The sequence below is a fragment of the Sarcophilus harrisii genome, chromosome 5 (genome assembly GCF_902635505.1).
Source record: "Sarcophilus harrisii chromosome 5, mSarHar1.11, whole genome shotgun sequence".
Lineage (NCBI taxonomy): Eukaryota > Metazoa > Chordata > Mammalia > Dasyuromorphia > Dasyuridae > Sarcophilus > Sarcophilus harrisii.
Window position 1 is genome coordinate 64,533,362 of NC_045430.1, and position 288,358 is coordinate 64,821,719.

General features: G+C 37.1%; 5 protein-coding genes and 3 pseudogenes across 12 annotated transcripts; 6 read left to right on the plus strand and 2 right to left on the minus strand.

Annotated features, from left to right (window-relative positions):
• The first annotated feature begins 1,498 nt into the window (after nt 1–1,498).
• Nucleotides 1,499–40,995, plus strand: PEX26 (peroxisomal biogenesis factor 26). 4 transcript variants are annotated; one of them, XR_004229763.1, is made up of 7 exons: nt 1,499–2,528; nt 5,666–5,803; nt 6,177–6,466; nt 11,736–11,882; nt 12,589–12,732; nt 23,033–23,142; nt 40,262–40,995. XR_004229763.1 is itself a non-coding variant. In XM_031939720.1 (6 exons), the coding sequence occupies exons 1-5, from the start codon at nt 2,302–2,304 to the stop codon at nt 12,690–12,692; spliced, it is 906 nt and encodes a 301-aa protein (XP_031795580.1). In that variant the 5' UTR covers nt 1,499–2,301; the 3' UTR covers nt 12,693–12,732; nt 23,033–23,342. The 4 variants fall into 4 exon arrangements, 3 of the variants coding, with proteins under 3 accessions (XP_031795580.1, XP_012406286.2, XP_023360416.2); XM_031939720.1 differs by lacking the exon at nt 40,262–40,995 and having other exon boundaries at nt 23,033–23,342; XM_012550832.3 differs by lacking the exons at nt 23,033–23,142; nt 40,262–40,995 and having other exon boundaries at nt 1,499–1,928; nt 2,243–2,528; nt 12,589–15,657.
• Nucleotides 40,996–44,624: 3,629 nt separating this feature from the next.
• TUBA8 (tubulin alpha 8) lies at nt 44,625–71,392 on the plus strand. Of its 3 annotated transcripts, none has more exons than XM_023504658.2 (5): nt 44,625–44,872; nt 59,508–59,730; nt 62,336–62,484; nt 66,178–66,858; nt 70,654–71,392. In XM_023504658.2, exons 1-5 carry the CDS (start codon nt 44,870–44,872, stop codon nt 70,945–70,947), a joined length of 1,350 nt encoding a protein of 449 aa, XP_023360426.1. In that variant the 5' UTR covers nt 44,625–44,869; the 3' UTR covers nt 70,948–71,392. The 3 variants fall into 3 exon arrangements, with proteins under 3 accessions (XP_023360426.1, XP_031795599.1, XP_031795600.1); XM_031939739.1 differs by lacking the exon at nt 44,625–44,872 and adding an exon at nt 46,158–46,245; XM_031939740.1 differs by lacking the exon at nt 44,625–44,872 and adding an exon at nt 59,095–59,143.
• A 14,381-nt stretch (nt 71,393–85,773) lies between these two features.
• On the plus strand, nt 85,774–123,065 carry USP18 (ubiquitin specific peptidase 18). 2 transcript variants are annotated; one of them, XM_012551794.3, is made up of 11 exons: nt 85,774–85,963; nt 93,893–94,022; nt 94,717–94,813; nt 96,891–97,036; nt 100,000–100,079; nt 100,676–100,822; nt 107,338–107,433; nt 108,079–108,237; nt 109,515–109,637; nt 110,233–110,282; nt 110,930–112,376. In XM_012551794.3, the coding sequence occupies exons 2-11, from the start codon at nt 93,965–93,967 to the stop codon at nt 110,973–110,975; spliced, it is 1,002 nt and encodes a 333-aa protein (XP_012407248.1). In that variant the 5' UTR covers nt 85,774–85,963; nt 93,893–93,964; the 3' UTR covers nt 110,976–112,376. The 2 variants fall into 2 exon arrangements, with proteins under 2 accessions (XP_012407248.1, XP_031795601.1); XM_031939741.1 differs by lacking the exon at nt 110,930–112,376 and adding an exon at nt 122,740–123,065 and having other exon boundaries at nt 85,775–85,963.
• Nucleotides 123,066–130,912: 7,847 nt separating this feature from the next.
• Nucleotides 130,913–161,699, plus strand: LOC100927444 (1,5-anhydro-D-fructose reductase-like). 2 transcript variants are annotated; one of them, XM_031939752.1, is made up of 10 exons: nt 130,915–131,032; nt 135,858–136,025; nt 137,694–137,810; nt 141,930–142,007; nt 143,922–144,044; nt 147,372–147,469; nt 148,028–148,091; nt 150,389–150,472; nt 155,879–155,961; nt 161,263–161,699. In XM_031939752.1, the coding sequence occupies exons 1-10, from the start codon at nt 130,994–130,996 to the stop codon at nt 161,303–161,305; spliced, it is 897 nt and encodes a 298-aa protein (XP_031795612.1). In that variant the 5' UTR covers nt 130,915–130,993; the 3' UTR covers nt 161,306–161,699. The 2 variants fall into 2 exon arrangements, with proteins under 2 accessions (XP_031795614.1, XP_031795612.1); XM_031939754.1 differs by lacking the exon at nt 143,922–144,044 and having other exon boundaries at nt 130,913–131,032.
• Nucleotides 155,007–155,483, minus strand: LOC100927192 (annotated as a pseudogene).
• A 38,156-nt stretch (nt 161,700–199,855) lies between the features above and the next one.
• LOC100927108 (aldo-keto reductase family 1 member C1 homolog) lies at nt 199,856–230,175 on the plus strand. Its single transcript, XM_003772428.4, has 9 exons — nt 199,856–200,059; nt 201,734–201,901; nt 206,724–206,840; nt 209,971–210,048; nt 211,263–211,385; nt 214,593–214,702; nt 216,648–216,813; nt 225,900–225,982; nt 228,630–230,175. Exons 1-9 carry the CDS (start codon nt 199,976–199,978, stop codon nt 228,670–228,672), a joined length of 972 nt encoding a protein of 323 aa, XP_003772476.1. The 5' UTR covers nt 199,856–199,975; the 3' UTR covers nt 228,673–230,175.
• Nucleotides 230,176–242,995: 12,820 nt separating this feature from the next.
• LOC116419506 lies at nt 242,996–248,248 on the plus strand (annotated as a pseudogene).
• A 33,799-nt stretch (nt 248,249–282,047) lies between these two features.
• The window catches only part of LOC116419453, a 9,422-nt pseudogene continuing 3,111 nt past the window's right edge, over nt 282,048–288,358 (minus strand).

Consider the following 288,358-nt stretch of genomic DNA (forward strand, 5'->3'; position numbering starts at 1 on the left):
TTGCCCTTTGAAAAAGAAGACTTTTTTTTTTTTTGCAATCTTTTCCTTTTTTTTTTTACATTTAATTTTAATTTTATTTTTCTCAGTTACATTCTCAATTTTCTCTTTTTTTGCAATCTTTTCCTTTTTTTTTTACATTTAATTTTAATTTTATTTTTCTCAATTACATTCTCAATTTTCTCTTTTTTTTGCAATCTTTTCCTTTTTTTTACATTTAATTTTATTTTTTTCAATTACATTCTCAATTTTCCCTTTTTTTTGCAATCTTTTCCTTTTTTTTTACATTTAATTTTAATTTTATTTTTCTCAATTACATTCTCAATTTTCTCTTTTTTTTGCAATCTTTTCCTTTTTTTTACATTTAATTTTAATTTTATTTTTCTCAATTACATTCTCAATTTTCTCTTTTTTTTTGCAATCTTTTCCTTTTTTTTTACATTTAATTTTAATTTTATTTTTCTCAGTTACATTCTCAATTTTCTCTTTTTTTTGCAATCTTTTCCTTTTTTTTACATTTAATTTTAATTTTATTTTTCTCAATTACATTCTCAATTTTCTCTTTTTTTTGCAATCTTTTCCTTTTTTTTACATTTAATTTTAATTTTATTTTTCTCAATTACATTCTCAATTTTCTCAATAAGCAAACATTTTAAACATTCTTTAAAAAAAAACAAAACCCTCAAGTTCCATATTCTTTCCCTTTCTCTTCTCTTTCCCCCCTCCTTGAGAAGGCAAGTAATTTGATATACATTCTAAATGTGCGGTCATGTAAAACATTTCCATATCAGTCATTTTCCCAAAGGAAACACAATTAATTTCCCCCTAAAACAACAAATATCCCCCCACCAGAAAAAATAAAATAATAAAAAAAAAAAAGTATGCTTTCATTTGGACTCAGATTTCAGTTAGTTCTTTCCCTATGGAATGTTTTTCTTTTTCATTTTCTTAGAACATGTTCCATCACAGATCCTTCAGAACTGTCTCGAATTGCTGAGAATAGCTACGTCATTCACAGCTGACCGCCACACAGTGTTCTCCTGGTACTACTTGCTCACTCTGCATCAGTTCCTACATCTTCCCGGGTTTCTCTGAGAGCATCCCGCTCGTCGTTTCTTTTAGCCAAATAATATCCCATCACAATCATGTACCATGACGTGTGTGTGTGTGGCCATTCCGCGATTAACGGGCATCCCCCCCATTTCCAGCTGCTATCGATATTTTTGCACATATTGATCACTGTGCTTTTTCTCTGATCTCTTTGGGCTACGGGAATAGTAATGATGCTGCGGAGTGAAGCGGCGTGTATGCACGCTTTTACAGAGATATAGATAGATCTCGTGGTCTAGCTGGAAAAACCGGTTTCTGCGCCCGTCAGCAGTCGCTCACACCCCCGGGAGGCTGGAATGCTGGACATTGTAGTGCCCCCTCCCTATGTAGAGCCCTAGATCGGGGAGCGGAGAGGACTACAATTCCCAGAATCCTTTGCTCCTCCCCCCTCGCAGGCCATGTACCTATCAGGAAGAGCGCAGAGATCGGTGGCCAAGATGTCCGCAGAGGGCTAAGTGGCCCCGGCTCTCTGCAGGAGCCGGAGGTGAGCTTTCCACGGTGGTTTTGACTCCCGTGGGTAAAAGTGGCCCAGCTTTGGTTCAGATCTCGCGCCATGTGGGGCGTTGCGGCGGCAGCAAGTCGTTGCTAAGTGCCGGGTGTCACCTTAGGTTGACTCAGGTGAAGGCGGGCGGAGGGGGCCTGGGGGCTCGTGATTCTTCCGAGAAGCGCCCCCCGGCCTCCTCAGCGGAAGCAAAACCTCGCCAAGTTCCAGGCGGACTCGGGGTCAGTCGGGCGGAGGAGCCGGGGGAGTCCTCGAGGACCCCCGCCCCCAGCCTCGGCGGCAGAAGAAGCGGGGCATTGCCAAGTTCAAGGTTGACTCGGTAAATTGGGGCAGAGGTGGCCCGGAGGCCGATGACTGCCCAGCCCCACCCCCCCGGCTGGCAGGACCGTTGGGAGCCTAGCGCTTTCCGTCTGTTCCCGGGAAGAACACTTGCCGGCTTTCCCAGCCCTCGCTCCTAGAGGGGTCCAAACCCTAACACTAGCGCACCTTGGATAAGTCCCTTCTCGCTGGGCCTCAGTTTTCTCATCTGTAAAATGAGGGGCTGGACTGGCTCTCCCAGCGCTCTGACTCCTGAGTCTGTGCTCCCGGCAGGGGGGCAGGGCTCCAGGTAGATGGGCTTTCTCCTGTTCCCAGGCAACCGCAGGTGAGGGAGTAGCAGACGGAGGGCATCCATCCCAAAGGCTCCGGCTGCCATGAAAAACGAAGCGTCCGTGCCCACGGCCCTGGGGCTCAGGGGGGGGCCGCTCCGAAGCAGCGAGCCCGTGGGCCTGGGGCCGCCGCCTTCCGTGCTCCGGAGCCTGCTGGAGGAGGCCGCTGACTACTTAGTGGTGCACCGGGACTTCGGGGCGTGCCTGGAGACGTGCCAGAGGGGCTGCGAGAAACTGGGCTCTCCCGGGCAGGCAGCGGAGGGTGAGGACAGGTAGGTCGGGGCTCTGACGGGACACCGCGCTTCCTTCCTCCGCCTCAGCCGTAAAACGGGAGTAACAGTAACCCCCGGGTGGGAAAACGCTGTGGGAACCTCCGCCAGACAGCGGCACCGCACAAATGCCAGAGGACCAACGGCTGTAATCACCATGGCCCATCTCATTGTGTTTTCTTCTCCCTAAACCCCCTCATGAACTGGCATTTTCCACCCGTCAGCATCATTCTGACTCTTCATTCTCCTGGAAAGGTCCAGGGGATGTCCTTTCGGTTTCTTCTCTATTCTGCCTTCACGTCATCCTCTACACCCCATTCTCCAACCTTCTCCCCTTAATTCCGTATCGCTTCTGGCCTTCTAACTGGTCTCACTGCCCCTTCTCTGTCCATTTACCACACAGCTGCCAAACTGGCATTCTCCGGTCTGATTATGTCACTTCTCTACTCAATAAACTTTAATTTTATTTATGATCATATATTATTATTTAGTGCCTCCCTATTGATTTTAGGATCGCATATTAGTCCATCTTTATCTCATCCTTTTTTATTTTTTATTTCTATTTAAACGTATACATTGTATAAAATTTAATTAAATTATGTTAATTACATTGAACATCATTATTAGTACAACACATATTTACAAATTTACAAATGAGCAACTGTACCCATTAGAGGGTGCTCTGAATTTTTTATTGATAGGGCATGGGATAATTATTTTCATTTTTATTATAATGTTTAATTATAACATTTAAACATAAATTATATATTTAGTTTAAATTATGTTAATTACATTGAACATCATTATTAGTACAACAATATATATTTACAAATGAGCACATATTGAAGGGTACTCAGAATTTTTTATTGATAGGGTGTGGGATAATTATTTAAATTTTCATTTTTGTTATAATGCTTAATTATAACATTTAAACATAAATTGTATAATATTTAGTTAAAATTATGTTAATTACATTGAGCACCATTATTAGTACAACAATATATATTTACAAATGAGCACATGTACATATTGAAGGGTACTCAGAATTTTTTATTGATAGGGTGTGGGATAATTATTTAAATTTTCATTTTTGTTATAATGTTTAATTATAACATTTAAACATAAATTGTATAATATTTAGTTAAAATTATGTTAATTACATTGAGCATCATTATTAGTACAACAATACAAATTTTTTATTGATAGGGTGTGGGATAATTATTTTAAATTCTATTTTTGTTATAATTTTTATAACATTTAAACATATAAATTGTATAATGTTTAATTAAAATTATGTTAATTATCTTGAACATCATTATTAGTATAATAATACATATTTACAAATGAGCAAGTGTACATATTGGAGGGTGCTCAGAATTTTTTATTGACAAGGTGTGGGATTAAAAAAAATTGGAGCAACACTTTTGATGTCTTCTAAGGCCTTTTCTAGATCATAATCTGTGATCAGGGCCCTTTGCTTAATCCGAGGAGCTCAGGTACCTTTTTCTATCAATATTTAAAAAAAAATTTGATAAATTTTGTTTGGATCCATCATATAACTTTTCTACCCATCATACTTGAATCAACAGGGTTGATTAAACAAATATTTCTTAATCACTTAGCATATGCAAGTCACTAGACAGCCTCATTGGAAATACATAGATGAAAAGCAAAATCTTTTCTAAGAAGCTTATGCTGATATAGTTAAAATAGTCCTAAAAGAGCATTTTCAGTAGATAGTACAGGTGATATTTACTGTCAACTATTTATTACAAGAAAGTTATTATAAAAATGTTGTCCCTTTAAAGCTGCCCTAATTTTTTTTTACAGTTACCGTAATTGTTTTTTGGCTGCCCTATCAACAGAGGAAGACTCTCAAGTTTAAGATGGAAATGTAGGCAGGATAGCATTGTGGGGGAAGGGAAAGGAAAAATGTGCCTATCAGGTCACAGGTTACAGTAAGAGACCCTGCCTCACCTCTACCTTCCTTGGCCAGATATCTCTTTTTCCAAGTCTGTAAGGCCTTTTTTGTAGAAACAAAGGAGATGGTGGCAGGGCCCAAGATTTTGTCCATAGCTTCTTTACTGTTTGTTGCTGGAGAAATATCTGATTCTGCCTCACCATTGCCATATGACGTTTCTGGCCATCTAAGAGCAGTGTTATTATTTGTTTTTCCATAAAGCTCAATTAAAAAACTGGAATGTTCAGTTCCTTATTGACATAGCTATTTCTTTCTTAGGAGAGAAGGAAGTAGTTCCAAAAATTGATGTTTAAAAAGATATCTCGATTCTCTACACCATACACACATACAGAAACACATAAATGAGCTTCTGGGCTAGATAAGTAGGTTTTTCTCCCTTCCAGTTACCTTGCAAGTAGTCTTTTTAAGATAGTTTGGTTGGTAAACTCAGTAATCCGTCATCCAGATAGACTTGAGTTTGAAATCTTTCTCAGATACTTACTGCCTGTGTGATCCTGGGTGGGAAGTCACTTAACCTTTATTGCCTCAGTTTCCACATCTGTAAAATGGAGAGAGCAATAACACTTAGCTCAACAGGATTATTGTGAAGATTGAATGAGTTGACATTAAAGTGCTTTGCAAACATGAAGCACTGTATAAATGCTACCTTCTATCATTATTACCATCATTCTCTTCCCCCAAAGCCAGCTATTCACTTTAGTCTGATTATCACCTGTACAAATTTATTGGGTAAGGTGGGGAAGCATACTGTAATTTGCTTCAGGGTTTCTAAATCCTTCAAGAATGTTCAGTAATCTTAAGCTCCTGAGAGGAACATTTCATAAGTGCTGAAACTGGCTAGTGCACTTGGGAACAATGCATCTGTAGGGGTCCTCAAACTATGGCCCGCTGGCCAGATGCGGCAGCTGAGGACAATTATCTCCCTCACCCAGGGATATGAAGTTTTTTATTTAAAGGCCCACAAAGCAAAGTTTTTGTTTTTACTACAGTCCAGCCCTCCAACAGCCTGAGGGACAGTGAACTAGCTCCCTATAAAGTTTGAGGACCCCTGTATGGTGAACTTGGCCAGGAGGAGAGTAGCATCCCAGGTCCAGGAGGGGAGAGGGAGGGGAAGGGACAGAACGAGTGATAGCTTCTGCTTTGAAACTGCTCATCACAGCAAGGACCTGAAGTGCTTCCTGTGTGTGGTGGGGATCCAGGCCCTAGCAGAGATGGATCGATGGCGAGAAGTTCTCTCTTGGCTTCTGCAGTATTATCCGCACCCAGAACATCTGCCCCCCAAAATTCTGGAACTGTGGTAAGTTACCATTGAGAATGCGAAGATGCTCACTAGAAACCCCAACGAGGTTGGGGTCCTCGGTGAGGTTCATTTGCTCACCATGCGCTCCCTATTTCTGATCCCTGAATCTCTGAACCCTGGAACACCATGGGTGTAGGGAGGAGGACGTATGAGAGGGTTATAGCAGGGAAAGAGGCAGAGAACATGGGAAGAAGAGGAAGGTAGGAGGTAGGGTAGGAGGAAGGGAAAGGTCAACCTTCTTAAAGTTGATCCCCCAAATTCCAGAGATTTCCAGTCCTCCCATTTCATATGGAAGGCGGTTGGGAGCTAAGAAGAGTTTGAGTAATGATGAATGCTTGACGTTGTTCTTTGTTGGGGTTGGGGATGGTAGCATTCTTTTGTACAGCAAAGTAAAGGAGCCCCAGGCGATCCTGGAGGTGGCCAGCAGTTGGTTGAGAGAGCCAGCCAATCGAGATCTGCCAGAATACGGGGCCATATTTGAACTGCATCTTTTTCGGGTGCTGTTGCCCTTGCACTGTTGGACAGCTGCAGAAGACATGACTGCGCTCTGTGCCAAGGAGGAGCAGCGACAGGCCGCTTCTCAAGCCATCGCCACAGCAAGGCAGCAACAAGAGGAGAGCCTCCAGAAAACCCAGGAACCACAAAGGGAGAACCAGGGAGGTAGGACATTACCGCGGGGAAGTTAACCCCTCGTAATAGTGCATTGCACGGAGATCCATGAAAAAAAACTTGAGAAGAATGCTAGCAGTGAGGGTTGTCTGGACAAAAAGCCTTGGTGGATAGCACCTGCAGGCCTCAAAGGGATATAGAAATGCTATTGTTCTTTCTGTTGTCATCTTGGCTAACTGATGGAAGAAGGATTAGATTTGTTCAGCCCACTCTTGAAGGCAGAATTAGGAGGAATTGGTGGAAGCTGCAAAGTAGCAGAATTGCCTAAATAGAAGAAGAAAAAGCTTTTCCAAAATTAGGCTTGTTTGAAGCATTGGCTATTTTGGAAGAATCGAGGGTTCGTTTTCACCAGAGGTTTCAGGTAAAGTCTAGGTACCATCAGGTACTTTGTAAAGGGGATTCTTGCTCATGTCTGGGTTGGCCTCTGAACTTTCTTCTAATTCAGAGATTCTGGCATTTGGAAGTTGGACAAGGGCTAGAATACCAGCCTAAGAACTTTGTACTTTATTTGGTAGACAATTAAAAATTATTATAAAGAACATAATAAGTTTTGTGCACAAAGAAAGACTAGTTACAAGTATAGTTACAAGAATGGTAGATTAGAGAAAGGTTGACTTATTAAGAAGCATGGCTCAAATAAGAATAATTAAAAAAAATATACTGAAATTTATAATAGGTTTACAGATTAATTTTCTGTTTATTTTTAAAATTATTTTTCATTATTTCATGAAATAAATACTAATTATCTGTAAAAATAATTTAACAATTGTTTTGAAAAATTTTGAGTTCCAAATTCTTTTCTTTCCTCTTCTCCCCACTTCTTGAAAAGGCAAGCAACTTAGTTTTGCTTATACATAGTGAGGTGATGCAGAACATTTGGATATTAGCCATATTGCAAAAGAAAAATCCAAACAAAATAAAACATTTTCTCATTTGATTCTACAACGGCCTGGAGGATTAAAGGAATTAAATCTTTTCTCCTTGATCCCACAAAGAAGAACTAGGATTCATGGTTGGAACTTGTAGTTGGGCAGTTTTTTTATTCTACTTAAGCAAAAGCTTCTTAACAATTAGAACTCTGCCAAAGTGGAATGGACTACCTTGGGAAGTAGTGAGGTTTTTTCAAGCTAAGATTGCATAAATACTTTTTGATCTTTTTTTTATTTAGGTATGAGTTGAAGTAAGTAATTTTGTAGAACCCTTCCAACCTTGCAATTTTGTGATTTGGTGAATTAACTGTTTCTGAAAGATCCAAACATGGTATTAGAGAGAAGCCCTTTAACTGATTCTTCTTCAGTTCACCTTAGATTTAGTCTGGTTTTCATCTTTTTAGCTTCAAAACTTGATTTTTCTAGCTGATTGAGAGTAGGACATTCACTGCAATATCAGATGTTTATTAAGCTTTCACTGTGTGCAGAACACAGTGGGAACATTTAGATAAGATAGTCCTTGATTTCCAGAAACTTAAACAAAAAACTGATTTGTAAACTAGAATCACATCTTCAATATTTCATACTGGGAGTTATATCTGAAAGGATAACTGTCCTGATGACTTAGGGTGCTTTCTCCTAGTGGTTGGTTTACCTAACAGATCAAAATATAGAAGAATATATTGCAAAAGAATCAGAGAATAGAAAAGTTAAATGTTCATAAAAGGTTCATAAGGTTTTATTCTGTTAAATCAGTCAGCTTTAAAGTTACTTCAGTGTTAATTTAGTCCAGATAATTGGGTCCACTGGTTGAGCCCAGTGATGGGTTATGTATGTTGTCTGAGAACTAGCCTAGCTAAATTAGGGGAGACTTTTTACAACATATTGACATGTTTTTAGCTATAGAAACTCTTGAAAACGATCTGCTGATAGGGGTGGAGCCAAGATCATGAGAAATTTTTCTAAACAAATCTAGAACATGCAACCAGACTGATTCCTGATGGAGAAAGCCAGAAAGATTCATGATGATTTATTTGTCCAGCATAGGTCAGCACAGAGAGATAAAACAGGAACATCTTCAGACACAGGGGACGGGATCTGATTAGGAGCGTGCAGCAGGTAGAGCTCTCCATGGAGAAGCTATGAATTGGGGTAAGAGGAGGACCCAGACTAGAACCAAGGCATCCCAGACTCATAGGGGACACTGCAGTGGACAGGAGACAGGTGGCAGCGGTAGCCCTCTAGGCCTGGATTACAGGTTTAGAGATGGCTGAGGAGGAGACCTTTGCTGGGGAGTGGTACTCCCAGGGAGGGGGTTCCAGGCTGTACATGAAGAAAAGAGGAAGTTTAGAAACTACAAGCAGCAGCAGATGGCTTAGACCCCAAAATCAGAGAGGGTTGTGCTTCTAGAATCTAACCTAACATGCAGAAGAATAACCAGGTGGGATCTCAGACCAAAGGCAGAACCTATAGTTCTCTCACTCTGCACCAATAGAGCTTTCCAGCTGACTGGAAGGGTAGAATCTCTTAAGCAGCAGTCTGCTCCTGCCCAGACCCTAATACAGGTCAGGTATTTGCATACCAGGAGGGCAGCAATCCGACTTTGCCTTAAATCAGTCTAGTTGGGAGACTTGGGAGCATATGAAAATGTTCAGGTACCCATCCCGTTCCTGAGATCCTGCAGGAACACAACTTTCAAAAGGCTAAGAAAGTGTCCACAGGACTAGCCCAGACCTTCTCTCTGAAACTCTGGCAGAGCACAGTTCTAGCATCAAGTACAAAATCAGGAAGTAGTCTGGAAGAATGGACAAACAATAAAAAGAATACCACCATAAGGAAGCATTATGGTGGCAGAGATGTTCAAACATAAATCTCCAAGCAAAGCCTCAGAGAAAACACAGCTTGGGTACAAACTCAACTAGAATTTCTGGGAAAGAAGAAACAAGAGTTAAAAAAAAGTTTATTAAAGTAATAAGAACATTTAAGGGGGAAAAATATGAAAATAAAAGAGATCTGTGGAAGAAAGAATTAGAAAGGGAATTCACAACTTGGCACAAGTGGTACAAAACCTTACCTAAGTAACAAACTTCCTAATATTCAGATGGATTAAATTGAAGCCAATGATTTCATGAGTCAACAGAAATTAAAAATAAAAAGGCTGACAAAATAGAAGAAAATATAAGCTATTTCATATCAAAAACAACTGACTAGAAGTAAATCAGGGAGAAACAATTTAAAAATCATTGGACTATCTGGATACCAAGGCCAAAAAAAAAGAAAATACACTCAACCCCCCATAGATATCTTAAGACCTCTTAAAAGAAAATTGTGCAGATCTCTTAGAACCAGAGGACAAAGCGGAAGCCCAAATTTCATCATAGTCAAAATCTGGAGCTTTCAGGTCAATGGAAAAATACTACAAGCAGCTGGGGAAAAAAAAAAAAAAGATTCAGATACCAAGAAGGCACAGTCAGGATGCCATGTGATTTAGCCACATTATAAAGAAGCAGAGAATTTGGAAAATGATATTTTAGCAGGCAGAGGATCTGAGTTTACAGCCAAGAACTTGCCCAGCAAAACTGGGTGTTGATATAAGGGATCTTTAATGAAATGGAGGATATCCAAGTATCTCAGATAAAAACACCAGAGTTGTGGAGAAATTTTGAAGTTCAAACATAAGAATATCGAGAAATATAGAAAAGTAATAATGAACAATGCTAAAGGACTAAATAAGGATAAATTACTTACATTGAAATGTGCAGAGATGATACATCTTTGCCTTAAATCCTATCATCGTCAAAGTTTAGAGGAAGACCTAGTAGACATGATCTTAAGAAAATAATGGAAAGAGAGAGGAAAAGGAAAAGAAAGGAAGCTTAGGAAAAGCATCTTATGTTCAAGGTACACAAGTAGACATAATTATATAAAAAAGGAAGAGGGGTGGAAGAGAGTGTCCGACACTAGAACTTCATTCATTTGACCTGGTTAAAAGAAAAAATACATGAACACACAGACATTTCACTCAACAGGGAGAAAGGAAAGGGAAGAGAAAATTAGAGGGAAAATAAATGGGGGAAGGGATTAGTCCTAAGCAAAACAAATTCTAAGGATGTATAAAAATATGTCGAGCTCTTTTTGAGGTAGTAAAGGATGGCATTTAAATGTGGTATGATACTACTGTACTCTTTGATAAGAGTAATGGGCTATCATATTTTCAGAAGAATATTGATAAAATACGCTACCCACCTCCTGATAGAGAGGAGAAGGACTCAGTATTGAATGAGAGATAATTTTTTTTAGGATATGGCTAAAGTAAATATTTGTTTTGATTGACTATCCATGTTTATTTAAGTTCTTGTGCTCTTAATGGGGATATGTGGAATGAAATGGGAGAGTGAAAAGCAAGATTTTAGCTGATTAAAACAAAGTATTTTTTTTTAAAAAGAAAGAAAAAATTAAAGAATTCTTATCAACACAATGACCAAAATGCCTAAGGACTCATGATGAAAAATGATGCTTAATTTCTAACAGAGAGGTGATGGACTTACAGTACAGATTTAGACATAGGGACAATGTATCATTTTATTTTGTCTTTTTATTTTTATTTTTATTTTTATCCATGTATATAACAGAGGTTTTATTTCCTTGATTTCTTGGTCAAGGAAGGGAAGAGAGAAAGCAAGAAGACTGGTCAGCTATCTGCTTAGTTGTAAATGATTGTGGGACTTCTTACTAGGATTATTGCAACAGTCCCTAATTGGTAGCCCCATTTCCAGTTTGTCATTTCTCTGATTTATCCTCCACACAAAATGTGATAAAGGACTATTATGTTTGCCTTGCCAACCCAAATATAAATTATTTTTATATTTATCAGTTGTTTTCACCCTTCTCTTTGAACTTGGGTCTTCTCAGCTCCCAAATCCAGCTCTCTTTCCATCATAGTGCTGTTTCATTTGCCCCTTACAGTACCCCTGTGAGGTAGGCAGGACATAATTTGCCTTAGGAGTCAGCTAGTGGCAAGATATAGTGGCAAGAGAACTGGATCTAGAATCAAGAGACTTAAGATACTCACAGATTGTGTAGTTTAACCTCTCTGGGCCTCATATGTATATAGTGATTATCACTGAGAAAAACTTCTTCTAACCCAGGGTGTTATAGAAACATGAATTTAGTGACATCTTAAGATATCAGTGCTGAAAATATGGGGTTCTGGGTTTTTTTTTCTTCCCCTGAACCACACTTTGGGGATTGTCGTCAGAGCCAGTTTAAGAGCTTCACAAGAGACATTCCTCATTACTTTGGACTTATGAGTGCCTGTCCTCCTCTCCCAGGTACCTTCTGCCGAAAGCTGCTGGCTCTGTGGAAGTTGCTACGTTGGTTGCTAGAGTCTGTGGTGGACCATGTCCTTTCTCTGCCCTTAAAGAAGACCATCTTGATTGCTTTGATCCTGTGCCTCTTGATGGTGAGATTTGATCCAGGTGAGTGATGAAATATGATTGGTTTCCTTCTTCACCTGAAGACACATGAGCACATGTTTGAACTTTTCAGGAAAAGAAACACTGACTAGACTGATAGAGGTTTATAGATGTTCCACTATTTCCCTTTTAATTTAATTTTCATTGTTTCCTCTGTTATTCTTTTGCATTTCATTTTAAAATAATTTTACTTTAAGAAAGCTACTTATTTTCAAAAAGTCTTACTTTCCCTCCCTATTCTTTCTAGTTCCTTTATCTGTTTCCTTTTTCTGTTTTTAGTATTTCATAACTCCTTTTTAACTCTTCAGTGCATTTTCCCATTCCTTTAAGAAATATTCACTAACTAATTTTCGGAAAAGCTAAGAATAATTTTTTATTCATTCCTGCCAATTCTTTGCCTTCTTGCTTTATTTTTTGCCTCTGAATTCTGTTTTTTTTCTGCCTTTATTTCTCTCTAATCCTTGAGGTCCTAGTTCTCAAATAGGGAAGGTATAGATAGTTTTATACTGTATCTCCTAAGGCTTTGACATGTACTCCAAAGTTTCCTAGGTCAGTGGTTATTTTATAGGCAGAAGGAAAAATTCTAATTGGGTAGATCATAGTGGAGAAGATGAATGAGTGGGTGAAATTTTAAAGGGGGATAGGAGATGAGGATATAGGAGATAAGAAGGGGAAGAGCCATTCACAGAAGTCTCTTTGTGTCCCACAGCTTGTCCTTCTTCACTGCCTTTCTTCTACAAGTTGGCTCACATCTTCTATCGCATTCGAGGGACCATCTTTTCTCCATGCTACCTGTCGTCTTATAATTCGTGATGGAGTGAGCTTTGGAACCTACTCAACTGTTCCATTCTTGGTACTGACACTGGAAGAACGTCTTACTGACTTCTACAATCTTGCAGCTCAATGTCTCGGGTCTCTTATTTTAGGGCTAATGATAATCTGGGAAAGCTAAGTCTGGTCACGTGGAATACTGCAAAAAACCCAGCTGAGGGAGGGTGGGCAGATTCGGACTAGGATCTTGCTCTCAGCTTCTCTGGGTTCAGTGCCATCATTCCAAGTGATAGGGAAGTGGCTGGTGCCAATGCAGGCCTGTCCGTCTCTCTTCCTTAGAATAGCTCACTCCCAAGAGTCCTTTGCAAATGGGCTTGTCTTGGAGTCATGACCAGGAGCTATGGAATATTTTTTTATCTGTCCAGAGGCAGGATCACTGAGAGGTAGGCTTGGTGACTAGAGGCTAAGTCATGGGAAGGGAAGGAAAGGGTGATTTTTACAAGTTGGGGAATTTGAACCTAATTTGAACCTAATTGAACTATCTCATGAAAGTTCCTTGGAAATTAATTCTATTAATTAGTTTGAATGATACTTGATGGGGGAAAACTTTTGTTTGTCAAGAGATGATAACAAATTTGAATCTCTGTGTGGATTGCAGAACTCTCAGCAAATTGGGGACAACTAGGTGGCAACTTGGATACAGTGCTGGGCCTGTATATCTAAGTTCCCATCTGGCCTCAGACTTATTGGCTGTGTCATCCTGGGCAAGTCATGTAAAAATTATTTGCCTCAGTTTCCTGATCTGTAAAATAGGGCTCCTACCTCCTCTGGTCTGTTGAGAGAATCAAACTGGATATTTGTAAGGTGCTTAGTACAGTGCCTGGCACATAGTAAATGCTATGTAAGTGTTAGCTCTCGTTAGCCAACCATTATTCTAGGTCAGATCTCAATCTGACTGGACAGATCAAGGATTATAAGCTAGAAAGTGACCTTGTGCCAGATTGGTGAACTCCAGGCAACTCCACTGAAAAGAGAATACTTGTCTGTCTCACTTTTTGTCAGAATGACTCTGTGACTTTCTGATTAATTATCCAGGTTTTTGGGCAATTGTTTAAGTCCCAATCCCTGACACATAGCACTGTTTTCATGCCCTAGTGTTTCTGATCTTTGACTGAGGACTGTTCCTGTGCTTCTCTTTATCCTTCCCTGTTGGGGTGGGATTATTGGTTGTATTTCAGGGACAGCAGCTGGTTCATCCCTTTGCACGTCCTCTCATTCCTGATAACCTCCTTCCAACCCCTGCTTTAAAATTTTCCTTTTTAGTTGGCTAATGCATGTTTGTTTTTTGTTTTGTTTTGTTTTTTTCCCTACTTGTGGCCTTGAGAAGTAGGGCAGCAGCAGGGACTGATGGCTAAAAATGGAATTAGTAATTATGTGGGATGGAGAAGGTAGACTTCAGGCTTGAAAGAACTGTACAATAAAAAATTTTTTGTGCAAAGTATTATGGATCACCTTTAAGTACACTGAATGTTGAATTGAATCAAACTTGAGATGCTTCTGTATTTTCCGTTATTTGCCTTTTGCTTATTTACCTTTATATGTCAGTGTAAATTTTTGTGATGAAACACCAATCCACTAACATGTTATGAGATCCAAGGAGACACATGTTCTTTCCATGCAGCAGATCAAGCCCCTGGCAGAGATCATCCCTAGTATTTCAGATCTTCAGAAGAGCCACAGTTTCCTCCTCATGGATGCACCATTGGTTATGTAAATCATATTTCCTCCTCGCCTTGGGAGGCAGCCTTCATCAGTTGTGGTCAGAAAACTCCATCATTATGTGGCCATTCTCTGCAAGGCCGATTGTTGGATGCCAAACCAGAGTTTGTCGCGGAGCCCCTCGGAGCCTTACTGGCTCACTGAAACTGGCGGGAGGCGGTGCCCCAGCGCCTTCCCTTTCTAGTGGCCAGAGTCCGGTGTTAATGCCGGGAGCAATGGGAGCCGGACTTGGAGGGGATGGCTGGTAGCAGGTGTCCGTTTGGTTTTTAGGAGCTGCGTTGTGGCTTCTCTCCTCCCTAGAGAAGGCTGGGCCAGGCTGCCAGGCCGGAGGCCCGGATGTCGGGAGTTCTTCATTTCAGTGCATGCCCCGGGCTCCGGGCTTTGCACCTCTTGGAAGCTGCCTGTGGGTGCGCTAGAAAAGCAGCTAGCTCGGGCTTGGGCAAGTCCTGGGCCGCATCACCTGCGGAGGCGGAGGAGCCGGGCTGCGGCCTCCCTCTGATCCCAGCTATGAGGCGGAGGACAGACCATTTTCCGTGACCCTCTGCTTTCTCCCCCATAAAAGCGGTTATACCTGTAGTACTTACCTCCCCGCGGGGTTGGAAGGCCGTCATAGCGGAGCCAAAGGCTCGGCTCTGCTAGTTAGTAGAACTAGCCCTCCTGTTTGGGGCCCACTGTGGAGTAGACCAAAGGAAAACCAGCCTGGGACCTTGGTGTGTCTGCAAGAGAGCTGGGGCCCGCGCTCTGTGTTGCCTGTGCCGTGCATTTGTCCGCGAAGAGACCAGCTACAGTGAACTAAAGGCAAGCGGCTGCAGGGCTTCGGGCGCAGCCTGCGCCAAAGTGGGGGCTGCTGGCCACATCCTCCCTCCGGAAAGTAGGGTTTCAGAAATGCAAGCGGGACTTACTCAGCACAGAGCACCGGGGAACGCCATGGCCCGAGTCCTGGAGCAACCGTGAAAGGCCCGAACATGAGCGTTTGTCTGGTCCGTCTGTCCGTATGCACACACACACTCACTAGGTATATGTGTGTACGTAATATTTTTATGACATTTCTACCTCCCTAAGTAATGCTCAGGATATTTTTCTTCATTCTTTCTTTAGGAAAGGTTAGAGTGTAATAACTACATGTCTGAAGTTAGCTTGGAACTCAAGATTTCAGGAAACATGATGTCCACCTCCGCATGGAGAACTGATGTAGATGGAAGCATATTTCTCTTAAAAAAAAAAAAAAGCAAAACACCTGGTTAATATGGACATTTATTTCGCATGATTACACACTTGTAATTGGTTTTGTTTTTCTTGCCTTCTCATTGGGTGGGGGGATGGGTAGATATGGGAGAAAATTTGGAATGAAAAATAAAATTTTTGTGCTTAAAAAGAAGAAAAAAAATTTATTTTAAGTGATGGTTCTCTGGGAGGGGAAGAGGAATGATTACTACAGAGGAAATTAATTATAGAGAAAAATTTGATATAAAAGAAAAATACCAATCAAAATATATATATTTTTAAATTATTTAGGAATTATGAAGTGATACTTTGGGTCAGGTAGACAGATTGTTTTGGGACTTATGGTCTGAAAATTCCAGCTTAAGTTCCTACCTCCAAAGAGGGATTGAGGAAAATGTGAGCCTGCTCCTGTTCCTTTATGAGTGTGACCTTGTATAGATCAAGGATTCTTACCTTTTTTTGGTGTATCATAGAACCTTTTGGCAGTCTGGTGAATCCTATAGACTTTTTCTCAGAATAATATTTTTTAAGAACTTAAAACACAGGATCACAAATGAAGTCAATTATATTGAAATATGTTTATAAAACTATTTTTAAAAGTTTGTGGAATTCAGATTAAAAACTTCTATAGTTGGGCACTTACATGGTGATATTTCATGAAAATTTTAGAATTGGAAGTGACGAAGATGAATTAGTCTGATACTTTGCAGATGAGGACACTAAAATGCAGAGAATTGATGTTTAGCTTATTCAAGATCTTTTAACTAGCTAGTGGCAGAACTGAAACTAGGCCTTAGATCTCATGATTACCAGAGATGCTTTTTATCCAATTTGCAGCATTTGGCACCTCTTCCATTTCTTGAAAAAAAAAAAAAAAATCCCACCTCTTAGTCCTGAAATTCCCATTAAGAGTCAAGCAGTAAAGGATATTGTTGTCAAACAAGGGAATGTATAGCCATAGGGCTAATTTAAATGCAATTTTTTTTTAAACTTCCAAAGCTAATTTCTAAGATATTAACTGAAGATTTGTATGTGTGTTCAATTGTTTGCAGCTATTTCTGACTCTTTGTGACCCCATTTGGGGTTTTCACCAGCTCATTTTATAATGAAAAACTGCATTTGGGGTTAAGTGACTTGCCCAGAATGACACAGCCAGTTATTTGAGTCTGAATTTGACCTCAGGTTCTTTGAACTTTACTTCTTAACACTACCTACTGCACTATCTCTCTGTCCTACTTGAAAGTTTAAGCCATTAAAAATCATGTAATCTGCCTCACATTTATATTCAAAATAGTTTTTTGATATCTTTATTTTGTGTGCAAGTTTTAAAGCTTTTGGAGGTGAGACAGAAGAAGAGGTTAGACAAATAGGCAATTAGAGCCTTTTAATGTTGAAAGATGCACTCCTTTCAACCATTTCTATGACTATGAGCAGGTATCATTTGCTCAAATAATTCAATTTAGCCAACATTGAATTGAATGAATATTGAATGGTAAGAATGAGGACCCAAAAAGATCTTTTATGGGCTGAATGTAGAAAGGTGACATTTAATAATGGCAAAAAGGAAGATCTTTTGACTTATAAAGTTCCAAAAAAAATCAACCTGCAAAAGCAAGATTGACGTAGATAATAGTTAATGTGGAAAAGTTCTGGGGAGTTTTCGATGACTGCCAAGCTTTATAGTTATCAACAGTGAAATGGCAGCCAAAAAAAGCAAATGCTATTGAGGCTGTGTTCACAATGATGTAGGTGAGAGTTCTGTCCTCTGCTCTGGATCAGACCACATCTGGATCTTTGGGTTCAACTATAGGAACCAAATTTGCAGAATAACACTAATAAATTGCAGTATCTATCCAGAGGAAGATGACCAGAATGATGAGAAGACTGGAAATCATGCTGGATAAGAATCATTTGTAGGAACTTGGAGATATTTAAGGCTGAAAAAGAGAAGATTTGGGGGTGGAAGTAGTGGAGACCATTTAATAATTGGCTTAAACTATTTGATTTGGCCCCTGAGAGAAAATCTCAAGAGAATAGGTAAAAATTGCAGAGGCAGATTTCAACTCTCCTGAAGGAAATGCTTCCTAACAATTAGAACTGTCCCAAAGTATGGCTTCCCATTTCTAGAGGTCTTCAGAGGGAAACTGGATGGCCACCTGTCAGGCTTGTAATGGGAATGTTTCAGTGATTGCTTGAACCTTTAAGAGCTGTACAATTTTGAGACTGTAATTCTCTTCATGCACTTGAAAAAGCACATGCTGATGAGGAAGGAAAAGAAATCAGGGAAGAAATGGAGGGAGAGGTATCATGTTACTCTGGCACTTGGTGTTCTTTGTAGTGTTCTGTGAAATGTCAGGGAACAGTTTACTCTGTTATCAGGAGCCAGGGCTCTTGCAAGTTAGTGGATTTTATGATCCATTTCTAATTTTAAAAGATTACCCAAGATGAGGTCTTGTCCTCCAGAAGTCTCTTTTCATTTCCACTCATCATAGTGCATGTTATGAAGGTGGGAGAAATATATGAAGTACAAATAGTATAGCTGCTACTGCGTCTGCAAGTAAAACCAGCTAGGGCTTAGACGGTCTTTCTCCTGGAGTCTATACTTGAAAAGAATGTTTCCTTGTTGAATCTATTGAGGTGAGCAGTGATGCTATATTAAAGCATGATTGTAGACTTGGCTGAAAAGCAAAAGGTTTTTGCAAAAAAGAGTTAATTAAGGGAAAATCCCATTGGTAATTTTTTAAAAGGTAATTTCTTGTGCGTACATCAATTCCAGGCCCTTTTTAAAGTTGAATCAATAGAATACCAGCTATTGTAGGTATTAGAATCCAGAAAAAAGGTAACATAAGTAAAGCATTTAGTTTACAAATACTCAGGAGTCTTTATGATTGTAAATCCTGAATCTTACCAGATATCAAGTCAGAGCAGTTTATATCTTAAAACATTTTTTGATATTAAATGCTATGCCATTATAATGATTAAGCATGATTCTGGAGAAAAGATAAGAAAATGCACCCTCTCCCTTTGCAGAGATGGAAAATGTTGCAAAATACCATGAAAAAAGCTATGGTACAAGAAATAATATACTGTATAACAGAAGAGAGGGTTATATTCAGAAATAAAGGTAATTTCTTCCCCCCTCTTTTATATTAAAGCTTTTTATTTTCAAAAATATATTTTGAAATACATGGATAATTTTCAACATTCACTCTTACAAAATTTTGTGTTCTAAATTTTTTCCCTCACTTCCCTTCACCCCCTCCCCTAGATGATAAGTAATCCAATATATGTTAAATATGTGCAATTCTTCTATATACATTTTTACAAATAAATGAAAAGAATTTCTTATTTATTTTTATTAAAGCTTTTTATTTTTCAAAACATACGCATGGACAATTCTTTAACATTAGGCCTTGCAAAATCTTGTGTTCCAAATTTCCCTCCCTAAGTGAAGGTAATTTCAAAACAAATTATCAACAATAATTTTAAAATAAAAAATTGAAGCCATCATATATATATATTATTCTCCTCAAAATTTGGAGTGGGTCTCTATTCATTAAAAAATAAATTCCAAACTCCTCCATCTGGAATTATTTGATCCCAGTCCTCCTACATGGTATCTAATTTTTCTGCAGTATGAATACTTCCTCCAGTATGAACATTCTGCTAAGTCAGCTATCTTTGACTGGCACTTAATATTGAAACCTTCCCTTGGTAATTACTTCACTTCCCTTTCCTTCCTGCCTTGGCCATTTTATTGAAAGTGCATCCTTTGAGTTTTCAGATAATCTTCCTTTCCCCTCTTCAGAGGCATTGGCAGCACTGATATTTGTTGACCACACATATTCTTTATTTCTTATTTTCACCATTGAGCACTTTTCTGGATTTTCTACCTAATAAACTTTTTCACAACTGACTCTTTTTGCTACAAGGTTCCACCCTCAGAGTTAATTTATTGTGAATGCTTTAAAGTAGAATTTGAGCTAAGGTGACTCAAGGAAGACACTGGAATTTATCTAAAGGGATTCAGTCTCACATGTGTTGTAATTTAGAGGGGGACCACTTCTTCCCCACCGATTGTTCAAAGATGTTTAACTGCTGGATAGGAGGGGTGTTAAGTTCAGTCAGATCAACAGATCTACTGTCCTCCTCTTTCCAAGTAACTTGTCCAATTCAAGTGGGCCTTCTTACCCTGGAAGAGCTTCTATCTCTATTCCTTTTATTATTATTATTGTTGTTTTTTTTCTGGTTATTCATATACATTAATTTTTTAAAATACACATTTCTTTATATATCATGTTGGGAGAGAAAAATCAGAACAAAAGAGAATAACCATAAAAGAAGAAAAAATGAAAAAGTGAACATAGCATGTGTTGATTTACATTCATTCTCCATAGTTCTCTCTCTCTCTGGATGCAGGAAGTGTTTTCTATCCAAAGTTTATTGGAATTGCTTTGGATCCTTGGACCGCTGAGAAGAACCAAGTCTTTCATAGTTGATCATAGCACAAATATTCTTGTTACTGTGTACAATGTATTCCTGGTTCTACTTGTTTTGCTCAGCATCGGTTTGTGTATCTTTTCAGGTTTTTCTAAAATCATGATTGTGCATGATTTTTTTATAGAATAATAATATTCTGTTACTTTCATATACCATAACTTATTTAATCATTCCCCAACTGATGGGCATCTACTTATTTTCCAGTTCTTTGCCACCACAAAAAGAAATGATACAAACATTTTTATAAAAACCTCCAGCTCTATGCTTCCAACTGGTCAGTCCTTCATTTTATTTTATTTTTTGATTTTTAATTTAAAATTTTAATGGCACGTTATTTTTCCAATTCCAAGTAAAGATGGTTTTCAACATTAATTTTTGTAAGATTTTGAGTTCCATTTTTTTTTCTTTCCCTCTCTTACCTCCTTCCTCCCCGAGACAGGAAGCAAACTGTTATGGGTCATACATGTACAATCAGTTTTTAACATTTTCACATGAATTCACAAGAGTTGAGAAAGTAAAATCAGAACAAAAAAGGAAAAACCACAAAAAAACACAACAAAACAACAAAAAGTATGCTTTGAACCACATTTGATTTGTTCTTTGGATGTGGATGGCATTTTTCATCTAAAATCTATTGGAATTATCTTGGATCACTGTGTTGCTGAGAAGAGCTAAAAGGTCTATCACAGTTGATCACATAGTCTTTCTATTACTGTGTCAGTGTTTTCCTGGTTCTACTCACTTTACTCAGCATCATTCATATGAATTTTTCCAAGTCTTTCTGAAATGAGCCTATTAGTCATTTCTTGTAGAACAGTATTCCATTACCTTTGTATACTGTAACTTATTCAACCATTCCCCAATTGATGGGTAGTCCCTCAAATCTAGTTCCTTGCCACCTTTGACCATTTCTCAGTTGGAGAATAATTTGTATTCTTATAAATTTGACTCCATTATCTATATATTTTAGGAATGAAGCCTTTATCAGAAACACTGGCTATAAAAATTGTTTCCTATCTTTCTGCTCCCCATCTAAACTTGGCTGCATTGGTTTTGTTTGTGTAAAACCCTTTTAATTTAATGTAATTAAAATCATCCAGTTTTAGAGAATTAAAGTCTAAACTTTTAACAGTTTCTAGTTTTTCTTTGGTCATAAATTTCTCCCTTCTCCAAAGATCTGATGGATAAATTATCCCTTATTCTCCTAATTTGCTTATAGTATCAAATATCTTTGTCTAAATGATGAGCCCATTTCAATCGTATCTTGGTATAGTTTGTGAGATATTAGTCTCTGTCTAGTTCCTGCCATATTATTTTCCTGTTTTCCCAGTAGTTTTCTTCAAATAGTGAGTTCTTATCCCAGAAGCTGGAATCTGAGTTTATCAAACAGTAGATTTCTATAGTCACTGACTGCTGTGTCTTATGCATCTAACTTGTTCCACTGATCCATTGCTCTGTTTCTTAGTTGGTACCAAATAGTTTTGATGTCAGTCCATTTTATTTTATTTTATTTCTCAGTCTTTCATTTTAAAGAATGGTCTAGGCCAGCCATGTTTAATCCTTCATTTTTCAAATGGAACAGCTCCTGACAATAACTATTAAATATTCCTTTAAAATTTGCAAAGCATTTTACAGATTTTAGCTAATTTGATCTTTATACCAACCTTGTGAGGTAGCCTTGTCACCCTGGAAATTACTTCAGTTCGACCACCTCACCAGTAACTTCCTTCACACCTTGGAAGATCTCTGTCCCATCCCTTCCTCAGACTAGTCTGTCCTTCTGGAACCTCCCCTTTTCAGGGCCTATTAAATCTTGAAATAAATCAAATTCATAAATGGAAGAATAAGGTATCTTTAAATGTGATAACAAGACTTCAAGCCTATGGGGCCTGAGTCTCCCACATCCAATATATGGATGTCCCACTGGGAAACTTAACCAAAAAAAAGGTTTTTATACTTTTAGGAGGAAAGGGGGAGGGAGTCATATTAGGTAGGGAGGCCTGGTCATGAGACTCCAGCAGCCCTTGGCAATCCAGCTAAGGAAACCCACTTTATTCTGTTTGTTTTTTTAATCATTTGTGTCCTAATTCACCATAAATCCCAACTGGGAGGTGGGGGGCAAGGACATTAGCAGGCACTTTGGCAGCTGATCTGGTGGCTTTATTTAACTAACTGAGAGCAAAAGCCTCAACATTACTAGAATTTTGACATTTCTAGATTGTTTAGAGGGAAAGGACTTTCTTACTGAGAATATGGTTTTTTGACAGAAGTTAATATTACACTGGATATTAACGACTTTTCTGTCAGACCCAGCACATGTTCATTCTGTCACTCTGCAGAGTCTGTTCCTTATTCCCAGGATACATATATATATATATTTTGCTGAGGCAATTGGAATTAAGTGACTTGCCTAGGGTCACACAGCTAGGAACTATTAAGTGTCTGAGGTTGGATTTGAACTCAGGTCCTCCTGACTTCAGAGCCAGCATCTGCACCATCTAGATAGCCCAAATTTTCTCTCTCTCTCTCTCTCTTTGTTTGTGTGGCAATTGGGGTTAAATAACTTTCCCAGGGCCCAGGACATCTTTTTTTTTTTTTTTTAAATCTTTCTCTCAAACAGATACTTCCCCCTCCCCACTTCAGCTTCCACTTTTATTTTGCCTTCCTGCTTTAGAATGTAAGCTCCTTTTAGGCAGGGCAAATCTTTGTATTTCTCTTTCAGTCACTCAATTAGTCAAGCATTTATATTGAGCACTGTATTACCTATTGGGGATACAAAGAAAGGCAAAACGATAGTCCCTGTTCCCATAGAGTTCACAGTCTACTGGGAGGGAGAGCATGCACACAATTACATATACAAATACTATTTGTATTTCCAGGACTTTGAAGAGTGAGCTACCCTTAGGCTAAGTATAGATGCCTAGGATTGGGGGAGTAAGCCGGTCAAACTTCAAGCATCATGAATCATCCCTTCTCTGCCATCTACAAGGTGAGTGTACGCTGGAGGTGGGCATAGAGGCTAAGGCTGAGTTCTTTTTCTGGATGACCCTACTTTGTCTTGTTTTTACTAATGCCCTTCTGTCTAAATTTCTCCCTATCCTTTAGATTTATCCCTAACTTTTCTCTATCTAAGGTTCTCTAATTATATCTGTGCTTCAAGTCATCTTTAATCTTGTAGCTATAGCTGTAGGATCTCTCACTTGATCTCTAATTGTATTTCTTTTTATATATCTAATAGTATTTCTCTTTATATTTTCAATTGTATTTCTTTTTGGGAGGATGTACTCTAAATCTTATTTCTAATTTTACACAGCATCTCCATTGGTGTGTTTCCTCCTAACTTCATTCATCTCAGTGTGTACAAAGTTGAATTCTCCTAGCCCCATCATTTCTTTGCCCCCTAGCTTCATTATTTCTTTCCCACCAATTCCAACTGTCAAGAAGTGAGAGGAATGAGTGGGGGAGGACGGGATTGATGTCTGGAAAATCAGAAGCACAGTAGAAAGGGGAATAAGGTTTGTTGGTCCTGGACTCCTCTCTAAAATTGTGGCCCTGGAAGGAACTCACCCTTAAGAAAATAGGATGGCCAAGGTAGATAGACCGTTCCATATAGGGATACTGAAATGGGCCCAATTGCATCTGCTTGTGATGCATAATTTTTTGAAGGAAGAGCTCCCTAAAGTCAGGTTGATCAGTCCAAATTTTATTAGGGGATTTAATTCTAGGTGTCTCTGCAATATCACCTTGCAACCAGACAGCAAGTGGCAGATTTGTCTGTACATTTACTTGGTCTTTAAGCTATTTGTATAGCTTTTGTTGGATTATTTTTTGTTTTGAGTAGGCTTGAGAAGAGGAGTAGGCTGAAATGTTCAAGAAGTGGTCAAATAGCAGGATGGGTGGATGTTCAACCAAGATAAAATTGACAGGGGAAATCATCAGACTAATGTATTTATATATTTCCTATATTCTAAGCACAGTGCCTTGCATATGATAGTCAATCATTAGATAACTAGTAAATCAAACTAAATTTCATATATCAAAAAGGAAAGGAATACAGAAAGTAGGAAAGTGTGAATAACAGGAATGGAGCAGGAGATTTACACTGAATTTTGAAAGCAGTATCATTGCTTAAATTAGTCTTGAAGGAGCCTAGGAGAAAATAGTTTATGTTTATGTAATGTTTTATGCTTACAAAGTGTTTTATAAATGTTAGCTTATTAATAAGATATCTTATCAAAGAGATAATAACTCTGAGGGAAATTTTACAAATGAGAAAATTGGGAAGAAGAAATTTTTTTCAATTAATAAACATTTGCTTTCTCTCTTTCCCATTTCCTCCTATTGAAAAAAAAATAAACATAAAGCTCTTATAAAAATATGCAGAGCCACTCAAAAAATTTTTTTTACATTATTTGTGTCCAAAAATCTTATTTTCATTTTGTATCTTGAGTCTATCATTTCTCTATCAGGAGGTGGGTATTCTGATTCATCATTGGTCCTCTGGAATTATGGTTAGTCATTGTAATCATCTGACTAAATAAATTGTTGGGTTGTTTTTTTATGAAAATTTTTAAAAATTTAATTCTATTTATTTATTTTTGTTACATTTTGAATACTAAACTATCTTCCTTTCTCCTTCCCTCTGTACTAGAGAAGGCCACCATTTGAGACAATTATACATTTATAAATACACACATATACATATATGTATTTGTGTAAGACCTTACTATGCATACTTCTGCTTATCAATTTTTTCCTCTGCAGGTGGATAGAATCTTCCTTCATGGGTCTTTGTAGTTGATTTGAGTGTTTATAATACTAAGCATAACTTAGTGTTTACAGCTATTCTTTAAACAATATTGCTATTACTGTATAGAATATTCTTTTGGTTCTGCTCATTTTAATCTTCATTATTTCATGCAAATCTTTCCATATTTTTCTAAAATCAACTTGTTCATCATTTTCATAACCATAGTATGTCATCACAAAGTTATACCACAACTTGTTAGCCATTCCCCAACAAGTAGGCATTCCCTCAATTTCCAGTTTTTTGCCACTGCAAATAGATTCTTTTCCTTTTTTTCTGATCACCCTTAGGAAACAGACCTAATAGTGGTATTTATGGTTCAAAGGATACACACACAGTTTTATAATTCCTTGGGCATAATTCCAGATTTTTCTTTGAAATGGTTAGATCAGTTCACATTTCTACAAACAATTTGAGTCCTAATTTCTCTATATTCCCTCCAACATCTGTCATTTCTTCCTTCTATCATTTTAACCAATATGATATATGTGGTTTGATGGTGACTCAAAATTGTTTTAATATGCATTTCTCTAATCAGAAATGATTTAGAACATTTTTAAATATGATTATATATAACTTTGATTCTTCTCTCCAAAACTGCCTGTTCATATCCTTTGACCAATTGGGACCCAATTTGACCAATCTGACCCAATTGATCAATTGGGAAATGATTTATTTTGTTAAAAGTTTGACAAAGTTCTCTTTATATTTATGATATAAGACCTTTGAGTAAAAACTATCTATAAAAATTCCCTCCCCCTACCCCCAGCAATTTTCTGCTTTCCTTCTAATCGTAGCTAGAAACCGCAGAGCAGAGAGTATTTTCTGATTGTTTAGGTCTGACTTTATTTGTATGAAAAGTGTTCTGTAATTGTATTCATCCAGTCCCTGAATTTGTCTTGTCAGACTCCCAACTATTTTATAGAGTTTACAGTTATCCTAAATGGAATTTCTCTTTCTATCTCTCGGTAGGTGGACTTTGTTGGTAAAACATAGAAATGCCAGTAATTTATGTGGGTTTATTTTATATCCTGCAGCTTTGCTAAATTTACTATTTTCATTAATTTTCTAGAATTCTCAACTTAAATCATATGATCTGCAGAGAGTGATAGTTTTGTTTCCTCATTTATTGCTAGTATTTCTAATATAATATTGAATATTATTGGTAATAATTGTTTCACTCCCGATCTTATTGGGAAGGCTGCTACCTTATGTCCACTCCATATAATGCTTACTAATGATTTTAGGTAGATGCTGCTTATCATTTTAAGGAAAAATTCATTTACACCTGTTTTCAAGTGTTTTAGTAGGAATGAGTGTTGCATTTTGTCAAAAGCTTTTCTGCATCTATTGATATAATCTTTTGATTTTTGTCACTTTTGTAATTAATATAATCAGTTATGTCAATATTCCTGGTGTAAGTTCCATTTGGTTTCAGTGTATTATATTTGTGATATATTGTTGTAGTCTCTTATCTAGTATTTTATTTAGAACTTTTATATCAATATACATTAGTGAAATATAATTTTTCTGTTTTTGCTCTTTCTGGTTTAGGTATGAGTATCATATTTGTTTCATAAAAGGAGTTTGGTAGCTTTCCTTTGCCTATTATTCCAGATAATTTATTTAATATTGGAATGAGTTGATCTTTAAATGTTTGATAGAAAATTATTTGTAAATCAATCTGGTCCCGTTGCTTTTTTTTTTCCTTAGGAAACTCATTTATGGCCTGTTCAATTTGTTTTTCTAAAATGGGCTTATTTAGATATTTTATTTCTTTTGAGCAGTTTATATTTTTATCAATATTCTTCCATTTCACTTAAATTGTTAAATCTATTGGCATATAACTGGGCAAAATAATTTCTAACAATTGCTTTATTTACATCTTCCTTAATGGTATATTTACCTTTTTCATTTTTGCTCCTAGTAATTTGATTTTTTTTTCCTCCTTTTAAAAAATATATTAAGCAATGTATTTTATTGGTTTTTCAGAAACTAACTCCTAGTTTTATTATTTAATAAATGGCTTTCTTACAATCCATTTTGTTAATCTCCCCTTTGATTTTTTGGAATTTCAATTTGATAGTTAATTGAGGATTTTTAATTTGTTTTTTTTTCACCTAATTTTTTGAATTGCATACCCAATTCATTGATCTGTTCTTTCTTTATGTTTTTGATGAAAACATTTAGAGATATAAATTTCCCCCTGATTATTGCTTTTGCTGCATCCCACAAGCTTTGGTATGTTGTTGCATCATTATAATTTTCTTATATAAAATTATTTATTGTTTCTATGATTTGTTCTTTAACCCACTTATTCTTTAAGATTAGGTTATTTAATTTCTAACTAAATCTTAATTTGTATTTACAAGGTCCTTTATCAAATGTAATTTTCATTACATTTTGATCTGAAAAGGATGCAATCAATATTTTTGCTTTTCTGCATTTAAATTAAAAATTGTTTATGCCCTAAAATGTGGTTAATTTTTGTAAAGTGCCAGATATCATTGAGAAAAGGTTTATTCCTTTTTATTCCCATTCAGTTCTCTCCAGATCTATCTAGCTTATCCAAGATTCTCTTAATCTCCTTGATCTGCCTAATTTAGTTTTTAGTTAAACTTATCTAATTTTAAGAGGAAAAGGTTGAAGTCTACCATTATTATAAATATGCTACCAATTTCCACCCATAATTCATTTACCTCTTCTTTTAAAAATTTGGATGCTATAACATTTAGCAGAAATGTTTAATGTTGCTTTTGCTTCATTATTCATGGTAGCTTTTTAACATATTGTAATTCTTCTGTTTATTTCTTTTAATTAAATTTATTTTAGATTTTATCTTTGTATGAGATAATGATTGTCAACCCTTTTTTTAATATCAGCTGAAGCATAATAAATTTTACTCTAGCCCTTTACTTTTATTCTACATGCGTCTCTCATTTTAAAAAATTAAAAAAAAAATTAACATTGTTGGGTTCTGGTTTTTGATTCATCCTGCTATCCTTTTCCATTTTATGGATGAATTCATACAATTTAAATTCAAAGTTATAATTCTAGTTGCATATTTCCCTTCATTCTATTTTCTCTCACTGTTTATCCTTCTCTCTATTTATCCTTCTATCTATTCTGTCTATTTTCTGTTTGTCCTATTCCTCCTTAGAAATCTAATTTACTTCTGACCATTGCCTCCATAATTTGTTTTCTAATTCTAATTTTAAGGACTTCTAAGAGCCTTTTCTTTATTCTATCTCCTTGCTCACACTACACTGTGTGTATACTATATTACTTTTATATCATACTAGATGTATATATTATTTCCTCTTTAACCCAGTTCCAATGAAAATAAGGTTCCTATGGAATCTGCCTCCTCTTTCCCTCATTCTCATTATAGTAACATTTCTTCCATTCATGCCTCTTTTATATGAGATAATTTGTTTCATTTTACCTTTCCCTAAATAATTTTTTTTAGGATCATCCCATTATAATCAAGTCAACACCACGTCTTCTAGCCATATGTACTCTTTCAAACTACTCTCATAATTATAACTTTCTTAAAAGTTACAAAATATTTTCTCATGTAAGAAGTAAATCATTCACTTATTAAATCCCTTTTAACTAGTCTATCATGTTTACTTTCTTAATCATGTTTGATTCTTAAAAGTCAAATTTTCTGTTCAGTTCTGATCTTTCCTTCAAGAGTGCAAGTCCTTTAACTCATTAAATATCTATTTCTCTCCTTGCAGTATTACACCCAGCTTTGCTTTACTTCAGCTTTGCTATAAGGTTATTCTTAGTTGCAAATCTAACTCCTTTGCTCTTTGGAATATCACATTCCATGCCCTTTGCTCTTTTAATGTAGAAGCTGCTAAATCTTGTGATATCCTGACTGCAACTCCAAAATTTTAAATTGTTTCTTTCTAGTTTCTTGTAATATTTTCTTCTTGACATGGGAACGTTGAAACTTAGCTATAATGTTCTTATTCTTTAATTTGTCTATTTCAGAAGGTGATTAATGAATTTCCTTTTCAATTTCTATTTTACCTGCTAGTTTTTTTTTATTAGTTTTTATTTTCAAAACATATGCATGGACAATTTTTCAACATTCACCCTTCCAAAACCTTGTGTTCCAATTTCCCTCCTCTCCCTGCCCCCCAGATGGCAAGTAATCCAATATATGTTAAACATCTTTAACATGTAAAAATATATGTTAAAACCAATATATGCATATATATTTATAGTTGTCTTGATGAACGAGAAAAATCAAATAAAAAATAAGAAAATAAAATGCAAGCAAACAACAATAAAAGAAGTAAAAATGCTATGTTGTGATCCACACTCAATTCTCACAGTTCTCTCTTTGGATGCAGATGGCTCTCTTCATCATAAGATAATTAATTGGAACTGGCCTGAATCATCTCATTGTTGAAAAGAGTCATGTCTATCAGAGTTGATCATTGTATAATCTTCTTGTTGCCGTGTACAATGATCTCCTGGTTCTACTCACTTCACTTGGCATCAGTTCATGTAAGTCTCTCCAGGCCTCTCTGAAATCATCCTGCTGGTTTTTTCTTATAGAACAATAATATTCCATAACATTCATATACCATAACTTATTCAGTTATTCTCCAGTTTCTTGCCACTACAAAAAAGGATGCCACAAACATTTTTGCACATGTGAGTCTCTCCTTCTTTTAAGATCTCTTTGGGATATAATCCCAGTAGAAATACTGTTGGATCAATACCTTCTAGTTCTAAAACTTCAGGGAAATCTTAATAATTTCTAGACTCTTTTTTAAAATTATGACTTTCATATAGTTCAATAATTCTTGAATTATCTCTCCTTAATCTGTTTTTCTAATGAGACATTTTATATTCTCTTCTATTTTTTCATTCTTTTGATTTTGTTATAGTATTTCTTGATATCTTGTGAAGTCATTACCTTCCCTTTGCCCAATTCTAATTTTAAAGGAGCTATTTTATTCCATAGAATTTTGGATCTCTTTTTCCAAAATTGGTTTATTTTCTTTTCATAATTTTTCTTGCATTTCCTGCATTTTCTCCCCTAATTTTCCTTCCATCTCTTGTCTTTTAAAGTTCTCTTAAAAGTCTTCCAAGAACTTTTTTTTTGGGTTTGTGACCATTTTACATTTTTATTTAAAGCTTTAAGAATAACTGTTTTTATTTCATTGTCTCTTTCTAGAGTTTGAACTCTGATCTTCTTTATAACCATAGTAAGTTGTTTACTCTTTTTTTTTTTTTAAATGACCTATTTCTTGGCTGTTTATATAAGGGTTGGACTCTGCTTTTGAAGTGTGGGGGATAATGTCTCAATCTTTAGTTGTTGAGGTGTGTGTGTATGCCTGCTACTGTTTTCTTAGCTCAGTTTGGGGGTTTTGGCTTTTTGCTTCTTCTAGTGTTCTATAATCCAAAGCCCAACGGGTTTAGCCAGAGTTGGACCATGAGTGATCTTAAGTACTCTTCTTGAGCCCTGTGGCCCAATAATTGCTTCCACCATAAATGTTCCCGGTGGTCCTTCTGGGGGCCCTAAGCATTTGTTCTCTCCTCTGCCCTGGTACTGAAACCAGGGACTCTGATTTCCTATGAGTGACCTTGACCATCAGGGGCTGCTCCTTTGCAGACTCACTCCTCACTCTACAGCCTGGGACCTTGTCTGGTTAGTGGGCCTGGGTCCTTCTATCTTCCTCCATCAGCCACCAAACGAAAGTTCCCAACGTAAAGGCTGCTGCTACTCCAGCTGCTACAAGGCTTGTTATTTGTTGGCTTGGAGGTATGTGCCCAGAGGTATCTCTGATTCAGCCAGACTACCACCCTGAGAGGTCAGATCTTTCCCAATTTCCTCCTAGTCTGTCTTAGGTTGGACAACTACTTTACCCCAACTTTTAATAATTTATGCTGCTCTAAAACTCACTTTGAGGCATCATTTGAAATTATTTGGTGATGATGGAAGTGAGGAATTGGGGAGATTCAGGTAATTTCCTGCCTTATCTCACTATCTAGTGAGATCACTGGCTATACTGATTTCTAGGCATTTCACAGTGCAGTAGATTGGGTGCTATGTCTGGAGTCAAAAAGACCTAAAGGAAAATCCAGCTTCAGATACTATCTGTGTAGTCACAGGTGGTCAAGTCACTTAAATACTTTTTGCCTCAGTTTCTTCAACTCTAAATGGTGATAATTAATAGCATCCATCTCACAGGGATATTGTGAGATCAAATGAGATGATATCTATAAAGTGCACAGTACCTGACACATATTAAGTGCCTTAAAAATCTGCTTTCCTCCTTCCTTTCTCCCTCCCTCCCTCCCTCCCTTCCTTCTTTCCTTCCTTCCTTCCTTGCTTCCTGGCAGTTGGGTTAAGTGACTTGCCCAGGGTCACATGGCTAGTAAGTATTAAGGCCCAACTAAAATCCCACCTCCTACAAAAAAGGTTTTTCTCTATCCCCTTAATGCTAGTGCCTTTCCTCTAAGGTTAGCTTCAACTTATCCAATATATATCTTTGTTTGGGACAAAAAGACCCACCCAATTTGACTACTACAGAGATCACTCATAGAAAGCAGAATTATTTATTAGAATCTCGAGAAGCAGACACCATCCTGGTCTGTGAGCCACATTTCACAACAAGATAGGGCCAGAGCCTTGAAAATACATATAGCTTTTATACATTTCAGACAAAGAACCTCCAAAATCCCACCCTCTATATGTTGTGATTGATTACATAAGTCTACTGTTCCCCTAGTTGGTCAGTGGAATGTAGTAGACAAGGTGATATACAGTTTCTTCAGCCATGTAATCCCTTCTTTGGACAATGGAATATAATCCAGGCCTTATCTAAAAATCATGTGATTCCGGAGAAGCCGAAATTGAGGCCTATAGGCTTGATCTACTTTAGCTAACAGTCTCTGATCAATCTGTGCTTAATCTGTAAGTTCTTCACCTTTTCCCACACATCTTCAATTTATGTCAACAAGTTAACACCTGCTATGTTTTAAGTATTGCACTTAGCACTGGGATACAAACAAAAGACAGTCTCTATGCTGAAGAAAATCACAATTTAATGGGAGAGATAACATGTAAACTACAATGTCCAAACAAGATCTATACAGGACAAATTGTAGATAATCTCAGAGGAAAGGCCCCAACATTAAAAATGACTGGGAAAATTTCTTACAGAAGATATTGCATTATTTGAGATATGATGGAATCCAGGGAAGCTAGAAAGAAAAGACAACAAGGGAGAGAGTTCTGGGAATGGGGGACAGCCTATAAAAATGCTTGGAATCAGAAGATGGAGTGTCCTGTGTAAGAAACATCAAGGAAGCTATTGTCACTGATCCCAGAGCAGAATACATACAAGGGAGTGAGGGGGAGAAAGTTTAGAAAAGCAGGAAAGGGCCAGGTTATAAAGGGATCTAAAAGGCAAACAGAGAATTTTATGTTTGAGCCTGGAAATAATAAGGGAGCCACTGAAGTTTATTGAAGGGAGTAAGGGACGAATGACATGATCAGAGCTGTGATTTAGAAAGAACACTTTGACAAAGGAATGGAGGATGGACTGGAGTGGATCTAGACTTGTGTGTCAGGCAAACCAAACAACAGCCCATTGAAGTAGTCCAGGTGTAAAGTAGTGAGGGTTTTGACCAGTCTGATGGCAGTGCCAGGACTGAGAAGGGAGCAAATTCAAGAAATGTTTTGAAGGTAGAAGTGACAGGACTTGCCTACAGATTGGATATAGGGGGTAAGAGTGAGAAGCTGAGGATGACTCTTGAGGTGACTAGAGAGATACACTTGAGAAACAGAGAAGTTGGAGGGTTTGGATGGAGATGGAGTAATGAGTTTGGTTTTGGACATGTTGAATTTCAGATGGTCATTGGATAGTAAGGTGGCTCAGTGGATAGAATGCTAAGCCTGGTCAGGAAAGCATAATTTCAGATATTTACTGTCAGTGTGATCCTGGGCAGCTCATTTAACCCTGTTTGCCTCAGTTTCTTCATCTGTAAAATGACCTGGAGAAGGAAATGGCAAACCAGTCCAGTATCTTTGCCAAGGAAATCCATAAGGGGTCACAAAGAGTTGGACATGACTGAAATGGTTGCACAAAAACAATAGGATGTCCATATCAAGATATCCAATAGGCCAAGATAAGAACATGGAGTTCAGGAGATAGATTAGGGATGGAAATTGGATCTGAGAATCATCAGAATAGAGATAATAATTGAATCCAAGAGAGAGAATGAAATTGCCAAATAAATGTACAGAGAGTACCTTTTCTGAATGTACTTTATCCTTTTAGCTCTGATCCTGCGATTTTGGGAACATGAATTTGATCTAGTCTCTGAAGGCCCAAACACAATCTGATCCAAATCAGGTATACAGGAAGTGAATCAGAAGAGAGCAAAACTTAGAGGGAACTGTTTAATAAATTGATATGAACATTTGATTTTTGGAGCACATATTTTACAAGGTTCAAAGGATAAGAAATTGTGGGTTAAGATTCTGTAGGACAATCAATCCAAAAGGAATGGGAAACATTCAAAAATGAAATTCTGAAGACACAGGGAAAAAAAGTGGCTGAGGAGGAATAGGACAGTTGCTTCAAGAGACAAATTTGAATGCACAGTGAACTCACTGATCAAAAACTTAAGTTGATATACCCAAAGGCTACAAAGTTGTGTCACATCCTTTGATCCAGCAATGTTATGATTAGGCCTGTATCCCAAAGATCTCATAAAAGAAGGGGAAAGATCCACATGTGCAAAAATGTTTATGGCAGCCCTTTTTGTAATGGCCAGAAACTGGAAACTGAATGAATGCCCATTAATTGGAGAATGGCTGAATAAGTTATGGAATATGAATGTAATAGAATATTATTGTTCTGTAAGAAATGATGAGCAGGCCGATTTCAGAAAAGACTTACATGAACTGATGTTAAGTGAAATGAGCAGAACCAAGAGAACACTGTACACAGTAACAACAAGATTATATGATGATCTACTGTAACAGATGAGGTGATTCAAGGCAATCCCAATAGACTTGGGATAGAAAATACCAATCACATCTAGAGAGAGGACTATGGAGACCGAATGTGGACTGACGCACAGTATTTTCACTTGTTTTTCTCTTTCTCATGATTTTTTTTCTCTTTTGGTCTGATTTCTTGCACAATGTGATGAATATGGAAATATGTTTAAAAGAATTGCATGTATTTAATTTATATCAGATTGCTTACTGCTTTGGGGAGTGGTGAGGTAAAGGAAGGAGGGAGAAAAACTTGGAACATAAAGTCAAAAAAATGAATGTTGTAAACTTTATATGTATATGGGAAAATAAAATACTATTGAAAATGTTTTTTTTTTTTTTTTGTCTTAATTTGTCTTTTTTTTTTTTTTTTTTTTTTGTCTTAATCTTCTCTTAATCCCTTTCCTCATATATGGGGACACATATATACAGACACAAACACACAGAATTCCTTTGATCACTACTTTCTGGTCATAATCTCCTACTTTTCTCAGAAAGAGCAGATATCAGACTAGAATTGTATCAGCTCCTTTAACTATTATTAGACTAGATCCCATGCTTCCATCCAAGGCTTGACTTTTTTTCTTCACCAAAATAAATGTAACAAATAAAAAAGAAACCTATTTATCCAATTTTATAGCTAAATGGAAATTAGAGAAAGTAAACATAGGAAAATATATACCAGACAATAGAAAGTGAAAGAGGTCTCTCATTGGGATGGAGATAACTCTCCTCAACCAAGAGAATCTCAAATTTTACCCAAGAGAAAATTTCCCAAAGTCACTAATGGAGCAAATAGGGATTAGGCCCAATTTTCTAATATCTTCTCAGAGTCTTTCAGAATCTGAAGTGGATTTGGCTTCTTCCAGATTCTTTTTCTTAGCTGGAAGCCAGATGAAGTTTGATGAGTTCCCAAAAGGGACTAGAGAAGGGTCTAACTCTATTAACTTCCCCACGACTACACCCCATCTCTTACATAGGGCAGAACATTTCAATCTCCACCATTAAGGAGAGTGTACCATACCAATGGGCCTTGGGACAAGCCAATGGGATTTGCAACAGGGGTTACATACACTATTTTTCTTTTGCTTGTTGTCCACAAACACACTCTGGCTTCCCCTAACTTTAAATAAAATTTCAGTTGATCCTGCCATCCCAGTTATGTCTTACATGTCACCTTCCTTCTACTACCAAGCTCTAGGAAAGAGCTGTCTAAAATTAAATTCCAAAAAGATATAATATATTATAAAAATATAATATAATATTATATATATGTATATGAAATTTATTTATCAAGTATCTGTATGTGCAAAATACTTTATTGGTCCTCTGCGTAGAAAGGCTAAAATAAAACAGTTCCTCCCCTCAAGAAACTTACCTACTTGCTGCAGTTGCTCCTGTGAGAGCTTTTCAATAATCATTCTCCCTCATTTCCAAGCTCTTTCAACATATATTGTAAATATAAAATAAATATCAATAGGCAGAATTGAACAAAATTCACTTCCTCTTATTTTTTTCAGTCCTTTTCTATCTCACTTCTGATCCCTTTTCTTATACTGATGCTGCCAAAATTACCAATAATCACTTAACTGCTATATTCAGTAGTTTTTCTCACTTTTACTTCTTGACATTTTTGATTACCATACACTGGTAATCACTAGTGTATGGTAATACACTAAAAAGCACCATATTCTCTCTTCTCCTTTGACTTTTTGAGGTACTTTTTCTTTCCTTGGACCAAAATTTAATCCAAGGAGTCCTAATAAGGCTATAGGCCATGATTTTACCTAGACTTTTAGCAAGACATTTGATTATGAACAATCTGGAAAGATGTGGTCTAGAAAATTATATACTTAGATGGGTCTAGAATTGCTTGAATGGCCAGAGACAGAATAGTCATTAAAGGTTCAAACAAACTTGGTTTTTTTTTTTTTTTCAGTTGTATCAGTTTATTTAAATCTTTTCATATTTTCTGAGAGCATGATTGTCATTTTTAAAAAATTTAATAGCCTTTTATTTACAGGTTATATGCATGGGTAACTTTACAGCATTAACAATTGCCAAACCTCTTGTTCCAATTTTTCACCTCTTACTCCCCACCCCCTCCCCTAGATGGCAGGATGACCAGTAGATGTTAAATACATTAAAATATAAATTAGATACACAATAAGTATACATGACCAAAACGTTATTTTGCTGTATAAAAAGAATCAGACTCTGAAATATTGTACAATTAGCTTGTGAAGGAAATAAAAAATGCAGGTGGGCATAAATATAGGGATTGGGAGTTCAATGTAATGGTTTTTAGTCATCTCCCAGAGTTCTTTCTCTGGGCATAGCTGGTTCAGTTCATTACTGCTCCATTGGAAATGATTTGGTTGATCTCGTTGCTGAGGATGGCCAGGTCCATCAGAACTGGTCATCATATAGTATTGTTGTTGAAGTATATAATGATCTCCTGGTCCTGCTCATTTCACTCAGCATCAGTTCGTGTAAGTCTCTCCAGGCCTCTCTGAAATCATCCTGTTGGTCATTTCTTACAGAACAGTAATATTCCATAATATTCATATACCACAATTTATTCAGCCATTCTCCAACTGATGGACATCCATTCAGTTTCCAGTTTCTAGCCACTACAAAAAGGGCTGCCACAAACATTCGTGCACATACAGGTCCCTTTCCCTTCTTTATAATCTCTTTGGGATATAATCCCAGTAGTAACACTGCTGGATCAAAGGGTATGCACAGTTTGATAACTTTTTGAGCATAGTTCCAAACTACTCTCCAAAATGGTTGGATTCGTTCACAACTCTACCAACAATGCATCAATGTCCCAGTTTTCCCGCATCCCCTCCAACAATCATCATTATTTTTTCCTGTCATCTTAGCCAATCTGACAGGTGTGTAGTGGTATCTTAGAGTTGTCTTAATTTGCATTTCTCTGATTAATAATGACTTGGAGCATCTTTTCATATGACTAGAAATAGTTTCAATTTCTTCATCTGAGAATTGTCTGTTCATATCCTTTGACCATTTTTCAATTGGAGAATGGCTTGATTTTTTATAAATTAGAGTTAATTCTCTATATATTTTGGAAATGAGGCCTTTATCAGAACCTTTGACTGTAAAAATATTTTCCCAGTTTATTGCTTCCCTTCTAATCTTGTCTGCATTAGTTTTGTTTGTACAAAAACTTTTCAGTTTGGTATAATCGAAATTTTCTATTTTGTGATCAGTAATGATCTCTAGTTCTGCTTTGGTCATAAAGACCTTCCCCTTCCACAGGTCTGAGAGGTAAACTATCCTATGTTCCTCTAATTTATTAATAATTTCATTCTTTATGCCTAGGTCATGAACCCATTTTGACCTTATCTTGGTGTACGGTGTTAAGTGTGGATCAATGCCTAGTTTCTGCCATATTAGTTTCCAATTTTCCCAGCAATTTTTATCAAACAGTAAGTTCTTATCCCAAAAACTGGGGTCTTTGGGTTTGTCAAAGACTAGGTTGCTATATTTGTTGACTGTTTTATCCCTTGAACCTAACCTATTCCACTGATCAACTAATCTATTCCTTAGCCAATACCAAATGGTTTTGGTAACTGCTGCTCTATTCAAACCAACTTGTAAGGAAATCTCTGTTCTCTGAGATCTGTGATTGGCCCTGTTCTAGTGAACATTGTGATCAGTGGCATGAGGAAAAGCACAAGTAGAATGTTTAATAATTTTTTGGATGACACAAACTTAGGAATGATAGCAAATATAATACATCTACAATGTGGTGTGCTAAGCCCTGGGGATAAAAATACAATGAATGAGCCAATTCCTACTCTCAAGGAGTTTACATTCTAATGGGGGATATAACAAGGATATAAATAAAGGTATACTTCTAAATATATTTACAGATATATGCATATGCAGAATAAAAACACAAAATAGTTAAATTTGAGTGGGATCAGGAAAAGCTTGATGTAGAAGGAAGAGTTTGAGTTGCATCTTGAAAGAAGAAAAAGATAGGGAAAGAAGAAAAAGATAGTGTGAAGGGATTATATTCCAGGAATGGAAGTCAGCCAGTGGAAAGATATAAAGAAAGATGATGGAGTATTATGAGCGAGGAACTATAGATTTCAGAGTATAGGAATGAAGGGAAATGTCCAATTAGGCTAGAAAGATTGGTCAATTGGTGTATGACTTTGAAAGCTAAACAGAAGGAGTTCCTGGAATTAATTGAGTTGGGGAGGGACATAGTCAGATTTGCATTTAAAGAAAATCACTTTTTTTTTTTTTTTTAGCAATAAGGAGGATGGGTTAAAGTGGAGTGAGACTTGAAGAAGTGAGATCAGACTTTGTAATAATCTAGAAAGATGATGAAGACTTGAACCAAGATGGTAGTTTGTGTGAGCTGAAAAAAGTGGTTAAAAGAGATAGATGTCATAGAGATAGAAATGGCAAGATTTGGCAACTGATTAGACATGTGTGTGTGTGGGGGGGGGGGGGGGGTGAAGGAAAGTAAGGAATCAAGATTAATTCCAAGGTTACAAACTTAAGAGAATAGAAGAATGATGGTACCTTTAACATAAATATGCAAGTCTGGAAAAGGATAAGTTTTTTTGGGAAAACATGATGAATTTTTTCTGGACATATTGAGTATAACATCTCTCTGGAAATGTTCAACAGGCAATTGGTTATATGTATTTGAAGCTAAAGGTAGAGAGTGGGTCTGGAGATAAGAGTTATGGGAATCATCATCACAGAGATAAATAATTAAACCTACCAAAGGTGATGAAAAGAGAGAGACAGAGACAGAGAGACACAGAGAGTAGGAAAGGAAGAATAAGAGACTTGTGATAGAATCTTGAGCAACATTTGTAATTAGGTAATTAGGATGATGAACCACCAAAGGAGACTGACAAGGAGTGGTTAGGCAAGTAAGATGACAACCAGGAAAAAACAGTTTCAGGAAAACCCAGTTAGCACCATCAAAGCTATAGGTAGACCAAAGAGAATAAGGCCTGAGAAAAGACATGGGACTTAATAATTGAGATGTCATTGGTTATCTTGGAGAAGGAAGTTTCAGTTGATTGAGGAGGTTAGAAGTCAGGTAGAGACATGAGTGAAAATAGAAGCAGAGGTAGTAAATAGAGATCGTTTTTCCTAGGAGTTTGAGAAGGGAAAGAGATACAAGGTAATACCTTGAGGGAGTGGCAGAGTTTAATGAAAGTTTCTGGTTTTTTGTTTGTTTTTCCAAGGATGGGGTAATTAAGGGGTGTTTGAAGGCAACAGGGAAGAAACTAATAGGAAAATGTTGAAGATTAGAGAGAAATGAAGATGATTGATGTTATAATCTTCTCAAGAAGACAAAGGAGTGAGTTCAAACGGACATATGAGACTTCCATTGTCTTTTGCATTATTTAGCATTTTTCTTCTTCAGGAATCATGGTGTTTCATGGACTTTTGTGGTGGCAATAAGTGTGAGTTCTTTGAAAGTACTATGCAACTTCCCAGTGAAAACCAAACTGATTTTTTTCTATTTGACTTAAGGCTCACCTTATTATCCATATACTTCATTTATTCACAATACACATATACTCAGAAATATTAATGAACTAACTTGATGGGCTTCATTTTCTAGTTGTGTGTTATAGACTGGAAAAGTAGTCATTGCAAATAATGAGGCTGATTATCTTTACATTGCTATAGATTTTATCAAGGAGATTTTGCGTTGAGGCTCATTGAAATTAGTACAATATCTTATCTGAATGGAAACATTTGGAGAATGTTGCCATCAATAGGGAATCCCTTTCTTCTTTGGATTTCATGCAGAACATTTTTCATGATACCACAGAACATCTAATTTGGTAGGAAAAGTGCTGAATATGCTGTCAGAGAATTTGGGTTCAAACTTATTCTGCTCTTTATTACTTGTGTGATATTGGGTTGTCATTTGACCTTTCTAACTTTCAATTTCCTCATCTATAAAATGAAGGGTTTGGAGTAGATGGTTTCTGAGATTCCTTCCAACTCTAAATCTGAAACTTTATGACCTTAGGTAAGCATATATCTTTATCTCTGTAGTCACATTTATTATACAGACATTTAATTTTAATTCCTTCATGGGAGGCACCTTGTCTGAGCACAGCTTTCAAAATTACATTGTTATACCAAGTCAATACTTTTTATAAACCAATAAATATACAACATCCTATTTTTTTTGTTCTTTGTATCTCTCATTCAATTGTATGATCATTTATCTGTGGTATATTGTAGGAAACTGGAAGTCAAGAGACAGTGAGAGAAAAAGTACCTTCAAGGAATATGATCTCTTGTACCAGAGAAGAATGCTTGCTTTGGACTCAAGACAAAGACTTCCAATGGCAAGAAAGGACTTATAATGTCAAGAGTAGCTACTAAGCAAGAAGGGATAACTCAGTGGGTCTTTACAAGGGAAATGACTCATGCTTAATTGCCTTTTTCTTTTCCTGTTTGTGTAGCACAGCAGAGTCACTCAGGCTTCTTTCTGTGAAAGCTAGGAGAAGACAGTTCACCATTTCCCCCATCCTGGTTACCATGTAGTCATCAGCATATGGCAGCAAAAGCTGATATCCCACCTAGGTCAGTCTGAGCTTGGATCTCAGTCTTAGCCACTTCTGTTTTTATGCTCCTTTTCCAAATATAGGTGACTGAAAATTTACCTTAAGATGGTTTAATCTAAGTTTCAAATTGACTATGAATTTGAGAAATCAAGAAGACCTGGTGGAACTGATAGGCAGCAGGGGAAGTTTCTGCATAGTTAAAAATAACTACAGACAAGATAGGAAATGTAGTCCTTAAGATAGCTGACAAAATACAGACTTTTGTGCAAAGCTGAAGTGAAAAGGAAAAGGAGAATAAGCAATGGTTATACATTACCAGATCCTGTTTTATTTTCTGTAGAAATATGCTTGTGTGCTGTGTTTAGTGTTTAGCTATGTTCTCTGTTTAGTTTAAATAGGAAATAAATAGCTATCGCCTACTTTATTCATATTTTCTATTGAGTGGATTTTTACTTTCTTCCTAGAAGAAGAGCCAAACCTAAGCTTTAAATGATTTTCCCTCTGGAGGTAAGGGGGGGGAACATAATTTAAAAATTGAAAGGGAATTGAGTGGCTATTTAGTTGAACTTATACCCAAAAGCTGCTCCTACTATAACATACCCAGAAAGTGGCCATTTAGCTTCTGTTTGAAGACCTGCAGAGACCCTACCACTTCTCTAAGTAGCTGATTCCATTTAGGTCAGCTCCCTGACAGTACAGATATAACATACATACATACATATAGCTTTATTTTGATTTTTATTTACTTCACATAGGGTTGTTCAAATTATAGGCAAAGGCCTTCTAGAGGAAGGTAATTCAAAGATTTGAATAGTTCCAAGAGAAAAAGGGGGAAATGTAATGCCAAAGTTCACTTTTAATGGGGTGACCAGTTCCTACAATTGTCCTATTTTATAATTCTGCCTTAAGGTCATGACTGTCCCCTCTTTATGGTTGAGATAAAGGTTTTATAGACATTCCTTAATGTCATTAGAATATCAGTAACCTCCCTCTATCCCCACCTAGGTCCCTCCATTGTTGTTATTCCATAAAAGGCTTGTGTTGAATTGAATTGAATTCAATTGTATGTCTAAAATCCCCACAGTAAGGTAGCAAATGGAATAAGTAGGATATATCCTTTAGTCCAAATCACAAAACCATTGTTAATGCTGGTACTAGCGCAAACAGTTTCACTATCTGGTGAACAGAGGAAAATAAACCAAACTGGACCTTGTTCTTGGTCCTTACTAGGACCTCCTGAGAAGAAGAGATGAAGTAGGAAACAATGAATGATCTGGGCAATTGCTAGAGTATTGATTGGCTCTTGTCATAGACATAGTTTTGGGATAGTCTTCTAAAATGAAACAATTATTTCTAGGAAGAAAACAAATGAATTTTCTAATGCTTTACCTTTATCTAAAGTCAATTTAAATGCAGTTCTGATGGATAATTCTGGTAAAAGAGTCACAGTGAAATTTGATAGCAACATGAATTCTAGGGCAGTTGGGTATATCAGGTCTGTATTTGGAGAAAGGGGGTTTTGTTGATGAGTCAAATAGAACAAAAGATGAAAAATGAAAGAGGAAGGTGACTATAATAGCAGATAAAATCAGATGTGAGATTGGATGCCTAACCAAGCATTTTTCAGACTTAGGAACAGTACAATTTAGAAGGAAAGAACTTGTGTCCAAAGAAGAACTGGAACTTATAATTGAATACCAGATAGATAATTTTGATTATACTAAGCTAAAAAGTTTTTGTACAAACAAAAATAATGCAGATAAAATTAGAAGGGAAGCAATAAATTGGGAAATCATTTTTACATTTAAGGGTTCTGATAAAGGCCTCATTTCTAAAATATATAGAGAATTGACTCAAATTTATAAGAATTCAAGCCATTACCCAATTGATAAATGGTCAAAGGATATGAACAATTTTCAGATGAAGAAATTAAAACTATTTCTAATCATATGAGAAGGTGCTCTAAATCATTATTAATCAGAGAAATGTAAATTAAGACAACTCTGAGAGACCACTACGTACCTCTCAGATTGGCTAAGATGACAGGAAAAGATAATGACAAATGTTGGAGGGGATGTGGAAAAACTGGGACACTGATACATTGTTGTTGGAGTTGTGAACTGATTTAGCCATTCTGGAGAACAATTTGGAACTAGCTCAAAGAGTTATCAATTTTTGCATACCCTTTGGTCCAGCAGTGTTTCTACTGGGATTATATCCCAAAGAGACCTTAAAGGAGGAAAAGGGACCCACATGTGCGAAAAATGTTTGTGGCAGCCCTTTTTGTAGTGGTTAGAAACTGGAAATTGAAAGGATGCCCATCAATTGGAGAACAGCTGAATAAATTGTGGTATATGAATGTTATGGAATATTATTGTTCTGTAAGAAATGACCAGCAGGATGATTTTAGAAAGGCTTGGAGAGCCTTACATGAACTGATGCTGAGTAAAATGAGCAGGACCAGGAGAGCATTATATACTTCAACAACAATACTATATGATGATCAATTCTGATGGACGCGGCTCTCTTGAACAATGAGATGAACCAAAACAAAAGGTTTTGCAATTATCAATGGTGAAAAATTACCCATGCGTATGTCTTGTAAATAAAAAGGTATAATAAAAAAAATTTTTAAATTGCTTTAATTCAATTCAATTAAAAAAAAAAATGACCAGCAGTATGATTTCAGAGAGGTCTGGAGAGACTTACATGAACTGATGCGAAGTGAAATGAGCAGAACCAGGAGATCATTATAGACAGCAATAACTACAATACAATGATCAATTCTGGTAAATGTGACTTTCCAACAATGAGATGATTCAGGCCAGTTCCAATGATCTTGTGATGAAGAGAGCCATCTGCACCCAGAGAGAGAATCGTGGGAACTGAGTGTGGACCGCAACATAACATTCTCACTCTTTTTGTTGTTGTTCACTTGCATTGAACTGAAGTTAGCAGATTGGGGTAGAAAGGCTTCCATGATTACTTTCTCTCTGTGTCTCTGTCTCTCTTTCTCTTTGTCTCTGTCTCTCTCTCTTCCTCTCTCTCCCTCTCTGTCTGTCTGTCTGTCTCTCTCCCTCCTTCTTCCCCCCCCCCCACCTCTGTTTCTCTCTGTGTCTTTCTCTATCTGTCTGTGTCTCTGTCTCTATCTCTCCCTGTCTCACACATACACATAGAGAATGGGGGTCACATGATACGGTTTTCTCTTTCCTCCTCTTTCCTCCTCTGTTTTGGGCATGTGTAGAATAGAGTAGGAGCCAGGAGTTACTCTGTCATGTTTCAAATATTTGTCTCATAATCGTGAGACATTTTTTTGTTTGTTTTGGAGGAAAATAAATATTACCGTCTAGGGGAGATCTCAGACTTGAGCCATATCTAAAACTTAAAGTGACTATCCTTAGAGTTGTATTACATGAGGTAGATAGTTAGACAAGGAGAAAAAGCAAAACATTGCTAATACATGTTTGCCCCAGCTTTCTTGAACCCAGAACTGGGAGCTCCCAGTGGGAGAATGCTCCAGCACTATGGATCAGTGGGTCTATTATATTGGGAATAGGACTACAGCTTTGGGCGTCAGGACCATAAAGAATGCAAAAAACAGAGTCCTTGTTTCTGAACAAGTTATATAATCTTGTAAGCAAATCATCTAACTTCCCCGAGTTCTTTAAAATGTATATAATATTCCTAGCTGTGTGACCCTGGGCAAGTCACTTAACCCCAATTGCCTCAGCAAAATAAATAAATAAATAAATAAAATTATATAATATATGTACAGATTGCCCAACAAGAATTTTTTTTTTTTTTTTTTATTTAATAGCCTTTTATTTACAGGTTATATGTATGGGTAACTTTACAGCGTTAACAATTGCCAAACCTCTCCAACAAGAATTTTGTGAAGCTCAAATGAGAATCCATGTCAATAGTTTTGCCAGCATAAGCAAGCGTCTTGTAAATATAACCTAGCTCTAGTGCTGGCAGTAACAATGATTCACGAAAATTACCTAAGTGTGTTTCGCCTTCCTTAGCTCGGAAGGCTGGAGCAGGAGAAGGGGATGGGGCTAGAAGTCACTTGGACTCACTCCTCCCTCTTCCTCCTCCCCAGGGGACTGTGAAGCTGGAGGGCAGCCACCGTCTGAGTCCGTCCCTGTCCCTGGCTCCCTCTAGCCTCAGTGTGTCCCGGCAGCGGAGCAGGCACGGGCGGACTTGGTAGCGGAGGGGCAGAGAGGTTGTACCTGCCGAGAGAAGCCCGCGGGACACAAGCGCCGCCGCCGCCGCCGCCAGGATGGTGAGAGATCCCAGACCCGGGAGCCCCGGGAAGCGGGGGGCTGGGAGGAGTGCCAGGACGGGAAGGGCAACTGGCTTCCTTGGGTTGCTGAGGGCACGGGACCCCGCCGGACCCGAGACTATCTGCACCGCGCACTAGCCACGGACGCCTTACCTGAGGGAAAAGTGCAGAAAACGGGATGGGATTGTCCCGGAGCTGGGAAGCAGAGGGGATCAGAGCCCGGGATGGAATCAGGGACAGGGGATCCAGGGGAATAGTCTGGAGAATCGGGGGAACTTCCACTTAATTCAAGGGGGGGAGATCCGGAATGGGTGAAGGTGGTGTGTGTTTGCCATGGATGGGGGAGGCTGGGGGAGAAAGGGAAAGAGTAATTCTAGGGAGACAAGGTGGGGGCTGCTGGCTAAGAGAATAACTTGGGTGTACTGAATTCAAACGATTTGGGGCTGAAAGGGGCTTATTTCGGCCAGATCCAGAGAGGTCAAATAACTTTCTGAGATCACGCTGGTCAAGGAGCAGCCCAAGGACTTCAATCCAGCTATTCCCCAAAGTATGTGGGGCTACAACTCCCAATCTATTGCTTCTTTAACATGACACCGACGCAAGTGGTACAGGGAACATGGCCCCAGGGGTAACTTTGAATAGATGGTCTCAGAATTTAGGAGTGGGAAGTGAGGTAACTCAGGTGCCCTCAGCTCTTACCTGATCCTGCCTCTCTGGTGGGGAGAACAGAAGGCTGGCTTACAGGCTTTCAATTTTCAGGCTAAGGCTGTCTGGCACAAATCTCCACATACCACAGGGAGAGGTTGGATCAAGATCCCAGTGACTGGGGAAGCTGCTTATCTCACTCTGGTGTATCTTAACACCTTTCTCAATTCCCTACCCTTATTCTCCATCTCTCTCCCACCCAGAAAAGTAACAATCCATTTTTTCTGTTCCCCAGCTACACAGGGAGTATTCCAATCTTCAATTAGAGATCCAATTTTCTGGGGATCCCTCAGAGATCTCCTCTTATGTCACGTATCCCTATACCTTCAGGTAGACTACTTTCCCCTATCCCAGGTCCCTGAAATAGGTAGCAAAGTAAGTAAACCCATAAAGACTCCTCAAATTTCAGTCCCTGTACGAGATGGTAATTATAGTACTTCTGGCCTCACTACTACAGGGGAAGGGCAGAGGAAAATGATGGGGGTGGGGAATGGAAAGTAGAATACATGCCCTGCTTAGAATGGTACTGATTCAGAGTGTCTGCTCAGTTCTATCTGTTTATGACCTTCCCTTCTGTCCTCCCCAAGTAGTCCCTTCCTAAACCCTTCCCCTCTTCCCTATTGCTTCTCTTTGATATACGGCTCCAGAGGGCACTGTCTAAACAAGTTGTAAGCCAAATGATAAATTTCTTAAGGGTCCTGGCCTAATAATGGCTAGTTGTGTAATATTCCTAGGGTACTGAGGATGAGGCAGGACTTTTACTCTAGGGAAAACTTACTTTTAGTCCTGGTTTTGCCACTAATTTACTTGTGTAAGTTTAGGCAAACTACTTAATTGGTTTGTGCTTCCTTCTGCAAAAAGGAGCGTGTGATCTTAAAATTCTTTTAAAGCTTTGGTACTGATAATCTCACATTAAGATAGCACTTTATAAAATTTTCTAAGTGATTTTTGTTTACTTCCTCATTTGTTTCTGTATTAAATAATATAGTTTCCATATGGAGTATCTTAACACCTCATGTCATAGTTACTTCAAGTCTAGCCAGCATAGGAAAAAAAAAGTAAGTTTTAAACTTATTGTTATTTATCCAAGTTTTACAGCTATATTTCTGTTAATAAACAGATAAATTCAGGTGGGTTGTGAGACTCAAATAAAGTAATGGATTAAAGTACTTAGCAATATTAAAGCTTTTTATAAATGCCAGTTTATTATTATTATTATTAGGGGTGATGATGCTGATAATAATAGTAGTATTAGTGGTAGGAGGAGTATTGCATAGAACATTTCAGGAGTACATCCAGGACTGTACTTGGAGTCAGCTCTAACCAGGTTGGAGAGACAGTTGTTAAATTTTCAGTATGAACATTGATACTTCATAAATAATCAGTTGCTTAAAATCAGGGCTTGATTTACTGTTTTGACTTTTAAAAGTTAATAATGCAGGTTAAATTTAAAACTGTGTATACTTATTCTTCTACTCCACCCCAGAATAATTGTTAAAAAATTTACCAAAACACCCCTGAAATTGTTCTGTAAATAATGTTTGAGCATAGGAACTGTGCAGTAAAAGGTAGAGGAATGACGTCATCATCAGACTGATAGCCTGTATTTGCAGGGGGTAAGCTTTACCTGGAAGTAGTCTTCAGTAACAGTACTTATTACTTGGAGACTACTACTACTACTACTACTACTACTACTACTACCACTACCCACCATCACCATCACCACTACTACTCCTAAATCAGATTTTCTATGTAGTATATTTTAAATTCACCACGGTAGCTATTTACTTAATAGAAATCTGTGGCTGATTTTTTTTAAAAAGAGGAGTGGGGTAAGTGAAAGAATCTTTTGTGAAAAGAATAATCAAGCAGTCTCTATGTAGTTTCAGGGTTTTTTTTTTTGTATAATGAATTTTCTTAAAGTGAGGCATATCTGTCTTTGGCACCTACTGAGTATATTGATATGCAGTTATTATTAGTAGTATCAATATTATTTTCCACTCTTAACCCTTTCCCTTGATCTACACTGATGAGTTGATGGTGAAAGTTTCAAGACTTTGGAATGTATCCCTTGCTGAAGATAGGTTTCACAAAGATTTATAGTTTTTTTTAAAAAAATATATTTCACTTTAGACTCTTTTAAACAATGAGATGATTAGGGCTAGTTCCAATGATCTAGTGATGAAGAGAGCCATCTATACAAAGAGAGAAGACTGTGAGAACTGTGTATGGATCACAACATGACATTTTCACTCTTTTTGATGTTGTTTGCTTACATTTTGTTTTCTTTTTCATTTTTGTTTTTCTTTTTGATCTGATTTTTCTTGTGCAACAAGATAGTGTATAAATATGTATACATATATTGGATTTAACATATATTTTAACAAGTTTAACATGTATTGGATTACTTGCCATCTAGGGGAGGGAGTGGAGGGAAGAAGGGGAAAATTTGGAGCACAAGGTTTTGCAAGGGTCGATGCTGAAAAATTATCCATGCATATGTTTTGAAAATAAAAAGCTTTAATAAAAAATAATAAAAATATTTCATTTTATAGGAAGTTGTAGTAATTTATTAGATTTAACTGGTTTTAAGTTAGAGGTTTGTTCAGAAAGAGGAAATCTTTTCTGTTATTCTCCAGATTGACTTCATTCAACCTTCTTGGGAATTGATTGAAGTTTAATGATTGAGACTCAGAGGTTCTGACAGTACTCCTCCTAAATGGGCTTCAACAAACCCTTATATAGCCTGATTCAGGCACTCTTCCCCCTTTTTCTTATAGTAAGATGGGGTTATCACTCAATGTAGCAGATGTGTTTTAGAGAGGAAACAGTGATCTCAGGGACAATCTGTTTAGGTTAGAGAGTTGTGACTATAGGATACTTAGTATCCTTATTAAGTGTCCTGTTCCCTTAATAATAAATATAGTAATAATGACTACCAGAAATCCCAACCCATCATTAATGTTGTGAGGGGGAGGCAATGGCAAAATAAAGGAAAGCTACTCAGGGTAAAGTACTTGATGTGATACCTAGGAGGGAAGCCTACAATTAGGCTTAGGGTTAGCCAGTGTGATGAAATCTAAGAAATAGATGGGCATCTTACGCTGAACCCCACTCAAACCAATCTCCTGGTAGTGATGAACGATATTGGAATGAAAGGAGGCACTTGGAGGTTATTCAACAGTCAACAGAAGAAGATAAAAGTAGCCATAACAGGGGAAGGATATTCAACAAGGACTTGCAGTGAGGGAGGACATCAAAGACTGACTCACTTGGGCAAAGGTCTACTGCCCACTATCTTCCAGACAAACATTGGTGGGAGATTGAAGTTCCTTGTGACTTTTTGTGTTCAGATGACCAGGAGTGATATCAACAGCCTAAGGAAGACTTTACTTCCCTGAGACTGTTGAGATTCCAGGATGGTTTTTAATCTTTTTTCCCCCACAGCAGTTGGGACTAGGTGACTTATCCAGGGTCACACAGCTATTAAATGTTAAATATCTGAAGCTGGTTTGGAATTCAGGTTCTCCTGATTTCAGGACTGTTACTTTATCCAATATGCCATCTAACTGCTACAGTTAAAATATCTTATAAGGAAAAATATAGACAATTTGTATAGGGGTAGGGGAGATTAAAATGCTGTTCCTTATGGAAAGACTTACATGAACTTGGAAAATGAAGTAAGTAGAGCCAGGAAAACAATATTCACAATGAATGCTATAGTGTATTTACAAATACATTGGAAAGAGCATTAGCCAAAAAAAAAAAAAAAGTAAATGTTGTGAAGTAATAAAGAACAAATTTGGTGCCAAAGGAGAGATGAGAAGACACCTCATCTGCCTCATTTGTTGTAGTGAATGTGTATATGTAAGGATGGGGCAGGGTTCTACTGGTACGAATGTTGCCTACAATGTCAGATTTTTTTCCCCCAATGAATTGATGTAGTTTTGCTGATTTTTTTTCTCCTTTTCTGCTTTTGAAAATTTCTTTTAAAAATAATGTTACTCAGAAAATTGTATAAATATGTTTGCATATATTGGATTTAACATATATTTCTACCATGTTTAACATATATTAAATTAATTGCCATCTAGGAGAGGGATTAGGGGAAGGAGGAGGGAAATTGAAACACAAGGGTTTTGCAGGAGTTAATGTTGAAAAATAAGCCATGCATGTTTTGAAAATAAAAAGCTTTAATTAAAAACAAAAATAAACAAAATAAATAAATAAAATAATGTTGCTCCCACCCTACCAGGAATGTAGGGCTGCAGACTGGCCCTACTTGGGACCATTATGATGAGCAACTTGACATGAAAGACAGTGGATCATCTGGTGCTATGTTTTCTGGTGCCATAACAAGGTCAATACATATATAGCCAAACAACTCAGAAATAATGATATTAAAATTAATAGCAATGCTTCAGTGCATTTTGTGCTGTTCACTAAAACAGGAAAAATCATATGAAATGAAATGATTGAAGTTAGGAAGGCATTAATTATGTGCCACTACTACATAGCAAAATGGAAAACATTTTCTTTAAAGAAATTTATATTATTTTTTTCCAAGTGTAACTTTTATTTGATATTTCTACTTCCCCAAATACATGTAAAAAAATTTTTCACATTTGTGTTTAAAACTTGGAATTTCTGATTCTTTTTCTTTTTCTCCCTCTCCCTGCATTGAGAAGGTAAATGTGAAATTATGTAAAATATTTCCATAAAAGTCATGTTGCAAAAGAACACATAGATCTCCCTACCAAGAAAACAAAAGACCTTCTGGGTCTTTCTCTGGGTGTGGATAGCGTTTTTTCATCATAACTCCTTCGGGGTAGTCTTGGATCATTGTATTGCTGAGAATAGCAAAGGCATTCACAGCTGATCACCCCCCAACATTGCTATTACTTTGTATACAGTACTTTACTATGCTTGAGTTCATGGAGGACTTTCTAGATTTTTCTGGGAGCATCCTGCTCATTATTTCTTATAGAACAATAATAAGGAAACAGATTTTTAACAGATTTAGGCAATGATTTCCTGTTCTTTTCTTTCTCAAAAATATCCTCACCTCTAAATTACACAACAATATATTCATATCAATGTAGGGCAATTTATGGTAAGTACCATAGGAAGAAAAATAGAGTTATCTAGGAAAATGTCTAAGAAAGGACAGACATCAAATATAACCATGATAGTAATGCCTTGAGAAAACTATTGAAGACCTGTTGAAAAGCACTGGAAAATTTCATCAATATTTACCAGATGAATGCAGCATAAAACTTGAGTTGACTGTTAAAAATGGAATGGAATCTGGAATATAAAAATATATCAAAAATTCTGAATATTCAATCAACAATTGAAAGTGAAAAGCCAAAAGGTTAAAGTGAGAGAAGCCAAAATATTGTAAAGAACCACATAAACAATTAAAGTTAATTTAAAATTATACTACAGAAGTTTGAGAAGTGAGGAAATTAGAGGAGAAAAAGAACCCCTAAAGAAGAAGAATGAGAGAGTATTCTAGTCTTCTATATGATAAAAAATAATTCCAACAACAAACGTGCATTAGATAAAATGTAAAATGAAAGCTTGCATTCCATTAATAGAATGAATGACAAGAATAATTACTTCAAGGGAAGTGACTGAAATTCTAATTCCTCTATAAAATAGGTCTGAGTAAAATCCACAATTGTTGTATATGAATTATAGGGGTAGCTATGTGGTGCAGTGTATGGAATACTAGGACTAGAATCAAGAAGACTGAATTCAAACCCAGTCTTAAGACACTTACTAGCTATGTATTACTTAATCTGTTTGCCTTAATTTCTTCATCTGTAAAAATGATTTGGAGAAGGAAATGGCAGACTGCTCTAGTATACCTGGTAAGAGAACCCCCAATAGAGTCATAAATAGTCAGACATGACTGAAAAGGAACTAAACAACAAAAATATAGAAAAATATGAATTACTGGTTTGGACCACTTTTCCATCTTTCTAGCTCATTTCCTCTCAACTTGTATCCAGATTGACAGATAAGAATGTCCTAAGAGAGAGTGGTTTCTATAAATGCTACTTTCAGGGTTTTAGGGTTAATCCTTGTGGATGGCTATTCATACTATACTATAATTTTCTTTTTTTCTAGATTAATAGAACATTTAATAAAGAATTTAACCTAATTTCAGAGAAAGAAATTGAACAAATCATAATGGATTTTCAAAGAAATATATTTTCTTAATTAATCTTATATACTATATTTTCTAAACCCCATTGGTATATTTTCCCAATAATAAATCATCCAGTTGACAACCAAAAATTTTTACTAAAAAGGCAAAACAAGAATGATAATTATATAATATTCCACTGATAAATATGAAGTGTATTCTCCCACCAGTGCACAGTATCTAATAGGAAAAACTGGGCAGAAATGAAGTACCATGGTAATGAGGAACAAGTGGCCAGAGTAATATGACTCTGGAACTTTGGCTCCAGTGTGCTTTCTCTTTTTTAGAACCTGTCTTTCCAAAGGTCACTTTAATGGATTTGTGTTGGATGAGTGATTCTGTTGCTAAACTGGGCTGTTCCACTTTGTACTGACTAACTCCTAAGAGCATGGAGCCTCATCTGAAAAGGTCAAGGCCCTAAACTACCCTAATGGCTATTCTGCTGCTAGAGTGGCTGTTCTTTTGCTCAACTGGACTTGCTCCTTGGTGACATCTATAGCCTCTGACACTTCAAGCTTCAGGCTCAGATGATGCCCTCAGCTGAGATGTGGTGTTCTTTTAGAAAGCTAGAGATCCTTAACCTGGGATGGGTAGAATCCTTTCTGTTTCTGCTTCTTTACCTGGGATTTAAGGTTCTTATTTTATTTTTGAGATGGCAATGGAGAGATAGGCAGATATTCAGAGAAGAGTCAGAGGAGAAAGAGACAGAGACAGAAAGAGAAGAAAGACAGATAAAGAGACACCCATAGAGAGACAGAAACACCCATAGAGAGACAGAGACACACAGAAAGACAGAGACAGAGAAGAGAGAAGAGATGGAGACAGAAGAGAGACAAAGACAGAGAGAGATAGAGAGAAAAGACAGAAAGAGAGAGAGAGACAGAGACAGAGAGAGAGAGAGACACAGAGAGAAAAAAGAGACAGAGACAGAGAAACAGACAGGAGAGACAAAGAAAGAGACACAAAGAAAGAGATACAGAAGAGAGGCAGACACAGAGAGAGACAGAGAGAAGAAAGAGAAAAGAGAGGAAAGAGAGAGAGGGAGGGAAAGAAACAGAGAGAAAAGAGAGACAGAGATACACAGAGAAGACACAGAGACAAGAGAGACAGAAATGAGAGACAGAGAAAAGATACAAAGAGAAAGAGAGAAAGAGAAAGAGATAGAGAGAGAAAGAGAGGGAGAAAGAAAGAGAGAGAGAGAGAGAGACAGACAGGCAGAGAGAGAGAGAGAGAGAGAGAGAGAGAGAGAGAGAGAGAGACAGAGAAAGACAGGAGAGACAAAGAAAGAGACACAAAGAAATAGACACAGAAGAGAGGCAGACACAGAGAGAGACAGAGAGAAGAAAGAGAAAAGAGAGGAAAGAGAGAGAGGGAAGGAAAGAGAGAGAAAAGAGAGACAGAGACACACAGGAAAGACACAGAGACAAGAGAGACAGAAATGAGAGACAGAGAAAAGAGAGAAAGATAAAGAAAGAGAGAAAGAGAGAGAGAGAAAGAGAGAGAGAGAGAGAGAGAAAGAGAGAATCTTACACAATTTTCTTTGGTCAGTTCTTCCTGATTTAGAAATAACTTATCATTCATGATGAGTAACTAAATGTTTATTTACGCTAGCTAAGCCATAGCAAGGTAATGTATATTTGTTTAATGATCACAAAACAGTTCTGGGATCATGAGTCCCCATTTGTTAATCCAAAGTTCTCCACTTTGTCACATACAAATGGCAGCTGTAACAGAATAATGTCGTAAGCTTTGCACTTGCCAGGTGAATTGTCCTTTCTTTTCTTTTTCTTTTTCTTTTCTTTCTTTTTTTTTTTTTTTTTTTTTTTTTTTTTTAGTATTTTTCACATACAAGTTTTTGTTTTTTCCCCTTTTAAACATCAAATTTGTCAAAGTCTGCCCAAGGGGCAGACCCTTATATTAGAAAAGTACTTTGCCTTCTTCCTCCTTGATGCAAACTTGATCCTATTTTTCTTACCATAGAGGAAGAAAAGGTTAAGAAACGGAGGTGAATTTATGGAAAAGCCAAAGACTTGGACTATAGCCGATTCTCAATCAATATTTGATTAATTAAATTGGCCTGAATAGGACAGAGTAAACTGCATTTTATCTGAGACTGAAAATCACCAAAGTGACCAAATGTCACTTACTATGTGACCTTTTATTATGTCATATAATATCTCTGGGCCTCAGATTCCTTGTCTTTGAAATGAAGGAATTAGATTAGAGATGTTATAGAATCCCTTTCAAGCCCAGATTTATGATCCTATCATCTTCTGCAACTCTGCAATGCTAAAGAAGTTTTTAGCTCACATATCTTTTTTATCGCCCATTGCCAATGCACTTAATAAAAAGCAGCCACTATTTCTAATTTTTATCATAATGAAATTTTTAGGCTTTATAATACTTTAATTTAATATCTGATTCTTTTTTGTGCCACATTTACTCACTGACATGAATCTAGGCCTATTTGTTCATGTTCATCCTTTGATCTCCCCGACCCTTCAATTAAAATATGTCCTAATTAGAATTAATAGGGCAGGAGTCCAAACAATCTTTTGAAGTTCATTAGCTTTTAATTTTCCCTCTGTAATATAAATATCTCATTTCTACTAACTACTCTGACCAACAGTATCATATCCCTAATAACCCTAGCCTAGTAACTAGTAATATTATTTTTTCTAAACAAAAGTTTAGATAGCAAGATTCATTCAACAAATATTCATCTACCTAATACTTACTAAATGCTTCCTAGACAAGGCATAACTCCTGCCTTCATGATGCATATAAGCTAACTGAGCAATAAAGTATGTGTGCAAATAAATGTAAAGCACAATATTTCATGATGAAGGATTCAGGGTTGAAAATATGATTTTGAATTAGTCTCAGGATTTGAGAATAGTTGGCAGTACCTTCCTTAGAATATCCACTTTTCTCAAAGTGCCCTAATACTTTTCAAGTCTTTAAAGACTTCTTTTTAGACAAAATGATGTGACCAGTTATTCTTCAGGTAGAGAGAAATGCATTACAATGGCACCTTGAAATGACCTGTTAAAGTATTTGAAAAGATTTTTTGATAGAGATGTTAGAATTGGACCTTTTGAAGGTATAGTGTTTCCTTCTCTCTTGGTATTTCCAGTTAAGATGGATCGCCCTATCAAGGATAGCTTAGGTTACCTGAAAGTTGGGAATGGATTATGTGACTTTTGGAGAGAATTCTGTACGCATACACACACATACACACACTCAGGGAAACAGACGCCCTTAATAATAACTTGTCTCTTTCAACTGGTAAAACTGAGACCCTAAAACTGACTTTGTAAAAATTCATACGGAGTCTACACAAAAACCCTAAACCAGAAGGCCCTGGAGTGACAAGCTCAGGTTTAATATAGAGCCACACAAATATAGTTAGAAAGAATAAGTGTAAGATCTGGATGGCCAGAAAGGATATTTGAAATATGAGTTTGTAGTAGATCTAGGACTTAAATTTCCTCTGTAGGATCAGCTTACCCCTGGGCTGAGGCATATTGGCCCCTGGCTCTGTTTGGGAGGGATGACCTATTTTCAAGGAAGCTATTTCTATGAGCTATTTTTTACTTTTCTCTGCTTCCTATATGAAGTTTTGGAATCTAGTTGGGGGAAAAATGCTGCTGCTATTCAGCTATAGCTTGATTATTGTCCTGTGTTACCACAGTGTATCACTGAGCTTGGGGATTTCTATGTGTAGAATAGAGAAATTTTAAGATTTCAGGGCCATGGAGCAGCTTATTAGGATGATGATAAAGAAAGCTTTTTCAGTTCTATAAATTAAAGAATGTGAACAGGATACCTACCATATTTTTTTCCCTCCTTTCACTCAAAACAGCCTTTAAAAGAAAAAAGAACCTTTCTCTTCTCTAAGTAACTTATACTGCAGTGAAATGGGGGAATTTTATTGTCTCAGGCAAGAACCTTGACCCTAATGATAAGAATATAATTATGTAGGGATTTTCTGTTTCTTATTCTATTATAACCTCTTTAGGCTTATTCCTCTTTTATTTTCTGTGGTGACTTCCCATTGCCCTTGATTGAAGTAATTTCTCCTGATTTTTTGGCAATTGCAGCCATCTACATATTCCTGGTACCCTGTACCTTATAACCTCTGTAGATGAGGTTGGTGGCTACTTTGAATTCTACAGGTGGGTTGACTGTGAAAGAAGATGGGAATATTGTTGTTTGCTTAATAGTATGGGTTCATAAAGTCATTAAGAAGAAAAATGAAGTGGAGGTCACTAAATTAGTGATTCACCATATATTCAAGTTGGCTAATCCTTGAAGGATTTTGTCATTTCTTAGCCTATCCTCTCCACAGAATCATAGATCATTGGATTTAGGACTAGAGGAGATCTTAGACATATGACCCCTTCATTTTACAAATTAGGAAGCTGATGTTCAAAAGGTAAAGTGATTTGTCCAGTGACACAGTAAGCAGAATTGACCTGGGTCTTATGACTTCAAAATATGTTTTTTAAAAGCAGGTAAAATGTTACCCAATTTAATTTTTCTTTTTTAAAAAAATTTTTTTACGGGCAGCTAGTTGGTAAATGGATAAAGCACCAACCTTGAAGTCAGGAAGACCTGAGTTCAAATCTGGCCTCAGACACTTAATACTTAATAGCTGTGTGACCCTGGGCAAGTCACTTAACCCAAATTGCCTCAGTAAAAAACAACAAAAAAGAATTTTTATTCTTTTTCTTGTTTTAAATGTACCTGGGGGAAAATAAAACACTAAATAGAAATGCAAAATCCTTGAAGGGAAAGACTATCTTATTTATGTATCTATTTTTTTAAAAATTTAAAAATTTTTGAACTTAAAAAACATCAAATTAAGAGAACATTTCCTTATCCATAGTAGTATGGAAAGAGGATTGTACATGAAATTGTGAATTCTTTATTATGCACAACTTTTCTTTTTAAAATATGTAACAAATTTAACATATAGCTTTCTTTCAAAGAAATGCTTCAGCATCCATCTTTTATTGATTCTTTTTGAATTTTTTCTTTACCTTTTTGTTCATCCCTCTTTCTCTCCCTTCTTTTAAAAAAAAAAAAAGAAAGAAAGTCAAAACATTGTGACAAGTATGCATGGTCAAACTAAACAGATTCTCACATTGGCTAGGTCTGAAAATGTATGTCTTGTTCTGCATCTTGAATCAGGAGGTAAGAAGCGTCATTGATCTTCTAGAATCATTGTCGCTCATTGCAATGATAAGAATTCTTACATTTTTCAAAGTTGTTTTCTTTTGTTATTGTATAAATATATGGTACTTAAATAAATGTTGTTATTGTATAAATTATTCTCCTGATTTTTCTCACTTTACGTTATATCAATTTATATGATTCCTGGTAGGTTTCTCTGAAATCTTCCCTTTCATAATTTCTTACAATAGTCCATCCTATTTATATGCCATAATTTGCTTAGCCATTCTCCAAAGAGTACATGATCCTCTAGTTTCCAGGTGTTTGACAAAGCAAAAAAGAGAGGCTATTAATATTTTTGTCTATATGAGTCCTTTTCCTCTTTTTTTGGTTTCTTCGGGACCAACCAGTAGTAACACTGGGCCAAAAGGTATCCATGTTTTAGAAACGTTTTTGCTCTACTTTCTTTTTCCCCTACATCCCCCTATGTCTGGGACAGTTATCTGACTATTGTCCTGGGAGGAAAGGAAGAGGAGAAACAGACTAGAGGCAGAGCTATTCCTTAGATAAGACCAGAGATATGGATGAATTTTACTTGGGAGGTCAGAACCATTCAGTAAGCATTTGCACATATTATGTGCAAGAGTATGGTGCTAGGTGTTGGAATAGATGTAAAATGAGATAAAACAAAGTTGTTCTTCAGTCATTTTTAACTATAAGACATAACCCTACCCTTCTAGAGTTTATAGAGAATGTCTAGAAGTTAGTGCTTGAGATGTCCTAATACTTTATGGTGATGATAGCCTCTAAGAAACCGGAAAGTCACAATCGATGCCAAATGTGTGGGTGTAAACTAGTAAGATAATGAAATAGGTATTTTGAAATAGAGAATCATTATGCTCCCAAAGACCCAGACCATAAAAAGACCTCCGAAGTACAACTGCCTACTCTTATGCCCAAGGGAGTTCTAGCATAGGGGTGGAGTTGAGGGACTGTGGGATGGGAGGGTACCATAGGGGCGAGATGCCTTTGGGGATCTCCAGGCAGAGAGTCAGGATCATTGACTTACAAGTCTTACCTGTTCTTCTTTTAGTAGCTACTTAATAAATGCTAGTTGAATGACTGACTTTGGGGCAGAGAAGTTTAGGTCAGTAAACTTCCCAATAGTCCAGAGAATTTTTGCTTATTTTGTTAGTTAATTATTTTACATTGTGATATAGGAGAAAGGACATTGAACCTAGATTCTAGCCCTGCTTTTACCATTGACTAGCTTCTCTTGAATAAATCTATTGAACTCCTCTTCTTCTACTTTATATGTAAATTAAAGGCATTGGATTGAGTGATTTTTCAGTACCTTTCTAAAGGTAGTTAAGATGTCTCACTGAGTAGATCATTGGGTTTGAAGTGAGGAAGATCCGAGTTCAAACATGGGCTCAGACACCAGCTGTGTGAACTTGGAACAAGTCATAATTTGTTTGCCTTAATCTGTTTGGAGAAAGAAATGGCAAACCATTCCAAGATCTTTGCCAACAAAGCCCCATTTCAATATGGTTCGTAAAGAGTCAGATGTGACTGAACAACAGCAAAGTGCCTTTCTAGTTCCCATTTCTACAAGTCTATAAATTTACCGCCTTATTACATGCTGTTTGGTATTGATTCCTAAATGTTTCCTATTTGTTTGCTAAGTCTTGTTTTCTTAGCTTGTATGCTTCTATGTAGTGTAGAACACACCTTATACTTATTCTGTATCACTCAGGAACTGGTACAGGTCTACATCTGTATTATACCTGTACTGTCTACCTTATGGTTGATTTTCCTTAAATACTTTTAGAATTTATCAAATTTGAAAGCACTTGGTCTTGATGCCCTTTGGGGAATATGAAATAGAAATATTGCTTTGTTCCCTATATCCTGGTTCTGTCCCTAGAGAAACTCACAAAAGCATGGGGGGGACCTTTTATCCAGCAACTGAGTGGAATGATTGGGAAGCTCCACCCCCATTTTGGATAACTCTGAGTTTCAAAATGCCATTCCAGTCTTTGTCAAAACATGGATAAGAATAGAAATAAACAGATGAGTCACATGCTTTTCCCCCTGGGAATATGTTGCAAGTCTTCTGGCTCTGGGCTGGCTGGTGTGTAGTGAACTCTGTCCTAAAGGCTGTGATTGCTTTGGTAGGAGTAGAGAAGGGAAGAGAGAAAAAGGAAAACTTGAGCTTAACTCTTTTTTTTTTTAAATAAAAATTCATGGGAAATAGCTAGACATTCAAACTCCGCTTCTATCCCTAAAACAGTACCATGGCCTCCTGGGAGTGGAGGGGTGAGATAGGTGGGGTGTATAATTTCACACAAAATTCTAGGGAATCATATCCCTGGACCCAAGAAGATGATCTCGGTGGGATGGTTCTAGATATGTGATGGGTGGTGGGTACAGATTGAATTTTTAGTTAGAGATGTTCCAGGGATGAACAAACTCCCCATAAGGCAAAGGAATGACTGGCACTCTATATTCTTTCTCTTCTTCTCTCCCCTCTCATAGCGTGAATGTATATCAGTCCATGTGGGTCAAGCAGGAGTCCAGATTGGCAATGCTTGTTGGGAACTTTTCTGCTTAGAGCATGGCATCCAAGCTGATGGTACTTTTGGCACCCAGGCCAGCAAGATCAACAATGATGATTCCTTCACCACCTTTTTCAGTGAGACTGGCACTGGGAAGCATGTGCCCCGGGCAGTAATGGTTGACCTGGAACCCTCTGTAGTAGGTAAGTGCCTACTCCCTAGGGATTACCTGCCTCCAATTAGACATTGATAAATGCTGGAAAATGCTGATTTTGCATGGAGGTGACCTAACTCCCCTTCTTGGATGTGCTACCAAATAGCCACAAATTTGGAAATTTTTTGTAAAAGTGTCATAGACCTGAGATTTGAAAGGGACCTCAAAAAGTCATCTAATCCAAGCTCCTTATTTCACAGAGGAGGAAATGGAAGGTGAGAGAAGGAAAGGGATTTGCTCAAAGTCCTACAACTTGTTAGCTAAAGAGCCAGGATTCAAATTCAAGTCCTCTGACTCAAGAAGTTCAGAGATGGAATGGATCCCAAAGCCCATCTAGTCCAACTCATACTTGAATAAGAATTTCCTCTAATTCCTTTGTTCTTTGCTTTTTTAAAAAAAGTTTTCTGAAGCTTTTTTTAAATATCATTTTTAACATCATTTTTTTAACAACCTTGTCACTTATGAATGACTACCCCTACCTTAACAGATACCTTTTTTTGTAACAAGTAAGCACATAGTTAAGCAAAATAGATCAATGAATTGGCCATATTTGAACATATGGATCTCATTCTAGACATCTTTGTTGAGAAGTACATGCTTTGCAGTCCTGAAAAAATCCTGATTAATTGTGGTTTTTGCTCTATCATTCTGCTTCTCCCTTTATTCAGCATCTGAAGCAAAGATAGAGGAACTCCATAAAAGCCTGCCACAAGTCTTCCCTACTTCCATCCATTCTCCATTCAGTTCCCAAAGTGAATTTTTTAAAGCTCACTCGTATTCAATGCATTCTAGTGGCTTGCTATCACTTCCAGGTCTGGTATTCAAAGCCCTTCCTAACTTAGCAGCCACGCTACCTCTCTAGTCTTTTCACACCTTAACACATCCCTTCTCCCAAAAACTCTTCAGTCAAATGACATTGGTCTCCTTTCTGTTCCTTGAACAAGATGCTCCATCCCTCTGCTCAGAGCATTTTCACTTAGAATGCTCTTAGAATCCTCATCTCCACATCCCTCCTTGGTCCTTCAAGTTCCAGTTAAAAATCTCACTTTCTCTGGAAAGCCTTTCCCAGGCCCTAGTTCTAATGCCTCCCCTATGTTGATTATTTCCTAGTTATCATTTAAAAAAATTTAGGTTTTTAAAATTTTCAATTCATAAAGTAAAACAAGCATTTCCATAATATAATAAAAAGATGATCATATATGAAACAACTTTCTATTCCTCTTAAATCCATAATAAAGTATCATGTAAATTTATTTTCCCCCCTTATTTTTCTTTCCTTCCCCCAAGATAGTTACCATTAAACACAAATATGTGTATATATTCATATATATACATACACATATTATATATATACATATGTATACACACATATTCATATAAAATCATTCTATACATACTTCTATTTATCAGGTCTTTCTCTGGATATAGATAGCATCTTCCTTCATATGTCTTTTGTAATTAATAGTCAAAATGACTTATTCATTCAAAGTTGACCTTAAAACAATATTCCTGTTACTGTATGTAATGTTCTCTTGATTCTGCTCATTTCACTCTTTATTATTTTGTGCAGGTTTTTCCATGGTTTTTCTTACAGCATCTTTCCATCACAATCATATACCACAAGTTGTTCAACCATTCCCCAATTTATTTTATGCATGGTTTGTTAATAATTGTTTATGTTTTTCCTCTCCCATTAGCATTTGAGCTCTGTGAAGGCAGGGGCTATCTTTTGCCTTTTTCTTTCCCCAGTATTTAGTACATCATGTAGCACACACTAGGTGCTTAATAAATACTTATAGACTGACTGATTAAATGTAAAGAAGTGTGACCTTTCTTTTTAGGAAAGGTCAGAAAGGTGTTTTTAATAGAAAACTTGGTTTCAGTGAGTACTAGAAGAGTGAAAGAATGAAGGAGGGATAAAATGCTATTAGATGAAAAGTAATTGCTTTAAAAAAAAAATTGAGCAGAAATGAAATGAGCAAAACCAGGATATCATTATACAAAGCAATAAGATTATACAATAATCATTTCTGACAGATGTGGTTCTTTTCAACAATGAAATGATTCAGGCCAATTCCAGTGATCTTGTCTGAAATGAGCAGAGAAAGGATTGTGGGCACTGAGTCTAATTCACAACATAGTATTTTCACTTTTTTTTTTTGTTGTTTTTTGCTTGCATTTTATTTTCTTTCTCTTTTTTTCCTGTTTGATTTGATTTTTCTTGTGCAGCAAGATAACTGTATAAATATGTATGCATATGTTGGATTTAACATATATTTCTACCATATTTAACATATATATTGGATTATTTGCCTTCTAGGGAAGGGAAATTGGAACACAAGGTCTTGCAAGGGTTAATGTTAAAAAATCCATACATGTGTTTTGAAAATAAAAAGCTTTAATTAATAAAAAAAAAGAAAAGAAAAAAAATTGAGTAACAAGAGGCTGGGTCTAGGGGAAGGGAAGGGCTGAGATTGACAAATTTATATTGCCTTCAACATGGATTCTTTTCCTCATCCTACACTGATTCCAGGTGTTCAGGTTGGGGAAAGTGTTAGTTCTGGCTTTGGATACTCATGTTTTTCTCTATACAGATGAGGTTCGGGCTGGGACCTATCGACAGCTCTTCCATCCAGAGCAGCTGATCACTGGGAAGGAAGATGCTGCCAACAATTATGCTCGTGGCCACTATACCATTGGCAAGGAGAGCATTGACCTGGTTTTGGATCGAATCAGGAAGCTGGTAAGTAGCTAGGAAGGGTTGGGAACAATGAAGGCATGCTTCTCTCTGAGTTAATAAGGTAAATGTCCCACTATGCTAAGCCATTGGTCCTAGCTTTAAAAGATGAAACTTCTAAAAAGGCTTGTGAGAGAGAGATCCTACAAATGAGCAGAGAGGGAGAAAGTTCTCAGCTGCTTAAAAGGTTGTGGGGAAAAAGGTGAGATATAGTTTCTTAATGCTTTTGGGTGGATAGTGGAGATTAAGAAAGAAGACATCTGTAGACACAATAAAAGCCAGGCAGCAAGATGTTTAGAAATTCTCAAGTAAGGTTTAGAGTTTACAGCTTCTGCTCCAAGGCTGATTCTGTGTTTCTGGCAGCAAGTCCACTGGCAAAGGATCATTATTATATCAAGCAGCTCTGAGCCTCAGAAATCCTTTTAATTGACTGATTGTTTTGTAACCCCATTGTCCTGTTCTCCTGTGAAGAAGGGAAATTTTAACATATAGTATAGTCATTGCAGAATCCATGTTGGCAGGTTCTAGTCCCCGCTCTACCATTGCTTAAATGTTTCAATATAAGCAAGTCATGTGACTTCTCTAGGACTCAGTTTCCTTATTTATAAAATGAAATATAAAGATTGGATTGTCTCAGGTCCCTTCCAACTCTTAAATACCTTTTGCCTATGAATTTCAGACAAAAAGGAGCTCCCACCTGGGAACTGAAGGTATTTGACTCTAAGTAAGGAACATGTTTTTCCAACAGATTATAGAAGAATGTCCAGGGCTCAGAGGTCAGCCAGTCTGACTCCATTTTTTTAGATTAAGAAATTGAGACTCCTCCTACCCCTTTCTCCTTCATCCTCTCATCTCTCTATTTAATCATTCCCAGTAGTTCAGTAATTCAGTATTCAGTCTATTTTTTTGTTGTTGGTCCTGTTCTGTCTGACTTTGTGTCACAACTTCAATAACTAGGATCCTTGTCTTTTTTAATAGTAGTTTTCCCAGTTATAGGTAAAAAAAATTTTTAATACTTTAATTTTTTTTTGAGTTCCAAATTTTCTCTTTCCCGTCTTCCTTCAATTTGATATAGGTTATACCATGTAATCATACAAAATGTATTTCTATATTAGTCATGTTATAAAAGAAAATCCAGACCAAAAAACAAAAACACCCATGGAAAAAAATCTGCATTCAGATTCTATCAGTTCTTTCTCTGAAGGTGGAAAGCATTTTTTATCATGAATCTTTTTGGAATTTTCTTGGATCACTGAATTGCTGAGAATAACTAAATCATTTATAGTTGAACAATATTGCTGTAAGTGTATTGTTCTCCTGGTTCTGCTCACTTAACTCTCTTTTCACTTCATATTAGTCTTTGCAGATTTTCCTATTCATTATTTCTTATAGAACAATAGTATTCTGTTATAATCATATACCACAACTTGTTTAGCTTTTCCTTAGTTGATGGACATCCTAGGATCCTTGTCTTGTTCCATTCAGTCCCTGAGTTCTTCCCGCTATAGCAGCCTGCCTTCCCACCCCATTTCTTTAAGGGACTTTTATTCTGCTCCTTAACGAGGAGGCAGGGTGGGGTGGGGTGCTAATTGAAAGTGGGACAGTGGATCTGAAGTCAAAAGTTCAAGGGAAAAATAGGTATAAGGAGAAATAGTTCTCTAATTAGCAGTATATGGAGCATTTTTTCATATAGGTAACCTGAGGTTTTTCCCTTAATAACTGCCTATTCATAACCTAGAATGATTTTTATTCTTATAAATTTGATTCATTATAAATCTTGGAAATGAGAGCTTTGTCAGAGAAACTTCCAACAAGGATTTTTTTCCCCTGTTAACTGTAATTAATGCAAAATGAAGCATTTCTAAGATTTCTCTTCACAAGTGTCAAAATAGAAAAGAATTCTAAAAGGAAAATGATTCATATATAGAGGCTGTGGGAAAACAAGCACACCAAAGACCTGTTGATGGACCTATGGATGGTACAAGCAATCTAGAAAACAATCTGGAATTATAAACAAAAATTTAATAAATAGTATGTATTTTTGACCCATTTATGTCATTGCTAGGCCTATATTCAAAAGAGTTCAAAGAAAAAAGAAAAGATATTTTATGTATAAAAAATTTATAGCAGTTCTTTTTGTGACAGCAAAATTCTAGAAAATAAGAATATATCCATCAATTAAATTATATTGTGATTAAATTGTGGTATATGAGTGTGACTGTATACTGCATTGTAAGAAATAAGGAAATAGATTATTTAAAAGTTAATGGCAAGATTTATATGAAGTGATGCAGAGTGAAATGAACAGAATCAGAAGAATTATATATATATATATATAATGTGTGTATATATATATATATATATATATATATATAAACACCAATATTATAAAAATGATTGATCGTGAGGATTGTAAATAATCAATCTGAAGAAATCAATTTATACAATAACAACAATACTATTAGAACAAACAACTTTGAAGGCTGTAAGAACTAGGATCAACAATGCAATGATCATTCATGATTTCAGAAAACATGATAAAATATACTTATCCATTACAGAGAGATGATGGATTTAGGGGGCAGAATTACACACATATATTTTTGTAAATAGCCTTTAATGGAATTTTTCCTTTTATCTTACTATACCTATTTGTTACAAGAAATTTGTTTTCTTTTTCCCCCCAATGGGTGGGAAGTAGAAGGGAGAAAAAAACAGATATCTTCCAATTTTTTTTTAAATAGAGAGATGGGGGGAGAAATGTGGAATGCTGCATGCTCTCAGATGAGGTCACTGTATATAAGTTTTATTTAATTGTTTTTATTACAAGAGACCTTTTATAAAGTGAGAATAATCTGTAAATGTTTGTAATTTTATGTTATTTTTGTTGTTGAGGCAATTGGAGTTAAGTGATTTGCCCAGAATCACACAGCTAGAAAGTATTAAGTGTCTGAGGCCAGATTTAAACTCAGGTCCTCTTGACTTCAGGGTTGGTACTCTATCCACTGTGCCACCTAGCTGCCCCAGTGTTTGTAATTTTAAAAGAAAATACATCAGTAAAAAAAATAATAATAATAAAAAAAAGGAGAAAATACATCAGTCAACAAACAAACAAACAAAAAAACCCACCCAAATAAACAAAAAACAGAGAAGCAGAAGATAGTAGTGTCCTAAAAACCCAAAGAAAGTATCCAGGAGGAATTGCCCACTATCAAAACAAGAGATATGTGTGCAGTTAGCACATATATCCCTAAGGCTGAGCATGATGCTTGTGCTAATCTGAGTTTTTGCCAGTCTGAAGCGGCACATAGTCTGATTTGCTTTTGTTCTGTCTATGCTGGCATTGGATCAAAGGGACAATGGCAAATCTGACTATTTGCCTGTTCCCAACCTCTTACAAACTCTTAAAAAAAAAAAAAAGAAAACTCATCTGAATGAAATAGATTTTCTGAAAATCATGAATGGCCATCATTTTGTTACAGCTTTCAAAGTTGTTTGTTCTAATTGATAATGCTGTTATTGTATAAATTGATCTCCTCAAATTGATTATTTGTAATCCTCAAAACTTATAGATATTACAAAAAAAAGATCAGTTTTGAGGATTATTTGTAATCTTCAAAACTGATCATTTTTGTAATATTGACATTATATATATAATATATCCATCTGCATATGTTTTGATTTCTCTTTGTCTCTCAGACAGACTCCTGTTCAGGTCTCCAGGGCTTCCTCATTTTTCACAGCTTTGGCGGGGGCACTGGCTCCGGTTTTACCTCCCTGCTGATGGAACGCCTCTCCCTGGACTATGGCAAGAAGTCCAAGCTGGAGTTCGCCATCTATCCGGCGCCTCAGGTCTCCACCGCGGTGGTGGAGCCTTACAACTCGATCCTGACCACCCATACTACCCTGGAACACTCGGACTGTGCTTTCATGGTGGACAACGAGGCGATCTACGATATCTGCCGCCGCAACCTGGATATCGAGCGGCCCACTTACACCAACCTCAACCGCCTCATTAGCCAGATAGTTTCCTCCATCACCGCGTCCCTTCGCTTTGATGGTGCCCTCAACGTGGACCTCACGGAGTTCCAGACCAACTTGGTGCCTTACCCTCGCATTCACTTTCCCTTGGTCACCTATGCACCTATCATTTCCTCCGAGAAAGCCTACCACGAGCAGCTGTCAGTGGCGGAGATCACCAGCTCCTGCTTTGAGCCCAACAGCCAGATGGTCAAGTGTGACCCGAGGCACGGCAAGTACATGGCTTGCTGTATGCTTTACCGAGGGGATGTTGTCCCCAAGGATGTCAATGTTGCTATTGCTGCTATCAAGACCAAGAGGACCATCCAGTTTGTGGATTGGTGCCCCACAGGTTTCAAGGTAAGAACGTTGATGTAGAGAAAGGAAAGCAAAAGAAAAGGGAAGAAAAGCATGCAGTGGTTCTGAATCCTGGGGACCTCTGAAACCCTTTGAGAGGGTCTACAAAGTCAAAAATAGTTTTTATTTCCAAATGGTAAATGTCTATAAATATAACCCAGGTAAACAAAAACGCTTTGAAGAGATCCTCAATAATTTTTAATAGGACAAAGATACTGAAAACAAAAGTTTGAGAACTACTGAGGGATTTCTGAATCTCTCAGGCATTCACGTAGTGAAATAGAGAATCTGGCGCAGCCCGGTGGCGGGGGCCCTGAAGTCAGGAGGACCTTAGTTCAAATCTGGTCTCAGATATTTAAACACTTCCTAGCTGTGTGATCCTGAGTAAATCACTTGAATTAATCCCAATTGCCTTATCAAATAAAAATGACATAATGAATCCTTCCATATTTGGTTAGCAGATTATTGTAATATTCCATTAATAATTTTAGAAAATATGTTTTGAATCTCTGCCTAGAGATATTAAAACTTAGCCACTATATATATTTTATTTGTAAAGATATAATTATTCTTTTACTATTTTCATATTTTAATAAAGCAAATAATTTAAATTAAGAAAAATTTAAAAATGAGAATCGCATAACTTGGCTCAACACGAGAATTTGAATCCCCCATCAATCTATATAGAAGTTTATGTGTGCTGGGTTTATTTGGTACCTGAGTGATTGTATTCCATTATTTTTATAGGTTGGGGAATTAAATAGCTAATTAAGGAAACAATTTAGAATTCCTTCAGCTACCCACAAAACTTTGGCAATTCTTTCTTGTCATATATAAGCCCAAACTAGATAAGATGGGTGGACTGGAGATAGACTTAGCTGAATCATTCTATTCTAGAAAATGCCAGATCTTTGAGAGTAATAGGCACATGGGACTCTAGGAAAGGTACCTGGAGGCTGACAATCATTTTTAAATAGCATTTTATTTTTCCAAATACATGCAAAGATAATTTTCAACATTCACCTTTGCAAAACCTTGTGTTCCAGGTTTTTCTTCCTTTCTCTTTCCTCCCCTCTCCCAAAGCAGCAAGCAGTCCAATATAGGTTAAACATGTGCAGTTCTTCTAAACATAATTCCATATTCATTAAGTCATGAATTTTAATAGCACCTCCATCTAGGTGTATTAGTGATGAATGGAGACTACCCTCATAATGAAGGGCTTTGCCAATTACCATCAGCATCACTATGTAATAGAAAGAATGCTGACTCTGAAATCATAAGATATAGGATTGAAATCTCCTATCTGCCACTTGCTATCTGTGTAACTTTATTCAAGTCATTTTACATTAGACCTCAGGATCCTTTCTAACTCTAAACAAATTGATCCTAAACATTTAATAAGTTCTCACTATAGACAGCAACATTATCGTTCGCAGAAATAAGTAGGGGGTATGTTTCAGCATAGAGATTCTGTTTTCTGGAAATAGCCAATAGGTTCTAGTTTGACCAGAACCTGAAAAATACGAAAAAGGATAATATAAAACAAGACTGGAAAGATGCTGAAGCAGATTGGAAGGTTTTCAGTTTCAGAGTAAGTATTTTGTATTTTATCCACAAGCATTTGGGAGCTATTGAAGATTTTTGAGTAGAAGAGTGACCTGGTCAGATTGTTCCTTAGGAAAACATTGGTAATAATATGAAGGATAGACTAGAATATCTATGCTATGGACTACAAAATGGAAGCAGAGAGGACATTTAGTAATCTACTGATTCAGAGAGATGATGAAAAAGAGAAGGGAGGAGGATGGGTTTAGATAGCCTTGGGGAATATGTGTGATAGGGGTACATCAGCTTTGAGGAAGGAAGACCAGAAAAGGTTAGGTAGCAGGAAAACTAGGAGAGAAAATAGTAAAACAGTCTATATGAGGAGAGACTATCCAGGAGAAGAGGTGATCACCAGTGGATCATCAGTATCAAAAGTTTTAGAGAAATTAAGTAAGAATTAATAAACAGTCATCAGATTTAGCAGGTAAACAAAATACTTGGTGACCTTGGGGAGTGCAGTTTTGTTTGAGTGAAGGGACTGAAAACCAAATTATAGGGAGTTGAGAAATAAAAATAGGAGGTGAAATGTGAAATTTTTCAAGGATTTTTTTCCTAGTGTCCTTCCCAATCTTGCAAAAAAAAACCAAAAAACCCATTGTGATATGGTACCCTCAGATGTGAGCTCCAAGCTTTTTCTAGTCTCTTGGGATTTCTCTATGCTTAGGGCTGAGGTAGGGGGTTGTATGGGAGCGTTTGCTAGAATAATAGTCTCATTTTCAACTCGTGCTGGGATTCCCCAGAGGAGACATTGTCTATTTGCTATCACTTGATCAGTCAGAAAGTCAGACCTGGCTTGTTTTTCTTAGTCAATTTTCTTGTTTTTCTTTTCAATTGTGCCTCTCTCAGGAGACATGGGCACCTGCTAGCATTAAATCTTGATGACCAGAGAACTTGGAATAGATCCCAATCCTTAAAAGATTACCTTTCCTTAAACTTTTTGGTTATGTCTTCTTCCCTCCCTCTCTCCTTCCTTCCTTCCTTCCTTCCTTCCTTCCTTCCTTCCTTCCTTCCTTCCTTCCTTCCTTCCTTCCTTCCTTCCTTCCTTCCTTCTTTCCTTCCTTCCTTCCTTCCTTCCTTCCTTGTGATTGGGGTTAAGTGACATGCCTGGGGTCACACAGCTAGTAAGTATTAAATATTTAAGGCCACATTTGAACTCAGGTCCTCCTGACTTAAGGGCTGGTACTCTATCCACTTTGCCATATAGCTTTCCTTTTGATTATATTTCTAAAAGAAACTCGCCAGCTGGTAAGAAACTAATTTTTTCACAAAGTTTTAAATCTATAAAATACTATAAAGTATGACCTGATCCCATTTGGGGGGATACATATGTCCTAATCTGGTGTATCTGCCTACACATTTTCCCATTGGTGTATTTTCCCATTAACTTGTTTTGTTTATAAATTTCACTCATTCAACAAATATTTACATAATTATTATTTGGAAGGCACAGTATTAGGAACTGGGAAATATCAAAAAGACTAAGATATGGTCTTGGCCCTCCCTCATTGAGCTTAGGAGGGGAAAAAAAGACATTTCTTTTTACAAATAACCTTATTATAAGGTATAAGAGAAAGTGTGAAAGGAAAATTATAAAATCCTGTGGGAAGATGTGAGAAGTTGTTGAACTCTCAAAGAAACAGTGTGTAAAGAAGAAAGATCAGAGCTTTGAGAGATTTCTAGAGTTAAGGGGAAGCATAAATATTTGGAGAAGTCATCAAAAGTTACTGTAAAGGAAAAGGTAGAAAAAAATCAATTCATGGGAAGAAAGAGTTCTAAGAAGGGGGAGATAACAATGTAAAATTTGTCCTCATCATTCCCCCTCTCCTGGGCTGTCCTCCTGATCTTCCCATGACCCTTTCTCTCTCTAGCCCTTAAAACTTTAGAATTTTCCACATACCTTAATTAACACTCTGCTATTATTTTTTATCCCTTAAGTCACCTCTTCTACTCCTTTTCCTCCATACCCAGGACCTGAACTTCCTCTTTTTACTGTTCTCCTCCACATATATTTATCAACTCACTTCCTTTTACATCTCAACCTACTACTCAACCTACATCTCAGTCTCTTACTACCTGGCTGATCGTTATCATCAAAGCACCTTTAGTACATCTATGTTATGTTCATATTTCCAGCTGACCCAATGACTGCCCAAGAGTTACCTCTGGTTTTTTTCTCCTCCTTTTGTACTTCAGGTGGGTATCAACTATCAGCCCCCGACAGTGGTGCCAGGAGGAGACCTGGCAAAGGTTCACCGGGCTGTCTGCATGCTGAGCAACACCACTGCCATTGCTGAAGCCTGGGCCCGACTGGATCACAAGTTTGACTTGATGTATGCTAAACGGGCCTTTGTGCACTGGTATGTTGGTGAGGGCATGGAAGAAGGCGAGTTTTCAGAAGCCAGAGAAGATCTGGCTGCTCTGGAGAAAGACTATGAAGAGGTGGGGACTGACTCATTCGAAGATGAGAATGAAGGGGATGAGTTTTAATTATATACATTCCCCTTATTTATTGTCTATGTTTGCTCATGTGTATGGCCTCTGCTCGATGAAATCTGATTTTTCCAAAAAAGATACGCCTGACTCACTGGAATGGGTACCTGGAAATAACACTCATAGGTTAGGTAGTTGCTAATAGGTTCAGTAATGAACCCATTTTTCACCCAGTCAACCATGTCCTTCTGAATGTTCAACCAACTTGTGGGTCACTGTCCAAAGGCCTGATTTCAATGCTCCAATTAAATCCAATGTAAACCTGAGTTGGGGTGCAACCAACAGTTTTATTTTGCAGTTCAGATTTGGATCAACAGCTCAAGGCAATAGGGACTGGGTTATGTATTTATTTGTTTGTTTTTAGGGGAAAGAAGCAAGGCCTGGGGATAGGGACAGAGAAAATATTATGAGATCCTGTGAATAAATAAATAGAATTAAAGGAGTACCTGAGTCTTCCTCTATTTGGGAGAAATTAAACAATTGGTCATTTCCTTCAATTTAAAAATGTCCAGAGGATGTTCTGGGTTCAAATGCTGATTTTCCTGTTTACTTTCTACTTAACCTGAAGACATTTTATCTTTCATGTCCTTAGGGTCCTCATCTGGAAAATAACATGCTGGACTCAATTTCCTTTCACCTCTAAATTCAAGGATACCATTATTTCTCTTATCAGCCACTCTTTCTTCATCATACATTTGAGATTTTGTTTTCTTTTCTTTTTTGGGAGGGTCACACAGCTAGGAAATATTAAGTGTCTGAGACCACATTTCAACTCAGCTCCTCCTGACTTCAGGGTCATTATTCTATTCACTGCACCAACTAGCTGCCCCAATTTGATATTTTCTATAACTGATCAAGTCAGTGATTGGTGAGGCTGGGAAGCCTAAGCCTTTTATTCATGAGGGTGAGCACATATTTATTTCCTCTCAGGCTACTTAGCTTCACAATTATGTCCTTGCACCCCTGACATCCAACCAGCTGTCCTTGAAAATTCCATGGAAAATTGATTGCTAGTTTTGGGGAAAAGCAAATAAAAATGTCAGAACAGCTCAATATGGAACAGTGAGTGGAATAGCATTATCCTTTTATGATATGGAATTGGGAGTAGCATTATCCTTTTATATAAAGGACATACATTTTGTTTTTTTTACAATTCAAAAGACTTATCCTGCTAAAGAAGAAAGGGAGGAAATTCTGCTTATTCTGACCTTCAGATACTGAAGTAGGTAGAACTGATTCTACAAAATCTGTTTATTACAGGATCTCATTTGGTCTCCTGCTCACCATCACATGTCTGCTTCACACAGTATGAAAGCTTACAGTCATTGCCTTGCTCTGCATCAGTGGTTGTTAGATTTTCTGCCTGTTAATCATGGTTTGATGATTCCATCTTTGGGATGCCTTCTCCAATTTATCCTCCAGCTTACTAGAATATCCTCTTCTATTGGTCTTTGCCCCCTTTGCACCCAGTCCACCCTGCATCTTGTTTGTCCTTTCTTCTGCAAGGTGACCATGAATTCGGGGGGGGTGATGGTGTTACATGCAAGTGAATTGGATGTAAGTGAGGGAAGGCTGTGCAAGGTCATCTGCCTCACTTTTGCCTCCAGAGCCATCTGGGTCCAGGGGCCAGATATAGATCAGGACACTGGAAATGGCTCTGGGTTCTGCCTTTTTAAGCCAAGGTCTTCCACAGGTCTCAGTTTGACCAAGGAGTTACCCATTCAGTGATAAAGGCTGGGTAGCAATAGAAGCGAAGAATCTCCTATGCCAAAAAAAAATCTAAATTAATAAATCTGGGAAGGGAAGACCCTGAGGTTTCTAGCCAAAGCAGAAATGATTATTATTTATATTCATTTTGAGTCAATCAGGACCCAAAAAATGACAGAATGGGCTTGGCCTAGGATCTATTGGTGGTCAACCAATGAGAATCAGATTGGTTTTGGCTTAAGACATGACCCTTGGATCTTAACTATTTCTCAGAAAGAAAAAAAAAAAAAAAAAAAAAAAAAAAAAAAAAAAGATCAGGGAGCTGATGGCAGTTATTCACTACCACAATAAAAATAGCTCCAACCAAAGTATCAGGAAACTTCAGGCAAAGACACTTTTTTTGATACAGTTCCCATGTCAGAAAATGTAATTAAATGCACTGATAGGTCATCCATAAAAAACTCTCCCATGTCATCCTTTCCAGACTTGTCCTTCTTCCTCATGGAGGCGTTTTTCCTTCTCTAGTGGCAATTATCCAGTCAACACACCATCTTAACATGCTGACCAACACCATAAACATCACTGAGCCTTGGATATAGCTAGATCACACTTGTTCTGACCCAATCTTATCCAACACACATTTAGTTATGGATCTACTGTGTGCAAGAAAGGCAGGTGGAGGCAGTAGGAGGTTCAAGGAGCATGGAGTCAGAAAGACCTGAATTTAGATTCAGCCTTAGATTCTCAGTAGCTGTATGACTTTGAGTAAGCTACTTAACCTCTTTTTACCTTAATTTCTCAACTGTAAAATATAATAAAAATACCTACTTCATTATGAGATAGGGTTGGATCAAGTGAGATCTTTCTTTCTTTCTTTCTTTCTTTCTTAATTTCTTTCTTTCTTTCTTTCTTTCTTTCTTTCTTTCTTTCTTTCTTTCTTTCTTTCTTTCTTTCTTTCTTTCTTCCTTTCTCTTCCTCCCTCCCTCCCTTCTTTTCTTCCTTTCTTTCTCTCTCTCTCCTCCCTCCCTCCCTTCCTTTCTTTCTTTCTTTTCCTGAGATTTATTTGAAAAGAATCATCCCCTCTCCCTTCCCTGAATTATTTCACTGTTTGGTTTTTTAACATTCAGTATGGTGTCATGAGAGAATATTTCTAAAAGCACTTAGCCCAGTGCCTGGCACATAGTAGGAACTATATAAATGCGTATTCCCTCCCTCTTTTTCCTCCTTCCCCTTCTAGGTGTTGATACAAAATGAAAATAAAATGAAAAATAGTCCCTTGCTTCAAGGAGCTTCCATTTTATTGAGAAAATGTAATATGTAAACAGAGAAATGTTTTCTCAGTCATTTTCAATCACATCTGATTCTTTGTGAATGACTTCTGAAGTTTTCTTGGCAGATACTGGAGTTTCCTTCTCCAGCTGATTTTATAGATGAGGAAACTGAAACAAACAAGGTAAGGACTTGTCTATTCACACAGCTAGTGTCTGAGGCTCAGGAACAGGAAACTTCGTGACTCGGGGACCTGGCATTCTATGCACTATGGTAACTCCTAGTAGCAGCAAGTATAAAGTGACCCAAGGAGGCCTTTGGTTCCATTGGTTGAGTGTAGATTCATTGAAAATGCTCACTACTAGTTATCCTCCTGGACCTTCCTTTCCCTCACTCTTAGATCTTTCTTTAACCAAGTTTGGGGAATTGTTTTCTGATCCCACTTCCCCTTCATTTTGGGGAAAACAGTAGTTTTTAAATTTTGATTTCTTTCCTCTTTACCACTTACCTTTCAAGATGTTCCAAGCTTAAATACTAGTTGCAAGAGCATTATATTTGGATTCATGAAACCTGTGTGCTAATCCTGACTCTGACTTAACTATGTAATTTTTGGTAACTCACTGAATTTTTTTCAATCTAGTTTCCTCACCTCCAAAATGGGGTTCATGATACCTGTAGCATGGCTAATTACATCCACATGGGATGTCTAAAAGTACATATAGAGACTTCACAGGAAGTAGACAGTTATAATTCTAATCCAGGACCTTTCTCATTCAGAGAAAAACAGAGTGATAACTTCTGGGTCCATTCTCCTGCTCTATATTGGCTAGTTTAGAGATATGAATTTTAGATTCAAGATACTTTCCTTGACGCTATTTTTTAAAGGAGGAGAGTAATCTAGATTTATACCTTCAAGCTTAACTCCTTCCCCCAAATGCTAGTTTCACAAAAGACGATTACAAGTAGTCAGTAGGGATTAAAACCATTTATCCAAAAAGAAATCAGATTTCTACAAATAGAAATATAACAGAACACAAGTCTTTTAGATAGGAATGAACTGACATCTTGTTTAACCAGGGGACAAGCCCAATCTCATTCAGAGGAAAATTTCTCAAAGCCTCTAGACAGACAAGCTGGAAATCAGGAACATATTGAGAAACTATTTTTTTTGCAAAAGAGTCTTTCTTTTTCTCCTCCCTAGACTTAGTGCTGAATCATTTGGAACTGAATATCTCAATTTTCTCTGCCCAAACCCCAGCACCACAGCTCTTGCTCCAGAGCCTTGGAACTATATCCTGATGAGTTGGATTTTATTATATCTAATTATCTCCAGACTGATTGTCCTTCAGCTAAGCTACTGTGCTTTTCAATCTTGTTCTTCATATAGTAATTGAACCAATGCTACAATGCTACAGGTTCTGGAAAGGAGTCAATTGACTTCCCAGATCAAAACTCCCCCTCCCTGGTCACCACTTCTCCATATGTGTTATCTTCCATAATAATAATAATAATAATAATAATAGTTTATGTAATGTTTTAATGTTTAGAAAATGCTTTACAAATATCTCATTTGATTCTCATAATAACTCTGTGAGATAAATGCTATTATTATCTCCATTTTATAGCAGTGGAAACTGAGGCAGAGAGAGTTTAAGTGACCCGCCCAAGGTCACACAGCTGTAGTATCCAAGACCACATTTAAACTTGGACCTTCCTGACTTTAGGTTCAGTGCTCTAGAATGTAAACTTTTCGAGCTAATAAACTGGTTTTTGATTTGTATTTGTATTCCTAGTACCTGACACATACTAAGCACTTAATAAATGCATTTTTTCTTTATTCTTTCATTTCTTCATTCATTCATTCACCAAGATGCCAAAAGACTATAGGAGGCTAAAGAATTAAAAGGGAATAGGAAAACAAATGAAACCATGATGATGATTTATTTCCTTTCATTTTCTGCCAACTTTAACCTTCCTGCAGTACCCACCGAGAAAAAGAAACTTAAAATATTCTCTTTTTTCTCTCTTACCCTGCCCTTAACACGCTTCAGTTTAGATTATATCTGCCTCTTAAAAGATAGTGTCCAGTAGAAGTAGCATAGAAACAATCCAATCCGTTCACTTTCAAAAGTAAACATTTTTAGCATAATGGGAAAGAAGAACAGAAGAACAAAAAATAATGCATATTGAAAAAAAACAATAAAAATGAGATGGAGAAATTAAACAAGGGGAATCATTCAATAACAGCTTAACACAGCTTTATATGTTTTCATGATTGAAAAAATTTCATGAAGAAATATAAATAGGGACAGCTAGATGGTGTGGTATATAGAATATTGCCCTGAAGTCAAGAAGAGTTCAAATTTGGCCTCAGATACTTACTTCCCAATTGCCTCACCATATATATATATATATATATATATATATATATATATATGAAATTTATGTCATCAGCAATTTTTTTTCTCCAAAGGGACAGATCACATTTTTCTGAGGAAAAGCAATATAGTATAGTGGAAAAGGCACTGAATATCTACTATTAATGCTTATGTTGAGCAAATACAGTAAAAAAAATACAGTTAAAAAATACAGTTTAATATTACCTAACTTAACTTACAGATTTAACATAATGCCAATCACATGTCAATAGGTTATTTCATGAAATAACAGAATCTTAAAAATTCATGTATAAAATTATGAATAAGAATAATAAGAAAAATGAAAAGGAAAGTAGGAATGGAAATACTTTAGGTTGAAGGACCTGAGCTTGAATCCTAACTCTGTTTTTACTATCTGTGTGACCTCTGGGTCTCTTCTGTAAAACAAAGGGATTGGACCAGATAACCTCTATAATATTTTGCTACTTAAAGCCTATAATCTTTACTATATTTATCTTACTAGATAAATATATCTGAGAGCCACATACATGCAGATGATAATTGAATCTATTGGAAAATAAAATTAACATTCTTTTTCACAGAATTCTTGAAAATTTTTATTCACATTAGATTTTCTTCAAGTAACTTTCCTCAAGGTAAGTATTTTTTTAATGGTAAATTTTTACCACTTGAATGGTAAATGGTAAAATAAAGCCATAAAAAAACCAGACTCCATTGAAAGGTTTAAATATACTCCACAGAGAAAACCATGTAAGTTCAATTTAAGTCAGTTCAGCAGATATCTGTGAAGTTCCTGCTAAGATAAAAATGACATTTGTCTTTGTTCTTAAGTGCTTGATAAGCACTTAAGCAGCTTGATAGAGCACGGACACAAAAAAAGTGTGGTACAAAATAAGATATTTTAGAGGCAAAAGAAAGTCAGGCAAATGCCACAAGAAATAACAGAAAGAAGAGATCCTCTTCCCATTGTAATGATGATAGAGTGCCAGAGAAGACCTCAAAAAAGGGGCCTGTATTTCAGTTGAATAATGAAGAAAGGAAAAGTCTTCAATAGATGTAGGTGAGGGATAGCCATTGTAAGCATGGGGCATGAAGGTTTGCTTGAGCAATAGTATGCAGATAGGAAAGGGCAGGAGAAGAGGGAATAGAGTTCCATTTGGCTAAAATTTACAAGACAATGTGAAGGAGGTAGTATGTGCTGATACCCCATTATAAAAGGGAGAAATCATGTTGTGAAAAGCTTTAAAAGCCAAAAACGATTTTTATATTTTGTACTTGGGGGCTTTGGATGGCAGCTGCAGTTTATTGAACTGAACTTTAGGAAGGCTACTTTGAAACATAGACTGGAGTTGGGAGAGAGTTGTGACAGACTAGTCAGCCTACTGCAATATTCCAGAAGTATGGTGGTAAGAGCTTATGCCAAGTGGGTGGCAGTATTATAAGAGAGAAGAGGGAGTGTCCAAGAGATATTGCCAATGTAGAAGTGACAGGACTTGGCAACAGACTGGATATGGCAGGGGCTGGAGGAGGGTAAGAAAGTATGAGACGTTGATGAGAACACTTAGGTTGAGATCCTGGATGACTGGTAGAAGGGTGGTTTACTCAACAGCAATAGGGAAGTTAAGAAGAAGAGAGGAGTCAAGGGAAAGATAATCAGTTTGGTTTGGGGTGTATTCAGTAGATGTCCAAGGACATTCCATTGGGGATATTTGAGGGAGTTAGATAAATATATCTGAGAGCCACATACATGCAGGTGATAGTTGAATCTATGGGAATTAAAGACATAGTCAAGTAAAATAGTATAGAGGAAGAAGAGAAGAGGAGTCAGAACAGATGAAGGACATGTCAAGTTTGTAAACGTAGCCTAGATGAAGGTCCAACAAAGGATTCAGAGAAGAAGCTGTTGTGAGGATTTCACAGAAACCTAGAGAAAAGAAATCAAGAAGAAGACGTGATTGAAATATGTCATAAGCTTCAGAGAATTCAGAGACTAAGGATTGAGAAAAGACCATTAGATTTGGCAATTAAAATATCATTAGTAACTTTGGAGAGAACAATTTTAGTTGAATAATGAAATGAGAAGATGGTAAGACAATCTGCACCCAGACTTCCTTAACTTTAAGGCCAGCTCTCTATGGCTGCCATTCTGCTCCATTTCTACCAATCGCTTCTAATTCTAACTCTATAACTAATTAGAATAATTATAACCCCTTTCTTGCGTATTATTGCTGTTTTTCAATCATTTTTCAGTTGACACCATTTGGGATTTTCTTCACAAAGATACTGGGATGACTTACTATTTCCTTCTCTGGCTCATTCTAAGGCAGACAAGGTTAAATGATTGGCTCAGAGTCACATAACTACTAAATGTCTAAGGCTGGATTTAAATTCAGTAAGATGAGTCTTCAAAACTCCAGACCCAATATTCTAATCATTCCTTTACCTAGCTGCCCTGAAGACTCTTCAAATATATAGAAAATTATATTTCCCATTAATTTTTTTTCTTTTCTAGTATAAACACCATTAATCTTCTTAATTAGTTTTTAATTAGACAAGTTTTTTAGATTCCTTACTATGTTCAAGGTAATCTCTAGTTTGCCAATTTAATGCTTAAAATAAAATGCCTAGAACAGAACTTTGCTCAATGAATAATAAAACATGTAGAAATATCAATTAAGATGTTTGTTGTTTCCTAAATTCTGGAAGTTCTATTGAACATATATGCCCAGGATATATGTTATCTGATCCCTCCCTTATGAAGTGAAAGAAGTATAAATACAGATGTCTCAGGATATTTACTTTGCTTTCTATATAACTGGTCAAAGTCTCAATTCATATAGTGGGTTGGAAATTGAAACTTTGGGGTCCTATATTAAATTGAACTTAGGCTGGTTGGTGGTTTGTCTGTAATGGGTATAAATTCCAGTGTTATACAGGAAATGCTAACTATAGCAATAAGAGAAGAAAAAGAAACTGAAAGAATTAGAATATGCAATGAGGTAACAAAATTATCATTCTTTGCAGATGATATGATGGCATATTTGGAGAATCCTAGAGAATCAACTAAAAAAAAAACTAGTTGAGATAATTAACAACTTTAGAAAAGTTGCAGGATATCAAATAAACTGCATAAATCATTAGCATTTCTATATAATATCAACAAAATTCTACATCATGATATAAAATGAAAAATTCCATTTAAAATAACTATAGACAATATAAAATAGTTGGATCAAATAAGACCAATGTAGTCGAGATCAGAAGGAAAGCAGAAAACTGGGGTGGGGAGCGGGGAGGAAGAAATTTACCATGTTTCTCTGATAAAGGTTTCATTTTGCAAATATATAGAGAACAGGACTAAATTTATAAGAATATAAGTCATTCCCCAATTGAAAAATCATCAAAGAATATTAACAGGCAGTTTTCAGATGAAGAAATCAAAGCTATCTATCGTCATATGAAAAAATGCTCTAAACCACTATCGATTAGAGAAAAATAAGTTAAAATAACTCTGAGGTACCACTTTATATCTATTAAATTGGCTATTATAACAGAAAAAAAAAGGCAAATGTTGGAAGGGATATGGGAAAATTGGGACACTGTTGGTGGAATTGTGAACTGATTCAACTATCCTGGAAAACAATTTTTATCTAAGCTTAAAGGTTTATACAATCGCATATTTTTTCACTCATCAATACTACTGCTAGATCTATATTTCAAAAGATTTTTTTAAAAAGTGGAAAGAATCTATATGTACAAAATATTTATAGCATCTCTCTTGGCTGCTATAAATTTGCAAAGAATCAAAAATTAAGGGGATGTTTATAAATTGGAGGATATAGAATACTATTATCTTATAAGGAATGATGAGCAGGATGCTTTCAGAAAAACCCTGGAAAGACTTACATGAATTGATGCATGAATTTACATACTCTTACAAGAACTTACATGATCTGTTGCAAAATTAAGTGAGCAGAGACAGGAGAACATAGTATACAGTAAAAATAATATCATATATTAATATTTAATAATCAGTACAATATAATTATATAATATAATATATTAATATATAAAACTAATATATATTAACTGTAAATGACAGCTATTTTCGGCAATAGAATGATTCAAGACAATTCCAAACGACTCATGACATAAAATACCATCTTCAGAGAAAGAATTGATGGAGTCTGAGCACAGATTGAAGCATACTTTTAAAACATTCTTTCTTTTTCTTTTTCTTTTTCTTTTGGGGAGAGGGGGAAGAGGTGTCTGGACTAATGGACAATATAACTAATATGGAAATATGTTTTGCATGACTGTATATAAAATTGCTTGCCTTCTCAATGTGTTAAGAATGGAAAGGAAGATGAGAGAAAATTTGTAACTCAAATTAAAAAAAAACAAATGCTAAAAACTATTTTCACATGTAATTAGAAAAAACAGAACATTAAAAAAAATTGCAAATAAGTTGTGCTAGACATGCCATTTAGAATCAAATATAATAGAAGAATGACAATTAACTCCTTATCTCAGGCAATCCCCTTATAATCTTAGGTTCAGCAAATATACAGCAACTGTTAAACTAATAGACAGGCCACTTGATAGGCTTTAGTCACTACACTGCTAGTTTACATGAAGAATATGTTACATTAGCATATACGTAAATAAAAGCATAATAAAACATATACATACATACACATATACATATATCTAAGACAATATCAATATGACTGACACATAATGTAGGTATCTCTCTTGATTGAATCTTTTAAAAGTTTGACTGTATCTTAGACCAACTAACCCTACTTTTGCTTCTAATAAATTCTACTCCTGATTATTGTTATTATGTTTGTGTACATCTCTTATTTCTGATCCCTGGTAACTCTTCTGTTTTACTTCTATCTATTAACTTGCCTTACTATTATTTAATCTCCCTGCTATTTCCTCTCCCTCCTTGGATCCATCCCTTATCTCTTCTCTCTACCCAGTCCCTCTTTCTTTACCTCATCCCTATTAATCTACAAACCTTATCCCACTCCTGTTAATCTAAATAGTATTCCATACCCCACTTTATTCTGTCTCTTTCCCTCCCTCTTTATCCCTTTCCCATTAATCTACATACCTTATCCCACTCTCATTGATTTACACTCCCTTTTATACCTTGCCTTATCCTATTCTCCCTCTCTTCCCCTCCCCCCCCCCCCATTTCTTTATAGATTTTGGAAGGTTCTGTATCCTTCTTGCTGTATGTATGTATATGTATATATACACACACACATCTATATTATATACACACACACATATGTGCATGTATAAAATCTTCCTCTTTAACCTATTCCCAATGTGAATAGGTTTTCAGAACTACCAGTCCTCCATCCCCATCATTCATATAGCAAAATTAATATTTTTAACCTTTTTTCACATTGTTTTGTTTTTTAGAGTCACATCATACTAGCTCTACCCCAATCTTTCTTTTGTACCTATCCAATTACTAATGTCAATCTGAGACATATGGTTTACATTTTTCACATTTCCACATATAAAATATAAACAATTTGTTCTTACTTAGTCCCTTGAAATTATTCTTTATTGTTAGTTCTCCCTATTACATTTTCTATTGAGTTCAAATTTATTTGAGACAAAATCCTGAACATCTGGCAATTCATTGAATGTCCTTTAAAAATTTCTTCATACAATATACTTAATTTTGCTGGATATATATTTTCTGCTACAATCCTAGTTCTTTTGATTTTTGATATATAGTATTTTAGGACCTGTGATCTTTTATTGTAGCCACTGATAAATTCTGTGCAATTCTAATTGTAGCTCCAGTATTTTTTAATTGTTTTCCTCCCTCCCTTCCTCCCTCCCTCCCTCCCTTCCTCCTCCTCCTCCTCCTCCTCCTCCTCCTCCTCCTCCTCCTCCTCCTCCTCCTTCTTCTTCTTCTTCTTCTTCTTCTTCTTCTTCTTCTTCTTCTTCTTCTTCTTCTTCTTCTCTCTCTCTTTCTTTCTATCCTTATTTTTTTTCTTAGAACTGACATTGAGTTTATTGCAGCTCTTTTTTTCTTTCTTTTTTATTAAAGCTTTTTATTTTCAAAACATATACATACATAATTTTCAACATTCACCCTTACAAAACTTTGTAGTTCCAAATTTTATTTCCTCCCTTCACCCCATCCCATCTCCTAGACAGCAAGTAATCCAATATATTAATTATGTGTGCAATTTTGCTATACATATTTCTACAATTATCATGCTGCACAAGAAAAATCAGATCAAAAAGGGAAAAAATGAGAAAGAAAACAAAATTTAAGCAAACAACAACAAAAAGAGTGAAAATATTATGATATTGTGATTCACACTCAGTCTCTACAATCCTCTTTTTGGTTGCAAATGGCTGTCTTCACAAGATCATTGGAACTGGCCTAAATCATCTCACTGTTGAAAAGAACCACGTCCATCAAAATTGCTCATTGTTTATATAATCTTGCTGTTGTCATGTACAATGATCTCCTGGTTCTACTCATTTCACTTAGCATCAGTTCATGTAAGTCTCTCCAAGCCTTTTTGAAATTATCCTGTTGGTCATTTCTTATAGAACAATAATATTCCATAACATTCATATACCCTAAGTTATTCAGCCATTCTCCAACTGATGGGCATCCACTCAGTTTCCAGTTTCTTGCCACTACAAAGAGAGCTGCCACAATGTTTTCTCTTCTTGATCTTTTCTCCAAATCTGTTATTTTTCTTATATTTCACATTCTTTTCTATTTTTTTCATTCTTTCTATTTTGTTTTATTATTTCTTAGTCTCTTATAATTTCACTTTCTTTGCCTAATTTTAATTTTCAAAGAGTCATTTTCTGGATTTTCTTTTCTAGTGGGTTGACTTTCTTATTGTGTTTTTTTGGATTGATTTTTTTTTAAAGTTTTAAAGTTTTTTTTTAAAGTTTTATTTACTGAGGCAATTGGGGTTAAGTGACTTGCCCAGGGTCACACAGCTAGGAAGTGTTAAGTGTCTTAGGTCAGATTTGAACTCTGGTGCTCCTGACTTCAAGGCTAGGGCTCTATCCACTGCGCCACCTAGGTGCCTTTTTTTTTTTTTTTAAATTTTAAAGTTTTCCCTCAACCTCTCTTATTTGCTTTTTAAAGTTTTTTTAAGTTCTTTTATAAATTATTTTTGGTCAGGTAGCCATTTAGCATCACTTTTTTGGGGTAGGGAAAGCATTTTTTATTTCAGTATTCTCCTATAAAGATGAATCCTAGTCTTCCCTGTTCCCATAGTAACACTAATGCAGTGTCGGTGATAGATTTATGAACTGATCCAATCATTCTGGAGAGCAACTTGGAACTATGACCAAAGAACTATCAAACTATAAACATAAAACATGTATATAATATATAAAACATACCCTTTGACCCAGTAATACTGCAAAACCTATATCCCAAAGAGTTTTTTTGAAAGGGAAAATTATATATAATAAAATTATAGCAGCTCTTTTTGTGGTGGCTAAGAATTGGAAATTGAGGAAATGTCTATCAATTGGGGAATGGCTGAACAAATTATGGTATATGTTTATGATGGAATATTATTGTGCTATAAGAGACAAACAGAATCATATCAGAAAAACCTGGCAAGCCTTACATGAACTGATATACAGTAAAGTGAGCAGGACATTGTACACAGTAACAACAATATTGCATGATGAAGAGCTGTGAATGATAGCTATTCTCAGTAATACAATGATCCAATACAACCCTAAAGGACTCATGATAAAAAATACTGTCTGTCTTTGGAGAAAGAACTATTGTCTGAATACAGATTGAAGCGTACTGTTTTTCACTTTTTTTCTTTTTTTCTTTTTCTTGCCTGTTCAAGTCTTCCTATACAATGATTCATATGGAAATATTTCATATGACTGACCATGTAGAAATATATCTGATTGTTTACCCTTTCAGAGAACAGGAAGAAGAAGAAGGGAGGGATAAAATTTGGACCTAAAACTTAAAAAAATCTTTTAAAAATTATTTTAACATGCAATTGAGAAAGAAATAAAATATTATTTAAAGGGGAAAAAAAAGAAAGAATGATAGTGATATGGTGTGTCCCATCCCATTCTCAAATGGTGAGAATTTCTTCTTCTAAGACTCTATATTTTTAAAACTTTTTCATTCCATGTAGCTTGGAGATTATTGGAATTTATACATTTTTATGATTCAAAAAAAATCAAAGTTGTTGAAAGTTCATCTACCCCAACATAGCTCCACTGGTATGCAATAGTGTTAAACATGGAAGAGATGTTAGACATAGATAAGTTCAAGCTCCTTTACAAATGAGATCTCAGAAGTCCAACTAAATAAGTAAAGTGACCTCTTTAAGGTTACACATTTAATTATTTAGAACCCAAGTCTTACAACTCCCTGCCCAGAGTGTTCTTTGCATGAGAACTATGCTTTCCCTTTTCTCCTTTTTCAGACCGTATGTGGCTATATTATCAGTTTTTGAGAACATTCTATCCCTTCTGGGTCCCTAATCAACTCTTATCTTATAAGATAAGATTTCTCATTAATAAGAGTCTATAGTTTTTTCTTTTTTAAAATATTGGACCACTAAGCATCTAATCCTTTACTCTGTTTGCTGGGGAATTATCCTGTTTAACAAAGAGTAAAACAGATGAAGACAGCAGTTCAAACAGTCAATGCAATTGTGTATATGCAATATTACACTCTTATCTTTGTAAAGAAGGGAAGAATGCAAGTTAAGTTTGGTCATTACAATTACACTGCTCACTTCATTTTTATTGTTCATGCCATTTAAATTGTGTATATTGTTTTCCTTACCTTATAGCACATCAGTTCATTTTTGTTTTCTGATGCTTCTGAGTTTTTTGTACTCTTTATTTTTTTAAAGATGAAATGATATTCCATTACATTCTGGAACCACTACTTGTTTAGCCATTTCCAGATCCATGAGTTGCTATCTTGTTTCATGTATGTATATGAGAGAAAGAGAAAGAGAGAGAGAGAGAGACAGAGAGAGAACACAAAGAAAGACAGACAGAAAGGGTTATTATGCATATTCTATATAGACCATGATTTATTTTCTCAGAACTTTTATGTATATGTTATAGACACAGCACATACACACCCACGTGAAAATACTTATGTGCACAATGTACATCAAATTGTAAAATCAAAGTCCTGGCCGAAATAAAACATAGATCTCACAACTCTTCTATCCCGTTCCCATTCTATAAGCTCCGGAGTACGTGGACATGCTCTAGGTTTCGAGACAGAAGTGGAGTGGGTTCCTCAATGATTGGTGCAGACAAACGGCATTTTACCTGACTCTCCTCCCCCTTTCTTTTCTGCTGGAACAATTTCTTCCACACAAGCCTAAGTAGGTTGCGGGACAGCGCCACTGTAGCTTGGTGAGTTTCACTTTCCATTCTAGGAGAAATCAAAACTAAACTGAGCTCACAGTTGCCCTCTGTAGAAAAATCGCAGAACATACGCAAGAAAGGCACAGATGAAAGCAGAACTCTTTCCTGATAGATGTCAGGAAACTCTTCCAGTGCCTCAGAAGAAGAAACTGTTTTGCGGATGCTCCACGCTAGGATTTTACTGCCCGCACTGAGTAAGTGGACTCTCTTCATACTCCTGTACTTGGTTTGTCTCTTGCGGTAGTTCAGGGCTTGAAAAAGATTTTCTCCAAAAAGTCCGAGTAAATTTGACTTCAGGATTTTTCTACACCTGTTTGAATGGGCAACGACTTAATTGTTATGGTGATTTACAAAAAAACTAATCAGTTTTTTTCATGCATTATCTTGACAGTTTAGACTTTAAAAAACGTTTTTGTTTTTTTTTTGTTTTTTTTTTTTTTAATTCTGCTTGGGAAAAATGAAATTCAATTTTTTTTTTTTTTTACAAATATAATAACAGTTCTGAAAGTATGGGCTTTATAGAAAATAGACTACATAAAGAAGTAAAGACAATTTTCCCACTAAAAATTAGATAAAATTTTTGAGGGCTTATTACTGTCTTTTGGCCTTTTTGTGGTATCCCCAGCACTTAGCACTGGCACATAGTGGATGCTTGATGCGTGTATGGATTAACTGATAGAAAAGGAGGATGCTTAGCCAAGTTAGTGAATGTTTTTGCCTCAGGCTCTATTTGACAAAATTTTTAAATTGTACTGTTCTTATAAAATAGAGAAGCTGCTAGCACTGGTTGCAGGAACATTTGGATTCAATTTCTGTCTCTGGCGCAGAGAGAGTAGGGCAGAGAATTCAGGCAACCCCTTTATATGCTGAGACAGTTTTGGGACCCCTAGTTTTTATTAATTGGAATTTCTAGATTAGCTGGGTAATTTGTTGCAAATTACTACATTATTCGCAGTCTTTTAAGAAATGAGAAAGGAAAAATAAAACCTTTCCCCATATTTTTACTAGTTTCTGAGCTGATTTTTTTTTCTGGGAGGTGGAGAAGAAACTCGAGTTTTTGACTTACTAGTTTCCTCAAAATAATTGGATCCCGATATATGTAAGCACATTTACTATTTAAGTTGCTAATTCCATTAGACTTGGGATGGAAAATGACATCCGCATGTAGAGAGAGAACTATGGAGACTGAAAATGGATTGCAGTATTTTCTTGTTGTTTGTTTCTATGTCATGGTTTTTTTTTTTTTTTTCCCTTTTAGTCTGATTTTTCTTGCATTACATGACAAATATGGAAATATGTTTAAAAGAATTATACATATTTAACTTATAGCAGATTGTTTGTTTTGGGGAATGGGAAGATAAGGGAGAGAAAGAGAAAAAAAATCTGAAACACAAAGTCTTACAAAAATGAATGTTGAAAACTATTTTTAAGTATTTAGAAGAAATAAAATATTATTGAAAAGAAAAAAATAAGGATGAAATAAGTTAAAAATGTGTACATATTTAGAAGAATTATAGATGAAGCACATTTGCTCATTATTGGATTTTATTGTCTGCTAAATAAATAAGCAAAAACCAAAAGGGGAAAAAGAAACTAGCTTGCTAATAGCAAACAAGAAAATCATGATAATGAAAAATATGAATATTAATTACAAGAAAAATCCACTGTGGTGCTAGCAATCTTAGTATCTTTTAATTAGGTTGCCATTTAATCATTTGGCTAGAGAAATTTATTCAAGAAATGACCAGAAATAATATGATCACAATAATGATATTTTATATATATGTTAAAATAGATTCCAGAATTTATTAATTAATACTATTAATTAATACTAATTTATTAAGTATTATGCTGAAATGTTGAGATCCTGATCAACTGCTCATATACCAGTCATCTATAAAGACATTTAGACTTCTGGCATCCATACTTTTGCCATCTGAGGAGGTCAGCAGAGTGCACACTATATAATGAGAATAGTTCATCTTTCTGTACTGCTTTAAAGTTTAAAATCACTTTCTTCATAACAATTCTATGAGATAGGAAGTACAAATATCATTCCCGTTTTACAGATCAGGAAGCTGAGGGTCAAAGAGGTGACTACTTTTTCCAATATTTCACAGATAACAAATTATGGAATCTAAATTTTAACCCAGATTTTAAGATTTCATATCCAGTTCTTTTTCATTACACAATATAGTGCCATATATATGAAAAATTTCACAGAATGGTTTGGAAGCATAACTCTTGCTCATGAAAAGCCTCAGATGCAGAGTTGTACTATCAAAGCTATTTTAAAAAAGATTTTCTGTGATCCTATGTTAGAAAATTGGGTGCATAATACTTTTACAAAAGAAATGAAGTTACTGCTTTTGCCCCGCCTAAGAATATCTTGTGCTCAGGATTGTAGCTATGGAAAGGATCTCTAATTTTGTCTTGTGGGAAACTCTTGTGTAATCCTGGATGATTTCATGAATAAATTTTAGGGGTTTCCTGAGGCACAGGGGAATCATAAATCTAATAAATGTTAGAGGTGGGATTTCATCCCAAGCCCAGCATTCTAATATCCTGTTGCTTCTCTAGAGTACAGACATGAGTTTAAAATAGAAAAGATACTTACCTCATAAGCAGGTCTAGCTATTTTTTTCCCTTGAAGCAATTGGGGTTAAGTGACTTGCCCAGGGTCACTAGGGAGTGTTAAATGTCTGAGGTCGGATTTGAACTCAAGTCCTCCTAACTTCAGAGCTATCCATTGCATCAATTAACTGTCCCAGGTCCAGCTATTCTTTAAAAATTTTTAGTGTTTCATTTGTAGGAAGTAGAGTTAGCATCTCTAGATATTTTTTAGGATTTTAGTTGAAGTGACAGAGTGAAAATTAGACTTCACCTAAACCTCAAAGATCCAGGTTTAAATCCAGGTCTGGTCATTTTCTGTGAGATCTGAACTAAGAAAAGAAGACCTTGGCTGATTGATTTATGTAATAGGGTAATTAGAGGAACCTATATTCTGGCCCCTTCTAGTAGTTTACATATTCCTTGTTAAAGAGCAAACATCATGGTCTCCATAACTAGGGATGGGGTTGGAGTGGGGAAACTTGCCAAAAAGAATTACTATCTGATCCAGGAAGCCTTCCCCTTAATCAATTTTAAAAATTGTCTTTTCTGTTTGTCTGTTTTGCCACCAGCACCAGCACCAGCATCACTCCTTGTGGTAATTTCTCTTCCCTTTCTCCATCCAGTGGCAAACATTGCAACTATGGCCACCTTAGAGTAAACACAAGTGTTTCTACATTATACCTGTTCTAATGATCCTAACCCTGGCTACATCTTGTGTTTTGTTTTTCTTCCTAAGCACAGGTAGCCAAAAGCAATGCTGAAGTGGATATTTTTCATCTTGGAGGTTACCTCCTATGTTCTGAAGGGTTACTGTTTTATGTTTTCAGTATTTGCCAGTAAAGTCTTCTGACTCTTGTTATAAACATTTGTTTTATAGAGCTTCCTATACCTGATAATTACTACTTTGTACATTAAATATTTTTTTTGGAAGCAAATTTGTTAATAGTCTCAGGAAATTTTCCTGGGATTCTAGGATGGAGACATAATAAGCCATAAAATGCAAAAAATAAAAAAAAATAAACTTCACTCTTTCTTTTGGGGGTTCAGGCTTGCCCAAGATTGAACCTGGTCCATAGAAATCCAGAGCAAGAGCTCCTTCTTTGTGTGTGTATGTGTGCCTACTGGGCTTCAGGTGACATCCCCTCAACCCTTGTCAGAAGTCCAAGAGGGAGCTTTTGGGAATATAAAACTCTGTTCAAATAAGAAATTCTTCCTGCACAGATGTCAGTCATCTTTGATATAGTCCCCACAGACAGAGACCATGGGGACCAACCAGTAGTATGCCATGCATTCTTTAGGAAGGGGCTTAGACATAAGGCCAACTGAAAGGGATCAAGGTGAAGGATGAGCTTCATGGAAAGTACTCAAATATTTCCTAAGGGATTCCTCTTTTTGATTCAATTTCAATTAGATACGTAGGGAATACCTTGGCAGTGAATGCTTTGGATCATAGAAAAAGCCTCTGCTCAATTCAGTACTCAAATATTTTAAAAAATAAATTTCTATTGATATTTTTGTTTTTTTCCATTGCTTAAGGACCATAGTTTATCACCTCAACCTTTCAGATAGCTATTCCCTCTAACAAAGAACAAAAAAGAGGAACAAGAAAGTTTATTAAAACTAACCAATGATCATGACTAAAGAGTAGTGGTCTTGGTATGGGAATCCTGAGAAACTAAAATATTTACAGCAGTACATTTTGTGGTACTAGAATGCTAGCACATTCTAGCAATGTACTAGAAGCAAAGTAGATGCTCATTGACTGGGGAATGGCTAAACAAATTGTGGTATATGCATGTAATAAAGTATTATCATGGTGTAAGAAATGACAAATATAATAGACACTAGGAATCATGGAAAGGCTTAGATGAGCAGACATAAAATAAAATAAGCAGTACTAAGAAAACAATATGCACAGTGATTGTAGCAATGTTAGTTAATAGGGGAAAAAACTCAATAATAACAAAGCAATAGAAAATGAATGTTGTGAAATTTCAAAAAACAACTTGGTTGAATAGAAGAGATATAAGAAGACACCATCTCCCATTCCTTTGCACAGATGGGGCATGGGAAGAAAAGTGAATGTGGAACATAGCATACTTTTAAAAAATAATTAACCAATTTTACTTCTTTTCTCTTTTTTTTTTTTAAAGAAAAAAAAAAGTAAAAACCTTTGTCATATGGGTTGGCTCCATAGGAGGAGAGAGGAAGGACATGGATAGAAATTTAGAGGATGGAAAACCAAAACATATAAAAACAAATTTATTTTTTAAAAAACCTAACCAACATAAGAAAAAAGTCTGCCAGTCTTCCACATCTACAAAGAAGCAGGGAAAAGTGCCCTCTCATCTCTCTTCTTTGGAGCCAAGTTTCATCATTATAATTTTGCAGAACTTAGTTTTGATCATCTTGCAAGTGTTCTTTTCACTTACATTGTTGTAAGCTATTATGCAGTACTAAAGTATTTAAATGAAGCTGTGATTCTTCGGTGTAATATTCCTGCCATCTATGTAGATCATAATCCATACTTGCCCATCCTGTGTAATGTTTAGTCAAATCTTCCCATACATTCAACATGGGGATTCATCCCGTGTCCTAGAGGTGTCCCTCATGTTTTCTTTTTGGATTTCTTTTTAAAAAAATTAACATTTACTTTTTTTCCAATTGCATATAAAAACAATAAGATTACTTTTTAAAATTTTTGAATTCAAAATTCCCTTCCTCCCCTCTCATTGAAAAGGCAAGCAATTCATGGAAAAACTATTTCCATTTTAGTCATATTGTGAAAGAAAACACAAACCTCTCCCCCCTAAAATACCAAGAAAAATAAAGTAAGTTTAAAAACTGCTTCGATACACACTCAGATTCCATTAATTCTTTTTCTACAGGAGAATAACATTTTACTTCATGAGCCCTTTGGAAATGTTTTAGATCAGTGTTTTTCTGAGAATAGCTAAGTCATTCACAATTGATCATCATACAAAATTACCATTATTGTGCATGATGTTCTCCTGATTCTCCTTACTTCACTTTGTATCAGTTTATGTATTTCCAGATTTTTCTGAAAGCATCCTGCTCATCATTTTTATAGCATAATACATATTTCATATTCTCCAGTTAATGGACATTCCCTCAATTTCTATTTTTTGAGACTATAAAAAAAGCTTTCATAAATATTTCCTTTTCCTATTTTTAAAAATTTCTTTGGGATACAAACATAGTAGTGGTATTGCTGGGTCAAAGGGTATAAAATTTTTATAGCTCTTTGGGTATAGTTCCAAATTATTCCTCAGAATGGTCAAATCAGTTCACAACTCCATCAACATGTATTAGTGTTCCAGTTTTCTCACATTCCCTCCAACATTTGTCATCTGTGATAGGTGTAAGGTGAAACCTCAGAATTGTTTAAATTTGCATTTCTCTAATCAATAGTGATTTAGAACATTTTTATATGATAATAGATAACTTTCATTTCTTCATCTGAAAACTTCCTGTTCATATCCTTTGACTCTTTATCAATTGGGAAGTGGCTTGCATTATAAATTTAATTCTGTCCTCTATATATTTGGGAAATGTTGCCTTTATAAGAATAATTTGCAAAATTTTTTCACAGTTATGATTATTGTTTTTCTCCATCTTATTTTCCCTTGTTTCTCTCTCCTTTTACCTTATCAGTCCTCAAAAGTATTTTGCTTCTGACCTCCACATTCCCCAATTCTCCCCCCTTTCTATCAGTGGCTCCCCCATCCCCCATCCCCTTCTCTTCCTACTTTTCTGTAGAATAAGAAATTTCTATACACAACTGAATATGTATGGCATTCTCTCTTTGACTCAATTCTGATAAGAGTAAGTTTTGTGTTGTATACTCCCCACTCTGCCATCTTCCTCTCTATTATAAAAGTCTGTCTGTCTGAACCCATGTGTTTTCAGTTGTAAAATGGACCTAATCATACTAACAGGTTTGTGTGAAGAAAATGTTTTGTAAATCTTGTATGGAAATATTTTATTATAGAGTTGTTGCTTCTTGGCTTGTTCTACTAGGTGGCACTGTTGCATAGTAAGTAGTTTCTGAATTTCAAAGCAAGTGAATAAAGCTTGTCCAACTTTGTCTTATTTTTTTACATTAGGAAGTTTTTAGAAATTATTTTATATAATAAAATATTACATTTATATACAAATATATGTAATTTACAGATAATGAACATTATTTATATATAAATATTATATTTAATATAAATAGTGTGTTTATGTATTTATTTTTATTTTTAATACATATTATATTATATATACAATTTGTAATATATATTATCTAAATATAATATATAAAATATATGTAATAATATATATATACATATGCTATTCATAAACTATACAGATAGCAGAGTTATTTAGACCTAGAACAATCAATTGACATATATACATATTATATGATATATACAATTTGTAATATATATTATCTAAATATAATATATAAAATATATGTAATAATATATGTATATAATAAGTACATAATATATTATAATGTATAATATATAATTAATACATGATATATGTAAATGTGTATGATCTATATATATAACAAAATATAGACTAAATTATATATAATTTTTATATTATGACTTTGTAAGAATAATTTTGATGATCCTTTTCTCAGTAAATCAGTTTTGAATGCTGGGGAGGAGGGCAGAGATAAGAAGGAAGAAGGAAGGAGCTTGTGAAAATTCCAACATGGACAGAATAAATGAAGTCAAAGAAGTGATTTTAGGTTGTTTCTAGACAAAACTAGGCAAAGCATTTCTGTCCCAAGAAGAAGGGAAAAAACGGAAGCAAGATTACTACTTTTCAGTTGAATTGACAGAAATAAAAGTATTTGGATAGTTTTTTTTCTTTCTAAATAGAAACAGAGTTGAACCTGGCTCCTTTATTACCCAGTTCAGCATATAGATTAAACTTCTCTTATCTCTGACTTATTTCTATTCAACTCTACAACTTATTCCTCTTGGAATACTTCAAAAGAACTTCAAAGAACAATAACTTTGGATTTCCTTTGTCAAACAACATGACCTGTATTTTTATGAGCCCTCTAGGGTTTGGATAAGGTTTATTAGGATTCCCTAATAAAATTGGTTCCCATGTTTAACATATATTGCCTCTGAGGAAGGGGGTGGAGAGAAGGAGGGGAATTTGAACAATAAGATTTTGCAAGGGTCAATGTTGAAAAATTGTCCATGCATATATGTTCTGAAAACAAAAAACTTTTTAAAAAATTGGTTCCATCATTATTAGGTGATCATGACAAAAGACCTTGTTTTAGGACTTGTTTCCTCATTCCTTTCATAGCACTCCTTACACATGGTTTATATTTCACAGAAATAATGACCCAGAGGGCTCCTATGGATCACACTCAGTGGTCAGTGTCTATCTTTGAATTAAAGACAGGCTTGTAGCATTGTGCTTTGGGAGCTTCCATTAGGGATCATAAAGAGCAAGGTATCTTATTTTTTTAATAGAACCTGAGAAACAGAATCAGTGGGATTTCTGGACTTGGAGTTGAATTCTCCTGAGATAAAGGACTAACTACCATGAAGAGAAAAACAGTGCAGTTGAGATATCTTTGCAGTGCTGGAGACAGCCATAAAGGTAACTCTTTGGTTACATAAGAACACAGAAATTGTTGCAATATATCAAGCATGGGCTTTCAATAAATCAAATATAAAAAAGTTTCAATAAAGAGAGAAATCTATGTCAGCCATATTAATATTATTTTAGATACATGTGCATGTATGTAAATGTGTATATGTGCACATATATCTATATGCATATATGTCTCTCTGTGTGCAAGTATGTATACACATATGTATACATAAATATACCCATACTTAAGTGCAACATGCTTAGGGAAGGTGGGACGGAAAGGGGAAAGAAAAGAATAAATAAATGCATAGTAGAGAACAAAAGAAAACTTACAAGGAATCAGAAAAAAAAAAAGATGGACAGTTATAAATATGTCTTCTATAATAGAATATATACACTTTTCTAAATGGAAATGAACTGTTCTTTGTACAATTCATTAAGTTGTTCATCACACATTCCTTGTGATATCTCTCCTGTCTTTGTTACTTAACTTTTCATGTACTTATGATTTTTAACTTCCACTTGACAGCAAAGTTCCCAAAGCCAAGGTGCTTTTTTCCAACTCTGTTACCTCCCTCACAGTGCATAGCAGCACCTTAGGTGCTTTTAGTGCTTCAATAAGTACTTGTGAATTTGAATGAATCCCTTCAAGTTCTGATTTTGTTAATTTTTATTCATTTTGATCTTTGCCATGTTTCAGGTCCTGTTGGTTTGTACAACATTGGACAGACTTGTTGCCTCAACTCTTTGCTCCAGGTGTTCATGATGAACCAGAATTTTGCCAAAATCTTGAAGAGGTGAGACCTTTTCCTGGGTAGTTCATCAGCTTTTGGCTTAGTATGATAAATTATAAATTAGTGTTTTCTTTTTTGCTTATGGGAAAATGTCAATTGTTCATGTAAGCTGGGGACCCTCTGGCTTAGATGATTATTTACTAAGTATCACATGTAAGACTATACTCACCTCCAAGAATACAAACACAAAACAGTGTCTGTCCTCCAGAAGCTTATACTTATTAAACTTTTGTTTGCCTCGGTTCCCTTATCTGTAAAATGGGGATAATAATAGCACCTACTTCCCAAAGTTATTGTGAGGATCAAATGAAATATTATTTGTAAAAGCACTTAGCACAGTGACTGGCACATAGTAGGTGCTACATAAATGCTTATGCTCTGACTTGCTATTCTCAGCAAAATAGTGATCTGAAGACTTTTGATGAAAGATGCTAACCATACCCAGAAAAAGAACTGATTGTGTCTGAATACTTTTTTTTAGCTTTATTTTTCTTGAGGATTTTTTTTTTTGGGGGGGGGGGGACTAGAGGGAGAGATCTATGTTTTCTTTCATAATATGACTTTTATAGAAATGTTTTAGTTAACTTCATATCTGCCTTCTCAATGAGGGGAGTGGGGAAGGAAGGGAGAGAATGTGGAAGTCAAAGTTTTAAAAAAAAATGTAAAAAATTGTTTTACATGTAACTAGGGAAGATAAAAAATATTAAATTATAAAAGCCATTCTTGTCCCTTTCCCTTTCTTCTTCCCATAACCTTCTCTCCCCTACTAGGTATTAGAAATACAAAGATAAAAATGAAACATTCCTAGCCCTTATATTCTACTGGGATAAGCAACATGAATATTGTTAAGAAAATATAAAATAATTTGTAAAAAAATAAAATAAATAAAACACAAAATAAAGTGTAATAAATAAAATATCAGTGTAACACAGGGTCCTTTTCACATTTCACCTCTATCCTAGGATTCTCTGATATGTTCAAGGGTGATTGAGGTTATAGACTCTGCTTATGGCTCCAATACCTGCTATTGGGTTCCCCTCAATTTTAGGGTACTCTCCTATAAGCCATATAATCAGGGTAGGGGTATGATTATGGGGAAATAAATTTGTCTGTCTCCTTTTGAATTCTTTTGAGCTGATTCTTTTTCAGGAAGTCCACAATATGTGACCTTTCTACTTATTTAGGATCATAGTGCCTAGGGAACTGGAGGAGAAGGAAAGTTTTTCATAAGAGTTATTCTTGATAACTATGAATTATTTTTCATTTTATTGATGTACTGGGGCTTACCTTTGTTGTTGTCCAGTCATTTCACTTGTGATACCATTTGGGGTTTTCTTGGCAAAGATACTAAGGTGGTTTGCCATTTCCAAACCAGGTCTTCTTACAGGTGAGGAAACTCGGGTAAACATGGTAAAGTGACTTGCTTAGGGTCACATACTAGTAAATGACTGAGGCCAAATTTGAAGATGATTCTTCCTGAATCTAGGCTTGGTCCACTTACTTGCCCTGGGCTGGCTTTAGTATACCCAGACCTTTTAACAAGGAGGTTCCTTAAGTACCTTAACGCATGAGTGGGGATATCTTCCTTTGACTGTGTAGCTGGAAAGGTTGCTTATTTAAAACTGGACACACTGGGACAGTCTCTTTCCTGAATGCTTTTTCCTTTTATATCCAGAGAGTAAAGATCACCAATTCATCTATTGTGTGGGAGCAATGAACTACTTTCCTGTTTTACCTAAGTTCTGAAAAATGGGTGTGGGGATATTCATTTCTATTATATATTGTTTTTTCCTTAGTTTCTAGGTGCAGTGGGATGATCTTTTAACTCTTGTAGAAAATCTACAATTTATCTTACAGGAACCTAGCAGAGATGTTGGCAATGATTCTAGGCTCTCAGAATGGCATTATGGTCCACTCTTATTCTTTAGATGACTTGTAGTATAATGGCAAGGTAGGGTAGGGGGTGGTAATGATGAGAGAGAGAGAGAGAAAATGTGTCTCTCTCCTTCCTTAGAGGGTATTCTTTTGAATTGATCTGTTCTTGGAACTCTCACAATGTGCCATCCCCTGCTTTTTTCAGTATCACCATGCCTAGGGGATTGGAGGAACGAAAGAGAAGTGTCCCTTACCAACTGCTTCTGCTCTTGGAGAAGATGCAAGACAGCCGGTTGAAAGCAGTATGGCCCATGGAGCTGGTATTCTGCCTGCAAAACTATAATCTTCCATGTAAGGAAGTCCTTTGGCTATGGTTCTATTGTTTATGGTTGGGCTAGAAAGGGTGAAGATGGATGTTTGTATACATGTGTGTAAGGATGCATAAATGAGTCATTCAGAGTAATTTGGTCATCATAATTGCTGTTACATGGTCTTTGGCTCTGCCATGTTGAGAAACATTAAAGCTTAGACTTCCGAGGAGAACTAGTTTTTCACTAGAACAGGGCAGATTTCATTAGTGTAGGGAACTCCCAGTGAAAGAGACTTCATTTACTAATGTATTTTGGCATCTTCTCTGCAACTTACAATAATCTTGGAGAGTTTCCGAAAGAATTGAGTTACTTCCTAGAGTCACACAGCCAGTATTTGTCAGAGGTGGGATGTGACCCAGGATCTTCTTGGTTTCATGGTTAGTTTTCTATCCACTATGCTAGAGAATAAAAATAATGTTAACAGATAACAGACACTCCAAATAAATAATGTGATAGTTTAAGAACACTTATCTATGAATCTAGGAATTCCAGGCATCTTGATCAGATGAACTATATTCCAATTCTTGAAAGAATTGATATTGTGAATGCATTGGTAGCAAGAATTGAAAGGTCATAGGAAAGGAGAGAGAAATCAGAAGATTTGAGAAGAATAAATGTTCTTCAAATATTTTAGTCTCTAAACTATAGGCCAATAAATTTCACTCTGATTCCTGGGAAAACACTACAATGGAAAAACAAACAAACACCTAGAATGAATTTATAAGAACATATCATGTTAGACTAACTTCATTTTCTTTTCTGTCAGAATTATCAAACTAATAGATGAGGAGAATGTTAGAGATTGTCTGGATTTCAGTAAAGCATTTTGATAAAGTACCTCATACTATTTCTTATGGAAAAGATAGAAATAATAATAACTAATATTTATATGGTGCCTATTATGTTCCAGTTGATGACAATATATTTAGATGTATTCAGAATTGGTTGGCTGGCTAGATATAATGAATTATATTAATTAATGGTTTGATGTTAGTATAGCAGGAGATCTTTGATGGAATACTCTGGGGCCCAGGGCTTGGCCCTAGTTTGTTTGATATTTTTATCATTTACTTGAATAAATACATAGGTGACATGCTTATCAAATCAACAGATGAGCACAAAGCTGTGAGGGACAGCTAATATACCACATACCATTTGGATCTGATCTTGACAAGTTAAGGCAGGGAGATGAACAATAATAATAATCGAATAGTATAACAATATAATAATAATAAAATGAGATTCAAGAGGGAAAAATATAAAGTGTTACATTTAGCTTCCAAAAAAATTATCCTCATGCAATAAAAAAGGAAATATGATTAGACAACAGCTGAGCTGAAGAAGATCTAAGGGTTTTGGTGGACTACAAATTCAGCATGATATGTCATGTAGCTGTCAAAATAAAGTTAACATCATCTTAATTTGAATGAAAAGATGCAAAGTTTCCAGGGATAGATAGGATAGTCCCACTGGGCCCTTGTCAGATCTCCTCTGGAGTGTTGTATTCAGTTCTGGGAGCCACAGTTTAAGAAGAGCATTTATAAAGTGGAAAGTGTCCAGACAAGGAGGGGTCAGGAATTCATGTCATATGAGTTTTGGTTGAAAGAAATGAGTAAAACATCTGAGGTTATGACAAACATTTTCAAGTGTATGAAAGGTCATCATGTGAAGGAAGGATCAGACTTAGTATCTTTGGCTGCTGAGGGCAGTCAGGAATAGAACGTTTAAGTTGGAAGGAAGCAGGTTTAGGCTTGATGTCGGGAAAAACTTCCTAACAATTAGGGTGGCTAAAAGTGGAATGGGCCGCTCTGAGAGGACATGGATTGTCCTTTCTTGGAGTTGTTCTGAGGTGGGATGACCACTTGTCAGTCCAGGCCACTAGGTGGTGCTACTGAACTTAAAAGTCCAAGTTTGAATATCTGGGATTCTGTCCAAGTCAAGTCCGGTAACCTCTTTCCACCTGAGTTTCTTCACTTGTAAAATTGGGGTAATAGAACCTTTCTCATAGAATTGTTGTGAGGTTTAAATGAGACAGTCTATGGAAAGTGTTTTTCAAACTTTATAATGCTGTATAAATGGTAGCCCTTGTTTTTATTCTTGTTTTATTATTTATATGTATTCACTCTTATTGTTTATCTTATTCTTTTTTATTTATAATATTTAATTATGTATATTATCATATTAGTATTATTATTTATTTAGAATAGGAATTCCTTTGAGATATGATTTATACTAGATTATAAAAGGTCCCTTGCATGTTTCAAATTCAGTGATTTTATGATTTTTTTGTCTTAGATTATAACTGAAGTACAATCTTTAATTCTGGGTTTCATTTTAGGAATGAGATTGATAAACTAGAGAACTTCCAGAATAAGGGCAACAAAAAGAAATAAGGGATAGAAGAATTCTAATTTGTCCACTAAGCTATGCCGTGAGGTATTATGTCCTACTCTGGGTACCACATTTTAAGAAGGACATTGACAAAATGGAGCATATTTAGAATTGAGTCACCAATATGGTAAACATAATGGATAAGGATTAGTTAAAGGAATAGAAAATATTTAACCTGTAAAAAAAATATGGCAAAATGGCTTCATGTCTAGTTATCTCAAAGGAGAATGGGCTGCCTTTGGGATATTAGTAGGTTCTTCTTCTCTTGAGGTTTTCAAGTAGAGGTTGCCTGATCATCTTCCAGGGATGTTGTAGAGGGCTTTCTACATGGTTTGGATTTTAGAGGTCTTTTCCAATTCTGAGATTCTATGATTGGAAATGGAGAAGGAACTTTAAATTTAGGGTAATGAGTTGCCATTTGTGTGAAGCAGATGTCAGAAAGATGGCCTATGCAAACAGTTTCCCAAATGGAGAGCAGCAGGAGTGAGAAATGAGAAAAGGACAAGAGACAGCTGTCAAATAACTGATAGGCTTTTCTGTTTCCTTTGGCAGTGTTCGTTCAGCACGATGCTGCCCAACTCTTCTTGACCCTTTGGAATTTGATTCAGAACCAAATTACAGACCCAGAGTTGGTAAGGACTTGGAATTTAAAAAAATGTAAAATGTTGCTTAATCTACGAGTCATTCAGTCAATGAATAAATATTTGTTAAACACACACTATATCCCAGGCATCATGATAAGCACTGGAGATGATCCTTGCTCTCCAGGAACTCTCAACCTAGTGGGAGAGATAACATGCAAACGGCTATGTATAAAGAAGCCACATGTAGATAAATTAAAGATAATCAACAGAAGGAAGGCACTAGAGTTAAGGAGGAATTGGAAAGGCTTCCTGTAGAAAGTAAGAGAAAGGAAGAAAAGAAAAGGAAGGAGATGATTTAAAGGCTTAGAGAAGTGTTCTGCTCATTAAAGGTACTCAAAAAAATTTAGTAAATGAATGAATGAAAGGCAATGTGAAAGGAGCCAGTTATAATCATCACAGATTGAAGCAAGGAAAACACAGTCCTTGTTCTTGAGAAACTTACCAATTTAATTGGGATAAGGGAGGAGAAAAAGGAAGGTAAAAATTAAGAGACGTGTTTGGGAAGAAGTAGAGGGTAGAAATAGTAGATAAGCAGTTTTAGTTATTGCTTGAGCCTTTGCTAACATGTCTTTTTCTTTTTGTAGTCAGAGAGGCTGAAGACTTTGTACACGATCACAATGCGGGAGTCCTTGAATTGTTTAGACTGTGGTGTGAAGAATCAAAGGGATAGCTACACATTGATCCTTTCGCTCTCTCTTTTTGATACTGACTCACAACCTCTGAAAACCCTGGTTAGTGTTTCCTCTTAGAGAATTTTCTGTTCCAACTTTGATATGGTCAATATCCTATGTTCTTATTGATTATCCCTGTATTTTTTTTGGGTAATATAATTTAAGAAGAGATTTTAAGATTTTTAGAGAAACCAGAAGAGACTTTTAAGAGACCATCTTATCTTCCCTTCTTCCTTAAGACAGATGACATATAAAGCATCCTAAAGAAATGAGATTCTATCTTAAAAATCTTTTGAAATAACTTTAATTCAACTAGTATTGCCTTTGGTGACTTTCTTAGTATTCAGCTAACTTTACTATCAGGAAGTGCCTTACCTGTGTCGATTGTACATTCCTCACGACTCCTTAAAGCTTTTTTTCTGGGTTGATTCTCATTAGACAATCTATTTGTCTTCTGCTTTGGGACTCTTACTATGTTTTAAGATTTATTCAGAGACCCCTTAAAGCCTTCTCTTCTGCAGGTTCTCTCATTCTAGTTCCATTTCTTCCTTGGATGTCTATCATAATCCTCTTTCCTAGTCTTGTCTCACTTTAGACTTCAGGATTGTGCTTAGGATAAAATTAGCTTCTAATCACAGCATTTCTTTTGAGATACTTTATGTCTCGATAATACTAGATGCAGTTGAGCTTGGAAAATCTGCATTACTCATTTAACCTTTGGCTATCCTTAATAACTACCAGCTTAGATTTATATAGAGAGGTGGCTTTGTATTTCAGTATGGCTCTTTTTCATTTATTTATAGATTTAAACTATTCGGATTCTTCTATTAGATTTGGCTAAACTATTTTCCTTTGAAGTCATTCCTTGATTATTTTTCCTTTTTGTCAGTTTCTTTAATCTCCACCTTTTTTCTTCCCTTCCAATTCCTTTCTTCCCCTGACACAAATCCCTTATTTGTGTTCTTTTATATTCTCTATTTTAAAAATCATGGTTAGTTGATCAACTTTGATAGACTTGGCTCTTCTCAGCATTATAATGATCTAAGGCAATTCTAAAAGACTCATGATAGAAAATACAATACATATCCAGAGAAAGAATTATGGACTCTGAATGCAAATCAAAGTATACTATTTTCATTTTTTTGTTTGTTTAATTTTTCTTTCTTGTGATTTTTTTCCTTTTGGTCTGATTTTTCTTTCATGTAAATATGTTTAATATGATAGCATATGTATATATACACATATATGTATATATATATTTCTTGCTGTCTGGGAGAGTTAGGAGGAGAGGGGAAAATGGAAATCAAAATCTTATAAAAGCAAATATTGAAAATTATCTTTACAGTTAATTGGAAACAAGAAAATACTATTAAGTGGGGGGAAACCATGTTTGGTATTGAAGATATACTCATTGGTATTTAAGAAATGATAATAACCTTAGGTTTATATTGGGCTTTATGGTGATAAAGTACCTTACTGAGGATTGTAGAGTTAGAGCTGGAAAGAACCTCAGAGACCATCTAGTCCAACTCCTTCATTTTATAGATGAGGAACCTGGGTCCCAGAAAGGTTAGGTGACCTGCCTTGTCACACAGGGAATAAGCAAGATAGTGGGGATTTGACCTGTGGTTACTCTAACAAGCACTCTCATAATTTACACTAATTCAATAGTTCTGAGGAAGAGATAAATGTTTCCCTGTCCCCATTTTACAGATGGGGAAACTGAAATTGCAAAATAACTGACTTATTTAAGGTGACACAACCAATAAGTAGAGGAGAAAAGGATCTTTTAATCATGTGTACCATGCTTGAAATCAAAGCATAAGACATAATTCTTGATTATTAAACAAGAGGAACTACACGGTAAGGTAGTTACAGTGCAAGGGTAACCAAGGAGACAAAACAAACACCTGTGAAATGATGAACAAATCCATGAATGAACACTTAGCCACTACATTATATAGTACAGATTGACTTTCTTAGTAAATTCTATTTTTTTGTTGTTGTTGTTGGCTGAAACTTTATAACTCAGAGACTATTTTCTTTTTTGGCAAACCTTTTTTTTTTTTTTTTTTTTGAGATCACAGTGGGATAAGCCAAGTGTCAAGTGAGGACAATGCAACTAGCTCTCTGTTCTTTTCTAGAGTAATTATAAGTCAAGTGTTTTTCTTTTTCCTTGTTTTTAAATTTAGGGGGAAGGGATTGTTCTCCTTGAAATGGTCCTATAGTAGATAGAAAAGTTCTTTTGAGGATCCCCATATTATAGGATGTCTTTATAGTTCAGAGACAACCATCCAAAATATATCTAAGTTCATTAAAAAAAATTATTGACAACTTTTTGGGGTATAATTTAAAGAATTATAAACTTGACAAATAGCAAGAAACATTTACATTTTCATTGTAAATGAAACATAAAAATGGTTGTATGACACTCTATCTTCACAGCTTGTTTTTAATGATATATATTAAATTTAGCACAATAGTACCAGTCAGACATCAAATATTTATTAAGTGTCTACTATGTGCCAGGCACTGTGCTATGTTCTAGGGATACAAAGAAAGTAAAAGGCAGTTCCTGCTGTCAAGGAGCTTATAGTACAATGGAGGAGACAATATGTGAATAGTTATGTACAAACAAGCTACATATAGGATAAATTGGAAGTAATCCATGGAGAAAAGGTACTGGTATTAAGGGGATTGAGGAAAGGCATCTTAGAGAAGGGAGGATTTTGTGTGGAACTTGTAGGCCAGAAGATTAGAAGAGAGAGTATTCCAGGTATAGTGAATAACCTGCAAAAATGCCCTGAGTAGGGAGATGAAGTGTCTTGTGTGAGGAATAGCAAGGAGGCTAGGGCCATTGGATGGCAGAATATATGAAACGGGGGGGAAAGGTGTAAAGGGTAAAAAAAAAACACCTAGAAAGGTGAGGGGGAGGAGAAGTTATGAAGATCTTTGAATGCCAGAGGACTTTACATTTGATCCTAGAAGGAATAGGTGAGGGAAGGGTGACATGGTTAGACCTAACCTTTTAGGAAGATTTTTTGACATCTGGATAGAGGATGGATTGGAAGAAGGAGACACTCGAAGCAGGCAGCCCCACCAGTAGGTTATTGCAGAAAGTACAGGTGTGAGGTGAGAGTGTCAGAGCAGAGAAGGAGGGATATATGAGAAATGTTATGAAGGTAAAATTGACAAGTCTTGGCAGTAGATTGGACATGGGAGTGGGGAGCTAGTGAGAGAGGTGAGGAGTTGAGGATGATACTTAGCATTTGCACCAGTGACTGGCAGGATGGGGGACCCTTAACTATCCTACTTGTTTGTGTCTCTTTGTGAACTTCCTTCTGCTTTCTTTTCATGGATGCTCCTTTGCCTATTTTTTTTTTTTTACATCATTATCATTACCCTCCATTCTGACCTTACAACAATCCTCACTTTCCCACCAATTAAAGCCTCCCATGTAACAAATATAGTCAAGGAATTTGGACTTTGGTCATCACTGAAAATACTTCATCAATTGTCCTTGTGAAGTCATAATTGATCATTGCATTGATTTTTTCCTTATTTTATGCACATTATACATACATATATAAATATATTAAATTGTTCTGGTTCTGTTCACTTTACTCTGTACTAATTCATTGAAGTCTTCTTAGATTTTTTTGGAATATATCATTTTCATCATTTTTGTGGCATAATGTTCAATTTCATTTACATACCATAATTTGTTCAAACATTTCTCAATTGATCGGCATTCATTTTTTTTCAATTATTAATGTTCATTATTATTAGTGTTACTAGTGTTAACTTGTCTCTTGCATTGCATTTCAAAGATTCTACTCTATACTGGTCTATTTTAAAATGAAAATTTATTTATTTTAAACTTAAATAGAGAAAATAGGAAGAAAATAACATTACCATGTGTACAACAGAACATGAAAGAATTCAAAATATTAAGCAATAAAAATATATTTCAAGAAAGCTTATACAATAAATACTACACATTGTGTTCAGAGTTGTCCAAAGTGGACAACTTTATTTCTCTGTAGATTTTCTTTTGTTTTCTGTTGTGTACTTTTTATTTTATTCCTTTTTCCCTCTTCCTGCCTGCCCCCATGTCCCAAGAGGCTACAATTAAGTGCAGATGTACACACACACATACACAAATATATGTACATACATATACACATATATGAGTATAGATCGATCTATAGTCATATATATATATATATATATATATACACACACACACACACACACACACACACACATACATTTATATGCATCTGTGTAAGATTGTACTGTGCTTGTTTGTCCTTTGCTTCTCTTAAGGTGAATAATTTTTTTCTTCATAAGTCCTAGTCTTTCCATATTTTTCTAACTCTACCAACTCAGCATTGCTCACACCATAGGCTATTCTAACTTTATACTGGCTATTTATTTTATTTTATTTTTGAAAGAACATATAATACATTTATTACATGTAATAGTTATATTGTCAAATTTAATTTTCTTTCTTTCTTTTTTTCTCAAGAGTATTTTATTTTTCCAAATTTAAAGATAGTTTTCAACATTGATTTCTGTAAGATTTTATGTTCCATTTTTTTTTCTTCCTCCTTTCCCTCCCTCCTCCTTCTCCAAGACATCAAGGAATCTGATATAGGTTAAACATGTGCAACCCTTTTAAACATGTTTCCATATTTGTCATGTTGTGCAATAAAAATCAGATCAAAAAGGAAAAAAAAACATGAGAAAGAAAAAGCAAATCAACAACCCACCATCTCACCAAAGGTGAAAATACTATGATTCAAACCATATTCAGTCTTTATAGTTCTCTCTCTCTATGGAAATGGCATTTTCCACCTGTTGGAATTGTCTCAAATCACAACATTGTTGAGAAGAGTCAAGTCCATCACAATTGATCATCACATAATCTTCTTGTTACTGTGTATAATGTTCTCTTGGTTCAGCTTGCTTCACTCAGCATCAGTTCATGTAAGTCCAGGCTTTTCTGAAATCAGTACTATTCCATTACATTCATATACCATAACATAGTCAGTCATTCCCCAATTGATGGAAATCTACTCAACTTCCAATTCCTTGCCACTACAAAAAGAACTGCTAATAAACATTTTTGCTCATGTGGATCCTTTCCCCCCTTTTATGATCTCTTTGTGATACAGACCCAGTAATGACACTGATAGATCAAAGGCTATCAATAGTTTTATAACCCTTTGAGCATAGTTCCAAATTGCTCTCTAGAAGGGCTAGATCAGTTCACAACTCCACCAACAATGCATTAGTGTCCCAGTTTTCCCACATCCCCTCCAAAATTTAGCATTATCTTTTCCTGTCATCTTTGGCTAGTTGTCTAAAACAATATTGCTTACTCTGGCTGACGTATAGTGTAGTTTACCTATTTTTCTCTTTTTATTAAATCTATTTTTAGCTTTACCTTTCAGATCAATCATTACTATCCCTGCTTTTTTTCCAAATAAATTCTAGTACTGATCTTTATTATTAGATTTGTTTGTATCTCTTATTTCCCATTTCTCCTGACTCCTCTTCTTCTACCTATTACCAAGCCTTCTGATTATTTTCTCCTCCCTTCAAGGATCCCTCCCTTATCCTCTTCTCTACTTTTTACCTCCCTTTTATCCTATTTTCCTTAACCTACACATGTTATCCCATTGGTGTTAATCTACACACTTTTCTATACCACACTCCATATAATTCCCTTACCCTCTTATTTTTTATAACTTTAGATGACTTTTGTTCCCTTCTAAAAGTATGTTATTCTCTCTAACCCTAATCTGATATGAGTAGGGTTCCCTTAAAAAATCCCTGCCTTATCTTTTCCCCCAGAAGTTATCTTTTATTTTTTAACTTCCTTCACTTCCAAGTGTATGTTCTCTCTCCCCCATTAAATACAAAAGAGGAAAAAAAGTAGTTTAGTAAATTAACCAATGCATCAATCAAGTCTGATCATGTATATGCATTGTTCATACCCATAGTCTTCATCTCTTAAAGAAGGTAGGAAGGTGAATTTTCTTAAGTATTTTTTGGGCCAAGCTTGTTTTTTTTTAAACATTATACAGTATTCAGATTCAATTTTTTATTCTTTCCATTTATATGGTCAACATATATATATATATATATATATATATATATATATATAGTTGCCCCTGATTCTTTTTATTTCATTCTGTAGTTTGTATGCATCTCTGAATTCTTTCTATTTATCAATTCTTATAATGTATTAATATTCTATTATATCCATGTACCTCAGTTTGTTCTCCTTTTTTTCATATGATGCATATCTCCTTTGTTCACCTCAGATTTTTGCTGCTACATAAAGGGGAACCCATACTGTACTAAAGAGAAAGTGTTAGCATTAGGAATGCATTAGTATTCATCTTTCCTTAGCCCCCCAAAGTAAAGCTACTTGGTGAATGCCTCAGATTGGAGTTGAGGGGACTGGGCAGTTGTGAGGAAGAAGAGGAGAAATCTGACAAGATAGAAACCAAAACTATTAAAGTGCTTGTCTGACATGTTTCCCTTTGTGTCTTTTGTGACAGGAGGATTCCATACATTGTTTTTTCCAGCCCACGAAGTTGTCAGGCAAAAACAAATGTTTCTGTGAGAACTGTGGGAAGATGACTTGTTGGGAACAGGTAATTAACTTCGTGTGAGGGCCTGTATCCTTCCTCTAGACATTTTGTTATTCCAAGATTGCCCTTGAAGTTTTATGATGTTCTTGGGCTCAGGTAGAGTTTCTCTATAATCGCTTCAGGTCCTTGAGTTCATTCCATCTTGGATCCCTGGACCTTGGTCTGAGTTTCTGAGCTCATGGTGAGGGCAGGGGGACAATGTCAATATCAAAACTGAAATAGGGATTTTGACCACCAAATGTGGTCAAGTTCATCAGAGCACTTCATTCTTAAAAGAAAAGAGTTTCAAAGGGGGAGAATGGAGAACAATGAGGGACAATCCCTTAAAGGTTAGACTACTTCCATTAGAAATGCTGGACAAATTCCTACTATGACCAGAAAATAACAAATGTTTTTTGAATTAAATTTATTTAGTTGAGTAGAATTTCTAGCATAGTAAGCTGATACTGAACTTTCCTAAAATGCAAAAAGTAGGGGCTAGTTTGTTGACAACTAGGTAGATGTCCCGTTGCTTCAATCTTGAGTCATCTTCCCAAGATAAATCGGTGGAATTAATTCTAATATTCTCATGCTGGGCTGACTTTTCATCCTGCTTCCTTTCTTCACTTTTGATTTTCACACTTTGGTCTTCGTGTTTCTACTTTTCAGACCCAGAAGATAACACATTTGCCCCCAACACTGACATTCCACCTCAGACGGTTCTCCTCCACAAATTTCTCAGAGACTCAGAAGGTCATCCACCCACTGAGTTTTCCCAAAAACCTGATCTTTTCACCAGAACAAGATTGGTGGGACTCTGAAGAACAGGTAGGGGGTACTGAGAACCCAAGTCAGAGAAATGATTCTTTTCTCCTATTCATTGGCTTGGCTTGGAGAACCTTGAAGATCTAGAAGCCTGTTAGAAAAGAATGGATCCACTCTTTCAGAAAGAACATCTTTGAGCACCTGCTTTGGTCTATATTCCCATCCCATTTACTCTTGGGTCAGTAATAATAGTTTCTGTTTAGAGAAAGGGAAGGGAATAAGCATTTATTAAGCAATCTACTATGTGCCAAACACTGTGCTAATTGCTTTACAATTATCTCATTTGATCCTCACAACAACCCTGCAGGTCAGTGCTATTATGATTCCCATTTTATAATTAAAAACACTGAGGCACTTAAGTGACTTGAATTGTGAGTTGGATTTGAATTCAGGTTTTCTTAACTCTAAGCCCAAAGCTCTATGTACTATGGCACCACATAGAAAATTTTTTTTTTATTTGTAGAATTTGTTTATAGAAATTACAACAGGCAAGGGACAAAAAAACCTGTTAATTGTTTGGATTAGTGCATTTGTATCATAAGCTCTTTGGTTACTGTTGGTATATTGTACACAGGAAGAATTTCTCTTTCTTAATTCCATTCCCTCTACTGACTTTAAGAAGATAGTCCCCATTTCTTTGAGGAAGATGATTATAGAAACTCTATCTTAGGACTTATCTTAGTTGTTTATCCAACACTGTTTTATACGTGAGGTGAAGCTGATATCTTCAGAAATTAAGTAACTTGCCCAAACTCATGTAGGTGGTAAGTGGCAGAACCAGGATCTGAGTTATATGACTCCAAACCCAAAATTCTTTCTACTCTAGATATGCTTGGAATTGTGGATGCAATTGGTAACAAAGAAAATTTGTTGTTTTTAAAGGGACTGAAATTTTAAATTACTACAGCTATTTCTTAGTCCCTGGCTTCCTAATTATTAATTTATTGATTATTAATTATTAATTAATGTTCCAACAGAATATTAACAACAACAATAACAACATCAGTGGTAGTTAAACATTTATATAGTGCTTTAAAGTTTGGGTCAGTTGTTTATATGCTTTCCCTATATTATATTATTTATAATGTGCTTTACATATATTCACATCTTATTTTATCCTCACTATTATCCTAGAAGGGAAATGTTATTATTACCTCTTTAAAGAATGTAGTATAAAGTTAATTCTTACAAATGGCATAGCCCTCCTATTATTCCCTTTATACTGTTGTCTAAAAATGTTATAGGGGTTCCACATTGTTCTTTGTTTCCTTCCTTCCCAGAAATATGAACTTTTTGCAGTGGTTGCTCACATGGGGACAGCCAACTATGGACATTACTGTGCCTATATTTGTAATTCTGCTGATGGCAGATGGTTTTGCTTCAATGACTCCAGTGTCTGTTGGGTGAGGAATCTGACTTCCTACATTAGATTAACCACACTTTCAGGACATTCAAAATAATTTTAGTTGGGAGTTAGAGCATACTAATGGAATAGATTCAATATTAGATGGGTTCACAACACCAAAAAATGCTTTGGGGTATGATTTTTGGAATTTGGGGGGGTTCCTTTTATGGTTTGGGAATCTTAAAATTAGGGTCTCTAGACCCTTTTGTTAGGAAGGCCCTTCTGCTGAATTTAACTGTTAGGAATAATTTCCAAAGATTTGAAGATTTAAATTCATTGTCCCTAAACTTTAATATATTTGAAGGAGCATCAGGAGAGACTGTGACAAAGAACTGCATTATATGTATACTAAGTGAAATTAAGAACCACAGACTCAAGTATTATATGATAAAGAAACTAAGCAAACTGGTACTATATGAGCAGAATCAGACGTGGCTTTGCAGAAAGGACATTCTAAAACTGGATTGATTCCAGGGTCTTAGGTTCATTTGTGATGACTGAGGTGGGGATGAGCAAACCTGTGTTGTATAGGACCATGCTTTGAGCATTTAATAAAGTTGGCCATTTGACTTTATCTCTTTGTGTTCTTCTAGGCTACATGGGAAGATATCAAAAGAACTTATGGGAACTATTATTTATATTGGTAAGAGAAATATTTGTTTCATCAATTGTGCAAAAAAAATTTGGCCTTTGCTGTTGACAGTTGTGAATCTGAATTTTTTTGAGCAACAACTGGGCTGGGAACCTTATATTCACTCTTCCATTGCTTTCTTTTTATATATTATAAAAAAATAACCAAAAAAATAACCCCTCAAATAATGAATTGTAGTTATCAGTTTGCTATGTTAAAAAAAATAGTGCAAAGATTTTTACCTTGTATCTCTTCTATTAATTGGCCATATAACTCAAAAGATGATTTATTATATATATTATAAGTTTCTCTTTATACTTTATGTCCTAGAGTAGAAAATATTCTTAATCATTCAGAGACCAGATACATTCTTGATTGCCTATTGTATGGGGTGAATGTGAAAGAATAATTTAACATTTAAGTGAGAGGGCTAACTTTATTACTTTTTGGGAAAGGGATGATTCTGGATTTTTAAGAGTGCCATTTTAGATGTAGGATGTCAAAAGATGCAAATGAACAGGAGAGAAGCAATACTTTAATTGCTGTATTACCAGTGACCATAAGAATAATACCTAGGAGATGGCTTGATTTTTGTTACTATCCCTCCCAAACTTTTGCATTAACTAACTAAAATGTTTTTCTCTATTCCTCTTTTTTAGGGGAGAAATAGCTTATCTTCTGGTTTACATGAAGGTTGAGAGCTAGTTGGCTAGTTCTCCAACTACTTCACAACTGTCAGATAATACCAGTCCTTTTCTAGCTTCAAAATATATTGACTTCCCAATTGCCTCGGCCAAAAAAAATTAAGCAAAAGATAATGACTTTTTTTTTTTTTTGGTTTGGTTTTTGCAAGGCAATCAGGGGTGACTTGCTAGGGTCACACAGCTAGTAAAATCCTCCTGACTTCAGGACCAGTGCTCTATCCACTGAACCACCTAGCTGCCCTAAAATATGTTGACTTTTTATAAAAGGACACTGTGTCTTCACTATTTATATGGCAATCAATTCCATGTATATTTCCAGGAGAACTCAATCTTGGTTTGTGTCTATATAATTATGTTTATTGTCAAGCACAATTATTTATCAAATGTCATTGAACTTGATGTTACATCCTTCTTGCCTTCCTGTTTTCCTTCCTGTATTCTTCAGTACTCCTGCCTTCCACAAATATCCACTGAATACTTACTACACAAGAGATGCTGTACTAGGTATTATGATTAATAAACAAGTTCTTATCCTTAAAAAACTTTAAAAAGATACTGTCAACAGGCAATCACAACTTCTTGAAACATGTGAAAAGTATATTTATTACAACAGGAACGAGCATGTATGTGGAACCCAAAGAATTCACAATCCATACAGAAGTTTGCATTGATAATACAATAAAGGAAGGAGAAGAAAACACATCTCAACCTAAAGGGGCATGGCATGGGAGGGAGGAAAATGAAGTAAATGTGGGAAAAGGACAAAAGGGGAGCTTAACTGAAGGGGAGGAGCAAGGTTATGGCAAAAAACATCTTTCTTTTCTCTTGGGGACCATTAGATCATGAAGATAAGATGGTCTGCTTATCTATAAGATTACTGGCTGCATAAGCACTTTCTCAGTCAGTCAACTGTTGACTATCTCCTGTCTGGATTCCAAAGGATCTACAGGGAATCCAGCTGGGATACAAATAACAAATTATGCCAGCTCAGGGTCTCCTGTATATTCTGGGTCCTGTATGTTTCTGGAAGATATGGCCATTCAAAAAGAAAAGTTCAGGGGACCCCTTAATATTCCTTAACAGTAATATATCCCATCTCATGTTATCCAGTGTGGGAATTTTGCCATTAGTCTTGCCTTCCTTCTCTCTACCAGGAACAACCACATTCTAGACCAAGTGCTTTCAACTGAGGCTGAGCCACCCTGATTATTGAATGTTTAAGTAAAAATTCATTTCAATACTCTATGTGTAGTTAGTTCTTGATCAAGCTTCATATACTGTTCAGCATTCCACCAGAAAATCAGAGTCTGTGCAAGGCCTTGTTCTTGACTTTGGAATAATAAAATTGATATTATTATTGCATCTGAAAAGGGCTTTACAATTTACTTTCATTTAGCTAGACTCAATTTTTTTCTCTTTTTTTTTAATTTGTAAATTCTTTTTTTTTATTTTGAAAAAAAATTTCTTTACAACATTATCCCTTGCATTCACTTTTGTTCCGACTTTTTCCCTCCCTCCCTCCATCCCCTCCCCAACATGGCAAGCAGTCTTATACATGTTAAATATGTCACAGTATATCCTAGATGCAATATATGTGTGCAGAACCGAACAGTTCCCATGTTGCACAGGGAGAATTGGATTCAGAAGATAAAAATAACCCGGGAAGAAAAACAAAAATGAAAACAGTTTACATTCATTTTCCCGTGTTCTTTCTTTGGGTATAGCTGTTTCTGTCCATCATTGATCAATTGAAACTGAGTTAGATCTTCTCTTTGTCAAAGAAATCCACTTCTGTCAGAATACAGTCTCATACAGTATTGTTGTTGAAGTACATAATAATCTCCTGGTTCTGCTCATTTCACTTAGCATCAGTTCATGTAAGGCTCTCCAAGCCTCTCTGTATTCATTCTGCTGGTCATTTCTTACAGAACAATAATATTGCATAATATTCATATACCACAATTTACCCAACCATTCTCCAATTGATGGGCATCCATTCATTTTCCAGTTTCTACATTTGGCTAGACTCAATTAACAAAGCTTAATTGCATGGCTATTACTTGCCTTTTATATGCTGTGTCCCCTGATAGAATGTAAGGTTTTTTTGAGGGCAGAGTTTGTCTCTGTTTGGCATTTGTGTTTCTCTTGGCTAGCACTGTATATGGCACATTAAAAGTGATTAGTAAATGCTTGTTAACTGATGAATATATACAAAAATAAATACAATATAATGAAGTCCATGGAAAATACCATAAGCAAGTTATAAACCCTCTTGAATAGAGAGAGAACATCTAACAACTTTTAAAAATGGACAGACTTTTAACAGGTGGAGATGTTATTCTAGATAGGATGATATTCTATATTGTGGAAATGGTATTAGCAAAGCCACAAAAGTGAAAAGTGACTGGTTCAATCTGGCAAGATTATGAGGTAACTAGATGCAAATGATAGGACTTGAAAAAAAGAGAGATAGAACTGTTTGGACATGTATACATATATTTATTTTATTTAACTTATACTTTAAAATATGTAACATATATTGGTCAACCTGCCATCTGGGGGAAGGAGGGAAAAAGTTGGAACAAAAGGATTTACAACTGTCAATACTAAAAGATTACCCATGCATATAACTTGTAAATAAAAAGCTATAATAAAAAAAAAAAAGAAAGAAAGAGAGATAGGACCCTTTATCCAGTTCAATTACATACAGATATATGTGTGCATATGCATATGCATATATGTAATTATATATACATATCTGGATTGGGAAAGGAGATAGCTTTTTAAGTTTAATTAGAAAATAGTATATGAATGCATCATGCTTGTTTGTGTGGATACATATAGCTATAGATAAATATAGTCATGTATCTCTATCTGCAAACAGTAAGTATGATAAGTAGTGGAATGAGATTTGGGCAAAGGGAAAGTCTGGGAAAAGTGCTTATTTAGTATCCTCTCTAAGTCCACTTTTCCATTTGCACTGGTAGGTTAGTTTCTTAGGTCATTGGGATAACCCTAAGAGGCTATGACTTCTGTTATATTGCTCATAAGCAATAATATGCTTGTGTACTTGCCAATAGCAACCAAGAAGTTGACATCAATTAGCTTTTACAAAAGGAATATTTTTTAAAAAGGTATAGTAGTTCAGAAGCATCTGGGGCTACTCTCCTCTTGTACATATGGGATTCCTGGGGACAGATAATAGGATCAAACTTAAGGCAGATGATACAAAGTATTTCTTCCCAAACCAGAGACACATTGTTGCCCCTAAAAACACAGTTTCTTTGGGGAGTGGATACATGTAGGGAACATATGAGGATTTTGGGTAACCTGTGATTCCTAGTTCTAAGAGTTCTTTTCTTCATGTGAGGAGTCCCCATGGGACGTGATATTGGTAATAAAAGAGTTGCTCCTTCTTCATTCAGTTTTACTTGCTTCTTATACCTGGTGGAAAGGTCAATGACTACTTCAGTTATACAGGTTTCTTGGCTACTGCTGCTATTGATTCCAGTGGACTCCAATACAACTTCAGTTGCTTGCAGAATCTCTGGTAGTTTTCATAAATCTCCTAACCCCCCTGGGCAATCCTCTTTTCAGGATACTCATTCACCAAACAACAGGAAAAAATCAATACAGAAGAAATTAAGGTGAGCATTCATAGAATCATGGAAGGTCACTGGGGTAATATAGCTTGCTGCTCCCCCACCCAGCAGCTAATAGTATTTCTATCAACTTTATCACGAGGAAGTAAAAAGAGCAAAAGGGCTGAGAAAGGGGTTTATTCCATGGAATGTTAATAAAGCTTTTAACAGCTGGTTTTCTGGGGAAAAAAAACCCAGGCATGATAACACTTATTTTTAATCCGTATTATTAGTGTTTTTGCCATCATTTTCTTAAGTCCAAAAAATCAATAACATAAACCAAGCCCTGATTTGTAGTATTTTTGCATTTCAGAGGTATTAATATTCACACTAAAATTTTTTTTATTTTTTTAATTTTTTAATTTTTTAATTTTTTTTAATTTTTTAATTTTTTTTTATTTAATAGCCTTTTATTTACAGGATATATACATGGGTAACTTTACAGCATTAACAATTGCCAAACCTCTTGTTCCAATTTTTCACCTCTTACCCCCCCCACCCCCTCCCCTAGATGGCAGGATGACCAGTAGATGTAAAATATATTAAAATATAACTTAGATACACAATAAGTATACATGACCAAAACATTATTTTGCTGTACAAAAAGAATCAGACTCTGAATTATTGTACAATTAGCTTGTGAAGGAAATCAAAATGCATGTGTGCATAAATATAGGGATTGGGGAATTTAATGTAATGGTTTTAGTCATCTCCCAGAGTTCTTTTTCTGGGCATAGCTGGTTCAGTTCATTACTGCTCCATTAGAAATGATTTGGTTGATCTCGTTGCTGAGGATGGCCTGATCCATCAGAACTGGTCATCATCTAGTATTGTTGTTGAAGTATATAATGATCTCCTGGTCCTGCTCATTTCACTCAGCATCAGTTCGTGAAGTCTCTCAGGCCTTTCTGAAATCATCCTGTTGGTCATTTCTTACAGAACAGTAATATTCCATAATTTTCATATACCACAATTTATTCAGCCATTCTCCAACTGATGGACATCCATTCAGTTTCCAGTTTCTAGCCACTACAAAAAGGGCTGCCACAAACATTCGTGCACATACAGGTCCCTTTCCCTTCTTTATAATCTCTTTGGGATATAATCCCAGTAGTAACACTGCTGGATCAAAGGGTATGCACAGTTTGATAACTTTTTGAGCATAGTTCCAAACTACTCTCCAAAATGGTTGGATTTGTTCACAATTCCACCAACAATGCATCAATGTCCCAGTTTTCCCGCATCCCCTCCAACAATCATCATTATTTTTTCCTGTCATCTTAGCCAATCTGACAGGTGTGTAGTGGTATCTTAGAGTTGTCTTAATTTGCATTTCTCTGATTAATAATGACTTGGAGCATCTTTTCATATGACTAGAAATAGTTTCAATTTCTTCATCTGAGAATTGTCTGTTCATATCCTTTGACACACTAAAAATTTAACAATCAACTCTTAAGAGCTAGTTTGGTCTCCAGCATATTCTTGGACATATTTATCTTTTTGCTTATAACCACAGTTTTAGCTTATCAATCATTCTGACTCCTCATCCAATGAGATGATTCCACTCTTGCGAAGATTGCGTATTTTTAAATCAGCAGGAATCAGGAATTCAGGTTAGGGGAAAATCGTGAATCTTTATTCTCAGTGAAGAAGGATTGGAGGTGGAAGAGAATGGGCAATAGCAATGTGTGTAGCTGAGTCAAGAAGCTAGCTAGACCAGCAGCCACACGACCAGCAGCTAGGAGTATGGAACCCAGGCCCAATCTCTCCCAGCTTCCCTTCCTGTCTCTCTCTGCCTCCACACACCCAAATCGTCATTTCCTATACAACACATCAGGACTTGCACGGAGAGTGGGCAGGGACCATTCTTTATCCAAGCATGTATATTAATAGAGTATAGCCCAATTACTATTTAGCTTCATGTACTTGGGACCTCAGTGCATCAACTCAAACCTCAGCCCATTACACACTCTAAGTAGCAGCCCATAGGTAATATGTGGCCAGAAATAAGCCCATCAAGATTCTCATTCTGGAGAGCAATCTGGAACTATGCCCAAAGGGGCATAAACTGTGCATACCCTTTGACCCAGCAGTACTGGGTCTGTACCCCAAGGAAATCATGAAGGAGGAGAAAGGACCCACATGTGCAAAAATGTTTGTAGCAGCTCTTTTTGTGGTAACAAAGAATTGAAAAAGGAGTGAATGCTCATCAATTGGGGAATGGATGAACAAGCTGTGGTACATGAAGGGGTAATGGAATATTATTGTCCTATAAAAAATGATGAACAATCTGATTATAGAAAGACCTGGAAAAATTTACATGAGCTAATGCTGAGTGAAATGAACAGAACCAGGAATACATTGTACACATTAACAGCAAGACTGTGTGATGATCATGTATGAAAGGCTTAGTTCTTCTTAGCCATTCAGTGATTCAAAGCAACCCCCAATAGTCAATGTACAGAAAATGTCATCTGCAACCAGAAAAAGATTTAAGAAGACTGAATATAAAGCAACACATGCTATGTTCACTTCTTTTTTTCTGTTTTTTAATCTCTCCCAGTGTTTTCTCTTCCAACATGATTCATAAAGCAATGCGTGTTAAAAATAAATAAGCTCCCCCCCTCCAAAAAAAAAAAAAAAGATTCCATGTGTTGGATTGGAACAGGTGGAAAATATTGTGCTTACTCTGTATAAATCACCAAGAGGTGTAAGTTGGAACCTGTTCTAAGGATTAAGCTCTCATTGGTCACTCTCTTTTTACCTAACAGAAAGTTGGAGGAAAGTTTTATTAAATGTGTGTAATTTGAACTGAATCTTGAAGGGAAGAAATGGATTTAAAAGGCAGAGATAGAGAAGAAATGTTCCAGGTATGAGGGACACTATACATTAATGCACAGAAGTAGAAGAGGGAAGATTGAAATTGAAATACATCTAGTTGTACAGTACAGTAGTGTTGGAAATTAGAATCCACAGAGTATGTGAAGGTAGAGACATACAAAATAAGACCAGAAAGGCAGATTGGAACAGTTATGTGTAGGGCCTTAAAATAAAGATGAAAGAATTTATCTTTCAAAAGGGGTGCCAGTGAAGTTTTTAAATAGGGAAGATTAATTCTGCAACTTTATGAAGGGCAGATTTGAGGGGAGGAAAGGGCTATTGTAATCATCTGGGTGAAATGCCTATAGCAAGAGAAAATAAGTAGTTGTGTGTTCTGACCAATCATCCATCTGTTTCCATAGCAGAGGTTTTTAATAGATTTCAACATGCCTTTTATGAGTTCCCTTATGGTCACTCATAATGACCACCACTCTCACTCAGGTCCTTATCAATTCTTACCTGGATTATTATAGTAGTCTCCTAAATGAACACTCTGTCTCATGTCTCCCTACTTCTTTTGGCACACAGTTGCCAAAGTGATTCTCCTCAAATGCATATCTGACCATCTCACCCCATTATTTCCTCAATAAACTTCAGTGACTCCTAATTATCTTTGGTTATTCCACATGATGGGAGATAAGGCACACTCAGAAGATATCCCACATATAGATCATGCCCTTGGCTCTCTGCCAAGCCTTCCAGCCCACATCTGAGTGGCACTACACCTTTGCTTAAGGTCCCTTTTTTTTTTTTTGATTGACTCTCTTGATCCCAGAAAGTACTAATGTGTGGAAATTATAGGGAGTGTATTTTTTTTCACTCAAAAAAATTTCCCTAATTATATGTAAAACCACATTTTTTTTTTAGTTATACATGTACATTCATTTTGTATTTATTTCCATGTGAATAATGTTGGGAGAGAAAAATCAGAACAAAAAGGAAAAAGCCATGAGAGAAAAGAACCAGAAGACCAAAAAAAAAGTGAACATAGCATGTGTTGATTTTTTTATTATAACTTTTTATATACAAAACATATGCATGGGTAATTTTTCAACACTGACCCTTGCAAAAATCTCTGTTTCAATTTTTCCCCTTCTTCCTCCACTCCCTCCCCTAAATGGCAGGCAGTCCCATATATATTAAATATGTTAAAGTATATGTTAAATACAATATGTGTATTCATATTTATATAGTTATCTTGTTGCACAGGAAAGATTGGATTTAGAAAGAAGGTAAAAAATATCCTGAGAAGAAAAAACAAAAATGCAAGCAAACAATAACAGAAAGAGTAGAAATGTTATGTTGTGGTCCATACTCATTTCCCAGTGTTCTTTCTCTGGGTATAGCTGGTTCTAAAGTTCACTGGATCAGTTGGAACTGATTTGGATCCTCTCATTGCTGAAGAGAGCTGCATGTGTTGATTTATATTTGGTCTCCAAAGTCTCTCACTCTGTATTTGGATGGCATTTTACATTCAAAGTTTATTGGGATTGCCTTGGATCACCAAACTGCTGAGAAAAACCAAGTTTATAACAGCTGATCATCAGAAAATCTTGTTATGAACAGTGTTTTCCTGGTTCTGATTGTTTTCCTCAGCATCAGTTCATGTAAATCTTTCCAGATCTTTCTAAAATCAGTCTGTTCATAATTTTTAATAGAACAATAATATTCCATTACTTTCATATTCCGTAACTTATTCAGCCATTCCCCAGTTAATGGGCATTTACCCATTTTCCAATTTTGGCCACCACAAAAACATGTGGATCCTTTTCCCTCTTTTATGATCCTTTTGGGATACAGACTCAGTAGTGAGACTACTGGGTCAAAGGGTATACACAGTTTGATAGTCCTTTGGGCATAGTTCCAAATTGCTCTCCAGAATGGCTGGATCAGTTCACAACTTAAGGACGTGTATTTCAGCTTAATAGAAGGAAAAATTTCTAAAAATTAGAATAGACTGTTTAGAGGAAGAATAGGCTGACTTGGGAGACATGTCCTTGGAGTTCTTTCATTGCAAACTTAACAATTAATCAATCAGTATTTATTATCTTCCTCTCCAGACACTGTGCTAAAAGCTGGACCAGAAGTTGAGTCTCATTTAGAACTTGAAGGGTCCCTTTCTCCCAAATGAGCTTAAGCTCAGCCCTGTCATACATGAGAAAACTGAAATAAAGAGAGATCAGGTGGCTTCAAAAGTGCATCTAATTAATATCAAAGTTTAAAAAGGAAAAAAAAAAAGGAAATAAACTAAAGTATGTAGTACTTGTAGGATTTAACAAAGAAAGATTATAGGGAAAGTTATGGAAAGGAAAGTTTGGAAAAGACAACTATATTCAGGAAATTGAATATAAATAAACTGGAATTCACATCAGGGTTCTTTCTTTGAACCATGTTATGTGGTAGAGGGGATTCTTACTTCAGGCAGGGGTTGGACAAGATGATTTTTGAGTTCTTTTCAAACTCTGTTTGTAGAAAAATTATTTTCTTAAGAAGATTTGATTTCAGATTATAGAAGACATAGGTAATACAGTCAATAGAGCACTAGGCCAGGAATCAGAAAGACTTGAATTCAAATCCAATCTCAGACACTAGCTGTGTGATTCTGGGAAAGTCACTTAAATTCTATTTGCCTTGGTTTGCTCAAATACAAAATAGTGATAATAACAGCATTCACCTCCCAAGATTGTTGTGAGAATCAAGTGAGGTAATACTTGTGAAGCATTTAGTACTGTGCTAGCTCATGGTAAGCATTATATAAACACTTCTTCTCTTCCCTCACCTCACCTCACTTCCTTCCCACAAAAGCAAATTAGCCACTTGACCAACTGACATTTTATTCTGTGTTAGGATTTAGGGATTCTAAATAGCAATTTTTAATCATTAACATTTCTCTCTTCATTTTTCTTTCAACTTTCTCTTCTTTTCTCTTTCCCTGGTCAGACAGTGAAAGAAGGATGCATGCAACATGGTGAAAGTCAATTATTCAATTATGAAGGGCCTATTATTTGCTAGGTCCTACTACACTAAGCATTTGAGATCCAAAAAGAGTCAAAATATAGTTCCTGCCCTAAAGGATAGTAGTATCTAATGGGGGAAACAACATGAAAAATAAAATATATACAGAGCAAGCTATATACAGAAAAATAGGAAATAATTAAAGGAGGGAAGACACTGGAATTAAGAAGTGTTAAGGAAGGTTTCCTGAAGAAGGTGGGATTTTAGTTGGAACTTAAATGAAACCAGGGAGGTCAGAAGTTAGAGCAAAATTGGAAGAGAATTCCAGCCAGAGAAAATGCCCTAGAATCGGGAGAATGATGAACCAAAATTCTAGAAAAAAGATAATATTGTCAAAATATTGACACAGCCTGCTTGCTGGATTTTAGTGTCCAGAACTTGTCCTGAACTTGCTATAACAATAATGCTTTGCACTCAGGATGATGTCACCTTCTGACAAGATGTATTTCTAGCATCAGGTGTTTGCTGAGGAATTTAGCTCCTCCTATTTCCCAGGTACATCCACCATACATTCACAATCCCTGTTTCTTGGCACTGATAGGTCCTGTACTTCTATTCCATTATAGAACTCTGGTTCTGAACCCTACAAGATAGGCACAATCATCAGGACTTGAGACACTATGCTCCCCACAGAACCGTGACAACAGTAACTCAAGATCTAAAAATGATTACATCATAATCCAGTCCACTTGTGGTATATAAGATCTGCTTTTGGGTCAGCATATCAAACCCTCCTTTTGATTGGGAGGAGAAGGAAGGGAATTCCATTTGCAAACACCATTTTCCTTCGTCTGAAATTGATTAAATTTCTGTTTGTGTCCTGATTCTCCTGTTTCTAATCTGTTTTGTGTGGCTCTGGCTTCCCACAGGTTGGAGCCTGATTCTAGTCAGATTGATAGTATGAAGGGAGAATGATTAGCAGAGTCAAAAGCCTGCAGAAAGGTCAAGGAGAAGGAGGACTGAGAAAAGGCCACTGGATTTGGCAATTAGGAGATCAAGAGACACTAAAAGTTTCCTTTCCATAGCTTTCCCTATAATCCCTGACTTTGTTAAATCCTACAAGTACTACATACTTTGATTTATTATTTCCTTTTTTAAACTTTGATATTAGTTAGGTTATCTGTTCAAAGTGCATTTTCCCCATACATTATAATTTGGAAGATGGATGTAACACTATTTTAGCAACTTTTTTTTAATGTTAAATTTTATTTTTTCACTTCTCCAACATTTCCCCCTGCACTGAGAAAGAAATTAAAAACAAAACAAAACCACCGGTTACAAATATGTATAATCAAGCAAAATTACAATTGTTCCATTCTTCATATCCAGAAATAAAATATATTTAATTTGCACTGAGTCCTTTCTGTTAGGAAATAGGTAACACACTTTATCAAGAGTCTCCTGGAATTGAGGTTGGTCACTGCTGATCAGAGTTCTTAAGACTTTCAAAGTTGTTTTTCAGCATAATAATGGTGCTATTGTATAAATTGTTCTGGTTCTGCTCACTTCATTCTGCATTATTTTGCACAAGTCTTCTCAGAAAAACCATCCCCTTCACCATTTCTTTCAGCACAATGGCATTAAATAATATTCACATACCATAACTTGTTCAATCATTTCCCAATTGAAACACACCCTTTTAGTTCCAATACTTTGCCTTTGCAAAATGACATTTATTTTTGAATATCCCTAGAGGGTTGATTATCCCCCCACCTCTCCACTACTTTAGAACCAAGCATCTTTTAATGGACCCTCTCTTTTCTCTCTCTCTTTCTCCACCCCCCCTCCCAATCCTTATACTTATTGCTGTAGGTTATACAGGATAGCTGGAGGGAGTAGCATTATCTTTGATTCTCTTCTTTTCTCTCTCTATACTTCTTCCCTTAGTAATCTTATCAGCTCCTATGAATTTAATTATCATTTCTAGCTGATGATTTTCATCTAAAAATATAGATGTATCTATTCTATCATTCTATGTATTTCTTTTAAAATCCTCCAATTACATGTAAATTTTAACATTAATTTAAAAAGTTTTGAGTTTTAAATTTTCTCTCTCCTTTCTACCTCTACCTCACTCTTTGAGAAGGCAAGCAATTTGAACTGGATTATGCACATGAAATCATATTTCCATAGTAGCCAAGTTGCAAAAGAAAATACAAAGAGAAAAATAAAGAAAACTTTTAAAAATGGGCTTCAATCTGCATTAAAAGTTCATCATTTCTCTTCCAGCAAGTGATTTGTACTGATGATTCTCAATTGTACCTCTCCTGACTCAAACTCTGCTGAGTTATTGATTTCCCATCTCCAAATGCCTTTCAGACAAGGTAAGGTATTACTTCATTGCATTTCTCTCCATTTGGAAACAGCTAAATTTAGAAACATCTAAAATAAACATGGCTTAGTAGCAGGTCACAGGTCACAACCCCATAACCTTTATGACTTTCTCACGAAGATATTAGTAACAACCATTACATAACTTTACCATAATTAAATTATAGGTTTAAACCCTCTATATTTTATTATGCCTTATCCCATACAACGGGGCTTCAAGATGCTATAGCTTTTTATTTACAAGATATATGCATGGGTAATTTTTCAGCATTGACAATTGCAAAACCTTTTGTTCCAACTTTTCCCCTACTTCCCCCACCTCTTCCCCCAGATGGCAGGTTGACCAATACATGTTAAATATGTTAAAGTATACATTAAATACAATATATGTATACATGTCCAAACAGTTATTTCGCTGTACAAAAAGAGTTGGACTTTGAAATAGTGTACAACTAGCCTGTGAAGGAAATCAAAAATGGAGGCGGGCAAAAATAGAGGGATTGGGGATTCTATGTAGTGGAAAAACTCATATACTTTTGTGTGTGTGTGCAGTTGAAGAACTTCCAGCAGCTGCGTGTAGTCAAGATAAGGTGAAGAACTTCCAAGGATGTTTAAATTCCTCTTCTATATTTTAGTTTCTCTAGGTCTCTGTGACCTGCATGAATATGTTGAGTGGTAACCAATATGTACTTAGATTTTAGACATATGTATTTAACCTTGAATGATGACATTTATCGCTATTCAGGTAACCAACATCAGGCCAATTAGTTGCCTGATGTATGGTTCCTCCCGGAACTAAGAATCTGCTGTTTTTGGCACGAATAACATCCAATTAAGGGGTGGTGATGGGGGGGGCACCTATCTCTTAATGTTCTCCAACTCATGATGTAATCCTTTGTATCTAAAACCTATAAAAACTGTATACCTTATCCCCTTCTTTAGCCCTTGTACCATGAGCTCTCTCTCTTTCCCTCCTTGCGGTGGAATTACTCATTCTCATGAGAATTAATTAAATAAACAAGTTTTCTGCTTTTTACTTCTGAGAGGTTTCTGAGTAGTCATTTTTGGATAGGATTTTCTATCCCTCACACTTTCACAACCACACACTAATAAGCATCTTCTTAATTAGCTCATTAGTGCTATGTGTTCTTATTCTTATACTCATAACAAAACTAACCCATACCAGCACCATGGATGCCCAAGAAGTCAAAACTATTTGAACAGTCATACCTCAGTTATCCTTGTGCTAATTGCCTTCCCATCCCTACGCATCTTATACATGATAGACGAAATCTTTGACCCCTACCTCACAGTCAAAGCCATAGGCCATCAATGATACACCGACTACGAACATGCATGAGCCGTTCCCTCTCAAGGACTCAAATCGGATGCTATCCCTGGACGGCTAAACTCGGCCACCCTAACCTCCACTTGCCCTGGGGTTTACTATGGGCAACACTCAGAAGTTTGTGGTTCCAGCCACAGCTTCATGCCCATTGTACTAGAAATATCCACCCTAAAATATTTGGAAAACTTTTGATGCAGATGCAGACATCTTTGAGAAATTACATATTACTTAAATATTAAGAGCTTAATATCTCCTCAAAGCCTATGCTTAGACACATCAACTTGATTCTACATAGCTGGCTTCACCCTATTGAGTGTTTTCTGCTCATTTCAACTCCAAATCATCGGTATCAAAATAATTTATATTTATCCACCAGAAGATATACTCAAACTTCCAGAAATTCTATTCCCCTGAGAGAAAAAATGAACGAAAGTCTATTTGCCCCTTTCATCTGCCCTACTATCATAGGCATTTCCACCCTACCTATTATTATCCTATTTCCATTTCTAGTCTTTACAACGTCTAAGGGCTGACTCCCAAATCGAATCCAAATTCTATAAATTTGACTTATCCACCTCATCACCAAGTGAATCATATTGTGTGTGTGTGTGTGTGTGTGTGTGTGTGTGTGTGTGTGTAATTGAAGAACTTCCAGCAGCAGCTTCCTGCAGTAAAGATAAGTGAAGAATTTCAAAGGATGTATCCAACCTAGAATGATGGCATTTATTGCTGTTCAAACCATTGATGTTTAAACAAATGGTTGCTTGATGTGTGGTTCCTCCCGGAACGAGGAGTCTGCTGTTTTTGGTACGAATAACATCCAATTAAAAAAGGGGGGGCACCTACCTCTTAATGTTCCTCAAACACATGATGTAATCTAAAAGACCCTATAAAGACTGTATACCTTATCCCCTTCTTTAGCCCTTCTACCGTGAGCTCTCTTTTCCTCCTTGCGGTGGAACTGCTCATTCTCATGAGAATTAATTAAATAAACAACTTTTCTGCTTTTTACTTTGAGAGGTCTCTGAGTAATCATTTTTGGATAGGATTTCTATCCCTCACAATATCAATACATAATAATCTTGGTCGATCATGAGCCCTTATACTTATATCCCTAATTCTATTTATTGCAACAACAAACCTTCTTGGTCTCATTCCCTATTCATCTACCCCTACTTCACAACTCTCAATAAATATTAGCACGGCTATTCCCCTTTGAATAGAAACAGTAGTAATAGGCTTTTGCAATAAACCAAAAGTCTCACTTGTTCACTTCCTACCACTTATCATCCAAACAATCACCCTACTTATTCAACCACTAGCCTTAGCGGTATGACAAACAGCTGGCTACTTCCTGATCCACCTAATCGGTTCAGCCCCTTAACACTCTCGTCCATCAGCATCGCACTGTCTTTAATCACATTCATCATCCTCTTCCTTCTCACAGTCCTAGAACTGGCCATAGCTGTGATCCAGGACTATATCTTCTCATTACTAGTAAGCCTGTACTTACATGACAACGGTATAATCCTCTTCATCACCTCAGAAGTCTTCTTTTTCATAGGCTTCTTCTGAGCTTTTTACTATGCAAGCCTTTCTCCTGCCTTAGATTTGGGAGGCTGCTGGCTTCCTGTAGGAATTCACTCACTAAACCCCTCAGAAGTCCCACTGCTAAACCCGGCCATCCTGCTCGCTTGGGGTGTCTCCATCACATGAGTCCACCACAGTCTTATAGAGGGAAACCACAAACAAATGATTCAAGCCCTATCAATCACTATTGCCTTGGGTCTATATTTCACAACCCTTCAAGCCATAGAATATTATAAAACACTATTTACCACCTCAGATGGCATTTTCAGCTCAACATTCTTTGTAGCAACAGGCTTCCACGGCCTTCACATAATCCTGGGATCGCTGTTCCTAATCGTATGTCTACTCCGACAACTCTTTTCCCACTTCACATCCACAAACCACTTTGGCTTTGAAGCTGCTGTCTGATACTGACACTTTGTAGACGTAGTCTGACTATTCCTATATGTGTCTAATTACTGATGAGGCTCGTATTTTTCTAGTATAATTAGTACTACTGATTTCCAATCATTAAGTTCTGGGTAAAACCAGAAAAAAATAATTAACCTAATCCTAACTCTCCTGATCAACTCTGCCCTAGCAACAATCATCGTTGTCATTGCCTTTTGATTACTACAACTCTACCTGTACCTGGAAAAATCTAGCCCCAATGATGCGGGTTTGACCTCCCTAGGCTCTGCCCAACTCCCATTCTCATAAAATTCTTCCTAATTGCTATTACATTTCTCCTATTCGAACTAGAAATTGCCCTCTTTTTACCACTACTCTGAGCCATCCAATTACCAACAACCAACACTATGCTTGCCCTATGGTACTCTCTCATCATCGTTCTCACAGGTGGTCTAGCATATGAGTGGTTCCAAAAAGGTCTTGAATGAACCGAATAGGTTTTTAATTTAATTAAGATAATTGATTTTGACTCAGTCAATCATGGTTCTACCCCATGAATACTTTATGCTTCCTATCAACCTAAACCTAATTGTGGCTTTCCTGCTGGCCCTCATAGGAGTCTTCATCTATCAATCCCATCTAATATCTATCCTCTTATGATAGAGGATATAATGTTGTCCCTGTTCATCCTTATAACCCTCCTGATTACCCACTTCCACATATTCTCAGTATCTATAACCCCTCTAATCCTATTGGTCTTTTCAGCTTGTGAGGCAGCCATTGGTCTTGCGCTACTGGTCAAACTCTGGCACTCACGGTAATGACTACATTCAAAACTTCAATCTGCTGCAATGCTAAAAATCCTTGTATCAACCCTATACTTATCCCACTAACCTGATACTCCAAAAAAACCCTGAGTATGAACCAACACCACAGCCCACAGCTTCCTAATTGGCATCTGAACCCTAACTCTTCTCTACCACAGCTCTGACCTAGGCTACAACTCCTTCTCACTAGATTCTCTATCAGGACCACTCCTAGTCCTATTGTGTTGACTTCTTCCACTAATGATAATTGCAAGCCAAAATCAAAACCTATATGAACGCATCCTAACCCAAGGCCTCCAAATAGTACTTCCACTTATATGCGCCTGATGGTTACTTGCCAGCCTGGCAAATCTAGCCCAACCCCCTACCATTAACCTATTAGGTGAACTAATAGTAATCATAACCTCATTCTCCTGATCTAACTTCTCCTTTATTCTCCTAGGTATTAACACAATAATTACTGCCCTTTATTCACTCCACATACTAATTATTTCACAACGGGGTAAATTTACTCATCACATATACCCAGTGGAACCAACCTTCACTGGAGAACATATGCTAATGGCACTCACCTCCTATCCCTCCTAATTACTTCCATCAACCCCAAATTCATCCTGAGTCCGACATACTCCAAATATAGTTTAACAAAAACATTAGATTATGAGTCTAAACTTAGGAGTTTAAATCTCCTTATATGCCTGAGAAAGTTACAAGAACTACTAACTCTTGAACCCATGCCTAAAACCCATGGCTTTCTTACTTTTAAAGGATAATAAGTCATCCATTGGTCTTAGGAACCAAAATTTTTGGTGCAATTCCAAATAAAAGTAATTAATCATCTATTAAATTCTTCACTCTCACTATCATACTTTTCCTCTAATCCATAACATTATTTTCCCACATAAAACTAACAACTTCCCCACATTATGTAAAAACACAGTTAAACTCACTTTCTTTACCGGCCTTGTCCCACTCACCCTCTTCATCTACTCAGGACAAGAAACCACAGTCACCAATTGACAATGATTCTCAATAAACACCTTTAATCTTATCGTAAGCTTCAAACTAGCCTACTTCTCCATTATCTTCATCCCTATGGCACTGTACGTCACACGATCTATCCTAGAATTCTCAACATGATACATACATGCAGACATAACATCCACTGCTTCTTTAAATACCTAATCACCTTCCTATTCACCATAATCATTCTTGTCTCTGCAAACAACCTATTCCAGCTTTTCATCGGATGAGAAGGCGTAGGAATCATATCATTCATACTCATCGGATGGTGATTTGGTCGAACAGACGCAAACATTGCGGTCCTACAGGCCGTTCTCTATAACTGAATTGACAATATTGGCTTTATACTAACTATAGCATGACTGATAACACAACTCTTGAGACATCCAACATATCTTCATAACAAACGTCAACACCCTGGCATTGCTGGGACTTATTGCTGCAACTGGCGCACCTAGCGTGCCTCCATATTTGTACATACGCTTTCTTTAACGTAATGCTCTTCCTATGCTCAGTCTCTATTATCCACAGCCTCAGTGATGAACAAGACATCCGCAAAATAGGAGGCCTACTTATACTTCTCCCAAAATTCAACCTAATAATACTTCCACAGCCATACAACAAAGATACCCCACTTCAATCCTGACCCACACAATAATTACTTAACGACTCAAACAACTCAACAGCTGTGACAACCTCAACCTCACCCGACATCATATACCAAATTACTTCCATTAACAAAGTAAGCAACAACATACTAAAAGCTACCGAATTCCCCACTCAATTCTCTGGGTATTCTTCACTAGCCATAGCTGCAGTATAACTAAACACCACTAATATTCCTCCTAAGTAGATCAAAAAAACAATTAAGCCTAAAAAAGTATTATTCAAACTTACAACAATTGTACAGCCTAAACCCCCACTAGCTACAAGATTTAAACCTCTGTATATAGGAGAGGGCTTAGAAGCAAAAGCAACAAACCCAAAAATCAATAACAAAGATTACCATCATTTCCATAATAATTTTAGTATGGATTCTAACCACAAACCTATGGCATGAAAAACCATTGTTGTAATTCAACTACAAAAACTAATGATCAACCTATGTAAAACCCACCCACTTATAAAAATCACTAACCACTCATTCATTGATCTCCCTTCACCCTCTAACATTTCTGCCTGATGGAATTTTGAATCCTTATTGGAAGTTTGCCTAGTTATCCAAATCCTGACAGATCTATTTCTCGCTATACACTACACCTCTGACACCCTAACTGCTTTCTCAGTAGTCCACATCTGCCGAGACGTCAACCATGGAGGACTAATCCGCAACCTCCAAGATAACGGAGCCTCAATATTTTTCTTATGCCTGTTCCTGCATGTTGGCTGTGGTATCTACTATGGATCCTACCTCTATAAGAAACATGAAACATCGGAGTAATTCTCCTCCTGTTATAGCCACCGCTTTTTCAGGATATGTACTCCCCTGAGGTGCCACCATAATCACAAACCTTTTGTCAGCCAACCCCTACATCAGGACCACCCTGGCAGAATGAATTTGAGGGTTTTTTCAGCAGACAAAGCCACCCTCATCCGGTTCTTCACATTCCACTCCATCCTCCTATTCATCATTATGGCACTAGCTATCATCCATCTCCTTTTCCTCCACAAAACAGGCTCCAACAACCCTTCAGGCATTAACCCCAACTCAGACAAAACCCCATTCCACCCTTACTACACCATTAAAGATGCCCTGGGCCTAATCCTACTTCTCCTTGTACAGAATTCTTATTCTAGCCCTGTTCTCACCAGATTTATTAGGAGACCCAGACAACTTCTCACCAGCCAACCCCCTAAACACCCCTCCTCACATCAAACCAGAGTATATTTCCATTTGCATACACCATCTTTTGCTCAATCCCCAATAAACTAGGCAGCGTACTGGCCCTGCTAGCCTCAGTCCTAATTCTCCTAATCGCCCCCCCCCCCTTTTCCACACAGTCAACCAACGAAGCACAATGTTCCAACCATTATCCCAAACACTATTTTGGATCCTTACTGCCAACCTGATCACACTCATCTGAATTGACGGGCAACCTGCAGAACAACCATTTATCATCATCGGCCAGCTAGCCTCTATTTTCTACTTCCTACTCATCATTGTCCTCATATCCCTAGCCGGCTTATTTGAGAACTATATATTAAAACCTAAGTGAAGAGTCCAAGTGATTTAACCAAAATACTGGCCTTGTAATGAAGGTACATCTCTTCCTAGGACACATCAGGAAGAAGGCATTACACCCCACCATCAATACCCAAAGCTGATATTCTCCTTAAACTACTTCCTGCACTTCATCAAAAAATTTTTTTGATTAGTTAACTAATTTTAATTTGATACTATCTCAGTATTAATTTTTTTCAAAAGAATTTATTACATAATATTTATGCTATAAGACATACTTATACATAGGACATATAAGCATGTAATTAACATATTATGTATAAACAAATATTTATGTATAGAGAGCATACATTTATATGCATATTAAGTAAACATTACTAAATACATTAATATAAATATTGCTAATAATCATTAAATAATGCATAGCTTTAACTAATATATCCCATATAGTACATAATACATAATATGGATATATTACATAAGACATAATATGTTGGCGTACATAGACATAACATCCATGAAAGACAATCAATAAAGCTATTTTCTCTAGCAGATTATCACCCTTAGGAAAACCTTTATCCTCCCCTCACGAGAGATGAGCAATTCTAGATCAGATTTAGTCACTGCCTATCAGCCAACTCGAAAAACAAAGGACAAAGTAGAAGAATGAATAAATGAATCAAAACCTGAATAGCCTCCAAACAGCCAATCAGAGAGCAGTTAGGGTCGTATTGATTCCAGAGCTGCTCGAAGTGAGTGGCTCAGTGATCACCTGTATGAGCCTGGAACAAAATGGAGAAAATCCCTCTTTTGGGTCTTGGCACCTGGAAGGTAAGGGATATTTCCATTATTCGGAAGGTTAATCTGACTTGGAAGCGGGAGGCTCTCGGCTCTTGCTTCACTTGGTCGGCTGAGATTAACAAGGAGTTCCCTGGTCAGGCATGTTTACCTTCTCTGACAGTTTAACTCTGGTTACCTGTGCAGGCAGCAGATGAATTGTGTTCCAATGTCTCCTCGGTCCCTGCTTCTCTGTAGCTTTATTTATGTGAAGTGTTTTGTAATTGTGTTTATATAGTTCCTGTATGTATTATTTAATCCTGTCCATAGTAATTTAAAATGGAATTTCTCTTTCTATCTCTTCCTGCAGTATTTTGTTATGTATAGAAATCCTGATGATTGATGTGGGTTTATTTATATATACTGAAAATTTGCTGTAGTTGTTAGTTAAATCAATTATTTTTTAGTTGACTTGGGTTCTCTAAGTGAACCAACTTAAAGGTTTTTTTTTTTTTTTTTTTACCTTTGTTTCCTTTTTATTTCCTTCAATTTCTTTTTCTTATCTTATAGTTAATATTAAATAGTTATAGCGAAGTCATTACTTTATCTCAACCTGATCTTGTTGGAAAGATTTCTAGCCTGTTGTTATTACACTTTATATTTTTGCTTTTAGATAGATATTACCTGTCATTTTAAAGAAAGTCCAATTTATTTCTGTGCTTTCTAGTGTTTTTATTAGAAATTTTTTAAAAATGTAAGACACTAGGCAATTCTATAAAGAAATTTTGATATTACTAGACTTTTTATTAGACATTTAATAATTCTACAAATAAAGAAATTTTGACTTTTGTTTCCTAGTGTTTTTAACAATGATATTGTATTTTGTCAAAAAAAAAACCTTGTCTGCATCTATTGCAATAATTATATGATTTTTATTGGTTTGATATTAAATATAGTCAATTATGATTAATAGTTTTCCTAATATCAAACCAGTCTTTCATTCCTGGCATAAAGTGAATCTGGTCATAATAAAATATGATCTTTGTGATATATTGCTCCTTCTTACTATTTTAATTTTTTGTATTAATATTCATCAGGGAAATGAGTCTATAATTTTCTTTCTTTGCTTTGACTCTCCCTGGTTTAGGTATCAAGAACATATTTGTTGCATAAAAGGAATTTAATAGGATTCCTTCTTTACCTATATATATTTTCCCCCCAAACAGTTTATTTAGTATTGGAATTAATTGTTTAAATATTTGGTAGATTTGGAATTGTAAATCCATCTAGTCCTGGGAAATTTTTCCTTTGGAAGTTCATTTGTGACTTGTTCAATTTCTTTTTCTAAGATAGTTATTGCTTTTATTTCATCTTCATTGGTTGTAAATTTGCCTTTTAATTTTTGATAATATTCATTTTTTTAGAAATTAAATTAGCTAATGGCTTATCTATTTTATTAGTTTTTTTCTCCCTCATAAAAACAGCTTCTTGTTTTATTAGTTCAATTTCTTTGAACTTTTAAATTTGTTAATCTCTCTTTTGAGTTTTAGAATTCTAGTCTGATGTCCAATTGGGAGTTTAAATTAGTTGGTTGTCTAGTTTTCTTAATTTGTTGCCCAATTCATCAAACTTCTCTTTCACTCTTTTACTAATATGTTTCCTAAACAATATTTGGCAATATCCCACAAATTTTTGTATGTCATATCATTGTTACCATTACCTATAATAAAATTATTGTTTTCATGATTTGTTCATTGACCCCCTATTCTTAGGATAAATTTATTTAGTTTCTAGTTAATTTTTAATTTATGCTTCAAAGTCCTTTTATTGAATGTAATTTTTGTGGCTGTGCTTCCAAAATTTGTTCTTTGCTTGGTGCAAAGTACACCTAAGTACCCACCTTGTGAAGCCTTGGATCTTTGACCCAGAGACTGGGTAATTAACAAAGCTGCCAGCTCCTATACCCAGTGCTAATTTGAGTATCTTCTGGAATTTCTTTTGGCGTGCTTTTTGTCTTGGCCCCCTTTCTGTTCTCAAGTATTAGAATGTTCTTTCTGCTGTTTCCATAAGTGGTCTCCTGGATGGCCCCCATCCCTGGTGTTCACAAACTCTCTGTGTGGTTTCCCTGTGCTGTCTTGAGCTGGAGAACATGATTCACTGTGACTTTTTCTTGGCTTCCCTGATCAGAATTCAGTCTTTGTGAGCTAGGCAAAAAATGCTTTCTTTCCCTCTGACATCTTGATTGTCTTGAATTATGTTAATAGTACAAAAAGTCTGATGAGGTTCCCTTTGGTATCTCATCTATTCCAACTTTAGACTTGAGAAGTGACTTAGAGGTTCGTGATTTTACTCATGCCCACTCAGAGTGGGGTCACAGATTGTGTGCCAAAGCAGATGGCAACTTTCCAGTTATTATATTTCACCTTAAATGATTTTCCCTTTTTGCTATCATATTATTTCAGTCATTAAATCGATCTGTGAATTCATCAATAGGGATATTTTCTCTAGTGTTTGATTTAGGAAGCCATCCATACTTCCTCACATTATTCATTTCTTTTCCATTTTCACATTCTCCTGTAAATCCTGCTGAAGGCCTTTCCATAGATATCTTGACATTATATTGATGCCAGTGGAGCACATTCACTGTCCATCTTTTCTTGCTCTTGCCCACTTTTTTTTTTCAGAAATCCATCTCTTTGATGATATATTTAATGTTATTCCTGATGTGGAAGTAGCAATATGTTATGTGATCCCATACATCTCTGCTGCCCTTTCAGTGACCAAGTCCTTTAATTCTTTAAAGATTGGAAGAATATTGGCGTTAAGATAAATCTCTCTTTCAAAGAGGAGCTTGGTGATCACTAATAGCTCTGTATAATTTATTAATGAAACCTAGTCTATTTTTCTCCTTCTATTCAATCCTCACTCTAGTTTATTATTCATATACAGGTTCAGTCTAAAATATGTATTGATGTGTCCAGATAAATCTGTGGGATATCTGCCTAACTAAATGTCATAGTCTGACAATAGGCTTTCTTCATTTACTTGATTTTTTTTTCTGGGTGGCCAAATAATATTATTAAATTAAAATGACTTCGAATTTCATTTCATGGCAATTTTCTGTACTTGATGTAATCTGCATAATGCTATCCACAAATATGAACATCTGGAGAGTTTGCCATTTATAGGGAATTTCTTTTTGATTTGATTTGAACTTTGCTAGTCATTCTCCATGTCCCTCCACATCAGGACTGAATGAACTCCATTGTCAAGCCTAAATATCACTATTTCATATCTCAAATTATATTAAAAGCAGAAGGTGCAGCTAGGTAGATAGATGATGTTATAGTGTTATAATGAATGATGTTATCAGTATTCAAATGGGGGGCAGTTAGAAAGCGCAGTGGATAGAGCATTGGTCCCGGAGACAGAAAAACCTGAGTTCAGATCCAGTCTCAGACATTTACTTTAAGATCCTGAGCAAGCCACTTGCCTTGTTTACCTCAGTTTCCTCATCTGTAAAGTGAGCTGGAGAAGGAAATGGCAAACCGCTTGAGTATCTTTGCCACGAATATCCCAAGTAGGATAATGAAGAGTTGGAAAGAACTGAAACAATTGAACAAACACAAAAACAACCATTCAGGAGGGAGAGAGAGAGAATACTTGCTGTTGACTATTGATAATAGAAAGCTTTGAGAAAGAGATGGGTCACAAACTAGGATTGTGAAAAAGGACAGTACTCAAAAAGGCTGAGAGGAGACATCTAGGCCAGAGGTGGAGAACCTTTTTTTTTTTTTTTTTTTTTTTTTGCTAAGGGCCACTTGAATATTTATTGTTTTTTAAATTTTGTTTTGATTTGTTTTTTGAGAGGCAATTGGAGTCTTAGGGTCACACAGCTAGTAAATGTTAAGTGTCTGAAGTTGCATTTGAACTCAGGTCCTCCTGACTCTAGGGCTCATGCTCTATCCACTGCACTTTCTAACTGCCCCCTCCCCCCATTTGAATATTTATAACATCATTCAAGGGCCATACAAAATTATCAACTTGTACAAATTTAGGAGTGGGAGGCTGTTGTATCTGGCTTTCAGCTCATCATTGCTTGGGTTGGTTATGAGCTGGACCTTACATAGCCCACAAGTCAGAGATTCCTCACCCCTCTTCTAGGTTGTGGGAAAAAAGCAAAAGAGTGATGGCAGGAATAAGAAATATGTTTTTCAGTGTAAATCCCCTGCATCCACTGCACAACCTACATGCTCCATTCTTCTGAAAGAATGCCTTAGATTCTGTATGATTCCCCTCTGTAATTTGCACTGCTTTTTATTGTTCGCAATTGGTGTTTCTGATTCTTTCACTAACTAGAATGTAAATTCCTTGAGGTAGGGGCTTCTGACTTTATCTCTGTCTTAGAATCTGTCTTCCTTGAAGATGCAACTCAAGTTCCATCTTTATAGGAAGCCCTTCCTGAATCCCCTCAACTTTGAGTACTCTTCTTCCCAAACTCCCTTCTAGATGTATGCATATATGTTTAACTTTATATTTGTGATATAAGTATTTTCATATTTATATAAGAATAATATAAATATATGATGTATTATAATAATACATAATATAATACAATTATATAAATATGTAAATTTATATTTACTAGAATATAAACCCCTTGGGAGAAGGGATTTTAAACTTGAATCCACAGTACCTATCACAGTACATGGTAATTTTTATCTTTAATTCTTTGTATTTTCCTTAAGTCTTATTGATATACTTATAGAATTGATTTTTCACCTGTTCACTGAATGCTAGGACCAAAGTTAAAAGGGCATAACTAAGGTTGGGATCTCATGAATATAATAGAATTATTTTTATTTTTTTCATGCTGCAGTCTTCTCCACAGGAAGTGACTGAAGCAATAAAGACTGCTATAGACTTGGGTTACCGACACTTTGACACTGCCTTTTTCTACCATAATGAAAAGGAGGTGGGAGAAGGTATCCAGCAAAAGATCAAAGAAGGCACTGTGAAACGGGAGGATCTTTTCATTGTGACCAAGGTATGTCGTTTCTTCTGGGAAAACAACCCTGGGCTCCTAGTTGGTAGAATTGGCAGAAGGATTTTTTAGAGTCCAGAAGGTTATGTTGACTAATTGATCATCTTTGTTGGTCAGGAACTTCTTTTTTATAGTGTGTTCCACTGGTCCAACCCTAGGCAAAGTAACATGACCAAAGACTTAAGGTAAACTTACCTTCTTAGTGTCCCTCACTTCAAATATGGCCTCAGACACTTACTAGCTATGTGACCCTAGGCAAGTCACTTAACCCTGTTTACCTCAGTTTGCTCATCTGTAAAAGGGGTGGAGAAGGAAATGGCAAACCACTCCTGTGGTATCTTTGCCAAGAAATCCCTAAATAGGGTCATGAGCAGTTGGATACAACTCAACAACCACAGCCACCACAACAATACTGTCCCTTATCTATGCTACTTCATTTTGCAACTTCTTCTTTTTGCATTGGTTATCCCTCATCCCTGGAATGTATTCTTTATTCATCTTAGACTCTTGGAAATCATACTCTTCTTGTAAGACTCAACTCAAGAGACATCTTCATGAAGTCTTGCTACTTCCCCACACTGACTTGCATCTATTTCATACACATACACACTTTATAAATATGTATGTATATTAGATATATAGTATGTAAAGATGATGAGATCTGGACATGTTTGTAGGCAGCAAGGAGTAAACCAGTAAGTAAGAGGGAACTAGATGAGATGAGAAAGGGATAATGGAAAGAGAAATGGAGAGAGAAGACAAGAGGAAGGGCAAGGTTAGAATCAAGGACATCTGTAGAGCTGAGGACTTTGTCAAGGAGAAGAGTCATCTCAATTTCAGAGACTGAAGTTAAGGAGAAAATAGTGGAAGATACCTATGAGGCAAAGTCCTCAACTGAGATCATGGGAGAAGGGGGAAATGTAATCAGTTAGAGGAGAGAAGAAAAGGTCTGTAATAACCTCGGTGGAAGTTGGGGAAAAGAACAAAGTAGGGAGGAGGGGAAGGATATCTGTCTTTTCAAGACCCATCTGAATTTTCTTGGCAAAGATATTGAAATGGTTTTGCCATTTCTTTCTATAAAGTATATAAAGTATACTTTATACTCTATAGTATATACTCTAAAGTATATAAAGTGTCTATAGTATATAAATATACACCTAGACATAGATACATATCTATATATAGATATGTGCATAAATGTGTATGTACATATATATCTATATATATTGCATATCTCTATATATTCACATTATCTTCCTTCAGTAGAATCTAAGTTTCTTGTGGGCATGAATTGTTTCATTTTCTTTTGAATTTAGCCTCTAATAGTGACTGTTACAAGGTAGACATTTAATAAATGCTTCTTTGATTGACTGAATCCCTACATTGAACAAGCTAAATTGGATATGTACCTCTTTGTAAAATCAGACTTGTTTAATATGCCTATTTAAAAAAACTCTTTTGTATAAATGTAGATCAGACTAACCTCATCACTATGTTAGGTTTTGAATATTAATTTTAATCTTTATTCCTTTTGTATATTAACTTGTATCAATCTCTTTAGATTATTGATCTTGTTGTCTCAGATAATCTATTTCATCTTTGACTAGGAGAGCCCTTATCCTGATAATTCTAAGCATGTTTATATAATATTTTTATTTTCCCTTTTTATAGCTCTGGAATACCTTCCATGAGAAGGACCTCGTGAAAAGTGCTTGCCAAAATAGCTTGAAGAATCTCCAGTTGGACTACTTGGACCTTTACCTTGTTCATTGTCCTATGGGTTTTAAGGTACATTATAGTAATAAAGTTCATCCTTCAGACTTAGTCCCTATCCTAACTCTAAGCACAGGATGTTACTTAGATATGCAGCCTCAGAATTTGTTTCAGAAGAGGCAATGAAATTTTCCTCCATAAATTACCTTCTACACTTTCTTATTTGTAGAAAGTAAGCCCTTTGATTCTGTGGCATTTTTGTTTTTATAGTCCCAGACTCTAGAATACTATCCTGCACATAGTAGATACTAAACACATATTTATTGATTTGAGCTAAGTTGAGTGGGAATACCTGAAATTTATTCCCAGTTTGGTCACCAATTAGCTGTCATATAAATCTTTTCATTTCTATGGGTCTCAATTCCCTCATATGAGAAAGGGTGGGGTTTAGATTAGATCTCAAGATCCTTCTCACCTTTAACATTCTCTAATTTTCATCCTCTAAAATATTAATTACTATCAAAAGCTTTTCTGAAGCTTAGGCTCTTCTTACAGTTTATATGGTTAGAAACCTATAATAATAGATAGGAGAGTTTGGAAAAGGAAACAAATTATTTGAAGAAAACTTCTTAAAATTAATTTGATGAAAAGGAGAAAGAATACAACTCCTTAAAAAATAGATTTGGCAAAATAGAAAAAAAAAAATAACTCCCTAAAAAACAGAATTGGTGAAATGAAAATTGGAATTGAGCAAGGGGAAATCAGTGAAGTTATAAGAGACTAAGAAATAATAAAACAAAATATAAAGAATGAAAAAGTAGAAGAGAATTGAGACAATTCACGAGAAAAACAACTGCTTTGGAAAACAGATCAAAAAGGGAAACATAAGGCTAATTGGATTACCTGAAAATTGTGTTAAAAAAAAAAAAGAATCTTGATCCAGTAATATAAGAAATAATGAAAGAAATAAAGAAAGTCCTAAAGTGTTAGAACAAGAGGGGAAAATAGAAATAGACAAAATCCACTGATTATCACAAGAAAAAGATCTTATGAGAAAAACTAAGAGAAACATCATGAACAGATTGTATCAAAAAGAAAATATTATAAACAACAATAAAAAAACCAATTCAAATACTGTGGAACCACAATTAGAATCACAGAAGACACAGCAACAGCTACATGTTAGAAGGAATATAGAAGGCACTAGGTTTTAAGATCATAAATTCAAGAAACAGAGTTGGGAGGGACCTCAGAGATTAAACAATCCAATGCTCTCATTTAACAAGTGAGAAAACAAATCAAAGAGATTAAGTTACCTGCCTTGGTTTCTAAGGTAATAAGTATCAGAGGTAGATAAGGATTATGAAATATTAGACAAGAAAATCAAAGCTCTTAAAGCCAAAAAATGATACTTTCATCATTGCTGCTGGGGGAAAATGAGAACTTTATAAAAGATACAATTATGGGAAGTGAACATTTAAATGAGAAGATTGGGGCCTGAGAACAGGATTTGGATTTCTGGCTTGAAGTATAGAAATGATAGGCTCTTGGCCAGCAATAGTGGCCACCTAATAAGGAGTAGAAAAAATTCATTTGCTTTTAGGCTTACAAATTAAATCAAAAGGACTTTTAACAGAAAAGGAAAAATAAAATTGTTTTCATATCTATCTGCTAAGCATAGAAATTAGTTACAATTCAGGAGCAATAGAGATTCCCAAAATTCACAGGAAGTGAAAGCTAAGAAATGAGTCAGCAGTAAAACTTGTGACCTCCAGTGTTCTAATAGAAAATTATGTTGCTATTTATGTCTCATCAAATGGAATTTTGTTTAACTTCCATCCTCCTCCTCTTTCCCCTTTGCTCTTATTTGTTGCTGAATAGATCTGAAGGACATGTTACAACTGAGCTTATTGGGTCATTACAAGTTTATGTTATTTACGCTTATAACCTGTTTACCCCAGTTCCTCAACTGTGAAATGAGCTAGAGAAAGAAATGGCAAAACCATTTCAATATCTTTGCCAAGAAAATTCAGATGGGTCTTGAAAAGCCAGATATCCTTCCCCTCCTCCCTTCTTTGTTCTTTTCCCCAACTTCCACCGAGGTTATTACAGACCTTTTCTTCTCTCCTCTAACTGATTACATTTCCCCCTTCTCCCATGATCTCAGTTGAAGACTTTGCCTCTTCCTTCCACTATTTTCTCCTTAACTTCAGTCTCTGAAATTGAGATGACTCTTCTCCTTGACAAGGTCCTCAGCTCTACAGATGCCCTTGATTCTAACCTTGCCCTTCCTCTTGTCTTCTCTCTCCATTTCTCTTTCCATTATCCCTTTCTCATCTCATCTAGTTCCCTCTTACTGGTTTACTCCTTGCTGCCTACAAACATGTCCAGATCTCATCATCTTTAAAAACATTTGACTAGATCCTGTTAGCAAAGAAGTATTGAATTAGCACAAAAGAAATGCAAGATGTGCAAAATAAAAGAAGCTCCCCCAAATGTTCATATGGACTGTTTGTGTCTGAACTGTGGCAGAGCGTTCTGAGCTCATACTGGTCTGATCAGCCACAATTGGACACACTGTAATTTGATTCTGACATAGTGATATCATTTTGGTCTTCTTCAAAAATGAAGAACAATAACTAGCCTTCATATCTAATTTTTTACAATGTTTTAGTCCTCTTTGCTGGGTTTTCGTAATACAGGGCTCTCTTTGTTTGCCTTCTATTTTTCTGACCACTTCTCAGTCTCCTTTGTTAGATGGCATTTATGCCATATCATTATCTCCTAACTGTGAGTTACATCAAGGCCATCTTTATTTCTTCTGTCTCTATTCTTCTCATTTGGTCACTTCATCAGTTTGTTCTGTGGCTCCACAGGATTACTAGAACAAATATTTGGAAGCTGCAAAAAGAAACATTTTGGACTGATATAAGGAAAAAAACTTCCTAACAACTGGAAATAGGAAAAAGACAGATGCTTGTCTTCCACTTCATTGAAGGTCTTCAAGTAAAGGATGTATGAGACTCCTTGTTAGGGATATTGAAGAAGAGTTTCTTGTTCAGAAAGAGGTTGAGAAAAATGCCTCTGAGGTTTTTTATTTCCCAACTCTGACATGCTGAGCTTGAATATCAAGCTGAGGAATTTGGTCATTTATTTTGGCAGGAAATAAGGTGTCTGAAAAATTGTGCAAAGATAAGCTGATTTATGTACACATTGATACATTTATAATGTGTAAATTTTGTCAATTTGGTTGTTTCCCAAAAGATTCTCTCTATTGTGGGGATTAAAACTGTCCCACCACAATAAAAGAGATTGAGGAAGAGGAAGCAGAGTTCTGACTGAAATAGAGTAGTGATCCAAATGAATTATTTCACACCATGGAATTATTTTGCAGAGGTATCAAAACAAAAAAAATTCATCACACTAGAGCCAACCTGATAATGAGGCTCTATATGTAAGAAAAAATTAATTTGCTAGTGGATTGATTGGAAGATCTTGACTGTACAGCACTGATAATGATACATTTTTCCTGACTTTGTACCACAAAGAATGTGGTGTATATTATCTGATACACAACAATACATCAATGTATTTTTGATGCACAGAAACACAGTTTTTGTGATCTTTTTTTTTCCTGTATGGCTAGTATTCTTTGTGCGGAGAGGATTTTATTGGAGGAATTATCCAGAAGTTATATTGATATATAAAACAAAATATCTATTTTCAAAAAATAATAGATTGAGTCTAAATATGTTTAGAAGAATTGCATATGTTTAACCTATATTGAATTACTGTCTAGGAGAGGGGAAAAAGGAAGGAGGGAGGGAGAAAAATATGGAACACAAGATTTTTCAAAGATGAATGTTGAAAACTTATCTTTTGCTTTTTGAAAGCTTTTTTGAAAAATAAAAAGCTATTATAAAAAATAAAATGATAGATTGGAAGGGCAGAGTAGGAAAGTAGACTACTAAAGGAAAATAGACTGACTAAAAGATATGAAGTAACAAAGTTCTTAATTATAGTGTTAACTGTAGGCATAGAGAGGAAGAAATTACTATGACGATATTATAGAGGGAGAATTTTGGGGTGTTGGGAACTGATTTTATGTGGAAAGTGGAGAAGAGAGAACTCTTGTTTTATTAGCAACATTAAGGAAAGGAGAGTTGTATTAAGCTAGTCTCCTTATCTCTACAGGCAGGAGATGATGAGATACCAACAGATCAGAATGGGATGATTATTGCCAGTGAAACAGACTACTTGGACACATGGGAGGTAAGTCCAGATTCGAAAATTATAGGGTTTTTTTTACCAGTAGTGGTTGCTTTCTACAAAGTGGAGTTGTCAGCTTGAAACAGGTACTTTGCTACATGAATTATAAAGAACATTTAGCTGAAAAATCCAAAATCTTGGAACTATTCTTTATATGCTACTATTTATGAATGAGCCTGAATTCTACTCTAATCTATAGCATTAGCTTTAGGGACAGTAACACCTCCTCCCAACTTGTGCCCTGCTTCCTCCATGCCCTGCCCCCCAATTGCTATGGGCCATCAATTCAAAGAAGGGTAAATTAAAAGATGATTAATTAACTAAGATTTCTTGGTCTTTAGTGTTCTGTTGGATCAACAGTTCTGGCACTTTTTGGTTTCAGGACCCTTACATATTCTAAAAGTTATTGAGGATCTGAGGAGGTATATTTATCAGTATTTGCCATATTAGAAATCAAAATTTAGGGGCAGTTAGATGGTGCGGATAGAGTACCTGTCCTGGAGTCAGGAGAACCTGAGTTCAAATTCAGCCTCAGACACTTAATACTTAGCTGTGTGACTCTGGAAAAATCATTTAACCCCAATTCTCAAAAAAGAAAAGGAATTAAATTTTATGCTAATGCATTAAAAATAAGATGACTAAAACTATTGCATGTTAAATAGCATGTTTTTTAAATGAAAAACAAATATATTTAAAACAAAAACATAAAAAGAATGGCATTGTCTTACTTTTATTTTTTACAAATATCTAATATTTTATTTAATAGAAGATACCTGTATGCTCATGTCTGCTTCTGCATTCAATCTGTTGCATGTTGTTTTGGTTGGAAATATATGAAGAAAATCCAAATTCACAAAGATATGTATTTGGAAATCAGAGGAACACTTTAATTGGCAAGTAATATCTTAGTATTTTTATGAAAATAGTTTTGACCTCTAGATTTCCTAAAACCGGCCTTGGGATCCCCCGAGGGTATGCGTACCACAATGTCAGAATAGCTGCTTTATTCAATAAACCAAGCCTTTTCTGTAGATTTACAGAACATTACATTTCCAAGTAATCTTAATAATGGTATAATTTAAGCTCTTCATTTATAGATGGATAAATTGAAGCCTAGAGATATAAAGCAGTTTGTCCATACCACATAATCTAGATCTTGAACTCAAGAGGGAGTAGGGAGGGAGTTCCTTCCTTTCTTCTTCCCTTCCCTCCCTTCCTTCCTTCCTTCCTTCCTTCCTTCCTTCCTTCCTTCCTTCCTTCCTTCCTTCTTTTCTTCCTTCCCTCCCTCCCTCCCTTCCTTCCTTCCTTCCTCCCTCCCTCCTTCCTCCTTTTCTTCTTCCCTTCCCTCCCTTCCTTCCTCCCTTCCTTCCTCTCTCCCTCCCTTCCTTCTTTTCTTCTTCCCTTCCTTTCTTCCTTCCTTCCTTCCTTCTTTCCTTCTTTTCTTCTTCCTTTCCTTCCTTTCTTCCTCCCTCCCTCCCTTCCTTCTTTTCTTCTTCCCTTCCCTTCCTTCCTTCCTTCCTTCCTTCCTTTCTTCCTTCCTTCTTTTCTTCTTCCCTTCCTTCCCTTCCTTCCTTCCTTCTTCCTTCCTTCCTTCCTTCCTTCCTTCTTTTCTTCTTCCCTTCCCTTCCTTCCTTCCTTCCTTTCTCCCTCCCTCCCTTCCTTCTTTTCTTCTTCCCTTCCTTTCTTCCTTCCTTCCCTCCCTCCCTCCCTCCTTCCTTCCTTCCTTCTTTTCTTCTTCCCTTCCTTCCTCCTTCCTTCTTTTCTTCCTTCCCTTCCTTCCTTCCTTCCTTCCTTCCTTCCTTCCTTCCTTTCCTTCTTCCTTCCTTCCTTCCTTCCTTCCTTCCTTCCTTCCTTCCCTCCTTCCTTCCTTCTTTCTTTCCTTCCTTCATGTTAAATGAACTTCCTGTCATCCTATAGGCCATGGAGGATCTGGTGAATGAGGGACTGGTGAAAACTATAGGGATTTCAAACTTCAACCACAAACAAATTGAGAGACTTTTGAATAAGCCTGGCTTACAGTACAAGCCAACAAACAACCAGGTGAGTTTATAAACGAGTTAGAGAATTTGCCAGTAGATAAAAATGTCTTTTTAGTTTTAATGTTCTACCAGAATTAATGTTTTCTAGTTGCCCATGATAAATTGTTGGTCACACTAACAGCCAAGTAGATAAGATCCTGTTCCCAAGGTTAAACGCTTATCTGAAGTCAGATGAGATTTCTTTCTATATATGTCCTGTGACATCATATTCCCATGGAACAGAAATTCTCTGTTTGGTTGTGCAACTGTGGTTGCAGTTTGTATTTCTATGAGGTGTTACCATATGTGATTATCAATCATAAACAAGTATTTATTACGCATCTATCATGGGCCATGAGTGTGCTGGAGATACAAATACAGAGAGAAATGGCCTTTAATAGCTAGGAATTATATTCTACCCAATCCAGGGATGGGGAAGAGTCAATGAAAAAAATATAAAGATGGGTTCTAGAATGCCATCTGTGAGGATCAGCAAGCAAGTCAGTATGGCTAGAGAGAATACATGGAAAGAAGTAATATGTTAAAAGACTAAAAAGGTGGGAAGGAGTCAGGTTGTGATGAGCCCTAAAGATCAGATGAAGATTTGATCCTAGAGGTAATAGGGAGCTATAGGAGTTTATAGAAGGGTAATATAGTCACATCTGTGCTTTAGAAAATCACTTTGGCAACAAGATGGAAGATAGACTGGAGTGGGATAATGTGAGGCAGGTAGGCTACTTATACACTACAGTGTACTGTAATAATCCATGCAAAAAGTAATGAAGGACTGAACTGGATTTATTGAGGACAAATGGAGAGAAGGGAACATATATGAGAGGTTCTGTGGAGACAGAAAGGATGAAATTTGGCAATGGATTAGATCATGGATAACCAAAGGAGTCTATGACCCTACTTTCCCAGGGCCTGGCTCCTAATACACAATGCCAGTGTACTTAAGGCCTTCATTGTATTCAGTTCTAATTAGAACTGACTCCTGAAAGAATCCCTCCAACTTACTAATGAGTCACAATTATAATTCCCTCTCTCTCCTTTTGAATTGATCTTTTTTTGCTCATTTTTAGAGATCCACTTTTGCTATTGGTCCATGTTAAAACTATTGCCCCACCGGTGATATGACAGCTAGCACAGCTGCTACTTTGAAAATCTATATAAACTAGGCAATTAGCAGCTCTGTCTTCAGTTGTCGTTGATGTATATTTCCCTGCAAGTCTGCATACTGCCATATGTGAAGAAGGCTGCATATAGCTCTATCCCTGCAGAAATTGCTCTTCATCTCTTCATACTATGCTGGGTATGAGTATTAACAAACCTAACCTCCTGGTTATTAATCCTAGTGTTCTACCAGCCATCCACTCAAACTCTGGTATTCTGAAGACATTGAGAGGGGAAAGTAATCCAAGAGAAAAGAGTGATCCACAGTGGCAAAGACTGAAAAAAGGTCAGGAACAATTAGGTTAGAGAAGACACCATTGAATTTGGCAATAGGACAAGGGGGTAAGGAGTTCCAGTGATTTCTGCAATAAGGGTTCAAGATTAGGAAGGGGAAAAAAGTAGTAACACAAGAATGATAGCTCTTAGGGATGGAAGGAATAAAGTTTATGAAGATGATGAATAATTTTAGGAATAAAGCATTGAGAAAACAGAAAGGGAAAAGATTTTGATGTGATAAAGGATAAAGGAAATTCAAGGTTCTTTTACATGGAAGAAAACACTTGTAACTATGACTATCGCTATGCATGGGTAATTAAGGTAGAGTGGAAGAGTAGGTCATAGCAGTTGAGTAGATTGAAGATCTGGAAAGTTGGATTATTTAAAGTTAGGGTATATATATAAATGTATAAATATATTTGCATCAATATTTTCTTGAATTCCCCTGGAATGAAAACAGGAATTGAGGTAGCAAGAAAGACTATGAGTCAAGTACTGAATCACTGAGAAAAGAGAGAGATTATCCTCATTGCTGGAAGATACCAGGTACTAGCAGATAGAACTGTCATAAATTTAAGTTGCACAGACTTCAAAGTAGTGATTGCTGAAGGAGGGTTATAGAAGGAGAGTTGGAAGTGGCTATAGGGAACAAGAAATATTCTGGCTGCTTCTACCAAGACCATGATGGAGTGTGAAACAAAGCATAACCAGCTACTGGAAAGGTTGGCCAGAGATGCAGTTTCATCAGGAAGGAGCCAGGTCTCAGTGAGTGCCATAAGACAGATCTAGAAAGGAAGTGATATGAGATAAGTTTATTAATTCTGCATTAAGCATTTTGGAGACTACAATGGAAGGGGAGAGTGGACCTGGGACTTTGTAAGAGGTAGGATTATAGTGAGTGATAGAAAGGGAAAGGATGGCTAGAGTGAGAGGAGGATTCATTTTTTTGGTTGTCATGAGTTTAGTAACAGCCATTTGAGAATGAGTCCAGGCTTAGTAAACCAAGACAATTTTAAATGGGGTCTTAAAGAAACCAACCGAACAACAACCAGGAAGAGAAAGAGTAAGGTATGCTGATAGAGGCAAGTGACAAGATTCAAAGTTGATTCTTTAAGATCCTGTCACAGTTCTCAACTGCCAGACCTGCTGTCACTGTCCACAGAGGTGTCTGGAACTCCACTTTGAGATAATCATAAGACAAAAGTAGTGTGTTTTCAGTCAGGAAGTACAATTTGTAGTAATCTTGGTATTGTGACCTTCAATTTACCTGAAAATAATTTCCAATTTGTTCTAAAAAAAAAAAATGATGATAATGTCACATGCTATGACCCAGAGATTTTATGTGATAGCAAAGAAGCAGAGAACTAAAATGAGGAATATTAATTGTGGGACTGGGCTAAACTAATCTGATGCATGAATATAATGGAATATTATTTTACCATGAGAAATGAGAAATATAACAAATTGAGAGAAGTTGTTCTGATACATAGTGAATAAGAAGAACTAATAAAATGATATACACAATTGAAACAATGTATACAGAAAAAAATAAACTAGATGCTTTTTAATTAAAGTAAAAAAGCCTTGTCTCCAAGAAAAGGTAAAAGATTTCTCTTCTCATTGCAAAAGTAATTAAGAGATTAAGAGTCTAAAATATTGTATTTATTATCAGACATAGTCAATGTGTTAGCTAGGTTTTTTTTAACCACTTTCTCCCCTACTTTCTTTTGAAGCCTTTTGCAAAGGGTTGGAGAGAGGTATATATATTCAGAAATAAATACAATGTTAAAAACAAAAGTTATGAATAAAAGTAAAATACAATTCCATAAAATTATCAGACCCAATCAAAAAAATTATCCCTGTGGCTCTCTTTTAATATAAATTGTAAATCTGATTCTAGATAGAATGCCACCCATTCCTCACTCAGGAGAAGCTGATCAACTATTGCCATTCAAAAGGTATCTCTGTGACAGCCTATCGTCCACTGGGAGGCACAAGGTAAGTATGCTTTATTAGGGAGCTTTCATTTTATTGAGGGAAATAATATGAAATAATGCAAATTATATATGAAGAAATTTCCATAGAATGGAATACTAGAACTTGATCAAGAATAGCTTTGCATAGGAGGTGATACATGAGCTGAGCTAAAGATTATGCAGAGAAAGTACAGACCAGATTTGGAGGATAACTTGTACAAAAGCAAAATGGTGGGAGATGGAATATTGTGTACATAGGACTAGTAGACCAGTGTGGTTAGAATGTATAGTGTGTGGAGTAGGGTAATGAACAGTAAGCTTAGAAAGGTAGGAGTCAGGTTGTGAAAACTTGAAATATAAAACACCAGAAGTTTGTATCTTGAGACTATTAAAACTTTTTGTGTGGGGGTGTGCCAATGCCAGGCCCTTATTTTAATAATACTAACTTGGCAGCCATTTGGATAGACTGGAGAAGAGAGAATGTGGATGCAGGGAGTCTAGAGGAATGGTGATGAAGGAAGAGAATGGGTAGACTGGTGTTTAGTCTACTGTTTAACTTTCTTATGTTCCCTCTCTCTAGTGATTTCTTCAATGAGCCTATTATTAAGAAGATTGCAGAAAAATATAAGAAATCTGTAGCTCAGGTACTGGGATGGACAGTTCCCCCATATTTGCTGGATAATATTCAGCAAACTTGATAAATGTTTACTGGGTCCCTTCCATGTAAAATATACTCTACTGGACTCTCTGGTAGAGTCAAAAATAAATAAGACCCAATCCCTGCTTTTCAGAAGAAATAAGACATATATGTTAGAATGTACAGCTCTAACATCAGCACTTTCTTCATTCAGGTTTAATTGGGATGAAATGAGTCATTTACAAGGTGTTGAACATTTATGAAAGGAAATTTACTTTGTCCTAAACAACAAGAATATGCAACAAGTGGTACTTAACTACTCTGGACAAGCTTTCTCCTTTTGGAAATGTATATGATTTGTGGGTCATCAGAATAACTTATTGTGGTCTTGAATACCCACCACATCTGAGAGGCTGAGACTCCACAGGAATGGAACTTTTTGTGCCCCTACATAATCAGGAAGCTGGAGGCAATCAGGTTGTGAGGCAGTTTTGTCCTAGGTCTGCCTAGTGTTGATTGAAGGAAGAGGGGTGGGAGGAAAGGAAACTATTTTAAGAAAGGTAAAACTGGTTAAACTTAGGGAATAGATTTATTTTCTTTTAAATAAAACCTTTCCATGTTATAAATGGAAAGAAGTTGCATTAGGGAAATGCTGGCCCTATCATATACTATCCATTAGTTGTGAAGTCTTAAGAATCTTCTAGAGGACCTTCCATCATTTAAAGGCTTATAGGGTTTTTACTAGACAGTCTGGCTAGCATAGACATTACTAAGGGGAAAAGGGAAAAAACAAAATAAAACAAAAGTATGAAGGAGAATAAAAACTAGAAATCCTAAGATTTTTCTTTCCTTTTCTGAAAAACTATATCTCAAGTCTCAGTCTGGTTCATTTGGTGAATGACCGCAAATCATTCATGGGCCTTTCAGTGTCCCAAGAGCCTAAGGAGAAATGATGATGATGATGATGTGGTAGTGGTGGTGGTGGTTTACATGTTTAACAATTCACAATTTAACCTCTTCCCTAAATATTAGAATAAGAACAGGGCTATCTGTAGCATTCCCCAGAAAACTAATTTCTTCAGAATATCTTACAAAAGTGTATTGGAAGACAAAAGTTATTTTTAAAATTCATTTTGTTCTACTGTCATAATTACTAGAGTATGAAGCTCACTGACCTTCCTCATATGACATAGTGACAGAATTTGGCTAATTAATTTAGACTTTGATGATGTTATTGATAAGGTCCTAAATGTTGAGGGCATTTAGCAGAGAGAGAGACTGGAGTATTGATGGAATTGTTCCCTAGGGCAGACAGGGAAAAGGCTCTGATAGAGATCAGTTTAGCTTAGTGGAACCCCACTCCCTGTGGAGGTCCCCCCGGAACATTGCTGTGTCCAGTCAAGAAATTCAAGTTAGGTCAAGCCTCTGAGGTCCGTCTTCTGAGGTTAAATTTTTCCTACAAATTTGCTTATGGCCCACGCCATCGCTACTGCTCTCATATGGGTCAGTCTGCCATTCCACCTTGTCTCAGGATGTCTTTCCCCTTACACCTCCCTCATGTCACATGGTGTTTCTGCTAACTCCACTCCGCTGTATGGTGTCTCTCTTTTCAACCTCATTTCTTGTTTTTGGGATTTAGCCTACCAGCTAAGGACATATTCCAAGCTCACAGGGTGTTCCCTTTCTGCTGGGTAATTGTGAGTTGCACTAAGGAACTTGAATTTTCCATCAATAATTATGAAAACTCCTTTCTTGCTAACTACATGCTCTCTTACTCTATTTCAAGGGTCCTCAAACTTTTTAAATAGGGGACCAGTTCACTGTCCCTCAGACTGTTGGAAGCCCAGACTATAGGAAAAACAAAAACTTTGTTTTGTGGGCCTTTAAATAAAGAAACTTCATAGCCCTGGGTGAGAGGGATAAACGTCCTCAGCTGTTGCATCTGGCCTGTGGGCCATAGTTTGAGGACCCCTACATCTCTTTCATATTTACCATTCCTGGCGTCTTTTATATTCATTTTGTCTGTAATCTCTTCTCCCAAATAAACCTACATTTTGCCAAAGAGAATGGCCATTGTGAATACTTTCATGTAATCAAAACCCAACATTTGGTGCTTTACCTGAAGCACATCAACTGGTGCTACATCTGCCACATCAATATCATTAATAATTACTTATTGGAAGGATTATTTTGGGGGTAGGGAGGTATTAAAGTAATTATACAAAATTTTACTCTTTGTAGAGAAAAAAAAACTATAATTAGCTGACACCAAGCAATCTCTCTATGTTTGGGTTTTTTCTATAGGTTTTGATCCGATTTCATATACAGAGAAATGTGGCGGTAATCCCTAAATCTGTCACACCAAGTCGAATAAAAGAGAACTTTCAGGTAAATATTGCTGACTGGTAGGTGACTGGGCCAACAATTAATTTACTAGTCATCAGGCCAAAAGGTATGAAGGGAATTGTCCTGCAATCTCCTTAGATTTCAGGATCAGGGAGGTAGAGATAGAGATAGACAGAGTGGGACAGGTACTACTAGACCTGTAATCAGAAAATCTGAGTTCAAATCCTAGTTCTGCTATCATTTAACTCCTTCAGGCCTATAAAAATGAAGAGTTTGAACCAGATAATTTCTAAGTTTCCTTCCAATTCAATCTATGATCCTGTGATGGAGTCATAGATTCCATCTTTATGACTTTGTTATAAGAAATTTGGGGTGATTGAAGCCACAATAGAAGAAATGGTCCCCTAGGTGTTGGGGCAGCCTCAGCTAAGTCAGCTCAGGGGAGGGTGGAGTGGGTTATGTCAGGGAAAATGTAGTTTTTCCTTCGATAATAGAAAAAAACCATGGAAGAGCTCCCATCAAACTCTTGGAGTTTACCCTAGGGCAGTGTCTTCACTGAGATGTTGTTGCTACTCTTTTCTCAAACCTTTGTTTTTGGTTCATTCATATTTTCCTCCATTCATTTATGTATTTAAAAATCCCTTCCTGCTGAATTCCTGAATATTAAATTACTTTCTTTTATCCTCTATTCAAAACTTCCTTTCTTTCTGAGTAACAGGACTGTTTAATAACTAGGTATTAAGGATTGAGACATTATATCTGCTTGAAGTAAGGGTGTAAATGATTGATTGGACTAAAAAAATAATTTCTTAAATCAAATGAATATCTAATTGATAGATTGTATATGAAAGATAGAAATTAGTCTGGCTCAAGTGCCTAGAGAGCCAGATTGGAGTAAAAAAAACCCTGGATTTAGTTCTTTTGATACATATTTTATGTGTATGTGTGACACTGGACAAATCACTTAATTTCAGCTCTAAGATAGGAACTCCCAGGCTAGGAATTGCATAAATCAGTGGAAATATGAGCCTGGATGCCTTCCCTTCTCCACCCCATCCAACCAAAAAAGGAGAGAGATTGTTAAGGGGGGTCAGGACAGCTTCCTTTTCCTTCAGGCTGCTCTTTTACCCAAGGAAGGCAGATGAACAGGGTTTAACAATTTCTAGAAGGTATCAACCCCATCTCCTTGGCCAAATCAAAGCTAGTGAAAAGACCAAATGATGAAGTTTATAAAATGCTTATTACTAGGCCTGGACTGTAATAAATATTATATGAATATGCTTATTTCTTTTCCTTTCCCATTTTAAAAAAAATTTCTTTTTTAGTGTGAACTTAATCATCATTTCAAACATATCAAACATTTAAATATGAAGGAGAGAGGGGAAGAGAGAGATAGAGAGAAGAAAGGAGGGAGAGAAAGAGAAAGGGAGGAAAAAGAGAGAGAAAGAGAGAGAGAGAAAGAGAGAGAAAGAGAGAGAGAGAGAGAGAGAGAGAGAGAGAGAGAGAGAGAGAGAGAGAGAGAGAGATATTCAGATACTTATTAATTATGGCCAGGACAAGTACTTAACCTTGTTTACTTCAGTTTCCTCATATAGTAAAATGAGCTGAGGAGGAAAATGGCAAACTACTCCAGTATCTTTGCCAAGAAAACCTCAAATGAGGTCATGAAGGGTTGGAAACAACTAAGCAACAACAAAAACAAGAAATTGAACTTTATATTTTGCTTCTAAAGAAATATATAAAATTTAACAAACTAGTAACAAAACTGCCCCCCACCTTTTTGCCATTTTCTCTTCTGAGCATTGAAAAATGTATTTCTGATGTTTTTTTTTTTTTTTTCTCTCTCATATCTATTGCTTTTCTCTAATCTACCACCTTCATTCCCCCTTCTCCCAATCCAGGGAACATTATAAGAACTCATAAAGTTGAGATGATAATTGTAAACTATTACAGTAATTAGGTCACTTTGTAAGTACTCCAACAGTGAGAATACAGCTTGGGACCTTTGTGGAATTGGCTGAGACTCTTAAATCCTGGACAAAGAATTTCTTAGTCTGCTTTGGTAAACTTTTATTTGCATTTTTTGATATCTTCATATTTGAATGGGAAATTGTATCCAAATACCGGGGATATAAAAATATCCAGGAATTCTTCGATAAGTACTGCTGCCAATCTTATTTGTCAACATGCAGAGACATTTTAATAACTGGTTTATTATATACTCAGAGCAGAGTGTCATGGTATTCAAAAATCAATTTAGAAATAAATAACATTTCTATAAGTGTTATAGAAGACAAATCAGGATGATTATTAGGAATTTTATAGAGGGAAAGTAAAAATTTATACATCAAAGAATGGATAACAAAAAGATCACATCAGGTAAATTAACAAAGTGATTAGCAAATACTTGAGCTAAAGCTAATATCTTAAGCTGGAATTTTGAAAATAGAGAAAGAACTGACCAGACAGTGTCAAGGTTGTAATTTGTGTCTCAGCTTAATTGAATAGGTATAATAAAGCTAAACCAGAAATTCTTCTCTCACTAATCTGAGCCAGAGTTTCATGTCTCAGCTAAATTTTCTAAGTTCCAGCCTGTTATGTGACTTACTTCTCAGGCAAAATAACAGCTATATTAAAATTCTCTTAGGACACTGGTTATATAATGGTGACTTTGGAAAACTACTCTCTAAGTAACAATGCTTGTTTGAATATCAGTCATCAATGTGACATCTCTTGTAAACAGCAAAATGCAAGCTAATTCTTCTTAGCAGTGGAACATTTTTTTCTATCCTATATGAAATAGAACGTCAGATTGGGTCAGGTCAGAGCAGGTCAGAAATCATCATTCTTGTCCAAATTGCTAGAAATAAGAGCAGATTGTTTATTTCAGAACAAATGACATTAAAGTAAGTTTCTAAGTATACAGATATATAATATTCTGGAGTTGATTTTGAAAGCAATCATCTGATCAGGGATGGACTAGTTTCCTGGATTATAATACTTTGAATTGCTATTATTAGTTTGTGTTCATTAAAATTTAACCTCATAAATATTTATAGCCAGTTTTTCATTTCCTGGCTTTAAATCCTCTCTTCACAATGTAATTAAAAAGCTCCTCCCAACTTAGAGTCAAAAGACTTGAATTCAAGTCTTGGTTCTGATGCTTATCACTTACCACTTGAGTCTAGGCCTCATCTCATTTTCTTTTTCTTTTTAAAAATTTCTCTATATGATTAAATTGTTGTTGTCCTTAGTCTTCAGAGAGGAACAAAATGACATCATTATGTTAGGACTGAGTTAAATATATCTGATTGTGGCTGATCAGACCAATATGAGCTTGAAATGCTCTGCCACAGGTTGGATACAAATAGTCTATGTGAACATTTGGGGCAGCTTCTCTAATTTTGGATATTTCGGATTTCCTTTGGGCTAACTCAATTCTGCTTAGCTCATAGAGCCCAGTACCTTCTCTGATGAGGGCACTCCATGCTGGGCAGTCCTGTGCCATGTTGTACAATTGATTCTAAAGTTCTTTTTTAAAAAAGATCTTGAGAGTGTCCTTGTGTCACTTTTTCTGACCATCTTGTGAGCACTTGCCTTGTGAATTCTCCCTAAAATATTGTTTTTTGGGGGGCAAGTGTACATTTGGCATTCTAACAATATGACTAACTTAACAGAATTGTATTTTCTGCAGTAGAGTTGGAATACTTGGCAGTTGCAAATCAAACCATATTAAATTCTAGAATAAATGAAGTTTTTTTTTTTGGAAAGGATTATTAGATTATGCAGTAAACACAGTATAATTAGTTTTCAAGAAAGCATATGACAAAATATCTCAAACTATTTTAGTGGATAAGGTAGAAGGATAGCATGTTGACAACAGTGAAGTTAAGGTGAATTCAGAACTAGTTTTGTAACCAGAGTAGTCATTCTTTAATATAATTCTAATTAATGTAATATATTTAATATTTTACTATCTAATTAATATAATTAATGTTAATATAACATTTAAATTACTATTTATATAATATAAACATTATATAATTATATGATATAAATATATAATTATTTATATAAATATAATGATAATAACATAATTAATATAAATATAAATAATATAAATAAATATCTAATTAATTTAATTCTTTAATATAATTCTCCAGGGAACAATAAGTTTGGCTCTGTGCATTTTGCCATTTGTATTAGTGGCTTGACTAAAGGCATAAATGGCAAATGTGATTGATGGCTAGGACATTTTACTGAATTTAATAAGATGACATTCATTTGGATAAATGGAAAATCTTATTTTGGGATTAAGAAAAATTAATTTCAGAGACTGTAAAAGATGTGGCAATTTTAGCCTCACCTTATTTTCAAAATGAAGAGTCTGAACCATGTGGGAATGGTGATTTTGATGGTGATAATTGCTTTAACACTTTAAGGTTTATAAAATCCCTTGCTTACATGACCTCACTGTATTTTTATAAATAGCTTTTTCCCCCCACAATCCATGATAAATAAACATTTTATTTTTATATATATAAAAGATTTATTTATTTATTTTTTTAAATAGTCATTTATGCCATGAATTCGTGGGGGATTGGTTCCAACAGCTCAGGCTGCTTGCCATTGATTCTCACAAAATGTGCTTCTCTGGGTGGAGCATGCTCATGTTTCAGTTGAACCCAAGTGCCTTTTTGTTTGGCTTCCTTCTTCTTCTGATCATTTTCCTTTACTTGCTTTAGGAAGCTATCTCTGCTCTAGAATGTTTAATATGTTCAATATGGACATTAATTCTCTTGGCTAGAATCTTGCCCTTAACTTGTTTGTTGATAACAATACGGATAGCATGTGGAGTAACATTATAGACCAGTCTTGCCAGGGTCACATTTATGGGGTGTTCCTTGCTGAACTGTGTCCATACCCTCGATATCTACAATATCACCTTTCTTGCATATTTGCATATATGTAGTCAAAGGAACCATTCCAAATTTTCGAAAAGGCCTAGAAAACATGTATCTGTCCCTCTCCTCTTTCCTTTGGTATTCCTCATTTTGGCAACTTATTCAAATGCAGCTGGGCTGCTCCAATAAGGAAATAAGACACCAGGGAACAGGACCATAAGGACCCTTTGAGGAAGGTAGTGTCTGTCATTCATTCAAAGAGAACCAATTAACATTCCAGGTGATATCTTAAGTATGAATTGTATTTAAATGTCACAGAATGGCACAAAATCATCAACTTTACTTATGCTTCCATAATTATAGAAATCCAGTGCAAGGCAACTATTATTTTCCTTATTAAATGGATGAGGATACTGAGACTTAGGGAATGATTTATCTAAGATTACACGGTGTTCCACACTGGGTCTTCCCAACTTCCTCTATACTAGATTATGTCTAGGGTCTTTTTTTCAATAACACATTTTATGATATTCTATGGTTCTAGGTGTTTGATTTTGAACTTGCAAAAGAAGACATGGATTCCCTCCTTAGCCTGAATAGGAATCTTCGATTGGCTACATTTCCTTAGTAAGTTTGGCTTCCCTTCCTTCTGTTTTAAACAGCGAGATGTTCGTCAATGATAATCATTGGACATGATTGCTTATAGCAGGGAGGAGGATTTTATTGGTTTTATTGTCATAACAAAAATCACTTAAATTGAGGATGAGCTTTGAAATGCTTCAAATGTAAAGACAGATGTTGGAATCTTGCATGCTACTGCTTACTCCAACTTCATTTCCATTTTCAGAAAATCAAATTCTAGGGACCAGATGTGGGGCATTGCCTGCCCAAGTTTTTCATTTTGCAGAGACAAAAGCATAACTTGTATTTGTTGCATTTTAATCAATAAGGGGCAGTTTTCTTCTGATCTGTCTAAATAGTTGAACTTTTTGTTACCTTCATCTGTAACATCTGCCCCTCTCTTGTCTCCTTGTCATTGTACAAGCTGCCTCAGATGTCACTTTACTTCATATCACACTCAGCTCAGTAACTTGGAACTCCTAGATTCTTTCAAAAAGTTTTTCCATATTCCCCTGAAGTGTTAATACCCCCTTCCTCAAATGTTAGCATTTTCTCTATGTTGCATATGTACTTCTCTCTGTACATGTTATATCACTCTAATAGAATTATGAGAGTAGAAAGTGCTGTATTTTTCTGGGATAGGGAGAAAGAGGGGAGAAATTCTCTCCCTTTTGTCTTTGTAATCTCAGCATTCCCACAGTGTCTAATGGCTCATCAATACTTAATGAATGACTGTTTATCAGTTTGCCAGAAACCTTCCCACTTATTTTCTAAACATACATCTCAGAAATGTATAAACAGGTGGTATACAAATATACTTTACTTTGCCAATGTAGATATGGCATAGGGTGGGGTTAAACAAGTGTTTATAGTTGTTGAAATACCCATGAGTTATTGTCCATTTGAAAAGTCAGGATATTTTAGAGCAAGTCCAAAGCCATATTCCTTCAGTTTCTACTTCAAGGTTTTGGAACTGTCTTGGAGGATAGAGGCAGTAGGGATAGCATCAAAAAGGCTCTTCTGATAATTTGTAATGCTTGTGGTGATTAAAATTATGCCACTTACAATAAAGGCAGAGCTCTGGGCCAATGGCATTTTATTAAAGAGTCTATATCCCTCTCTTATGACGTGGACCTCAAATCTTCCTCAGAATCTGAAATGCCTCTTCCTTCCAGGGCCCTAGTTTTCTTTTTAAATGTTAGCTTTTTGTTTTCAAAATTCTTGCAAAAGTAGGTTTCAACATTCACTCTCGCAAAAGCTTCTGTTCCAAATTTTTCTCCCTCCTTTTCCCTCACTCCCTCCCTTAGACAACAAGTAATCCAGTATATGTTTACATGTGTAATTCTGGTCTTTTCTTATAGAACAACATGACTTTCATATACCATATCCTATTCAGTCCAACTAATGGGCGTCCATTCATTTTCCAGTTCCTTGCCACTACAAAAAGTGCTGCCACAAATATTTTTGTACAATATGGGTCCTTTTCCCTTTTGTATGATCTCTTTGGAATATAAGCCCAGTAGAGATACTGATGGATCAAAAAGTATGGAAAGTTTGATAGTAGGGTCCTGTTTTTATAGGGCTATATGTCCAGTTGTTCTGGAACAACTATACCAAATACAGAATAATTCCATCCATTGATATGTGATGTATAAACCAAAATAAGCAAAATAATATAGCAGTGGGGTCACAAGTTGGGTGAAGTAAGGAATATCTCCTTAGTTTGGGCAGAAGGAAATGGTACAAGTTTTCAGAATCAGTGACCTAAATAATTATAAGATGACCCCATTCTCCTATTGGACAAATGATTGGTCTGGAGGTACAAAAATATTTTTGAGGAATTTCCATGCAGTTGAATCATCCTGGTCACCATTTCAAGGAAAAACAAGGGTGGAGAGCCTTTAGTTAACTTCCTATAGTTAAGCAAATGATATCTTATTCTGGGTAAACAAAAAGCAGTAGTTATGAGTTTCAGCTGGAGTCAAGAATCATGGGATTAACTCTAACCCAATCCTGAGACAGGATTCAGCAATCATGCTTTAGTGGTGAATGACTGATGGTGGATCAATTAGTACCAGATAGAATGGTAGGTGAAAGTCAAGACTGTTCTGGCCACTTATCCTTTCTCAATGGCAAAATCAAGGCAAGGTAGTAGAGTTGGGATAAATGATCATGTTTGGTCTATGTGAGAATTAGATGGAGGCTGGAATGCTACAATGAGGAACAAGGAAATAAAAATATAAAAAGGAAAAATGTAATCAAGGATGGGGATTCAGCAAATGATTGTAATTAGAAATAGAGAACCATTTCCACAAGGGGAAGAAGGGGCTAATAGGGGAATTAGACTCTTCAGATTGGATAGCCAATAGGGAATCAGGAGAAGGAGTGAACTACATCCAAATGAGGAGACCACTGAGGGAAGAGTGATAATGTAATCAGGGGGTGGAGATTCACTCATGGGGGGGGGGGGTAGGAGCAGGGAGGAGGGAGAATTATTCACGCCTGATAGGTTGTGACCTCTGGTAGTTAGCCAATAAGGCATCAAGGGAAGGGCTTGGGTTTAAGGTATGAAAAAGAACAAGTATTGATTCTAAGCATTACTATTCCATGGAACACCCCTCTCTTCCCCTCTGCAGTATAATTACAAACTTTTAATTTCAGGACTCCGAAGTCCAATTGAGTCATTTCTCACAGTCTAGAACTTAAGGTCCAAGGCAGGAACTTAATTTACATTAGGAACAGAAAGGGAAACCACAGACAAGAATCTGCGTCAATGAAATGCCTGCACAAACTTAGTAGGTATTGAAGATGTAAATCACCTGTAAATTTACTTAGTTCAGTTTGAACACTACAAGGAAGTCATTGACAAACGTCAAAGCTGTTCTGAAAATGATTCTATTTTGTGTATTTTCTGGATTTTTGTGGATTTTCAGTTTAGGCACATCATATACTTGTTTAGATCACACATGATTTCAGAAGAATCCCTGATTTCGTCATTATGGAAGACTCTTGACATGGAAACTTCCTCCACTAAAGAAAAAATTATTAACATATTTTCTTCAGCATTTTCTATTGCCACTTTCCACCAAGGAGTTATCTTATAATCAAAATTTATAAAACTTATTAAAAACAATGTATAGAAAAAGTCTAATATCTGCAGTATTCCGTATCTTAAACCCACCCTTCTGCAAAGAAAAGAGGAAACTATCTTGTCACATATCTTTTTTTGGGACCAGATGTGTTAATTATCATTTCATAATGTTTAGTTTCAGTTATTGTAATATTCTTTGTAGTCATCATTATTATGCCACAGTTCTCTTTTAGTATCCTGACTCAATTTCCCTAATTATCCTGACTCAGTCCTGCCTCAGTTTCCCTGCTTCTCAGTCCTGCCAAACCTCCCCTCCCTCTTTATCAGAAAACTTGATAAGGATAAAAGATCTTATGTTTTAGAATTTAGAATATCAGAATGCTTCTCCCCATTCCAAGCTATTGGAATGTCAGATACCATCTTATCAAGATGCCTCTCCCCATGTTGGGGTGCCTCCCCCTGATTATCTCATCTCATCTCCGGAGGCTCCCCCCACCCTTTCAGAGTCCTGATCCGGCTCTCAGCACCCTGACTCTGCCCCTGCCTCGATCTACCCTCTGCATCTGAGCCATGTGTATATATGTCATTGAGAACTCACATTCTTTGCTGGATTCTTGGAGACGATAGTCTCATTCAGCCCTGGGACCAAACCATGGATCCATTGATTCCAGTAAATCTCTCCCTTTTAAATAAATTATTAAATACTGTCTAATCTCTATCTAGCTCAGTTTCTCCATCATTATAACGTATATTATTTTTCCTTCCAGTCAATTGATATATTAGTTCTCTTTGGTCTCCTGATCTTTGTGGGGGGCCCTGGGTCAGAAAACCCTGAATCTCCTGACAATTCCTCCTTACTCTTTTACTTGGTTTTAGGAAACTCCTAAAATAATCCCCACTTTCAACTGTCTTGGAGATCCTGGCCTCCAGAGTAATCACCACCCAATGCTGATTTAGAGATCACTCCCTCTGTTCACCTGGAGATCATCCCTAGCGTCAGGCCACAGAAAGATAAATAAAATTGAACTCTGTATCCCAAATCGCTGTTACCTTCCTAATCAGGAGCTCACTGAGAACTGCTCTGTCAATAAGCCCTTTTTGCCAAAACCCAACTTGGAGACTGGGACTGCTTGTAAAACCTGCAACACCAGCCTGGGGAATTCCCCAAAATCTTTTAAAGTGGCTAACAATTCATATGGGAACACCCATAATTCATAGCCCTAAATACTATGCATTAATATAACCCTCTTATATTCAGCTGATTCCCAATTTTATAATACCATTAATCTGGAACTAATTCAATAGCATCAGTATTTTGGTCTTTGCAGAACCAACTAATGACAACAGTGAAAATAACAATAAATCTTTCTTAGGTTGGGAGTTAAAAGGTATATACCAAGGGATGTTTTGTTCATGTAACCATGCTTTGCAAACTGTCACATGGAATAGGATCTTATATAATGATTAGGATTGATTAAACTGTTTAAGAAACAGTATGGTGTGCTGGATAGAGAGATGATGTGAAAGCTAACAGGAGTCCTCAAACTACAGCCTGCGGGCCAGATGCAGCAGCTGAGGATGATTATCCCCCTCACCGGGCTATGAAGTTTCTTTATTTAAAGGCCCACAAAACAAAGTTTTTGTTTTTACTATAGTCTGGCCCTCCATCAGTCTGAGGGACAGTGAACTGGTCCCCTATTTAAAAAGTTTGAGGACCCCTGGTAAGAAGATGGGTTCAATCTCTGGCTCTGACAAATGGAGCAAGTCCCTTCACCTTTGAGGAGCTGAGGTGAAGTACAGTGGGGCGTGGAGAGTGGGAGGCAAACTAGGGTTCTGAGCACCAAAACTGTCCTCCCATATATTTTTACTAATAATATTACCAATAATTTACTAAATATACTAAATATAATTTACTAATAATGTTTTTTACATTTTTAAAGTGTTTTTCTTTTTTAAAACAGACAGGGGACCCCTACTCAAAGCAGCTTTCTAAGACTCTAAATTACAGAGAAGGTGGAGGTTTCTTCACCAACGGGTCCCTGTATGAGTGCAAATCATTAGTCTCATCCTTCCCATGTCCAGTCATTAACACCTATGTAAGCTACTAAGGGCTGTTAAGACTAACTTTATACACATTATAGAAACGATGCACATTATTCAGTTCAAATGCTTATTTGTTAAATTCATACCAAGATCTTTTCTTTCTCTTTTTGTAGTGCTAAAAATCACAAAGACTATCCTTTCAACATAGAATACTGAAGATGGTCTCCATTGGCCTTCTTGTTTTGCCCTTCCCAGCAGAATGCAAAGACAACAATCTCAACTTCTAGAAAACTTCCTCCACTGCCCGTACCCCAGAAAGTGATTTGTAGTTTTAAAAAAAATGTATAGAGGAGCAGCTTTGATTGGGAAATATAAAGAATTGGAGGGTGGCCAGACTTTGCATTTTTTTGCAGTTTCTAGTGCTGTCTAAGCAACTGAAGACAGTATATTGAGATATTTTAGAATACTGACCTATAAATCACCAATAATCTGTATGTTATGGTACCTAAATGTACCTTATCCAGTTAATTAGTTAATTCACTGTGGAGAAATACATGATATAAATAAAGTAATGGTAAGTGAAATAAATAAAGATGCAATTTGATCATAATGTGGTTTGGTTTTCTTTTTGACTCAGATGTATGTGGAAATGTTGAGATAAGCCAAAGATTTGGGGGTATTAGGATGTGGATTTCAGTATTATCTCTGAAAGAATCATGCTCAATATTAATAACCAAATTAACAAAAACCATATGATCATCTCAATAGATGCAGAAAAAACATTTGATAAAATCCAACTTCCATTCCTATTAAAAACACTTGAGAGTATAGGAATAAATGGACTTTTCCTTAAAATAATCAGTAGCATCTATTTAAAACCATCAGTAAGCATCATATGTAATGGGGACAAACTGTAACCATTCCCAATAAGATCAGGAGTGAAACAAGGTTGCCCACTATCACCATTACTATTCAATATTGTATTAGAAATGCTAGCTGTGACAATAAGAGTTGAGAAAGAGATTAAAGGAATTAGAGTAGGTAATGAGGAAACCAAATCATTACTCTTTGCTGATGATATGATGGTATACTTAGAGAACCCCAGAGATTCTACTAAAAAGTTATTAGAAATAATCCACACCTTTAGCAAAGTTGCAGCATACAAAATAAACCCATGTAAGTCATCAGCATTCTTATATATCACTGACAAAACCCAGCAGTTAGAGTTACAAAGAGAAATTCCATTTAAAGCAACTACTGATTGTATAAAATTTTTAGGAATCTATCTGTCAAGGGAAAATCAGAAACTTTATGAGCAAAACTACAAAACACTTTCCACACAAATTAAGTCTGATCTAATCAATTGGAAAAATATTAAATGCTCTTGGATACGGTGAGCAAATATAATAAAGATGACAATACTACCTAAAATAATCTATTTATTTAGCGCTATATCAATCAGACTCCCAAAAAACTATTTTAATGACCTAGAAAAAATAACAACAAAGTTCATATGGAAAAACAAAAGGTCAAGAAGAATCATGATCGAACCTACCTCCAAGTCAAGCATGATATTTATTTGGGCATCTACTTGGGGTAAGGGGTGACATACTCTGTGTGCTTCTTCCTTAAGGTAGAAGGACAACACAGCTGAATGAGGAGAGGGTTTATATAGAGTAGGGAATAAGGGGAAAAAATATAACTGGAGAATTGGGTGATCTCCGAGGAGATGTTTGCATACTTTTAAGCAATCTCAGAAAAATTCCTGTGATAGTAAAGAAAGGACCCCTGAAGTGCCCAGGCGAGAGAAAAACAGGGCAGCCAAAATAATGAAGTTTTAAGAGTGTTTATTGCTAGCTAGCGACTGAACCCCAGCACCAACATGGGAGGGGTCAGTAATGAGTGGCCTCATGGTCATATATTTAAGAAAGTAGAGAGAGAAATCAAAAGTTTTTTTGATACATTTGTCATAATAAAGGAATTTCTATTCTAAACAGGAGGCAAAAAAAGTTATCACTCTAAGGGAGTCATTCTCAGGCAGCAGCAAGCAGCATTTCTTATCAGGTTGTCAAGGTGTCAATGATACAAGGGGTTAATCCCACAGTTCATGCAAAATAGAACCTTGCAGGGTCCGTATTAGAGAGTTTACAGTATCTTTGTGTGGGGAAAGGACGACAACTTCCACACAGTGCTTGTTGTACGGGGAGCCCTCCAGATGGCAGCCCTCCAACTTGATGCAACGTGCCCCTCCATTCTTCCTCTTTTCCTCAATTTCTTATCTCTTCTTCCCTCCCTTTTCTCTCAGGCAAATGGAATCATCCAAAAAAAGAAAAAAGCAAATAAATTGTCAATTAACCATCCCACAAAAATCCCAAGAGTGAATTCCTGCACATATCACAGTAGGGTTTCCTAAAAATCATTCAAGCATAACAGCAAGAGTTACACAATTTTAACAATTTCCATTCCAATCTCAACATACAGTAATAAATGACCCATTCAGGATTTAACAGTCATTCATCAACCATTTTCCAATTCTCATATCAGTCTATCAGGGGCAGGGGGTGAAGCATCTCATCCAAAAATTGCTTCATGCTGGTAAGTGGCGAAGACAGTCTGAGATAGAAAGACTGGTCCACAAGGACTGCTGCAAGATGTGAGGAGGCCAAAATAGACCGGCCAGCAGCTACCCATGGAAAGAAACATGCTTGTCCCACAGGACAGCCAAACGCCTGTCAGCTGTAGTCCCAATAAAAACAACAGTTGGGTTTCACAGACCACTGTTAATTGTCCTCTCATCATTTAGAAACCTATAAAAACCTGAATATCTTTGGACATGAATGTCTAGTAACAGATAGATGACCAGGTTAAACACTCATTTGCCTAAGTATTTAGGATACAATGATTACATATGACCAGACTGGAAACAGCAAGGTATGACACAATTGAATTGCATTAACAAATTCTAGTGACCATTGGCTCCTATTAGGCACAGGAGGAGAAAAAAAAATGCAGAAATATGAGTATAACATAATATAAAAACTGATCCTTCAGCACATACAGGACACAGGATAAAGAAACCTTAAGCCAGTCATACCTCAGATTATTGTCCAACTAACCATCAGAGGGTGGAGCTTAAAAAATCCCTATAAATATTAATTATAAGCCCAACAAATTTTACCTCCAATAACAAATTCCATTGAACAAAGTTTCAGGTAGATCCCAAACAGGTATTTACCATAAACTTCTAACTACAAAGATTCAAGATTATGTTTCTCACAGTCCCATTTTGGGGTGCGTTTCCACTTCACCCTGAAACTCTAAAACTCCTTGAAGGAGAAAATCTCCTTCAACTCTGCCCTCAATGAGGGACCCAGCCCTGGAGAAAGCAAACAGTTTCATGCTGTTATCTAGGTGGGGCTGATTTTAGTTCTTAGGAAAAGAATTCCAACTCTATTCAAGAAACTCAATCTATTCAAATTCCAGCTCAAGCTGAAACCCAGCTCATAGAGGAGCCAACTTGGGACTCCACCCACAAGCCCCCTTCAGCTTGTAGCCAAAGCTCCCATTATAAAAAAGCCAAACTAAAATCCTTTCTTTGCAGAGGTTCCAAACATGCCATGCTATGCTATGCCATGCCAAGAAGGTCTCTGCCCACTGGAATAATATTCTTTTCCAGTGTCACCTGCTCTTTACCATCACCTATTTCCCTAATAAGACTTTATGCCTCTGTCAGGATTTCTAACCTTACTTCCCAATCCCTATAATAAACCTCTTTTATGAAGAGGTTTTTGGGTTTGTAAGTTCCTTTACAGAGAATCTCTGTGCCATCAGAAGGGTGTTCCGCAAAACTCCCTACCCTTGCGCTGACTCCCTAGAGGTTGCAGGGGAGCCAAATCCCTCCATTTGGTTCCATGAACCCCAAACCTGCACTAGACCTTATCATTTAACTCCCTGACCACCAGAAACCCAATCTCATTTTGGTTCCCTAAATCTAGACCTCATCATTTGGTTCCCTACTAAAGGGAACCCCAAAACCTAAACCTCATCAATAGGACTGTCATGCTTAGAAAAAGGTAAAAGGCTCTTTTTTTATTCCACGAGGAAGAATAAGTGATAGAATTATTGGGGCTGGGGCCACAGCTAAGACTCCATCATTACAAGAGTTGTTTGCTGGAGAATTTCTCAGCCATGAGATAGTTGGCTCTCCTAGGAGTGTTTTTCCAGTCTGGGGTCCTTAGTCAGAATAGAAGTCAAATTAAGGGAGTAAACCAAATTAAAAAGAAAAGAGACTTATTAGCACTCGAGGAAGGCTGCTGATGATAACAAATCTCAGCTCATCAGGAAATGGTACCTGATTATGTTGCCATACACTTTGGGCACGGTTTAGCAAACATAACCAATGGGATATTTTTCAGTCATTTAAGAAAAACTGATTATCAGATCAGACTGGGTTCCTATAATTGGAAGCTCAATGTGGTTCTTATAGAAGATGGACTGGTAAGCCTTTTCCAAAGAAAAGAAACAAGACTATCTTTTTAGTCCCACTATTGAGGTTGGGAAGGGACCCCAAAACAGTAACACTCTTTAGCAAAGAAATGGGATTTTAACAATTAATTGTTTATCAGGACGAAGAAGCCATTAAAAGGGAGATAAATAAATACAACATTGACTGCTAGACTGAACTTGGAGAAATTAGCAAAGATCTACAGAATGAGCAAATCTCTTATAGGGGAAATATAAGGATGAGGTGGGGATGGGGTTAACATCATAACTTGGCTTTCTGATTGGAAATAGTAAAGATGGGGTTTCTAGAGTGCTCCAACTGAGGTGAGACTACAATCAAAAGTCTATTTGAACAAAAGTCCTACTTAAGACTGATCATGATCCCTCTGTACCTTTCCCTGCTTGCCTCAGGGGCCTCATCACCATGATCCTCATTTTACAGATGGGGAAACTGAGGCAAATAGGGTTAAATGACTTGCCCAGGTCATACTGCTAGTAACTGAGACAGAATTTGAGTTCTGTCTCTGATTCTAGGCCCAGCACGCTTATCTTCTGCCCCATGTAGCTACCCTATGTGGTAGGTAACTACTGCCAAATATATAGTTACTGCTACTCAGAAATTACAGAGGTAAAAACTTAGATTTGGGACAGAGAGGGGTTGTAGTATTCTGGCAAGTTACAACCCAAATTGCCTCCAAAAAACCTTCAAACAACCCTAGGTTTTATTATTTGTTATGTTCTTTTTATTATAATTATTATATTTATTATTATGCTCAAGCATAGAATATATCTAAACAATTATAGGATTCTAAACACACTTCTTATAGGCAAAGTTACATCAGAGTGACAGAGAAATAATTCTTTCACAAATTGCAATTAAGGAGCAAGCCCATGCATCCTTCAATGTCATAAAAGTTGAACAGCCAACTAAATTTATTAGAACCTCATGAAGGCAAATATTTTTTGTTGGCTCTTAGATGGTTGAGATGGGAGTTAGTCAGATCTAACCCTGTTAAGATGAATTCCCATTGCAGCCAGATTCTAATGGGAATCTGTTTGGATGGGAAGGAAGTTCCTAAAAGAAGTAGGTTGTATGCCCCAATCTCTCCTTGCCACATCCCACCTTTAACCTATTTCAGGGGCATTTGGATTCTCCAAATGTTCTTTCTCCAAAGGTTCTGACCATATCTTTGAATGAATCTCCCATTTCCCACAACAATACAAGTGGGGCTTGATCAATCAATGAAATATGAACAGGAGGTTGGAAATATGAGCAAATATTCTGTACAAAAGGCATCCTGGGAATGGTGAGAGGTCACAGTATACCCAGCTTATCTGCCAGGTGGCCTGAGATGGTTGACCATCTCCACTAGAGGAATATTTGGGTATGGCTCTTGAAATTTAGCATTGATAAGAAAGCAATCCAAAGTCCTAGGCTTTAGAGGCCCTTCAGTCCCTCTCAAATCTGAGGTATTCTGTCCCAGATCCATTTGGATCATTTAGAGGAGGCTAATCTATGTAGCTCAGTCCATAAAGGGAAAAGGTATGACGGGCACAGTATCTGTGTGGGCCCTTTCAGCACGTTCAGCTTCTATGCATGTTACTGTGGATAGGAAGGAAAGGAAACCAGCCAATCAAGGGGAACTTGAGCTACTTTTCTAGGGTATATGGAGCTCTTTAAGGGGGCAAGTTCTTTAAGACAAAAGCAAACCTATGCTGGGGAAGGAAGAAGGAAGATGTGGAGAGGGTCAGGCAGAAAAGATAAGGCTGCATGGCTGTTATGTGAGAGAATCTTGAAGGATAGAGCAGAGACCTTCATCAAGGGAGCTGCTATGGCTAAGTGGTTTGGGCCAGTCTTGTTTTCTCCAATTAAACACCAAAATAGAAAAACACAAGAAGCACCTGACAAAATTGAAATTCAGAAAATCACTGAATTAGCAAATAAAATGAGGAAAAGGATTTTAAAAACTTCAAGGTTTTTTTTAAATACAATACATGCAAAGATAATTTTCAACATTCACCTTTGCAAAATCTTGTGTTTTGTAGAGGGCCACAGACAGTGGGGGAACTCTCAGTGAGGCATGAGACCCTTCAGCTCAGAGGGACCCTGTTGACAATGTCTGGTTTGGCTCTCATCTGCCCTTTGGGTGTCTTAGCCTTCCTGAGAAGGGGGAATCTGCAAACTGTGTTCTACTTGAAGCAGAGATACTAGCAGTAAAGAGGTATTTACATGATAAAAGCAAGGTGCTTATAGTAAGCACATGCTCAGTGTGCTGTGGTGATGTAATTGTACTAAGGTATTTAAGATGAGAGAGCTTAAAATAAACGGACTCCATATTTGACCATCCACATGGGTCCCAGCCTCATCACTACTCCTCTAAGACCAAGGACTGGGGCTGGTCCTGAGATCCTCCAGAGAGCTAGTGTGGATGGTACATTTTGGCATCATGACATGGGGTTCCAGAAAGCACACTACAGTGTTCCAAATTTTTCTTCCTCTCCTATCTACTTCCTTCTCCCCAAGAAAGCAAATAATCTGATGCTGGTTAAATCCTTCTAAATATATTTCCATATTCATCATGCTATGCAAAAAAGAAAAATCAGATCAAAAGGGAAAAAAAAGAAAGAAAAAGAAAAAAACACAAGAAAACAACTTACAACAATAAAAAAAGGTAAAATACTATGCTTTGATTCACAGTCAGTCTCCATAAGTCTCAGGATGCAGATGGCTCTCTCCAGACTATAGGAACTTCCCTGAATCACCTGTTGAAAAGAATTGATCATCATATAATCTTGTTGCTGTGTATAATGTTCTCTTGGATCCACTCACTTCACTCAACACCAGCTCATTTAAGTCTCTCTAAAATCATCCTGCTGATTGTTTCTTATAGAACAATAATATTCCATACCATTCATAAACCACAATTTATTCAGCCATTCTCCAACTGATGGGCATCCATTCAGTTTCCATTTTCTTGCCACTACAAAAAGGGCTGCCACAAACATTTCTGCACATGTAGATCCTTTTCCCTCCTTTAAGATCTCTTTGGGATACAGACCCAGTAGAGACACTGCTGGATCAAAGGGGATGCACATTTTTATAACCCTTTAGATATAGTCAGTTCTTACTTCAGTAGTCTTTTATTTGAATATAAGCTCCAGGATGTTAAAAACAAACAAACAAACAAACAAATCCTAAAATGAGGGTTTTAAAAACCTGGGGGAGGAGTAGGAGGCACAAGACAACAAATAGCTTGTGTCACAGTGTTAACACTGGGGTAATCCAAGATTCTTGGGCTTTGAGGTCTCTAATACTGTGTCTCCCCAAAAAAGGGGGGAGAGGGGTAAAGGAGCACCAAAAATGCAGTGCTTTGATCCTCAAAATTCCACTGAATAGGCAAAATAATATGAAAGCAAAATCACAAGTTGGGCGAAACAAGGAATATCTCCAGATAAGATGGACAGGTTTCTCCTTAATTTGGACAGAGGAAATGGTACAAGCTATCATAGTGGTTATAAGATGGTTCTTTGCTCCTATTGGACACATGATTGGTCCAGAGGTAAAAAAAATATATATTTTTGAGGATTTTCCATGAATTGAGTCACTTTGGTCACATGGTCTTGTTCATCATGACAAGGAAAAACAGGGGTGGAAGGCCTTTAGTTAAATTCCTATAGTTAAGCAAGTAAACTTAGAATCTGCAACTCATAGCTTTTTTTTTTTTTTTGACAGGATTTTTTGATATGATTCTATCAAATTGATTAATAATGATTGGAGTAAAGGTCCAAAGTGAATTATTTCTCTCATTGCCTCCCTTCGATTCATAGAAAGATACTAGTTTTTCTATGGATTGTTATAATTTATTTATTTATTTTTACTTGCATTTTTTTTTTTTTATTATTAAAGCTTTTAATTTTTCAAAATATATGCATGGATATCTTCGACATTAACCCTTGCAAAATCTTGTGTTCCAATTTCCCCCCTTTCCCTCACCTCCTACCCAGTATATGTTAAACATGGTAGAAATACAATTAAATTCAATATATGCATACATATTTATATAATTCTCTTGCTGCACAAGAAAAATCAAATCAAACTGGAAAAAAATGAGAAAGAAAAAAAAATGCGAGCAAACAACAACAAAAAGAATGAGAATGTTATGTTGTGGCTCACTCAGTTCCCACACTCCTCTCTCTGGGTGCAGATGGCTCTCTTTATCACAAGATCATTGGAACTGGTCTGAATTATCTTATTGTTGAAGAGAACCACGTTCATCAGAATTGGTTATCATATAATCTTGTTGCTGTGTACAATGATCTCTTGGTTCTGCTTATTTCAGTCAGTTCATGTAAGTCTCTCCAGGGCTCTCTGAATTCATCCTGCTGGTGGTTTCTTACAGAATGGATTGTTATAACTTAAATGTATGGAGGGCAGTCCTCTATGGGCAATGCAAAATCAGAAGGGACCACTTCCCTTACTGTGATACAAAGATGACATTAGAGAAGAGGGAAATGGGCACAATTAATAACACAATAACACAATTAATAACAATAACAATCCCTACTGATTATGTTCCATTTGATTATATATTAACTCATAATAACCTAAGTTTACAATGAATATCTGAGATGACTCATTAATCAATAATCATGAGGGACAGGTACCTCCTGATAAAACATGTCCTACAATTGGGAATCCATAAGGCATTTGATCCAGCACAATAATGCTTTTTCTGTCTTACATATGAGTTCTGGAAATTTTCTGTGATTGTGAAAGATATTTAAGCAATTTTGACAGTTACTCCAGAGACCTCTGATCCAATGCCCTGGTCTTCTTGTCCTTTGGAGATTTCTCCTCTCAAGCACACTGAAATGAATGGGGCTTCTCTACAGCTTCTAGTGCATTTGCTTTTCCAGGTCCCTTCTCTGTTAAAATTTTTGGACAAAAATAGATCTAAATACAATTCTAGGCTGCTATTATAATAACCAAGTCAGGTATTGAGAGCCAACTCTAATCTTAATAGAAGTAATATACACATCACTGGATCAGAGAATTATATTTCAGGATGGCAAATTCAAACAACTGAAAAATTTAAAAAAATTCTCAACCCATTTTTACATTCAGCATATATAACTAGCTAATTCTGTTGTAACTATTTATTAATACAACTGAAAAATTATCACTCTGATTATTTTTCTTTTAACTGCTCATCCCTCCTCTAGGAGGATGAGATTTTGCTAGGGAATTATTAATAGAATACCTTTTTTTAAAAATGCACAACTGAATTCATTTAAAAGTTGTCAGAATAATTTTAGTTGTGGCAAAAAGTTCTGGGAAAGGGTAGATAAAAGCACTGAGTAATCAATTTCAAGACTGTACAAACATGTGCAAAACATTGCCTTTCAAGACACATTCACCTTTAAGGTGGTAATAATAAACTCAAATAATGTAGATTTTGCCCATTTAGAACACAAGATAATCTGTCATTCTCTATATTTAAAACCAAAAAGAAGCATGTTTCTTCTAAATAATTAATAAAACAACAATTTGGTCCTACAAATTCTTCCATCAATACTCAATTATCCTTACATTAATTTTAGGAAGGACTAAAATTTTAGGCTAACAAGCTGAATAAGAAATACCTTCTTATTAGTAAGTTCATTTCAAATCATTTCAAGAACATGACTCTCTCCATGGGAACTTAGCCTTTCTTTAATCCTATGAGACCGGGAATATGCCACATGTGTTTGGTTTCACCTCTACATTCCCAGGAACTAGCCACTCCTTGGGACACAATGGATGCCAGTGAGGGTTGGCCCCCTCCCTGACATCTACATTTATCAAGTCATATCTTGGAAGCCCATCTGGCATTTCCTTCTCCTATGCCTAACTTTCTATATGTAAGCAAGTTAGCTCTGTGCCTTCTTTGTTTTCAAGCACTATAAATTCAGTCCCGTTTTAATCCTCATTGGCCTTCACCCACAGAGATACTATTCTGCCTGGGATAAGACTTTTCCTGATGGAGTTTGAAGGCTGCAACTGGGGCCCCCAGCCACTTTCCAGTGCTCCTTAGATCGGTGATGTATCTTACCTCTCTCTCTCCTATTTTAATCATAGTTTTCCTTATTCTTTGTCTTTTATGCATTATTTACTGTATTGGTTGTTATTGTAGGCAATCTATTCTGTGTATTGTATAAATAAATTTTACTTTCACTTTAATTGAGTTAAAAAAAAGTGCCATTTATAGGAGTGATCCGAACCTATCCTTAAATTAACAGAACAAAAATTGGTATCACGAACAGGATATGCTATATATAAATGCCTTTTTTAAAGAAGAATTGCGATTCCCCCACACCGGTTGAAGTTCCGGGTTGGGAGGACATGCCCTTTTCTTCCTTAGTGAAGATTTGGGCAGAGAACTCGGGAGTGTGTGAGAACTGGAATGGTCGAGTAAGAAATGGCAAGCCGGCTCACTTAGCTGAATGCTTAATTAACATGCCAATAGAGAAAGGGAAGGAAATGAATGGTATCTGTAGGAGAGGATGGGCTTTGTTAACAGCGTTAAGGAAGGTGTGTCAGCAGTTAGATGATAAAGAGGAGGAAAAAATTCAGATGGAAAAAGAAATGTCTGAATTGCAGAGACTAATGTCAATGTTACAATGCCAAAATTTCATTTTGGGAGATCAAGCTCGTAATTACCAGGGCATTGCTGAAAAAGAGGCTGTCCAAGTAGCTCAATATAAGTATAGGAACAGGAGAGGGAAAGTTAACAAAAAGAAAGTGCATGCTATAATTGCCTCTGAAAAAATGGATTGGGATCCTGACAAATGGGATGGAGATATATGGGATGAGGATGATGAAAGAGGGGAAGAAATAGTAGAGGACGAAATTCTTCAGGCAGAGGAAGAGGCTAGACCCATTATTAGATGAAGGGCTGAAAGAGAAGGCAATAATCAACCAAGAGTTACTGAGATAACTGAGGATTTTTCACAGAGGGAAGTTACTGATTTACTTAGCAGGTTTTCTCTGAGAACAGGGGAACCAGCTATCTCATGACTAATTAGATTAAGTGATGGAGGAGCTGGTGGAGTCTGGCTAGATCCTCAGGATTGTTTAAAATTCATCAATTTAACTTCAAACCCTTTTGTACAACAAGCCATTAGAGACCATAGTCAAATTGGGCTTAATCAGAATGATAATAATACCAATCTTTTGGAACTAGTTGCTCTGGGTTTGAGAAATCAGTATCCTGACTCCTCCATGTGGCCTAATGCTGCTCGCCCCTGGTATACTCTGAGAGATGGAATTCAAAGACTGTAAGAGGAAGTCATGAAAACTGCAGTCTTAGTGGGAGATGCTGACTCATACACTGACACCCCAGTGATAGCCTTTTACATAGAGCTCCTATTGTAAAATTAGCTCCTCCTGCCTACAAACAGTTAACTTGACCCCTAGTGGCAGCCCGGGGAATTTGGGACAAAGGATAGGTGTTATCTCAATTGGGGAGATCTGGGAATTTAAAGATGGGTGAATCCTGTCCTAGAGAATGAATAAACCGATTGGGTTTAATTCTAAAGAATAATAGAATAGAGTCTAGAAGGAAATTTTCTGCTGTTAAAGGGAGAAAAAGAGAAGAGATAGATGGCTTACTACTCTGATTGTATCAGCTATATAAAAAAGAAGGTGGGAAATAAAGGACAAAATCGCTTGAATTAACTCCCACTGCACCACCCACCTCCCTTTATCCTTCCCTAGATCATCTAAAAGGGGAATAGGATAAAGGTCAATCCTTATGTGTCCATGCCTTACATACTGATCATAGACCCCATGTGCCTTTAGTAATATTTTGGAAAAATGGATCTACTACTAAAACCCATGTTTTGGTGGACACGGGGGGCAGAAGCCACATTGATTTATGGGAATTCTACTAAATTTAGAAATGGAATTCCAATAACTATTTCGGGGTTGGGTGGATATGAAGTTAGGGCTAGACAAGTGGTGTCTTTGAATATAAAGATAGGAACATTTCCTAAAAAGGAGTATATTGTACCCATTCCTGAGTATATAATAGGAATTGATATATTAAAAGGGATGACCTTACATTTACCTAGGACAATTCAATTTGTATATGACTTTGCAAATAGCTGTAGTGGTAGAAATTATTATGCCCAGTCTCTGTCCCTGTTCCCTCAAGAATTGTTAGTCAAAAGCAATATAGGATACTAGGAGGGACAGAAGAGATTACTCAAACCATAAAGGAATATGTGCAGACTGGAGTGTTAATTCCTACAACTACTGCCTGGAATAATCCAGTTTGGCTCAGAAGAAATCTGACAGATCCTGGAGGAGACAGAGATTATAGACAATTGAATAAGTCATCCTCCCTTAATTGCAGCTGTCCCAAACCATTTCTCTAATAGAAGCTGTGCAGTCATATCCTGGTTCTTGGTATGCAGTAATAGACTTAGCTAATGCATTTTTTACTATTCCTATAGAACCTAAGCAGTGGGACCAATTTGTGTTTACCTGGCAGGCAGACAGTATACCTTTACTAGACTTCCCCAAGGTTATTTACATAGTCCCACTATTTGTCATCGGATAGGGGCTGAACACTTTGGATGAACTTAATTGGTCTGATGTGAAATTAACCCATTATATTGATAATATTATGATACAAGCCACTACTGCTCAGAGTGCTGAACAACGACTAGTATAGCTTATAGAACATATGAAAGGGAAAGGATGGGAAATTAATCCTGATAAAATACAAGGACCGCCCAGAGCATAAAAGTTTTAGGATAATTTAAAAAGGGCACAGGGGAAATATTACCAAAGGCCAGCAGAAAATATTGGACCTTTTCTCTCCAGGATAAGAAAGAAATGCAAAAATTTATAGGCTTATTTGGATTCTGGAGGAATCATATTCCCCATTTAGGCCAGGTCTTGCAACCTTTGTATAAGGTCACCAGAAAGAAATACGAATTTGATTGGGGAGATGAGATACAAGCCTTTGAGGAAGCTAAAGGTGCTATCCAGACTGCCTTAGATTTATGGCCTGTAAAGGAGGGGCCTGTAGAATTACAAGCATCTGTTTTAAATGGATATGCAGACTGGAGTTTGTGGCAAAAACAGCAGGGGAAGAATGTTCCCCTAGGGTTTTGGTCCCCAAAAATTGCCCCCTGCAGGACAAAATTATACTCCTTTTGAACAAAAATTATTAGCAGCATATTGGGCATTGGTGGAAACTAAGCATTTAACTTTAAATCATGAAGTAAATTTAAGGCTAGCTATACCCATAATGAGCTGGATTTTGGGGATACCTGCTTCCCACAAAATTGGACATGCTCAAGAATCTTCTATAATTAAATGGAAGTGGTATTTACAAAATAGAGTAAAAACTGGGTGGCAGGGAGTGTCTGCACTGCATGAGAAGGTTTTAAAACTTCCAAAGCAGCAGAAATGTGTAGAAACACCCAGAATATATGAGCAGTCCCCAGTATCTTGGAGTCAAGGTTATGATTCCTTAACCAGAGAGCAAAAAGACCATGCCTGGTTTACTGACGGTTCAGCCAAGTACATAGTTCTCCAAAAGATAATGGAAAGCAATAGCATATAATCCAGTAAAAAATACTGTTTTGGAGGCTACAGGAGAAGGCCAAAGTAGCCAGTGGGCTGCTTATCAAGCAATACAGACTGAAAAAGGAAATCAGCGTCATTTGTTTACTGACTCATGGGCAGTGGGCAACGGACTAGTGGTCTGGATGCCCATGTGAAAGGAATATGACTGGAAGATAAGAGATAAGGAGTTCTGGGGCAGGAAATTGTGGTTACAAATATGGGATTGGTGTCAGAATACTAATGTGTCTGTGTTTCATGTAGATGCTCATGTAAAGACGGATTCTGTGGAACGTGAGTATAACGCATGAGCAGATGAACTATCCAAAATACAAGGAAAGGCACTGCAAGTGATTCCCACTAAGGATGATGACCTAATGTTAGGAAAAGGATCCACACTGCTGCAGGACATCTTGGTGTACTTACTTCTTACAGGTGGGCATTAGATAGGGGAATCAATATTCCTCTTGATTTATTTAAACAAATATCTCAAGAGAGTTCCCAGTGTCAGCTCTTTAGTCAGTGCCCTTTACCCAGGAGGGTGACTGGGGAGCTGGCTCAGGGTACACAATCTGCTCAAATCTGGCAAATTGATTATATAAGCCCATTGCCTATGAATCAAGGGTGCCAATATGCCTGTACTTGTGTGGATACCTACTCTGGGATACTTATTGCTTGTCCATATAAGAAAGCTACACAAAAGAACACTTGTAAAACTTTAGACATTGTTTCATTATATTATGGCACCCCTATGCAAATCCAGAGTGATAATGGCACTCATTTTAAAGGAAAATAAATTGAACTACATTGTAATTATAATAATATTGAACAGATTTATCATATTCCTTATTATCCTCAAGCAGCAGGACTTATAGAAAGAATAAATGGATTATTGAAGGAAAAATTAAAGAAATTAAGTGATAATAATAATTTGAGAAAATGGAAAGAAAACTTATTTGAAGCTCTAAAACAACTGAATAATGGACCTCTAGCTGATGGAGAAGGTACTCCTTTCTCTAGAATGATGACTCCTAATTTACAAATAAGAAAGCTATCATCTCTTCCCACTATTCAATGGTGGACTCTAAATAAGAATGCTAGGCAACCTTGGCGAGCTTCATTAGGATCATCAGGATATGATTTATATGTAATTCATGATGTGAATATTTCTCTTCAAGGCCAACAATTATGTCATACTGGTATTGGTATTAAATTACCCTCTGGATATTATGGACAATTATTTTCTAGATCTAGCCTAGCTTTAAAGCACCAAGTACATGTTTTAGGTGGTGTTATTGATAATTGTAATGGGCTGAGGTTTGAGTTGATGCATTGAGGTCCCAAGCATGTGAGGCTAAATAGTAATTGGACTATACCCTATTAATATACATGATTGGATAAAGAATGGTCCTTGCCCACTCTCTGTGCAAGTCCTGATGTGTTGTATAGGAAATGATGATTTTGGTGGGTGAAGGCAGAGAGAGACAGGAAGAGAAGCTGGGAGAGATTGAGCCTGGGTTCCATGCTAGCAGCTGCTGGTCGTGTGGCTTCTGGTCTAGCTAGCTTCTTGACTCAGCTACACACATTGCTATTGCCCATTCTCTTCCACCTCCGATCTTTCTTCACTGAAAATAAAGACTGACGATTTTCCCCTAACCTGAATTCCTGACTCTGGCTGATTTTAAAATACACGGTCTTCACATTTGGAGCCCAATGGTGGGAACCAAAGACTGAAGAAGTCTCCAGTGACCAGGAACTTGGGTGAGTATTGTTAATAGACAAACAGGGAACTTATTTTCTTAAAAACTAAACCAGTAATTTTTTTTTTTGGCTGAAATGGGACAAATGCTAGCTAAAGACTCTCCATCCCCGCCCCCAACCCCTTCAACCCCACCCAAGAGTGGTGCTATAGAAAGCATGCTTAAGCTGATAGAAGGACAAGGGCTACTTATAACTTGGGAACAGGTAGCTAGACTTGTGAGTACATTAAATCACATCTCCCCTTGGCTTGTACAGGAGGAGCAGATCTCTCGAGATAACTGGTCCCTGGTTGGACAATAGATGTCTGCATATTACAGTGAAAACAGTCCTCATTCAATTTCCATCGAGGCATTCTATTTATACAATATAATTCACTTAGCACTAAGAAACCCTATTCCTAGAAGAAAGAAAAAATCTGCTCCCAGTAGCCAAATAGGGAAGCCTGATGTTAAGGAGGAAGACAATGAAGAGATTAATGACCATATCCCCACAGGGCATGGAGACTTAAGTGAACAAGGGTGTGGTGACTTTCCACCTCAGGAGGCAGCTTCAACCCCACCTCAGGAGCAAGTGATTGACTCTCCTCCATCAACTACACTCTCTGGGATGGAGGGAGGAGGGGTAGTGGGGAGGGGGGGTAGTGACAGCACCAGCATCTCCCCCTCAGCATCCAACTATTCCTATGAGTAGATTACAACAGGGCTTAATGAAGGCCAAAGAAAAGGGTGTAGATGTGAGGGAACTACAGCCCCATATTTTTTCCTGTAATTTCCCAGTTTAATTCCTCCAGTCAAGAAAGTTGAAGATATGTTCCTTTTAACATAGAAATCCTCAAAGACCTGAAAAAGGCTTGCACTCTTTATGGGGCTACATCAGATGCTATTACAGAATTTAGCTTTTGAAATCTTGACTCCTAATGACTGGAAATCTATAGCAAGAGTATGCCTAGAACCTGGACAAAACTACATGTGGCTTTCTGAATATAGTGAACTCGATAGGATACAAGCCCAACAAAATAGTCAAAATGCAGTTCATGCTGCAATCACCTATGACCTACTAACAGGTATAGGTCCCTATGCAGATGTCACAGTACAGATTAATTATTCAGTAGCAGCATATGAGCAAATTGCTGCTAATGCTATCAAAGCGTGGGCTTTGATTCACAATAAAAATGACAGAGGTGAGGCCTTCACAAAAATAACACAAGGGCCAAATGAACCCTTTGCTGACTTTGTGGGACGTTTGCAGACTGCTATCATAAGAACTAATGGGGAAAATGCATCAACAGATGTTTTAATAAGGCAACTTGCTAAGGAAAATGCTAATGAGGTCTGCAGAAGAATTATACTAGGACTGCACAAGGATGCTCCTTTAGAGGAGTTCATAAGACGCTGTGCCACAGTGGGCACAAATATCTTTTATAGCCAGACTATGATGCAGACTTCCCAAGATCCCAACATGGGAAGACAGGGTCCCTTCTGGCAAGGCGCTTCCAGAGAGACTTGTCAATGCTTTCAGTGGGGTAAAGTAGGGCATCTGAAAGCTCAATGTTGGTATAGAGGCAGAGTGAGAAAACAGGGTGGGAGAATAAGAGACCCAGTACCCCATGTCCAAGATGCAACAGAGGCTTCCATTGAGCCTCAGAATGTAGATAGGTTCAGGGAAACGGAATGAGGGGCCCAGCCGCAAAAAACACTTGGGGCATGATGGCAGCCAATGGTGCACCCAGAAAGTACCTAGAAGTCCAATACCCCAATATGATCAATCAGCCAGGAAGCCATATGATGGGAGAAAAGGATTACACAATCAATCACCCAGGAAGCAGCCTGATGGGAGAAAAGGATTACAATTAGGGAGAATAGAGTTGTATGCAGCTGAGACAACTGAGATACCCCCTGGAGAGGTGACATCTGTTCCTCTCCAGCCTATGGATCCCTTGCCTCCAGGCACAGTAGGCTTGACCATTTTACCTCCTGAGAGTATGTACAAAACAGTGTCCATCCACACACTGATGTGGGAAACTGGGGAATGTGTAGATAATATCCCAGTCACCAATACAGGCAGACAATGTGTGACTTATCACCCAGGAGAAATAGTAGCATCAGGTTTACTCATACAGAATCCTAATAAGCAACCTGGTGATAGTCACCCAGATTCTGATTCCAAATCACAAAATCCAGCAATATACTGGACAGCAGCTGTAACAACTGACCGACCTATGCTCACGATCTATATAAATGGCCTACCATTAGAAGGATTGGTAGACACAGGTGCAGATCGGACAGTCATTAGAGGTGCCAATTGGCCCAGTCACTGGCCAAAGATTAAAGCAGACACCTACATGTCTGGCGTAGGAGGATCAATAGCAGCTGAAGTTAGTGCTGCCCCTATGAGATGGACTTTTGAAGGCAAAACAGGAGTTTTTACTCCTTTTATAGTTGAAAAAACCCATCAATCTGTGGGGAAGAGACGTTTTACAGCAATTAGGGTTAAAAATGAGTACTTCCGTTTTTTAAGCAGGGCTGCTGTTGAAGGCCTGCTAACACTTTCACCTGTTCCTATCCAATGGAAAACTGATACACCAGTGTGGATAGAACAGTAGCCCTTAGGTAACGATAAAATTCAGGCCTTATTAGATATAGTACAGGAGCAGCTTGACCAAGGACACTTAAAACCTTCTCTAAGTCCTTGGAATTCCCCAGTGTTTGTTGTAAAAAAGAAATCTGGAAAATGGAGGATGTTAACAGATTTAAGAAAGGTGAATGAACAGATGGAAACTATGGGAACTCTTCAGCCTGGACTTCCATCTCCTACTCAATTGCCTAGAGAATGGCCTCTTTGGGTCATAGATATTAAGGATTGTTTCTATTCTATCCCTCTGGATAAGGAGGATATGAAAAGATTTGCCTTTTCAGTGCCCAGCGTTAACTTAGCTGAGCCTTATAAAAGATATGAATGGACAGTTTTGCCACAGGGAATGAAAAACAGCCCTACTATGTGTCAAATGTATGTTGCTGCTGCTCTTGCTCCAGTAAGAAAAGCATTCCCAAAAGTTATGCTATTACATTATATGGATGATATATTGGGATGTGCACCTGAGGAACAAATGTTAGAAGCATGTCTACAAAAGACCATAGAAACACTAAGGAATTACAAATTATACATAGCACCAGAAAAAATTCAAAGACATGCTCCTTTTCAATATTTAGGATATGAAGTATACCCTAAGGTGCTTACAGTTCAAAAACTGTCCTTAAGAACAGAGAAGCTAAACACATTGAATGATTTTCAGAAATTGATAGGAGATATCCAATGGATGCGACCAGTGTTAGGTTTGACTACCTATCAGTTACAACTGTTATATGACATTTTAAGGGGAGACAGTGCTTTAAATTCACCACGCCAGCTTACAAAAGAAGCTCAAGAGGCTTTGAGAGAAGTTGAACTGGCTTTATCCAATGTGGTTGAAAGAGTCACTCAAAAACCCTTGGAAATATCAGTTTTTGCCACACAAGAGGCACCCACAGCAGTCCTTCATCAAGGAGACAGTGTGATAGAGTGGGTGAACCTCCCAGCACAACCAGAACAAAGCCTTACTCCCTACCCAGTGCTTGTGGCTAGAATTTTATTAAAGGCCATTAAGTGAGCAGTGCAATTATCTGGGACAAGACCTGACAAGATATACACCTTTTATACCAATACACAAATTAATGTGTGTTGTGAGACCATCCCAGAGTGGCAAATTTTATTAGCCATGGCTCCAAATTTTATACATGGGTCTCCATTAAAGATAACCAGACTATTACATAATTGGCAATGGATTCTTGAAGAAAAAGTTTCTAAAGTTCCTCTTAAAGAACCAACTATCTTCACGGATGCATCCAAACATAATATTTTTGCTGTGTACTCTCATGATCTAACTATAAAGAGAGTAGTCAGAACTCCTTTTCAGTCCACTCAGCAGAATGAATTGTATGCTATCATTCTAGCTCTTACTTATTATCCAGGAGACATAAATATAATATCTGATTCGGCCTATTCAGTAGGTGTGGTACAAAGAATTGCCACAGCCCAAATAAAATTTGCAGCTTCTAATATATATCAGCTCTTTAAGAAACTTCAAGAGCAAGTGAGAAAGCATCCAGGTAAGATCTATATATTACATGTCCACTCTCATAGTGGACTTCCAGGTCCCATTTTTGATGGCAATTCAAAGGCAGATAGCCTTCTAACTATGTTGGTCAATACCCCTTTATTCTAAGAAGCCCAAGCATCTCATTCTAAATATCATCAGGCTGTTTGAGCTTTACGTTTACAATTTGGAATAAACAAGAGAGGAAGCTAGGAGCATAGTAAAAGCCTGTATGGCTTGCCTTCCTTTCCACACTCCTACACTGCCTCTAGGGAAGAACCCTCGTGGTTTGAGACCCAATGAAATCTGACAAATGGATGTGACCCATTATAAATCTTTTGGTCATCTATCTTTTATCCACGTTGTGGTAGACACATTTTCAGGATTCACTTTTGCAATACCAGCAGCAAAAGAGACAGCCCGAGTGGTCACTGAATTCCTCACACAAGCATTTGCCACTATGGGTGTGCCACAAGCAATAAAAACAGACAATGGTCCTGCTTATACTTCAAAACATTTTGCACACTTTTGTGCACAGTATAAGATTTTACACACCACGGGCATACCTTTTAATCCTCAAGGACAGGCAATAATAGAGAGGAGAAACAGAGATATTAAGACACTACTCCAAAAACAAAAGAAAGGGGGAGCCACAGGTCACCCTAGAGAACTTCTAAATCTAGCTCTTTATACTATTAACTTCTTGATTTTTGACAAAGATGCACTGGCTCGCTGACAGGTTTTATAACCCACGAAGTGTCAGTGTCCAGTAAAGTAGCAGCTCCACTATCTTTAGATAATGCCAGGTGATGTGGAGAGACCCAGAAAGTGGTGAATGGAAAGGACCAGATAGGCTAACTGCTTGGGGAGAGGGGTTTGCTTGTATCTCTACAGGTGGAGAAGGAATCAGATGGTGCCAACAAGCCATATTTTCCTTGTCCATTGCAGAGAGATGGAGCAGACCTTTGAAACAAAGGAGGAAGACCCAAGAAAATATCAGGGTGGTTCTGTTGCTGATTGTGCTCTACCATTGAAAGAGCGTGGCAGTTATGGTGTTTGACTCTATGGACATCAAAGATTGTTGGATTCAAAACCCTCAGGAATCACTGATTCTCTTGAGACATAGGACTTGAAACCCTCAGGAATCATTGGATTCTCTGAGATATAGGATCTTGAAAACTCTCAGGAATCATTGATTCTCTGAGAAATGATAAAGACTTACAACACTTCAAAATCTGCTGGAATCATTGGATTCCCTAACACATAAAAAGACTTTTGCAGGACTTCAAAAACTCAGGGGGATCATTGGATTCCTTGACATATGAAGCAATGGACAATAGATTGGTTTTGGACTATCTCTTGGCTGCTGAAGAAGGTGTATGTATGACTGTTGTTTACATACCCTCCTTCTAGGACTTCTGGGGATCTTTTCCAACACCATGTTGATTTATATTATTTGCTATTCCTCTACTTGCGTGTACAGTTCATGTTTGTTACACCACATCGAGCCTGCACTGACTGTGGGGAGAGTCATCCCTAATAGCCTCTGCGTTATTGCTATGTGCTTGTGTAATACCTCCCATGCTGATGGGTTTGTGCATAATAAGACCCTTCAGCAACCTCCACTTCCCTTTGGTGCTTTTCATCTTCCTTCTTGAGATGTCAGGGAGGGCGTGAGCCTCTCCTTTTTAGTGCTTTCACCGCCTTTCCTGAGAAGTCAGGGAGGCTGTGATCACCTCCTTTTCGGTGCTTTCACCTCCTTCCCTGAGAAGTTAGGGAGGGTGTGATCACCTCCCCTTGGGGGCTCTGACTTCCCTGAGGAATCAGGGATGGCATGACCACCTATGTTCTAAAACAAAAGAAAGCGGGAGATGTAATGGGCTGAGGTTTGAGTTGATGCACTGAGGTCCCAAGCATGTGAGGCTAAATAGTAATTGGACTATACCCTATTAATATACATGATTGGATAAAGAATGGTCCCTGCCCACTCTCTGTGCAAGTCCTGATGTGTTGTATAGGAAATGACAATTTTGGTGAGTGGAGGCAGAGAGAGACAGGAAGAGAAGCTGGGAGAGATTGAGCCTGGGTTCCATGCTAGCAGCTGCTGGTCATGTGGCTTCTGGTCTAGCTAGCTTCTTGACTCAGCTACACACATTGCTATTGCCCATTCTCTTCCACCTCCGATCTTTCTTCACTGAAAATAAAGACTGACGATTTCCCCCTAACCTGAATTCCTGACTCTGGCTGATTTTAAAATACACGGTCTTCACAGATAATGATTACAGGGGAGAAATTAAGGTATGTTTGCATAATTCACATGTCAGTGAAACTTACTCTTGTAAAGCAGGAGAAAGAATATGTCAGTTAGTAATATTGCCTTATTTGAAAGGTCAATGGCCTCAAATGAATCAATCCCCTGATGTTACAGACAGAGGGGAACAAGGATTTGGCAGTTTCAATAACATTTATTGGATCCTTGAAAAAATAATACCAGGAACTAAAGTGTGGATGAAAAAATACCCAACTGATAAACTAGACAAGCTGAATTAATTGCCCGAGGGAATACAAATACTGCTACTGTTGTTTATCCAGGAGATGATAAATGGTATCATGTCTTATTAACCCAGATCTTCCTTCGAAATTAAGTATCTCTTAGTGATATCCTGTTGTTACTCCGTGGGATGAACCTGGACTTCAAGATCCTCCATTCGCAAAGTTATCCACGGATGGCGCTGCCTATGGGGAACTCACCATTTGGTTAACCAATGCCACCACGCCAAGAGAACAGAAAACTTCTTGAGGACTGTTCTACTGTTCTGCTAACCAACGTTGCCCTTATATGACCCGGAACTATAGCAGTGATATGTCTGTATGGACTGCACCTGTGCCTGTTCTTTGTGTATTGAAGTTGAAAGACTCTTACACTAATATAACCGTGATCCCATACATTAATGTTACTCTAAATTGTGGGATAAAGCCCATTAATTACTCTACTCCTTCTACCTATAGAGAAGCTCGAGATTCTGTATTAGAAAGTAATAATTGGACTGTAGTCATTAACAAAACTATTTTCTCCCTCAATATGTCAAGACATGATGGTTTATTTTTGATCTGCTTTAATTCTACTCCTATAACTGATGATTTCTGTGTCTTGTGGTATCACCTGTTGAAGTGGGATAAAAAAACCTACAAGGCATCCCCCGTCCATTGTAAGAGTTCCTAAAACTTGTACCAATACTTCCATTTCACAACACAAAATAGTATTATACTATAATGTTACTTTTCCTCCCCTGTCCTTATGTAACAGAAGGAAAAGAGCTTGGTATGACACCTTGCTTGGTGGGGCAGGAACTGGTTTGGGTATAGTTAATTCCATAGATCTTGAGACCCTGGCCAGCAGACTGCGCAGTGCTGGACAGGATGTATCTCAAGCCTTAACTATTAATGCACAATGGCTACCCACGACGATCCTACCACACCAAAATACTTTAAATTACCAAGGCCAATTTCTACATGTATTTGATGATAGTACGGTAGCCAATTTACACTTTGATAACAATGTTACCATTCAGCTGGACTAAATGTTCTCTCCAAAATATGTATACCTTGATCCAAAAGGAGAATGTTCAACGTCTCCTACAAGAAGGAGACACACATATATGGGATTGGATGTTCCCTCAACATGCTGACATGTGGAGAAAGCTTAAACCTGAAAATGCACAGTGCAACCCTTATTGGTGCACGGGAACCATCGTATATTACCAAGTATATGTCTGGACTGTTATGTAACAATTTCATGTTATTCCTTTTGTACTACATGGTTACTTTGTACTGCCTCACATACAAAGTAATTATATAGATCATAATAATGTAACTCATACCTTAGCTGACTGTGTACTAACTAATAAGGGTAGAATATGTGGGATGATGACCCGGCAGATGGAGCCCTGCCTTCTCCCACATTCTTCTAATCTTTGTGATCTAACTCTATATCCTTTAAATAACTTTTCTATGCTATATGAAGTTTCTGCCCAACACATATATGTTGTGTCTAATAATGATACTGATCTAGCCTCTGTTTCTCAGATTCCTCCTTATTCTGGCTGTTTAACTAATGTTTCCTTCTTACACTGGCAGGGTGATGATTTCTATTTTTCCCCTGACATTGATGAGATGGAGAATTTGAATTGGGTACCCAAATTGTTGCCTCTTCCCCATACCTCTTTGTCTTTATAACCTTTAATTAATATTCTGAATCAATCTCATGTCCTGAAGCAATTATTACAGTCTAATCAGTGCACCTTGAATGAACATCGAATTCAGACTCATATAGTGTCAGGACAGCTACTCGAGGCCTCACATTTAGTTACTTCTGATACTAATCATCATTGGTATGATTTTTTATTTAAATCTAAAAGTGCTACCTCATATTTTAACAGTCTAGCTATCCCAATATTATTATTATTTATATTTCTATTATCCTTATGCTTATGTAACTGTTATATGTATTCTAAAATGAAAAGTATTTATTCTAATTTCACCCTCCTAGTCACATCTTCTTATGCTTCTCATGAACTTAAGGCCAAATGAATAAAAAATGCCTTCTTATTAGTAAGTTCATTTCAAATCATTTCAAGAACATGACTCTCTCCATGGGAACTTAGCCTTTCTTTAACCCTATGAGACCGGGAATATGCCACATGTGTTTGGCTTCACCTCTGTAATCCCAAGAACTAGCCACTTCTTGGGACACAATAGATGCCAGGGAGGGTTGGCCCCCTCCCTGACATCTACATTTATCAAGTCATATCTTGGAAGCTCATCTGGGATTTCCTTCTCCTATGCCTAACTTTCTATATGTAAGCAAGTTAGCTCTGTGCCTTCTTTATTTTCAAGCACTATAAATTCAGTACCGTTTTAATCCTCATTGGGCTTCACCCACAGAGATACTATTCTGCCTGGGATAAGACTTTTCCCAATTGGGCTGCAATGGGACCCCCAGCTTTGCTCCTAGATCGGTGATGTATCTTACCTCTCTCTCTCCTATTTTAATCATAGTTTTCCTTATTCTTTGTCTTTTATGCACTATTTACTGTATTGGTCGTTATTGTAGGCAATCTACTCTGTGTATTGTATAAATAAATTTTACTTTCACTTTGAGTTAAAAAAATGCTATTTATAAGAGCGATCCAAATCTATCCTTAAATTAACAGAACATAAGCTCACAGCTTATGCCTGTATCTTTTTGTAATAATTCAGATATGTTCCAGTATAAAGATCACATGTCCTCAATGTGGCAGTCCTCAGACTGCAGGGGCACATGACATTTCCTTTGAATCATGAAGCAGCAGGTTGATGTACTATAAGACACTTATACCTATACTCAAGACTAAAAATAGCAGAAAATTGAAGTCCTAAGAGACTCTTCCTCAAACAGCAAAATTTCACTAATTATAATAGTTTAGGATTAGATAATTGTTGTTTTTCTAATATATTAGCCTCAAAATCTCATCTAGAATTTTTTTTAAACTATCATTCCCTCCCCAAATACTCCCCTCCCCAAATACCACCTCCTCCTGGTCTGCAGATAAAGTCAAAGAGAACATCAGACCAATTCTAAGATAGATTTGGGATAAGACTGAGATGAAATTTATTTTTTTTTATTTTTTTTTTATTTAATAGCCTTTTATTTACAGGTTATATGCATGGATAACTTTACAACATTAACAATTGCCAAACCTCTTGTTCCAATTTTTCACCTCTTACCCCTCACCCCCTCCTCTAGATAGCAGGATGACCAGTAGATGTTAAATACATTAAAATATAAATTAGATACACAATAAGTATACATGACCAAACATTATTTTGCTGTATAAAAAGAATCAGACTCTGAAATATTGTATAATTAGCTTGTGAAGGAAATCAAAAATGCAGGTGGGCATAAATATAGGGATTGGGAATTCAATGTAATGGTTTTTAGTCATCTCCCAGAGTTCTTTTTCTGGGCATAGCTAGTTCAGTTCATTACTGCTCCATTAGAAATGATTTGGTTGATCTCGTTGCTGAGGATGGCCTGATCCATCAGAACTGGTCATCATCTAGTATTGTTGTTGAAGTATATAATGATCTCCTGGTCCTGCTCATTTCACTCAGCATCAGTTTGTGTAAGTCTCTCCAGGCCTTTCTGAAATCATTCTGTTGGTCATTTCTTACAGAACAGTAATATTCCATAATATTCATATACCACAATTTATTCAGCCGTTCTCCAACTGATGGACATGAGATGAAATTTCTTTAACACAGTTCATGTAGACAAGGAGGTCATACCTGTGCACAATTTCGTTGGTGAAGGCTATCGTAATATCAGAGAGAGCTTTGGCTTCAGAAACAGGGATGATTCAACCTTGGTCAAATCAAGTCAAGAAGTGACTTGGGCACAATTAAAATCTTCTTCTATAAATGTCCAAAGGGATACAAACTAGCTGATGACCAATATGACTTGAAAAGCAAATTAGTTAAAGCTGCAGAAAGTTGCCATGTGGGTTACTACTACAGAGGTTGTCTAAAGTCTAAATCAAATCTATTTTACCATCTGTGAGAAAAATAACACTTTTTTATGAATTAAAAAAAATATATCTGGTGATGGAAATTCTGGGAAGGAATGTCTCCTCAATTACCCAGATCCAAGAAACCTGTTTAGTAATGTACTGCTGTTTCTACTTTACTCCAAGTTCATACACTGTGAATAATTGCTTCAATAATGGCATTAAAAAACACATGAGTTTCCAAGGGATCCCAAATGAGACCCACTTTACTATTCAAAAATATCATTTCTCATAAGAATTCATTATTTGACAAAAACTGCTGGGATAACTGGAAATTAGTATGGCAGAAATTAGGCATAGACCCACTTAACATCATATACCAAGATAAGATCAAAATGGGTCCATGATTTAGGCATAAAGAATGAGACTGTAAATAAATTAGAGGAACATAGGATAGTTTATCTCTCAGATCTGTGGAGGAGGAAGAAATTTGTGACCAAAGATGAAGTAGCGACCATTATAGATCACAAAATAGAAAATTTTGATTACATCAAATTAAAAAGCTTTTGTACAAACAAAACTAATGCAAACAAGATTAGAAGGGAAGCAACAAACTGGGAAAACATCTTCACAGTTAAAAGTTCTGATGAAGGCCTCATTTCCAAAATATATAGAGAACTGACTCTAATTTATAAGAAACCAAGCCATTCTCCAGTTGACAAATGGTCAAAGGATATGAACAGACAATTTTCAGACGATGAAATTGAAACTATTACCATTCATATGAAAGAGTGTTCCAAATCATTATAAGTCAGAGAAATGCAAATTAAGACAACTCTGAGATACCACTATACACCTGTCACATTGGCTAAGATGACAGGAAAAAAATAATGATGATTGTTGGAGGGGATGGGGGAAAACTGGGACACTGATACATTGTTGGTGGAGTTGTGAACGAATCCAACCATTCTGGAGAGCAATCTGGAATTATGCCCAAAAAGTTATCAAACTGTGCATACCCTTTGACCCAGCAATGTTTCTACTGGGCTTATACACCAAGGAGATACTAAAGAAGGGAAAGGGACCTGTATGTGCCAAAATGTTTGTGGCAGCCTTGTTTGTAGTGGCAAGAAAATGGAAAATGAATAGATGCCCTTCAATTGGAGAATGGTTGGGTAAATTGTGGTATATGAATATTATGGAATATTATTGTTCTGTAAGAAATGACCAGCAGGAGGAATACAGAGAGGCTTGGAGAGACTTACATGAACTGATGCTAAGTAAAATGAGCAGAACCAGGAGATCATTATATACTTCAACAACAATACCGTATGAGGATGTATTCTGATGGAAGTGGATTTCTTTGACAAAGAGACCTAATTCAGTTTCAATCGATCAATGATGGACAGAAGCAGCTACACTCAAAGAAAGAACACTGGGAAATGAATGTAAACTGTTTGCATCTTTGTTTTTCTTCCCAGGTTATTTTTACCTTCTGAATCCAATTCTTCCTGTGCAACAAGAGAACTGTTTGGTTCTGCAAACATATATTGTATCTAGGATATACTGTGACATATTCAACATATATAGGACTGCTTGCCATCTAGGGGAGGGGGTGGAGGGAGAGAGGGGAAAAATCAGAACAGAAGTGAGTGCAAGGGATGATGTTGTAAAAAATTATCCTGGCATGGGTCTGTCAATAAAAAGTTATTATATATATATATATATATATATATATATATATATGAAGAAATGTTTAAAAAAAATCATTTCTCCACTATGGATGGGAGAGACTTCAGCTCCTCGAATGGCAGTGCTGCAGTTTCACAGTACCCTGTCTATAGGGCTCATCCCAAGGAACTTCACAGACAAAGATGTCCTAAGAGGATTTTACCATACTTTTCTCCCAATTGTAAATAGACTAAAAATAATTCACTCAGTATCCCATTAGCTCATCAAACTACTTTATAAAATCATCCAAATTATAATTTAGAAATGAAAGAAATTTGATTATTCTTTTTTTCCCACAAATTTGGTTTCCAGTTTTCTTTTTTGGTATCTTAGTTTTCAATTAATTTCTGTATCTGTCTTTTCTCTCATCAATTTTCAACATGGCCAGTGTTGAAAACAGAGAAAAAAAGAGAGATTTGTCTTCTTTTAAGCTTTTTGAAAGTTTTTTTATGGCATTTTTTTCAACAATAGCTTTTTATTTTCAAAATATATGCAGAGATAGTTTTCAGCATTCACCTTTGCAAAACCCTATGTTCTAAATTTTTCTCTTCCCCTTCCCCCACTCCCTCCCCTAGACAGCAAACAATCTGATATAGGTTAAACATATGCAATTCTCCTATACATATTTCTATATTTATCATGCTGCACAAGAAAAACCGGATCAAAAAGAGAGAAAAAATAGGAAAGAAAACAAAAATCAAGCAAACAATAACAAAAAAGATGAATTTGTCTTCTTTTAAGCTTTTTTAAAGTTTTCTTATAGCCTATTTTTTTTTCAACAATAGTTATAATCTTGTTGCCATGTACAATGTTCTCTTAGTTCTGCTCACTTCACTTCGCATCAGTTCATGTAAGTCTCTAAGCCTCTCTGAAATCTGTTGGTCGTTTCTTACAAAACAATAATATTCCATAATATTCATATACCACAATTTATTCAGCCATTCTCCTACTGATGGGCATCCACTCAGTTTTCAGTTCCTTGCCACTACAAAAATAGCCTGTTTTTATTTTTGTTTTTGATCATATCAAAAGAAATGGCTTAGGTAAAACACCCATTTAGCTATGGTTTAGTACAAAACACAAAGAATATAGACCAAACAGACACATATTTCCCATTCTCATATTTTCCTGATTGTATAAGGTCCTTTTCTATCTGAAGTAAAGAACCCACCATTCCTAATCATGGTTTCATCATTTACAAAAAAGACACACACAGAACATATGACAAGACACAACATTAAATCAAGCCTGAACTTCTGAGTTTTTCTCCAGAATATTTTGATCAAGATCTTATCTGTCTCCTCTATTAAGTATAAAATTTATGACCTGTCAGACTAGGATAATCCTTCTCTTTCCTAATTTCTTAATTTTCCTGTTGATACTTTTAGAATCTTATAAAAATATAATTTAGTAACAATACAAAATTGCTTTTTTAAAATTTATAATCACAAGAAGAAAAAATGAGAATGATGAAGAATATAGCAATATCAATTGTTCATTTGTTCTAAGCTGATTTTTGGGAGAGCATTCAATAAAATTCCAAAGCTTTCTAAATAGTCAAAAGTTCCATGCTTTGGCCAATACAATCCCCTAAACCCTGTGTTCTCACCAAACTTTACATAGCTTAATAACTCTTTCTTTAGTCATGTCCCAACAATGGGTTTACCCTGTCCTATCCTGTAAGATACATTCATTGATCTCCTTATGCCTGATCCCATCTCTCCTGTGAAAACTTCCCCTGAGAGAATTGGATAATTCCAGAAGACCCTTTCTCTGAGAAGTTCTCAACTGAAGATTACCCCCTTGAATATGAAGCAAGTGGGGCATTTCTTATCTGTTCAAAACCTACCTACATGGACATCTTTCCTACAAGTTAACACTGATTTATTTTGACAAATTCTCCAATACTTTTAATTCATAAGATACCACACTGTAAATCACTGATAGTTCCCCCTCAACCAATTTAATGACAAAAATAATTTAATTACTAATCTTATTAAGAGAATTTTTAAAAAGCCTACTTTAACTGCAGGAAGTTCTTGTGACTAGCTGGCTGAAAATGCAGAACTAGCAATTTCACCAATAAATCTTTCTGGTTTTAACAAAGTGAAACTAAGCAAAATGAAGGGGAAAAAAGTAAATAGCAATCTATGTTTAAAAAAAAATTATGGCCATATAATTTTTACAAAAATAGAGTGCTCCAGAGCTTATAAATTAAGATGAATTAATCATAAATTTAAATAGTCACTCTTAGGCTAATTAGGGATCCTTCTTAGTGAAAATTAATGTAGAATAAACTGAGGCAGACTCAGCAATCTTGAAGAGACTTATTTCAGGCTCAGAGAATTTAGGTGCAGATACTGAGGGGAGTCCAATCTCCCAGAGCTGGTATCCATGCGGAAGCCATGAGTGAAAATGGTCCCTTGAAGGAACCGACCAAAAGAGGCGAAGGTCCATGCATTGCTGTCCCATCTGGGGATCGCCAACCAGGAGGACAATGCAAAAATTCAGGGGATCCAGATTGAGACCAAACAGAATAAAAATCCTTATCCTTATCTACAAGGGCAGCAAGAAGGAAGGCTCTGGCCCTAGTACAAGGCAACCTTTAAGGTACTTAATCTGAAGAGATGACTAAATTAAAGAAAACATTTATAGGTATAACAATTATTATAAACCTAGAAATTTTTAAAAAAGGAATAACAACTACGAGAACCAAATAATAATAATAATAATGGATTTTCCACAAGGACTACATGAATACTTAGGATATATAATGGAATAAAAAAGGAAATAAAATCTCTGAAGGAAGAAAGTGGTAGAAAAATTAGTAGTTTAAAGATGAAGAGGTAAAACTTTTCCAAGAAATGAACAAATAAGATGAAAAACTAGACATTTTCTCCATTTCTCACAAGTCCAAATAATAATTATGCAAAAAAAGGCAAAATAATATCAACTGTCTGCACAGGCTAAGATACCAAGAACCTTAATGAAATAACAATCTGAAATAATTAATAGTGGAAAGAACTAATTCCTAATTAAATCCCTCTTCATTTTAATAGGGAAAGATAAAACATAATGGGGAGATGAAAACTGGGGAGGAGAACAATGAGTTAAGCTGCAAGTAAAGATACTAAACAGGCAGTGAAGATCTTGATGGAAAATTCATGAGAGAAGGAGCTTGAGATAGACAAGGGTAAGAGGTGGAGTTTTCCAAAAAGTGAGTTGAGCTGGGAGTGTAGGCTGGGGTCAGTCACTCAGTCAACAGACTTTATTAAGCTCTTGCTACGTGCGAGGCACTGTATTTAGAGCTGAACACACAAAGAAAGGCAAAAACCAAAAAACAACTCCCCTTAACAAAAAACCCAACCCCCCAAACCACTCTTCTCTCAAGCAACTCACCTTCTAATGGGGAAGATAACATGCAATAAGGTGGTGAGGGCTTGCCCTATGTGATGGCAGTGTCAGAAAGGAGATGGGGGGAATATAGTTAAGAATATACTGTATGTTAAGAAAATAAAATCAATAGTTCTTGGCAACAAATTTTTATAAGGAATGAGAAGAGGAGGAATCAAATTTGACATCTAGTTTGCAAGTCTAGGTAGTTAGGAGAATGATGATACAGAGAGAAACAGGCAAGTTAAGAAGAAGCCACTTTTTTGGGGGAAAGATGATAAATTCAGTTTTGTGGTCTGACTTGACTTGGTGATCCCAGATAGGAGTCAGGAGAGTAGGTCCTAGGGTAGATGGATTTTAGGTTATGCAAATCTGCTGATGGGGAGATGGCCAACTCCAGAGAAAGAACTGAGAGATACAGAGATGCTCTTTTAGACATGGGTACTAGGTATACGGTTTGCAGAACAACATTTAGTTGTTACAAGATTTTTTTTTCTGTTTTTAATTGGGGGAGGGGCAACGGAAGGAAAGTAGTTACCAAAAATGATGTAAAAAAAAAAAAAAGAGCTCTTGTATCAGTTTAAAATGTGCAGAAAAAAAAAAGAGATCAGAAGGAAGCACAGATAAGCAGGGTAATTTTGAAAATACTGTATAGAATTTATTATGTGAATTTTTTAAAAAGTCATATGCTATGGAGATTCATGGCTTCATATATATTCCTTTTTTTTGTTTTCTGCTATGTGAAAGGAAGGAAGAAAAGAAAAATCATTTTTAAGTGCCTACTATATACCAGGCATTGTGCTAAACACTTTTGAAATATTATCTCATTTGATCCTTTTTATAGCACCCCTGAAAAGTAAGTGCAATTATTACCCTTATTTTATAGTTGAGAAAACTGAGATAGAGAGAGGTTTAATTGACTTACCTGTATCTCTCAGCTAGTAAGTCTTTCTAGGATGTATTTAAAAATCTAATCTTCCTTATATTAGACTCAGAGCTTTATCCACTGTTTGGAAATGCTCTTTTGTGTGTGTGTGTGTCTAAGTTTAGAATTTTTTTTAAATCACTCAGTTTGTTTTTAAGGCAGTGAGAAGAAATTTAATCATTAAGAGTGAAAGAGTTTTGTTTTGTTTTGTTTTGGTCTTAATGTCTAAACTAGGGAGAATCAAAACAAAAGAAAATGACAAAACAATAACATTGATTTCAATATAAAACATTAGCTATAATTTCAAATCAAACATTAGCTATAATATATAAACTATGCCCAGATTGGATTAATATTGTGAATGTAAGGATGGTTCATTATTAAGAAAACTAAAGCTAAAATAAACCATATTATTAGCAACAATAATTTAAAAATCACATGATCATATCAATGGATACTGAAAAAAACTTTTGACAAAATTCAACTTTAATTTCTTTTAAAAACCCTGGAAACAAAGTGATAAATAAATCTTTTCTTAATATGGTAAATGTGACATAAATATAATAAAATTTGTAATAAATAATTATATTTATTAGCTATATTATTATTAATTGATTGTGATGATCTTGTAATATTTATTACAAAGTGATTATTTAATGTCATACCAAGCAAACCACCCAAGAATTATTTTAAAGAGCTAGAAAAAATGACAATGACATTCATCTGGAACAGGGATTCTTAATTTTTTTTGTGTGTCATGGATCCCTTTGGCAGTCTGGTAAAACCTGGGACCTTCTCTCAAAATAATATCTTTAACTGCATAAAATAAAATACATAGGATTACAAAAGAAATAAATTATATTCAAATAAACACATAATTTTTCTCATTCAAGTTCTTGGACCACTCTGAAATCTATCTATGAGCATCTATATATGGTTGATATATTGAGTTTTAGAACCTCCTACTCTGAAGGAACAAAAATGAAGAACTTCAAAAAGGAAATAGTAAAGGGGTCTAATAGTAGCAAATCCCAAACTATAGGAACAACTTTAAACTAATATCCACATGAAAAATACTCCAAATCACTAATAATCAGAGAAATGAAAATTAAAGTAACTTTGAAATTCCATTTATTGAAATTCCATCTATTAGAATGACCAGGATAACAAAAAAGGAAGATAATAAATGTTGAGGGGGATGCTTTAGCAGGCTTAAGCCTGACTCTTAGGCACCTAACTGCCTCTTTTGCTTTGTGAATTTTTTTGCTGAACAGGTAACTAAGCTTAGTGACCCTGAGATGAATATTTCCATTCTTGACAGCAAATGTGAATTTGAAAGACCTGGTATTCCAGAATTGCTTAGTCAGAGTTGATTGGCAGAACCCCAAGCTATAACCTAATTTGTTAGGAGATAGGACTTGATAGAATTGTTTAGAGTTGAAATAAAAGGAAATGGAAGTTCAGCAAGTTCTTTTTGTTGTTCTGTGATTGGTCATGTCTGACTTTTCCTGACCCCATTTTGTTTTTTTGCTTTGTTTTGTTTGCAAAGGTACAGAAGTGGTTTGCCATTTCCTTCTTCATCTCATTTTACAGATGAGGAAATGGAGACAAACAGGATTAAGTGGCTTGCTCAGTGTCATACAGCTAATAAATATCTGTGGCCAAATTTTAGCTCAGAATCTCCCCACTCCAGGGCCAGTGCTCTATCCATGCACTACCTATTTTAGTAGTTTAATATTTTAAGTATCAACCTCTCAAGAGAGAAGACTAAGAGTTATGGGTTTGTTTCACCTTTTAGGTTTCTGTCAATGTCTACCTATTGATTCTTTTGTATTTTAAGCTTTTTGTTGTTGTTGAGGAGGAAATCAATAGCTCTTATCTATTTCTTATATTTATATATCTTCTTATCTATTTCTATATTTCTATCAATTTCTTATCTACAATACACATTGATTATCTCTTCAATCCCTTTTTGTAGAGATCCTTGACATGAGCCATATTTAAGCTTCAGATGATTTCCCCAAGTTTTCCAGAATGGAGAGTATAAAGAACTAAAGATAAAAGAAAGAGCCTTTATTTAGAGATTAGCTTTTCTCTGCACCCCTCAGTCCACATGAGAGACCCGGTAGGGAGAGAGAGTGACCCAGCATCCCCTGGTCAAAATCAGTTTCTTATCATATGTTAAAACATGCAGTGTAATATGCACTAATAATGAAACATACAATGAATACTTAAAGAATTAAACAGCTATGCAATATAAAATTATCTGCATATTCCTACAACTGATTATAAAATTAAGCATAACTCAAAGAGGACTATGAGAACTGTGGATAACAACATAGTATTTTCACTCTTTTTGTTGTTGTCTGCTTGCATTTTTTTTCCTCATTTTTTCCCTTTTTGATCTTATTTTTTCTTGTGCAGCATGATATTTGTGGAAATATGTAAAGAAGAATTGCACGTGTTAACATATATTGGATTGCTTGCCCTCTAGGGGAGAAAGTGGGGGGAAGGAAGATAAAAAAATTGAAACACAAAGTTTTGCAAGGGTGAATGTTGAAGATTATCCATGCATATATATATATATATTTAATTTAATAGCCTTTTATTTACAGGTTATATGTATGGGTAACTTTACAGCATTCACAATTGCCAAACCTCTTGTTCCAATTTTTCCTCTCTTACCTCCCACCCCCTCCCCCAGATGGCAGGATGACCAGTAGATGTTAAATATATTAAAATATAAATTAGATACACAATAAGTATACATGACCAAACCGTTATTTTGCTGTACAAATAGAATCAGACTCTGAAATATTGTATAATTAGCTTGTGAAGGAAATCAAAAATGCAGGTGGACAAAAATATAGGGATTGGGAATTCAATGTAATGGTTTTTAGTCATCTCCCAGAGTTCTTTCTCTGGGCGTAGCTGGTTCAGATCATTACTGCTCCATTGGAAATGTTTTGGTTGATCTCGTTGCTGAGGGTGGCCAGGTCCATCAGAACTGGTCATCATATAGTAGTGTTGTTGAAGTATATAATGATCTCTTGGCCCTGCTTGTTTCACTCAGCATCAGCTCGTGTAAGTCTCTCCAGGCCTTTCTGAAATCATCCTGTTGGTCATTTCTAACAGAACAATAATATTCCTGAGGCATATCCTCCCTAGATAAGTTATCTTTCCAGGATGCCAGGACCTTTGATTCAATTAGAAATCCGGGTCAAAAAGCATCCCTTTGACATGTTGTTAATTCCAATAGGAGATCTGGGCTGTCCCAGACCCCACCTGGTCTGACCTGCTCAGGCTGTCCCACCCCCCACCAAGACACTCAATATAATAGCTTCCATCAATGAAGGTCTTCTGCAGATGGCTCTCACTCAGCTCACTCAGCTGCCAGGACTTTCTGTCCACTGTCCACTTTCTGTATTCTTAGTGCAAAACTCCATTTCCCCATACATCTGTCATTATAGAAGTCAGTCTCTGGTTAAACTGATTTCTATCAAGCAATAAACTTTCATTTTGCAACTAATAATTCGGGAATGAGTGAATTCTTTCACTCCTAAAACCTGTGGCCAATTTAAAGGGGATTCTTAACAATTCTTTTATAGCCACTAATTGTAATGGGCTGAGGTTTGAGCTGATGCACTGAGGTCCCAAGTACATGAGGCTAGATAGTAATTGGGATACTCTATTAATATACAAGATTGGATAAAGAATGGTCCCTGCCCACTCTCTGTGCAAGTCCTGATGTGTTGTATAGGAAATGATGATTTTGGTGGGTGGAGGCAGAGAGAGAGGGAGGAAGACAAGCTGGGGGAGATTGGGCTGGGTTCGAGACTCCGAGCTGCTGGTTGTGTGGCTGCTGGTCGAGCTAGCTTCTTGACTCAGCTGCACACATTGCTATTGCCGATTCTCTTCCACCTCCGATCCTTCTTCACTGAGAATAAAGACTGACGATTTTCCCCTAACCTGAATTCCTGACTCCTGTTGATTTAAAAATACACGATCTTCACAACTAATTTAGACCACTCAAACAGCATCAATGGTATTTTCACCTTTTTGTTGTTGCTTGCCCACTTTTTGTTTTCTTTTTCATTTTTCTCTCTTTTAATCTTATTTTTCTTGTGCACTGTGATAAATGTGGAAATGTTTAACATATATTGGAATGTTAACTCTCTAGGGGTAGGGGGAAGGGAGGGAGAAAAACTTGGAACAAAAGGTTTTGCAAGGGTGAATATTGAAAACTATCTGCATATATTTTCATAATAAAAATCTATTATTTAAAATAAAAAATAAAAGACATTTTCAAAAAGAATTTGTAGGCTTGGACATTCTCCAAATCAAAGGGCAAAGATTTTATTATGCTACTGAGAGCATGTTGCAATGCATAATATATAATCTCAGCCTAACATTACTTGTGATATTTTAGTAGCAGTGAAACAGCACTTTTGAAATGCCATTTATAATATGAATCTTGTAAATCAACCTGATAGAGGAAATGCTCATCAGAAACTAAATCAATGTAAAAGAAAACAAATTCAAAACTAGATTAAAAAAATCAATCTGTAATATCAGTGAAACTGTTAAAAAAATACACACATCACTTATATTGTATTTAATTTATACTTTAACATATTTAACATGTATGGTCAACCAGTCATCTGCAAGAGGGGGGTGGGGGAAGGAGGGGAAAAATTGGAACAAAAGGTTTGGCAATTGTCAATGCTGTAAAATTACCCATGCATATAATTTGTAAATAAAAAGCCATAATAAAAAAATACATACATCAAACATTATAAAAGGAAGTAAAGAAAATTATCCAAAAATACTAAGAACTGCTGAGGCAGCTAGGTGTCATAGTGGATAGAGTACTAGCCCTGAAGTCAGGAGAACCTGAATTCCAATCTAGTCTCAGACACTTTAACACTTCCCAGTTGTGTGACCCTGGCCAAGTCACTTAACCCCAATTGCCTCAGCAAAAAGAAAATAAGTAAAAAATAAAAATGCTGAGCGGAAGGCAGCTCAAAATTCAAAAGCATCAAAATTAAAGAAAAAAAATTAAACATTTTCAGTGACAATTTTACTATTATAAAAACACTAGAACAATCTATTTTAAAAACACTAAAAATAGAAAAAAAGTTACTTCCTTTAACCCAGTATCTAACCAAAAGGAGATTCTGGCAAGCAAGGTCTCAATGTCTGCAGATCATGAAGCCATTCTCTTTCCTGGAGAGTTCTTTCCTTTGGGGGAAACTGCTTCCTTTCAGACTCAGTGTGGTGAAAATGGAATGATTAATGACTTTACGAATCACCTTGATTTGCTCGAGCTCCTTTACCTTGCAGAAGACCAGATTGAATTGAGAGTCGGGTAAAATCGAGCATTCTTTGCTAGGCGTATCAGAGGGTTCTTTCAATATTCACGCATGTGTTGCCGTACTGAACCCAGATTTTCCCCTGCTATGCCAGATAAGCAACTCAGATTGATTTATCAACTCTCAGTTCTGGAAAACAACGCAGGGCTTGGAGACCTTGTTTAGACTATTTAAAATTACACACTCCTCCTCGTCCCTTCCCGGCGCCGTGATTCTAGTCTTCCTAACTGCTTCTGCCAGCGCTCATCTTGAGCTCGCTTCTAACTGTGCTTTCATGCGTACATGTCTGCTCACTTAGGAGGAATAAAGTCACGGATACAAGCCAACAGTTTTGTTTAACTGAGACCAAACTCTGGGTGGAAAGATTGACAGTTTGTACCATGGGTGAAAGGAGCAAAAGGCTGTTCAAATCCGCCCTCTGATTTAGCTCCCTTCTCCCTTCCCATCTCTCTCCTTCCAGATAGATGAGCTCTCCCTCCTCATCCACTCCCTTACGGATGATCTCTCCCTCCTCGTCCTCTTCTCCTCTTCTAATCTCCCCCCGCCCCTTTCTGGGTCCTCCAACCCTGACCCCACCATTTTTTTAGGACCCCGATCCCACTATTTTTTAGGAATAACTACAGAAAAGCAATCAAATTTAAGTCAAATGGAGATTTTGTTTACTTTTTTTCCCACAGCTCAAAGCGGCTACGTTTTTGGGGAAGCAATAAGGAGGAAATTCAGTTAGATATTTCCTCCGTCCCCCACCCCACCTCCGACTAACTTAAAAAACCAAGCCACTCCCTCTGAGCTTCATTGGGCAATGGGGTACAAATATAAAGTCAGGTCTTCAGTGAATTGGTCTTTGCTCGGGTGCGGGAGTTTTCTGATTTTGCACTTGATCTACCTGACCGGTGGGCTGAAAAGAAATGGCTCTTTCCAGATTTAGGGTGACAATGAATGATGGGAATACTATCCCAGCGCTCGGACTTGGTACTTATGCACCCAAAAGCGTAAGTACAGGGAGGACTGGTGTTTGTGAGTGAGGAGTTCTACTCGGGGGAGGTGGGGGGTGGGGGTGGTGGATGAAGTACACTATCCTTATTCCGTTCTGGCCCCATAATACCCAGTGTGGCGCTAGAGACTCTTGGCTACAAATACACATTTACATGTCAAATGTGGGATAGTGAATTTCTGTAAAACGTGACTGCGCTAAATGTAGCACATAACTGAATTTGACTACCATGGGCTGGCCACAGACACCCTGGGTGTTGTAGTTCTTCGTAGGCTTGGAAAAGAAAGCTATCATGGGGTTAGCCCTCAGATAGGAGGGAGTAGGGTTTTTCACTAAGTCAAGAGTTTGAAAAAATTCTTGAGAGTGTAAGAGGAGAGGTGAACATCTTGGTCAGACAGTGTCTCCTATATCTGTCTTTCCCATCTTCAAAACTTTCCATTTTCAGGAGAGATGATATTTAAATAGATGAAAGGAGAGATGTGAGGCTATATATTTTGCACGTTAGATCCAGGAGCCTGAGTGCTAAGAAAAAAACATGAGGAACCGGCAGTGTTGATATTCTGCCCCCCCCCCCTTACTTCTGTTTGTGTTTTTTAAAAATAATATTTGCTTAACATTTAATTACATTTATAAATTATTGTATGAATTATATAAGGAATCATTATTATATGACATTTAAATTTAATTATATAATTTTAAATATTTTGCAGCTATGGATGACTTGATACTTAACTCTTTGATTGCAATTTTGCCCAAGACAAGAAGTCCTTTTTGCTCTGATAGCATAAGCATGAATATTTGCTAATTTTTGAAGTAAATCTGTACCACAGAATTACTGGTTGTACTCTATGGACATAGATTACTTAATGAGCCTGTGCACTTTAGAGGGATGTGGGTGTTTGAAAGTGGGTGGATGATTACCCTGACTTCTTGGGAGTAAGTAGAAAGGACCAACAACCACAGCTCTGAACCTGTTCTATCCTTAGATGTCACTGTCCATTTATCAGAAATTCTTTGCCTCTTCCCTTTAGGTTCTGAGGTGAAAAGAAAACTTTTTTTGGAGAGAGTGGAGTTATTATTGCAGAGTGCAGTTATCTAAATAAATTTTTATGATTGTTTATGGTTACATAGTGGGAGGGTCTGTCTGGACTTATTGGTTGAGTAGCTGGGGAAAGCTTTTCTCCTTCTTTAGTCTTTATTATCTTTGCAATGTAAATCAGTATTGCTCAGTTTTCTGGCATAGTACTCTGCTGTCTTCAATAGCCTGAAACTCAGCAAACTTACAACATTCTAAGAAAGGCATGAAATATAGCAGCAGATCTTAAAACTGAAAGTTTAAAAACCAAAGTCTAAGCCAAAGACTTCAGCTGACCTGGGTAGATGTCTATTTGGCAAAATAATCTAATTCTTCTATTGCCCAACAGTCCCACATTTCTAGAATGACCAAATGAAAAATTAAACAAGTGTCTAATGAAAACAAATTGCAAAATGTGGCTAAGTATGGAAGAACTTGAATAATATTTAACCAGGAAAAAGACAAGCAAGAAAGAATGTGGGGATGAGAAAGAGAGTGGAAAGGAGAAGCAATAATTAAAGAGCCATGTTTAAGGAAAGAGGTCCAATGGCTTAGTTTTTATTCAGGTTGAAAAATTCTTTCCCTTTGAATCTCTAGGTTCCCAAACATGAAGCTGAGATGGCTGTAAAGGTGGCTATTGACGTGGGCTTCCGCCATATTGATGGGGCTTTCCTATATGAAAATGAAAAAGAAGTTGGACAGGGAATCCGAACAAAGATTGCAGATGGGACAGTGACCAGAGAAGAGATATTCTACACAGGGAAGGTATTGTTGGGAGGAAATCAGCGATTGAGTTTTGTGGGATTTTTTTTTGAATTGAAAAATAATATGATATATAAATAATAGCTTATGGGGAACAAAAAGATATCCTCTCAACAAAGACAATTTAAAAAGCAAAAAGGAATTATTCTTTAAAAGAGAAAAGAGGTCTAGCTAGTGTTGATGAGAAACTATGGAATTTAACTCCCATCTAATTTTTTTGAAAGTAGAGTGGTCACTTAGCTAATGAGCAAGATATATATTTTCACAAGTATCTTTATTAAAGAAAGAATAGATACTGTTTGATCTTCAAGAGCTTATACTTCTATAAGGTAGTATAAATAATTAGATATTTGATTTTCCCAAATAAATAATTAAGAAATCTCTGCAAGGACAAAGAAAATGAATTACCACTAGGACAATGACCATATTTTCTGAATGAACAGCTGTGAGATTACTTTTATTTTGAAGCACCAAATGTCATTTTTTTGTGTGTGTTTAAAGGACTCACTGTTCTTATCTGTCAGTTGCATAATTGACAATTGTATAATAGCAGTTTAAATTTAGTTTTGAAGACTAAAATATAAATTATTCCTATTTGCAACCAGAATGTAAGTTTCTTGACTAAACCATGAGAAGAATATATGGGATGATCAGTTAGTGGATTTTTTATTTTTTTTTCAGTGGATCAAAAGTAGAGTTTGTGGGAAAATGATATTTTTACTGTGAAATTTAGTGGGGTTGTCTAGATGGTGCAGTACATAGAGTACCAGCATTGGAGTGAAAAGGACCTGAGATCAAATCTGAATACCTGACATGTATTAGTTGTATGACCCTAGGAAAGTCATTCACCTAACATTAAATTTAAAAAAAAAAAGAATTTAATGTTTGACAAACTTGTATTTTCCCTAAATTAGAGACAAAATGTCTAACAGGAAGTTAGATTCCAGATTTAATACAAAGAATAATAAATCATAAACATGTACTTGATTATTAATCATTATTTAAAACTATCTTTTTATTGGGAAAACAGAACAATGCCTTAAAGATGAGACCAAAAAAAAGTAGACTTCTTTTTTTAAAAATTAATTTATTTTTTTATTTACAAAGCATGTTCATGGGTAATTTTTCCAACCCTAGCCCTTGCAAAACCATTTGTTCCAAATTTTCCCCTCCTTCCCCCTATCTCCTCCCTTAGGTGCCAGGTAGTCCAATACATGTTAAATATGTTGAAATGCATGTTAAATCCAACATATCTATACATATTTATGCAGTTATTTTGCTGAACAAGAAAAATCAGATCAAGAAGGAAGAAAAAAACTAAGAAAGAAAACAAAATGCAAGCAAATAACAACAGAGAGAGTGAGAATGCTATGTTGTGGTCCACACCCAGTTCCCATAGTCCTCTCCCTGGGTGTAGATGGCTTTCTTCATCACTGAACAAATGGAACTGGTTTGAATCATCTCATTGTTGAAGAGAGTCATGTCCATCAGAATTGATCATCATATAGTCTTGTTGTTACCATATATAATGATCTCCTGATTCTGCTTATTTCACTTAGAATCAATTCATGTAGGCCTCTTCAAGCCTCTCTGAAATCCTCCTGCTGATTGTTTCTTTTCTTTTTTTTTAATAGCTTTTTATTTATTAGTTATATGTATGGGTAATTTTACAGCATTGACAATTGCCAACCTTTTGTTCCAATTTTTCCCCTCCTTCCCTCCACCCCCTCCCCTAGATGGCAGGTTAACTAATACATGTTAAATATATTAAAGTATAAATTAAATATGCAATAAGTATACATGTCCAAACTGTTATTTGCTGTACAAAAAGAATCAGATTCTGAAATATTGTACAATTAACCTGTGAAGGAAATCAAAAAAATGCAGGTGGGCAAAAATATAGGGATTGGGAATTCAATGTAATGGTTCTTAGTCATCTCCCAGAGTTCTTTTGCTGGGTATAGCTGGTTCAGTTCATTACTGTTTCATTAGAACTGATTTGGTTTATCTCATTGCTGAAGATGGCCAGGTCCATCAGAATTGATCATCATATAGTATTGTTGAAGTATATAATGATCTCCTGGTCCTGCTCATTCTGCTGATCATTTCTTACAGAACAATATTATTCTATAGCATTCATATAACATAATTTATTTAGCCATTCCCCCATTGATGGGCATCCACTCAGTTTCCAGTTTCTTACCACTACAAAAAGGGCTGCCATAAACATTTTTGCACATACAGGTCCCTTTCCCTCTTTAAGAGCTCTTTGGGATATAAGCCCAATAGTAACACCGCTGGATCGAAGGGTACGAACAGTTTGATAACTTTTTGACCATAGTTCCAAATTGCTCTCCAGAATGGTTGGATTCGTTCACAACTCCACCAACAATGAATCAATGTCTCAGTTTTCCCACATCCCCTCCAACATTCCCCATTACCTTTTCCTGTCATTTTAGCCAATCTGAGAGGTATGTAGTGATATCTCAGAGTTGTCTTAATTTGCTTTTCTCTGATCAATAGTGATTTGGAGCAACTTTTAAATTGACTACAAATAGTTTCAATTTCTTCATCTGAAAATTGTCTGTTCATATCCTTTGACCATTTATTAACTGGAGAATGGCTTGAACTATTATAAATTTGAGTCAATTCTGTATATATTTTAGAAATGAGGCCTTTATTAGATTCTTTGGATGTAAAAATGTTTTCCCAGTTTATTGCTTCCCTTCTAACTTTGTCTGCATTAGTTTTGTTTGTACAAAAACTGTTTAACATAATATAATCAAAATTCTCTATTTTGTGATCAATAATGATCTCTAGTTCTTCTTTGGTCAAAAATTCCTTCCTCCTCCACAAACCCTATGTTCTTCTTCTTTTTTTATAGCTTTTTATTTATAAGTTATATGCATGGGTAATTTACAGCATTGACAATTGCCAAACCTTTTGTTCCAATTTTTCCCCTCCTTCCCCACACCCCCTCCCCAGATGGCAGGTTGACCAATACATGGTAAATATGTTAAAGTATAAATTAAATACAATATAAGTATACATGTCCAAATAGTTATTTTGCTGTACAAAAAGAATTGGACTTTGAAATAGTGTACAATTAGCCTGTGAAGGAAATCAAAAATGCAGGCAGACAAAAATAGAGGGATTGGGAATTCTATGTAGTGGTTCCCTACGTTCTTCTAATTTGTTTATAATATCATTCTTTATGCCTATATCATGAACTCAATCAAACCTTATATTGGTATACGGTGTTAGGTGTGGGTTTATGCCTGAAGTAGACTTCTTTTTGAGGAAGGTAACATGGAGTTAACTGCTTCTGAACTGTAGTAATGTGCCCTCAGATTTGGTAGAAATTTAGCAACATACTATTATGTAATTTAATTCAAAAGTCTTATGTGCACTATGAAAGGCTTGGTTCTTCTAAGCAGTTCAGCGATCCAAAGCAATCTAAATAGATTTTGGACAGAAAATGCCATCTGTATCCAGAAAAATATTTAAGGAAACTGAATGTAAATCAACACATACTATGTTCATTTCTGTTTTTTTAATCTCTCCCATGGTTTTTCCCTTTTGCTCTGATTTTTCTCTCCAACATGATTCATAAAGCAATGTGTATTGAAAACAAACAAACTTATAAAACAATCTCATATGCTTAATTTAAAGGTGTTCTCATAGTCTTGTCTTGCCATCCATATATAACTGGATTTAGACAAGAAAGGGATTAAAATAAACTTTCGTCAGTTTTTTTTTCTTCTAGCTCAATTTTCATTCTTTTCCTTTGGTTCTCTATTGTAACTAGTTTCTAGCACTTTGTCCTTGAAACTTGCCAAAGTGTTAGTTATTACATTAATTTATTGGAGGCAGGGATTTATACGAGAACAATCAAAACTTCTTATTCCAATGAAATTGTATGAAAAGTCCTAAAATGAAATAGAAAAGTAAATAATAAAATACTAAAGTAATAGCAACATTTCCTAAAACCTCCTCCCAAACTACAGGCATAGAAAGTTTCAAAACTAGCATATTGTCTGTCCTGTGCTTCTAAATCATTCTAAATCTAAATCTAAATCTAAATTTTGTGTTCCATCATTTTAAGAAACAATGTAAGGTAAATTAGGCACCTACCCAATACATAAGGTAAAAGTGAAGGTGTTGGATTTCAATGCCTACTTCCTTATCTTCTCTTTTTGACATTTGATTCTATAACTATACATAGATGGAAAAAAATCTCAAAAGCTTATCAAAACACAGTTTTATTAAAATTTATTAAAATTCCAGCACTAACATGAGTTGAGAGGATACTTTATTGTTCACTAGTTCAGTAGGTCCAGCCCAGAAAGTTTAGCCGAGGAGAAGCACTTCACTTCATGACTATTTTTTCTCCTTCTCACCTTTCTAGTTCCAGGCTTATCTATTACTTCTTTTAAGCCATATTTCCACTTCCCATCTCCATTCAGAGATGTCTCTATAGTGGATGAACATTCACTCCCAACTTCCTTTAATGGACCATTCAGACCCATGTTTTAGTGGGTAAAATTTCTCCTCAAAGAGGTTCCTTTTGCAATTTTCAAAGGATGTGACATCTTTTTTGAATTTCATAATTACTCTTGGAGGGAATATTTATTATCCTTCGTTTTATAAACAGACATAGAGAGATTAAGTGACAAGGAAAAACTTAAGCTGCTTTAAGATTGTTTTGGTAATTGGCCATTCTGGGAACTCAGCTTGCTGTTCTGGTATTGACATGATTTGTCTGGTCTGTTTGGAATTGCTTTGATAAAGAATACACAACTGAAGACTCCTTGGGTCTCTTTAGCTCTGGAGTACACACCACCACCCTGATTTGGTCAGGCCTGCCCTGGAAGAGACCCTCAAGGCCCTCCAGCTTGATTACATCGACCTCTATATTATCCATTGGCCTGTCTCTCTTAAAGTAAGTATTAGAACCGCTTTGAGGTATGCAAAACTTTTTTCTCATTCAGCCTTAGCATTTTTTAATCCTGTTTCTATAAGAAGAGGAATGTTTTGTCCTTATTCAGGCTTTGTATAGAAAAGGACTTTTTCTACTCACCGCCCCGCAACCCCCCCCACTCTTCCTTGAGAAATTTTTACATGACCCCAAGTATATAAAATAGGTATATAAATCAAATATTTACTGAAAATAAATCATAATTTCATGACCCCCACATTCAGTTACAGACCTAACATGTGGAATTATAGCTATATAAAATAGGTATACAAATAAAACATTTGCTGATAATACATCATAATTTTGCAACCCCCACATTCAGTTATAAGACCCCGTGTGGGGCCACAACTCACAGTTTAAGAAGCTTTGGTCTAGAGGATTGCAGATTAATGTTCTGACAGGAAAAAAAAAAGCCTTTGTTGATAGGAGTGGGCAATGTCCTAATATTTAAACTAGATGCCTAAATATTGCAAGCAAAGAATATCCTTAAGAGATGAGACTGGTCATGGTGATGTATGCTTGTAGTCCCTGAACTGGGGAATTTATTTGAATTCTTGGGAAAGGTATATTTGCCAACAAGATCCAATGACTGTGGGTCAAAGATAAGGAGGAAAAAACTTAGAAATACATTAGTGTGCTAAGGAATCTGCTCTTTCTGGTAGCAAATTCATATTCCTTTAATTTTGTATGAATTTGATTTTTTTAACTTTCAGGATGCTTATAGCCAAATCAGCAGCATTGGAAAGCAAGTTAGGATAGAAAAGAAAAGCATTTCACAGAAAAAGATTGGGGTATTAGTCCAAGGAGAAAAACAAGAGTATTTGAAACATATGTAGCAGAATTTATTATCAGAATTTAAAAAAATGTGCAAGAGCAGGGGATAAGAGGAAAAGAACAAGGTTTTATAATTAGCCTTTGATAATTGTGAAAGCAAATCTTTTAAGAAAAAAAAAACATTGATATGTCTTATTAATGGACAGAAAGAAGTTACGACAATGACATAAATCCATCTTCAAGCTCATACTTTGTCTCTGCATAGAGGTTAGGGACGTTCTAATATTAGCCCACTAGAAGTTTTGGGAATTTCTAATTTCTAATTTTTAGTTTATTAAGATGTCACATAATATTTGTGTTGCCTAATTTTTTTTTCCATACCTGGCCCTGGGGAGGGAGGCTAAGGCAGGTAGATTCTTGAGTCCTGAGCTAATGAAGGGCTGTTTAGTTTTGCCTCGTGCTCCTCAAGGTTCTTTGAAGTTCAGAGAGCTGACATCTCTGACATCGCAGAACAGTGTTTGGATCCCCTAAGCTTTGGCCTTGGCTGTTTTGACTCAAGCAACTTAGTAGTTCTTCCAGTTGTTCCTCCCTAGGGTTTCCAAGGTCTGTACCTCAGGACTTTCTCAGGCAAACTCTCCATTTTTGATGAATCCAGACCAGAGCCCTTCAGGCTACAGATGCCACATCTCTCTGGGAAGCCTTGCCTGGGAGAGAGGGGAAGAGTGTACTTTACTTGTTTTCGGACTGCTAGATGACTTTTTCTGCAGTTCTGGAGTGTAAGATTTCACTTATCGTTTCTCATTAATTTCTTGATCATTATTCAGTGTGACATAAAGTTCGGTTTTGCAAGAGTAAGTAGGTGTAGCTGGGGTACTTTTTTCTACTTTTGGAGGCCATCTTTTTTTTTTTTTTTTTTTTTTTTTGGATTTTTAAATAGCTTTTTATTTTCCAAAACACATGGAAAGATAGTTTTCAACATTCACCCTTGCAAAACCTTGTGTTCCAAATGTTTCTCCCTCCCTCCCCACTTGTCCCCTCCCTTAGACAGCAAGTAATCCAATATAGGTTAAAAACGTGCAATTCTCCTAAACATATTTAGGAAGTTATCTTCAATAGTCTTTGAAATGCAAAGGACAGGGGCAGCTAAATGTTGCAGAGCATTGGCCCTGGAATAAGGAGGACCTGAATTCAAATGTAGCCTCAGACACTTAGTAGTTCTGTTACCCTAGATAAATTGCTTAATCCCAACTGCCTCAAAAAAAAAAATGCAAGGGACAAAAGAAATTTGAGCAATGTTAACAGTCTATATAGCTTAAAAAAACTGGGTGATGTCCCAGTGCTTTCATACTAAAAAGGGAAACCCTGCTTATATTGGTTAGTGAGAAAGAAAGAGAAATTGTATGGGTATTTAAGAGATAACCTATAAAGAGAGTTGGGGGATGAAGGGATTTACGAATCATAACATTATCTCTTCTGGGGAACGGAAGTACAAGAAAAAAAGGATAAAATGAATGGGGACAAAAGGGAAGTGAGAGAGGGAAGAGGAATGAATGTTTTAGGGAAGGGGAGAATTTTTAACGAGAATAACCATTCATAAAAATGAATTGAAGATTTAGCATTTTGATTCTGAGCCAAGGATCACAAAACAGGAATTACTAAAACTATCTAGAAATGAGATAATTCCTTTTGGTATATCCAGAAGCTAGTTTAGGAGCTGCTATATAAATATCACAGGTGCTTAATAAATGCTTTATGAGTAATTGAATGAATGGATATAAATGAATCCAACAATATAAAAAAAAATACTAGGCTATTTAAATTAAAAAAAGGACCCCTCTTTTCTTTTTAAAAATCAGTAGACTACCAAGTTAAAAAGTAGCACATGCTATCAGTCATAGCCATGTTATTAAATTAGGTGGTTTGCTTAATTGTTTGAGGAAATGTGCTTCCTATTAGGGTTTGTTAAGAAATATTTTGTGTCACAAATTATCAATAAAGTTTTAAACAAAGAGAAGGTTTGATTAGATGATTTCTAATATTTTTTTTTCAGATCTACATTTCTTATCTTCTGGAGTTGTAGTGTTATTATTCATGTACTTGATTGATTCCCTACTAGTAGAAGGTAAACACTGATAAAGCAAGAACTATGTCACCATTTTATGTTTTATTTATGGCACTTTATTTATGACGCCTTATACAATAAACACAGTAGGTATTTAATAAATGTTTGTTGCCTTGAATGGACTCATTCACTTGCTTGATGGACTCATTCACTTGCTTGACCATCTCAGAAAGATAAGTTTCTCTTTTCTAATTACAGCCTGGCAAAACTAAGATCCCACAGGATGAAAATCAGAAAATTATATTTGAGTTTGTGGATTTGCGGGACACTTGGGAGGTAGGTGACTTGTGGCAATGGATAACCAAAAACATGTTATGGCTTTGAGGTACAATTAACTCTGCCTAAAAATGATTGTGCCTGGAGAGGGAGACCCTCAGGTAGTTGGAAGTGAATTTTATCAAGGAAAAGACAAAAGACAACTTGTTAAATGGCATAAGTACAGAACTAGAAATCTATACTTAGAATTTTAGCTTTGACACTAATTTGGGGATGTTGTGAATGATCTCAACAATCTGATGAATAAGGACAATTGGACTAAAATATAGACCCTAATGGTTTATTATTCTATATTAATACAAAAATATGTGTGGATTAAATGATTATTGAGAGGCTAACTGGAAAATCCAAGGAATTGTGGACTTCAAGATATTGTTGAAGCAGGTTCTGTTGGTGGTAATGGGATCTTGGCTTCTCTGATTTGTATCATAGAATGGGGAGAACACTCCCAGAATTTCTCCCAAACTCCAAGAAATTTAGACATCTTGTCAGATCAGATAAAAGGAAAAGTCCCAGGTCAAATAGAAAGGGAATAGCAGGGGAGAAAATACCAAAAAGCATGGGGAAACAATAGAAAGTAGATAACTGGGGAATTTGTTTTTCTGGTGCTTATTGCTGTTTCTGTTTCTTGGCAGTATAGATTTTGTTACACATATCAAGGAATGAAAGGCTAATTTGAAATTTCTGAGTATGTTGACTTTGAGTCTTATGATTTTAAATTTCATTCACTGAAATAGCGACATCTTCCAAATTTTCATACTTTTCTTGAAAAAGCATATGGCATTCAATGTCATGTAGAAATAGCGACATCTTCCAAATTTTCATACTTTTCTTGAAAAAGCATATGGGATTCAATGTCAGTAAATATATTTCTTTTAAAACTAGAAAGATACCTAGTGAAGAGCTGTCCTCTGAATCAGCATAGTAATAAAGTCAAAAGACCTGAACTCACATTATGGTTTGGTCTCTTAACTACCTAGATAGAATTTGTCATTAACTTCTCTAGATCCTGATTTCCTTGACTAAGAATAAAGAGGAAATCAGACTAAATTTTATCTAAAGCTCCTTCTAGTTTTAAATTCTATGAGGATTCTTTTTTCAAATCAAAGGAGAGGAAATAAAAAAGACAAAGGCTACATGATGGAGTAGGAGAAGGAATCTACTCATTGTGTCCTCCAATATTTCACAGTGGTTCACAATCTTTCTCTGCTCAGGCTATGGAGAAATGTAAGGATGCAGGCCTTGTAAAGTCCATTGGAGTTTCCAACTTCAACCGCAGGCAATTGGAAATGATCCTGAACAAAACTGGGCTTAAATATAAACCTGTCTGCAACCAGGTAAAAAAATCCCTTTTCTTGTGCAATTATTTTCTTTTCAGCTTTCCTTTCAAATGAAAGGAGAGACTTATTGAAAGTAGGAAAAGAACTTTGGTTTAATGAAAATTGTTTATAATGCTATCTTCATCATGGTGCTCCATCTCATTTTTGGTGCTTGAATCTATTTCTTCTTATTTATATTTTTCAATTTTTTAATAAATAAAATTTATGTCCTTGATCCTTTAGACAATAAAACTTTTAACAGACATGCAAGGTTTCATCCTATATAATCCATGAGGTCATATTTTTATCATATGAACATATCAAATGAATATATTTTTATCACATGGTTGATTTCCTATTAAAATGGCTCAAATAATTACTACCTAAAAACTTTCTCTACACACATTTAAAGAATTTTTATTAAAAATTTTTTTTCTTAAGAGTATTTTATTAGACTCCAGCTTCTGGGATAAGAACTCATTATTTGACAAAAATTTCTAGGAAAATTGGAAAATAGTATGGTAGAAACTAGGCACTGTCCCAAACTCAACACCCCATACCAAAATAAGATCAAAATGCGTTCATGTTTAGACATAAAGAGTGATACTATAAGCAAATTAAAAGATCTGTGGAGAAGGAATTTGTGGCCAAAGAAGAATTAGAGTACATTACAGAATGCAGAATGGATAATTTTGATTATATTAAGTTTAAAAGTTTTTGTGCAAACAAAACCAATGCATCTATGATTAGAAGGGAAGCAGAAAAATGGAGAAAAAATTTTATATTTAAGGGTTCTGATAAAAGGCCTCATTTCTAAAATATATAGAGAACTGACTCCAATTTATAAGAAAAGAACCTATTCTGCAATTGATAAATGGTCAAAGGATATGAACAGACAATTTTCAGATAAAGAAATTAAAACCATTTCTAGTCATATGAAAAGGTGCTCTAATTTACTATTGATCAGAGAAGTATAAGTTAAGATAACTCTGAAGTACCACTACACATTTCTCAAATTGATTAAGATGACAGGAAAAGATAATGATGAGTGTTGGAGGGGATGTGGGAAAACTGGGACACTGATACATTGTTGGTGGAGTTGTGAATGGATCCAACCATTCTGGAGAGCAATCTGGAACTATGCTTAAAGGGTTATCAAACTGTGCATACCCTTTAATACAGCTGTGTCTCTACTGGGCCTATATCCCAAAGAGATCATAAAAAAAGGAAAAAGACCCACAGGGGTAAAAATTATTGTAACAACTCTTTTAGTAGTGGCAAGAAAGTGGAAATTGAATAGATGCCTATTAGCTAGAGAATGGCTGAATAAGATATGAGATATGAATGTTATGGAATATTATTATTCTTTAAGAAATGATCAGTAGGCTGATTTCAAAAAAACCTGGCGAGACTTACATGAACTGATGCTAAGTGAAGTGTAGAATCAAGAAAACATTATACATGGCAACAACAAGAACTACCTAATGCCGTAATGATCACTGGAGATGCCGCGATATGAGGTTAAATAGCACTGTTACCATCACAAATGCCTCGACGAAAAGCATGGTTTAGCTGAAGCAGGAACGAATGGGCCTGAAGTAGCAACCAATAGCCAGTCGTAGGAAAGAAGGTTCATCCACAAGTTATGGGCTTGCTCTGAAGGATGTTGTATCTTCAGATGGCGGGTTGCTGATCTCTCGTGAGTTGGGGATTAAGGTATCCACAATGGTGATGATCTGCTAGAGGAAATAGTCTTACTGGTCTCGGTCCATGGAGTTAATGTCTATGTACGCCAACATTATATGTCTTATGTAATATATACATATTATGTATAATGTACTATTATGAGTTATATTAGTAAGAGATATGAATGTGTTAATTAATTATTAATAATATATTATATTAATGTATTTAGTAATATATGATTATTATGTATATTAATTATATGATAGAGGAATATAAATGTATGCTCTATATACATAAATATATCATATTACATTAATCTGTGTATTAGTATATGAATATATCTACATAAATACGTATTTGCTTAAATTGAATTTTATAAAAAAAATTGTAAAAAAATTTAATACTGGGATAGTATGTGATGATCAATACTGATGGACATGGCTCTTTTCAACAATGAAGTGATTCATTAATAAATAATAAAAGGCTTTACAAATAATTTTTAAAGTATTTTATTTTTTCAAATACATGTAAAAATAGTTTTCAACATTCATTTTTATAATAATTTTTTTAATTTTTCAAAATACATGCAAAGGTAATTTTCAGCATTCACCCTTGCAAAACCTGTATTGCAAATTTTTCTCCCTCCCTGATCTAGACAGCAAGCAATTCAATATAGGCTAAACAAGGGCAATTTTTCTACACATATTTCTACATTTATCATTTTGCACAAGAAGAATCAATTTTTGTCCCTTTCAGCACTAACTGCTCTATGTAAAAATCTGGGCTCAAATACTTAAAATTAATTAACTATGTGATCCTAGGCAAGTCACTTAAATCATTTCAAATATATTTCCAGATTTATCATGTTGTGCAAGAAAAATCAGACTAAAAGGGAAAAAACCAAAAGAAAAAAACAAGCAAAAAGTGAAAATACTGTGCTATGATCCACATTCAGTTTCCATAGTTCTCTCTCTAAATGCAGATAACATTTTTCATCCCAAGTCTTGCATCACTGCATTGCTGAGAGGAGCTAAGTCTTTCATAGTTGATCATCATATAATCTTGCTATTACTATGTGTTATGTTCTCCTGATTTTGCTTACTTCATTCAGCATTATAAACAATTTTCATTAAACCAAAGTTCTTTTCCTACTTTCAAACGTCAAACTATTCACCAGTGGCAGTATCTGAATCTTATAACCTTTATCAGTTGGTTTAAAGTTTTTTTCTTTAGCATAAAACTACTTTTTTGTCCATTTTAGCACTAACTGCTCTATGTAAAAATCTGGGCTCAAATACTTAAAATTAATTAGCTGTGTGATCCTAGGCAAGTCACTTAACCCCAATTGCTTTGCAAAAAAAATTTTTCTTGAAAAGAGGGAGCCTTAAGTGGAAATATATTATGCTAACATTCTGTGATTTGGAGTGTAACCAGCAAATTTTCAAGTCCTTTACTTACTAAAATGCTAAATATTGCCCTTTTTGGGCCATACACAGCTTATTTTTATTAGCTAAAACTTCAGTATTTATTGTACTACAGGTGGAATGTCATCCTTACCTAAACCAGAGCAAATTATTGGAGTTCTGCAAGTCAAATGACATCATATTAGTAGCATACAGTGCTTTGGGATCCAACAGAGAGTCTCCATGGTAAGTAAGAAAAGGGGGGTCTAGAATGGATTTCTTAATCACTCATAAAGTTGATTCCAAATTTTGTATGTTTACAAATTACGCAACGTTGAGTAGTGGAAATAGTATTGACTAAGGGATTATACTTAATGGGATTTAACACTCAACTCTGGCATTTTCCTAGTTGTATGATCTTGAAGAAATAATTTTTTTTATTTTCTGAAACTTACTTTATTCAAATGTCAATTTTTTTATCATTTTAAATAAAAACATTACAAAATATATTACATATACATATATGTGTAGATATAGATAGAGATATAAATATATATCTATAGAAATCCTCATGCCTCTTTGACCAATTAATTCATAACATTGTATCACCTTTTCTTGATTGCCCAGGCAATAATAATAAGTACCAAATTCCCTATATCCTATAAACAAGGTGTATATATATATATATATATATATATATATATATATATATGTAGTATGACTTGAGAGACTATTAGGTGATATATAGAATCATCTTTTGCTGGTCTAAATATCTGATGACTGGCATGCTCTTATTTCTTGTGTCTTTTTGCTAGTTTTTCTTTCAGCTTTCCAGCTGTCATTTGTTACAACTACCAATGTGCCAAGTTTTTCTTTTTCTTTAAATTTTCTATTGTTAATCTGCTAAGGTCTAGGAAAAACAGTTGCTAACTGCTATTATTAGTTATTGTTATTGTTATTATCATAAAGGTTTTGAAGATTTGCAACTTGATTTATAGGATTTTCTCATTTGATCCTTCAGCAATCCCTGAGGGATCCAAGTCTTTTTTTTTTATAGCTTTTTATTGAGAAAATATATGCATGGGTAATTTTTCAACATTGACCCTTGCAAAAACTTCCTTCCCTCCACCCCCTTCCCTAGATGGCAGGCAGTCCCTTACATATTAAACATGTTAACGTATATGTTAAATCCAAATGTATACATCTTGTTGCATAAGAAAAATCGGATTGAGAAAGAAGGTAAAAATAACCTGAGAAGGAAAACAAAAATGCAAACAAACAATAACAGAAAGAGTGAAAATGCTATGTTGTGGACCACACTCATTTCCCAGAGTTCTTTTGCTGGGTGTAGCTGGTTCTGTTCATCACTGATCAATTGGAACTGATTTGGTTCATCTCATTGCTGAAGAGAGCCACATCCATCAGAATTGATCCCAGTGATCTCCTGGTCCTGCTCATTTCACTCAGCATCAGTTCATGTAAGTCTCTTCAGGCCTTTCTGAAATCATCCTGCTGGTCATTTCTTACAGAAAAATAATATTCCATAATATTCATATACCATAAGTTACCCAACCATTCTCCAATTGATGGGCATCCACTCAGTTTCCAGTTTATGGCCACTACAAAGAGGGCTGCCACAAACATTGCACTTACAGGTCCCTTTCCCTTCTTTATGATCTCTTTCGGATATAAGCCAAGTAGTAACACTGCTGGATCAAAGGGTATGAACAGTTTGATAACTTTTTGAGCATAATTCCAGATTGCTCTGCAGAATGGTTGGATTCCTTCACAGTTCCACCAACAATGTATCAGTGTCCCAGTTTTCCCACATCCCCTCCAACATTCGTCATTATTTTTTCCTGTCATCTTATCCAATCTGACAGGTGTGTAGTGGTATCTCAGAGTTGTCTTAATTTGCATTTCTCTGATCAGTAATGATTTGGAGCATCTTTTCATATGAGTAGAAATAGTTTGAAGAAATAATTTAACCTTTCTAAGCCATATTTCATTATATGTAAACAGAATTTAATAACATTTGCTCTGCCCACCTCATGGTAGTATTAGGAGGTCCAAATGAGATGTCTAGAGATGCTTTTTAAAATTTAAAAAACTAGAGTAATATGAAGGGTGATTACTATCAATAGAACTCTGTTCTGACCACAGATTTCAAAACATTTATTTTCTCTTACAGGATAGATGAAAAGTCTCCTGTTCTGCTAGATGACCCAGTCCTAGGAACCATTGCCAAGAAACACAATCGTTCACCAGCCCAGGTTGCTCTTCGATACCAGATTCAGCGAGGAGTGGTAGTCTTGGCAAAGAGCTTCAGTGAAAAGCGGATCAAAGAGAACTTTCAGGTATACAAGCATGCACAAACATTAGTGTTGCTAAATGGAATACTGGAGAAAATGATGAAAAATTGAGAAGTTTAAAAAGCTGTTCATTAGGAAGGTAATTTCTGAAGAGTCTTGTTGGGACCTGAAGTGATCAATCTGATGGCTGGAAGTGTAAATTCACCTTCATTCTCTGCTATTCTCAAGAGATATCCAAGAAATTACTTGTTTGATTCAATTTTCTGAGGATTTCTAATAAGTAAACTCTGTTTCTTCTTCCCACCCTTCCAATCAGTCTCCCCATGCTTCTGGCTGTTTGAGAGTGCTGACATTAAAGAACTCTTTGTTCTTTAAAATTTTTAACTTTTTTGTTTCAATTATTGCTTCAGCTGAAGGATAATGGATTCTGCTCCATACTCTTACCTTTACTCTGTGTATATGTGTGTGTGTGTCTACTTTAAATGTATTTCTTGTAAAGAATATATTGTAAGATTCTGGTTTTTAATACACCTCTATCTGCTTCCATTTTATAGGTGAGGTCATCCTATTCATATTCATAAATTTGATTATTGTATATTTCCCTCCATCCAATTTTCTCCCTGTTTATCCATTTCTCTCTTTTCACCCTGCCCCTCTTCAACAGTGTTTTGCTTCTGACCATTATCTCCCTCAATCCACCCTCCCTTGTATCAATACCCCTGCTTCTTATTTCCCTTCCCTTCTACTTCCTGAAAGTTCTGGAATTTGGCTGTAATATTCCTTGAAATTTTCATTTGGGGTATGTCTTTCAAGAGATTATTGGTGTATTCTTTTAATTTCTATTTTGCTTTCTGGTTCTAGGATATTGAGGCTTGATATTTTCTTGAAATATGATGTCCAGGCTCTTTTTGATCAAAGTTTTAAATAGTTTTAATTGTCTGTCTTAGATCTATTTCCCAGGTTTGTTGTTTTCTGATGAAATGAAAATAATTCCTTAATTATGCAACTTCTACTTGTATAATTCTAATTTTTAAGGAATTATTTTCTTTAGTGAGCTTTTAGACCTTCTTTTTTAAAAAATAATTATAACTTTTTTATTGCTAGAACCCATGCCAGGGTAATTTTTTACATTATCCCTTGCACTCACTTCTATTCCGATTTTTCCCCTCTCTCCCTCCACCCCCTCCCCCAGATGGCAAGCAGTCCTACACATGTTAAATACGTCACAGTATATCCTAGATACAGTATATGTGTGCAGAACTGAACAGTTCTCTTGTTGCTCAGGGAGAATTGGATTTAGAAGGTATAAATAACCCAGGAAGAAAAACAAAAATGCAAATAGTTTACATTCATATACCACAATTTACCCAACCATTCTCCAATTGAAGGGCATCCATTCATTTTCCAGTTTCTAGCCACTACAAACAGGGCTGCCACAAACATTTTGGCACAAACAGGTCCCTTTCCCTTCTTTAGTATCTCTTTGGGGTATAAGCCCAGTAGACGCACTGCTGGATCAAAGGGTATGCACAGTTTGATAACTTTTGGGGCATAGTTCCAGATTGCTCTCCAGAATGGTTGAATTCATTCACAACTCCACCAACAATGTATCAGTGTCCCAGTTTCCCTTCCTACATTCATCATTATCTTTTCCTAGCATTTTAACCAATCTGAGAGGTATGCAGTGGTATCTCAGAGTTGTCTTAATTTGCAATAAATTTCTCTCTTGATTGAATTTTTTTATTGATTTTGAACTCAATGATTACTACCCTGACATTTTTTCCCTAATAAATTGTACTAATCTTTATTATGTTTGTGAATATCTCTTATTTCATATCCCTGCTAAACTCTTCTTTTTTACTTCTACTTGTTAACATGCCTTGCTATTATTTAATCTCTCTGCACCTCCCTCACTGTGGATCTCTCCCTTGTCTTCTCTCCCCACCCTTCCCTTCCCCCACTTTATCCTATTTCTATTAATCTACACACCTCATCATATTCCCATTAATTTTGAGATGCCCTCCTGTACCCCTTCTTATTCTATGTCCCCTTTCCCTCCCTCATTATCCCCTTCCCATTAATCTACATATCTTATCCCACTCTTGTTGCTTTACACACTCTTCTATATCCTACCTTATCCCATTGCCCCCCTTCCCTTATTTCTTTATAGATTTTGGAGGGCGCTATACCCTTCTTGTTGTACATACGTGTGTGTGTGTGTGTGTGTGTGTGTGTGTGTGTGTGTATTATTCCCATTTTAACCCATTCCCAATGTGAGAAGGTTTTCAGAACTACCAACTCTCCTCCCCATCTAATTCCTCTGTGTTGGCTCTTGCTCTTACACTTTAATAGTATAACATAATAACTATTTTTATTTTTTCCTAGCTGGTTTTGCTTTTTAAAGTCACATCATAGTAAGTTCTACCCCAATCTTTCTTTTGGATTACAATTATTATTGCCAATCTTAGATAAATGATTTGCAGTTCCATGTATAAAACATAAACAATTTGTCCTGTGTGAGTCTCTTGAAATTAGTTTTTGATGTTGGATTTTGTTTATTTTTCTATTGAATTCAGGTTTTTTGGAGACAAAATCCTGAAAATTTGACGGTACATTGAATGTCTTTTTTTTTCCCATTCAATATTATACTTAAATTTGCTGGATATATTCTTGGCCACAACCCTACTTCTTTTGATTATGGTTATATAATAGTTCAGGACTTACAGCCTTTTGTTTTAATCACTGATAAATCCTGTGCAATTCATATTGTTGTTCTAGAATATTTGAATTTTTTGTTCTTTTTGTTGCTTGTAAAATTTTTTCCTTTGATCAGTAAGTTTCAAAATTTAGCAATGATATTCCTGTGTTTTCCTTGTAGGATCACTTTGAGGTGGTTGGTGGCTTTTTTTTTTTTTTCTATTTCTACTTTCCCCTCTTGTTCTATCATTTTAGAACAATTTTCTTTCATTATTTTTTGTATTATTAGTCAAAGTTCTTTTTAAAAAATTATATATAGTTTTCAAATAATCCAATTAAATTAATGTTTTTCTTAATCTTTTCTATATCTGTTGTTTTTCTTCTAAGATGTTTCACATTCTTTTCTGTTTTTTCCATTCTTTATATTTTGTTTTATTATTTCTTAATATTTTTTATAACTTCTCTGATTTCCTCTTGCTTAATTCTAATTTTCAGAGTCATTTTCTTCTTGGTTGATTGACTTTCTTTTCATAATTTTGTTATTCTTGGGTTGCTCTTAGTTTTTCCTCAATCTCATTTGATTTTTAAAATCTTTTTTTGAGTTCTTCTATAAATTCTTTCTGAGCAAATAACTCTTTTACATTACTCTTCAGCTGGGTTTGGGGTTCTTTATCAGATGAAGAAGTTCCCTCAGTCTTCCAGGACTCAGGCCCTCTCCACACTGTCCAGGAGGTAAAAGTACTGTGATAATGATTGAGGTTATCTCAGAACTTAGCCAGCCACCAAGGGCTCCCTGCTTGCTGTTTGAACAGAGCTAGCCATTGTCCTAAGAGAACCCCTGTTCTGCCTCCCAAGTCTTATTTGCTTTTTATTGGTCTGTATTTGCCCTGAGGTACAATTTTATTTTGTTTGTGGGGAAAATCTGGAGTGCTTGGAATTTTCTGACCTACTCTACCATCTTCTCAGAATCCTTTCAAGTAGTTTTCTTCATTGAATTGTAATTATTTTCTTTGCTTCCTTTACCAAGCTGTTGACTCATTTTTTTTTCACTCTCATTTCTTTTCCCAGTTTTTCTTCTACCTCTTTTATTAAAATTTTAAATCCTTTTTGAGCTCTTCTGGTTGTTCTTTTTGGGCTTGAGTAAGACCAACTCACAGTTTTTTCTTTGAGAGTTTGCACATGTTTTGACATTATTGTCTTCCTCTGAGTTTGTATTTTAATCTTTTCTGCCATTGTAGTAATTTTCTATGGGCGATTCTTTTTTGTGGTGATTTTCCCAGTCTATTTCATGACTTAAAGTTGGCCTCTATTCCTAAGGTAAAAAGGACACTGTTTCAAGCTTCTTGCATTTCACCACTGGTCTGCTGTGCTGGGGGAGTAGAATCTCTCAGCTGGCCTGATCAGGGACTGAAAGGGTTGGTGTGTTGGGGCTGTTGACTCAGGGCCTTGCTACTGACATGACTGGATGTCATCTGCATTGGCCTGTGCTCCCCTTTTACCTGAGACAGTTTTCCCACTGACTTTCTAAGTTGTCTTAGACTGGAAAATTTTTTCTCCCAGTCCTTTCATTGGTTCATGTTCTAAAATTTATTTTGAAGCATTATTTTATAATTGTTTGGAGGTAAGTTTGGAACAGTTTAGATGAGTTCCTGCCTTACTCTGACATCTTCTGTTTTAATTAGTAGTAAAACTAATTTAAAAATCCTAAATATTTTTGTTTCTTTGCTACATTATTTGTCTCCAGTGAGTACAAAGAAGAGGTATAGGGCTTTGATACTGATATTTGATTAGGAAAAAGATAACTGGGTGGAGAGAGAATATAGAATCTTTTAACCTGATTTTACTAGAGAGCTGGATGGGGACAAATGAGAGGAAATCAATGATTTTTAAAATATTTTATAAATTTTGCAAGTTAGGTGACAACCCACATGAATTAAGTTGTCATGTTCCACCTCCTAAAACCCTCAAAACCAGAAAAACAGAAGTTAAAGCAATAACATTAGGAAAAAGAATAATTATAAGGATGCTTCAGGCACATTTACTTCTTACACTGTGAAAGTGTTCCCAACTGTTTCACCAACCCTTTCCAACAACATGTATGTGTTGTGAATCACCAAATAATTAAGGGCTTTAAATAACAGTGATAAAATTTTGCACGAAAAACTCCAAATGGAAATTTATATTAAGTAATTATAAAGCATAAATATTCTACCTAAAATTATGAAAACTTCAAATAGAAAACTTTAAAATTATAATTCTGAAAATTTTATGTGGGTCATTCACTAAAAATTTTATTTATTTTTATTTTTTTCACTAAGAATTTTAAAGAGTATTGCAGTAAGATTACAATTATCTGCAAGACTTCATTTTTTTTTACATGTTTTTGAACAAGAAAAACAGTGAAATTACTGTGGAATTACATAGTCTTATGCAAACTAAGTTTTTATATTGAGCTCTTTTATTTGAACTGAGTTTTGACTCAACAATCAATAAAACATTTTAAAACTATTTCCACATCAAGTTTATTTCTGTATTTTAGTTTAAAATAAGAATAAAGTGAAAACTTTTGCCCCCTAAAATAATATGGTAGAAAATAGTAGGAGAATTTTACATGTTCTCTTTATTAAAAATAAAAGTTCATTTAAAATTTTTAACCATGTAATTAATTAACAAAATAAATAGCTAGTTAAGATATAAATGTTTAAAAAATAATAGTTTTTTATTTTTCAAAATATTGAAAAGATTTTTTCAACATTCACCCTTGCAAAACCTTGTTCTAAATTTTATTCCTCTCTCTTCCTCTTTCCCCTCTCTTAGACAGCAAGTAATCCAGTATAGCTTAAACGTGCAATTTTTCTAAATATATTTCCACATTTATCATGCTGCACAGAAAAATCAGATCAAAAGGGTGAAATGAGAAACAAAAAAACAAAAAGGCAAACAACAACAACATTGTAAAGGGTAAGGAAAGAGTTCATTTCAGGTTTTGAAACCAAAGGTAACTTGGCTCAGATTCCCTTTCCAATAAATATTTGCTGAGACAGATTTGTTCAATACATTGATAAGAGATTCCTACAACTGAAACAAAATGCCAACTCGACTATATAATAGACCAAAGACATACCTTTGAACTTAGAACAAGAAAAAGCAGTCCACAATGGAGATCAAAGACATTTGTGAGAAATGGAGTGAAGAAATTGGTATGATCATTTTGCTCTGTTGGGTATCACAACTATTTGCAATTCTGTTGAAGTGGCCAAAATCTGGATCTAACCATTTGCATTTCATTGGAGCAGGCTGATTGTTAGGGTGATAACAGGAATATAAAAAAAATGTATTAGGTATTGACTCTATAAACATTAGAAACACACATACACATACAGATAGATAGATAGATAGACTCTCTGATCAATAAACTTGAAGATTACATAAGACAGTCTTCCACTTGGCCCTCAACTGTCATTTCATACCCTTTGTTGTGAAGATCGTGTATTTTAAGATCAGCACGAGACAGGAATTCAGGTTAGGGGAAAATCGTCAGTCTTTATTCTCAGTGAAGAAGGATCGGAGGTGGAAGAGAATCGATAGCAATGTGTGCAGCTGAGTCAAGAAGCTAGCTCGACCAGCAGCCACACAACCAGCAGCTCAGAGTCTCGAACCCAGCCCAATCTCTCCTAGCTTCTCTTCCTGTCTCTCCCTCTGCCTCCACCCACCAAAATCATCATTTCCTATACAACACATCAGGACTTGCACAGAGAGTGGGCAGGGACCATTCTTTATCCAATCCTGTATATTAATAGAGTATAGCCCAATTACTATCTAGCCTCATGTACTTGGGACCTCAGTGCATCAGCTCAAACCTCAGCCCATTACATTTCCCGCTTTCTTTTATTTTAGAACACCGGTGGTCATGCCATCCCTGACTCCTCAGGGAGGTCAGAGCCTCCAAGGGGAGGTGATCACAGCCTCCCTAACTTCTCAGGGAAGGAGGTGAAAGCACCGAAAAGGAGGTGATCACAGCCTCCCTGACTTCTCAGAAAAGGCGGTGAAAGCACTAAAAGGAGATGATCACGCCCTCACCTGACATCTCAGGAAGGGAGATGAAAAGCACCAAAGGAAATGGGGTTGCTAGGGTTTCTGGGCTGAAGGGTCTTATTATGCACAAACCCATCAGCATGGGAGGTATTACACAAGCACATAGCAATAACGCAGAGGCTATTAGGGATGACCCTCCCCTCAGTCAGTGCAGGCTCGATGTGGTGTAACAAACATGAATTGTACACACAAGTAGCGGAATAGCAAACAATATAAATCAACATGGTGTTGGAAAAGATCACCAGAAGTCCTAGAAGGTGGGTATGTAAACAACAGTCACACATACACCTTCTTCAGCAGCCAAGAGATAGTCCAAAACCAATCTATTGTCCATTGTTTCACATGTCAGGGAATCCAATGATCCCCCTGAGTTTTTGAAGTCCTGAAAAAGTCTTTTATGTGTTAGGGAATCCAATGATTCCAGCAGATTTTGAAGTGTTGTAACAGTCTTATCATTTCTCAGAGAATCCAATGATTCCTGAGAGTTTTCAAGTCCTATGTCTCAGAGAATCCAATGATTCCTGAGGGTTTTCAAGTCCTATGGCTCAGAGAATCCAATGATTCCTGAGGGTTTTGAAGTCCAACAATCTTTGATGTCCATGAGTCAAACGCCATAACTGCCACGCTCTTTCAATGGTGAGCACAATCAGTAACAGCACCACCCGATATTTCTTGGGTCTTCTCCTTTGTTTCAAAGGTCTGCTCCGTCTCTCTGCAATGGACAAGGCGAATATGGCTTGTTGGCACCCATCTGATTCCTTCTCCACCTGTAGAGATACAAGCAAACCCTCTCCCCAAGCAGTTAGCCTATCTGGTCCTTTCCATTCACCACTTTCTGGGTCTCTCCACATCACCTGGCGATTATCTAAAGATAGTGGAGCTGCTGGCACTGGACACTGACCTTCCGGTGGGTTATAAAACCTGTCAGCCGGAGCCAGTGCATCTTTGTCAAAAATCAAGAAGTTAATAGTATAAAGAGCTAGATTTAGAAGTTCTCTAGGGTGACCTGTGGCTCCCCCTTTCTTTTGTTTTTGGAGTAGTGTCTTAATATCTGTTTCTCCTCTCCACTATTGCCTGTCCTTGAGGATTAAAAGGTATGCCCGTGGTGTGCAAAATCTTATACTGTGCACAAAAGTGTGCAAAATGTTTCGAAGTATAAGCAGGACCATTGTCTGTTTTTATTGCTTGTGGCACTTTGTCACACATTGGAGCTGGACTTCAACACAACAAAAAAAGTGAAAATACTATGTTGGGGTCCACATTCAGTCCCCACAAACCTCTCTCTGGATGCAGATGACTCCATCACAAGTCTACTGTAATCCTTTGTAGGGTGAGAATCTCTTCAGATAAAACTTCATCCTTTTCTATCATTGGTGGAGTGCCTCAAAGAAACACTGCCAAAACACTCATCAGTGTTGGCAATTAGTTCATTTGAAAATTTCTCAAACTTAAGAATAGTACCAAAAGCAGAGGATATTTCAGTTAGGAAACAGTCTTCATACAGAAATAAAAAGCAATATAAGTTTTGTTGTTGTTGTTGTTGTTGTTTTTTCTGCTGAATGCTTGTGAGAATCTGCAATGGCTTGTAAGTGACTATAGTTTTCAAACAGTCTGATTTTTTTTTTTTTGCACTGCAAGAATGCAAATATCAGCATCTTGATCTCCTGATTATACCACTGATGAGATCTATAAATGTTAACAGAGGTGGATGAAGGAGCTCTTTGACTTGGGTATGTTCATGCATTTGATCACTTCTTGGGAATCTGTACTCAAATATTGGACTTCCATGGCCATGACTGTTTGGAAACAATTTGACAGGTTGAGAAACTTCAAGAATATGTTGTCTAAGTCAGAAGTGATCCCTTTGCTGTTAGCAGCTGTACAGACACAGAAATCATTGTGGGAATGATGGTTTTGAATATTTTTCAGAAACAACTTATATTGCTTTAAACACCCACATCCTTGTTACAGGGGAAAATATATTTGCACCAAATTTTGGGTAATTATGTCCTACTTAAAGCAGAATTAAATTTTTAAAAATATGAACCTATTGGACCATTATGCAGAGTTTTCAAGTGGTTCCCCATGAACAGCTAAGTGAAAACTTCTAGATTAAGGGAAAGCCTACAACCCTAAAAGGAGGATATCAGAAAGGGCGACTCCACCCAAGAAGATGAGGGCTATCTAAGTGGAAGTAAGATAGTTTTCATGTATCCTAAACACCTCCAACACCAGACAGAATTTTAAGTCCCAGGAGAGAATGTGAATGATTCAGTTAGTCAAGTTGCCTGTTCCTTTCTGAGGTGCTACTTACTATAATATTTTCTCTTCCCTGGCAGGTATTCGATTTCCAGTTAACTTCAGAAGACATGAAAGTCATTGATGGCCTTAACAGAAACTTGCGCTATCTGACTCTTGATATGTGAGTGTTTGCTCTTAGCATCTTATTTTCTATCTTAGAAATTTGTGACTGGAGGGACAAAGGACAATGCATTAAAGGAAGAAGTTCTTTCTTCAAGTCCTTAATGGAGAAGTTATAAATCTACGAAGTATAATGTTTTACAATAGTCATAAATTTCTTCCTTTTATATGAAGTAGCATCCTGGACTTCTCCTATGTACTTATTCTGGGTCAGGTCTTTAAAAAGCCATTTTAGAAGCTCAAGGATAAATTGCAATAAGGCATTCACTACTTTGAGTCATTTCTCTGCCCTCAAACATGACTGTTCAGTTCTCCCATACAAAAGGAGATGTATCTTATATCAGAAACTTAAATCCTAATTATGTCTCTGCTTACTAGCTATGAGACAATGAACAAATCCCTTAACCTCTCTGGATCTCAAGTTTCTTAGAAAATCTGGAAAAAGCAGCATTTGGATTAGGTGATCTTTAAAGTTTTCAAATTAGACTTTTAACCTGGGCATAGATTCTGTGAAGATGAACTCTTTAGTTTTAATTAATTTTAAATTTAATTTAAATTAAATTTTTTTTAAAAAATTAGTTTAAATTTAAAAATTGTAAATTAAATTTTAAAATTGTAAATTAATTTAAATTTTAAACATTTTAAATTAATTTATCATGGAAAGGAGTAGTCATAGACATGCAAGGATAGATGAAGAAAACCCATTTCCTATCATCTTTCTTGTACTCCTCTATCATTCCTCAAGAAGCAAAGTTCTGAAAAGCCTTTTTCCATAACTGCTTTTATTCTCATTAGTTGACTGGTCCCATGGTAGGGATGTTGGGAAATTTTATAACCATAATCATTAAAGTAAGCATGGTATATATCCTTGGGTTTTGTCTCTACCTTTGCAACTTTTGTTTTTCATGTCTAAAATTGAATTATCTTTCCTCCATGCACTAGGATAACCTTGCCCTATTATGTCAAGGACACCGATTTCCTTGGAGATCCAAGGATTTCATTTTTACAACATTATGTGAATATACTGCCTTTTATTCTGACTTAGCCACCCCCATAGTGCAGGCCTTTATTACCTTATATCTGAACTATTACATAGACTTTTAGTGAGCCTGGCTGATGTAAATCTCCCCATTTCAGCCCATACTCCATTGAGTCACTGTTACCTAATTTTCATGGCTCCCTCTAATCTCCAGGAGCAAACATAAATTTTTTTGTTTGACATTAAGAGTCCTTCATAACCTACTCCCCCTTCCCTACCTCTCCAGTCTTCTCACATCTCACTCTCTGTCATGTACTCTTGCTTTTTATAAACAAAGAAAAATATTTTCTCTGGCTCTCATCCATTCTCAGAATACTCTTCCCCTCACCTGTCTCACTGGCTTTCTTCAAGTTCCAACTAAAATTTGACCTTCTATAGGAACCTTTTCCAGTCCTTTTTAATTCTAGTGCCTTCCTTCTTTTATTATGTCCTTTTTTTTGTATTACATATATATTTGTTTCCTGTGGTCTCCCTTTTTAGATTGTGTGCTGTTCAAGAGCAGAGAGTGTTTTTTGCTTTTCTTTGCATCCCCATTGCTTACCACAGGACCTCACATGTAGTACACATACTAAATGTTTCTTGACTGATTACTTACTACAGAGTGCAATATTTTCTATGCTTTTGATTGCGCTTGGGTTATTTCTTCCTTCTGATTCTATACAATCAGAACTTAATGGGGTCATGAAGAGAGCCCGGCTAAAGTCCACTACTCTATTCATCCTGCTCTAAATTCCCTCCCTGTTGTGGAGCAAAGGCTGTTTTGTTGATTGATGTTGATTGTATGCCATGGTGTGGGGAGGTAGTGTGAGGTGTATTATGGGATAAATGCTTAATTGGAAATCTTAAATTTTGGCTTTGATTCCTCTCTCAGCCACTACCAGTTTGACTTGATAAGTAACTTCCTTCTGTTGACTTCAATTTTCTAAATCTTTTATCTTTGAAGACAGACCTTTCCAAAAACACCTTGTTATATGACCCTTCTTAATGAAGAGTTGAAATATAGTGATTTATGATCTCAGAGTACTATGTACCTATAGTCTCAGATGAACTTTACAATAACCCTGTAGTATATTATAATAACCTATATAGTCCAAAAGTATTATTACTCATTTTAAAGATGAGAAAATTGAGCTTCTGAGACATTATGGTTATGTCTATAAATCCAGAGTCAATAACTGAGAGCGCCAGAATTTAGACCCAAGTTTTCTGCTTTCAGGACTAGGACCTATTATGTTTACTATTCAGTCAATTTAGCCATGTCTTGACTCTTCATGATACCATCTGGGGTTTTCTTAGCAAAGATACTGGGCTGGTTTGACATTTTCTTCTTCAAGGTTATTAGACCACCCATTTATTTGTCTTGTATCTCAGAAATGCTTTCTTGTTTAGGGAACTGAACAAAACCTGATTGAATCCAAATCAAGAGAGATTTATAGTTGTTTTTAGATACAGGGGCCAAAGAAAACAAACTACTACAAAGATTATAAATTTCTTAATCTGAGAAAGGGTGTATTTGAGGAGGTTGGGTTTGGGGAAAGGGAAGGTGTTTGAGTTAGTACATTGGAGAGATTTCCTTAATACCTAAAATGCATTTGTTTCTCCTTTTTAGATTCCAAGATAATATCAACTATCCTTTTAATGATGATTACTAATAGAGTTCTGACTCAGAAGATTTGTGGTCCCGAGGCATTGCAGATTTCTCAAAGAAATAGCTGACATTCGGTTGATTTTCATGGAAATGAAATCTAGTATTATGATCAAACCACTCTTCTATACTAAGACTTAGTTTAAAGCTTCTATTTCTATTTTTAATTCTATTCTATTCTATTATTATAAGTTCTGCCTTTCCTGCTCCAATAAGATAGATATAATGGTACACATTTATGTAGCATTTCAAAGTTTACCAGTTACTTTTCATGCAGTAGTGCAAATTTTATCTACTATTATTTCCCAAGAAAGGTAACCTTTACTCAGAAGTTGTATGGAATAAGTCAATAGACTCCCAATTTTCCTCTTTCTTTAGATCGTATCATTATAGTAAATACTTCAGCATATATGTTGATATCCTCTTTAATTGTAAGTATTCAATTCCTTAATCTCCTTAATTCTCATGGATCATTTCTTTATTTTGATTTATATAGTACTGCAGATAAACTGTCCTAGGAATGGCAGTCCTCTTCATTTCTTTATAATTTCATTTCAGCTGCTTTCACATTCAACATGAATGTACTAATTTGTATAACTTCTGTAATCTATTGTGATTTGCCACTAATGGGGTACAGAAGTAAGTCATTCATTTGTAAAAAAAAATTAATAATAATAACAATCCTTTTTTAGCTTAAATCCTTCTTGGAGCACAAATCAAGGATTAGCAATTAAGAAAGTAATCATATTCTATGATTACACATAAATAATGAAGAATACTAGTCACCATAAGCTTTAAGACGGACAAATATCTATATCTGAGGTAAACCCTAAGGCAAAAATAAAATCTTTAAATCTGGGATCGATTTAATAAAGAAGATATAATTTAAATACAATTTCAGGTACATTTTCATAATTTTAATAATTAATGACCAAGCAATCTATCAAAAAAATCAATCAAATCTATTAAAAATCATTATTTATTTTATAAATCTTTTAAGCTTTTAGGTCTAACAATAACAATCAGTATGGTGGATTTTTAAATTTATTGCCAGTCAAATATCATCTATTTGGTTAAATCCATGTATAAACCATCTTACATAAAAAAGGTTTCATTTATTAACTACATTCAAAAGAGCAGTATGAAGCAGTTACACTTTTAATTCTTATTCATGAAGTTTCTAAATAAATCACCTTAATGTCAAATATCAATTTTTTTTTCATTAAGGTATGGTCCACTCATAAAGGGTAAAATGTTAGGATTATTACATTTTAAATGAACTACATTATACTTTAGTTTGGATTTACAATCACAAATAATCTCATTCAAAACTTCAATTTCCCAAAGGTGCTGGCAACTCAACTTATAGCACCACGTGCTTTAAATTAGCTCTATTCCAAAGATTCACAATGGTAGTTTCACGTTCTTATCTCCTTAAGATATTTCAGCATTTACAAAAACTTTTAAATTGTAATTTGGAAATTTGCAATAAATATATTACATTTACAAATTTGTTTTCTAATTAATTTATAATAAATTTCTACAAACCAGGAAAAAATGATTTTCTTTCTTTATTTGTCTTTATCTCTGTAACACCAATATGACTAGGGTTGAAATGACAGAGAAAGTCTTTTGAAATTTTTTCTCTTTCTTTAAAAATTTTTTCTCTCCTTTTTTTTTAATTCCTAAAACTTTATCTTGAGTTAAAAGTCTGAAGTGGGAATAAAACTCTGGTTATTAGGAAGGAGAATTTTGCATAAAATTATAGAAATCTGGGAAAACTGTTCATATATGAAACTTCATTAGTCTTTCCCTCCATTCTCCCTCTTGGTAAATTTTCCCCCTGTTTTTATTGCTCAGCTGCGTTTTCTCTTTAGAAATCTTCCAAGGCAGCAAAATCTCCAAATAATACTAGATATGACAGAACACATTTTCCTGAGGACCTTGTAGAGTAGGAAAGGGGTTTCCTACTATTGGGGTACTAGTATTTGGCCCATATATGTCCAATCCTGGTCAAAAGTTTATTTGACTAATGCACATTGAAGCTTATTAGGTAAGCTATTCATCAAGCTCAATCAATTAAAGAGATGTTAGAATATGAGAAGACAACACTGGCCTATAGACAGTGGTTCATGTGGTTCAACTAGTGGCCTTTGCATTTTAGTCCTAGATCAGGGCCATACTCACCAAGACATTAGGGTGACTGCCACCAGACACAGGTTTTTTCTAATGGGCCATAGGTGGATTAAGGGAAATACAATAAAAGGGGAAAAAAGGAAGCAAAGATTGAAACAGAATTTATTAGTTGTCAAATTTAACAGATGGCAGCATTGTTCCTAAGGTCTTTAGGTAAGCCCTCTTTTAAAAAAAAATTTAACATGTTAAAGTAGATCTTAAATAAAATATATGTGTTCATATTTATACCGTTCTCTTGTTGCACAAGAAAAATCAGATTTAGAAAGGTAAAAATAACCTGGGAAGAAAAACAAAAATGCAAACAATAACAGAGAGAGAGTAAATGCTATTTTGTGGTTCACACTCATTTCCCAGTGTTCTTTCACTGGGTGTAGCTGGTTCTGTTCAATACTGATCAATTGGAACTGATTTAGATCCTCTCATTGTTGAAGACGGCCATGTCCATCAGAATTGATCCTCATACTGTTGTTGAAGTATATAATGATCTCCTGGTCCTGCTCATTTCACTCAGCATCAGTTCATGTAAGTCTCTCCAGGCCTTTCTGAAATCATCTTGCTGGTCGTTTCTTACAGAACAATTATATTCTATAACATTGATATACCATAAGTTACCCAACTATTCTCTAGTTGATGGGTGTCCACTCGGTTTCCATTTTCTGGCCACTACAAACAGGGCTGCCACAAACATTTTGGCACATACAGGTCCCTTTCCCTCTTTAAGATCTCTTTGGGGTATAAGCCCAGTAGTAACACTGCTGGATCAAAGGGTATGCACAGTTTGATAACTTTTTGAGCATAGTTCCAAATCATTCTCCAGAATGGCTGGATGTATTCACAATTTCACCAACAATGTATTAGTGTCCCAGTTTTCCCACATCCCCTCCAAAATTTGTCATTATTTTTTCCTGTCATCTTAGCCAATCTGACAGGTGTGTAGTGGTATCTCAGAGTTGTCTTAATTTGCATTTCTCGGATTAATAATGATTTGGAGCATCTTTATTTCAATTTCTTTATCCGAAAATTGTCTGTTCATATCCTTTCACCATTTATCAATTGGAGAATGGCTTGAATTCTTATAAATTAGAGTCAAGTCTCTCTATATTTTGGAAATGAGGCCTTTATCAGATAGGTAAGCACTCTTAAAGGACTAATCATTTATTGATAAGGTGGCTAGGCTAGTTCTAGAATCAAGATGTCACACAGCCTTCCACATTATATAGAGTTCAAACAAAGGAAAAATTATTGCATTCTACTTGGATCTTAAGGTAACAGATTGATCACATCTACTTCAATCCAGCCTTATTTTGAGTTTTTGAAATTGACCGTCAGAGATTCTATTTCTGACACCAACAAAAATTTTTGGCAGAGAAGATACCAAGATTTTAAAAATTTTAGAAGTTTATTAAATTTAGTTGGAAGTTAGGGGGAGAGCTGAAAAAAGGTGGTCTGCTCCTCCAAGTGTCTATTGTTACACATTATTTAGGATTCAAAAAAGGAATAAGGAAACAACATTTGAATTTGATTGGCCTTGCATAGAGACAGTTTCCAGACGTTTCCAATGTGGGTTGATTGAGATGAATAAAAGGATAAAAATCCATACACCAATCTATGGACCTGTCTTCCTGGTCAGTGTAACTTGTAGTCCTGTTTAAACATTAAACCTGCTCTCTAAGCAGCAGTCTGGTCTCTCAGCTATAGAGAGTTATATATATTTTTAAAAATGAAATTAAAATTTTATATATCAGTGTTTTCCTTAGTATGCCAACCTCGTGTTTTTTTTTTTTTTCAGTTTGATTATTCACCTAATTTGACTTTCAGTCCAAGGACATCCTGGTAGGAAAAATATTTACAAGAGTCAAGCCCTTCTTGAGAAAACACACATCCCATTTATAATACACATCTGAACTCTTTTATAAGATTAATCTAGGTTCAGAATTCACATTCAACAGGCAGTTTTTTTAAAAAAAATTATTAGAGCTTTTGATTTCCAAAGCATATACATCCACCCTTGCAAAGCTTGTGTTCCAAATTTTTTCCCTTCTCTTCTCTCTCCTCTATCTCCTAGATGGCAAGCAATCCAATATATGTTAAACATGTGCAATTCTTATATACATATTTCCACAATTATGCTGCACAAGAAAAAATCAGATCAAAAAGGGAAAAAATGAGAAAGAAAACAAAATGCAAGCAAACAACAACAAAAAGAGTGAAAATGCTATATTTTGATCCATATTCAGTCCCCACAGTCCTCTCTTTAGATGTAGATGGCTCTCTCTATCACAAGACCATTGGAACTGGCCTCAATCGTCTCGTTATTGTTCTTTTTTAAAAACTTTTTTAGTTGCATACCCAATTTCTTGATCTTCTCTTTCTCTATTTTATGCAAGTAAGCATCTAGTGATATAAAGTTTCCCCTAAGAACTGCTTTGGCTGTGTCCCACAAATTTTGTTGTCTCATTATGTCATTCTCTTGGATGAAATTATTGTATCTATGATGTTATTTCACCCACTTATTCTTTAGAATCAGATTATTTAGTTTCCAATTAAATTTTGGTCTATTTTTCCCTGGCTCTTTATTACGTGTAATTCTTATTGCGTCATAATCTGAAAAGGAAGCATTTACTATTTCTGCCTTTCTGCATTTAATTGTGAGGTTTTTATGCCCTAATATGTAGTCAATTTTTGTATAGGTTCCATGAACCACTGTAAAAAAAGTATACTCCTTTGTTTCCAAACAATTTTTTCCAAAGATCTATCAACCTAACTTTACAATTCTATTTGCCTCCTTAACTTCTTATTTTATGGTTCAATTAATTTAGTTCTGAAAGAGCAAGGTTAAGATCTCCCATTAGTATGGTGTAGTTATAGTATAGTATAGCAATCATCTTATTGTTGAAAAGAGCACGTCCATCAGAATTTATCAATGTATAATCTTGTTGCTGTGTACAATAGTCTCCTGGTCCTGCTCATTTCACTTAACATCAGTTCATGCAAGTCTCTTCAGGCCTCTCTGAAATTATCCTGCTGATCATTTCTTATAGAACAATAATATTCCATTACTTTCGTATACCACAACTTGTTCAGCCATTCCCCAATTGACGGGCCTCAATTCATTTTCCAATTTTTTGCCACCACAAAGAGGACTGCTACATTTTTGCACATGCAGGCCCTTTTCCCTCCTTTATGATCTCTTTTAGGATCTAAAGAGACACTGATAGATCAAAGGGCATACAAAGTTTGATAGGCCTTTGAATATAGTTCCAAATTGCTCTCCAGAATGATTGTATTCATTCACAATTCCACCAACAATGTATCAGTGTCCCAGTTTTCCCACATCTCTCCAATATTAGTCATTATCTTTTCCTGTCATATTAACCATTCTGAGAGGTGTGTTTAATCTACATTTGATTGCTTGCTGTCTAAGTGAGGGGGGAGGATGGGAAGGAAGGAGAAAAATTTGGAACACAAGGTTTTGCAAAGGTGAATGCTAAAAACTATCTTTGCATGTATTTTGAAAAATAGCTATTTAAAAAAATTTTTTTTCATTTCACCAAATTTATTTTTTAAGGAGTTGCTTTCTTCAGTCAATCTCTGTGCTTCCTTTTCCAAGCTACTAGCTCCCCCCACCCGCACCCCCTTTCATAATTCTCCTTTATAACTCCCATTTATCCCCACTCCATTTTCTTTTCTCTCTTTTAAGATCCTTTTTGAAATCTTCCAAGAGAGCCTTTTGAACTTCAGGTCATTCCTGTGAGGCTTTTTTTTTTGGTAGGCATTTTGTCTTTGCTGTCTTCTTCTGGGTTTCTGAATTTTCCCTGTCTCCATAGTAGCTTTCTATGGTCAGAGCTTTTTTTTGCTTTTTTGCTCATTTTTAAAAGTTAAATTCTGCTCTTAGGGCACAGGGGAGATTGTTTCAAGCTTCTTTTGCCGGGCAGCAGGACTCTCTCATTGATAGTGCTGGGGCTGTTGTAGGCTTTTCCCTGGTTCTAGGTGGTCCTGGCCAAATCCCGACTGTTATGTTGGAGTTTGGAGGCTCACAAATTGCATTCTGTGATTGTGTTGGAGGATGCTGATCACTGACTTTCTGAACAGAGTAGACAAAGCTGCTGTACTTTGGCTAATATTCTCCCTTTCTGACTCCCTAAACAAGGCCTCCCTTCACCATACCCCATTCCTCCAGGCAAATTGAGATAAATCTGTTCTGAAGTCCTTACAAGATATCTTAAGCTGAAAAATCATTACACTCTGTGGATTCTGTCATTCCAAAATTCATTCAGAGACTTGATCTAGTGTTGTTTCTGAAGGAAGCTGGAGAAAGTTCAGGCAATGTTCTAATCTCTGTCATCTTGGTACTGCCCACAATTTCTACTTCTTATGTTTTGTTAATATTAGATAGAAATGCTATTAATTTTTGAGGATTTATTTTATGGTCTGTGACTTTACTAAAGCTGTTGTCTCATTCAGTAGCTTTATTGATTCGATAGGATTTTCAAAGTAACCCATCATTATCAGCAAATATGGATAGTTTAATCTCCTTTTTACCTAGAATTAGTTCTTTAGTTTCTTTCTCATTTTTTTTCCCCATTATGTTATTGCTAACATTTATAGAACTATATCAAATAATAGTGGGAAGACTGGGCATCCTTCCATTTCTGGTAAACCTTTTTTTTTTTTTAACTGTGAACATAACACCAAATAAAATAGGTATTTTCCATGTATGTAGTATAATAGAAAAAGACTATATATGAAACTGCCTGTGTCTATTATTTATAATTTGTTCTTTAAAAAATCAACAAATAATAAATGTAATATGTCACTTTCAAAAACTGTCCTACTTTTCTGTGCTCCCTTTTGTGCTTTGTTCTGTTTCCAGTGCTGGTCACATAATAAATGCTTTAAAAATGTGTAGTTAATGGATTTTTTTTAAAAAGATGACTTAAATGCCCTCTTTCCTTTTCTTTTTACTTGTATGCATGCACAATACGAAGGTACACTAGCAAACACTAGTTAGGGTGATGGAGTGTGAACCTGTAGGTGACAAACATTGGCCTTGTACCTTGGACCCAGCAGAATCTGTTTCCACTGGGAAGGAGGAGCAGATACTTTCTTCTTGCTGCTGCTGTTGCCTCAGTTTTCCAGGACCTGTCCCAGCACAGCTCCTGTTTTCTGGTTCCGGCCCATTCTGGACAGAAACTTGTATGGAATAGAGAGACATAAGGTGAAGAACTTACAGGGATGTATGAATTCTTTTTCTGTATTTTATTTTCATTATTTCTGTGTTTCCCCTATGACCTGTATAATATGTGCAGGCTCATATCTACTTGAGCCTTGGCCAGCTAGAAACATATTTACTTAACCTGAGCTGATGACATTTATTGGTATTTGACATTTATCGATATTTAGTCTATTAGCTAGACCACTGTCTGCTTGATTAAGCCTGAAGGCCTGACTTTCTGTTTCCTTGAAATCAGGAGATTTCGGGGAAACAGAAACCTTCCATTCCAATCTCCCCAAATAGCAACAACCAATTAGATGCCTCCCCCTCCCCTTCTCAATGCTCTCTTACTTGTGATGTAATTTCTTGTATAAAAGCTATGTATCTTTACTACTTCTTTAGCCCTCCTACCCCGAGCTTTCTCTTTCTTATCTCGGGATGGGACAGCTCATCCTCCGGAGGTTTTCAATAAACAACTTTTCTGCCTTCTACTGAGTGATCTCTGAGTAATCATTTTGGGTAAGGGTCTTCTACATCCCTCACAAACTCCACTCATGCTTCCAAGTGCTCCTTTTGCCCTCCTGCCCCATTTTCCACTCCAGGGCTCCAAATTAGCTCATTCCCTCTCACACTCACAACCTCTTTGGAAAAAAGGAAAAAAAAAAAAAAAAAACCCTTGTCACAGATAGTAAGGAAAACAAATCTCTATTTTGGCGATATCCAAAATCATACATCTCAATGGTACTCTGAACCTATTATTTCTCTTTCAAGAGGTGGGTGGCGGGCTTGATCACCAACCTTAGGAAAAGTTCTTATTGCTTTCAGAATGGTTTTGTTTTTTTCTTACAATGTTGTCATTAGTGCATACATTATTCTCCTGATTCTGCTCATCTCATTCTGCATCATCTACATCTTTCAAGATTTCTCTTCATTTCTTATGACATTAGTTATATATGATAATTTGCTTAGCCATATCCCAAAGATAATCACTCCCTTAGTTTCCAGTCCTCTAAGAAAACAAAAAGAACTGCTTATAAATATTTTGTTTTTAAATTAAATTTGTTTCCACTAACAAAAATCCATTTTCTTTCCTTTCCACTTCCTTATCCCTTAAAAAACCCAAAATACAAAACCTTTATAACAAATAATTCATAGTTAAGCAAAATAAACTTCGCCATTGACCATTTTTAAAAGTTGAGCTCAGCTCCTGGGGCACAAAGGGGATTGTCTCAAGCTTCTTTTGCAGGGCAGCAGGACCCTCTCTTTGATAGTGCTGGGGCTGGTCGGTGTGGGAGATCCCGTCCGTTAAAAGCCTAATTCTGCACCCCATCTCTCTGAGGAGGGGGGTATCGTTGGTGGGGTGGTCAGCTGTGATCACGAGTGGGGGAAGGGTCTCTGACACCGCGTTTCTCTATCTGTAGTTTGGAAATCGGCTCCTCAGTCTGTGTAGAAAAGGTGCGGGGACAGGTTTTGGGGGAGGTTTCTGAGATTTTTTTTTCTTCTTTTCTAGTAGGTAGAACGATCGCGTGTTGACCTCGGGGGGCTCTGAAGTCCTCCGTTTTTCTGTGGAGGAAATGGACCTCGGGCCCGCGGGCGATTTGGACCGCGAGCCTTGGCGAGAGCGAGGTTCCCACAAACAGACACACACTCGTTCGCACGCACACCCGTTGCGGGGCGATGGAGCGTGAACCTGTAGGTGATAAACGTTGGCGGAGGAGCGAGCGGAGCCAGTTTCGCTGGAATGACGGTGCGAGGAGGAGCGCTCGACGGCTTCTTGCTGTTGATGCTGCTGCCTCAGCTTCCCAGGAGCTGCCCCAGCTCTGCCCCTGCTTTTCCGGCTCCAGCCGGACCAGCCTCCGGGAGGAGTTTCCATTCATGCCTCCAAGTGCTCCTTTTGCCCTTGTACGCCTTCCCCATCCACTCCGGGCTCCATTTTACTCCTGGTCCCTTCTCCAGAATCTCCAGAATCCGATTCGGGGTTTCCTTTACTCCGGACCGTGAGTCTGATGGTGGTCCGGATCCTGTCTCCTCCACAGCTCCCGGCTCCGATGGGACTTGACTCTAGGCCTTGAATTAGCATCTACGCCCAGCCTAGGCTCAGAGCCAGTTCCTGGCTCAGGTTGCCAGGGGGCCCCATTCCTGGCTCCCCAGTTAAAATCTAGTTCAGATCCCAGCCCCGTTCCTGGGAGGCCTGCAAAGGATCCTTGCTTCACACCCTAACTGTAAGTTCCCCTTCCTTGTCCCAGAGGCCCACTGGGGCCCTCCACCTCTCTTGGGGTCTCCAGCTCACAGCATCCAGGCTGACCTTCAGGCTGTATCAGCCTCCAGGTTGTGTTCTCTGCCAGGTCTAGAAAGTAACCCCTGGACAAGGGAAACCCAACTGGATGCTGACTTATCTTTTGCAGATCAGGGATGGGACTGGATCCTCCAGACCCTGGAGAGAGACCTGCACCTAGTCAATACTCCCATATTGCCCATTTTTTGGCATAGCAATGATGAACAGAGCTCAAAGTCTGAATCTGACAGTTCCAGACAGGCTCCCTTAACCCTGGCATCTATTACTTCAGGACAGCTGCAGGTAGTAGAAGTCCCCAGGAAGTCCAGACCCATCTCCTTTTCTATCAGCAGCAAGGCCTGTATCGGCTTTTTAATTTGGGCTTTTTGGTGTGTATATCTTTAACTCAGCCCCAAAGATGGAGCCTTCTTTGGGATCAGGGCTCACAAAGACCTGAAATTCCACTTGAACCGTGGTCCCTTGGAGTCCCATGGGCTCATCTACCTTGGGTAGTGCTGACCACTCTTATTTCAGCAAGAGGACTTAGAGAATCCTCTCCTGTTCCTCCAATGGACTTTTCAGAAAACTTCAGCTTCCTGGGGCTAGCTTCAAGGCCAACCAGCCATATACTTACAGCAACATACCCCAGAGCCTCCTGCTTCATTCTTTATTCAGTCTTGCCATTCCACCCTGACAGCCATGCAGACTTCATGGAGAAAGCAGAATACCCCACAAGCAACCTGGAGCCAGCCATCTTAAAAGCCTCCCTGGACACGTATGGTTCCAAAGAGCTCAAGTCGACAGTGGGGTGTATCCAGAAGCCCTGTTTCATCAATGAGGTGAGGATCAAGGAAGGCAATCTTGTTTTGTTAGAGCTAGAAGGGAACCACCCCCTTCCCCTGAATACTGCTGTGAAGGTCAACTGCAGCATCCCGATCCATAATGATTCGGGAATGGAACTTGTACCCCATCCCTAATGCAAACACCACTCCAGACTGGAGCAGGAATCAAAAGAAGCACTTTTCCTTCTTCCACATTCCTGAGCTAGTCTTGGCGCAAGCACTGTATCTGGCCAATTTCCCCGTGTCTGTCACCTCTGCTGAGAAGCTGATGAAAACCTCTGCTTTTATGTTTCTTTTGATTTCTGAAAAGGAACTGGTAGCAGTTATTGAGAGGTGGCTCTCAACCAGAGCTGGACTTTGGAGGAGTCAGCTTACTTAGATTCTGAGTTCAGAGACCCTTCTGAGGTGGATTCAGGAATCTGACCCTGTGCATACAGTGTTAACCAAGAACACTCAAGAGGCAACCAGGTCTTTTATTACCACCTGGTGGTTTAGGAGGAGGAGAGGAAATGATTTACTGATCAAAGAATCAATATGACAGTCATCCAGTCCCCCACCTGCCATACATAAGGTTTCCATGCATTGAAAATTGTGAAAATCATTTAATTAAAAACAGATCAAATTTTCTTGTCTGGAAAGCGCACAGGCTGTGGGGTAGCTCCTGTCTACTATCTCTGGTCACATGGGTTACTCAAGAAACAAGAGCCTGTTTGATTGGGTGCATCAAGTTATCACTGGGCCTACCAATCCTTGTCCATCAAGGCTTTTGCTTTTAAGAGTTTTCCAGATCAGTTCTGCTTCATTTCTCTTAAGTTGTCAAATTGGAGGTGTCAATTTTCCACCCCTTGTGGTCACTGCAACACTCACCTTGACAAAGGCATAGCTCTAGTGACCAAATTTGCAGTCCAGTGTAGCAATTTTAGAGACTATAATTTATTTCTCTGTTTAAAAATCATAGCTTTGAATTTCTGGGATGTGAATGATAAAAGTTCTTTGGGGCTATGACATACTTTGGGGCTCAGCCTGTGATGATGACTCTTTGCAATTGTGAGGTCAACCAGTAACTACTTGGTGGTGATAATATGCTTAAGTCTATGATTATCTGGATGCCTTCTCCCAAAATGACCCTGTATGCTGCTAAGAATTCTCCCTTGGACAGAAACATACGAAATACCATGTTGAGTCTCTTGTTACAACCTTACTCAGAATTCATCTGGTGCAGTGCTGACCACTCTTTCAGCAAGAGAACTTTGTTTAAGCAGATTATCTTGTCTATCTAATGGCCTCTGTTTCAAAGGATGTAAAACCTCAATGTACATATGAACTACTGAAATCCAGGAGTGCCTCATCTTTTGCAACTACCTGTCCACTACAACCTGGAAATTAACCAAGTAACAGTGGCCATTGCGGAAATCACCCAGGAAAGTTCTGGCTTGACTTTGGGATTCAGAAGAAGTGGAGACAGTTATATTGCCCCCAAACTTCAAAATGCATGTCAAGAAAGATGAAAAGCAAAATGTCACTGAGGCCTTCTTGGCCAGGAAAGACTTTCAAAATTGTTTTTACTCAATCTGAGAAAATGAAACACCATAGGCTTGGCTAGCAAGAGTCCTATTTTCACTGTTTTATGAGTTAAGAATGATCCTTGATGAGTTTAAGGATGAACCTTTCCTTTGGCTGGGCAAGGAAGAAAACCCTTCTGGGTATTGGTCATTTCCAGATGAGAGAGACCCAAGAAAATGGGGACATCTCTGAAGTCCAACCAGAAGTAGGTGAAGCATTTATCCTTAGGAAGGAAAAACTGGAGTTTTCTTTATTATTTAACCTCACTGTGGGACCTCCTCAAAATGACCACAGGAGTCTTTACTTTTGTGGTAACTGGAGGTGTCACTCCCACACTCCTGATCGCTTCTTTCTTAGAAACCTCTGACGTGCCATGGGTGGCCAGTGAGAGCGCTCTTGGCCGCACCTACCAAGTCTAGGTCCCTTAACTCACCCGCCGCAGTCAGTGTCTCTGGCAGGCTGTAGTGAGAGGCAGCGTCTCCGCCAAGTGGCACATCTCGTGGTTTTGCACTCTACCTATAGCATCTTGAAGGCTAATGACAAACTGGAGAGGATTCAACAGCAGTGGGGAAAGGACTGCGAGGTAGGGGAGAGTAGCAGCTGGAGGCCAGCGCACCGTGTCCTTCCTCTCAGATCAGAACCGACGAATGAGACCGAGCCTAGAGAGCGTGGAGCCACAAGGCCAGGATCAAATACCCGACTGCCCGCCTCGGGCATTGACAGGCGCGTGGACATTATGCAGACCCTGCCCCCAAACCCGTGCAATGTGATCTTCTTTTTCACCTCCTTGGTCCTGGCTTCCTGGGCGATGCACAAAGATGAGAGAGGCCAGTTTTTCCGGGATAACGTGATCACCCATCCCTTCACAGGTCTCCACGATCACATTTGCCACCTGGTCACCACCTACACAGGGAGCGGCCTGGGCTCGGGCACCCGGACCGACATCTCTCTCCAGCTCCGGGGAACAGAGGTGTCCAGTGAGGTGCACTGCCCGAGTCACCCTGACAAAATGCCCTTCTACCGGGAAGCACCGACACTTTCCTACTGACCACAGAGTAGATCTTTGAGCTGGTCGGCAAGGCGCGGCCCCTCAGCAGGAAGGACTACTTCCTCATCCGGCCTCGAACCTGCTCGGCACCAACCACCTCTGGCTGTCCGTCTTTGCCAGCGTGGTCCCGGGGCCCTCCGACCGGCTGCTGCCTGACCGTACTTCTGAGTACGCTCCTCTGTTCTTCAGCAAGGACTAGGAGGGGAGCTCCCGCCCGTGGAGCGGAAACACCTGCGGGGCTTGATGAGGGCCATGGAGAGCGCCCTGATGTGTGGGCCTCGGGAGGCGGCCATTCGTGCGCTCTTCCCCGAGTCACAGAGGAAGGGCTCCGCGCCCTCACCCCTTCGGGAGAGCCGACTTCCCAAAGTGCAAGGAGCGCTTGGAGATGGGGTCCTATCCTGAGACGGGAGGACCGCAGAGTCGGGGCCGCCGAGTCCGCACAAAAAAGCAGGGCCGAAGGCAGCAGCCAATGCCATCCCCAGAAACCAAGGGAAAGCTCCCAGGCCAGAACGCTGCCGTCCCAAAGTCGGGTACTGCAGAGAGGGAGACCCCCAGGACCAGGCCTTCCCAGCCCGGGCTTCGACATCAGCACCCTCAGTCTTGGGAGAACGCATCCCAGAAGTGCGACTTGGTTCCCGTGAACTCCTGGAAAATAGACTTTAACGCGTGGGCTAACGTAGGGGTACCAGAAGCCCGCGGAAGGGCCGCTGGCCTCTGTCCTCCCTGAGCCTGCCGATTTTTGTGATCAGGTGGCCAAGATCTTGTTCTTGTTTGGGCCAAGCAGAGCCAAGTCCTCCGAGATCATTTCTTGGACGACAAGGTACAATGACACCGAGATCAGACTGCGGACCACAAACTTGGATGCTGATGACACCAGAACTCCAGGTCCCCGGCACTAAAATGTACCAACTCTGGATGGAAGATGAAATCGGAATATCCAAAAGGAGGAAGAGGATTTGGAAGATTCCCATCATGTTTGTGAGAAACATCATCTGCCAAGGCTCCCTTGTGCATCCCTTCCTTACTGGGCACTCCTCCCCCAGCTTCCACCATAACCCGACAGTTCGGAGACAGCTGCAGGTGGCATCCTGATGTCCTGTTGAATTAATCCTGGTCTCAGGATTCTTAGCTTGTCGAGAATGCTACAAATGTCTTTTCAAGTCTTATCAGAAAGTCCTGCTTTCATCTACCATGGCTGATGTGTTAATGAAAAAAGACATACTGTCAAAGCCAATACAGGCAGGTGATGAAGATCAGAAAAACACTAGCAACATTTGGACTGCACCCAGTGACTCTTCTGCAAAGAGGAAATCGGCAGCTTTATTCAAGATCTTATTATGGAATTATATTCCTGCTGGTCAGGGAAGAAATAAAATTAAATTTTTTGAATTTAATATTAGCCAACCCACAGGAATAATAGGGTTATTTCCCAAGCTTTGAATGTTCAGGTACTGGGACTGGAATGGGCTGGAGAGCAGGAAGATGACCCCGGGGGCAAACATAGAAGATAAGATGCAAGGTGTCTTCACTGCCTATAAGATCAACCATCAAGGGCCAAGGATCAAGTTTGTTCACTAACATTTATTAACCACCTCTTTGTGCCAGGCTTTGTGCTGATTGCTGAAAAATGAACATTCCCTGATCTCAAGGAGCTTACATTTCTATTAGGGGGAAACAATGTGTATACAGACTAATTCTGCATCTAGAGCAGCATTTCCATTATCAACAGCGGACCGGTGCTTCTGAGTGCCCTGGCTCTGCTCTTGGATCCTGCGGAGCTTGGAGCTGCTTGATGAGTAGGCATTTTCAGATGTGTGTCAGCTTCTGGATCCAGGTCCAGGTCCAACAGGTGGCTTTGGAGGGGAACCTGGTCAACACCTGCACTTGAACCCACAGAAACAGCAATGAGCTGTGTCTCATTGGTGCTGAAGAGGCTTTTAATGTCATCAACAGAGAGAAACTCCTAGGGTATCCCTATTCCCTGAAGCAACCTGATAGTTCTTTTCTCCTGCAACTGGAGATGAAGTGGGGGTCAGAAGTGCTTCCGGGGCTGCCTCAGGTACCTCCCTGACATCACATCTAAACTCTTCATAGGTACTGCGGAAAGGATAGCAAGGTGTCAGAGCTAAGAAGGAGGAATTGGTGGTGTGCCAGCCATGGAGGCCCATGGCAACTATATTTTTGAAGACTGGAAGCACTGGTCATCCTTGAAAAGGAGAAATCCTTAAGCCTGAAAAGTGTGTAACAGTGAATGCTGGCAGATGAAGTCTGTAAGTGGATTTCAGGGCCCATGCAACAAGCTGCTAGATTGCTGTTATTGGCAGGCAGGGTCACTGCCACTGCTCCCCCGAACACTACATGCTCAAGGTGATGCTGCTCTTAGCCTGGGTCAAAGGACACTGATCTCCTATGTGGCCAGGGCCCAGCCAGGGGCCTTCTGGATAAAGCTGGCAAGACTTCTACCCCACATGTTAACTGCCTGAACACAAAATTTCACCAGACAAAGCCCATCCCATATGGCTAACTTCTGCTGCCACTGACTAAAAAACAATTTTTTTTCCTATCATTCAGATGCCATCAGCATATCTATACTGTGTACAGTGCTATACAAAGCCTTAACTAACATCGAGCTAGATCTTTTTTCCTTAAAACGGATGTGTGTGTGTGTGTGTGTTGGATGTATGTACACACACATGAGTTTGTACATGCACAGACACATACATATGCACACACCAATCCCAGTTTTGAAGAACACTGTTTTGTCATTTTTCTTCTTAAGCTTAGGACAGCCAGACCAAAAACAAAACTGGCTCATATGAAATCCATAATCAACTTTGACCTATAGTATGCTTGGGGAGCACTACATGCTGAGTAGTTGCCTTCTTAGTTAGCTTGGCAAGCGTGGACTATTGTATAACTTGAGTATTTTAGCATTGATTGCTGCTGTCTCTGCTTGCACTTCATCGTAAATTTGCCAGGAGAGATGTTCTTTCAGGAGTAAGCCCATCTGAAGCTATGGCATCAGGAAAGGTCCTTTTAAGATGGTTCCACCAAAGGGCATTGATAGAGATTCACTTGCTACTTAAATCTGGTGTATTTCTCTACTTGATCTACTTGATCTAATTGCCCTAAATCTCAAGCGTAGGAAGTCCTCCCTACTTTTCCCTGTGGCTAATAGACCAAATCCTTCTTTTCTAACACTGGACACTGGAGGATTTCAGTTCCTCCCAGAGGACACAGTTGTACTGAAGTGATTTTATTCATCCTTGGGTGCTATATACTAGACCTGGGAGACCAGTGAATTGCCTCCAGCTTAAATTTGCACAAGAGGGAAGCAAATCCCCATGTCTCACTCTTCATGCCCACACCCCCCAATCATGTGCCTCTAAAACAGTTTAGCATCCTTAAGGGAGTACTTGCATTAGGGTGAAGTAGTTGGAGCCTGTGATCATTCAGTACATCATCATCCTTTGTTCTTCCATTTCTTCAAACTCTATCCTCTTTAAGATCCAAGAACATCCCCCCTCCCCACTCCATCTGTTAACATTACTTAAGCTTTCACTTTAGAAGTTAAATGCTTAAAACTTGGTCTGGCAGAGAGCTCATACTGAGGGGAGGGTTATGGTCAAAAGAGTCTCCTGTCCATACTGTGGATCTCCACTTAGTTAACCTCGTTCAAGGATGCTTCCTGATTTGGAAACCCATTTTCTGCTGCAGTGAAAGTGCAACTTCATTACTGACCTAGACTTGACCCAAGGAGTGATGGACCATTATGGGGTGGGTCAGAAATGGAGTTTGTTGTCAAACTGTTAAACTGACAATTTTCCACTTTTCATATCCTATTGCTTTTGCTTATTGGGCTATGTATTAGCACCTTTAGATAATAAAAGAATAAGTTTTTATTTAAAAAAATTCAGAATAGTCAGGAAGACCAGGAAAACCCAGAGTGATGTGGACTAGGGTCCACATGGAAAATGGCTTGAAAGGGAATGAAATCACCTGGGTTCTGGAGTTAAAAGGCAAGCATTTTCTTGGTCATCCTGAGTTGGATATTAAGAAAAATAAGAAAGGGAAACTTTGACTTGAGATCAAAACTAAAGAGACTGAACACATTCTTGGCATAAAAAAGTTCGCTCCCTTTCCCTTGTAGATGATGATGTCCACTACCAGATAACACCAGGACAAACTGCCATACAGCTCAAACTGACTCCGCTCTGAGAAGAGATGGAGACTGAGTGAGTGGACAAGCAAACGTGAGTGGTTGCCACCCAGTGGGAAGACTCCAAATACGACATTCTTGGTTTCAGACCCAGGTGATCTTAGTGAAGTTCTTTTGGGTCATCAGCATCATGGGCCGGCAGTCTGCCCTCGATATCACTGTACCTGCTTGTCCCAAGAAATGTTCTCAAAATACTTGGCTGGGCTTGATTTGATGCTGGAATGTTGGTCTCCTAAATCAGGAATCAAAGTCCAATCCGTGGACTTCTGGCATCAGTACTTTAGGCCATACAGAATAATAAAAAAGGAGCAAATGCTGAGCTGCAGATAGCCAGGAGCCAGGTTCCGCAGGAGCACCCCCAAAGGAGGAAAAAGCGAGGCTTGGCTTTACAGGGCATCACTTTCTTAGGTCTGTCTTGTGGGACTTCACCTGAAAAACGGTGGACTTCTGGAACTCGCTCTCCTAAATTTTAGGGTGTTGAAGTCGAGGCCCCGCCCCCTGACTCTGGGGAAGTTTGCTCCTGGATGTCCCGGGCTTCCCTCGCTGCAGTAACTGACTTAGGGGCAACAGCGTTCTGTTCTGGGACCCCAGAATTGGGGAGCTTGCCCTTTGTTTGTGACGGCGTTGGCCGCCGCCTCCAGAAGCATCACGTTGTTCCTCGGGGCTTGCTTTTTTATGGGGACTTCGCGGCCCCGACTCTGCGTTCGGCCCGTCTCAGGATAGGACCCCATCTCCAGGCGTTCGTTGCAGTTTGGGAAGAAGCCCTCCTGAAGGGGGTGAAGGCGCGGAGCCACGTGCGCCACAGGCACCACTGAGACCTTCCTGTAGGAGTAGGTGAAGAGAGCAGAACCCCACAGATCAGGCCCCCGCTCCAAGGCTGTCATCAAAACCTGCAGGTGCTGCAGCTTCACGGGCAGGGGCTCCTTCTGTTCGTCCCAGATGAAGAAGAGGATGTGCCAGAGGAGTGTGCTCAGGAACATGGTCAGGCAGGCGGAAAGCCGCCGCAGCCAGTTGGAGGGCCCCATGAGCACGCTGACAAACAAGGATAGCCAGAAATGGTTGGTGATGAGCAGGCTAGAGGCTGGAGGAGGAAGTAGTCCTTCCTGCTGAGTGGTCCTTGAGCCAGTGGACTGGCTCCTGCAAGAGCCATGACCTGCGGAGGAAGAGCCAGATGTGCGGGTTAGAGAGTTTTCTACCTTGACCCTGCTGAGGTACCAGCTGGGCCGGCTGCCTTGGGTTTTGTCCCACACCTGGATGGCCCAGATGTTGCCCAGGTCATTTGTGGTGGTCAGTAGGAAGGTGTTTGTGCTGCCCCCGGAGAAGGGGGTAAAGTTGGCGTGACTCAGGCAGTGCACCTCACTGGATGCCTCTGTTCCCCGGAGCTGGAGAAAGATGGCAGCCTGCTGGTGGGTCCAGGCTGTCATGTATTTCCTGCAGAAGCCCATCCCATGTGTAGAAGAGAAGGGCAGCAACTTTGCTGCCACTGACTAAAAGGTACTGCATTCCGTCCAGTACCACAGTGCGCAATACAATCTTTGCTCTCATGGAGGTAGATATTACATACAGATGTGTGTGTGTATGCATAGTTTGTATATGCACAGACACAACACACGAACACATATCCTAGATTTGCAGAACACCGTTTTGTTCTTGTTCTTTTTATGCCTAGGAGGCCAGCCAGAAGAAAAACTGGCCCATGTGAAATCACTAATCAATTTTGGTGTGCTTGTGGAGCACTTCATGCAGACAAGGGAGTGATCACCTTCCTATTAGCTTGCCAAGCCTGAATAGTTGTATTTAAACTAATAATGTGTTTTTTAGCATCAATTGCTACCATTTGTTTGTACTCCAATGTAAATTTGCCAGGAGAGCTTTCTAGTAGCAAAGAACACCTGAAGCCATAGGACCATTTAAAGATCCTTTTAATATGGTTCCCCCAAAGAACATTGATTAGAGACACAGTTGCTACCTGAGCCCTGGTGTATTTCTAATTACTGCCACCTATTGCTCTAAATCTTTTTCTAGTTATACATGTATATTAACTTTTTATATCACATTTATGAATAAAAGGGAAAAAAACATAGAAAAGGAAAAAAAAACAAAAGTGAACATAGCATTCATTCTCCCTACAGATGTTTTAGCATTCAGTCTCTATAGTTCTCTTTCTGGCTACAGATGTTTTAGCATTCAATCTCTCTAGCTCTCTCTGGCTACAGATGTTTTGGCATTCAATCTCTCTAGCTCTCTGGCTACAGATGTTTTAGCATTCAATCTCTATAGTTCTCTTTCTGGATACAGATGTGTTTTCTGTTTTCTATTCAGAGTTTATTGGGATTGTGTGCTGCCCTAAGTCTCAAGGGAAGGTAGATGTGGTGGCAAGTCCTATGTAGTTTTCTCTGTGGCTAATAGATGGAAATCATCTTTCTTAGCACTGGAGATTGTAGAATTTCAGTTCTGAAGGAGGCTACAGTTACACTGAAAGGACTTTATTCTTCTTTGGGTGCTATATACTAGACCTGAGAGAACATGAAGTGTGGGAAATGGGCATCCAACTTAAATCTGCACAGCAAGATGAAGCAAATGCCCATGTACCTGTAAAACCACCTGTATCTCTGGGGGAGTGTACTTATTAGGGTGAGGTAATTGGAGCCTTCAGTCATTCAGTTCATCACCTTTTGCCCACCTATTCCTTCAAATGCCATCCTCATCAAAAAAGATCCAGGAACACACTCCCTTCCCTATCTCATCCAGATCTCTTAGTACTACTTAGACTTTCCCTTTAAAATCTGATCCAGAATTCTTGAATATCATGTCTTATTGTGGGTAATAGATGTCTATTGTGGGTCATAGAAATGAGCTTAAGGATGGAGCAGCTCTTATACAGGCAGTTAAATGCTTAAAAGTTGATCAGGCAAAAAGCTTGTCCAGACTGAATATCTCCACTTAGTCACCTCATTCAAAGCTGCCTCCTGATTTGGAAACCCATTTGCTGCTGCAATTTAAATGGAACTCATCATTACTGACCTGGACTTGGCCCAAGGAATGATGATCCACCCCATAATGATCTATGGGGTGACTCTGTTAGATTTGGACAATTTTCCAGTTATATCCTATTGCTTTTACTTATTGGGCTATGTATCATCACCTTTAGATAATAAAATAGCAAAACAAAAACCAAAAAAAAATTGCTCCTTCAGAATTGTCATGAGATTGAATACATTCCTGACATTTCTGTCCTTTTCCTTGTAGATGATGATGACTGTATTACCAGATGTACTCTGATAAACAAACACCATGGCAGCTCCATACAGATACAGCTCAAGCTGACTCCACCAGAGACTGAATGAGTGGACAGCCATACATGGGCTGATGACCCTCCATAGGGAGATTGAGATAGTACAGAATAAGCTAGTGTCTGAATTAAATGTGACTAGCTCCAAGATCGCAGCCCATGTTCTGTCATTTAGCCAGCAGTTCTCAAAGTTTCTGCGGTTTTATTGCCAAATTACACAGCTGCTGGTCACAGAAGAAATAAACAGTCCCCCATTCCACAGGCATGAGCCAATCCATAATGGGCCTGAATAATGGGTCTTATTCTCAAGCTTTCAGTAAAGTTGACTGGCTTCTTTGGAAATGTCATCTGGGCAGTCCAAAAAAAATGCTACTTTTTCTGATCCACCACTGCCTGGCTATATTGGCTTTGAAAATAGTTGCTGCTTTGAAAATAGTTGCCCCTTTTCATTAACATATCAGTTGTGGTACCAGAGAAGCAGCAGGACTTTGATAGACTTGGTGCTCACTTGTGGCATCCTGGGCAAACCCAGAATCCTGAGCTAGCTGTTAAGACAGAAAAGTTGGATTCTGGCTATTATGGACCAATGGCAACAAGACACCAGGGAGCCACCTGCAGCTGTCATTCAGTTCTCTGATCTTTTCAAGATTCCTGGAGAACTGCCTCGGAACTGCCTGACTATCGGGGAAGCTGTGGGAGTGCCCAATAAGGAAGACAATGAATGCACAACAAGGGAGCGAGAAAGATGAAATGGTTGATGATTCTCACTACGATGGCGTTCTTCTAAATTCTCTTCCTCCTTTTGAATGTTCTGATTTTAGCTTCCAGCAAGAGTTGATATATTCTAGTGTTGTGGATCCGGATGATGTCATAGTACTGTTTATCTTGTATCATAGTACTAAACATGGCATTTGTTTAGACCCATCAGCATCGAAATTCATGTCCTGCAGTTGGATCTTGATGTCATTGTACCTAGTAGTACAAGCGATGTTGCCACAGTACTTAGCTCTGCTTGAATTGTTGCGGGACAAGAACAAGATCTTGGTCACTTGGATCAGAAATATCTACCAGCTTGGGGGAGGGCACGGAGGCGAGCAGCCAGTCCTCCTGATGTCCGCCCGCTAGCCCATACAGGATGATGAAAAAGGAGCAAACACCCAGAGCTGCAGAGGACCAGGAGCCAGGCCACATAGACGCACCACTAGGGGAGGACAAAGCAGGGATTGGCTGCAAAGAGCTTCACTTTCTTAGACCTGTCTTCTGGGAGAAGACAAACTTGTCTGTCCTTATTTGGCCCCAAGTTCTTCTCCTTGGCAGGACGCCGAAGTCGAGGCCCCGCCTCCTGGCTCGGGGAAGGTCTGGTCCTGGGTGTCAGAGGCCTCCCTCACTGCAGTAACTGACTTAAGGGCAGCAGCGTTCTGTTGGGGAGTCCAGAGTTGGGGATATTCCCCTTGCTTTTTGTGATGACATTGGCTGCTGCCTCCGGAAGCATCACGTTGTTCCTCAGGGCCTTTTTTTGTGGGGACGCGGTGGCCCTGAATCTGTGGTCTCAGTATAGGACCATATCTCCAGGCGCTCGTTGCAGTTTGGGAAGTCAGCCCTCCTGAAGGGGTGAAGACGCGGAGCCACATGGGCCACAGGCACGGAGGAGACCTTCCTCTGAGAGTAGGTGAAGAGAGCACGAATGGCCACCTCCAGAGCCCCACAGATCAGGGCGCTCTCCACGGCCCTCATCCGGCCCCGCAGGTGCTTCAGCTCCTTGGGAAGCGGCTCCCCCTCCTTGTCCCAGCTGAAGAGCATATTACAGAGGAGCGAGCTCGGGAGCACGGCCGTAGCGGGTTGGAGGGCCACCTGAATACGCTGGTGAAGACGGACAGCCAGAGGTGATTGGTGCCGAGCAGGTTGGAGGCTGGAGGAGGAAGTAGTCCTTCCTGCTGATAATTTGCGCCTTTTGATCAGCTCAAAAGTCTGCTCCCGTGTCTCCTCTGAGAGCCAGGTCCCGCAGAGGAAGAGCCAGATGTGCGGGTTGGAGAGTTTTCGACCTTGACCCTGCTCAGGTACCAGCTGGGCCGACTGTTGTCTCACACCTGGATGGCCCGAATGTTCGTTCCCCAGGTCATTTGTGGTGGTCAGTAGGAAGGTGTCGGTGCTGTTTCGGTAGAAAGGGGGAAAAGCAACAACAAAAATTCAAATATGCCGGAACAATTAGAATCACAATTAGAATCATAGAAGACCAATCAGCAGCTACAATAAAATACAGGTCTTGGAATATTATAAAGAGAAATTAGAGGCCTGTTAATTATCACATTGGGAATGGATTAAAGAGAGATTATGCTCGCGCACACACACAGAGTATAAAACTCTCCAAAATTTATAAGTGGGAGAGGGAATAAGGGCATATGAGTGTGTAGATGAATGGGTGTGGGATAAAGATGTGTTTAATAGGAATTGGGATAAAGGAGGAAAAATATGGGGAGAAAAAGTAACAGTATGGTAAACTAGAGGTAAAAATAAAGAAGTTAGCAGGGATAGGAAAGGAGATATAAACACTGTAATCGGGAATGGAATTAGGAAGGAAAAAGTCGGGGTAATCTCAAAAGTTAAAGCCTAGAGAGATCTACATTAAGTCAATCATAATTTAGATTATTCAAAACTACTAGATAGTATTACTAAGATTGGAATATTGCTGAAACGTGAATTTAGAAAAAAACTTGGAGCTAGAAAGGATATCCACTTTTAGAGATACAACATACAATCTGTTTTTCATATACATGTGTATACATAAATATTTCCATAAATAATTGTAGCCTGCTTGGGGGAAGTTGTGGGGAAAAGGGGAGGAAAATAATGGGATAAAAAATCTACAGGAAATCAAAGATGGACCATTCTGAATAAAATTTCTTGAAACAAATTACATATTTTGTGTACATAAGGCATTTTGTTTTTCCCCATTTTGTATTTAATACATTAAAAAACTTAGATATAAAAACTATTAAAATGTTAGAAATTGTTTATGGGGAAATTTTAGAAATTATTCATGGGGGAAAGTGGGGGAAAAAAGTATGGGAATTAAATACTTTTTCCTTTCTGGGAATTAAATACTTTTTCCTTTCTAGTAATGACCATCCAGTAGCTTGTTAGGCTTAAAACAGAGCAGCCCAAAGGTTGCAATTCAGATGAAACTGATATTCTAACATGGCAAGTTACTTTAGGGGATTTTTTTTCCCCACAAGTGAAGGTTCACATGGGAAAATAGTGTTGGGTTTGGGGCAAATGGATGAGAATAAAAATTTGTAGCAAAAATTCACTTGCATGAATCCATTGAGAGCTGGATGCCAAGGATAGCATGAAAATGAAATAAAATAGGTGAAAAATTATACTTATTCCATTAAAGAGACCTTTTGACAGATGCTTAAGTGTCTGGATGCTCATTGCCCCAGCTGTTGTTCTTAGATACTGGAATGATGTCCAAGCCCAACAGCTTTGGAAGGGATTAGTCAGCACCTACATCATCTTGCGCATATAGTCAAAAGTGCTTATTGGGTTGCCTCAGTCACACCTAAACCCAACCTATGTGAATGTCAGAACTAAGGTGGTTTGAAGGTGGATTTTAGAGCTGATGTAATAAGCTGTTATTTCCTGGCAGTGTTTTACTGCCGTTGTCCTACATGCTCAAGGTGATGCTCCAAAATGTTTGAGGACTGTGTGGCCAGAGCTTGCAAGATGACTTCTATCCATACCAAACACTTGGGCAGTGGATTCTGTGATGTCATAGGAGTGAGACTGCATGCAATACATATTGCAAAAAAAGATTTCCTGCAGAAGCCCATTCTGTGTGTACTTCGGCGCAGTCCTCTAATCAGATTAGAGCAGCATAGCCACAGTACACTTTTTATACACCTATGAGGCTGACAAGACCAAAAAGCAACTGCCCATCAGTTTTGATTTGCCATTTCTGCTTGCAGTCCAGTGTAAATTTGGCAAGAGACGCTCTTCCAGGAATAGCAAATTGCTATTCAGTTGCTACTAAATTCCAGTGTATTTCTCTTATGTGCTTTGCACCTGCTGCCTTAACGAAGTACTTAATCTTCCCTTCTTTCCTAGCACTCTGGAGAATTTCAGTTTCAGAAACCATGGGTGACTCATAGGACTTTATTCCTCCTTGAGTGCTATATACACTTGAGCTGGGAGACCAGTGCATTATGAAAAATGAGCCTCTACCTTAAATCTAACAACAACAAATCTCCATATTCATTCCCTACCCCCTTTCATCTTGTACCTTTAAAACTTTGCATACCCGAGTACTTCCATCAGGGTGAGGTAGCTGGAGCCTATGATCATTCAATACATTACCCTTCTCCTCCCATCCCCTGCAATTCCTTCAAAATCCATCAAGAGCCAAGGACATGATCCTCACTATATCCCAATCTGTTCACATTAGTAAGGCATTCATTTTAGGTCAGATTTTATTGTTGGGTTATAAAAATACTGGAACAGTTACTTTATATACAGGCAGTTAAATGAGTAAAACTTATCTATATTGGTCACTTCATTCAAGGCTGCCTCCTGGTAGGAAACCCATTTGCTGCTGCAATTAAAGTGAAACTAAGTGAAACTAATCATTACTGACCTGGACTTAGCCACCCCACCATGGTCCATCACTGCTTGGGCCCAGAATTTCAGAGGAATTTCTGCTGCATTTTCCACTTCTCATATCTCATTGCTTTTGGGCTATATTACTTCCTTTAGATAATAAAATAGTAATATTTTATTTTTAAAAATACATTAACATCTTCAGAATAGTCAGAAAACCCAGAGAACAGTAGTGATAGGAAAGACTTGGAACTACATGGGAAATGGAACAAAATGGGGTGAAATCATCCAAGTTCTAGAGGTAAAAGAAAGATTTTCTTAGCCATCCTGAATTGGATGTAAAAAAAGAAAATAGACATTGACTTGAACCCAAAGTTAAGGAAATTTAACACATTGCTGATGTAATTCTTTTCCTTGTAGATAACTGCTGATACACTACAATACCAGATACACTACAATAAATACCATGGCAGCTTCATACAGATACATTCAAGTTGACTCCTCTGAGGAAAAAGGGGAGACTGAACAAATGGACAGCCAAACATGGGTTGATGACCTTCCATGGGGAGACAGATAGTACAGAATAAGCTGATGACTGAATTAAAGGTGGCCAGCTACAGGATCTGGCCAGCTACAGGATCACAGCCGATGTTCTTTCATCGAGCCGCCAGCTATCACAAAGTTCCTGTAGCCCTACTGTAAATTACATAGCTGCTGGTCAGGGAAGAAATAAAAGGGGTACCCCCCCATTCCATAGGCATAAGCCAATCTGTAGGAATAATAGACCCATTCCCCACCCTTTGAATAAAGCTGACTAACTTCTGTCCAAAGAGTTGCTGGGGGCAGTCCAAATGCTGCTAGAGTTTTTCTGATCCTCCATCACACTGGCTTTGACAGTGTATGCCTTTTTTCATTAACATATCAACCATGGTAGATGGAGGACTTTCTAATAGACTTGGTGCTCACTTGTGGCATCCTTGGCAAACCTAGAATCCTGAGCCAGCTGTTAAGACAGAAAAGTTGGATTCTGGCTATTGTGGACCAAGGACGGCAGGACACCAGGGCACCCCCTGTAGGTGTCATTCAGTTCTCTGACCTTTTTGAGGTTCTTGGAGAACTGCCTGGGAACTGCCTGGTTACGTAGAAGTTGTGGGAGTGCCCAATAAGGGAAGGGATGCACAACAAGAGAGCGAAAAAGATGAAATAGTTGATGACGGTCCTCACAATCACGATGGCTTTCTTCTGAATTCTCTTCCTCCTTTTGAATATTCTGGTTTCATCTTCCACCAAGGGTTGGTATATTCTAGTACTGTGGATCCGGATGATGTCATAGTACCATTATCTTGTGTCACCAGCATCCAAGTTCATGCCTCTCGCAGTCTGTTCTCAACATATCGTATCCCGTTGTCCAGATGTGGTCTCAGTTTTTGACTGGGCTTGATTTGATGCTGGACAAAGGCAAGATCCCGACTACCTGGATCATAAATATTGATCTGCTCAAGGAGAACACTCAGGTGAGCAGCCAATCCACGGACTTCCGGTGTCCGTACGTTTTTAGCTCACTGATGAAGAAAAAGGAGCAAACGCTGGAACTGCAGATGACCAGGATCCAGGCCACGTACACATCCCCAGGGGAGGACAAAGCGAGGCTTGGCTTCACAGAGCATGACTTTCTTAAGCCTGTTTTCCGGGAGTTCACCTGAAAAAGGATGGACTTCTGGTTCTTGTTCTTCTAAGCCGGAGGGCGCTGAATTCGAGGCCCCGCCTCCTGGCTCGGGGAAGGTCTGGTCCCGACTGGCCCCGGCCTCCCTCGATGCAGTAGTTGCTTTTGGGGCGGCAGCGGTCTGTTCTGGAAGCCCAGAGTTGGGGAGCTTTCCCCTCGGTTTCTGTTATATAGCATTGGCTGCTGCTTCCGGAAGCATCACATTGTCCCCGAGGCCCGCTTTTTTGTGGGGGCGCCTTGGCCCCGAGTCTCTGGTCCGCCGCAAATTTAGGAGTCAGCCCTCCTAAAGGGCTGAAGGAGGAAGCCCCGTGTGCCACAGGCCCCGCAGAGACCTTCCTCTGGGAGTAGGTGAAGAGAGCACGAATGGCCACCTCCAGAGGCCCACAGGTCCGGGGGCTCCTCATGGCCCCGTCACGCCCCGCAGGTGCTTCAGCCCCTTGGCAAGGAGCTCCCCCTCCTCGTCCCAGCTGAAGAACAGGATGTTTCAGAGCAGCGTGACCAGGAGCACGTTCAGGTGGCACAGAGCCCGACGCAGGCCGTTGGAGGGACCCGTGAGCACGCAGGTGAAGATGGACAACCAGAGGTGACTGGTGCCGAGCAGGTTCGAGGCGGAGGAAGTAGTCCTTCCTGCTGAGGGGCTGCGCCTTGTGGACCGACTCAAAGACAGGCAGTGCACCTCGCTAGACGTTTGTTCCCCGAAGCTGGAGAAAGACACTGGCCCGGGGGCCGAGCTCCGGAGGCTCCCCATGTAGGTGATCGGGAAGCAAAAGTGTTCCAGGGGATCTGGGGCAGGGAGGGTCATCACGTGCTCCCAGAGAAACCGGGCTCTCTCATCTTTGTGCATCGCCCAGAAAACCAGGACCAGGTTGGTGTAAAAGATAAAGATCACAGTGAAGAGGGTCACTGGATTTTGAGGGAGGGTCTGGATAACGTCCATGTGCAGGTCATTGCTGGCGGGCATCACTACCATGCAGGCGGTCAGGTATTTGATCCTGGCTTTGTGGTGCCCTGGCTCTCTAGATTCGGTCTTATTCCTGCGTTCTGACTTCAATGGACAGATGAGGGGCTATTCTCCCCCACCTCACAGCCCTTCCCCCCATGCTGTGGAATGCCACTCATGTTCACCTGTCTTGTGAACATGGAAATCCTTGAAAATTTGTCTTTAAGCTTCTTGACAATATGGGGACAATGCATGAACATGGAGGTGTGCTTCGGGGCGGAGACAGCATGGGAAAAGTGCTTCACTTGAATCATCCCCCACAACTTTATAAGGCTGCTCCAGTCTAGAGTGGTGTTTACATGAGGGATCCAGTAAAAGTTCTGTTCCTGAGTCATGTTATTGGGGATGCTACAATTGACCTTCATAGCAGTATTCAGGATGAGGGGATGACTCCCATCTGAGTTCTAACAAAACAGGATTGCCTTCCTTGATCCTCACCTCATGGATGCAACAGCAGTTCTGGAAACAGGAAGGCTTGAGCACTTTGGAACCATGTATCCGAGGGAGGCTTTTACAATGGCTGGCTCCAGATTGCTTGTGGGGCATTCTGCTTTCTCCATAAAGCCTGCATGGCTGTCAGGGTAGAATGGCAAGAATGAATGAGTAATGACACAGGAGGCACTGGGGTAGTTGCTGTACTTGTCCCGAGGCTGCTCTGTGTAAGCCGGAGATGAAAAGTCCATTGGAGGCCATGGAGAGGTTTGCCTAAAGAGGATGGCCACAAGAAGTAGATGAGCCCATGGGGCCCCAAGGGGCCACCATTGAAGTGGACTTCCTGGTCTTTTGGGGGCCAGGTCCCAAAGGAGGCCACCCTTCTGAGACAGAGATGCACCCTCAGTTGTTCATGATGACTCCCAAGAGAATCCAAAGTGAACAGCCAGGACAAGCCTTATGGCTGACAGAAAAGATGTTTTGGGGCTTTCTGGGGACTGTCTTGGAGTAATAGAAGCCAGAGCCCCAGGAGCCTTTCTGGGCCTGTTTGAAATTCAGTTCTGCCCTTCACTCGGATGCCTAGGGAGGTGCTGATAAGTTACAAGTCTCCTTCCAGGGCCTGACCAATGACTAAGCAGGACCCCCCATTCCCATCTCTGGCCAGAGGTGGTGAGCCAGTGTTCATTTGGTGCCCCCTTGCCCAGAATTATTACTAGAAATGCAGAAGCTGTCACCTCTTAAGATATAAGTATAGATTACTTTTCAGACCTGGCAAATGACACAGCCTAAAGGGGCTAGTACAATCTGAGGATTAGCATAGATCCTGTGGACTGGAGACCCCAGGAGAGGTGGAGGGCCCCAGTGAGCCCCTGGGACAGGGGAGGGGAACTTGTATTGAGGGTATGAAACAAGGCAGCCTCTGCAGGCTTCCCAGGAATGGGACTGGGGCCTGATCTGGATTTTTACTGAGGAGACAGATGAAGGATGCTCTGGCAACCTGAGGCAGGAGCTGGTTTTGAGTCTAATTTGGGTTTAGATGGCAATTCAAGGTTTAGAGCCAGATCTCATTTGGATCCCCGACCTATGGAGGACAGGAAATCAGGGTCACCGTCAGGCTCAAGGGCTCAGGATAAAGGGAAACCCGAAAAGGATTCTGGATAAAGGGCCAGGGATAAATTAGAGCTCTGGCGAGGGTAGCAGTGGGGATGGGTGACAAAAAGAGCCCTTGGAGGCACGAGTAGAGGTTCTGCCTGGAGGCTGGTCGGGCTGGAGCGGGAGGAGCAGGTGAAGCGCTTGGGAAGCTCTTGGGATGCTGGGGCGGCAGTAGCAGTAAGAAGGGAGCGAGCACTCCTTCTAGCACCATCATCCAAGCGGGACTGGCTCCGCTGGGTCCGAACTGCAAGACCAACGTTTGCCACCTGCAGGTTCGAGCTGCGTCACCCAGCAACGTATGTTTGCTAGTGTGCGTGCCTAAGAACCCGCGTCTGTTTATGGGAATGTCGTTTTCCTGAGGCTCGCGGTCCAAATCTCCCACTGACCCACGAGTCTAACGCCCGTTTTATCCGGGGAAAAACGGAAGACTTCAGAGCCCCGCGAGGTCAGCACCCCGCCGTTCTAGAAAAGTAAAAAAAAAAACAACTCAGAAATCCAGAAGTTTATTTTTTCGCGTTTTCTACAAGGAGCCGACTCCCAATCTACAAGATAGACAAATGTAGCCGCAAGAGACTCTTCCCCCACCAGCAAAACCCGATATGTCCCTCCTGATAGACACCGGGTGCAGAATCAGACTTTAGCTGACGGGGTCAATGGGAAATTTATTTTGCTTGACTATGAGTATTTGTTACAAAGGTCTTGGGTTTTGGTTTTCTAAAGGGGCAAGGGATTTGGCAGGAAAGAAAATAGATTTTTGTTAACATTGAATTTAAAGCAAAGGTGTGTGTGTGTGTGTGTGTGTGTGTGTGTGTGTGTGAGCAGAGAACTGGAAACTAAGGGAGTTACCATCAATCGGAATATGGCTAAGGAAATGATGGTATATTATTGTGATGCCATAAGAAATGATAAAGATGATTTCAGAGAATCCTAGGAAGATGTATATGAACTGATGCAGAGTAAGGTGAGCAGGAGAACCATATATACAATGACAACATTGTAAAATAAAATGGAAAACTAGCTAAAAAACCTAATCATTCTGAAAGCAATAAGAACTTTTAATAAATGCAATGGCCATCCATGATTCCAAAAGACAGGTAATGAAGCCTGCCACCCACTTTCTGAGAGAGAAATAATGAAGTCAGCATACCACTGAGATGCTTATTTTTGGACACTGCCAAAGCAGGGATTTGTTTCTTTTACTCTAAGTTCCTAACAAAGGTTTTCTTTTTTTCCCTCCAATGATGTGAAGTGAGTGTGAGGGACAAGAGGAATAGCAAAAAGAAAAAGAAAAAAAGCTGAGTCTTTTTTTTTGATTAAAGCTTTTTATTTTCATAGCATATGCATGGATAATTCTTCAACATTAACCCTTGCAAAACCTTGTGTTCCAATTTTCCCCTTTTCCCCCCATCTCCTCCCCTAGATGGCAAGTAGTCCAATATATGTTAAACATGGTAAATATATGTTAAATCCAATATATGCATACATATTTATAAAATTATCTTGCTGCGCAAGAAAAATCAAATCAAACCAAAAACAATGGGAAAGAAAACACAAGCAAATAATAAAAAGTGAACCACATTCAATTCCCACAGTTCTCTCTCTGGGTGTAGATTGCTCTCCATCATAAAATTATTGGAACTGGCTTGGATCATGTCATTGCTGAAAAGACCATTCCATCAGAATTGATCATCGCATAATCTTGCTGTTGCCATGTACAATGACCTTCTGGTTCTGCTTATTTCACTCAGCATCAGTTCATGTAAGTCTCCCCAGACCTCTCCATAACATTCATATACCACAATTTACTCAGCCATTCTCCAACTGATGGGCATTCACTCAGTTTCCAGTTTATTGAATAGTGGCCTATTGTGCCAAGGAATAAAGAGAGGCCTTCTAATGCACTACCTTTCCCATGCGTTCTGGCTGTTGTTCAGCAGATGGATGAGACTGTCCTGTCCTCTACTCAGGCAAAGGTCCATACCATCTCTTGTTCCTCCCCACCTCCAGGGTCTGAGCTCAGACCATGTTATTTGTCTTCCTTTCTCATGTCTAAACCTTTCCCTTTCAGAGCCCCCCAAGTTCAAATCCTATCTTTACTTCTTCCTACTTATGTGATCTTGGGCCAATCACCCTCCTTCCCCCTGGGTCTCAGCCAGATGACCCTTGAGGTCCTGGGAAGTGGGAAGGAAAGACCACTGTCCTCAGTCCCATTCAGTATGCAGACTGAAACATGTTCTCACTAGGATAACAGTCACCTCCTGAATTGGTCCATCGATATGCCTCCTCTGAGTAAGCTGTCTGGAGAGTCCAAACATGTGGTGTGGCAGTCTAGCTTTGGCCCCAGAAACATGACAAGAGTCCAATTCTTTGCCAGAAAGCTGACAGTCTCACCTGCACATTGGCCAGCTGGAGATGGATCAGCCTCCTCCTCAACCTCTGAAACAAGAAGGACCCAAGGGCATCTTCATACTAGACTTCTGATTGCTGTCACATTTTGTCACTCCTGTTAATTCTTAGACATAATTTTGTCAAAGCCCTCTTTCCCCTCATGTGTCAGGAGAGGAGGATTCCAAACTAAGATCCCCTATCATAACTTTCCCTGGTCACTTATCATGACTGTACAACTCGGCCAAAGCCTGCTCTGGATGCACTGCCCTATACCTTGGGATTGGGACCATCAGAGGCAATCAGTCTAAATAAGCATTAGGCACCTGCTGGGTGTCAGGGTCAGCTGTTCCAGTACCTTATGATAAGGCTTACATTAACTGATACTCAGTGAAATGAGCAGAACCAGGAGATCTTTATATATAGTAACAAGATTATATGATGATCAATTCTGACAGACATGGCTCTCTTCAACAATGAGATGATTGAAGCCAGTTCCAATGATCTTGTGACAAAGAGAGCCATCTGTAGCCAGAGAGAGGACTGTGGGAACTGAATGTGGATCATAACATAGCATTTTTCATTCTTTTTGCCGTTTGCTTACATTTTCATTTTTTTTCCCTTTTTGGTCTGATTTTTCTTGCGCAGCAAGATTATTGTATAAATATATATATATTGTATTTAACATATTTTAACATGTTAACATATATTGGATTACTTATCATCTAGATGAGGGAATGGGAAGGAGGGGAAAATTTGGAACATAAGGTTTTATAAGGGTCAACATTGAAAAATTATCCATGCATGTATTTTGAAAATAAAAAGCTTAAAAAAGTTTTCTGAGAAAACTGAAAAAAAAATGTTTAGTATAATGCATATGGCCTATTTGACCATCTGAATTCTCAAGAAGCCACAGGGACAGCCCCTTCCAGACAAGAACTCCACCCCTTAGTCGAGGGAGCCTGAGGGGGTCCTTTGTTTGGGATCTTTTACAAGACAGTAATAGCACTCTTCCTGACTTATGAGTCACAGGAACAGATGAGAGGGGCCATTGGGAAGCATCTCAAGGTTGAAGCACCAGACAGGGGAAGCAAGAATTGTGTGGACTGGTCAGGATCATTGGAGCAAGAGGGGAAGAGAAAGGAAGGCTACACAGAGCTTAAGGGAAAAATAAAGCTGGCTTGGGGCCAGCAGGAGCTTGGCTGTCCTCGGCAGTCTTCTGTCACCTGAGGGAAGGGGTCCTGCTTACTCCATCCCTACATTCTTGCAATCACCTAGTCAAGGTGGGAGCCAGGGGAGAAATGACAGAAGGCAGATGCTGCCACAGTGGAACTGGAGAGATAGGGAGATGGCGGGACGGGGCTGGGAGGCAGCCTGGCAGGAGCAGGGCCAGTGGGCTGGGGGTGCCTGAGAGCTGGACAGCTGTGAGGGGGAGACAGAGGGGTAGATATGGGGTGGCTGGAGGGCGAGTATGAGATATCAGGAAGGGCCCAGGTTGGGGCTGGAAGGAGACCACTGGGTGTGTGTACACATTACACATGTGAGTGTGACACGGACATTAGCCTGTAGATAACCTACACATTGGTTGTCATTCCACTCTTGTATCCACTCTATGGGAATCCATTTGGGGTTTTCTTGGCAGAGGTTGACCATTTCCTTTTCTGGCTCATTTTCCAGATGAGGAAACTGAGGCAAGCAGGGTGAAATAATTGGCCCAGGGTGAAGTGTCTGACTTCACATTTGAACAAAGGTCCTACTGACTCCAGGCCCAGTGCTGGGCACTATGATGCCCCGTAGCTACCCCTTAGACTCCCCTTATACTCCTTGCTCCCTGCCAAGCTTAGCTTGGAATGGAAAATTCCACTTCCTGCTTCAAATTACTTTGAATGTAAGGATTTTTATTTTCTGTTAGCTTGTAGTTCCCCAGATAGAAAGGAATTGAATGGATTGAATGGAAGGAAGCTCATGGAGGGCAAGGATTGCTTCATTTCTATGCATATTGGATAAGGAAGATAGAATTTCTTTTTCTTAAAGTATTTATTGATGTCTTATATCACCGTACTCCAAAGTATCCCTTCCCTCTGCTCCCAGAGAGCCATCTCATGTCACAAATGGCATTTTTTTTGAATCAGCACAACTAATTAACACATTTAAAAAGTCCAGAAACATCTGCCATGTGTAATTCCTGTGGATTTCCCCCTCCACTCTATCTTGTTGAGTCATCTTTTATTTGTTAAATTTACTTTTGATGTGTGTGGGGGGGTGTTCTTTCCATTTGCACTATACAGACACTGGATAAATTGTTTTCTTGGCTCTGCTGACTTCATTCTGCATCAGTACATGTAGATCTCTGCATGTTTCTTTGCATTTATCACACACATCATTTCTTATTGCATAGTCATTCCATTACATTCATGTGCTTCCATTGTTTAGCCCAATTGATGAGCATTTCCCCCCAGGTCTTCACTATCAGAAAAAGTGCTGCTCTAAATATTTTAGAATACATGAACACTTACATCAATGGCTTCTTTGGGATATAAATCCAGTTAATGGAGTCTCTGGTTTCAAGGGTTTGGGCATTTTAATCACTTTATTTGCCTAATTCCAAGTTGCTTTCCAAAATGCTTGCACCATTTTACAAATGTATTAGTATACCTATCTTTCCCCAAACCCCCCAGCATTGATTGGTGCCACTTCTTTTAATTTTTGTCAATTTGTAGGGTTTGAGGTAAAACCTCCAGGTTGTTTGGATTTTCATGTCTCTTATTAGTGATTTAGAGCATTTTTTTCCACTTGGTTGTAAATACTGTATTTAAGTAAAGTCTGACTCCCCTAGGGATAACAGAGGTCTTAATGGTTAATTTAAAATTTTCTCATATGAATGGTTCAATTTGTTTAGCCCTTTATGATTTATCAGTCATGTTTACCTTTTTGTATTACTTTTGATTCTTGTGTTTTGAATGTCAAAATTTAAATTCCCAGCAATGCTTGAAAGTACTCTATTTCATTAAAATCTATTTCCTCCCCCACCCCAGCCATTATACTCACTTTTGCTGGGTAAATTATTCTTGGTGTTATAATCCTAGCTCCTTTACCTTCTGAAATACCTTATTCCAAGACTTTTAGTTCTTTAAACTGGGATCTGCTAAATCTTGTGTGTTTCTGAGGGTGATGCTATAGTAGTTAAAAGCTTTCTTTCTAGTTTCTTACAGTTTTTCCTCAATGTAAGAAGTCTGGAATTTATCTAGAGTATAAATGAGAATTTTTATTTGGGGATTTTTTTCAATACATGCTTGGAGAACACTTTTAAATTCTGCTTTACCCTCTATGAAATAAAATTCCTTGACATATAATTTCCAAGCTCTTATTTTGGTCATGGCTTTCAGGGAGAACAATAATTTTAAAAATTATCTCTTCTCAATCTATTTTTCACATCAGTTGTTTTTCCCTGTTGAGATATGTTTTCTTCTATTTTTTCAGACTTTTGATTTTGTTTTGTTTCCTGATTTCTCTTGAAGTCATTGGTTTTCATTTGACTAATTCTAACTTTAAAGAATTATTTCTTCAGTTGTGTTGTGTACTTCTTTTACTATTTGGCCAATTTTGATCTTTAAGAAGTGATTTTCTTCATTTTTTGTGTGTGTGTCTCTTTTCTCTGTCTCTTATTTGATACTTAAAATTTTGCTCTTTTAAAATTCTCTTTAGCTTTGCAAGCAATTATTGGTGGGCTTACATCCAATCTGTACTTTTCTTTGAAGCTTTCCTTGTAGATGATTCTAAGTCAAAGTCTGCTTCCTTGTCATCACAATAGTTTATTATGACTTTTTGTTGTTGTTTGCTCATTTTTTCAGCCTACGTTTTACTATGGACATTAGATACTGTTGGGGCTCTCTTTGCTTCAGGAGATAGGTAGGAGTGGGGAATGACTGGCATTTTTCTTTTATGTCCTTCTACTGCTTTCAAAGGTCAGTCTGGGAGTCTGTAAATATATGGTGCTTTCAAAGTAGTGTGATCCAATCTGTTCACTGCCTTTATGGTCTGTACTTTATTTACAGACTCCCAGACTTTATTAGGGAATGATTAAACCATTTTTTTGGTACATAAAATGGAAATGTGATAGAATATTACTGTGATGTAAGAGACAATGGGGGTAGCTACATGGCACAGTGGAGAGAATAATGGCCCCAGAGTAGGGAGGACCAGAGTTCAAATCCAGTCTCAGACACTTACTAGCTGTATGGCCTTGAACAAGTCACTTAACTCTATTTGCTTGATTTCTTCCCTTGTGAAATGAGTGGTACATATTTGTAATACATGCCACTGAAGAGAAGTAGTCTAGTGGATCATTTAAGCTCACAAATTCTGAGGGATAATAGAACTATATTGGTTTTCTGTCCTGTATTGCATCAATATAGTGAACTCTTGGGACCGGGGAGGGCCATCAGGCTGCCTAAAAACCAGGATGAACCAGACTAGGTCACAGCTTAAAGCTTCTAGGCCAATCAACAATATCTTAAATCCACAAGTGGCCCCTGCACTTTCAGACAGGCAAGATAGGGAGACCCAGTCTCAAAATACCAAAAGAAGAAAAAAGAAACAATGAATATGATGAGTACAGAAAAGTATGGAAGAATTATATGAAGTAATACAAAGTGAACAAAATGCCAAGAAAAAAATATACACAGTGTCTGTTACACTGTAAATGGAAATAATAAAACAATAGAAACAGAATGATACAAAAAATATAATGACCAAGCTTGGTCTCAAAGAAGGAAAGTAAGAATATATTACCTTAGTTTGAGAGGCTGGATACTATGAATTTTGAATGCCCAATATAAAGGCAGATTTAGTAAATGCTTTTTTCCCACTCTTTTAGTGATTTGTTTGAAAGAATGACTCTATGGGTATAAAGTAGAGAAATATATTAGGAAATGTAGGTGATTTAAAAAAATAACATTTTTAAAACAAAATAAAATGATATAAATATGTGTAAATGTAAATTGTATTTAAATTCATGACATAATTCTCATAATAATTCAACAAAAAACCACTAACAAATAAAACATAGATCAGAACCATAAAAGTAGACTTATATCTAGCAATGGATGCCATGAGTTACTGGTTTTCTGTTTTAGGCTAGCATTTCATTCCAATGATCTCATCTAAGACCTGCAGCATCCACTGCTGTCCTACATCCTCCAATTACCTCATTGTTTCCTAATCTATGAATAATCAAGATTATGTTTTAATTTTATTTTCAAAGATAAATTTCTACACGCCAAAAAATATGCAAATCATTAGTGAAATTAAAATTTTACTTTAGTAAGTCTAGTTCACTGTACTTTACAATAACTTCTTGTAAAATTTGGGTTAACTATTTAGTCATAGGTTCTGTATTGTCTGCTGTCACTCAAAACTTCCCCAAAATTCCCATTTAATTTCTTATGCCAACCATCAATATATCAAAACCATGATGGAGAAAGTTGCAATATGTACATATTTCATAAATGTATATGCATACATATATGCACATATAAATAATTATGTAAGACACATATAACATAGGTGTTAATTGCTAGGCCAAAATTAGCACAAGCAGCAGAGATTCATATTTTATTGCATCTCAGCTTTCCTTCCACTTTAGTTTTGACTTGTAGCATTTTCAAGTTGAAGAATTTACCATCAATGAATTAATCAGTAGCTGATTTGGATGCCATGTTTGTCCATATTGAAGGTGTTTGACAACCTAGGTGAAAACATCATGCTAAAAAACATGGGAGCAAACACACAGCCTTGTTTCAACTCCAATGGGACTGGAAAATCTCAAGAGTATTGTATATGTATACTGAAAAGAATATAGCTTTTTATGGAAAAAATAAAATAGTCATATAGGGTCAGACCTATCTTATGCAATTTTATTTAACACAATAAAGCATCACAGTAAACAGTAAATTTATATCATCATATAAATGTTGGGAGGAGGAGGAGAAAAGGAAGGCATTTTAAATAAGGGGAATATCATGAACAAAGGTCCAGAGGTACCAGACCTCTTTGGGGACAATAGGGTAGCCAATTTTCTGGAAAAGATATGTTATTATATTGTAAGGGACCTTAAATACTAGGTCAAAAAGTACGTGCTTAATTTGGTATTTGTCTTGATTTTTGAACACATATGATCTGCACAATGCATTAAGGTCAGTTTGGCAGTTTACAGAATGGATTAAATCTATCATCTTCACTACTTATTTTTTTCTTCCTTATCATAAAGGAATTTTGGCTAATATTTCATTTAAAGATAAAAAAAACAAACTCCAATGTAAGTAATTTGTTGTGACATATAACTGCTAGCTAGCTTCTAGCATAATCCTTTTCTTACTAGCAAACTTTGCTTAGATTGATTGTCTTACTTTTTAAAAAAATCTTTAAATGTGTGCATATATGTCTAATAATTCATTTAATCTACTTATAATGAAAAACATTGTGATAATAGAAAATGAGCTTAAAAATCCCGATAACTATAGTTTAAAATCTAAGAATGCAGTTCTGAAAAGTGCTTACACAGGAAGAGATACTTACCTATTATGGTTGTGAGGAAAGCACTTTGTAAACTTTAAAGCACTATAATAACTGTTATTATAGGTAGACAAAAATTGAGAAATAAATATACGCTTGTATTAGAGAAGGAAAAATAATAAGTCAGAATCAAATGGTGTTTTTCTTGTTGCTAAATACTTAAAAAAGAAAAGATTGTTTAATAACGAGGATAAAGAAGCAAGAAGGTGAGAAACTTGGCTGCTTCTGAGTTGATTATTCACATTTATATAATAATCAGTTGCCACTACTGTTTAATAACGAGGATAACGAAGCAAGAAGGTGAGAAACTTGGCTGCTTCTGAGTTGATTATTCACATTTATATAATAATCAGTTGCCACTACATGTCCAGCTTGCTCACTTGGAAATGCAACAAGATTACAACTGAAAACAGTGGACTTTGATAATATCATATTCCTATAATTTAATTAAAAGAAATAAATTCATTCTATGTATGCTGTTTTGAGGTTCTTATAGGAATATGAATCAGGAAGTAAGAAGAGTTATCTTCAAGCAATTAATCCTTTTTGGTTTAAAATAATTCTTCCTGAGAATTCACTAAATATCAAGTATGATGATGAAAAAAAATATGAACATAGTTCCAAAGACAAAACAAAAATAGTAACATGGGAAAGACAGAACTATAGAGCTGAAGTAGACCTTTTATAGATGGCTTCCATTTTAAATAAAATTTAAAATGCATAATTCAATTTTCAGTTTCTTTCACTACTTTTATTCTGCTTCAGAAAAAAGAACGTGTACTTAGTAGAATAATACCAAATATATAGACCAGTGGCATGTTTTATTTTATAAGCAGAAATCTTAGTCTAATGATTAGAAGAATACATACCTGATGAACCTGTGATATCCATTGCCCTGAGATTTCTGCACTTGATGACTGTTAATGTCGTGTGCCCAGCCATCGATATAAAAAAAGGAAAAATATGATTTCACCCAGATCTATGCTTTCCTAGAAGGGAAAACACTATATTATACTTTTTTTCCAAATATATATCAATGTTTGGAACATCAAATGCTAGAAAAAAATAAATTCAATGAATGGAGATTTCTATCCTCATCATTTAAAATTGCTTTAATTAGCAATGTGAGAAGCTTATTCAAATGAATCTGTTCTGCTCAAGGTTAATGAAAGTAAGCAGAAGTAGAAAAGTAGAAAAAATGAAAAAAATTTAATTATATTATCAAGTTCTCATCTCAAAATTGCATACGTTTTCATAATATCTAAAGGTATAACTGTCAACAAAAGAACTCAATAAAAACACACTAATATAGATGCTGTACCCTTCATTTTAAACCAAATTGACTAAAATAAAACTATAATTCATCATCAGTTTTTTGTTATATAATTTTATGATTATATAGAATATAATTATATAATTTAATATAGTTATTCTGAATAATTATATAATATACAAATTATATATTATGTCTAAGGTTTTAAATCATATTTCTGCAACATAGAATCACACTATAACTTTGTTTTTATTATTAATTTAAAACACTATATTATTTAACAATTGTTGTTAACAAAATGAAATTCTTCTCATCCATAAATCTGACAGATAAACTACTCCATGCTCTCTTAATTTGTTTATGGTATCATCATCATGTATAAATCATGTGGCCATTTTGTTCTTGTCATGAGTGAGATGTTGGTCTATACCTAGTTTCTGCCATACTATATATATATTTTCAGTTTTCCCAGCAGTTTTTGTCAGATAATGAATTTTTGTCCTCAAAGCTCAGATCCTTGGGTTTATGATACACTAGATTATTATAATTTATTATAATGTATTATAGTGATTGTTTTGTAGTATTGTAGTCTATTCCACTGATCTACCACTCTATTTCTTAGTCAGTGGTGGATTTTTTATATTTACCACTTTATAATATAGTTTGATACCTAGGCTACCTTCCTTCACACTTTTTTGACCAACTTTTTCTTTAGGATTAGACTACTTAGTTTCCATTTTTAATCTATGTTTCAAAGGCCTCTCACTGAATATTATTTTAATGTATTTTAAGGGAATTTAATATTTTAACTTAATTTTTTCTCAATTACATGTAAAGAAAAGTTAGCATTTGTTTTTCTAAAACTCTGAGTTCCAAATTCTCTCTCCCTCCCTGCATTTCCTCTCCTTCAAAAGTCAAGCTCTTTGACAAAGATTGCACATGTGGTGTCCCACACAACATTTCTACCTTAGTTGTGCTACAAAAGAAAATGCAATCTCCGAAATACCAAGCAAGAATAGGAAAGTTATAAAGTTATAATTCAGTCTACATTCTGATTCCATCAGTTCTTTCTCTGGAGGTAATATACCATTTTTCATAGAAATTTTTTGGGATAGTCTTGAATCACTGTATTGAACAATCAGCGTATAGAAGAGAATAGCTAACTTATTCACAATTGATCATCATATAATATCACTGTTATTATACAATGTATATATTATACAATGTTCTCCAGGTTCTGCTCATTTGCCTCAATTCACATAAATCCTTCCAGTTTCTGAAAGCATTCTTCTCATAATTTCTTATTGCAAAATGGCATTTCATCAAAATCATTCACCACAGTTTATTCAGAAATTACTCAATTATTGGTCATCCCATCAATTTCCAATTCTTTGCTATCAAAAAGGACTGTCATAAATATTTTTGTACATATACAGCATAACTGCAAATACTTCTCCAAAATGGTTGGAATAGCTTATAATTCCACCAATGTGTCTCAATTTTTCCACATCGCCTCCAAAATTCATCATTTTCATTTTCTGTCATATTAGCCAGTCTGACGGGTAAAACCTCAGAGCTTTTAATTTGCATTTCTCTGATTAATATTAGAACATTTTTATATGATTATAGGTAACTTTGGTTTCTTCTTCATTTTATATGATTATAGGTAACAGGAACTGCCTGTTCATGTTTTTTGACCATTCATTAACTAGCTAATTATTGGCAGTTTAGCCCATAGAGAAATAGAAGGAGAAAGGATAAGAGGAAGCTGGGGTAGGATATCATGGCAGTGATCAGAAGCAAAACAGACTTTTAAGGAGGAACAGGATAAACAGAGAAGAAAAGCCAAAAAAATGGGATATAGAGAAAAATATAGTAATCATGACTATGAATGGAATGAGCTTACCCACAAAATAGAAGCAGTTAGCAGGATGGATTAGAAACCAGAATCCAACAATATGTTGTTTACAAGAGACATATTTATAACAGAAAGACATACACAGAATTAAAATGAAACTCTGGAGCAGAATCTAAAATGCTTTAGTCAAACTAAAAAAGGCAGGGATAGCAATCATAATTTCAGACAAAGCAAAAGCAAAAATAGATCTAGTTAAAAGAGATACTTAGAAACTACATTGTGCCATAGGTACTATAGACAATGAAGTAAGGTCAAAAAATTTTAGAGCAAGTTCATCTGATAAATTATGAAATATATATTGAATATATAACCGAGTCAAATGTATAAAATAAGAACCATTCTCCAATTGGAACACTAATACATAGGTGGAGTTGTGAAATGACTCAACCATTTTGGAGAGCAATTTGCAACTATGCCCAAAGGGCTATCAAACTGTGATAACTATCAAACTCTTTGACCCAGCAGTGTTTCTACTGGACTTGAATCCCAAAATGATCATAAAGGATGGAAAGGGACCCACATGTGCAAAAGTATTTGTGGCAGCTCTTCTTGTAGTGGCCAGAAACTGGAAACTGAGTGGATGCCCATCAATTGGAGAATGGCTGAATAAACTGTGGTATATGAATGTTATGGAATATTATTGTTCCGTAAGAAACGATCAGAAGGATGATTTTGAAAGACCTGGAGAGACTTACATGAACTGATGCTAAGTGAAATGAGAAGAACCAGATCATTATACACAGCTACAAGTTTATACAATGATCAGTTCTGGTGGACATAGCTCTTTTCAACAGCGAAGTGATTTAGGCCAGTTCCAATGATCTTGTGATGAAGAGAGCCATCTCACCCAGAGAGAGGACTGTGGGAACTGAGGGTGGATCACAACATAGCATTTTCACTCTTTTTTGCTATTGTTTGCTTGAATTTTGTTTTCTTTCTCATTTTTTTCTTTTTTGATCTGATTTTTCTTGTGCAGCATTATTGTGTAAATATGCATAGAAGAATGGCAGATGTTTAACATGTATTGGACTACCTGCCATCTAAGATAGGGGCTGGGGGTAGGGGGGAAAATTTGGAACATAATGTTTCACAAGGGTCAGTGCTGAAAAATCATCCATGCTTATGTTTTGAAAATAAAAAAAAGCTTTAATAAAAAACAGTCATTCCTCAATTGGAAATGATCAAAGGATATAAACAGGCAGTTTTCAGAAAAAGAAATCAAAGCTATCTATAATCATATGTAAAATTCTCTAAATCACTATTGAGTAGAGAAAAGGTAAATTAAACAGCTCCAAGGTGATATCTCACACTTATCAGAAATGGCAAACACTGAAATGGATGAGGGAAAAAACCTCACTAATAAATGGTTGGTGGAGTACTAGCCCTAGTCCAATCATTCTGAACAACAATTTGGAACTATGCCAAAAAACGATAAAGCCGTGCATATTCTTTGGCCCAGCAATATGACAAAGTCTGTATTCCAACGATATTAAAGGGAAAAGGGAAAGGACTTGTGTGTATAAAGATATTTATAGCAGCTCTTTCTGTGGTGGCAAAGACTTGGAAATTCAATAAATGTCCAACAATTGGAAAACAGGTAAACAAGTTGCAACATAGAATTGTAGTAGAGTACAATTGTGTTTTAAGAAATGATAAGGGCTGGGTGTTCAGAAAAATATGGAGAGCAGAACCAAGAAAACATTTTACACAATCACAAGATTATGTGATGATCAACTGTGATGGACTTGGCTCTTTTCAACAATGAGATGATTAAAGGAAATTTTAATAGACCTGTGATGGAAAATGCCATTTGCTTCCAGAGAGAGAATTTTGGAGCCTGAATGTGCATCAAAGCATAGTATTTTCACTATTTTTTTTTAGTGGTAGTTGTTTGTTTGCTTGCGTCTTTTTTTTTAAACCTTTCTCATATTTTTCCCCTTTTGATCTGATTTTTTTTTTTTTTTTTTTTTTTTTTTTTTTGCTTAGTGTGACAAACATGGAAATATATTTAGAAGAAATGTATGTGTTTAACCTATATCTGATTGCTTGGTGTCTTGGAGAGGGGAGGAAAAGAGAGAAATCTGAAACACAAGGTTTTGCAAAACTGAATATTGAAAATTATCTTTGCATGTTTTGGAAAAAATACTATTAAAAATATGGCAAGACCCATATTAATTAATGTAAAATGAAGTGAGAAAAATCAAGAGATTGGGCACAGCAACAGCAATGTGGTAAAGATGATCAACTGTGAAAAACTATTCTCATCAATGCAGTGGTCCAAAACAATTCTGAAGAACTAATGAAAAATGCTATCTACCTCCAGAGAAAACTGTTCAATTCTGAGTTCAAATTGAATTATAATTTTCTCACTTTGTTCATTTTTCTTTGAAATATAGCTAATATAGAAATGTTTTGCATGACTTCACATGTATAGTTGATATGTTGATTGACTTCTGGTGGGAAAAGTGCTATGAGAGAAGAATAAAATTTGTGACTCAGAATTTAAAAAGAAATGTAAAAAATAAATAATTTAAAATTTTAATGAAAAATTTAAATGGATGGCCTTTTTATCATTGGTTAAAAATTAATTAGGGCCTCTAGATGGCTCAATAGATAGAATGGATAGACCCTAGAATCATGAGTTAAAATGCTGCCTCAGACATTTAATCATTTTTAAAAATCAATAATTTTATGAAAGATAATGACATCAGATGAGGCAACATAACAGTATCTGTGGGAAACAACCAAAGCAGTACTTAAGGGAAAATTATATCCTTAACATTTACATCAATTAAAAACAAAAAAAAAAAGATTAGAACAATGAAGGGCATGAAACCAAAAACAAACAAAAAACTTAGAAAAATGACTAGTTAAAAATATTCATTTGAACACTTAAATATAAATCCAGACAGCAATAGGAGAGAGTAATATAAATTAATAAAAATTGAATTGATAATATAACTAAGAGCAGGTTTTCTTTTCTTTTTTTTATTTAATAGCCTTTTATTTACAGGATATATGCATGGGTAACTTTACAGCATTAACAATTGCCAAACCTCTTGTTCCAATTTTTCACCTCTTTACCCCCCCCACCCCCTCCCCTAGATGGCAGGATGACCAGTAGATGTTAAATATATTAAAATATAAATTAGATACACAATAAGTATACATGACCAAAACGTTATTTTGCTGTACAAAAAGAATCAGACTCTGAAATATTGTACAATTAGCTTGTGAAGGAAATCAAAAATGCAGGTGTGCATAAATATAGGGATTGGGAATTCAATGTAATGGTTTTTAGTCATCTCCCAGAGTTCTTTTTCTGGGTATAGCTAGTTCAGTTCATTACTGCTCCATTAGAAATGATTTGGTTGATCTCGTTGCTGAGGATGGCCTGATCCATCAGAACTGGTCATCATCTAGTATTGTTGTTGAAGTATATAATGATCTCCTGGTCCTGCTCATTTCACTCAGCATCAGTTCGTGTAAGTCTCTCCAGGCCTTTCTGAAATCATCCTGTTGGTCATTTCTTACAGAACAGTAATATTCCATAATTTTCATATACCACAATTTATTCAGCCATTCTCCAACTGATGGACATCCATTCAGTTTCCAGTTTCTAGCCACTACAAAAAGGGCTGCCACAAACATTCGTGCACATACAGGTCCCTTTCCCTTCTTTATAATCTCTTTGGGATATAATCCCAGTAGTAACACTGCTGGATCAAAGGGTATGCACAGTTTGATAACTTTTTGAGCATAGTTCCAAACTACTCTCCAAAATGGTTGGATTCGTTCACAACTCCACCAACAATGCATCAATGTCCCAGTTTTCCCGCATCCCCTCCAACAATCATCATTATTTTTTCCTGTCATCTTAGCCAATCTGACAGGTGTGTAGTGGTATCTTAGAGTTGTCTTAATTTGCATTTCTCTGATTAATAATGACTTGGAGCATCTTTTCATATGACTAGAAATAGTTTCAATTTCTTCATCTGAGAATTGTCTGTTCATATCCTTTGACCATTTTTCAATTGGAGAATGGCTTGATTTTTTATAAATTAGAGTTAATTCTCTATATATTTTGGAAATGAGGCCTTTATCAGAACCTTTGACTGTAAAAATATTTTCCCAGTTTATTGCTTCCCTTCTAATCTTGTCTGCATTAGTTTTGTTTGTACAAAAACTTTTCAGTTTGGTATAATCGAAATTTTCTATTTTGTGATCAGTAATGATCTCTAGTTCTGCTTTGGTCATAAAGACCTTCCCCTTCCACAGGTCTGAGAGGTAAACTATCCTATGTTCCTCTAATTTATTAATAATTTCATTCTTTATGCCTAGGTCATGAACCCATTTTGACCTTATCTTGGTGTACGGCGTTAAGTATGGATCAATGCCTAGTTTCTGCCATATTAGTTTCCAATTTTCCCAGCAATTTTTATCAAACAGTAAGTTCTTATCCCAAAAGCTGGGATCTTTGGGTTTGTCAAAGACTAGGTTGCTATATTTGTTGACTGTTTTATCCCTTGAACCTAATCTATTCCACTGATCAACTAATCTATTCCTTAGCCAATACCAAATAGTTTTGGTAACTGCTGCTCTATAATATAATTTTAGATCTGGTACAGCTAAGCCACCATCATTTGATTTTTTTTTCATTAATTCCCTTGAAATTCTTGACCTTTTGTTTTTCCATATGAACTTTGTTGTTATTTTTTCTAGGTCATTAAAATAGTTTTTTGGGAGTCTGATTGGTATAGCGCTAAATAAATAGATTAGTTTAGGTAATATTGTCATCTTTATTATATTTGCTCGCCCTATCCAAGAGCATTTAATATTTTTCCAATTGGTTAGATCAGACTTAATTTGTGTGAAAAGTGGTCTGTAATTTTGCTCATAAAGTTTCTGATTTTCCCTTGGCAGATAGATTCCTAAATATTTTATATTATCAGTAGTTACTTTAAATGGAATTTCTCTTTGTAACTCTGACTGTTGGATTTTGTTAGTGATATATAAGAATGCTGATGACTTATGTGGGTTTATTTTATAACCAGCAACTTTGCTAAAGTTGTGGATTATTTCTAATAACTTTTTAGCAGAATCTCTGGGGTTCTCTAAGTATACCATCATGTCATCGGCAAAGAGTGATAATTTGGCTTCCTCATTGCCTATTCTTATTCCTTTAATCTCTTTCTCAGCTCTTATTGCTATAGCTAGCGTTTCTAATACAATATTAAATAGTAACGGTGATAGTGGGCAACCTTGTTTCACTCCAGATCTTATTGGGAATGGTTGCAGTTTGTCTCCATTACATATGATGCTTACTGATGGTTTTAAATAGATGCTGCTGATTATTTTAAGGAAAAGTCCATTTATTCCTATACTCTCAAGTGTTTTTAATAGGAATGGATGTTGGATTTTATCAAATGCTTTTTCTGCATCTATTGAGATGATCATATGGTTTTTGTTAATTTGGTTATTAACATGGCCAATTATATTGATAGTTTTCCTAATATTGAACCAGCCCTGCATTCCTGGTATAAATCCTACTTGATCATAGTGTATTATCTTGGAGATGATTTTCTGTAGTCTTTTTGCTAATATCTTATTTAAGATTTTAGCATCAATATTCATTAGGGAGATTGGTCTATAATTTTCTTTCTCTGTTTTCAGCCTACCTGGTTTAGGTATCAGTACCATGTCTGTGTCATAGAAGGAATTTGGTAGGACTCCTTCATTCCCTATTTTATCAAATAATTTATATAGCATTGGGGCCAATTGTTCTTTAAATGTTTGGTAAAATTCACATGTAAATCCATCTGGTCCTGGGGATTTTTTCTTAGGGAGTTGTTTAATTGCCTGTTCTATTTCTTTTTCTGAAATGGGACTATTCAAGCAATTTACTTCCTCCTCTGTTAGTCTGGGAAGTCTATATTTTTGGAGGTAGTCATCCATTTCACTTAGGTTATCAAATTTATTGGCATAAAGTTGAGCAAAATAACTCCTTATTATTTCTCTAATTTCCTCTTCATTGGTGGAAAGTTCTCCCTTTTCATTTTTAAGACTACTAATTTCATTTTCCTCCCTCCTTTTTCTAATCAGATTTACCAAAGGCTTATCTATTTTATTGGCTTTTTCATAGAACCAACTCTTAGTTTTATTAATTAGTTCAATAGTTTTTTTACTTTCAATATTTTTAATTTCTCCTTTTAATTTTAGAATTTCCAATTTAGTATTTGATTGGGGGTTTTTAATTTGGTCTTTTTTTAGTTTTTTTAGTTGCAAGCCCAATTCATTAATCTTTTCTTTCTCTGTTTTATTCAAGTAAGCCTCTAAGGATATAAAATTCCCTTATTACCGCTTTGGCTGCATCCCACAAATTTTGGTATGATGTCTCATCATTGTCATTATCTTGAGTGAAATTATTAATTGTATCTATAATTTGCTGCTTCACCCAATCATTCTTTAAGATGAGATTGTTTAGTTTCCAATTACTTTTTGGTCTATTTCCCCCTAACTTTTTGTTGAATGTAGTTTTTATTGCATCATGATCTGAAAAGAAAGCATTTACTATTTCTGCTTTCTTGCATTTAATTTTGAGGTCTTTATGTCGGTTTTCAAGAAAAAAATCACTAACATAGATAAATCATTGCCTAATTTGATTTTTTAAAAAGAAATTATATATCAAAAAAGGAAGCGGTAAATGAACAACCAATAAAGATGAAATTAAGGCAATTATTTTAAATTTAAATTAACTACAAAGCAACTATTATTAAGAATTAATTTAATTAATTAATGCTAATTAGGTTATTCTAAGGAAATTAAAGTGATCAAAGGAGACATTTTGTGCAATTGTATGTTAATGAAAATGATGATCTACAGGAAATGGATGAATATTTATAAATATATAAATTGCCCAACAAATAGAAAAGGAAATAGAATACTTCAATCACTGTAATCTAGATAAAGAAATTGAAGAATCTATAAATAAGTTCCCTAAGAGAAAAAACAAACAAACTTAGGACCAGATAGATTTACAAATGTATGGCAGGAAAGCAGTTTTCAGACATGACTCCCCTAAAATACCCTTGTGCTGGCTTTAGAATGAGCTTACAATCAAGTGAATTCTACTGAACATTTAAAGAACAATTAATTGTAATACTTTATAAACAGTTTGAAAAAACAGGTGAAGAATTCCTCTTATCACACAAATATGATATTGATAACTAAATCAGGGAGAACAAAAACAGATAAAGAAAGCTATAGGTCAATTTCCCTAATGAATTTTGACACAAAATTTTTAAATAAAACATCAGCAAGGACATTATGGCAATATATTGCAAAGATTATATGATGTATTCTTGGCTGGATTTATATCAGGAATGTAGGACTGATTCAATGTTGACCAAATCAATAATAACAAAAATCGTTTTTTATATCAATAGAAGCAGAAAAGGAAAGCAGAAGGCGGGGCCGATAAATTCTAGTGAAGAATGGGGTGGCCTTGAAGAATGGGGTAAAGGAGGTATCACTGATGAATACTTCTATGGATAAAAAAAGATGTTCTGCAAAGAGTGATGGGAACCTTCCATCAGAGTTGTACCCAGATTTAATGCTTGGAAAAAACTTCATACTGCATGCGAAGTGGGGAGGAAGTTTCTAGGGGCAACTGATGACTAGACAAGTGGGTTTGAACATGAAGAGTATGGACACAGGAAGGAGATTTTGAGTCAAATGGGGAAGAAAGATGACCAGAGGGAGTGCATAGTTTGGCCATGTGCAAAAATACTCTAAAAGATACCCTGAGTCCATTACTTCTCTGTCAAAATGTGGTCAGCAAGCTTCATTTTCAGTCTTCTGGAATCATGGCATAGATGGCCATTACACTAATAGAGTTCTTATTGCTTTCACAATAGTTTGGTTTTTATTTGTTTACAATGCTCCAACATTGGTCATTACCTTTCCCTGTCATTCTAGCTAATTGGAGAGGTGTGTAGTGGTATCTCAGAGTTGAATTAATTTGCATTTCTCTGATCAATAGTGATTTGGAGAACTTTTTCATGTGACTACAAATAGTTTCAATTTCTTCATCTGAAAATTGTCTGTTCATATACTTTGATCATTTATCAATTGGAGAATGGAAATACCTTATGTTTTTGAATCAAATGTTTCAATTAACAAAAATCCATTTTCATTCCTTCTCACTCCCTTGCCCTTCTTTACAAAACCAAAACCCAAAACTTTTGCAACAAATATGCATAATCAAGCAAAATAAATTTCCCCATTGACCACATTCATAAAAAGTTAATTTCTGCATCCCAATTCTGTGAGGAGGTAAATAGCAGGTTTTATCATGGGACCTTGGTGGACTGGTCAGCTTTTAGAAAGAATAACAGCCATCTACCAGATTGTTGCCCCTGTAGTAGGGAGAGGAAAGGTCCATCCTTTGGCCCTATTTGTAGGCCATCGAACAGGGGTAAAATGGAATTAGCAAATATTCAACAAAAAGAGAAATACAGTGAGACACAGACCATGTCACATATTGCTGGCTCTGTCTGCAAGCCACCAACCCCGCCCCCCCAGATCCCCTCCCCAGGGGCATCTGTCCCTACCACCTTCCTCATCTTCTCTCAGACTGTGTGGAGCTTTTCTGGGCACTGACCTGGCATCTTCTTAAAGCAAGTCTGATTTGTCTGGAACCACAAGGCACATGGCCTGCTTGACCAACCGGGTTCTGAGGGGATGGTCCTGTCTCATGGCTCCAGGTCAGACAAGAACTCTGCCTCTTAGCTGAGGGAACCAAAGGGGGCTCCTTGTTTACACTGTAACAATACTCTTCCTAACTCATGAATCACAGCTATGGGTGAGAGGGGCCATCAAGAAGTGCCTCAAGGTTGAAGTACCAGGCAGAGGCCAGATTTGTGTGACCTGATCAGGATCAGTGGGCCAAGAGGGGAAAAGGAAGACCAGAAGACCAAGCTTAAGAGCTTAGAATCAGCAGGAGCTTGGCTGTTTGGGGCACCCTCCTTCCACCTATGAGGGAAGGAGTCCCACTTGCTCCATCCCTACATTCTTGCAATCACCCAAAGTCAGAGCCATAGAATGACATTAGGCAGATGGTGCCACAGGAACCTTCCAGGGAGCTGGAGGGGCCAAAGGCAGCCTGGCAGAAGAAGGGCCAAGAGGGAGGCTGGGGTCTGGGGGGGGAATGGGGTGGACTTTGGTGAAAGTGGGGCAGAGGGGCAGACATGGGGTGATTGGGGGTGGGGATGTGGAAGGGCCCAAGGCAGGTGGGAGGTGGGAGACCGCCACTGGGTGTGTGTACACATTACACGTGATAGACATTAGCATATAGGTAACACAGTCATTGTCCTTTTACTGGTGATTTTATCTCCAGGAACACATTTAGGGTTTTTTTTGCCAGAGATCTTGGAGAGGTTGGCAATTTCCTTCTCTGGCTCATTTTCCACATGAAACTGAGGCAAGCAGGATGAAGTAATTGGCTGAGTAGATTTGAATTCAGGTTCTGCCGACTCCAGGTCTAGTGTTGTGTTCACTATGTCACCACCTAGCTGCCCCTTAAAAAAAACCACTCCTTGCCAAACTTGGCTCATGACAGGTCTCCACTACAAATTACTTTGCAAAGATTTTTATTATCCGTGTTCATTGTTTCCCTGATATAAGGGAATTGGATTGAATGGAAGCTCCTGAAGGACAAGGATTTTCTTTGTATCCCCAACCACCCAGCTCAAGATAGGCATTTAATGAATATATATTGAATAAATGAGGGTGGGGTGATTTTTTTTATATCATAGTACCCCAAGTATCCCTCCTCTTTCCCAGAGAGCCATTCCCTATTTTTTAGAGGGGATCAGCACCAACACATTTTAAAAATCCTCAAACTATGCTATGTGTAACTGTTGACGTCCCCACCATTTCTTGTTGAGTCCTCTGTATTTGCAGAGTGTACTTTCCTTTTACACTATTTTTATCCAACTATTATTGGGTAGATTGTTTTCTTGGCTTTGCTGACTTGACTTCATCACTATACTTAAATCTCTGCATACTTCTTTGCATTCATCACACATGTCACTTCTTATAGCAGTCATTTTCCATTGCATTCATGTGCTTCCATTGTTTAGCCTAATTGATGGACAGCTATTTTTTTCCTCCAATTCTTAACGATCAGAAAAAGTGCTTGCTCTAATCTAAATATTTTGGAATATTAGAAGCATTTCTATCAGTAGCTTCTTTGAGATTTAAGACCAATGAATGAAATCTCTAGTTCCAAGATTTGGATATTTTAGTCACTTTATTTGCATTAATTCCAATTTGCTTTCTAAAATGCTCTCACCATTTCATAGCTCCCCCAACAATGTGTTAAAAGTGTTCAAGTTCTCAAATGTTGACTGGTACACCCACTTTTGATCATTTTTGTCAATTTGCAGATTTTGAAATGAAACCTTAGGGATGTTTGGATTTGCATTTCTTTTAAGTGTTTTAGAGCATTTTTTTTTTTCATTTGGTTGTGAACACTGCAGTTCTTTGGAGAACTGTTCATATCCTGTGACCACTTCCCCATTGGAGAATGGTTATTAGTCATATCTTGATATCATACCCTTCACAGAGAAATGTGGTAACAAAAATTCCACCTCCCCCCAATTTGACAACCTCCCTTATTTTAGATGCATTAATTTCAGTTTCAAATAATCATCCTTTTGGTTAAAAATACATTAAATCTCCTTTTGGTTAAAAATACATTTCTTATAAAAATAAAAAAAATATTTCTCTTCAAATATTTTTATGGTAATATCTTTAACATTAAAGTTGTACATCCAGTTAGGCTGTTTTCCCTTAAGTTTTTATTAAATAAGGTTTTCCCTTGGTAATTTGTGTGTTCAACTTTATCAAACACTGGGTTATTGAGATCTATTGTTTCTTGGTTCCTTTTGTCTAGTCTGCTCCATTGATCTCTATTCTTTTAACCAATACCAGGTGTTGTTTTTTTTAAATAACTTTTTATTGACAGAACCCATGCCAGGGTAATTTTTTACATTATCATCCCTTGCACTCACTTCTGTTCTGATTTTTCCCCTCCCTCCCTCCACCCCCTTCCCCAGATGGCAAGCAGTCCTATACATGTTAAATAGGTTACAGTAGATCTTAGATACAATATATGTGTGCAGAACTGAACAGTTCTCTTGTTGCTCAGGGAGAATTGGATTTAGAAGTTATAAATAACCCGGGAAGAAGAACAAAAATGCAAGCAGTTTACATTCATTTCCTAGTGTTCTTTCTTTGGGTGTAGCTGCTTCTGTCCATCCTTGATCAACTGAAACTGAGCTAGATCTCTTTGTCAAAGAAATCCACTTCCATCAGAATACATCCTCATACAGTATCGTCGCTGAGGTATATAATGATCTCCTGGTTCTGCTCATTTCACTCAGCATCAGTTCATGTAAGTCTCTCCAAGCCTCTCTGTATTCATCCTGCTGGTCATTTCTTACAGAACAATAATCCCTTTCCCTTCTTTAGTATCTCTTTGGGTTATGTATAAGCCCAGTAGAAACACTGCTGGATCAAAGGGTATGCACAGTTTGATAACTTTTTGAGCATAATTCCAAATTGCTCTCCAGAATGGCTGAATGTGTTCACAGTTCCACCAACAATGTATCAGTGTCCCCGTTTTCCCACATCCCCTCCAACATTCTGTGTTATCTTTCCCTGTCATTCTAGACAATCTGACAGGTGTGTAGTGAATACCAGGTGATTTTGATGGTGACTGATTTATTTTGAATAAATGGAAATGTTATTCCTTTTTTATCCTTGCTTTTCACCACTTCCTTTGAAAATCTCAATCTTTTGTTTTTCTAAATGAATTTTATCAAGTTCTATAAATTATCCCCTTGGTCATTTAATAATGCTAAAGGTATAAATTTTGGTATTTTCATTTTTTATTTTATTTATTTATTTTTTGGCCTAGTCGTGAACACTGAATATTTCTCCAATTATTCAAATTCTTTATTTCTTTGTAATTGAATCCATAGAAATCTTTGGCTTGCTTTTGGAGACTGGGTCTCCAGCTATTTTATGCATTTTATAGGCATTTGGAATGGAATTTCGCTACTTACTATTAGCGCTTATATTTCGCTATATAGAAATGTTGATTTCTGAGGATTTTGTAGCCTGCAACTTTGCTAAAGCGGTTGTTGCAATCACCATTTTTGCTGATTCTGTAAGATTTTCAAAGTAAACTATCATATTGTCAGCAAATTTCTTAAAACTCATGTTTACTCTGAACATAAGAAACACCAAATAAAATGGTTATTTCCATGTATGTATTAGAATAGAAAAAGACTATTTATGAAACGGCCTATCTCTATTGATTACAACTTGCTTAAAAAAACAAAACAGAATACATTTGCTACCTGGTCATCTACACAGGGAGCTAGCTACCTGGGCTCGGCACCCGGGCCGACGTCTTTCTCCAGCTTCTGGGAACAGAACCCGCAAGGCTAGCGAGGAGCACTTCCCGAGTCACGCCGACTTCACCCCCTTCTCCGGGGGCAGCACCGACACCTTGCTCCTGACCATTATAAATGGCGTGGGGGGCCATCCGGGCCATCCAGCTGTGGGACAGCACCCAAGGCGGCCGGCCCAGCTGGTGCCTGAGCAGGGTCAAGGTCGAAAACTCTCCAACCCGCACATCTGGCTCTTCCTGGGCCAGACCTGGCTCTCAGAGGAGTCGCCGAGGCAGACGTTTGAGCCGAAGCCCAAGGCGCAGCCCCTCAGCAGGAAGGACTCCTGCCTCCCCCAGCCTCGAATCTGCTCGGCACCAATCACGTCTGGCTGGCTCTCTTCGGGGCCCTCCAGGCGGCTGCGGCCGCGCTCTGCTGGAGCGCCTGAGCTCGCTCCTCTGTAATATCATGCTCTTCAGCTGGGACCAGGAGGGGAAGCTCCTTGCTGAGTTGCAGGACGCCACGAGGCCATGAAGAGCTCTCTGTTCTATGAGCCTCTGGAGATGGCCATTCGTGCTCTCTTCACCTATTCCCAGAGAAAGGTCTCCCTGGCGCCTTCACCCCCTTCAGGAGGGCTTCTTCCCAAACTGCAACGAACGCCTGGAGATGGGGTCCTATCCTGAGACGGGCCGACCGCAGAGTCGGGGCCGCGGGGTCCCCACAAAAAAGCAGGCCCCGAGGAACAACGTGATGCTTCCGGAGGCGGCGGCCAAGGCCGTCACAAACAACCGAGGCGAAGCTCCGGGCTCCCAGAACAGATCGCTGCCGTCCCAACTGCAGCCGGCCGGGAGTTCAGCACCCTCCAACTTAGGACAGCTTGTCCCAGATAACCACCGAGAAGTCCATCGTTTTTCAGGTGAAATCCTAGAAGACAGGCCTAAGAAAGTCATGCTCTGTGAAGCCAAGCCTCGCTTCGGCCTCCCCGGGAGGTGCACCCACGCGGCCGGGCTCCCGGTCATCTGCGGCTCCGACCTTTGCTCCTTTTTCATCTCCCCGCGTGGGGCTAACGTTCGGATACCACAGGTCCGCGGATTGGCTGCTGGCCTCTGTGTCCTCCCTGAGCAGGTCAATATTTCTGGTCCAGGTGACCAAGATCTTGCTCTTGTCCGGCATCAAGTGAAGCAGAGCCAAGAACTGTGAGAACATCTCCTGGACAACGAGGTACAATAACATCGAGGGCAGACTGCAAGGCACGAGCTTCGATGCTGATGACACAAGAGAACAGTACTATGACATCATCCGGATCCACAACACTAGAATGTACCAACCCTTGGTGGAAAATGAAACCAGAATATTCAAAAGGAAGGAGAGGAGCGGAAAGAGGCCACCGCCGCGGTGAGGAGCCCCCTCAGCCTTTGCTCCCATGCCGGTCTCACCTCCCTTCCTGGGAGCTCCCAAGGCTGCCACCAGGCATTCTGGAGGCAGTGCTCCAGGAACCTCAAAAAGGTCAGAGAACTGAATGACAGCTGCAGGGGTCGCCCGGGGTCCTGCTGTCCACGATAGCCAGAATCCAGCTTTTCTCTCTAACAATTGGTCCCGCTCCCTGGACTTGCCAAGGATGTGACAAGTGAGCACCAAATCTTCCCTTTCTGGTACCACAGCTGAAATGTTAATGAAAAAGGGCATCCATTGTCAAAAGCCAGTACATCCGGGTCGTGGAGGATCAGAAAAACTCTAGCAGCTTTTGGACTGCCCCCACTGACTCTTCTGTGGACAGAAATGGGTCTATTATTCCAACAGAATGGCTTATGCCTATGGAATGGGGGGTACTCCTCTTATTTCTTCCTTTAACTGAAGCTGTGCAATTCAACAATAAGGCTGCAGGAACTTTGGAGTCAATAATAGGTCCATGAAGAGACATAGGCTGTGATCCTGGAACTGGCCATCTTTAATTCAGATACCAACTTATTCTGTACTAGAGACTGAGGGTCATCAACCCATGTTTGGCAGTCCACTCGTTGAGTCTCCTCTGTCACAGACCGAGTCAGCTTGAGCTATATAGCTATATAGAGCTGCCATATTTATCATAGTGTATCAGATGGAGACAGTCATCATCTATAAGGAAAAAGATACTACATCAGGAATGTGTTCAATGTTTCTCTTTTTCTTCTCTACATCTAATTCAGAATGGCCAAGAAAATCCTTGACATATATCTCCAGAACCTGGATGATTTCAACTTGTTTTGTCCCATTTCCCAAGTGGATCAAGTCCTTCCCATCAATCTGGGCTTCCTGACCATTCTGATGATAATTTAAAAAAAATAAAAACAGGCAATATTTTATCATCTAAAGGAGGTAATACATAGTCTGATAAGTGAAAGCAATCAGCTATGAGAAAGGAGCCATAGTTTGACAACAAATTCCTCATTCTGTATTTCTAAGTCACTATACAATGGTCCATCATTGCTTGGGTTAAATCCAGGTCAATAATGAGGAGTTCCACTTTTAACTGTAGCAGAAAATAGGTTTCCAAGTCAGGAGGATACTTTGAATTAGATGATTAAGTAGAGATCTTCAGTATGGACAGGTATCAGAGGCTCTGATTGGCCCTTCCCTCTGCATGAGCTCTCTCCATGAAAATTTACTTATTTAATTAACTCCATCCCGTGGCTTAACCTCATTTCTGTTACCCAATATTGATGGGACATACAAGAATCTCTTGTCAGATTTTAAAGTGAAAATCTTAGTAATGGTAACAGATGGGGGAGGGGGAGGGCATATCCTTGGATCTCCTTGAGGAGGATGGAATTTGAAGGAATGGGGGACAAAAGATGATGATGTGCTGGATGATCACAGGCTCCAGCTGCCTCCAATGGAAGTAATCCTTCAAAGATGCAAAATTATTTTAAAGGTATAGATGAGATGGGGAGTGAGATTTGGACATTTGCTGCTTCTTCCTGTACAGATCTAAGCTGGTGGCTAATTTCCCACGCTTCTCTGGTCTGCTAGGTCTACATATAGTACCCAAGGAGGATTAAAGTCCTATCAGTAAAACTGTGGACTCTGGTCGATAATGAAACCCTCTAATATCCAATGGTAGAAAAGAAGGATTCAGTTTACTAACCATGGGGGAAAACTATAGAGGACTTCCCACCACATTCATCTTCCCTTGAGATTTAGGGCACCAGCTTGCGAGCAATTAAGAGAAATGCACTGCGACTTAGACAGCAACTGAGTACCTATCAATGTTCTTTGGGAGACCTTTAGTAGTCCCATGACTTCAGGTGCTCTTATTTGCTATTCTTGGAAGAGCATCTCTCCTGGCACATTTATGGTGAAATAGAAGCAGAAATGACAGCAATTGATGCTATACTCACATACATTATTAGTTTAAAAACAATTATCTATGCTTGAAAAATGATAAAAGGACCATTTTCTTCTCAGCATGCAGTGTTCCCCAAATACACCATAACTAGCGCCAAGCTAATGATTCTGCATGGATCAGTTGGTTTTTTGGTCTATCTGGCCTAGGAATAAAAAGAAAAATGACAAAATAGTGTTCTTCAAATCTGGAACTGTTGTGTGTGTGCATGTGTGCATGTACAAATTCATGCATATGTACATATACATACACATCTGTGTGTACCTTAAGAAAGGGGAAAATAACCTAGTTCTATGGTAGCTAAAACTTTGCACACCACTGTGTATATCGAAGTGGTGACTGGAGGGTATTCAATGCCTTTTAAGTCAGTGGCAGCAGAAATTTCTGCTACCTCCTCTATACATGGGATGGACTTCTGCAGGAAATAAATGATTGGAGCACCTTTTTCTGGAGCAATGTTGTATGCAGGCCAAGTAGGTTGCAAGCTATTTCCTAGCATTCCCAAGACTACATCACATAGAATCTCTCCACTGCTCTAAAGTGTTGTGCTATAGATAATCCATTCAGACAATAACAGGTGGGGTAAGTCTTGCCAGATTTATCCAGAAGGTCTGCTGTAGGGCACTGGCAGCATAGGTAAAGCTATTCCTGCAAAGCCTGCTGGTGAAACATCTAGCAACTTATACTAAGGGGAGCATCACGTTGAGCATGTAGTGCTTAGAGGAGCAGTGGCAGTAAGCTGCCAGAAGAAGTAATAGCCATCTACCAACTTCTTGTGTGAGCCCTGAAATCTACCTATAAACTTCATCTGCCGACTTGTCACCCATTGTAACCAAGCATTTTGGGTTTAAGGATTTCTCTTCCTTGAGGATGATCAGCTATACAAAAAGTACAGCCTTCATGGGCCTCCATGCCTGGCACACTACAAATTCTACCTTCCCAGTTATACCTTGCTATCCATTCTGCAGTGCTTTCATCAGTTTAGGTGTGATGTCAGGGAAGCAACCCAGGCAGTCCAGTAAGTACTTCTGACCTCTACCTCACCATCAATGTGCAGGAAAAAAAAAAAACAGGTTGCTTCAGGGAACAGAAATATTCTACGAGTTTCTCTCAATTGATGACAGCAAAGGCCTCTTCAGTGCTAATGATGCACAGTGCATTCACTTCTGCCTACGTGAGTGCAAGGCCTAAGTGCCACCTGTTGAGCTTCGTGATGCACTTGTGAAGCCACTTCATCAAGCAGCTCCAAGCCCACCCAGGAGCCTCAGCTCCCTTGAGCCCAAACTTGAATTTGCACAAACCAGTCTGTTAGCTACACAATGATCCCTCACTCTGTAGCTCTGGATCCCTTGCCTTCCCCAATGTCTTCCAAGACCCCTCCAGCTTTCTTGGATCCTGGCTCCTCTACTACACTCATTCTACTTACAGTTCTCTAAGAATCCAGGATATTTTTCAGACAAACTTATCCAGCCAAAGCTCCTCTTTCGTGTACTTGTGAAATTGAGTATTTAGGCCCAGTAAAGGCCTTTACATTGGTCTCTTTTTAAATTTGGGCTAATGTGCAAGGCTGCTGATGTTTGGGGACACCTGGCATCCCATGGGTCTGCCACCACCTTATTTTGAGTCCATGGGAGGTTGGGTAAGCCTGCCATGTGGCATTTATCAAAGCCATCGATGAAAAGGTTGGGAGATGCCAGATTTCTGGAAAATGCCAGATCAAGGGCAAGAAGAAAAAGTGACTTACCTTCCATCTGAAATCTCTACAGCTAGAGTAGCTGTCCACAACATCTACCACCGACCCAGTGGACAGAAAGCTGGGCACAATCTGCAATTCAAACATTTCTACATGGATTATTTGGCCATAATTGGGGACCCAAGCCCTCCAAGTGCTGCCCCCATCAGGGTCCAGAAACTCAGGGCCAGACTTTTGTGTGACTTTAGAGCCTCCCAATCTAGGAGTGACTTGTGGAGAAAGGGCATGCTTTGGAGGCAGGAAGACCTGGATTTCAGCCCTGCCCTGGGTGGCTGTGTGGGCCTTGGAATAAGAGAAATAAGTTAAGAATTGCAAATATTAGAGAATTTGCCAAAATAAATCCCTGAATATTATAGTGTTAGCTATAGGAAAGACATTATGTAGGGAGGACTCAAGCAGAT

What these genes read in the sequence shown, in the direction of transcription:
- PEX26 (XM_031939720.1), top strand. Translation starts at nt 2,302, where the DNA reads ATGAAAAACGAAGCGTCCGTGCCCACGGCCCTGGGGCTCAGGGGGGGG. An exon ending in CCCAAAATTCTGGAACTGTG is followed by an intron (nt 5,804 to 6,176) that starts GTAAGTTACCAT and finishes TGGGGATGGTAG; the next exon opens with CATTCTTTTGTACAGCAAAG. An exon ending in GATGGTGAGATTTGATCCAG is followed by an intron (nt 11,883 to 12,588) that starts GTGAGTGATGAA and finishes TGTGTCCCACAG; the next exon opens with CTTGTCCTTCTTCACTGCCT.
- TUBA8 (XM_023504658.2), top strand. An exon ending in CCTGGAACCCTCTGTAGTAG is followed by an intron (nt 59,731 to 62,335) that starts GTAAGTGCCTAC and finishes TTCTCTATACAG; the next exon opens with ATGAGGTTCGGGCTGGGACC. An exon ending in TGGATCGAATCAGGAAGCTG is followed by an intron (nt 62,485 to 66,177) that starts GTAAGTAGCTAG and finishes TTTGTCTCTCAG; the next exon opens with ACAGACTCCTGTTCAGGTCT.
- USP18 (XM_012551794.3), top strand. Translation starts at nt 93,965, where the DNA reads ATGAAGAGAAAAACAGTGCAGTTGAGATATCTTTGCAGTGCTGGAGAC. An exon ending in TGCTGGAGACAGCCATAAAG is followed by an intron (nt 94,023 to 94,716) that starts GTAACTCTTTGG and finishes GCCATGTTTCAG; the next exon opens with GTCCTGTTGGTTTGTACAAC. An exon ending in GGTGGGACTCTGAAGAACAG is followed by an intron (nt 108,238 to 109,514) that starts GTAGGGGGTACT and finishes CTTCCTTCCCAG; the next exon opens with AAATATGAACTTTTTGCAGT.
- LOC100927444 (XM_031939752.1), top strand. Translation starts at nt 130,994, where the DNA reads ATGGAGAAAATCCCTCTTTTGGGTCTTGGCACCTGGAAG. An exon ending in ATCTTTTCATTGTGACCAAG is followed by an intron (nt 136,026 to 137,693) that starts GTATGTCGTTTC and finishes CCCTTTTTATAG; the next exon opens with CTCTGGAATACCTTCCATGA. An exon ending in GAATAAAAGAGAACTTTCAG is followed by an intron (nt 150,473 to 155,878) that starts GTAAATATTGCT and finishes CTATGGTTCTAG; the next exon opens with GTGTTTGATTTTGAACTTGC.
- LOC100927108 (XM_003772428.4), top strand. Translation starts at nt 199,976, where the DNA reads ATGGCTCTTTCCAGATTTAGGGTGACAATGAATGATGGGAATACTATC. An exon ending in TCCAACAGAGAGTCTCCATG is followed by an intron (nt 214,703 to 216,647) that starts GTAAGTAAGAAA and finishes TTTCTCTTACAG; the next exon opens with GATAGATGAAAAGTCTCCTG. An exon ending in CGCTATCTGACTCTTGATAT is followed by an intron (nt 225,983 to 228,629) that starts GTGAGTGTTTGC and finishes TCTCCTTTTTAG; the next exon opens with ATTCCAAGATAATATCAACT.